This window comes from Mustelus asterias, chromosome 9 (assembly GCF_964213995.1).
Source record: "Mustelus asterias chromosome 9, sMusAst1.hap1.1, whole genome shotgun sequence".
Taxonomy (NCBI): Eukaryota; Metazoa; Chordata; class Chondrichthyes; order Carcharhiniformes; family Triakidae; genus Mustelus; species Mustelus asterias.
Genome location: NC_135809.1, coordinates 118,696,184 through 118,978,085, shown reverse-complemented (window position 1 = coordinate 118,978,085; position 281,902 = coordinate 118,696,184). Strand labels below are relative to the sequence as shown.

Sequence of the window (281,902 nt, the reverse complement as noted above, 5' to 3'; positions counted from 1 at the left end):
CACAGCCCGGCTGCGCCCATCGGGCCGCCGCTCCCATCCGGCCCGGGACTCGCCGGCCCGGCCGCACCAAACACAGGTTCCCCCCGCTTCTTCCCGGTGACTCCGCTCGGTTCCCACTCGCTGCCGGCGGTCCCACTCTGCCGCTTTGCCCGGTGTCCCCGCTCTGCCCGGTGTCCCCGCTCTGCCCGCTGCCCCCGGGACTCCGCTCCCTCCGCCGCGCGCCTCTCACTGACTGTGACTAACAGCCTGACCGGCCCGCGCCGGCGCCGCCCCTACCACACACCGCCCTGCGCAGGGCAGGGGGGGGGATAGCAGGACCGACTCCCACTAAAAACAGCAGCGAGACAAACAAAACGCATCCATCCCCACACACCCACTCAATAATTACTCACAAATACATCGATCCAGTGATTGCAAATCTTCAGTGTCTTATTGATGTCCATATATCACAACCTCATCCAATCGCACCCCCCCCATTTCAGGTGAGACGGTGGTAGGTGCCGGGGAACCGGAAGACGGCCCGTTGCAATTGGAACGCTGGGCCGGCCGGCTCGCGGGCTGTATGTCGCTCAGCTGCTGGTTCGCTGCAGTGCTCTCCCCCCATCATTAGTTATTAGCTCCTTCAATGTGCGAGCCTGCGGTGGCACAGTGGTTAGCACTGCCGCCTCACAGTACAGGGGATTGGGGTTCGATCCCCACTGTGCGGAGTCTGCACTTTCTCCCTGTGTCTGTGTGGGTTTCAAAAAAACTTTAACCTGGTGTTGTTCAAACTCTTACTGGGTTTCCTCCCACAGTCTGAAAGATGTGCTGGTTAGAACTTAGAAGTAGGCCCTCGATCCTCCTATGCCATTCAATAAGATTACAGCTGATCTTTTCGTGGACTCAGCTCCACTTACTGGCCCCGCTCACCATAATTCCTTTACTGTTCAAAAATGTATCTATCCTTGCCTTAAAAACATTCAGTGAGGTAGCCTCAACTGCTCCACTGGGCAGGGAATTCCACAGATTCCCTTTGTGTAAACCCTTTGTGTGAAGAAGTTCCTCCTCAACTCAGTCCTCAATCTGCTCCCCCTTATTTTGAGGCCATGCCCCCTAGTTCTAGTTTCACCCGCCAGTGGAAACAACTTTCCTGCTTCTATCTTATCTATTCCCTTCATGATCTTTATGACTGTGGATTGCGCGGTGGCACAGTCGTTAGCACTGCTGCCTCACAGCTCAGGGGACTCGGGTTCGATCCCCAGCTTGGGTCACTGTGCAGAGTCTGCACTTTCTGTGTGGGTTTCAAATAAACCTGTTGGACTTTAACCTGGTGTTGTTAAAACTCTTACTGGGTTTCTTCCCACAGTCTAAAAGACGTGTTGGTTAGAACTTAGAAGTAGGCCCTCAGGCCTCCTCTGCCATTCAATAAGATTTCAGCTGATCTTTTGTAGGGTTTCTATGATTCTATGATAGAGTACATAGGGGGAAAGGAAAGCAGAGAATGCAGAATGTAGTGTTACAGCCATTGCTAGAATGTAGAGAAAACATTAAAAAAAGGGGCGGCACAGTGGTTAGCACTGCTGCTTCACAGCTCCAGGGACCTGGGTTCGATTCCCGGCTTGGGTCACTGTCTGTGTGGAGTTTGCACATTCTCCTCGTGTCTGCGTGGGTTTCCTTCAGGTGCTCCGGTTTCCTCCCACAGTCCAAAGATGTGCGGGTTAGGTTGATTGGCCATGCTAAAAATTGCCCTTAGTGTCCTGAGATGCGTAGGTTAGAGGGATTAGTGGGTAAATATGTAGGGATACAGCGGTAGGGCCTGAGTGGGATTGTGGTCAGTGCAGATTTGATGGTCCGAATGGCCTCTTTCTGAACTGTAAGGTTTCTATGCTTCTATGATCTTATATGTTTCTATAAGATCTCCCCTCATTCTTCCGAATTCCAATGAGTATAGCCTCGGTCTACTCAGTCTCTCCTCATAAGCCAACCCTCTCAACTCCGGAATAAACCTCATGAATCTCCTCTGCACCCCCTCCAGTGCCAGTATATCCTTTCTCAAGTAAGGAGACCAAAACTGTACACAGTACTTTAGGTGTGGCCTCACCAGCACCTTATACAGCTGCAACATACTTCGCTGTTTTTAAACTCTATCCCTCTAGCAATGAAGGACAAAATTCCATTTGCCTTCTTAATTACCTGCTGCGCCTGCAAACCAATTCCTTGTGATTCTTGCACAAGGACACCCAGGTCCCTCTGCACAGCAGCATGCTGCAATGTTTTACCATTTAAATAATACTCCATTTTGCTGTTATTCCTACCAAAATGGATGACCTCACATTTACCAACATTCTACTCCATCTGCCAGACCCTCACCCACTCACTTAGACTATCTATGTCCCTTTGCAGACATTCAGTGTCCTCTGCACACTTTGCTCTGCCACTCATCTTTGTGTCCTCTGCGAATTTTGACACACTACACTTGGTCCCCAACTCCAAATCACCTATGTAAATCGTAAACAATTGCGGTCCCAACACTGATCCCTGAGGCACACCACTAGTCACTGATCGCCAACCAGAAAAACACCCACTTACCCCCACTCTTTGCTTTCTGTTAGTTAACCAATCCTCTATCCATGCTAATACATTACCCATAACACCGTGCACCTTTATCTAATGCAGCAGTCTTTGGTGCGGCACCTTGTCAAATGCCTTCTGGAAATCCAGATACACCACATCCACAGGTTCCCCATTGTCCACTGCGCATGTAATGTTCTCAAAGAATTCCACCAAATTAGTCAAACATGACCTGCCCTCATGAACCCATGCTGTGTCTTACCAATGGGACAATTTATATCCCGATGTCTCGCTATTTCTTCCTTGATGATAGATTCAAGCATTTTCCCTACTGCAGAAGTTAAGCTAACCAGCCCTTTGTCTACCTCCTTTTTTAAACAGTGGCGTCACATTTGCTGTTTTCCAATCTGCAGGAACCACCCCAAAGTCCAGCGAATTTTGGTAAATTACCATTTGCTATTTCCCCCGCCATCTCTTTTAGTACCCTGGGATGCATTCCATCAGGGCCAGGAGACTTGTCTACCTTTAGCCCCATTAGATTGCCCAACACTACCTCTTTCGTGATAATGATAGTTTCTAGGTCCTCACCTGCCATAGACTTCCTGTCATCAATTTTTGGCATGTTATTTGTGTCTTCCACTGTGAAGACCTACACAAAATACCAGCCATTTTCCCATTTCCAGTTATTACATCCCCCTTCTCATCCTCTAAAGGCCCAATGTTTACTTTCGCCGCTCTTTTTCTGTTTATATATTTGTAGAAGCTTTAGCTATCTGTTTTTATATTCTGAGCTAGTTTACTCTCATAATCCATCTTACTTTTCTTTATAGCTTTTTTCGTGGCATTCTGCTGACCTTTAAAGATTTCCCAATCCTCTAGGTTCTCACTAATCTTTGCCACTTTGTATGCATCTTCAATGTGATTCCCTCCTTAGATATCCATGGCTGATTATCTTTTTTTCTAAGTCCTTCCTTATCATGAATTTAGCAAAATTCTCCCTCAGTGTACCCGAATAAGTGCCTGAGTGTGGTGACTAGGGGAATTTCACAGTCACTTTATTGCAGTGTAAGCCTTACTGTGACTAATAAATTAACTTTAAGATCCGTCTTGAAAGTTGTGTCGATCTCGCCCTGCACCTCGTGGGAATTAAATAATTTTAAATTGTGAAATTGCAAACTACTTATTGTGTCATGGGACGTGGAGAAGTTGGGCCATCTCCACATCACACGACAAATTTTATTTTAACTTTCAATCGGTTTTAGAATGTGAATTGCCTTACAAATGGGACTCTAAAATTAAGCATCATACGAGTTAGGAGTAGGCCCCTTAAGCCTGCTCCACCATTCAATAAGATCATGATGGATCTGTTTGTAAGCTCAGCCCCACATTTCTGCCTACCACCCCCCCCCCCCCCCACCATAACTATTCGCCCTTTTACTTCTCAAGAGTCTATATAGCTCTGCCTTAAAAATATTCAAAGAGTCCACCTTTTGAGGAAGAGAGTTCTAAAAGAGACTCATGACCCTTTGACAGGAAAAAATTCTCATCTTTGTCTTCAATGAGCGACCCCTTATTTTTAAACAATGACCCCTAGCTCTAGATTCCCTGATGAGAGGAGACTTGCTTAACTGTCTTGAAACTTTCCAGTGGTACTGTTCCAGGGCTATGCTAAGCCATATCATTCTTGGAATTGTCATTGAGAGCAGTGTTACTTAGAATGCATTCTAAGGTCCCCCCCCATGCCAACACTATAGTTACGAAAGCCCACCAACGCCTCTAATTTCTCAGGAGGCTAAGGAAATGGCATGTCCGCTACGACTCTCACCAACAGACGCACCATAGAAAGCATTCTTTCTGGTTGTATCACAGCTTGGTATGTGTCCTGCTCTGCCCAAGACCGCAAGAAGCTACAAACTGCCATGAATGAAGCCAAGTCCATTACGCAAACTAGCCTCCCATCCATTGACTCTGTCTACACTTCCCGCTGCTTCGGAAAAGCAGCCAGCATAATTAAAGACCCCATGCACCCTGGACATACTCTCTTCCATCTTCTTCCATCAGGAAAAAGATACGAAAGTCTGAGGTCACGTACCAACCGACTCAAGAACAACTTCTTCCCTGCCGCCATCACTAAGTTGATCTTTCTCTACACCCTAGCTATGACTGTAACACTACGTTCTGCACTCTCACCTTTCCTTCTCTATAAACGGTATGCTTTGTATAGCGCGCAAGAAACAATACTTTTCACTGTATACTAATACATGTGACAATAATAAATCAACTCAAAAGTTAGAAAGTTTTAGTAATCAAGAATTGTATTGGTGAGTCAGATCAGAGTGGGACATTGTTGCTGGATTGAAAATGATTTTGGGAAGATCTGTGATTCTGAACGTAACAATCGAGACGTCCAATTAGATAGTGAGAAACCTAATAGAAAAATGACCATGATACTTTTGTAATTAAAATATATACACACACAAATACATATTTTTTATTCTTTCAAAGAATGTGGGCATCGCTGGTTAGATCCGCATTGTTATCGCCCATCTCTAATTCCCCTTGAGAAGGTGGTGGGAAGCTACCTTCTCAAACTGCTGCAGTCTGTGTGGTGTAGGTACACACAGTAAGGAGTTTAACAACACCAGGTTAAAGTCCAACAGGTTTATTTGGTAGCAAAAGCCACACAAGCTTTCGAGGCTCTGAGCCCCTTCTTCAGGTGAAGACTCACCTGAAGAAGGGGCTCAGAGCCTTGAAAGCTTGTGTGGCTTTTGCTACCAAATAAACCTGTTGGACTTTAACCTGGTGTTGTTAAACTTCTTACTGTGTTTACCCCAGTCCAACGCTGGCATCTCCACATCATGGTGTAGGTACACCCAGAGTGCTGTGTGGGAGGAAGTTGCAGGATTTTGATCCAGCAGCAGTGAAGGAACGGCAATATAGTTCTGAGTCTTAAGAGCGAAATTAATACCCTCATGGGGAGTTTAGCTAGTGCTGTAGTGTAGGGGTTAAACTAGCTTGCCGTGTTTTTGGGGATCTGAGGGGTCACTCAAATTGGAAGGGCGTAAAGCTGGTAACAGAAAGTAGAAAAGAAGGAAAGAAAATTAGAAGACAGGTGAAACGAAGATGAGCATCAACTAGGCTGAGAATGTGGAACAATGTTACAAAGACAACGTTAAGGGCACTGTACCTGACTGCATGCAGCATTTGCAACAAGGTAGATGGTAAAAGAACAAAGGTAAATGGGTCTGACCTAATTGCTATTATGGAAACATGAACAAAGGGTGACTAAGACTGGGAATTGAATATTTTAGTATATTTGTCATTTAGGAAGCACAGATAAAAAGGAAAAGGAGGTGCTGTCAAGCTGACAATGGTGAATGGGGTCAGTACATTATTACTAAGGGAGGATCTCAGATCGGAAGAAAAAATGTGGAATCTGGGTGGAGCTAAGAAACAGTAAGGAGCAGCAAATATTTGTTGGAGTTGTTTATAGGCCAGCAAACAGTAGTGGCTGTGTGGGGCATGGTAATAATCAGGTGTTTAGAGGAGCATGTAGCATGGGTAATACAATTATCATAAGTGACTTCAATCAGCACATAGGCTGGTAAATCTAATTAACACTAATGCTGTGGAGGATGAGGGCAGAATTTTACCGGCATGTCCACCCGAGGTTCGTACAATCCCGCCCAAGGCCAACAGAGAATGCCGTTCTCAGAACCTCGCCCGCCCCCGGAATCGGGGCAGGCGTGCCGGTAAAATTCTGGCTTGAGTTTCTATGAATGTAAACAAGCAAAAAATATAAAAACAGACTGTAAAAGCTTCCATAAGGAAGAAAGTAAAAAGTAGTAAAAAGTAAAAGAAGTAAAAAGGAAAGGTTTGGCTTGGGCAAATGTTGATCCATCATAGGTAGATTCAGGAGAACTCATAACAGGGAAAAGAGAAATGGGAGAGAAGCTAAGTGATTACTTCATGTCTGTATTCACGAAGGAAGATACAATAAATCTTCCAGAATTAGAGATCCAAGGGACTAGGCAGAATGAGGAATTGAAGTCAATTAGCAAGAAGGGTGTATTGGAGAAATTAATGTGACTACGGGTTAACAAGTTCCCGGGACCTGAGTGTCACAGAGTGTTGAAAGAGGTAGCTATGGAGATAGCGGATGCATTACCAATCATCTTCCAAAATCGTATGGATTCTGGAACGGTTCCTGCTGATTGGGAGGTAGCAAATGTCACCTGACCATTTCAGAAGGGAGACAGAGAGAAAAAAATGGGAAACTACAGACTCGGTAGCCTTACAACAGTAGCAGGGAAAATGCTGGAATCTGTTATAAAGAATGTGATAAATGCACTTTCAGATAATAATGATCTGATTTGGCATAGTCAACATAGATTTATGAATGGGAAATCATGCTTGAGAAACTTGTTGGAGTTTTTCAAGGATGTTACTAACAGAATTGATAAAGGGAGTCAGTGAACATAACATAGCATTCTGCACCCTCTCCTTTCCTTCTCTATGTACAGTATGCTTTGTCTACATAGTACACAAGAAATAATACTTTTCACTGTATAGAAACATAGAAGAAACATAGAAAAACTACAGCACAAAACAGGCCCTTCGGCCCCACAAATTGTGCCGAACATATCCCTACCTTCTGGGCCTACCTATAACCCTCCATCCTATTAAGTCCCATGTACTCATCCAGGAGTCTCTTAAAAGACCCTATTGAGTTTGCCTCCACCACCACTGACGGCAGCCGATTCCACCCGCCCACCGCCCTCTGTGTGAAAAACTTCCCCCTAAGATATCCCCTGTACCTACCCCCCAGGCACCTTAAACCTGTGTCCTCTTGTAGCAGCCATTTCCACCCTGGGAAAAGCCTCTGAGAGTCCACCCGATCTATGCCTCTCAACATCTTATAAACCTCTTTAGGTCTCCTCTCATCCTACATCTCTCCAAGGAGAAAAGACCAAGCTCCCTCAGCCTATCTTCACAAGGCATGTCAACCAATCGAGGCAACATCCTTGTAAATCTCCTCTGCACCCTTTCAATCTTTTCCACATCCTTCCTGTAATGAGGCGACCAGAACTGAGCACAGTACTCCAAGTGGGGTCTGACGAGGGACTTATATAGCTGCATCATTATCCCCGGACTCCGAAACTCAATCCCTTGATTGATAAAGGCCAGCACACCATACACCTTCTTAACCACCTCCTCCACCTGCGGGGCCGATTTTAGAGTCCTATGGACCCGGACCCCAAGGTCCTTCTGATCGTCTACAGTACTAAGAGTCTTTCCCTTTATATTGTACTCCTTCATCCCATTTGACCTGCCAAAATGGACCACTACACATTTATCTGGGTTGAAGTCCATCTGCCACTTGTCCGCCCAGTCTTGCATCCTATCTATGTCCCTCTGTAACTTCTGACACCCCTCCAGACTATCCACAACCCCACCAACCTTCGTGTCGTCGGCAAACTTAACAACCCATCCCTCTGCTTCCTCATCCAGGTCATTTATGAAAATGACAAACAGCAAGGGTCCCAGAACAGATCCCTGGGGCACACCACTGGTGACCGACCTCCATTTAGAAAAAGACCCATCTATACCCACTCTCTGCCTCCTTTGGGCAAGCCAGTTCTGGATCCACAGGGCAGCAGCCCCTTGGATCCCATGCCCACTCACTTTTTCTAGGAGCCTCGCATGGGGGACCTTATCGAACGCCTTGCTAAAATCCATATAAACCACATCTACCGCTTTCACTTCGTCAATGTGTTTAGTCACATTTTCGAAGAACTCCACCAGGCTCGTAAGGCACGATCTGCCTTTGACAAAGCCATGCTGAGTATTCTTGAGCATACTAAACCTCTCTAAATGCTCATAAATCTTGTCCCTCACGATCTTCTCCATCAGCTTACCAACCACTGAGGTTAGACTCACCGGTCGGTAATTTCCTGGGCTATCCCTATTTCCCTTCTTGAAAATAGGAACCACATCCGCAATCCTCCGGCACCTCTCCGGTCTCCATCGACGATGCAAAGATCATCGCCAGAGGCTCTGCAATCTCTTCCCTTGCCTCCCACAGTAACCTGGGGTACATCCCACCCGGACCCGGCGACTTATCTATCTTGATGCCATTCAAAGATTCCAGCACAACCTCTTAAAGTCCCCATACTCAATCTTTTCAGTCCACCGCAAGCTTGCAGTACATCCACCCAGGTCCTTCTCCTCTGTGAAAACTGAGGCAAAACACTCATTTAGCACCTCTGCCATTTCTACTGGTTCCGTACAGACTTTCCCGCCTTCACCTTTTATGGGCCCTATTCCTTCACGTCTCATCCTTTTACTCTTTATTTACTAATATATATGACAATAATAAATCAAATCAAATCATACTTGAATTTTAGAAGGCTTTCAGTAAACCCCCTACAGGAGGTTAGCAAAATTAAAACATATGAGATAGGAGGTAATATACTGGCATGGATTAAAGGTTGGTTAACAGACAAAAAAACAGGAATGAATGGGTCATTCTTGCGTTGCCAAGTTGTGGCTCGTGGTGTACCGTAAGGATCAGTACTTGGGCCCCAGCTGTTCATAATATATAATCAATGATTTGGAGGACCAAATTTGGAGGATGTGGGGACCAAAGTAATATTTCCAAGTTCACGGATGAGACAAAGGTAGGTGGAAATGTATGTTGTGAGGAAGCTGCAAAGTGGCTACAAGAGGATTTGGACAGAATGGGTAGGAATATGGCGGATGGAATATAATGCAGAAAAATGTGAGGTTATCCACTTTGGTAGGAGGAACAGATGTGGAGAGCATTTCTTAAATGGCAGGAAATTAGGAAGTGTAGATGTACCTAAGGACCTGGCGTCCTTGTTAATAGTTCACTGAGAGCTGTTAGGAAGTTGGAATTAAATGAAAAGTAAAGAATTGGCTGGAAAAGAAACTGATAAGCATTTAGCTGCACCCCTGAGGACTTTGAGATGCAGACTAGCCGAGTAGCAGAGTGAAACAGACACTTTGTTAAGCAAAGTGGAGACTAGCAATGTAGGAACCTAGATCATGGTCACACCCAGTTGCAAAGCAGATAGCTCTCTCAGAGAGAATCAATCTTTTGTGCAGAAAAGAGAGCAGCAGAAGTCTATCTGTGTCAGACCCTGTAAATTTCACTCCAAACTAGAAGAACGGTTCTCAAAAGAAAGCTACAGGTCCTGTGTTGTAATTATTTTTTGAATTTGGCTCATGGTGTTAAAACCTATGGGATGTTGTTTTGTGGAAGGTGTATTCTTGGAGTTTAAGAAAGTAGATTAATTTGGATTGGGGATAATGTAAGAATATGCCTGGGTAACCATTATTGCAGTTAATGCCTTTTCTTGTTGTGTCTTTTGAAGTTTAATAAACATTTTGTTATTTGAATAATTCACAACAAGACGGATCTTAACCTCACTGGGTTTCATCTCTTTTCTCACATTTTTCCAAATCGCAAAAGAAAGTTAAGAACTAGCATTCCAGGGTTCCAAGAACAAAGAACAAAGAACAATACAGCACAGGAACAGGCCCTTCGGCCCTCCAAGCCCGCGCCGCTCCCCGGTCCAGGATTGAATCCTGAATCCAGGATCCCCGCCCAATTTTCCAGCCTATCTACATACCAATATCCTATCCACCGAGCTGTCCCTCACAGCTATGATGCTTTGTTCATTACAACCTATTAACTTACCCCCACCCCCCCATTCCAGACCATGTGATCTCCAGGGAGAGGCGAAAACCCAGAGTGAAAAACCCCAGGGCCAATATGGGGAAAAAAAAAAAATCTGGGAAATTCCTCTCCGACCCCCTGAGGCGATCGAAACGAGTCCAGGAGATCACAATGGCCCCGATCGGAAAATGCTTCCCAACCCTAGTCATTTCCACTTCCACGAACACCATATGAATTCCCTGCCCCCGAGACAGGTTCCCAACTATCCGCAGTCTCACTCTGTACTGGCACCAGCAAGATGATCGTAGAATGAAGCCTTGAAACGAGAAACCAGGAACAATTAGCCCGCGCCGCTCCCTGGTCCAAACTAGACCACTCTTTTGTATCCCTCCATTCCCACTCCGTTCATATAGCTGTCTAGATAAGTCTTAAACGTTCCCAGTGTGTCCGCCTCCACCACCTTGCCCGGCAACACATTCCAGGCCCCCACGACCCTCTGTGTGAAATATGTCCTTCTGATATCTGTGTTAAACCTCCCCCCCTTCACCTTGAACCTATGACCCCTCGTGAACGTCACCACCGACCCGGGGAACAGCTTCCCACCGTTCACCCTATCTATGCCTTTCATAATTTTATACACCTCTATTAAGTCTCCCCTCATCCTCCGTCTTTCCAAGGAGAACAACCCCAGTTTCCCCAATCTCTCCTCATAACCAAGCCCCTCCATACCAGGCAACATCCTGGTAAACCTCCTCTGTACTCTCTCCAAAGCCTCCATGTCCTTCTGGTAGTGTGGCGACCAGAACTGGACGCAGTATTCCAAATGCGGCCGAACCAACGTTCTATACATCTGCAACATCAGACCCCAACTTTTATACTCTATGCCCCGTCCTATAAAGGCAAGCATGCCATATGCCTTCTTCACCACCTTCTCCACCTGTGACGTCACCTTCAAAGATCTGTGGACTTGCACACCCAGGTCCCTCTGCGTCTCTACACCCTTTATGGTTCTTCCATTTATCGTGTAGCTCCTCCCTACATTATTCCCACCAAAATGCATCACTTCGCATTTATCAGGATTGAACTCCATCTGCCATTTCCTTGCCCAAATTTCCAGCCTATCTATATCCTTCTGTAGCCTCTGACAATGTTCCTCACTATCTGCAAGTCCTGCCAGTTTTGTGTCGTCCGCAAACTTACTGATCACCCCAGTTACTCCTTCTTCCAGATCATTTATATAAATTCCAGATCATTCCCTCTGAGATTTGGGATGCCCTTGCATTGAACATCAGCAGGGTTCATCACAAAGCTAACATGCATTTACACCAAGCAATTTGGAAGATTAATGGTATGTTAGCCTTTGTCGTAAGAGGATTTGAGTACAGAAGCGGCAAGGTATTGCTTCAATTGTGTGGAACTTTATTAGACCGCACCTTGGATAGAGTGTGCAGTTTGGGAAGGATATTACTGCCGTAGAGGAAGAGTAACCAAAGTTCACCAGACTGGCTCCTGGGATGGCAGGCTGTCCTATGAAGAGAGATTGGGAAAACTGAGGGCCCGATTTTACCATCACGTTGTGCCCATTTTCGGGCACGAAAACCTGGTAAAGTCGGGTGTGAGGCGAGTAGCACGATCCGCGCCCGCCTCCACGCCAGTTCCCCCTTTACCAAGGTCCGAAAATGGCTGCAATCGGGACCGCGCCCGAATGGGTGCGACGGCCATTTAAATGCATTTGCATGCATTTGAATTGACTCAATGGGCTGCAAGCCCAATCTTACCGGCACTTCCCCCTTTACCACCGCGTTCGCATATCCAGAATCGGCATGAAAAAGACATGCTCTACAAAATTCCGATTCGGGCGCTCCAGTTAGTGAGGAGATAAGTTACGACCATCCGACGGCTCCCTGCTTGAGATCGGTGGGGGTGGGGGGGTAATTGGGGGGGGGGGGGGGGCGGTGGGAAGGGGGAGTCCACTGCCACTCTGCCTGAGATCAGTGAGGGGAAAGGGGGGGGCTGCTGCTACTCTGCCTAAGATCAGTGAGGGGGAAGAGGGGGTCCGCTGCCACTCTGCCTGAGATCAGTGAGGGGAAAGGGGGGGGGGGCTGCTGCCACTCTGCCTGAGATTGATGGGGGGAAGGGGGGAGGAGAGGCCCGTGATTAGTCTGGGTGGCAGAATAAGGGGGTCAGTAATGTTGTGGGGGTGGGGCAATGTCTCTGGGGGCCAGGGGGAGGCATTATCCAGCCGGGGGACGATGTGGGAGTCGCATTCTATCATTTTTTTTCTGCGCATGCGCAGTTGGAGGCTCCGATCGGAGCTGCAGGGGTTTCGGGTGCGTTAAGCCCCGCCTACAGGCTTCTACAGCATGATTTGGAATTGCTGATATTTTTTCAGGCAGAGTGTGAATGGAGGCGCCTGAGAACAGGTCTAAAAGACAGATTTGAAACACTCCCAGTTTCAAGTCCACTCAGCACTTAGAATCAAAATGGTAAAGTAGGGCCCTGGGGCTGTATTCTAGTTCCGGAGAATGAGAGGTGATCTCATTAACATGTACAAAATACCTAAAGGGATTGACAGGGTAGATGCAGGCAAGTTATCTTTCCTGGTTGTGGAGTGTAGAACCAGGGCACACAATTTCAAAATAAAGCAGAAGCCACTGAAGGCCGAGATGAGGAGAATTCATTTTTACACAAAGGGTTGTGAATCTTTGGAATTCTCTACCCCAGAGAGCTATGGAAGCTCAGTCATTGAGTACGTTTAAAGCTGAGATTGACAGATTTCTAAATGCCAACGATGAAGCGATATGGGGATAGTCTGAGAGAAAAGGCAATGAAGTGGATGATCAGACATGATTGTACTGAATGGCGGAGCAAGCTCGATGGGCTGGAAGGCCTACTCCTGCTCTTATTTTCCTATAAGTTGGGATTGTGTGGCTTGGAGAGGAATTTCAGGTGGCAGTGCTCTCATGCATCTGCTGCCCTTGTTCTTCTAGGTGGTAGAGGTTGTGTGTCTGGAAGCTGCTGTTAAAGGAGCCTTAGTGAGTTGCAGCAGTGCATCTTAGAATCCTACAGAATCCTGGAATCGTGCAGTGCAGAAGGAGGGCATTTGGCCCATCGAGTCTGCACCAATCACAATCCCACCCAGGCCCTGTGCCCATAACCCCATGTATTTACTCTAGCTAGGCCCCCTGACACGAAGGCACAATTTAGCATGGCCAATCAACCTAACCCGCAAATCTTTGGAGTGTGGGAGGAAACCAGAGCACTCGGAGGAAACCCATGCATACATGGGGTGAATGTGCAAACTCCGCACAGACAGTGACCCAAGCCAGGAATCGAACCTGGGTCCCTGGCGCTGTGAGGCAGCAGCGCTAACCACTGTGCTGCACGCACTGCTGCCACTCTCTGTCAGTACTGGAGGGAGTGGATATTGGAGGTGATGGATGGAGTGCCAAACATACACTGGTATCTAAAAGGCCTTAGAATTTTGCAGAGAAGCTTGCAACTTTGGTGAGCTTTGTAGAAATTGTAACCATGTAAGATTGAAATGGATGGAATTTATTCAGCCTACATAGTAACTGAGATTTAAAGTATTAAATGTAGAATAAATGTAAGGGGAGGAGAGAAACTGAGTTTGAGAGGTTAGTAAACAGATCTGAAGTAATTGCAATTCAAAGAGTAACCTCCATACTTATACGGTAAGAATTAAAAGGATGGGAACCATAAAATCGCAGATGGGCTGCTTTAGCTAGAGAACTGAAGATGGTAAGCCTGAGGAGAATTGCTCTGTCGTTTATAGATACGTGAATGATTCATGGAATTCCTGAGGCAGGGTGGCACAGGGGGGCGGCACAGTGGCACAATAGTTAGCACTGCTGCCTCACAGCGCAAGGGACCCGGGTTCCATTCCGTCACTGTCTGTACAGAGTTGCACGTTCTCCCCGTGTCTGCATGGGTTTCCTCCAGGTGCTTCGGTTTCCTCCCACAGCTGAAAGATGTGCTGGTTAGATGCATTGACCTGAACAGGTGTCGGAGTGTGGTAACAGTAACTTCATTGCAGTGTTAATGGAAGCCTACTTGCAACTAATAAATAAAAACTTTAAAGTTCAAAGAAAGGTGGAAAAGCAACTGGTAAACAATGGAAGTTTTTAAAGTACAGTGCGGCCCCGTTATAACGCGATGGTTGGGGTCCATAAAAGCGGGGTCGCACTAAATCGGGGTTGCGCTAAATTTGCCAATTATTAGCAGGAAAAGAAGGGTCCAATGACACCATTGCGTTATATCCGAATTCGCACTAAATCAGGGCGCGTTAAATCGGGGTTCCACTGTATCTATATTTGTTTCAGATCAAAGGACAGGTTTGGAAATTATAGATGATTCATTTGAATCTCAACCTGACACATGCCAGGAATGTTTGATTTGATTTATTATTGTCACATGTATTAACATAGTGAAAAGTATTGTTTCTTGTGTACTATACCGACAAAACATACCGTTCATAGAGAAGAAAACGAGAGAGTGCAGAATGTAGCGTTATAGTCATAGCTAGGGTGTAGAGAAAGATCAACTTAATGCAAGGTAAGTCCCCATTCAAAAGTCTGACAGCAACAGGTTTTTCCTGAAGGAAGAAAGTGGAAGAGAGAATGTCCAGGGTGCGTGGGGTCCTTAATTATGCTAGTTGCTTTGCCAAGGCAGCAGGAACTGTAGACAGAGTCAATGGATGGGAGGCTGGTTTGCGTGATGGATTGGGCTACATTCATGATCTTGGGCAGAGCAGGAGCCATACTAAGCTGTGATACAACCAGAAAGAATGCTTTCTATGGTGCATCTGTAAAAGTTGGTGAGAGACGTAGCTGACATGCCAAATTTCCTTAGTCTTCTGAGAAAGTAGAGGCGTTGGTGGGCTTTCTTAACTATAGTGTTGGCATGGGGAGACCAGGACAGGTTGTTGGTGATCTGGACACCTAAAAACTTGAAGCTCTCGACCCTTTCTACTTCGTCCCTGTTGATGTAGACAGGGGCATGTTCTCCTTTATGCTTCCTGAAGTCGATGACAATCTCCTTCATTTTGTTGACATTGAGGGAGAGATTATTGTTGCTGCACCAGTTTACCAGACTCTCCATCTCATTCCTGTACTCTGTCTCGTCATTGTTTGAGATCCGACCCACTACGGTGGTGGTCAGCAAACTTGAAAATTGAATTGGAGGGGAACGTCACATTGCCATGGGGATAGGATGTAGAGGTGTTGGGTTTATCTGTGCATTTTCCCACCCATACACAGAGCAAGAAAGCTGAGACAAGTGGCAAAGGGCTATCAGAAACAATATTGGAGTCATGAGCAAGAAAGTGAGGACACCTGTGCTTGAGCTGGGTGTCCACAATCATGAAATACGAAAAGAGAGTTGGAGGGTTGCCTATCAGAATACTAGTGGAAGGACACCAATAAATCTCATAAAATGGAGAATAGCAGGAAAACCGAGGAGATTCAAAATGAGTTCCAAAGTTCCATTGGATTTGGTACTGGGAAATGAACCGGGCCAAGTGTTAGATTTGGTTGTGGGAGAGCACTTTGGAGATAGTGATCACAATTCAGTGTCTTTTGTTATTGCAATGGAGAGGGATAGGGCCGTACGGCAGGGCAAGGTTTACAATTGGGGGAGAGGTAATTATGATGCGATTAGGCAAGAATTAGGGGGCATAAGTTGGGAACAGAAACTGTCAGGGAAAGGAACTAATGAAAAGTGGAACTTTTTCAAGGAACAAATACTGGGTGTCCTTGATAGGTATGTCCCTGTCAGGCAGGGAGGAAGTGGCCGAGTGAGGGAACCATGGTTCACAAAAGAGGTGGAATGTCTTGTGAAAAGGAAGAGGGAAGCTTTATGTAGGGATGAGGAAACAAGGTTCAGATGGCTCGATTGAGGGTTACAAGTTAGCAAGGAATGAGCTGAAAAAGGGGCTTAGGAGAGCTAGGAGGGGGCATGAGAAGTCCTTGGCGGGTCGGATCAAGGAAAACCCCAAGGCTTTTTACTCTTATGTGAGGAATAAAAGAATGACCAGGGTGAGGTTAGGGCCGGTCAAGGACAGTAGTGGGAACTTGTGTATGGAGTCAGTAGAGATAGGCGAGGTGATGAATGAATACTTTTCTTCAGTGTTCACCAAGGAGAGGGGCCATGTTTTTGAGGAAGAGAAGGTGTTACAGGCTAATAGGCTGGAGGAAATAGATGTTCAGAGGGAGGATGTCCTGGCAGTTTTGAATAAACTGAAGGTCGATAAGTCCCCTGGGCCTGATGAAATATATCCTAGGATTCTTTGGAAGGCAAGGGATGAGATTGCAGAGCCTTTGGCTTTGATCTTTGGGTCCTCGCTGTCCACGGGGATGGTGCCAGAGGACTGGAGAATGGCGAATGTTGTTCCTCTGTTTAAGAAAGGGAATAGAAATGACCCTGGTAATTATAGACCGGTTAGTCTTACTTCGGTGGTTGGTAAATTGATGAAAAAGGTCCTTAGGGATGGGATTTACGACCATTTAGAAAGATGCGGATTAATCCGGGATAGTCAGCACGGATTCGTGAAGGGCAAGTCGTGCCTCACAAATTTGATGGAATTTTTTGAGGAGGTAACTAAGTGTGTTGATGAAGGTAGGGCAGTTGATGTCATATACATGGATTTTAGTAAGGCGTTTGATAAGGTCCCCCATGGTCGGCTTATGATGAAAGTGAGGAGGTGTGGGATAGAGGGAAAGTTGGCTGATTGGATAGGTAACTGGCTATCTGATCGAAGACAGAGGGTGGTGGTGGATGGAAAATTTTCGGACTGGAGGCAGGTTGCTAGCGGAGTGCCACAGGGATCAGTGCTTGGTCCTCTGCTCTTTGTGATTTTTATTAATGACTTAGAGGAGGGGGTGGAAGGGTGGATCAGTAAATTTGCTGATGACACCAAGATTGGTGGAGTAGTGGATGAGGTGGAGGGCTGTTGTAGGCTGCAAAGAGACATAGATAGGATGCAAAGCTGGGCTGAAAAATGGCAAATGGAGTTTAACCCTGATAAATGTGAGGTGATTCATTTTGGTAGGACTAATTTAAATGTGGATTACAGGGTCAAAGGTAGGGTTCTGAAGAATGTGGAGGAACAGAGAGATCTTGGGGGCCATATCCACAGATCTCTAAAGGTTGCCACTCAAGTGGATAGAGCTGTGAAGAAGGCCTATAGTGTGTTAGCTTTTATTAACAGGGGGTTGGAATTTAAGAGCCGTGGGGTTATGCTGCAACTGTACAGGACCTTGGTGAGACCACATTTGGAATATTGTGTGCAGTTCTGGTCACCTCACTATAAGAAGGATGTGGAAGCGCTGGAAAGAGTGCAGAGGAGATTTACCAGGATGCTGCCTGGTTTGGAGGGTAGGTCTTATGAGGAAAGGTTGAGGGAGCTAGGGCTGTTCTCTCTGGAGCGGAGGAGGCTGAGGGGAGACTTAATAGAGGTTTATAAAATGATGAAGGGGATAGATAGAGTGAACGTTCAAAGACTATTTCCTCGGGTGGATGGAGCTATTACAAGGGGGCATAACTATAGGGTTCGTGGTGGGAGATATAGGAAGGATATCAGAGGTAGGTTCTTCACGCAGAGAGTGGTTGGGGTGTGGAATGGACTGCCTGCAGTGATAGTGGAGTCAGACACTTTAGGAACATTTAAGTGGTTATTGGATAGGCACATGGAGCACACCAGGATGATAGGGAGTGGGATAGCTTGATCTTGGTTTCAGATGAAGCTCGGCACAACATCGTGGGCTGAAGGGCCTGTTCTGTGCTGTACTGTTCTATGTTCTATGTTCTAAAGGGCTGTGGCATACTTCGGATTGGCCCTAAAAGTAAAAGAACAATCAAGATCCTGTTAAGTATAGAGAAATTCCTGTGTGTAAATAAAAAGAGAATAATGAGTGTCCTATTGAATATCCTAATAAAGATTAACAAAATATATTGTTAAGTATAGTGTTACCTACATGCTTTGCTGAATTCTGTTTTTGATTTAGAAGTTAATGGTCTCCCTCGAGATCCTAACAATGTTTAAGAGAAAAAGGAACTGTGACAATAATATAACCTGATAATGTCCAGGAAAATCTAGAGAAATATCATCCAGGGTAGGGATATCAGACAAGCAACCTGACAACATAGAAGAAGTGAGGGAGACAGTGGTGAATAAGCTGGATTTAAACGACAAACACGTGAAACCTGACATTTTCAGATGATGTTCAGAAGGATAGAATGTCGATGAGAAATAGAAGGAGCTCATGGAAAGATCATTGAGGGACTCGGGAGGTAATGTTGTAGGAGTGGGAAGAGAAACCAATGCAGGAGATTGTGTGGCTGAGACTTGATAAGAAAATGTGGAACAAGGAACATCATGTGGAACTATGATGATGGTCCTGTTTGGGCTGAAGCAGATTGAGGAGGTTCAAACATCGAGGTATGGTCAACTATGTCAAAGGCTGCAAAAAAAGTCAAAAACAAGGAGGAGGGATATTGCATGGGAACAGTCACAGCATTGTGATAGTCCTTATCAAGATTGAGTTTGATAGATTCTTGATCTTTCAGGAAAGGGAAATGAAGAGTGGGCAAGAAAATGAAGTTACGGCAGAAAATCAGCCATGACTCTACTGCAGAGTAGGTTCAAGAGGCCTCCCGCTCCTATTTCTTGTGTTCCTATTTGTGACTTTGATTAGGACCCTTTTGGTCCTGTTTGGGCTGAAGCAGATTGAGGAGGTTCAAACATCGAGGCTTCAGGAAAGATAAGAACAATTTGGAAAACAACAACACATTCAAGGGCTTGAGAGATAAGGAGACGGGGTTGTAGCTGACAAGGATAGAGATCAAGGGTGAGTTTTTGTTGATGAGATAAGAACCAATATGGTAGAGATAAACACTACTCAACTGAAGTGGGAAATGAAGCATGGAATCTCTGACTTGTCAAGGTGCTACTGAAAGACTTCCACTTATGCAGCATCTTTCAAGTACTTATGATGTCTCAAAGGAAAGTTGTTCCATGTCAGAGATCTATTCTTCAATAAGGTTTTAAACAAAGACCAGGTATTCTTTAACCAACACCACTAAATATTAATACAAAATGCTGGAAATCTGAAATAAAACAACCTGCTGGAAATACTCAGCAGGTAAAACAACATCAACAGAGAGAAATCTTTTCAGAACCAGAAGAAATGTTTTTCATTGTATTGTTAATCCTGATTTAAGATCACCAACCTGAAATGTTGGGGGCGATTCTCCCAAAAGTGCTGAATTGGCGAGAAAACTGGTCTAGCTCACGACTGTTTTTTCAGTGCAACTTCAGACCTGAATCTCCCCACTCTGTAATGCAGGGGTCCCAATCGTGAATATCATTAAAAACCCAGGGGGGGGCGGGCCTATTCACGCCGGAGTCTGACAGCTCCGGAACTCTGCGCATGCGCAGTGGCCCTGATCTGTCAGTCTCCCCATTTGGTGGCCAGCTCAATCGCTGGCCAGCTCGGGACCCCTACAGTGCTGCCCCTCCAGAGACCACCACGGCCCAATCACGGTCCCCACGACAATTCCTGGGTCAGCCCCGATGCCCCCACCATCCTGGAGCGCCCCGATTCCCGGCCCCCCACCCCCAGCAGTGGCGATCCCCCCTATTCCTTTCACCACAGCAGACCCACCCCCCTCCCTCCCCCACCCCCCCAATGACCAGCCCTCGGCAGACCAACCTGCCCCTGGAGGCAGAACCCCCCGACGGGAGGCAGACCCCCTCAGGCAGAGTATCCCCCCACCACCAGCCGGCCCCAACCGGTGGCCTCCCTCCAGCCCAGACCGATCCCCATGCAGAGTGGTAGTGGGACCGCCGCACCCCCACTGATCACCCCTAGACCCTGCCCACAATAAGTCCCGCTCCTTGGCACTGCCCGATGCCTGCTGGGCAGTGTCAAGGTGCCTCCTGGGCATTGGCACTTTGCCCCTTCGGCAGCGCCAGGGGACACAGGCTGGCAGTACCAGAGTGCCCATGCCCAGGGTGCACCACCCACCCCATCGCCTGAACCCCCATTAGGGGGCTCCAATTGTCCTCCTCTTCACATCGATGGGGTCTCCCACTAGTTCCCCGAATATGAGGAGCTATTTTAAACTCCACCGAGTGAAATAATCCTGGTGGGGTGGGAGATGAACATGCCAGGCCCAATAATGACATTTAAGATAATTAAAAATACACTTAAAACAGATTAAAATCACTTACCTCTCTTCCCGCCGGTTTCCAGCACAGTCCCGACTGCGACTGTTCTCCAGCTCTGGGAGACGCGCGTGCGTTTGGAATGCATGCGCGAATTCTGCGAAATGGCCGACTCGTGTATCTCCCGACCTGACCCGCCAGCAAATTTGTGAGTCGCGATGGGAGAATGAATCGCCCCCGTTAATTCTGTTTCACTCTTCACAGATGCTGCCCGACCTCCTGTGTATTTCCAGCGTTTTCTGTTCTTTATTCCACCAAGGGTTAACTGGTCAAACATCTAATTTGCTTTCCTACTTATCTACATAAACCACTGTCCGTCGAACTCCTTCATCATGTGTGAAGCAGTAAGAAAGATTTTTAGAGATTCACAAGATGAACAAGTTCGTTCTTTAAATGATGACATTACTCTTTTCGACAGTCTCTCAGGATTGAGGAAGACTAGCTTTCACTCCAGTTCGATTGGTTCTGTAATGACTGAGAAGTCCAGTGCAGGATCTGCACACTCTGCCAAATGTGGGGCAGATGCTTCTTGAAGAACTGTGCAGATGAGTAGTTTGGAGGTTTCTGCGCTCTCTGATGCCTCAATTGTATGTTCCCAATGAAGTCTCCTGATGTCTTTGGTGCCTTCTCGAATCTTGGTCGGTTACAAGTCAGGGAGTTCCATGAGTCGGAGGTGACATTAGACCTCTTCATAAATGCTTTAAGGACATCCCTAAAGGATTTCTGCTGTCCATTTGGGAGTCTCCTGCCATGACCAAATTTGATGTAACAGTGGGATAGGGAGGCGTGGAAGGTCAAATGGTAAAAGGCAAAACTGTGATTGACCAAGCTGTTCCTTTTTTAAAAAAGTGATCATAACATGGCTTGCTTCACATTCAGGTAATGAACTAAAAACTTTGGGAATCATTTAGAAGTCAAACAGACTATAGTGTTTTTCTTTCTCCCTGGCTCCTAAACTTTATGAGTTCAATAAATTCCACCCATTTTAATCCTACATGATTACAATTTCTACAGAGCTCACCAATTGTAAAGTAAAGTTTATTTAATAGTCACAAGTAAGGCTTACATTAACACTGCAATGAAGTTACTGTGAAATTCCCTTAGTTGCCACAGTCTGGCACCTGTTTGGGTCAATGCACCTAACCAGCACGTCTTTTAGAACGTGGGAGGAAACCAGAGCACCCGGAGGAAACCCACGCAGAGAATGTGCAAACTCCACACAGACAGCGACCTAAACCGAGGATTGAACCTGGGTCCTTGGCGCTGTGAAGCAGCAGTGCTAACCACTGTGCCACAGTGCTGCCCAATTGGCTGCACGCTTTTCACAAAAACTCTCAGTCCTTTTGGAAACCCACCAAAGGATTTTTTTTCTTAAAATAGCATTAAAGTAATTTTCTATATTTAAGTTTTACACTGTCCAATTTGACATACATCTGTCAATTATTTATATTAGCGTTAAATTATACATCACCTCATGAAGTATCAGTTACTCACACCACAATCAAAATGTGGTCCGGTTACCGTTAATGATGTTGCAGCGACATCAGTAACACAACCCCAATTGATTGTGCTTTCAGTAATTGACTTGAGGGGCAATGCAAACTATAACTGAAAATGATTTTAGTTTTTTTTTAACGTCTCAGGCCTAGATATTATTAATTTGGCTGCTGCAGTTCCTTATGACAGTGACTTAACTTCATAAAGTACTTCATTGACTATGAAGCCTTTTGGGATATAATGAAAGAGGCTGGAAAAATAAAGTAGAAACAGAAAAGTTTGAAGATGCACAGCCGGTCAGGCAGCAGAAACAAAATTAACATTTCAGGCGATGGAAAATCAGAATTTGTTTTTTCCCACGTTGGTTAACCTCGAAGTGTGGGGACTGATTGGCTAAATGGCCAAAGTGTGTGATTTAGAATAATGCTGATAGTATGGATTCAATTCCTATTCTGGCTGAAGTAGGCTTGGAACCTGCCCTTGAGAGTGAAAATGGGGTTTTCAGCTAGAAAGTTCAAAAACCACTTTTTGATATTAAACATGGTTTCACAACATCTCCACACTATGCAAAATGAAATGCCGCAGTGTTAACATTTCACTACAAGGTTGCTAAAAATAAAAAGATGCACATTTGTACTTAAGCACTCATCGACAGGTATATCAGACACGTTGGCTATATTCTGTGTGGCTTGGAGTTGGTTTCCCATTATCCACAGTATTCGGAGTAAAGCATCAGCTATCGCATAGATTTTTCCTGCAATTTGGGTAGTCTTTCAGTGACACGGTTACAAAAGCAGGCTCTATTGAAAGAGCCTCGTATTATAGGTTTTGAATTTCCACACAAAGGTACCTCTATATCAATTTTGTACTTAAATTTCATAATGCTTGGGAGCCAGTGACAGGCCCAGAGTTTCCTTCTCCACAGTGAAGTACAGAGAAATACCCAGCTGATCCCCCAATGCCTGATCCACCATCTCAATGCAGGTAGCACCTACCTCCATGTCCTGAACATTGACTTCCACTTTAAAGGATTGGTTGAAATTTGGGCTCACTGATTCGTTGGTTAAGAATATTTCTAACTTTTCAAAAGCTGTTTGGCACATCTCTGACCACACTACCTTTGCTTTTTGCTACAACAAATCTGTCAGTAGGGCAGCTATAGTGGTAAAGTTTGGAATGAGCATTCATGAGATGCAAATGAATGCAAATGGCATTCAAACCACCTGCCAGCACGATGACTGACCCACCATTAGCCCACTATTAGGAGACTTGCAACATAAATCTATACTGGTGGGTTTCTGACTTTTTGGCTCCTGCCAGATTCTCCGTGCCCACCCGCCACCAAACCTGCCGCATGCGGGGTGGGAGAATTCCACCCAGTGAGTTTAAAATGCGGTTATTTTTGGTAGTTTCAGGGAGAGTTATGAGAAGCATCAAATGGAATTAAAGAATTCACTGGAAGAAAACCTTTTGTATATTTGCCAGTCCGAAGAAAGGAGTGTTTGTGTCAACCTAGTCGTAACTCTTCACTGGTTTATGTGTCTGTAAAGATATTGCTGGAAAAAGGAAAATGAATCATCATCTTGTGTTTGTATTCGGATCTTTCCAACCTTTTATCTGATGTAATTTGGTTCACTTTTCTTGATTTCATAAATATTTTATGCTTTTTGTTCAAAGTTCACCAGCAGACTCCTGTGAATTTGTTCAGTAGCTTTCCTCCACGGTCCCTAAAAAAAAAGTTGGGATCTATCAAGCCAGATTTCACTCTGGGATCTGATTTGTCCAGTATTAACCTCAGCTGGGATAGTAACAAATTGGGGGTTATAGTGGGATCAAAAGTCATTGAATTTAAGAGGGATCTGTGACTCGCTAAATAAACTGGTACCTGAAGGCACTGGGCATCAGAATAGGATTTGCTGTGAAGCATATTACATTGTTTTTTTTATTAATGGGACATGGGCGTCGCTGGCTGGCCAGCATTTCTTGCCCATCCCTAGTTCCTTGGGCCATTTCAGAGGGCAGTTGAGAGTCAACCAGATTTCCTTCCCTAAAGGACATTAGTGAATCAGATGGGTTTTTCTGACAATCGACAATGGTTTCCTGGTCATCAGTGATTCTTAATTCCAGATATTTTTTGATGAATTTTAAATCCATCAGCTGCCATGGCGGGACTCGAACCTGGGTCCCCAGAACATTGAAACTCAAATATGGCTTTGATGTTCGCTAAGACTTTTCTGGGAGCAAGAAAATGTAACACTGGGTTATTTAAAATCTTTGACTAAGGATGAACTGAGAGAGTTAGCAAATAAATTGAAGGTAGAAATAAAAACAGGATCTTGTAAGGATGATATGATTAAATAACTTATCTGGCTTTTAGAATTAAAAGAGGAGCAACATGAAATTGCGATATCACAGCTTGAATTAGAACAAATTCAGTTGCAAGTGAAGCAGCCTGAGATAGAAAAAGAAAAAAAAATCAACAAAAAACTTGAATTGGTGGATAAAGAAAGAGAGAGAAATTTTAAAATGGACATTATGAAAAGAAAGAGGGAAGAAATGGAAATGCAAAAGAAGCTTTAACTTGAGTTTCAAGAAGAGAAAGGAATCAGACAGCATGACCTGGCTCGAGGAACGCTTTGAATAAATGAAGAAGAAAATGGTTCAGAGAATAATTATTCTGATTCCACTGAGAATTTAGATTTAACAAAAAAATCTTCATTGAGTGCCTAAGTTTACAGAGGATGAAGTTGAAAGATATTCCAGTATATTTAGATAAGACTATATTTAGATAAGCAAAAAAAGATGGCGCTGGAGTGAGGCGACTTCTTATAATCTGTCCTAGCACACACTCTAATTCCATCTTTTACTCTCATTCTGTGCACTGAAAACTTAACTTTAACTCCTTTAAACTTTCTAATAATCTCCTTTTTAAGCTGATCTTTCTCTTCACCCTATCGATAACTGCAACATTATATTTTGTACCCTCTCCTTTCCTTCTCCCCTATGTACTATATGAACGGTATGTTTTGTCTGTATAGCGTGCAAGAAACAATACCTTTCACTGTATCCCAATACATGTGACAATAATAACTCAAATCAAATCACCTCATTTGAAATGATAGCTGTGAAGTTGAATTGGCCAAAGGATGCTGGCATCTAAATGTTACAAAGTGTGCTGACAGGTACAGTTATGGATGTCCACATTGATCTGGCAGAAGAGCAATAAAGTGGTTCAAAGGGTAATGCTCAATGCTTATGAGCTTGTCCCTGAAACTTATCAATTAAAGTTTAGGACCATATGAAAAAACCCCAATCAGATGTTTGTAGAATTTGCTGGGGGAGAAAAAAAGTGCTGTGGGATCATGGAAATTAGGAAAACATTTTGCAAACATGAGGGAAGTTATGAGGGAAGAATTTTCAAAATGACATTCATGTAACCATCAAGAGCGTCAAGAAGTGGGAATCATATCTTTTAACAACTTTGGATGTTTTGATGTGATTTCCTGAAATGGTGACTTTGGGAAAAATTGCGGCAAATGTGAGAGTCGAAAAGTTAGTTCAATTTTCCACAAGATACTTAATAGATCAAGGCTCAAAATGTATGTCACAATTATTCAAAGGAATAATCGATAGCTTGAGAATAAAACATTTTAAGTCTTCAGCTTATCATCCACAGTCACAAAGGGCATTAGAAAGATGGCATCAAACTTTAAAGACCGTGGCTAAAGCCCATTGTCAGGAATGTTCTTATGATTGGGATAAAGGGATTCCATTTTTATTGTTTGCCCTGAATGAATCAACAGGATCCAATATTTTATGAACTGATAATTGGGAATGAGTTGAGATGACCTCAAATTAATTAAGGAAAAACTCATAAGCAAAAACTCAGAGACTAGATATTTGACCTCTGTGTCAAATACCTGGGAGAGATTAACCAAAGCATGTGAGTTGGCCAAAGAGCATTTGAAAATCACTCAACAGACAATGAAAATTAGAGCAGATAAAAGGGCCAAAGCTCAAAATTTTGTTACTAGAGATAAGGGCTGGTATTCTCCAGCTGATCATGCCAATGGGATCTTCTGGTCCTGCCAACATTGTGCCCAGCGGTGTGGGGTGCAGTCAAGAGGAAATCCCATTGACAGAGGCGGGAACCAGAAGATCCCACTGCTGGCAAATGGCATGCTGCCTCCTGCCACAAGAAAAACATCACAAAGAGGCCAGAAGATCCCGTCCCAGGTGTTAGTATTATTACTTACCTCTGAGAAACCATTAAAAGTGAGGTTTACTGGACCTTATCAAATCAAAAAGAAACTCCATAATGTAAATTACATTGTGAGCACTTCAGACAGGAGGAAAAGTGTGCGAGTGTCATGTTAATATGTTAAAACAATATCATAACAAGGAAGATAGTCAAGGTAGAGAATGTTTACAGTGATACAAGAAGTAGAGCGTGAAATAAAAATATCAGAACAATCCAAGAATGAATTAGAAATCAAAAATACTAAAAACGTAACCCTCCTGTCATTAAATTTGGATAATACGGAGGTGCTTAAAAATTGTGAATGTCATATTATGCTATCTGCCAGAAAACTGTCAAGGTGACTTATGAAAGCTGTTACAAACTCATGAATCGATTTGTGTGAATAGGCCAGGGAAAATATCCTTGGTCATCCATAATGTTAATGTCGGGGATGTGTCACCCACAAGGCCTTACAAACTAAATCCAGAGACGTTAGCCCAAGTGAGGGATAAGATCAAGTTCATAATGGAAAATGACATTATTGAACCATGTCACAGTAGCTGGAGCTCACCTATTTTACAACAGTAAATAGTAAAATGATACCTAAACTGGATGGGTTACAGCAATTATATATGGATTATCACAAAGTTAATGCAGTAACAAAGGCAAATTCAGAACCAATTCCATGGTTAAAAGACTGTATTGAGAAGATTGAGATGATTGTTACAAAAGTTGATTTATTGAAAAGATATTGGCAAGTTCCATTAACCAACAAAACCAAAGAAATCTCACTCTGTAATTGAATTCCCAAATGGAATTGATCAATGCAAAGTCATGCCTTTCGGATGAAAAACACATGAGCAACTTTTCAAAGATTAACCAACAAGGACATTGAAGGATTGTGTGGTATTGATGGATCGTGTCGTATATTTTGATGACTTGGTTGTGTTCAGTCAAATCTGGAAGGAATATTTATAACACTTGATTGGTTACAAAAAATCAAATTGGTCATAAACTTTGCAAAGAGTGAATTTGCCAGAGCAAAACTTTGGACCAAAGAGTGAATCAAAACCAATTAATGCCTAAAGAAGCACCTAAGAAAAAGGAGAGATTTTCAGGATGTAGACGTGAGTGGATTCTATTTGAAGTTCATTCCGAATTTCAGTACTGTAATGACTCCCCTGATAAATTTATAAAGAAAGGCATGAATTTGAGTAGACAAAGATTGTCAAAGTGTCTTCAACAGCTTGAAAACTGTACTGATGACTGCACCGGTTTTAGCAGTGCCAAGTTATGCTAAGCCATTTAAACTGGCTGTTAATGCCAGAGACATAGGAGTTGGTACAGTTTTATTACAGGAGGATAAAATGGGGAAGGAACGACTAATAGTTACATTTTGCGGAAGTTGAATTCTTGTCAGCAAAAGTATTCAACAGTGGAAAAGAAATGTTGAGGTTGGTATTGGCTTTACAATATTTTGAAATCTACATCTCTAATAACTCTGCAGAGATGATTATTTAAGTTTAAGTTTATTTGTGTCATAAGTAGGCTTACATTAACACTGCAATGAAGTTACCGTGAAAATTTACACAGACCACAATCCGCTAACCTTTCTCATGAAATTTCATGCTAAGAATCTGGGACTGCTTTGTTGGAGTTTAATTCTATAATTGTATAATTTGAAAACTATTAACTTTGCAAGATGAAACAATATCATAGCCAATACCTTTTCAAGAGTATAAATGTGAGGAAACATGAATGTTTCCGAAAGACGTGCTGGCTAGGTACATTGACCATGTTAAATTCTCCCTCGGTGTACCCGAACAGGCACTGGAGTGCGACGACTAGGGGATTTTCACAGTAACTTCATTGCAGTGTTAATGTAAGCCTACTTATGACACTAATAAATAAACTTTAATGTTGTGATCAGAATGGACTTGTGAAATATAATTATTATTGAATAGTCAGATACCCTTGTGTAATTGATTTGATTTATTATTGTCACATGCATTGGTATACAGTGAAAAGTATTGTTTCTTGCGCGTTATACAGACAAAGCATACCATTTATAGAGAAGAAAAGGAGAGAGTGCAGAATGTAGTGTTACAGTTATAGCTAGGGTGTAGAGAAAGATCAACTTAATGTGAGGTAGGTCCATTCAAAAGTCTGATGGCAGCAGGGAGGAAGCTGTTCTTGAGTCAGTTGGTACGTGACCTCAGACTTGTGTATCTTTTTCTTGATAGAAGATGGAAGAGAGTATGTCCGTGATACGTGAGGTCCTTATATTTGATGCAAGTACATTATTATTTGTAAGTAAGATAGAGATTAATAAGAGGGGATTGTTTAATAGAAAATGAAAACTCCTCTTAAACATGCCTTGTCATTTTTCTGCCTTTTTGAACAATACATAATTTTTAAGTTGAATTTATATATATACATATTTTTGTGTGAAGTACGATAATTCCAGTTTCATTCAGGTCTTTTTAGGGAACATTTTGCTAAAGTCTGAGCGTATCTGTGGCTGAAAAGTCAGTCTTCTGGGCTTGCTTATGTATAATATATATATAAACATTTTTAGTGAGATTTTGCAACCATTGACATTAAAAGATGGGTTAAAGAGATGTTTAATTATTTTGGGGGAAAAACACAAAGTAGAAAAAAGTGGCCTGTTATCTAACATCAGTGATCACGTGACACAGAGAAAGACAGGGAAGATTTTCAAGTCTCTGAGAAGAGGAAAGTGCAAGACTAGTGGGACAGAAGTTAACTGAATAGTTAGTTATGGGACTAAGTAACGGGATTAGTTTAGTGGTCTTGCTACAGAAAGAGTGAATTTACAATGTGGTTATTTTTGGGTGAGTTGGGAAGAGATATAAGTTGTATGATGTTAGAGGGGTTAGGATAACCTGGGACTAAAAATACTAATAAATCATTGAACCTAGCAATCATAAATCATAGAAACCCTACAGTGCAGGAGGCCATTCGCCCCATCAAGTCTGCACCGACCACAATCCCATCCCCGTAACCCCACATATTTACCCCGCTAAGCATCCCAGGACACACTAAGGGGCAAATTTAGCATGGCCAATGCACCTAACCTAATAGATTGAGATAGACTAATTTGGAATGAATGTAGTATAGAAAAAGTACAAAGTACCTGGAGTTACAAAGGTACAGTTTGCATAGAAACACATATAACCACTGTTAGAGAATTTAAACGTGTATTTTTTGAAAACAAATTATATTCTGTATTAAAGCATACACCTTGGCGAATGACACTCGAAGGCATAATGGGATACAGCTGAGCAAGAAGAACCACATTTCTACAATTACTGAGTGAAGCAAAAAGAGCTCTCTTATCAGTGTGGGCTTTAGAAAGTAGAAGCTTCCTAGACAGAACGAATAGAATAATTCAATTTTCCCAATAAGGAGTTGCTAAATTAGACAGTGGGAGAATAACTTTTGGACTCTATGGACCTATGCATTAGGGTTGCTAGGAGATAGTGGGAAATAACCTTCAAACTCTATGGACCTATGTATTGGGGTTGCTAGGATACATTGGACAAGGACTTACGGATTCTACGGACTTATGAATTCTCATGCTGCCAGACAGTAGAATGTTATTGGCCAAGGTAAATGATTCATAATCAAATGATTGGCTCACATCCAACTATAATGAGCAAAAGAAGCAGACAAATGATTTTTGAAAAATGTATAATTGTAATACTGCAATACCAATGCAATTTAGAATAACTTGGGCTGCCCCAAATCATTCTCCTACACGTGTGGACCAGGCCTAGGCAATAAAATACATCTTCAGCCAGAATTACTGTCTCCATGAGTTCTTTTTATTTGCTGAGCTGTAATTAAGAAAGAAAAATTTCTCACATGAAAGCCAGCATAATAGATAGAGCTCTCTGAATAGCTCCTACAAGTGAGAAGCATCAATGGAATGCTTAAGAATTCACTGGAAGAAAATTGTTTATACATCCCAGTCCCAAGCAAGGAGCCTGTGTCAAACTAATGGTAACACTTCACTGGTTTATGTAAAGATACTGTTGGCTAAAGGAATATTTGGAATTTGAATCACCTGCTTGTGTTTGTATTGAGATCTTTCCAACCTTTTTGTCTGGTGTAATATAGTTCATTCTTTTGGTTCAATATTTTATTCTTCATGTTAAGAGTTTATCAGTAGACTCTTGTGAATTTGTTCAGTAACTTTCCTGTAAAGTTTCCAAAAGAAGTTAGGATCTATTACCAAAAACAGAAAATGCTGGAAAAACTCAGCATTTGTGGAGACAGAATAGAGCCAACTTTTTGAAACTGAGTTAAAGTAAAGTTTATTTATTAGTCACAAATAAGGCTTACATTAACACTGCAATGAAGTTACTGTGAAATTCCCCTAGTTGCCACACTCTGGTGCCTGTTTGGGTCAATGCACCTAACCAGCACGTCTTTCAGACTGTGGGAGGAAACCGGAGCACCCAGAGGAAACCCACGCAGACACAGGGAGAACGTGCAGACTCAGCACAGTGACCCAAACTGGGAATCAAACTCGGGTCCCTGGCGCTGTGAGGCAGCAGTGCTAACCACTGTGCCAACGTGCAAGTTTCTCCAGCATTTTCTGTTTTTGCTTCAGATTCCAGCATCTGCAGTATTTTGCCTTAATGTTAGAATTTATTCAGTCAGATTTCATTCTGGGAATGGACTTGTCCAGTACTAACATCAGCTGGGAAAATAATATTATGGAGAGGGGAACCTTACTAAGGCTCTCATAGTTTGGATCTATCTTAAGTGCTCATACACATCGGTTGAAACCAAATTGCTTAAACCTTTCTAACTCAATATAAATTTGTTAAAGCCATTTTTAGAGAATTAGGGATTTTTGGCAGAATGTGTCTGGTACCAGCTTGAATGCACTCAGCACTGCATTTTTGGTCAACTCATAGTTTGTCGAACTCTCATCAGACAACAGGGAACGAACCGCATGGGATTTTCCTGTGGAGGTGCTTTGCAATAGAATGATCCAAACCTCTGCTGCTCTGCAAGCTTTCAAATAAGATGAAAAATGCTTCCACATTCCTCTCATGGAAGTTTGGTTTCAGTCGAGAGAGCTCAGGATTCGGTCATGAGCTAAGGGTAACTACCTCACTAATCGTCTGCTCCCTGGGTACAGTGAGCCCTTTCCTACTTGGTTCAAGGTACTTTAATTCCCTTTCTTGCATTTTTGTTTTACCTCTAGAATGCTTGCTCTTTCTCCATCCTAGAATTCTCTCCGTTCCTTCTGTTCCTGTCTTACTTCCCTTTTTCTTCAAATTCTTTCTTCTTTTTTCCTTCTCTTCTGTCCTTCTCTTTCCTTTTTTGCTTAGAATTCTAGATCTAATCACCACTGTTCCACTGCTGATGCTAACCTGTCCATTTCAGATTCAATGCCAGTTTCCTCCTCTTCAAGTCCAATGGCAAAATGGTTGGCCAAAAGTTTTAGGATTTCAGGTTTCCTAGGTTTTTGATAGATACTTACCCTTAATGCCTAGTTACACTCCTTCACTCTTCAATGGATAGGGTTTTTAAGGTAAGGTCACTTTAGTCTCAGATGACCATAGGATGCCCTCTCCTGCATCACAAGAAAATTCCGATGGAAGTTTTAAACTATTCTTCTTCGGATCAACACACACACACACAGACACACCCACCCACACATGGGGAGGACAGATTAAATAATTTAGAGAACAGTAAATTATAGAGATACATGATTCTTAAAGGTTGGTGACTTGGTCAGTTTCAGGCTGAACTCAGTGGTTCTGCAGCTTTTGGCATTGAGGTTGTTTAAAGCTGTAGATGGACAATTTATCTGCCTTTCTGGGTTGAGATTTGAAAATCTGTCTGGGGATCCTGATGTCAAAATCAGCAGATTGAGTTAAAAACTTGCCAGTTGAATGGAGAGAGGGAAGGAACCCAGTCAAGGCCTTGTTCCTCCAATGCGTTGGGGACCACATTAAAAACTTCAAGGTATATTATGAAGTTAACCTAGACTCCAACCTTTCTTTGATTTTGGCATGAGGGTGAGCATAAAAGTGATTCTATTGACCCACTAGGAAGCTTTTATTAAAACAAACTTTATTTAACAAGTTATAACAAAAAGAATTAGCATAACTTTTACCAATTAAAACACTTAAACATAACAAAGTATAATTCTTAACTGCTAGTTATCTCTGTAGTTCCAATTTAAGTAATATCCCCACGGACATACACCCTTCTTCAGAATCAGTTAGCAGAAAAAAACATATAGGCTTATGTGGTTGCTAGATTTCTAGTCTTTTAAATCCTCTGGACAGAGATACAGAAAGATACCTGTCTTCTGACTCTCATACAGCAGCCCCCAGAGAAAGATTTATCATCAAACGGCAGAATTTCAAAGAAAGAGACCTATTTTTCTGACAGATCCAAGTCTCCAATTCCAGAGAGAGAGAGACACAGAGAGCTAATTCTTCTCTCTAAAGATCCCAAGCAGCAACTGACTTGGTTTCTTTGAAAGCCTAGTTCCGGCTCATCACATGATTTTTTCTGTCAATCAACCTATCAAGCCCTACTCTGAAAAACCCCAGGGGAAAACACAAATGTGACAATACTGCATTAGCCCAGATTAAAACAAACATTCCAGCAATTGGGATCAATTACGCCTCTGCAACATCAAGAGTGGCTGCTGGTTAGTCAAAGCAACACTGGTAAATAGAACTGCTAAAAAAAATCCTGCACAAGAAACATGACACAAATGCATTTCTTAAGGGCACAGTATTGTCACAAATGTCTCAATTTCTCGTCCTGTTCTCCTGAGAAAACAGGTGCTTAAAACACAAAACGTGTCGGCTTGTCACATGAGCTCTCTTGCTAGCTTCCCATTGACCCAAGAATGGTCATGGTTATTGTATTCCAGTTGTAACTTGCTTCGATCTTGGCTGGGAATTCATCTCTCAGCCAGGGTTCCACTGTCCAAGTGATTATGTCGAAGAATTTGTCTCCACCTAGTTGAGTACCAAGGTGAGTGTCTAGTTGCTTTGCCAACAGGATAAGAGTTCATCTCTTTCAAGGCAACTGTTCTTGGTGAGGCTTTGTCGGCAAATTGATTTGTAGTGAAGCAAATAAGCAGGCATATTTGACTGTGATCCCAAATCACTGAAATGGGGCTTTAGTCTTTTTTGAGATTTCCAATCAGTAAATTCAAAAATCATTTTTTGATATAAAGCAGTTTCACAACAATTGGCTCAGTGTCAATTTTTTTGTCTGGTTACCTTCTGTTGAAGCACTTCAGGACATTTTACTATGTTAACAGACATAACATCATATAAGTTTATTCTTTGAAAATATATTCAAAATTTGGCGAGCGAAAGGGATTACATCTGATAGCACTTAAATCTTATTCAGACAAATGTTCTGTCACATAGGTTTTGTTCTGTCACTAGAGGTCACTGTAGGATGTTGGAAGCTCTAGAGCTAAAGGTTGTTGTGCCCTGGGAGGAAATAGAACCAATTGACTGACTTCGTTTTATCCAAAAATGAAATCAAGTTATGGCCAACTCAAGAATTGCAATGACGACTGTCACACTAGTTACTAGTCTCACTAGTCACACAAAGGGTTGTGAATCTGTGGAATTCCCTGCCCAGTGAAGCAGTTGAGGCTACCTCATTGAATGTTTTTAAGGCAAGGAGAGAGAAATTTTTGAACAGTAAAGGAATTTAGGGTTATGGTGAGCGTGCGGGTAAGTGGAGCTGAGGCCACGAAAAAATCAGCCATGATCATATTGAATGGCTCGAGGGGCCAAATGGCCTACTCCTGTTCCTAGTTCTTATTTACAATGGTCTCCATGCCCCATACAAAAAATTAACAGTTGTAATAAAATAACAATAAAAGGTATTAAAAACACATATAACTAAAAAACCTCAGACACACCTGTTACACTGATGGAGTTAATCTAACTCAGATTGAAATATGCTTCAAATGGTGCATCATGAATTCTGTGTTTTCAATGTATATTAACTGAGCAGCACTTTACTGCTGTTGGTATATACCAAAAATAAAATATTTTCTATATGTCACTTGTTTCCTTTGAGTAAATTATACCATCTTTGGGTTATGAAGATTGAATACCATGATTCAGATATTCTCCCTGCCCTCTAACCTCAGTTCATCTTAGCACCACAAATAAGGGGTGATTTTGAGCTTGCGTTAGCTGCCAGCGTAAATAGAGACGAGGGCCCAAAATCTCATGAGAGCCAGGAAACGAGACTTTTGCCTGTGAGATCTTGTTTCCTGATTATCCACGTCTCTCCTCTGTGACATAATGAAGCCCCGAAAGGGCAGGAACATTTTAATGAATCTGCATAACATGATCGCCACTTGCTGAATATTCAAACTATGCCGACATGTAATTTTAAAAAAAAGTTTATTTGTTAGTGTCACAAGTAGACTCACATTAACATTGCAATGAAGTTACTGTGACAATCCCCTAGTCGCCATACTTGGGCACTTGTTCAGGTATACTGAGGGAGAATTTAGCATGGCCAATGCACCTAACTAGCATGTCTTTCGGACTTTGGGAAAAACTGGAGCACTCGGAGGAAACCCACGCAGACATGGGGTTAGTATGCAGGCTCTGTACAGTGACCCAAGCCGGGAATGGAATCCGGGTCTCTGGCGTTGTGAGGCAGCAGTGCTGCCCTATAACAGCTTTATAGAAGGCAGAAAAAAGTTGAGGGGATCCCACTGGGGTGTCAAGGTAAGTATAGCCCCCAGTGGAGGAGGGACATTTCCGTGCAGTGTCCTGGGGCATGCCCTCTCAGTAGCCCAATTGGGGAGGTTTCCATAATATCTGGTTGTTGGGGTGGGAAGAGCACCAATGCCTTTGAAGGGGGGACTTGACAGCAATGGGGATCAAGCAGTGGGGGTGGGAGCATCCTGGCATTTGGGGGTTGGCCTGAGCAGTGAGAAGGTAGTGCTGGCTTGCCAGTTCTATCAGGCTTCTCCCGTTAGACTGAGGGCACAAACGATGCCCCCCGCCCCCCACCCACGATTTTCTTTTTAGAGTGGCTTAAGATCTGGTCTGAAAACTCAGCAGTGCATCTGGAGAGATACATTGTCAGAGCCTGACACACTAACAAATTATTGGAAAATTCTGCCCACAATCTTGAATGACTACGGACAAAGCCACAGATCAGCTAGTATTTACAAAGTATGGGAATAACATCTAATGGTAGCAAATTATTACGTAGGTTGTTAAAAATAGAAAAGTATCAAAACTAAAATTGCAAAAGGATGGCTTCCATGCAGATGACTGGGTAATTACTGGAGAAAATAATAACTTGTCTGAATACTTACCATAATTTTCCAATATAACGCCCAATCTTGCCTAAAAGTTTATCAAGGAGATAGGGTATGTTTTACAAAAGTAACAAATCAGAAATATTTCTTTTTTCACATTTATAAATTTAATTTTTGAAAATGATCAAGATGATACTGGTGAGTCTGGAGATTATTTTACATTTAGCTGTATAGTAACATTATATCCTTAAAAGAGAAATGCAAAGTGATTCATTTTGGTAGGAAGAACATGGATAGTATAAAATAGAAAAGTTGATCTTCCTTTACACCCTAGCTATACTACAATCTGCTTTCCTTCTCATATGAATGGTATGCTTTGTCTATATAGCGCGCAAGAAACAATATTTTTCACTATATGCTAATACATGTGACAATAATAAATCAAATCAAATCAAATCAGGATACATGGGCGGCACGGTAGCACAGTGGTTAGCACTGCTGCTTCACAGCTCCAGGGTTCGATTCCCGGCTCGGGTCACTGTCTGTGTGGAGTTTGCACATTCTCCTCATGTCTGCGTGGGTTTCCTCCGGGTGCTCCGGTTTCCTCCCACAGTCCAAAGATGTGCGGGTTAGGTTGATTGGCCAGGTTAAAAATTGCCCCTTAGAGTCCTGAGATGCGTAGGTTAGAGGGATTAGCGGGTAGAATATGTGGGGGTAGGGCCTGGGTGGGATTGTGGTCGGTGCAGACTCGATGGGCCGAATGGCCTCCTTCTGCACTGTAGGGATTCTAAAAAAAAACATCTCGAAAAGAAGTGCAAGAGCGGAGGGACCACAGTATAAATGTGCATACGTGATTAAAGATGGCAGGACAGGTTGAGAGAGCCGTTAAAAAGCATACAGTATCCTAGACTTTATTAATAGGGATACAGATTACAGGAGGTTATGTTGAACTTGTGCAAGACACTAGTTCAGCCTCAGCTGGTGTATTGCATCCAGTTCTGGGTCACGCATTTTAGAAAAGATGTGAAGGCATTGGAGAAAGATTCATGAGTATGGTTCCTAGGATGAGGAACTTCAGTTATGAAGACAAATTGGAGAAGTTTTCCTTGGAAGAAAGGCTGAGAGGGGATTTGATTGAGGTATACAAGATCATGAGGGGTCTGGACAGATAGGATGAAACTGCTCCTACATGTGACATGATCAAGACCAAGGGGGCACAAATTTAAGGTAATTTGTAAAAGAAGCAAAAGCAAAATGAGAAAAAACTTTTTTCACACAGCAAGTTCCTGAGAGCGAAAAGGTACAATGTCAGGGTTATTGGGAGAAGGCACTAATGCCACAAAGTAATTTGCTCTTTTGGTGAGCTGGTGCAGGTCAGAGGGGCTAAATAACCTCCTTCTTTGCTGCAAAAAATTCTGTATAATTATATAGTCCCTCTACTGTTTTGTTTCTCTCTCAACATTATCCCAATATCTTCTGAATAATCCTTGGCATTTGTGAGACAACATTTCTTAAAACTATGAAGGATCAGAGATGGATCATTCATATCCATGGCTTCCTTAATTAATTGAGCAATGGCCTAAAGGTCTGTTTTGTTCAGGTTGCATGTATCCCATAATAGAGCTACTCATTCCACTTTTGGTGTATCTGCTGTTTAAACAATCAGCTGCAGCTGACATCCATTACTTGCAACTGGCCTGTCATGCCCCTGGGAATGACAAGATCTGTATGATTACCATTACCTTGATGCATGATATTCAATGACACCTAATATCGAGAACCAGCATATGACATTTCCAAGAAAGACCTGAAGATTATGCGATCACAAAAAATAGGAATCAGCCCCATTCAGTCCCTCAAGCCTGCCCTGACATTCAATAAGATCATGGTTGATCTGATTGTGGCCTAAACTCCACTTTCTTGCTTGTTCCACATAACCTCAGTCTTCCATCAAGATAGAAATTTGTCTAACCCAGCTTTAAATATATTCAATAACCCATCCTCCATTGCTCTCTGGAGAAGAGAATTTCAAACACTAACAGTCCTTTAGAAGAAAAACTTGCCTAATCTCAGTCTTAAATGGTCGACCCCTTATTTTTAAATGGTGCCCCTTAGTTCTAGATTCCAGTGAGAGAAGAAACATCTCTTCAGCATCTTCCTTGTCAAGCCCCCTCAAAATCCTATGTTTCAATAGGTGACCTCTTATTCTTCAAAATTCCAATGAATATAGGTACAAATTGTTCAACCTTTCCTCATAAGACCCGATCATTGCAGGAATCATCCTAGTGAACTAGTGCTGAACTGTTTCTAAATAAATCCCTCCTTAAGGAGACCAAAATTGTACACATCATTCTAAGTGTGACATCACCAATGTTCTTCACAGTTGCGGCAAAACTTCCCTACTTTTATACTCCACCCACCTTACAACATTTCATTTGCCTTGCTAATGACTTTTACACATGTTCCACACCATCTTTGGTCATTTATATCCATCCAACCTTTTTCATGTTCACGGATCACACCTTATGGCCACATGATAATCTTTGGGAGATTTTTGTGCTTGAAGATATATGATGCCATCTTTGTTGCACCTCCATACGCCCCAAGCATGTTTTGTTTTCTCATTGATGGTTGTAAAGGTGACAGAATATCACGTGAATATCTGATCCGTGTTGGCATCATGGGAGGCACCATAGTGGCGTTCCTTTTCTTGTCTTTTTATATAATGCTGCTACTCATGTAGCTTGTCTTCAAAATCATCAGGCATTGTGCAATTGACATGCATTGATTATATGGTTGTATTTGCATGAAGAATGCTTTGAAGATTTGTCTTGGGGTCCAAATCTCTTGCAGTACAAGGGATTTTCAAACAAATCTCTATAGCGCTGGCTGCTTATCCTCTTTCTTCACATTGAATGTATTCCAGATGTTTTGTTCAAGCTGAGAGTGCTGAACCATCCTTCCATATCCAGGGGCCTTGGCTTGCTTGAAACTTTTATCTTGTCGTTTAATACCTAAAGTCTATCTGCTTCATTAACATAGAAGTTTGGTGCTGCTACTGTCACCATGGATTTCAGAAACTTCTATTATCTTCAGTGACATGGATTTTCAACAGGATGTTGCCATCATGTATGTGGGCCATATGTCCCAATTGGCTGATTGAACCATGTTCTTTTGGCTGTCCATATTAGACAGAGTGCAATCAACCCACATTTGTAAATCTCAAAATGCCTATCGTTAGAGGCAATATTGAAATTGGACAGCACTTGCTGAATAATGTGCTAATAGCTACACTCGCAATCAATTTGAGTCCCGTTCATACCATGGCTAATTTATGCTGGCTAGAAGCAACATACATTCACATGCAGGGACCCATTCTCTGCAAACAAAAGCCTTGTATGCTTGTTGAATTGCCTAAATGTATGGTGATCCCATTGTTTTCTCCATGGCAATATCCTGACTGGAGTTGAGGTAACCTTTTTCCTGTAGTATAAATTACTTTTGCCATTCACCCTGATTGATGCAAGATAAAAAACTTCAGGCACATGTCTCTCTTTTCACAAATATGCAAATTCTGTCCCATGAGTGACTGATAGCGTAGTTTATTTTGCCTTATTGCGATATTTGATGCAGGGTGAGCAAAAAAGAAACTTTAATACTGCTGCTAAAATACATTTTTGTTTAAACTTTTCATCTTGCACTCATCAGGGCTATAAGAATACTAATGTCTCTTTTCATACACTATATATTTGTTTTCCCTGACATTGATATTCCTACAAACTGTCCTAATGAATGCAAGATGAAAAGATTTAACAATAAGTCTTCTTAAGCAGTATGCAAGTTCCAAAATTTTAATGCATTTTTTCTGGTATAGGACGGTCAGGTCAGACATTTTGACAAGTGCATTCTGCCAGGAATTTTTTTTGAAAGAAAATAAAACAGGATCGAAAGAAACAGAGCAAGGACAACTGATTAAAACAAAAATGTAGCATTTTTGATGTCTTATCAATGCAAAATAATGTGTCAATTTGACATCAAATCTTTTAGCTTAGCTAGATTTGCTCACTAATTTTGTCAATAAAGGGTCACTGACTGTCGGATTGCAAAAGGTCTAGTTGTGGATTATACCTGTTAAGGCATATTTGAGATTTGTTCATTTGGGGGCATATATTCAGAAAATTACAGTATGTAAATCAAATCCACAGGCTTTCCATCACCTCCAGAATATTGAGTTTCCATCTCTGTGTCAGCCAAGAGAAAATCCTGGAACATCTCAGCAGGTCTGGCAGCACCTGTAAGGAGAGAAAAGAGCTGATGTTTCGAGTCCAGGTGACCCTTTGTCTGGTCATCTGGACTCAAAATGTAAGCTCTTTTCTCTCCTTACAGATGCTGCCAGACCTGCTGAGATGTTCCAGCATTTTCTCTTTTGTTTTCAGATTCCAGCATCCGCAGTAATTTGCTTTTATTCTGTCAGTCAATATGCTCTGAAACCTTCAGTCATGCTTTTGTAACGTTCAGACTCAACTATTCCAATGCTCTCCTGGTTGATCTCTCATCACCCAGAATCTTCTGCTACCCATATCCCAACTCATACTAAGTCCAGTTAACCTATTGCCTTGCTCATTAACTTGAAAACAAAGCCTCTCTTTTATGATTCATGGTCTCATTCCTCTCCATCTCTGTAACTTCCTCTTTCCAACAACTTTGGGGAATTTCACCTTCTTTCCATTCTGGCCTCTTACACCTCCCAATTTTCTTGTACCTTCAACTATTTTGACTCTAAACTCTAGCATTCCTTATCCAAAACTCTGCTTAATTTTTCTTTAAGACACTCCTTAAAAGCAACATCTTTTAGTTACATGTCCCAATACCTCACGTGATGTCACATTTTGCCTGAAAATGCTTCTATTAAGTGTGTTGGACTGTTATACGACAATAAAGGTGCATATAAATGTTGTTGCTGTTGAATCTGGGCGCTGTAAAAAGTTTGAATCCATGTCAAACACCACTCCACAATACTGAATCTCAGGACAGGAGCATTTGATGCTGAAACTGGGTCGCAAAGTAGAAAAGTGTTCTATTCCCAACATGGACTGACTACCTCAAAGTTATTATTTTTTAATATACAGGGAAATACTTAGCATTATTGCTTCCAAATTATCTGGAACATACAGCAGTAATGATTTAAGAAACACAATTAGAGCAATAAACAATGTGGGAAGAGGCATTTAAAAATGGTGCACAGTTTAAGGGTTAATTTGGTAGAGCAAAACATCATGATTCATAAAATGGAAAGCAACAATCAGAGCAAAAGATAAACCGCCAGGGTAACAATGTTGTAGAAAAAAATATCCATAGTAACAGTCAAAATCAAGTTGAATTTAACTACATTTACAAATCTGCTGTACATATTGCTGAATTGTTAAACAGTTCTCATGGTACAATATAAACTTTTTTGGCTTTAGGTTTAGTAGGAAATTTATTTTCACGTATCAGAAAATAATTGCAATGTGTAACACAGCTACACTTAAAAAGGCAAAACTAGTCCAATATGCATATCTGGTACACACTGAAGCAAACTTGTATTAACATGAACACAGAAATAGTAGTTTACCTCAGTATATAAAGTATACAATGTGATCAACATATAAATGAAAAGAATTTACTGGAAACAATGCAAAGTGTGTTACAAAGATAAATGAACATAATTCAAACCACAATATTTTCTCTGAAAAATACAATTATTGATGAAATAAAATGTACAATTTATTTTAAAGAAATATGGGTATAAAGGCAAAATAATTTTCTTCAAAACAGGGAAAACAGATGTGTTCATCACATTTTCATCACCAGAACTGACACAAATAGTCATAGAATTGCACCAACTCCATGTCCAGTTTCCTGAACTTGCTATTTTCAAATGTAAAAGGAGTCTGTAAAGCAACAAAAATTATATATTTTCTGATGGCATATTTACTGTAAAGAATGTCATGACACACCAACTTTCTTTACAATATGTATGGAAATTTGGTAGGCAGACATTAGAAAAATATGATTGCCCTGCCTTGTAGGTCAGTAAGAGGCAGGTAATCAAATTTAAAGAATTTCTTGTTGAACAAAACAGTTTCCTAAAGTGTTAAAACTACAATAATAAAGAAAATCATAATATACTTAGTGCATGCCTTGCCATTTTGATCGGTCACAAAAGTTTATATTTTTTAATGTTTTTTCTTTTTTTGGAAACAGACGTTACTCAATATCTCAAGTTCACAGAATACAAATAAATCAAAAAATTGGCCATCATAAAAATGTGGTTACAGACATAATAATTAATAAACTCCTAATATCAATATGTGTTTTCTTGGCCACCATGTCTGTGTAACTTTGGACCAAAATACAAGGTTCATCAAAGCTCATGAGTGCCACTATTAAAGGCCTAGCCTGGCATCACTGGGGTGCCAAAGTTCATTTCCATGTCTCATGATATTTTGTTAGTGCCATAGATAAGACTGTTAAAAAATCTCATATGTACATTATGAACACTTCTGCTGTGCTTGTGTCAGAAGGTCACCAAATCTTTCAAAGAGGTCCTCCACCCACTTCTCATTTTCCATACATTGCTGGATTGTTTCAACTTGGCCAAGGTCTTTATTCTGTTTTAGAATGGAAGCAGCCTGCCCAAAAGAATCGTTGAAAAGAATTAGAAATTTTAGCAAATGCATGTAGCAGATTTAGCTTTGCATTGATATATACCTTTTCATAGAAATGGATAAAACTTTTGAGAACTGAACTTTTTGTAGGTCAATTTGCTTCATTTACAGTCACAGCATCCCAATATTTGATAGACAAAATATGCATACACCCGGAACTATCAATTGTTAGAAAATCACTTAATCTTTCGCAGAACAAATAACTGACTTTTATATTTGCAGCGCCATAAAGTATGAAACATCAGTGGAACTTCCGTACTTCATTTGAATTTACAGTGCTAACTTGAAAACATATTAAGAACTGTACTCTCAGATGATGCACCAAAATCAAAAAACACATCTTTGATCAAGTGCTGAACTATAAACTGCATTTTTGTAAGAAATGCCAAACTTTCCATTTTTAAATCCAGGATTTATAGAATTATCCTTAGATCTTCTTTACTTTGTTGCAATTTAACAAGATTATATGAATTTCACCAACTTAAAAACAAATATTGCTGAATATTAAATACTCACCTCTTTCTTGCATATCAGGTAGGTGTGATATTTATAGTGATGAAGTGTGTGATATAAAGTACAGCACTGCAATTTCTCTTGATCTACAGTGAATTCCTAAGTTTAAAATACAGAACAAAATTTTAAAATTCAGTCGTAAGTGTGAATTGATCATTCAGCCACCGGATATGGTTAGAATGCAGTATAATGCAGCCATCTAATCAGATAGTAACAGCAATGGGGTGACATCCAATAGATGTACTTTTATACTTTATCATATTAACTGAGCAATTTATATGGGAAATCATTGCAATTATCTGAAATAGTTCAGGCTTCTTTGCCACATTTTCTACTCACCGCATCTTCAGCACTGCATGATCGAAATAAGTTAGAGTGCTACATACAATTCTGGTCAGCACATTACAGGAAGGATGTGATTGCACTACAGAGGGAAGATTTACGAGGATGTTGCCAGAAATGTTGAATTTTAGCTATGAGGAAACACTGGATAGGCTGTGACAGTTTTCTCTGGAAGCTGAGTGGAGATTTAATTGGAGTATAAAATTGTATGGAGTCCAGGTGTATTGGGTAGGAAGAACCCATTTCCTTTAGCAGAGAGGTCAAGATCTGGGAAATTGATTTAAGATACCGATAATTGGTAGAAAGATTAGAGGTGAGATAAACATTTTTTTCACTTGAAGAATGGTTGGATTCTAGAAGTCACTTCTTGAAAGGGTGGTAGCAGAAGAAACCTCCACTGTATTTAGAAAGTACTTTGATATGCACTTGAAGTGCGGGAACCTATAAAGTGTTATGGAAAGAGCTGGGTGAGAATTGAAACTCTTGAACCTTTCCCTCACTGTCCATTATCAGTGTGGTTGTGGAAAGGAAGATGTATGCATTTCTTAGCTCCCAGAGTGTGTGCGGTCAATTTAAATAACAGCATTAAGCTTTCATAGATTTAAATAAAGAGGATTTATTTATTTACACATTCACACAAAGACACAGAATAATGCATTTTTACAAGTTGTGAACAGAACAATCACTCATAGTTCACATGCTTGGAATGTTGTAGGAAGAACAGTTGTCGCAGACCTGGTAAAGATTGCATTTTCACTCCAAAAGGATGGTGATTTCAGCAACTGTAGTCGTACATCAAAATTGTTGGATTCCTTCAAAATAGATGTTCAGCAAATCGCGAAGGTAGTCACTTATAGTTTCTTATCAGAAGATCAAGTTTATTTATAGGTGGACCTGGAGTAGGAATCAGGCTGGGCCATCTTTTTGATGCCAGTCTCTAGGTTTAAAAAAGGCATTTTACTGCCTTTTTTCCTACATTTTCTGCAGCCCTGGTTGCTGTAGTGTGACTGAGTTTCTCTCTGGTCTTGGAATAATAAATGATTTAGCATCAGAAGCTAGTTTCAGTCATAGGATGGCAAGTTCCAATTTCCACATAATGGTTTGGAGCCAGAGTGATTGATACATAATGAGGAATGATTGACAATCCATCAACATACCAGTTACAAAAACAGAAAATGCTGTAAAAATCTCATCAGGTCTGATGGCATCTGTGGAGAGAGAATAGAACCAACGTTTCGAGTCTGGTTGACCCTTCGTCTGAGCGGATGAAGAAACTAATATACCAGTTACAATCAACTCACTGGAAGACATTATTTGCTATTCCATCCTCATGCCTCTGACACAATTGGTGGTCATTGTTTGTTGGATCTTTTCCACTGAGCAGGTAAAGATGGTCCCCTTGCATCTGAGATAGCCATTTGCGTTTGAGAACTTTCCAGAGGCATTTTCAAACATGAATTTATCCTTTGTGCAGAAACTGCAAGTCACATGACCCATGGCAGCCATCTTAACAGTCTCATTGACGTTCCATTTTCAAATAAAATACAGTTCTAGAAAATTATTTACTGAGTGAAGTCCATGTTTATATAAATTCATTTATGGGATGTGGGTGTCACCGACTAGGCCAGAATTTATTGCCCATCCAAAGTTTCCCTGGCAAAAGTGGTGGTGAACTGCCTTCTTGAACCACTGCAATCCATGTGGTATGCAACCACAGTACTTTTGGGGCGGGGGAGGGGGGCTCCAGGATTTTTACTTAGCAACAATGAAGTAACGGCAATTTTTTTCCAAGTCAGGATGGGGAGTGAATTGGAGGGAAACTTGCAACTGGTGGTGCTCCCAGATATCTGCTGCCCTTGTCCTTGTGGTTGTGGGTTTGGCAAGTGCTGCCTAAGGTGCCTTGGTGAGTTCCTGCAGTGGGGGCATCTTCTAAGTGGTACACACTGCTATCACTGTTTGTCAGTGGTGGAGGGACTGAATGTTTTTGAAAGGGGTAGCAATCAAACTGGCTGCTTTGTCCTGGATGGTGTCAAGTTTCTTGTGTTGTTGGAGCTGACCTATCAAGGCAAGTGGAGAATATACCATCACACTCCTGATTTGTGCCTTGTAGATGATGGACAGGCTTTGGGAGTCAGGAGGTGAGATATGCGCCGTAAAATTCCTGGCCTCTGACCTGCTATTGTAGCCACAGTATTTATATAGCTAGTCCAGTTCAGTTTATGGTCAATGGGAACATCCAGGATGGGGAATTTAGTAATGGCAATACCAACTGCCACTGAATGTCAGGGCGATGGTTAGATTCTCTCTTGTTGGAGATGGTCATTGCTCGGCACTTGTGTGGCGCAAATGTTACTTGCCACTTGTTAGCCCAAGTCTGGATATTGTCCAGGTCTTGCTGCATTTGGGCATGGACTGCTTCAGTACTCGAGTCGTCACGAAATGGTGCTGAACATTTTGCAGTCATCAGTGAAGATCCCCATTCTGATCTTATGATAGAAGGACGGTCATGGATGAAGCAGCTAAAGATGGTTGGGCCTAGAACACTACTCTGAGGAACTCCTGCAGTGATGTCCTGGAACTGAGGTGATTGACCTCCAGTCGCCACAACGATTTTCCTTTGTGTCAGGTATGAATTTCTCTGATTCCCATTGACTTCAATTTTGCTAGGGCTCCTTGATGCCATACTTGGTCAAATGTTGCCTTGATATCAAGGGTAGTTACTCTCATCTCACCTCTGGAATTCAGCTCATTTGTCCATGTTTGAACTAAGGCTGTAATGAGGTCAGGAATGAAGTGACCCTGGTGGAGCCCAAACTGAGCATCAGTGAGCAGGTTTTTGCTAAGCAAGTGCCACTTGATAACAGTTGATGATCCCTTCCATCACTTTATTGATGACCAAGAGAAAACTAATAGGACAGTAATTGGCCAGGTTGGATGTCCTGTTTCTCGTGTACAGGATATACCTGGGCAATTTTCCACGTTGCTGGTAGATACCAGTGTCTGTAGCTGTACTGGAACAGCTTTGCTGGGGCTTGGCAATTTCTAGAACACACGTCTTTAGTACTTTTGCTGGAATACGGTCAGGTCCCATAGCCTTTGCACTATCCAGTGCCTTCAGCCCTTTCTTCATATCACATGTAATGAATCAAATTGGTCTGTGATGCTGAGAACCTCTGGGGAAGACAGAGATGGATCATCCACTCGGCACTTCTGGCTGAAGATTGTTGTGAATGCTTTAGCCTCATCTTTTACACTGATGTGCTGGGCTCCTTCATCATTGAGGATGGGGATATTTGTGGAGCCTCATCCTCCAGTGAATTGCTTAATTGCCTACCACTATTCATGATTGGCTGTGGCAGGACTGCAGAGTTTAGATCGGATTTGTTAGTTGTGGAATTGCTTAGCTCTATTACTTGCTACTGATGCTGTTTGGTACGCAAGTAGTCTTGTGTTGCAGCTTCACCAGGTTTAAAGTTATGAATAGGACATGCCTTCACTGAGCATGACAAAACCTACAAAACCAAGAGCCGGACTGCTGGATTGTGGTACAGACACAATGGCCTCTTTCTATTACATGAATTTACAAGATTCTGTGATGCATGTAAGTATTTTCCTTGGTGACATATTTAGGAGCATTTCAAAGAGATTTTTTAAGCGTCAATGTGATTATTTTTAGGAGCTGTGATAGTAGAAGATGGTAAAAAAATGAGCTGAATAATTTTAACCGCATTATTGTAGCGATTTTGAAAGATTTGTTGAAACAGTTGCCTGATCCCCTGTGGTAGAATATACATCCATTTGTGGGAAAAAGTACATTAGACTTAGAAGATCTTACCTTTTGGCCCTTAGCATTCTGTTTTAATGATTGGAGCGTCTTCTTGTTGTAACTTTTACCACTCAATTTAATTTTGGACATATTGGGATTGTTGTTCTTTGCTCCTGAGGCACAAGTTGTCAGTTCAGGAAAATTCTCCAGTGCAGTCTGCAGAACAAAACAAAACCAAAATTCATAGAATACAATATGCAGAAGGCGGCTATTCAGCCTTCCATGTCATTGCCAGCTCTCTGTGAGAGCAACGCAGCTGATCCCACTCTATTTCCCAATAACCCTGCAAATCCTTTCTCTTCATTTGTCTAATTTCCTTTTGAAAGCCACAATTGAATCTGCCTCCAACACACTCTCAGGTGGTGCATTTTAGATCCTAATAAATCACTGCGTAAAGGGTTTTCCTCACATTACCAGTGTCCTCTGCTTCTTGCTTTCCAACAGTAGGAACAGTTTTTTAAGATATTCTTTCATGGGATATGGGCATCACTGGCTAGGCTAGCATTTATTGCCAATTTCTAATTCCCATGAGGTGGTGGTGGTGAGCTACGGTCTGAAATGGCTGCAGTCCATGTGGTTTGGATACACCCACAATGCTGTTAGGAAAATTGTTCCAGGAGTTTGACCCAGCAACAGTGAAGGAACATCGATATAGTTCCAAGACAGGATGGTGTGTGGTTTGGTAGGGGACACGCAGGTGGTCATGTTCCCCTTGCATCTGCTGCCCTTGATCTTCCAGGAGGTAATGGTTGCATAAAGGTGTTGACAAAGGAGCCTTGGTGAATTGCTGCAGTGTGTCTTGTAGGTGGTACACACAGAGGCCACTGTGTGGGTGGTGGAAGGAGCGAATGCTATAGGTGGTGGTTGAGTACCAATCAGGCAAATGAAGTGTGTTCCATCACACTCCTGACGCATCTTGTAGATGGTGGACAGGCTTCAGGAATTTAGGAGGCGAGTTACTTCCTACAGGATTCGCAGCCTCTGACCTGCTCTTGTAGCCACAATATTTATATGGCCAGTCCTGTTCGCTTTCTGGTCAATGGTTACCCCAGGATGTTGATAGTGGGAGTTTTCAGCAAAGGTAATGCCATTAAATGTTATGGGGAGATGGCTAGTATATGGAATTCTCTTCCCCAGAAAGCAATGGAGACTGGGTCATTGGATTTCTTCAAACCTGAGTTAGATATATTTTTGACAGACAAGGGTATCAAGGGTTTTGGGGGCAGTCAGATCAGCGATGGTCTTATCAAATGGTGCAGCAGACTCAAAGGGCTGAATGGCCTGTACCAGCTCCCAAGTCCTATGTTCTTATGTACCCTATTTACTGTCACTCAGCCCACTTTGTGTCCTTGTGGCCACTATTCCTTTTATTCCATTGGCTTTGACTTTCTTCACAAGCCTTTTATGTGGCACATTATCAATCAACTTTTTGAAATCATGTACACATATTAAATGTACTATGCTCATCAATGCTCTAATTTACCTAATCAAAAACTCAATCAAATTAGTTAAAGATAATATGCCTGCAACAAATCCAGGCTAGCTTTCCTTAATTAATCTTCATTTGTCCAATTGACTGTTAATTTTGTTCTGGATTATTGTTCCTGAACATTTTCCCAATATCAAGTTAAACTGACTGGCCTTTAGTTGCTGGGCTTATCCTACATTTTTGAAGAAGGGTACAACTTTTGCAATTCTGCTGCCTTCTGGCACCAGCCCTATACTAACAAAGAATTGAAGATGTGGCTTGTGTCTACACTTTCCATCCTTTCTTTCCCTCGGTATCCTTGTATACATTTTAGTTGGTCCTAATGACTTATCAACTTGAACTACAGCCAGCCTTCCTCATACCTTTTCATCAGTTTCTAGCCCATACCGTTTCTCAACTACCTCCTTATTCACCATGATTCTGGCATTACCTTTTTCTTCTGTAAAGGCAGATACAAAGTACTCATTTAGAACATCTGCAATGCCCTTTTGCCTCAGTGCATTAATCTCTTTTTTTGGTCCCTAATCAACCCTATTCCTTCTTTTACCATACTTGCACTACTAATATATTTATATTGACTATAGAAGACTTTAGCATTTCTGTTTATGTTGGCCAATGTCCTTCCATACTCTCTGCTGTTTTTATTCCCTTTTTTACTTCCCCTCTGAATTTTTTACATCTCGCATGCTTTTAACTTGCATCAATCTGACATTTGTCATATGCACCCTTTTCCTGAGTAATTTTAGTCATTCAGGGAGCTGCAGTTTTGTTTGTTTGTCCTACCTTACCTCCCTCATAAAAAATGTACATCGATTATACCCGAATTATCTCCACTTCAAAGGCAGCTCATTGTTCAATTAATTTTACCTAGTTCTAATTAACTTGGGACAGATCCATTCCTGTTCCATTGAAATTGGCCCTACCACGATTTTTACTCCAGATTGTTCCTTGTTGATTTTCATAGCTAACCTAAACCATTATGACCATTGTCTCCCCCCCCCCCCCCCCCATCCCAACTGATACTTATCCACTTGACCCATCTCATTCCCCAGAACCAGGTCCAGCAAAATCTCCTCCTGCTTTTGACTGATTGAGAAAATTCTCCAGAACAATTTGAGCAGCTCCGCTACATCTCCACCCTTTACAATATTACTAGCCCAGATTATATTAGGATAATTAAAACACCCATAATAACGACTCCATAGTTTTTGCATCCCTCTATAACTTCTTTCAGATTTGTTCCTGTACATCTTTTCCATTAGTGAGTGGTGGTCTATAAGAATACACAAAGTGATATAATGGCACTGCTGTGCTGTTTCTTAACTAAATAGATTCTGTTCTTGACCCTCCAGGACATCCTCTCTTTCCAGTACTGTAACATTATCCTTAACCAGTGCTGCCACTCCTCCTGCATTCCTTTCCTTCCCTGTCTTTCCTGAGCAACTTGTATCCAGGAATATTTAGTATTCAGTCCTGTCCTTTTTTGAGATAGATCCCCACAACCTCATATTCCCATGTAGCTACCTGCACCTGCAGTAATCTTATGCCAGAATTACTTCCAACTTCTAGATGATTAGGTATTTAATTCCAAACGATTTTTCAGGCACAAGGCACTAAGTCTTAACTATGATTCAATCCCAAATAAAGGCCATAATTAATAGAAAAGTAAAGCTCTCAATTTTATTCAAGTTCAAGTATATGCTGGGGCAACATAATGTGGAGCAGAACAACATGAACCACCTTGCAGACTTTTGGGGAAAGGTGAGGAAGGGAGTATCATAAGTGATGGTAGCTCTGCAGTTGATTGTAGAATTTGTGTGATTGATTTAACCTCCATCACTTATATTTTAAAAATACACTATTTCCTTGTATTTTCACACAGTTTCAATCTTCTTTTGCAGGTTAGTTTACGATATAATGTTGATGTTTGTATAACTGGTTTTAGTTTTTTTATTAATACTGTCAACATCATTGAAATAAACTCAAAAGGCACTGGAACAACCTTTTGACTAGCCCACACAAATTCCATATCAAACGCATTAAAATAAATAAGTTACAAATTGATCCGAGAACATGGGAACAGAACATGGGACACAGAAACTTGCTGCAATACATTCTGTGGAGAAAAAAAAGGGAAGCCATTTTAATGTGCCACCCAAGAGACCACATACTAACATGCACAATTAGAAGGCAACAAAAGCTGGCAATTAGCTGTTTTTATTTAATAGCATATTCAGAAATACAACTTTACATTTGAACAAGAGTATTTAAAAAAAGTACAAATCAATGATGATCACTGAGACCAGATCTTCAGACTATAGGAGAGTTTCAGGAGAATGTCTTCGAAAAAAAAACTTCAAATTTTGCTCCGGTAGATTTATATCACGTTCTTAATATTCTGCCACAACCTCCCCTATGGTTGCTTCTGAAGATTACTTATAATTGTGGGGATCATGCTGAAATATGTCATTCTGTTTGACCTATAACCTGAAAGCTTCATTATTTTAATATGGAATTCAGTTATGGACCATCAGAGAATATCAAATCAATGTTGCACGATCAACTAAATGTCATGTGCAGAAATATAGGTAGTGTCCAATTCAGCTGCCCAAAATCTGGAGTTGTCCAAAAGCCAGATGTATATAGATGCACCCTGCATCAATTTTAGTTGAGTAAAAAACTTACCTGAACAATTCAGCTTGACGTTCCATGGTGCCGGACTAGTTATCCACTTTGTTGCTTGTGCACAATCTTCTTGTGCTCCATGCGACCTTTGACCTCACCCAACCCAACCCAGCTTACCCTGAACCACCCAAAATCCAGAAGGTTCGAAATCCAGCACAGTCTCGTTCCTAAGGTCACTTTGACACTGTATCTGCAATTGGTTTTCATCAAAACAGATTTTCTCCCCCAGGTTCCAGTAGACAAACCTCAGAACTATCAGTAATTATATTATAATTCACTGTTCCCAAACACCATTAGGCACAGTAACTAAGTACTTTGTAAGTACTAGAACCATGCAGTTGTGGATGGAACAGCTATATTGCATAATTTTCAGAGAATGGCAAGTATGGTTTTGAAAAGGTTCTTACCTTGAGTGCTGGCTCCAGTGGGAATTTCAAAATCATTCTCTTCTTGTTTTCATTTAGCATACTATCAATTTTTCTCATATGTGGCAAATACATCTCATCTGCAAGAGATCAAAGTAAGCTTATGTTTAAGTGTTATTGAAATTCAAAGGCAATTTCACCAATGCTGTTCTGGAATGACACATTCTACATGTGTTGAAGATAAACAACCAATGTTCTCTGTAGTGAAAAAGTGAACTGATGACCATCCTTCAAAAGGCTGCTCAACTCATTTAGTCCAACTTCCAATCAATACCACAGTATGTTCCTGCATTCTGTGAAGTTTTAGTTTAAAAACTACTGTATAAAAAGCTAGAAGCATTTTAGATGGGATGAAATTCATGGACTGTGAAGGATTCATCTTAATTCATTCCAGGGATGTGAGCATACAAACTCCTCAATCTCTCCACGTAGGACAATCTCATCGCCCCAGGGATCAGTCAGGTGAATCTTCATTGCACTTGCTCTATGGCCGGTATAGCCTTCATAAAGCAAGGAAACCAAAATTGTACACAACACTCCAGGTGTGATCTCACTAAGGCTCTATGCAAATGCAGCAAGTCTGTGAAGGAGAGATCCAGACTTTTGACTCAGCAACAGTGAGGGAATGGCAATATAGTCCCAAGTCAAGATGGTGTGTGGCTTGGAGAGGAACTTGCAGGTGGTGATGTTTCCAGGCATCTGCCGTCCGATTCAGTTTTGAATGCTGCTGTTGAATTGACTTCCTCCACCTTTTCAAATTATCCATATCAGGTATTAACATCTCAATGCACTAAGGAATATCTCAACTGCCTATCATTTTAAATCAATGAGCTCTGGTTACTGATCTTCCTGCCAGAGGAAATAGTCTCTCCTTACTTAAAATACATCAACGTTTTGAACTCCACTCTCGCCTTAGCCTACTCTGGCCAAAGGAAAACAATTCCAGCTTCTCCAGTCTCTCAACTGAAGTCTCATCCCTAGCATCACTCCAGCAAATCTCTTCAACTTTTTCTCCCAGGCTTTTGACATCTTTCCCAAAGTTGGTGCCCCAAAATGGTTGTAGTACCGCAGCCAAGCCTTAACCAGCGGTCTATAAAAGTTTAGCACAACTTCCTTGTTTTTGTACTCTGAGCCCCTATAAAAACAACATATACACTATCCTTGCTTTATAAGTTAACCTGCTTCAATATTTCTGGCAATACTTATCTGAACCAGCTACTAGAAAATCTAAGACTGGCCATGGGTCATCTCTCCAATAATTACCATTGTTTCCTATGGAAGCAACCATGTCCCTCAAAAATTAGGAACTCATTCTTACAACCAAGGTCACACCACAACTAGAAACTGTAACAAATAAGCTCCAGAGAAGATATGTAGAAACCAAGAATGTTCTTATGCTTGTGTATCAAACAGACAGTTTTCATAATGGCATCACAAACTAGAAAACTGCTTTTGTGACAAGATCATACCACAACAGAGCATCAAAGCTTTCAAAGCCCAGCAGATTGAAATTTGATATGATACAAGCGGAGTTCTTCATTGGAACATAAATGTAATAGAATTATTACTCAGTGGCACAGTCCATTTGTTCACACATATATAGTATTATAGCATTAGGAGATTCTTATGGCAAATTTCCTGGGAGGGCGATTCTCCCATCCCGCTGCCGGGAGAATCACGCAGAGGGTGATTCACAGGGCTCCCGCGGGCGTTCATGTCTCGCTAGCGTCTCCCACTGCTGGATTTCTGGTGTAGTGTGTTATGCGCCGGAAATCAGTGGGGTTAGTATTTAAATGATATTTTAAATATCATTTAAATGTTGTTAGCGGGTCCAGGACTGAATTCTCCAGCCCGCTAGCCTCTCCCCCCCTGTCAGAGTGTTTCACTCCAGCGGGGTTCACAGTTGCTCCCCACTTTCAGGGAGCTAGCAGCCCAACCCCGCTGGAGTGGAGTGAAGCGGAGGGAAAAAAGTTGTGCGCCCCCTGGGCAGGGGCACCCTGGTGGTGCCAGTCTGTGCCCCCTGCCACTATCCAAGAGGCAAAGTGCCCATACCCACTGGGCTCATTGGGCATGGAGCAGTGCCAAGCAGGCTTGGTCTTTGGGGGCAATCAGTGTGGACGGGGATGGGGGGATCCCGCTGCCGTTCAGCATTGGGATCAATGGGGGCAGCGATCGGGGCGGGCTGGGGAGTCTGAACTGCTGGGAGGTGGGGGTTTGGCGCTGCGGGGGCGGGGACAGGGGTTGGGGTGGGCAGAATGGCCGGGGACGGGGTATCAGGCCGTGGTGGGGGCAGCACTACAGGGCTCCTGGGCTGGCCAGCAAATGGGATGCTGACATTGCACAACGTGTGGGAGATTCTAGTGTGAACTCGCACTGAAAAACCAGCATGAATTACTCCAGTTTTCCCGTGAATTCAACATTTCGAATTTTTTGGGGGAGAATTCCGTCTCCTATCTTTGCTGTGAAATTGGAGGGGACAATCAGAACAGTTCTGTTCTCCTGAGCCCTAAGCAAACCTAAATGAAAATCAACTCAGCCCATTCTCAGGTATCTCCTAATATCTGGCTGCAGAGCGGATTTTTGTACAACTTAGTTGGCCATCTAAAGTTGAAGAATAGTAAGAAATGCACCTGCAAAAGGATGGGTGGGCCGGCAAAAAAAAATGCAGACAGGAAGAAAGAGTAAATTTATAAAATGACAGATATTCGCTTTGACAAGACTAATTTCTCCTTATCCCTGCATTATACAATGTAGTAAGAAGTTTAACAACACCAGGTTAAAGTCCAACAGCTTTATTTGGTAGCAAAAGCCACACAAGCTTTTGCTACCAAATAAACCTGTTGGACTTTAACCTGGTGTTGTTAAACTTCTTACTGTGTTTACCCCAGTCCAACGCCGGCATCTCCACATCATTATACAATGTAGACAGCAGAGCCATCTATTAATGTTACGAGGTGAAAACTACAATCACCAATAAAAATCCATATTTACCATTACTTTGTTCTGATGCCTCAATCATGTCCGGATCCAAGGCTGTACTCACAAGTAGCTCCACGTAGTTCTTAAATGTCTCCTTCATTGTTCTGGTATTCAGGAAGCGAGTTACATATGGAGTTGTCACAGGGCATTCTAAAATACATAATTAATTATGATGCATTAAATTTGTAAATTCTTAGGCATATGTTTAAATAGCCATTGCTACATTGGTGTTTGTTCAAGTGTATTAGCAATGCATCCAGAGCAAGGTGTGCCAAACAAATACATACAATATAATTTATCAATATAGAATTGTGCTCATTCAATATACAAAATATATCTAGGAACCATATGCCAAAACGGAACCTGCTGCAATCATGAAAAATTTCTCCTCTATCCATTTTTCAGCAATCTACTGATTATTTTCCAATTTAAAAATGGCAACCTCCAATTAAAACATTAACTTAATATACTAATAATCTAAATTCACAATAGGATAGCTGTCCTACAAAATCTTGATTCATTACAATAATGACGATTGCAACTTCATGAAAATGTCCATGAAAATTATCTCTTTATAAGAGCTGATTCAGTAAAATACTTTCTTTAACAAAATATATCAATAGAAGCTCCACACATCAAACCAGTAAAGTTTTCTGGTTTTATCAATTTAAGTTTGCACTGAGCTTGAAATGAGGCTAAAGAATGGACATCCTCTTTGTAGTAACACCATCAGGTATTCTTTGGAAAGGTGTAACATTGCCGTTATAGGAAATGCTTCCTCTGCAAAATTGTGAGGAGAACACAAGGAGGCATCAAGGCGATTTAGACACGTTCGGTGAGTGGGCAGATACATGGCAGATGCAGTACAACACAGCCAAATGCAAAGTTATACACTTCGGTGTGGAAAACAGAAAGGCAGAGTATTATCTAAATTGCGAAGTGGGAATGCATAAAGGGATCTGGGTGTCCTTGAACAATAGTCAATGAAAGCGGAGTGGCGGGTGCAGTAACCAATTAAGAAGGGAAATGCTACGTTGGGCTTCATTGCAAGAGGAGTTGAGTTCAGAAGTAGAGATGTCTAACTGCAATTACACAGGGCCTTGGTGAGACCACACCGGAAGTACTGACATAGTCTTGGTCTCTCTACCTAGGAAAGGATATACTTGCCATAGAGGGAGTGCAGCGAAGGTTCACTAGGCTGATACTGGGATTGGCGGGACAGTCCTACGAGGAGAGGAGAGATTGGTTCAACTGAGCCTGTATTCACTAGAGTTTAGAAGGATGAGAGGAGATCTGATTGAAACGTATAAAATTCTAATAGGGCTGGACAGACTAGATGCAGGGAAGATATTTCCCCCTGATTCAGTAATGTAGAACCAGGGGACACAGTCTCAGGACACGGGATAGACTATTTAGGACTGAGATGATGAAAGATTTCTTCACTGAAAAGGGTATTGAAACTGAAATTCTCTACAGAAGGCTGTGGAAGACAAGTCACTTAAGGTATTCAAAATATTTTTAAAAAGATTTTAATGGCATCAAGGGGTAAGGGGAGAAAGTGGGAATATAGCATTGAGATCGAGAATCAGCCATGACACTGAATGCCGGAGCAGGCTCAAAGGGCTGAATGGCCTACTTCTGCTCCTAGTTTCTATATTTCTATTTACTGCAACATGCCTCAATTCTAATATCGATACTGCATCAAGATAAATTTTCATTTCCAACAGCAAATGTGCATACAGCCCAGATGTGACTGCCACTTTGCTCAGTTATGCAGTAAACTTTAGATCAACCAGCAACAAGCTTCAGGTTGGAACTATAAATCAGCTAGGACCCATTAATTGAATTCCAGGCATGAAAAGACAAGCTCCCAATGAAATATTAACATCCAGCAATAAAATTAGTATACGAGTAAAGGCAATAATATGAAAACAATTATAATTGAATCTAGTAAAATTTGGGTATTCTGAACTGTTTAAACTGAAATCCCAGAGGCTCAAATCACTTGATTAAGTCAATAGAGTGCAACACCTCCACTCTACTTGCAATGGGAAGCTCAACATTAATGGCGAGCAATACTCTCAAAGCAGAATGCACTAAAAGGAGAAAGTTAATAGATAATTAAGTACTTAATTCAGCTGATTTCAAGTAATTAAAAACAGGTGTGAGAAAATAAATATTTCCATTTATTGTCATCGTCTCTGGAAAATACATATTTCCCTTTATCGCTACCTTCCGTGGAACTCTGTATGCTGTCATTTTAGCTACTAACTAGTGAAGCAGATAAACATGGGCTGGGGAGATCCTCAGTAATCCATTTATTACTGCTGTGAGCACGATCATTTTAGAAGGTTGTTCACAACATTATAGATCCTGCTTAGGGAACTTGCATATGAACTGGGTTCTTCAGAATAAAAGGAAAAAAAGTGACCTAAAAATGACTAAATTTAGTGTTATATGACCATCAGAAGCAGTAAGGATCCAAACCGATTAGTAGTTAAACATGAACCAAACTTAAAAAATGAGGAATAAGCTAAAATAAGTTAATTACTAAGATATTTTGCTTGATTAAAAAGTCTTTAAATACACAACACAAACACATAATCAAAAGAAAATATATCCAGTAAAGCCCAAATAGCCTAAATACCACAGATTGAAACAAAAAAATCTATTCAAAGTCTACATGGAAAGAAACGGAAGAGCAACTTCGAGAGTGTTTTTCAAAAAAGTGCAGGAAACAGTAATAAAATTGTTTTTCAATATTACATGAAAATGTTTTAGGAAGGAAGCTCAAGTTATAAAGGAGAAAAGTGGAGAAGTTCATGAAAGAAAACAGTATAAAGAAATGGCAATCTACATTTCTCAAAAAACAAAATTTCCTGGCAGCACAAGGGACCCAAAGTTGGGTGTTTCTCAGGCAATGCCAATTATGGGAAGCTGCCAATATGATCTGGAGCAGCTCCACTACAAACCAACCCAGGAGATGCCCCCAAACCACGTAAAATGCTAGGAGATCTGTTGTTTTCTGGAGTCAGCTAGCCCTGCAGCAAGCCTCTTCCCTCTGTATCGGTGGTTACAACATAGATCCAAGACAATGCATGACAATGCTCCATCGACTTACCAGAGAACAAGGTTCTCATTGAGAGAAATGTTCCCATTTTGGAAATTAGTCGCATTTGTTTCCTTTAAAAAAGCAATAAAACTAAGAAATAAGGCACTAATACAAATGACTTAATTTATTATTTTAGACCGTTTCACGTAAACTTAATTTGAAATGTAGGTAAAATAGGACAACTATTTTTGCACAGCAAGTTCACATAAACAGCAAATTGACTAACTAGTTTATGTTTTTCTATGATACTAGCTCAGGGAAAAATACCAAGATTCATCTTTGAACTGTACCATGCATTCTATGTCGTCCTAAACCACCAGAAAGAGGCTTTGGTTAAATGGATTGTTTAAATTACTCCTTCAACAATGCAACACTCCCTTGGTACAGTGTTGGAATGTGATATGGGATTTCAACCTCGGCTACAAAGGCAAGCTATTTCTGGCTGAACCAAGATGACTGTCAAGATGACAAAAGTACTCCCCACAAACTTACCTTTCCTTTTAAAGTTGTGTTTCTTTAAAGTATTTAAAGAGAGATAGAGGGAGGGGACCCAAAGTTGGGTGTTTCTTAGGTGGTGCCAATTATGGGAAGTTACCAATGTGATCTGGAGCAGTTCCACTAGATCAAGACTTATAATTTAACCAATATGTTGGAGGTTATCGAAATCAGTGTGGCAAAGTACACTAAACGAACGAAAGGCTTGCATTTACGTTCCCTTCATGACCACAGGACATCCCAAAGCACTTTACAACCAATTATGTTTGTTGTTTAAAAAAAGTGTAATCATTATTGTTATATCGGACTTGTGTTGGGGGTTGGTTAGTTCAATTGGCTGGTTTGCGATGCGGAGTGGCGCCAACAGAGCAGGTTCCATTCCCATACAGGTTTAAAAGTTATTCATGAAGGCCCGCCTTTTGAACCTTGTCTCTTGCCTGAGGGGTGGTGATCCTCAAGTTATGTCACCACCAGTCAGCTTCCCCCTCATAGGGGACTGAATGGTCATCTGGGACTAGGCTGACATTTACCTTCATAGGACTGTTATAGACAAGGAGAGGAGACAAACTGAACTCTATTTTCCTTACTGTCTGTCCGTAAGGTGTTTTAACTTTTGAAATAGGCTATGATGTATTTTAAAGTGACTTGCAGCAAACTCTCTTTAGGGTTAAATCAGAAGTATTCAAACCCAGGGGATGGTCATTGCAACTACATACACACGCACAAGCACATAAGGAGGAGATAGGAAAGAAAAGAGTTTTACAACGAGGAATAACTTAAAACAAAAAAAATCCAATAATAGGGATATTATTTCACACAAATGATATCGAGTCCAAAACATCAGAGTGAGGGTTCCTTATAGGAGTTAAATTTCAGCAGTTTCATCTTGCTGAAAGCAGGAGTTGTGGAATTATTTTAAAGTTGGTGGTGATGCAGCAAGATGAGGTTGGTATACAGAGACCTGGTCCATTTTACAGACGACAGCAGGAATCTTCCAGAGAATCAGACTTCAAGGTTTAGACTTGAGATAGACTTTGTTGTCAGTCTTGAGTCCTGTTTTGGTGTTAATAGGCAGGATGTTAACAGCAGTTTGCCCTGGAGACCAAGGCCCAAGAAGCTTAGGTCATGTGGTGTTGTCCTTTGATGAGTCAGTTTCAGGGCAAATCAGTTTGTGTGGCTCTGGTCAAAATCCATTACCCACCTCAGGAGATAGATGCACCTCTGCAGGTATAATGAGTTTTGATGGCTCTCCAACTCTATTGTTACAATTCCAGGCTGGGGAGATAGATTGTCTGTCTTTCCATTGCTTCATTGATTGTAATGGGTCAAAACAATGATAGGTGTGAGATTTCACAAGGACAAGGGTTGGGTATCCTGTAATTACTGTTGGAAGTTTCTAGAATTGCAGGCAACTTGAAAATCATGTGATCTGTAGCATTCATGTCTATTTTTGATCCAGGAAAGTCAATTTTTAAACGAGCAGCGAGGTAGGTTTAATTTAAACAGCTTATGAACTTTTTCATGTCTTATGGCCTTGACAGGAAGCTGAAAAGTAACAAGTCCTTTGGGCCGGATCCTTTGCGGAGCTTGTTGCAAATTAGGATCTACCATAGATACCTACTTGTGTTCATTGATGTCAGTTACTTACATTAGTTGCACACACTGTTCTGTAGCTATTTGCTCAATGTTATAATCTAGGTACATATTCACAACACCTTGCAAACTGGGCGATATTAACATTGCTTGCTAAGACTTCTTTAATTCCTTTGTTGTGCAAATCTTGGTTAGATAAGGCTTGTTACAAAGTTTATTTTTACAGCAAATGTCATGGACAGAGTTTGTGTGTTTTATTGCTTCCTGTGCTCAGTGTTTTTATGAGAGGTTAGTGTGTTTTCTAATCCTTAGAGTGGGGCTTATTCCAATTAAATAATTTCTAGCATCAAGTTTCTGTGAATTTAAAAATAAAGATGATTATTTGTTATCACACTCTTACCCTGGAGGTTTAACAAAACATTTCACAAATACAATCACACACAAATAAGAAGATACAGATTAGGAAAAATAACAATACAATCACAAGCTGAAAGGAGTTCAGTCTCTTTTGTAGCAGGCCTGTAGATTCTTAGCTGATTTGATGCCATAGTGAACTGATGCCGAGACTCGAGTGGAAGTCAGGTAAAAGTAGAGGATTCTTCGTGAAATGCTAGGATTCTTGTAGTTGAATTGCTAGGTTGTCAGCTCTCAGGTGAACTTGTAAGTGGAACAGGTTGGGGAAATTCCTTCTCCCTTTTCCAAAGTATAGTTTTTGTATTGTGGTTACATAGTTGGCTTGCAGCTGGTTTGATGGCTTAGGTGGTATTTCTGATGGTATCTGTCATGGTGTTTCTGATCAGAATAGCTTCTGCTATTCTTTTTAAAGCAGGTAACAAATATACTGACTTACTCATGTAACCTGTGACAAGTCCTTCTTCCAAAACAGGTGGTGGGTTGGATTGATACACATCTTGTGTTGTAGTTTTTCACACCCTGAGAGTTTGAGATGGCCTTGATCTTTATGTTTGGGATTAGGTGCCACCACAATACAATGGAAGGTCAATGAGAGCCATTTCATATTCGGCTAACCAGCCACAGAGTTAGATGTCTCTATTGTCCATGGTGAAGGCAGGAAGACGAATCAGCTGGTATACCATTGTTCTGTTCAATTACTCCTGAACAAAAGGACTTACGTTTCACAAGTGGCCGAGTTTCTTCATATCTTAATTAGGTATTTGCTTGATTCTCAGGTCTGACTGGATGGATGTTGCCAAAGTCACATGGTAAGCTGCTGGCCATCATAAAAATGGTTGTGTTCATTTTAAAATACACTTTAAAATTTGTAATATCATGAAGTCTGTCTTGGACCTGATAACGATGGATCATGTACAATAGTAATGACCAAATTCAGTTAGGTCAAACAAAAGAAACAATAAAGAATGTACATTTTCCCACATCAATGGGTTGTCACATATGAATGAAACATGGTAGCTTTTAATGATCCTCCAACAATTCTAACCTCTTAATTGGAGGCTCTCACAGCTATTCCATCAACAAACTGGATTTCCCACAGCCTACAGGTTTCCAGAACCTGTCTGCTGGTGTCCCTCCCTGCATTACTCTTTATACCTCAAGACTATACGAGACAATAAATATTTTTCAACATAATGTCTGTAATGTGCTATGATGTGCTAATAAATTAGGAAACAACTTCCATCTGTCATAGTTATCATCTTACATTTTTTGGAACTCATTTTTTCCAGCCCCACCCCCCCACCGGCCCCCAGAGTTGAGCATGATAAATGTAGAAAATTAGCTGCAGTGGTCTCAGCCAACAGTAATATACAGGAAACCTTACAAGTTATGCCACAAAACTAAATGAGTCTACTCGTAAAAATAAGCAAATTTGTAACCAAACAAATGTTTGAACTTTTTAAAGAACTTGCATTTATATGGTCCCTGACACAAGCTCAAAACATCCTAAAGTGCTTTATAGCCAATTTCAAAATCCTTTAGATAAAATGTTGACAAGGACATTGCAGAAAATTCCCCTACTGCTCTTTGAATGATGCCAACTGATTCTTTTTTAATGTTCATCCGAGTGAGATCGCCATTTAACTTTAATCCAAAATATAGCACCCCAGAAGGTGCACTACTCCGTCAGAACAGTGCCGAAGTGTCAACTAAGTGTCTGAGGTTGAATTTCAATGGTTTTGAGGCAAGAATGTTATCACTGAGCTAAAGCTGATAAATATAAACTAATAAAAAGTAGGCATTGATAGGACTGCTGTAATGTTTTAAAAAATGATGCAATAAGATAACTGATAAAATTTTCAGATAATAACCAACAATGTCAAAGGAAAATGTTTTCAACTGGGAAAAGATCTTACCAGGCTGTCAAATATAAACATTGGAAACATATCATAAAAGATCATAAAGCACTGCCAACTCTTCAGAGCTTTAAAAATACTATAATGACTCCCACAATGTCTCAGATGTGCAAAAAAACTCAACTGAACTAAAAATCAAAAGGGCCTAAATTTGATTGCTGATCATTCTAAGTTAGAGGGGAGAATATTAGGTAACATTCCCACTTCTGACTGCTGCAAATTTTCTGATTGTTGTTGTGGGCTGCAGAGAAGCTTCTTCATCCAATTGCAGTTTTACTATGCATACATTTTATTGTTGGGGGTGGGGTGGGTGGGCGAAAATCACAAAACGATAGTCCATGGCAACAATACAGGAGGAAAAACATATTTAATTTGCAAACCTGCTTTTTGTTGAAGGTTTTTGATTGTTCTCCCCTGTGTATTCACTTTCAAAGGGAATCTATTGTCTGAAGAAGAAGGCATGTGTGAAGTTTTGTTAAATACCTGTTTATATTTTTATTGCTACAGCCTCCTCTTCCATTGTCAATTTTCTCTCCTTCCTTCCTGAAGATTTTGGTATCTTGCTGGGATATAGTTTTGTTAGCGATAGGCACCTTCTTTATCAACTGACTAACAAGAGGGCTCTGGCTGAGTAACTTATGTTAAGGTGACATTGCTCTGCTTTTTGGAGAAACATTGTTTTAAACTAAATTTTAATCTTTAATTTCCCATACTGAATTCCTAAACTCAATATAGAGGCGTACACCCAAACAAAGAGAATAAAGATCAAAAGAAAACGCAAGTATAATCTCTACCAGTCTTGCGCATAACAACGGGAACACTGCATTTTTGAATGGGTGGAGTTTGTGATTGAGGATGTAATTACTAGCATAGGAACAAGCACCTTTATAACTTGAAAAGCGCTTGGTTGTGTCAAAAGTTGACAAGCTGTTAGAATGGGTTTCATTGTGTTGGAAATCCTGTTTTATTACCTCTAGGGTCTGGGCTTAATTCCATCCAGACTGCTGAGATTCCAGATGTACAGATCTGTAATGAGTTTGGTTCATAAGCTACATCTTAGTGGGCATGTAGAACTAATTGGCAATGCTAGTGAAGGATCCTGGTGTGAGAAGTGGAAACATTTATACCGGTACAGTAGGGGTGCTTCTTTGGGATTGGCAATAAATTACATTTTTCCATTAGAGTTGAGTGGAGCTTTACTCTGCAGCTGTCAAACTGACACTGACTGAGAAAAGATTTTAACTCCCAATTCTGACATCCTTCACCTGGAGTGTAAAAGGTAAATTTTCCTTTTATAAAACAAGAACTTGTATACTAAATTACATTTATCTTATTTCTTATAATTAGTGACCAAAAAGACAACTTATATATTGGTATTGTGTTTCAGGAATTTAATAAGAACGGAAATCAGCAAGCGTAATGTATCTTTATTTATACATGTTGGATTGGTGTTGTTTTGAAATAGTTTGAACATGTGCAGACTATACACCAGTTCTGTGAAAGATAATCGGATGCAGACTCCTAACTGAATGGCCTCTTTTCATCCTGAACTCAGATATTACAATGTGACAAAAGACTGCACAGAATTTATATTAATCCTCGCAAAATATCATTTAAGCACGGTTTTGAAAATAAAATTGTTGTAGCAGTTATATTATAACACTTAACAAATCAAGTATTTTAAGAAATAATCTAAATGATTAATAACCGAAAATGCAAAACCAATCTTTGTGCCTTTTCGGGGATTACATTATTTAGAGATTATGCACATAATAAAACTTTTATTACTTCATATAATAAAACTTATGTGAAATAAAGAAATGTAAAAAGATCTTACCATCCTCATCATCACTCTGAGTTTCAGGAGAAGACTCTGAGTGGGATGAATACTCCTCCTTCAGCCATTTCTTTCGTTTTTTGGGTGGTGGTTCAGCCTTTGCCTTTACTTGTTTAACTTGTTTAACTGACCTAGCTTTGGATTTTGCTGTTGAACCTTTCAATGTTGCAGAGTTACTGGCAGAGACTTTATTACTAGATCCCATCCTTGACTGGTTATGCCTGAAGGCAAAGATATGAATGAAGAAAAAAACATTTAATATGCTGTTCTAAATTAATTTCAGATTGGATGAGTACGCATTAATTATTCAGAAATAATAATGATGGGATAGACTTTTAATTGAATCTTTCAAACATTTAAAATGATTCCTTCAGAAAGATATATGTAAATTTACATAAATAATTATCTTCAACAGTTACCATTACATTGATAGACATACAATTAACTTGGTACATCAATACATTTGCTAACAGACACTTTTAAAGAACGTATAAAATTGGTTGGATCTAGGTTGAAGTATTTCAACATGGTAGCACATCATAATCTAGACCCAAGTTTTCTTTCAAAATAATAAGTTATAGTGGACGTAGAATATGTGACTTAAATATATATTTATTTTTTTGATGGTGGAAAATTTATTAGACATTTATTTTTTACTGAAGATAAAAGACTGCCACCTGACATGGCACTTCAAAACTAAGAGTTTGTCAGGTCATTTTGGATAGTGAATAGCAGAATAATTTATTACTCTGTTTTTGTTACAAGATTTACATTCTACTTTGTATAAGGAATGTGACGCAGGAAAAGAGAGGTTGGTGAAAACCATAAATTCATGACAGATTTAGCTGATAATTAACATTCCATATAGTAAAGTTTTATTGGCATTCTTCGCCACTCCTACTACAGGGAAGAAATTCAGCAAGTGTTGCAATGTTGATACTAATATTCAATATGCAAAAAATCTCTCAAAGAATTTCATGTGCTAAAAATAGACAAATCAAAACATTTTCCATACCTTAAAGTTTGCAATGGTCTGTTTTGTGGCTTTTTGGAGCAAACTCTTACATAATCCTTCTTGTTTACATTTTCAATAAATTTCACATACACCCGTTTATATTTGGTTTTTGCATCTCCAAAGTATCCAAGATACTATAAATTAAAATTAAAATATTTTGCAAAGATAAGTATTTCAGATCAACTTCTTTATGTACATCCATCTACAAGTTAGTCAATATGCAAAAGTCAAAGTATTTTTTAAAGTTGTCATTTCGCTAAAGTATATAAAAAGTATGATCACAACATTCTTATTTCTATTCTCTTGTTTTTAATCATTTCTTCTGTTCAATGCTATAGAACAGTCTTCATACTTAAACAAATACAGAGTACTGTTCTATGCTTGATAATAGATAAATGCTCTCTAATTAGCAACCACCTCAGGTATCCTATTGTATTGGAAAATTTAAACCTAGTAACTTGATATCAATAATGAGCAATTTTGTGATCACCAGTGACTGAAGAGGAAAGAGTGAATAGTTGTAAAACTTTGATGTATGAAGCATATTAGTGTCAGGATCCCACCAACTTGTCTGCTGTCCCATTATTTGCAGTTTGGTCTTGGGGAGTTACTGGAATGCTTGGCATGGTAATGTGGGTAAATTTAAACTTTCACATGTATAACAAATTCTGCTTCTTTCAGGGTTGCAAGAGTAGAAATCTGAAAAAGCAATGCCCAAGGAATTTAACAATAGTAGTAGCACATAGAGAAAAAAAAATCATAGAAAAATCATAGAAACCCTCCAGTGCAGAAGGAGGCCATTCGGCCCATCGAGTCTGCACCGACCACAATCCCACCCAGGCCCTACCCCCACATATTTACCCGCTAATCCCTCTAACCTATGCATCTCAGGACTCTAAGGGGCAATTTTTATTTTTTAACCTGGCCAATCAACCTAACCCGCACATCTTTGGACTGTGGGAGGAAACCGGAGCACCCGGAGGAAACCCACGCAGACACGAGGAGAATGTGCAAACTCCACAAAGACAGTGACCCGAGCCGGGAATCGAACCCAGGACCCTGGAGCCATGAAGCAGCAGTGCTAACCACTGTGCTACCGTGCCGTACTGTGCCGAACAGTAGATTCTCCAAGTGACTTTTGTAATGTGGTACTTTTAAATGGATCATTTGTAGAAATAAAATCAACAGAAGCATGTCATTTGGGAAATCATGAAGACTGTGTTAGGTATAAGAAATTTCAATTTGTAAGTAAACAAGTTAAAAGGACAACAAAACATTTTCCTTCTTAAAAGTTTTATAAGTGTTATGCAGGCAATTGGGGCGGCACGGTAGCACAGTGGTTAGCACTGCTGCTTCACAGCTCCAGGGTCCCAGGTTCGATTCCCGGCTCGGGTCACTGTCTGTGTGGAGTTTGCACATTCTCCTCGTGTCTGCGTGGGTTTCCTCCGGGTGCTCCGGTTTCCTCCCACAGTCCAAAGATGTGCGGGTTAGGTTGATTGGCCAGGTTAAAAATTGCCCCTTAGAGTCCTGGGATGCGTAGGTTAGAGGGATTAGCGGGTAAATATGTGGGGGTAGGGCCTGGGTGGGATTGTGGTCGGTGCAGACTCGATGGGCCGAATGGCCTCCTTCTGCACTGGAGGGTTTCTATGATTTCTATGATCCCAGACCAGAATTTGATTAGGTACAAAGTTTGAGATACAAAGTACTTAAAGGAGAATAAAACCACAATTTCATAGAGGTTTACATCATGGAAACAGGCCCTTTGGCCCAATTTGTCCATGCCTCCCTTTTTTTTAAACCCCTAAACTAATCCCAATTGCCTGCATTTGGCCCATATCCCTCTATACTCATCTTACCCATGTAACTATCTAAATGCTTTTTAAAAGACAAAATTGTACCTGCCTCTACTACTACCTCTGGCAACTTGTTCCAGACACTCACCACCCTGTGTGTGAAAAAGTTGCCCCCCTGGACACTTCTGTATCTCTCCCCTCTCACCTTAAACCTATGCCCTCTAGTTTTAGACTCCCTACCTTTGGGAAAAGATATTGACTATCTAGCTGATCTGTGCCCCTCATTATTTTATAGACCTCTAGAAGATCACCCCTCAGCTTTCTACGCTCCAGAGAAAAAAGTCCCAGTCTATCCAGCCTCTCCTTATAACTCAAACCATCAAGTCCTGGTAGTATCCTAGTAAATCTTTTCTGCACTCTTTCTAGTTTAATAATATCCTTTCTATAATAGGGTGACCAGATTTCATGGGGTTTCAACAAGCAAAGACAAATCATTATACAAAAGATAAGATTAAAAAATTACAATATCTATCGCATACTCTAATACTCGGGTTAATTATGAGGTACAATTGAACCAACAGGCAAATTGTGGTCAAACAAACCACACTGCACAATAAATGGCAAATACGACCAAGCCAGATCCTATGGATTACTCAACAACCCACCCAGATGCCTGTAAACTCAGAGTCAACCAATCTAGTTGAAACTCTGGCCACAATTCTCCCAAAAGCACTGAACTGGCAGGAAGACGGCTCTGGATCCCGACTGTTTTGTCAGTTCAGCTTCTCACCCGAATCTCCGCACTCTGTGCACTGCAGAGGTCCCAGTCGTGAATCTCATTAAAAACCCAGAGGGCAGGGCCTATTTGTGCCAGAGTCTGACAGTTCTGGAACTCTCCGCATGCGCAGTGGTCCCAGTCTGTCAGACGCCCTGTTTACTGGCCAGCTCGATCGCTGGCCAGCCTGGGACCACTGCAGTGCTGCCCCTCCAGCCCATCCCCCACAACAATTCCCAGGCCTGCACCAAGCCCCCCCTGCCCCAGAGCACCCTCATGTCCAGAGCACCCTCATGTCCAGAGCACCCCCCCCACCCCAGCAGTGGCGACCCCCCCCCGCCACCCCCTTCGGGGTCAGACCACCCCTGGCAGACCACCCACCCACAACCGCTGTCCTCCCTCCATCCCAGACCAATCCTGTCTGCAGAGTGGCAGCGGGAACTCTCTCCCACCAATCATCCCTAGGCCCTGCCCACAATAGGCCCCCCCCTTGGCACTGCCCGATGCCCATGTCCAGGGAGCACTACCTTTAGGGGCCCCGATTGCCCCCCCCTTCATTCCGGCGGGGTCTCCCGCTAGTTCCCCGAACATGGGGAGCTAGTCTAAACCCCGCTGGAATGAAGTGCTCCTGGTGGGGTGGGAGATTCAATTGGGACCCGAAATTTCCCGATAATCACATTTAAAACATATTTAAAATACATTTTAAAAAGATTCAAATTACTTACCTGCCTTCCCGCTGGTTTCCAGCGTGGTCTGACTGGCGATTGTTCGCCGGCTCTGGGAGATACGCATGTGTTCCCGGCGCATGTGCAAATCCCGGAACAAGGCCGGCGATGCGCATCTCCCACCCCGAACTGCCAGAAAAGTTGCGAGTCGCGATGGGAGAATCGCGGCCTCTGTCTCTCTCACAACGGATTCTAGTCTTCACCTTACAATTCTCTCCAAATTATTGCTCCAACTTGGATTATATCAATAACAGCCACCCTCCAAAGCTTTAATCTCGTTTCCTGAGACTTTGGGCATGATTCTCCGGCTTCATTCGCCCGCCCCCGCTGCCAGGGAGAATGGAGAATTCGACACTCAGCCAAAACTCCATTCACTGCATCGGCAATGGAGAATCCCAGTCGCAGGCAAGGTCGGGGGCTTCCAGTGTTTGTTTCCCTGTATTCCTGAGTATACACACAAACACCAACCCACATGCACAACTTCAGCGACAGCCACACAGAGCACTGCTCCAAAGGGATACCTTTGCCCCAAAATCCCACAGCACAGTCACCAACTTTCTTCTGCTTCATTTGATTACCAGGGTTTCTCCCAAGCCCTCATCAGTTAAAATCTGCTAACTGCAGCCCCTTGGAGCCTTTCTCTGCTTCTTTCTGCTTAAGTGGTACCCTTACCTGTCGGCTCTCTCTTATTGGACCTCTCCCTGTCCCTGCCTATGGACTCTTCCCGACTATTGCACTCCATTCCTGGTCACATGATTGCAATTTTCACTCTTTCTTTCTCTCTTCTTGCAGGCACACAGAGCTCCAAAACTCTATGCTGCACATGCTCAACCTGTTCATAGTCCACACATGTGCAGAGACTCCCAACACATGCTCGGAGTAGAAGTTCCCTGCCTCCCGACAACGAGGCATGTCTGGATCCCATAACAATATGCTTAGCCAAAGAAATGGGACACTCTTCATGAAATACAGCCAGTGTCAACATGAATCATTGACAAAACAAACAACATGTGGATGTGGAAGAGAGTGCAGCTCTCTTTACTGCCCCGTAACATGTCTAAAATGGATTTTAGAATATCACATATTTAGAATATCCTATATTTTAAGTCGATTCTTTAAAAGCAACAGACCTGTTTAAACTTCATTGAGCCATGTTTCAAGATAATGGACAAATGAAAATTTACTCAATGCTACCTTTAAAATGTGTGTAACACAAAAATTCTAAATAAAAAAACGATTTCATTGATCATACTTCAAATTATATCGATAATTATTAAAAGATTCCACTCACGCTGTTGGTCGCAGAGAACTGTCTCCGTCCATCTTTTATTTCAGGCATAAATTTTTGTAACAAAGCTTTTTGTACCTTCCATATAGCAGGAGGTTCTCTACCTGTGTTTAAGGCCACCTGCAAATGAACAGATTAGCATTAGAAACAAAAAAAAAAGCCAATTCCTTTTCAATTACTCATCTGGACCAATGTCTAGATAAGCTCAGAATCAGTATGAAAATCCAAACTGTGCACATTTAAAACATTCAAATTGCAACTAAATCAACTGTCCTGTGCATTCAGATTCTTGAGCACAGGAACGATACTGACGCAGGGAAGGAGCATGTTCAGGGGAAAGGAGGAAAGGGAAAAACCAGGAACGCAAGTACAAAAGTCCAACCCAAATTTATATCAAGAATTACACACAACTTGCATTCAAACATCAATATATTTCAACTTTATTCAAGAGATATGCTGATTTTTTTATTAGTGCCATTGCCTTTTGTTAAAAGTTTCTTAGCTATGTCCAAGTGCTGCCTCCAGGTGAGATTTAGTCATGAATGTTATTTTAAATAAAGGAATCAAATTAATCTCATCAATACTTACCACCTCCAACAAATTGATCTAAACAACTTGCATTTATATTGTAATTTAACACAAGAATACATTGAAGCTGCTTCAGAGAAGTGTAATCAGACAACTACCAATACAGAGCTGAAGAAGGATCTATAAAAAGCAGTAAGAATTCAGTAGAAGTTGCTTGTTGTAATTAAAGTAGAAAAACTCAAATTTCTGATAAATTTAAGGTTGCCCAGCACAGCAGCAGTTGACTCTATCGTACATTTTCATAACAATTTAAGAGTTCTAATGTTGAAGTTTAGGTCAGACCTAAACTTTATCTTTCCAGCAATGGAAATTTTTGGCCAACACGTTTCATGACCAAACTGTTCCCGTACAGTTTACTTTAGATGGTGACCAAACATCCCAAATATCACACAAGAACCAAGGGACGGATACCTCAACTTACCCATCATGCTCAAACTCCTAAAATAACTTCTAAATCAAAGAACAGATAGGCTCAAACTTGGGAGTTTATTTGTATCACAATTGTTTAAAGTTTTTCATATTCTGACAAACCAATGACAGCTTCAGGAAAGTTAACTACGATACATTTCAAACGTTACAAATAAAGGCACTCCAATTTCCAATAGCCAATGTTTAAAGTAAACACTTGAGTGTAGGTGGACCTCAAGAATATATCCTGATACAATGTATTAATTTCTCTCAAGACAGTCAGTAGAAAGATCAAAACGAAACTGCACTGGAAATTGCTGCTTAATGCATTTCTTAATGCCATATACCCCTCATTAGATCAAAAACTGACTGAGTGGAGTTGACTTGAGATATATTTTTAAGTTTAACAACTGCACTAAACACCATACTAGCAGTATTTCTAAAGATCTTTGACCTAGCCTGTCACCATTTGTTGTAATACTATTGTAACATATTAAAATACTTCTTGCTGAAAGAAAATACAATAATTTTTAAATTTGATTTGATTCATTATTGTCACATGTATTAACATAGTGATAAGTATTGTTTCTTGCGCACTATACAGACAAAACATACCATTCACAGAGAAGGAAACGAGAGAGTGCAGAATGTAGTGTTACAGACTAACCGCACAGTTACGTATCCTACTGACAAAACAGAGAAGGAAACGAGAGAGTGCAGAATGTAGTGTTACAGACTAACCGCACAGTTACGTATCCTACTGACAAAACTCAAAATGTCTTCAGTCAAATGACTTGGAGATCTTTTGTATCTATGTACTCATCTATGGCTATTTGGTCTATAATCAGTTCAAGATGTTGTAAAATGAGCATATTTCTATGTATTATATATAATTAAGTTAATTACTATACAGATTATGTGCCTTAGCTATCAATTTCACCTTGGAGTTCCAGAACTAATTTATAACCATTTCAAAGGAAAATGGCAATTATCCTGACAAAGTTTGCAAGTAGACACATTTCATCTTTTCAGTCCATTCTTTTGAAATCTTCATTAGGAAAATCAAAATGGTTTTCTTCTCTAAAGAATGCAAGCAACAACAATTCAATCAAATGCCTCCACTGTTCTTAAAATCCTTTTAATACTTCCACCATACTAATTATATCAACAAAAACAAATAGCAGTTTTACCAATTGCTTTCAGTCCTCGTCACACAATTGAATGCTTTCATGTCTTTCCCCTCACTCTTCCAAATGTTTCTCGAGGCACAACCACTCCCTTAAAGTTTTTACGTATATGGCAATGGTGACTTAATCATTTTGTAGTATTTACCTCCTTAATAAGTTACAATGTTCAGAATCTTGAAGTTAAATAGCATTTGAAATATATATTTTGACTTGTTAAATCACAATTGTTTTTCTACATAACTATAGCTTTTTATTTTTTTTTTAGAAAAACAGCAGAACTTTGCATCACAAAACTCTGGCCATGAAACACTTACGAAGATTGAGAAAAAAATTTGTAAAACAGAAAGTCGAAAGTGGGAGTACTGAGAAAACGGCCAACTTAAGACTGCAAACTGAAGTCTGTATACAGTGTGATCAAGTGATTTGCATCAGCTTATTAATGGATATGCAACCTAAGGGATAGCAACTAGCATTTATAGCTGTGCCTTTATCAATGTGAATCCTCTCAAGGTGCTTTCCAAAAGAGTCAAAATTCGAAACCAAGCCACAGAGATATTCAGAGAGATAACCAAAAGCTTGGTCAAAATGTTATTTTAAGGTGCATTTTAAAGGAGAGCTGCAGAACGGTACAGGGAGGGGGATTCCAGAGCTTAGGATTTAGCTAAAAATATGGCAGCCAGTGGTAGTAAAGTTGGGAGTGCACAAGAAGCCAGAATTGGGAAGTGCAGATTTCTGAAAGGCTTGTATGGCTGGAGGAGGACAAGGAGATAGAGAGGGGAGAGGCCATAGTGGGACTTAAAATCAAGGATGAGAATTTTAAAATTGAGGTGTTGCTGGACTGGGAGCCAACATATGCTAGCAAGCATAGGTGACGGATGATCAAGAGTTGGAGTGAGTTAAGATATGGGTAACAAAGTTTTAGGAGTTTATAGTGTGAAAAATGGGAGGCTGGCCAGGAGACCTTTGGAATAGTCCAGTCTAGTGGTAACAATAGCATGGATCTTGGCATCAGCAGCAGGTGAGCTGAATGGAGGGATGGGGTTAGCCAAATTTTGGTGATGAAGCTAATATGTGATAGGAAGTTCACCTCTAGGTCAAACACATTCCCGAGGTTGCAAACTGTTTGCTTCAGGTTTAGAAAATTGCTAGGGAGAGGGACAAAATCAATGGCCAGGGAACAGAATTTTTGGAGGGTCCAGAGAGAATGGCTTCGGTTTTCCCAAAAATTGGTTGGAAGAAATCCTCTGCTCATAGGATAAGAAATAGAAGCAGAAGTTGATCATACCACGCCTCAATTCTGCTCCGCCATTCAAAACAATCATGGCTGATTATCGGCCTTACCTGGTCAGTTCCCCATAGCACTCGATTCCAAGACACTAAAAAGCTGTCTATCCTATTCTAAAACAAAATCTCCTTGCCTTAGTCCTAAATAATTGGCCCCATTTCCAGAGGTTGCACCCAAAGTTCTAGATTCCCCAGCCAAGGGAAATAACTTCTTAGTGTCCATCCTTTCAAGCCCCATCAGAATCTTATATATTTCAACAAGATCACCACTCGTTCTTCTAAACTCCAATTTACTCAGCCTCCCTTCAAAGAGCAACCCCCTCATCCTAGAAACCAAACTAATGAACATTCACTTGACCACCTTCAATGCAAGTATATCCTTCCTTAAACATGGAGACCAAAATTGCACTGTAGGTATGGCCTCACCATGGCCCTGTACAGTTGTAGCAAGTCTTCCCTATATGCATACTCCATCCCAACTTTCATTTAAGGTCAACAGGTTAATTGCTTTCCTAATTGTTTGCTGCATCTGCATGCTAACTTTGTGATCCTTGTACAAATGTACTTCAACTCAACATTCAGAAGTTTCACATCCTTTTTATTAAATATCCTGCTTTTTTACGATATATTTAGTGATATTCTATATCAGTAACGTGAATAACCTCATGCTTTCCCACATTATACTCTATCTGCCACCTTGTTGTCTACTCACTTAATCTTTGCAGCCTTGTTGTGTCTTCCTCAGTTTGCATTTCCACCTAATTTTGTATTGTTAGTAAATTTAAATACATTACTCAGTCTCAGTCATTATTATAGACTGTATATTGCTGAAGCCTCAGCATTGATTCTTGCAGCGCACCACTAGCCCCAGCCAGCCGAAAATGATTTGTTTATCCCTGCTTCCTAACTATTAAGCAATCCTCTATCCATGCAAATATATTACCCCAACAAATCCACGAGCCCTTGTCTTGTTTATTAACTTTTTGTGTGGCACCTTATTGAACATCTGTTGCAAATCCAAGTATATAATATCTACTAGTTCCCCTTTAACTTTCATTTTACTTACATTCTCAAAAAAAAGTCAAACACTATTTCCCTATTGACTTTGTCTAATCATACTAAGTTTTTCTAAGATTTTCTAAGCACATTGTTAAAACTTCCTTAATAAGTGATTGCAGCATTTACCCAATGACTGATATCAAGCTAACTGGCCTATGGTTTGTTTGCTTTCTCTCTCTTTTCTGAAATAGCAAAGTTAGATTTGATAACTTCCATTCTGCTGGAACCATTCCAGAATTTAGGAAAATCATATCCAGCACATCCACTGTCTCTGAAGTTCTCTTTTGGAACCTGATGGCAAGAATACCAAATGTCTGACCAAGCAGTGAGGCAAATCAAAGACAGCAGGGCAATAGAATTGTGTGTCATCAGCATCTGCGAGAAGTCTGCTGCATTCCTGGATGATATCACTAAGGGGCAATATGCAGATGAGAAGAGGGATCAGGATAGATCGAAAACTCCAGAGACAACAGTGTGAGTAGAAAGGGGCAGCACGGTGGCACAGTGGTTAGTCGTGCTGCCTCACAGTGCCAGGGACCTGGTTTTACTTCCAGCCTTGGGTGACTGTCAGTGTGGAGTCTGCACATTCTCCCTGTGTCTGCATGGGTTTCCTCCAGGTGCTCCGGTTTCCTCCCAAGGTCCAAAGGTGTGCAGGTTAGGTGAAAAAAATGGCCACAGTAAAAAAATTGCCCCTTAGTGCCGCAAGATCTGTAGGTGAGATGCATTAGCGGGGTAAATGTGTGTGGTTACGGGGATAGGGCAGGGGAGAGGACCTGGGTAAGATACTCTGTCAGAGTCAGTGCAGACTCGATGGGCCGAATGGCCTGTAGGGATTCTATGAAACCACTGCAGGTGATTCTCTGGCTATGATTTGACAGGTAAGAATGATGGAGGAGGAAGATGCGGTCGACTGTGCAAAGGCTGCTAAGGAGAAGTGCAAAAATTGATTGGAATGTGGCGGAATGAATCAGTATTTGCAAGGACAAAGGTGTCACTGGTGGTTCGTATTTTTTGAGTAGAGGGATGATGACACTAGATTTGAAGAGGAAGGAGCGAACACCTGATGAGAGGGAGCTATTAAGAACACCAGCTAACATGACACCAAGAAGGCAAGTTAGGTAACTTAAACATACTTGGAGGTAGTTGAGGAAAGGATGGACAGTGCAAGTGAATAAAACTACAGGCTTGAAAATAGCGTTAAAACTAGAGGGAGATAAATTAAATTTGGCTGCAAGCTTACTGAAGCTGGCAAAGTTCCTATCCACGGACAGGTCAGTAAAACATTTTGAGTCCCCTCTCCCTCCACGAGGCAAATGCTGAATCAAGCTTGAAAGAATAAGTGGCTATTACAAATAGGGTCCAATAGCGAAGAAGTGAAAAGTTTAAAATGCTGACAAAATTGTTTTCATATTTTTAAAGTCACAACAGGGTTTGACATGTATTTAGAAGGGAAAAAGGATTTGCAGGGCACAAATTAAGGCAGGAAGAGAGGATGAGCAGCAGGAATGCGTTTCCATAAAACAACAGTTTATACTTGGATTGTGATGACATATTAAAATCTTTTGAATATTGGCTGCCCAATAATAGTACAGTAGTTAGGTAGTGCTACCCACCAACCCATCTCCCTCTTTAAAGTATCGGTCTAGGAGTGCTATCTGCACAGACAAATGTTGACATCAGCTTGTTAGCCATAACAAAAAATGATTTTGGTAAAAAGATGGAGACATTGAAAAAGCAGCAAGAATCTGGGCAGAATTTGATTATTGTCACATGTATTGCTTGCTATACAGTGAAAACTTGTTTCTTGCGTGCTAAAAGAATTAAGCATAACGTTCATGAAGTACATAGGGGAGAAGGAAAGGAGAGGGTGCAAAATGTAATGTTAGTCATAGCTAGGGTGGAAAGATCAACTTAATATAAGGTAGGTCCAATCAAAAGTCTGATAGCAGCAGGGAAGAAGCTGCACTTGAGCCAGGTGGTATGTGACCTGAGACTTTTGTATCTTTTTCCTGATGGAAGAAGGTGGAAGGGATGTGTGGGGTCCTTGATTATGCTGGCTGCTTTTCCGAGGCAGTGGCAAGTGTAGTGGAGTCAATGGATAGGAGGCTGGTCTGCGTGATGGACTGGGCTATGTTCACAACCCTTTGTAGTTTCTTACGGTCTTGGTCAGAGCAGAAGCCATACTAAGCTGTGATACAGTTGAGGCAGTTGGGGAAAGTATGTCAAGAAGACAACGTTTATTTGAGGATAACTAGCATCCTTTCACAAAGCCAGTTTGATCATCAGATGTATCAAATATTATATGAAAAGCAGCCCAGATGACCTTGCGGAAATGGGGACATGGAGCACTAGAATGCCATGAAAATGAAATTCCTAAAAGTTCAATGCCGACATTCCCCATAAACAGATCACGAACCTAGATGCAAACCTGGAATATAGATCATTCCATGATCAGTCACGATCATAATGAATGGTGAAGCAGGCTTGAAGGGCCAAATGGCTTACTCCTTCTCCTATTTTCTGTGTTTCTATGTCTATACACTTGAAATTCAACGGATGAGAGCAAAATGCAAAGTTGAGAGAATAGCAGCTTACTGAGAAAGCTGGGGCTTAGTAGGAAACCTGGGGTGGCCAATGCGCATAGAATCTGTTGATCCGGGGAGGAACTGATGAAATGGCAAGCCACAAATCTTGCTCCACTGACAAGCGTTCTCCTGCTGTGTTTTACTTACGTCAGTGTTGAAAATGCTAGCTCAGAGGGCACAGACAAACTGGCTCTGTAAATTGCTCTGTTTAAAGCAATCACTAACCCAAGACAATTTTTTCCCCCTGATATTAAGTTTCTTAAAAATGTGTTCTAAAATTATCCCAGTTTCATGGGCTCCGAAAACATCATTTTAGGGGATGGATGAGTGTAACAAGACAGTTGATTTTCTTTGCAAATGTGCTGCTTACAATATATTTTGGTCCTCAAACTGAAATCAAACCTTACTCATTCTGTATTTATTCATAGTCTGCTAGTCAGGGAATTACCACAATCTGTTTAATGAAACAGTCATTTTATCCCTCACAACCTTCCGTCTATAGTGAGATAGTCATTATATCCCACACAACTTTAAGGTCCAACACTCTGTGCATGGTTGGCTGTGAGGTGTGAAGAGATATATACCTCTCACGGTTCATGACTCCCCTGAGAATGGCCCAGACCCCAGCTGAGCACTCACAACATGAGAGTCACTCAAACACCAGCAATATTATTGAAGAGATAATGTAATACCCTGTGCATGGGTGCACACTGCTTGAAAACCACTGCGTTATCACTCTGCATCTGCCAGAATTTTCCACACTGGATCAGCTCAGTTCACCCAGCAACTGATGATGCCCAAAGCGACTCAATTGTGATTGGTGAATACTGGCATTAGTGCTATCTCTCTTTTAAATGATTGTTGCGTGCAGTGTGACCTATGCTGTTCATTGGCTACAAACAGCTGCAGGGATCATGACAGTCTGCATTTCTGGGGTCTTCAAACTCCACAAAAGCAAAACCTCAAAAGGACCATTGTGGCTGAGAGCTCATTCTAGCTCTCTTTTTGCAGTTCTGGTTCCCAAATCACCAACATAGATCTTGCAATCTGAAACTCTGGAGCTTGAGGAATAATACATTGTTCAGCTCAGTTTTCTTTCCATCCGATAGCTATAGATGCTTTAGTGCCATTGGAGGGGGAGCCCAGCATTCAGGAATTGACAAAGAGATAAAAAAATAAAGCCAGGACCCTGATTGTACCAAACAGCCATGGCACACTTCTTGTAGCACACCAGTGTGCCGCGGTACACCAGTTGGGAATCATTGCTCTAGGCCATAGCCTATCAAGGAAAGTGTCCTATATGCCTTCTTGACCAGCTTACCTTCCTATTCTGCTACCTTCTGATACTTTTTTTCTACATCTCTCAGAAATGAATTGATTCCAAGTGTAGCTATATATGTGGGAAGATCTAACAATCGTTTTGCACATAAGATTGCATAGCTACAGTGAGATGAACATTTTCTTTGGTGGTAGTAGCTGAGGAAAGAATATCAACTAGGATACTTGGTGAACCTAATCCGCTTATTCAAATAGTAAAATGGAACCTTTCACACCCACATGAGTCAAAGATGGGGACTCAGTCTGATATCTCAGGACAGCAATCCTCAACACTGCAGCTAGTCACAGCATTATACTGAAGCCTAAGGTATGTACACAAGTACTGCAGAGGGCTTTGAGCCCCGAGTCTTCTTACTTAGGAGGAAAAGTTTTCCCAACAGAACCAAGCTGGCACCACAGTGTTACTGCTCATCTGTCAGGCAGTGATGCAAAAAATTCAAGAAAATAAAATGCTGGTTTTTAAATCTGGGCATGAGAAATAACAAGATCAAAAATACTCAAAATAAAAATACAACAAAAAAGTTCAAAATACATAAATCAGAAATAAAAGGAGAAGAAATAGACTTTCTTCAAAAATATTCACACATACTTCTGCACTTGCAAACATCACAAATCACAACTTATTTGTTAACTTTCAGGCTTTCAGCGCTTCAGCTAAATAAGGATTTTAAATCATGCAAACAGTTAATATTGACAGTAAAATTTGATCAATGCTTAGTGCTTGCTGTAAATTGATATAGACTAGTTCTATCTGGAACAATTACTTTTCCTCTCACACCGAGGTTTTATTCTTATAATAAAATGCTTAATTCCACTTCAATAGTTTTGCTTGGCCCATGCAATTTTATTCAACAAGCAAAATAACTGAGGCCATATCTTAACAATAATACACCATGAACTTCTGCATGACAACATTTCCAAAACAATTGTTCAAAATAAATATGTGCCAAAATTTCTTAGTAACTTAACTTTAGGATAAACTTACCCCATGCCAACTTTTTGCATTGGGTCTCAGATCTGCCTGTCAGTTTAACTGGTTTGTAGAGAGAAGGATGAAACTCAGAAACCTCAAGCAAAGTAGGTAGTGGTTTTTGATTTATCCTTAAGAGTTCAGCTCTTGATAACCAACAAGAGACTGACACTTACTTTGGAAAAGCCCTTGAACAAAGACTGTCCATTTGAGTGTTGGGGACAAAGAGAGAAATAAACAGTAAGATTCTAGTCAGTGACAGTCATAAGGAGATAGTAAGACTTCAAATAAAGGAGAATTTGCTTTGTTGGTCAAATACAAATAACGTTGGAAAATGAATGGTGTATTTATATATTTTAGCAATGATTAGTCAGAAACACTTTTACACTGAACTCAAAAGAAAAAGTATTGAGGAATTTTGCAAAGAGAATGAGTTACATATAGAACATCTGCCAGTCATTGAAAAGAAACTCAAAAGATAAACAGGAACCTGGCATGCAGCCACTTAACAGATGTGAAACCAAAAATCAAAGATTTTTATATTTTGTGCAGTTTTGTGGTTCTGTATATATGCTATATGGCCAAGATGGAAAAGTGTTTACCATCCTAATTCCACCAGAAAAAATGGGAGGAAACATATTTGGAGTAGTGCTAATAGCAAAGAAAGTAAAAGTTAATTTATTAGTCACAAGTAGGCTTACATTAACACTGCAATGAAGTTACTGTGAAAATCTCCTTGTCGCCACACTCTGGCGCTTGTTCGGGTACACAGAGGGAGAATTTAGCATGGCCAATGCATCTAACCAGCACGTCTTTTAGACTGTGGGCAAACTGGGACACCTGGAGGAAACCCATGCAGACATGGGGAGAACGTGCAGACTCTGCACAGACAGTGACCCAAAGCCAGGAACTGAACCCGGGTCCCTGGTGCTGTGAGGCAGCAGTGCTAACCACTGTGCCACCATGCTGCCCCGTCATATTCATATTCCGGAAAGTTGGAAGATGCCAACCTCTTCAATCACATAGGAGCAGGAATAGACCATTTGGCCCATCGAGTTAGCTCTGGCATTCAATGAGATCATGACTGATTTGATATGACAATCCTCAATGCCACTTTCCCATCTTATCCCCATAACCCTTGAATCCCTTACTGATTAAATATGTGTTTATCTCAGCCTTGAATACATTAACGATCCAGCCTCTACAGCCCTCTGCGGTAAGGAATTCCACAGATTCACTACCCTCAGAAGGAAAACCTCCTCACCTGTCTTAAATGGGTGGCATGGTGGCACAGTTGTTAGCACTAATGCCTCACATCACCAGGGACCCGGGTTCGGTTCCTGACCTTGGGTCACTGTCTGCGCGGAGTCTGCACGTTCTCCCAGTGTCTGCGTGTATTTCCTCTGGGTGCCCCGGTTTCCCCACAGTCTGAAAGATGTGCTGGCTGGTTAGATGCATTGGCCATGTTAAATTCCCCCTCCATGTACCCGAATAGACGCCGGAGTATGGCGACTAGGGGATTTTCACAGTAACTTCCTTGCAGTGTTAATGTAAGCCTACTTGTGACACTAATAAATAAACTTAAAAATGGGTGACCCCATACTCCGCAATTATGCCCTTTGGTCCTAGATTCTCCCACAAGGGGAAACAACCTCTCAGCAACTACTCTGTCAACCCACCTGAGAATCATATGTCTCAACAAGATCACCTCTCATTCTTCAAAACTCTAATGAGTACAGGCCCAACCTAGTCATCCCTTCTTCATAAGAAAATTCCTCATGTCTGGGATCAACCTAGTGAACCTTTTCTGGACTGCCTCCAATGCCAGTTTATCTTTCCTAAGATAAGGAGATCAAAACTGTTCACAGTATTACAGGTGTGATCTAAAATGTGCCTTGTATAGTTTTAGCAAGACTTCCCTGTTTTTATACTCCATTCCCTTTGAAATTAAACCAACATTCCATTTGCCTTCCCTGTGACCTGCTGAATATGCATGCTAGCTTTTGTGATTTATGAACGAGGACGCCAAATGCATCTGTGCTGCGGCTTTCTACAGTTTTTCTCTATTTAAATAACATTCAGCTCCTTTATTCTTCCTACCAAAGTGCATAACAACACTTTCCTACATCATATCGCATCTGCCAAGTTTTTTTGACTATTCCCGGGGCTTTGGGGGGGGGGGGCCTGGCGTTGCGGGGGTCGTGGGGCAGGCCAGCGATCGAGCTGACCAGCAATCGGGAGGCCAGTGTGGGGCCACTGCACATGTGCCAATCTCGGCACTGACAGATAGGTGCATGCGCAGTAGCCCACTCAACACACTGATTTCAGCCTCTCCAATAGGAATAGGCACCACCCCCCTGATTTTAATGACATTCATACTGGTGGTCTCTGCAGTGCACATCGTTTGAGAGATCCTTCTCTGAACTCCCACTGAAAAAAAACAGCATGAATTACTCCAGTTTTCATGCGAATTCAACACTTAGAATTTTTTGGGGGAGAATTCTGCCCAAAGTAGTTGTTTAACTCCTCTGCCATTTCCTGATTCCTCATTATTATTTCCCCAGTATCATTCCCCAAGGGGCCTATGTTCATTTTGGCCTCTCTCTTCCTTTTTATATATTTAAAAAAGCTTTTGCTGTTCATTTTTATATTACTTGCTGGAAAGAAATGAGAAAAGGTGACATCAACTGCTTCTCTCTCCAGCTGAATAATTTCAATATTATCTGCTTTTATTTCAGAGTTACAGCATTAGCAGCTTTTGTATTAGCAGTTTCCAAGTAAATTTGACTTTTGGAAAAAGTGCAATATAGAGAGAATTTGATTATCCTTAGCATTAAAATTTAGCCTCTTCCATCCAGACCAGATGGAAAATGTTAAATAAAACATGTCACATTACCTTGAGAGCTTTAATGTCCTCTATCTTTACAACAAATTCATCTCGTTCCCTGTACATGCCCTCTCCTCCACTTTCTATGTTATCTTCATCAGTTGAACCTTCTATAGCAAGTAATTCTTGCTTTTCAGCTCGCTCTGTAGGATTCAGGTCATCTTGTTCACTTTGCTCCGGAGATTCTAGAGTTTCTTTTGGCTCCTGTACTTCCTCTTTTAAAGTAGGAGACGGATTTGCAACACTTTCCTGCTGTATAACAGCAGGAACAGAAGAGTTGGAATCCTTTTCTCCATTAGTGATGAACTCTGGTAAAGAAAAATGTAATAAGTAGATAACAAAAGTCAAAATTGTAAATGCACTTATACTTCTTGAAGATATTCTATAAAATCCATTTACAGTAATTTTATCAAAGTACTGTATTGATAGATTGTTATTCTTCAACTTTGTCATGAAAACCTGAATAGGACAAATAACTATGGTGCTATAATTTAGCATTAATTTGCACACAATTTAAAATACAGTTTTCAGATTTACAGAAGTTATTTCAGCAAAGAATATAATTAGAGATATTCATTATATAACACAGCAATTAAAACAGGTTTAAATTGGAAATAAACTTTTGCTGCAAAAGCATCAGCATACGACTTTTTTTGAAACTACCCCCTCCCCTTTAAAAAATATACAAGTTCACTATAATGGAACTTTCAACCATGGCAAATGCATGTTGGTGTGAAACTGGCAGAAAAATGGCCTTCTTTGCTGTCTTTTAAAAGCAGTTCTATTCCTGTCTTTTAAAAACGAATCTTCCATAGGGTGACAATCTACGTTTGAATGCAACTTTACTCTCATTTTCTAACCTTCGACTGGAGGTCCACATTTCATGCTAGCCCTCTTATTCAGGCTTGATGAGATATATGGAATGTAACTGCTCCAGAGTCCTTTGGTATCGCGAAGGAGTGTCAGGGGAAGCAAAGCAATGCCCCCTTTTTACAGCACTTTTCTGACTTTTCCTAGGTAACTATTCTGCTAAGCAAGACAGAACCACGCAAAGTCTCCAACTTTGAATCAGAGTTTAGAGGGTTCCAGACACAATTGCCCAATGGAAGTGGACACTCCCTGGACAATTCTCATGCTGTCCTTGTGTGGGGATTTCCAAGGGGCCTCCTACTGTACCTTCTAGGGTACGACCCTCTGGAGAATAGAAGATCCACCTACATCAGTAGGTTTTAAGGTACTTTGCTTTATTAACATTAAAATTATATTGGAAAATTGGAGTGAACTTAGACTAAGACTAGAGAGCTTGTGCAGGACTTGATGGGCCAACTGCTATCCTTCTGTGGGTGTAAAATTCTACAATTGTATTCGATTAGAGAAGAACAAAATTAAAATCAACCACATATTAGATTGAAATTTGTAACACACCTACACATTACGCTGTTCGTTCCCTTATATGAGGTACATCATAGGCCTTGTGCATGTGTCATTTGGAAATGTGGAATTGGAGATTTTGGGTCAAAACAACGAAGAAAATATTTATAAAAAGAACCCATTCATATCAAGCCCTTCAAAATCTTTCTACAAATACCAAATAAAATGCAAAACAGTTTGCTAAATATTTAGTAAACGTGCAAACTTCTTTCATTTTCAAGGCAAAATAACTCAGAACTTTCTAAAGCTCCCTCCATTTCTAAAACTTTCTTTACTGAGATAAAACATATACTGAAAAATTAGAAAGATTGTACATACATGACTGTGAAGCAGCTACGAAAAGTACCAAACTTTACATTTGGCAATGAGCAGATTCATTCCTGCAGCAATATGTTAACAAAATAAGATAGGCCCCATATGTATTTAAGTGCATAACTGTCCTTACCCTTTGTGTTCCATTTTTCTTTTTTATTAGAAGGATCATCCAAAACAGAAAGTGCTGAAGAAATACTCTTCTGAAGATCCTGGTTCCTCCCAACAGAATCTTCCTCATCAGAGGAAAATGCAGGTAATGTTTCCAGGTTTTTCTTTAGGTCGTCATCTAACTTTTTGCAAGGACTGGTAGATTCACTTTCGGTAGATATTAAGGCAGTTGGCACTGACTGATGTGTCGAAACTGGTGGAAGCATGGGAGTATGAATGGTATTGGTGGATGGACGTCTATTGCGATGTGCCGTACGCACTGAAGGTGCTGGAAACTGCTGCTTAGGTCCCGATTTAAGAAAGTCTAAAAAGGATGCAATGAAACCACTTTTAACTTCTGGCTGCTTTTCCTCAACTTCTCTAATCTTTTGATTTATCCTTTCTTGCTGGTGGTAACTCTCATAGTAACTGTCAGTAGATGCATGAGGTGAATTTGCATCTTTGGAATTCAGGCGCTTGCCCTGCCCACTTCGTTTTATTGGTTTTTGGCTACAAAGCTCATCATCTAAAGTTTCTTTAGTTCGTACTTTTGCTTTTCGTTTTTTCTGAGTTCCATCTAGCACCAAGTCTAAATTTCCTTCCTCTTCAGGCAAACTGTGAGACCATCCATCTGGCGGTAGCCCCAGTTTTAATTTAGGCTTTACTGGTCTCTTTAATTTTCGTTTGTTACCAGATCCTGGTGCAATCTCATCACCCAGGCTGTAATCAACGTCAGACACAGCACTCTCATCTGTGTTACTTCTACCACTTGGAATGAAGTCTGGATCTTTTGCATTATTTATGGCACCATCATCAGGAATGTCATCGTTATCTTCTTCTTCAGATTCTGGATTAGCACTTAAGTGTTTCTTAATACCTTCAATACACTGATCACTGGAATCTTGAATGGAGTTCAAAATTGGTGCAGGTAACCCAGGCTGTATATGCTGGTCAGAAGTTCCAAGGGTTTGCTGATCAAGGTTTGAAGTTTTAGACTGAGTTGAACCATCTAATGGTATTGCCTCCAGATCCAAATTAATCTGACTGTTGCTTAATGTCAGATTATGCATATTTTGTTGATCTGGCAGCATGGCTTGTGAGGTGCGAAAACTTGGTGAAACATGTCTTATAGCAACTGTCTGAAATGTAGATTTTGAGCCATCAGCACATTCGACCGAACGAATGCTGGATTCGTTGCAAGTGGATTTGGCAAACTCTTGTGGAGTAACTCCACACTCTTCATTGGCAGAAAACACATCTTCAACACTAGAGAAGAGATTTCTCTCAACACCAAGCAACATGGATTCTGAAAAACAGACAGAACTAAGGCCAACAAACTGAGATTTTGAATCTTGCCTGTGTGATGGATCAAAATTATCTTTTGTTGTCAACTGTAGTGGTTTAGAAGATTCAGTACTGTCCAGCTTCATTGTCTCGGAGTTCTGTTGCAACAGCGGTTGTTGAGGTTGCGGTGTATTGGCTTGGGCAATGTGCCTTTCAAGTTGAAGAAACTGCGACTGATGTGATGCCTGAGACTGAGCTTGTATTTGCTGTGACTGTACTGATGCTTGGGATTGACCATGGCCTGATTGTAGTAACTGTGGCTGCTGTGCTACTGATTGTTGTATTAAAGACAGTGGCATTTCACGTGATGAATCTAGGAGAACCTGTGCACCAGACAGCTGTAATCGTGGAGTCTGGCATACAGAGTGTGTTTGCAAATGTTGTGAAGTATTAATTACTTGTGCCTGATGAGCTTGTGGCCTATTCTCCTGCACCTTATGTAAGAGAGATTGAGGCGGCTTCAATTCTTCAGCACCCATAATTATATGTGATGACTGCGATTGATTAGCTACTTTTTTCATATCATGTGTGTTCATATTGTTGTTATTGCCAACTGGTTGACCGTGATGAGTCACCATTGCTTCCATGGACCTTGTTACATTAAACTGCTTCACATGTTCATGTTTTCTTTCGCCAGTTTTCGATCCCTGAAGAGTGAGACCAACTACCTGGTCTTCTAGGCGAGAATTACTCCTGATGACACTTTGAGACAGGTATCGGTCATCTGCTTTCGAGACATCATAAACAGCATTTTCCTCCCCGATTCCACTTTCTGTTAAACCTGGAGTGGATGCATCAAGAGAAGACTGTTGCTGTAACAAATCTTGAATAGGAAAACCCTCATCATCTTCCTTAGATGGCACAAACAAATCTGAATCAGACTTCCTTTTAATATAAGACTGCTTTCTATCTGAGGACGACTGAGCGTTCTGCATGGTCTGTGAATGAGGCGATGAAGTGAAAGTTGGTGAATGTACTCCTGACAAGAACTTCTGAGACTGGGGTGAAGGAACACTTTGTGGCTGACTTGTTGGTGAAGAATGCATTGACATAAAGTTCTGAGTAGGGCTCGATGAAGATAAATTCTGTGCACGAGTAGATGAAGAAAATGGTAATGATTGGGTATGTGATGTCAAAGTCAAAGTCAGAGATTGTCCGGAAGCATAACTTGGTGAAAGACTAACAGTTGACAAGCCCTGTGATTGTGCTGAATAGCTGCTTTGCGGCTGACTCACAGCAGGCAAACCCTGAGAATGACCAGAAGGATAGCTTTGTGCCTGGCTAATAGAAGACAAATTCTGTGGTTGGCCAGAATAGTTATCAGTATGACTAACTGAAGGCTGGTCAGAAGAGTAACTGAGTGCTTGACTAACAGGCGTCAGATTTTGTGACTGGCCAGAATAAGAAGCTGGTGACTTGGGTAAAGTAGTGAGCTTCTCAGGCTGACTGGAAGAATATACTTCCGAGTGACTGACTGCTGTTATGTTTTGTGACTGTGTTGAAACATAGTTCTGGGACTGACTAATTGACATTATTAGATTTGATGCCTGGCCTGAAGAGTACACTTGTGACTGGCTTGATATAACTGAACTTTGCTTTTGTGTAGGTGTGGAGTAACTCTGTGTTTGCACAGTAGCTGTTGCACTTTGGGATTTGGCAGTTTTTGTAGAACGTTGAGCTGATCTTGAACAATTTTTAGCTTTTGAAGAATAATCAGGAGACGGAATGGTGGATGAATAACTCTGTGATTGCTCAACCGTTACTGAAGAGTTCTTCTGCTGTGTTCCACCATTGCTCACCTGAGACTGGTCTCCAAGTGGACTACATGTCAAACCTGCATGCCTTGAAGTTTCCTGAAAATCGACTCCACTCCCACTGGTAAGATAGCCTTGTAAGGAATGGTGAGAACTTGGTAATTGCCCCTGTACTGAGTGTGAGCTGGAAGGCCGCTGGTGATGCTTAATAACGCTACATTCTCTTTGAAGTGCCCTTTCAATGGAGGCAGTCGAACTAGAAAAAACTGATGTGCCATATCCTTGAGAGGCTTGTTGAGCTTGCCCAAGTGCCGAAGGCAACAAACTAAATTGCGGTTGTAAGTGATGAGGAGCAGATTCTTGAGCAGAGCGATATGTTGATGATGGAGGTATGCTTGTACTTAAAACAGTACTACCAATCCTGTCAAAAGTCAATGGGGAAGGAACAGCTGCTTGAGAAGACTTTATTTGAAGCAGAGGATCATGTGGAGAAATAAGTCCATTTGTAGTAGGGCTGAAAGGTGCATCTTGTAGTGTCAGGGACTGTGCACCAGCAAAGCTTCGACTAGTAAAAGTAGAAGGATGTTGGTACGCTGCAAGAGCTGATGGTGGGAATGTTCCAGAAGCTTGCAGAGCTCCAGTGACAAACAGCTCTGTTGGTGTTGAAGAGTGCATACCTGGACAATTAAAAGACAATGAAATGGTTTAAAGGTATGATCAAGTAGGTACCTTTCATAAACCACACAAATTCTCTTCATGTACCAAAACATTGGAAATGATAGAAGTTAATTTTTAGCTTGAATTTCAGTACATATGTATCACTCCAAAATCTGCAGGCTAACCCCAGTGTAACACAATTCATATCTTTTTTCCGATTGTAGATAAACCAGTCAGCATTGAGAGATGTTTTAAGTGCTCAGTTATTGTGAAACAAACAGCTAAAATCTATTCAGATGTCAGTAATAGAATTTAAAAATTGCAAAATAAACAACAGAAAAATTTGCACACATTATCTCATTCCTTCCCATAATCACTGCCCAATTTAACTTAACACTTTCCATATCTGATTTCTCTTTAAAAGAAAATGCACATTTTTGAACTTTCATTGCCATTTCCACAATTCAATGTTTTATTTTGACTCGAAGTGGCTTTTTTCTGTAAATTGGCTGAAAAATGCAACTCCAAAGGCTTTTATTTTATGGAAGTCAGAAGATGTAACCATATTGTTTCAAGTCAAAACATGATAGGCAGTTGAATGATTAAATATGTCCAAAGCATGTCAAGGATTCACTGGTAATACTCTGACAGACTATGCATTAAAACAATATTTTTAAAATATTGGCAATGCCTGTTAAATATACAGAAGGTACTTGAAGATTAAAAGACAGTGAACACTAATAATAGTTAATTTAATATTCTATAAAATTAGTTTGAGAATTCAGCATTAAACACTGGTTACTCCATCTTCTGTCTGAAGGTTTTCACAAGCCTCTGCTGTGGTATGAAAGCTGCTGCATTATGAAAAGTACTTCCCATATTGCGGCGCTACTTTTAAAATTGGTCTTGCAAACAAACTCAAAGCAACAGATACTGAAACTGTGTCTGTTCACAAAATGATAATTTCACAAGTTGTTTTCTATTAGCACTTGGAAATAGATTTATTATGGACTTGGAAATATATTGCTGTTCCTTCACTGTCACTCGATCAAAATCGTAGAACACTGGACCTAACAGCACTCTGAGAGCCCTTCACCACATAAGCTACAGCAGTTCATAAGCTTCTCAAGGGCCGTTGGGTATGATCAATAAATGCTGGCCTCGCCAGCAATGCCCAGACCCCTTGAATGAATTAAGAAAGTAGCTGATACGTAATTAATAATATATTTAATGTGCATCAGTTGGGTATTAATTGGGAATTCACTTTCACTCAGATATAGGAGTGGGCTGATAAAGTAAAGTTTTTTAAAGTTTATTTATTAGTCACAAGTAGGCTTACATTAACATTGCAATGAAGTTACTGTGAAAATCCCCTAGTCGTCACACTCCAGCGCCTTTTCGGGTACATAGAAGGAGAATTTAACACGGCCAATGCATCTAACCAGCACGTCTTTCGGACTGTGGGAGGAAACTGGAGCACCTGGAGGAAACCCACGCAGACACAGGGAGAATGTGCAGACTCTGCACAGACAATGACCCAAGCCGGGAATCGAACCTGGGTCCCTGGCGCTGTGAGGCAGTGCTAACCACTGTGCCACCGTGCTGCCCGAGATAAGAACGTAAGAACATAAGAAATAGGAGTAGGAGTAGGCCATCTAGCCCCTCGAGCCTGCCCCGCCATTCAATAAGATCATGGCTGATCTGAAGTGGATCAGTTCCTCTTACCCGCCTGATCCCCATAACCTCTAATTCCCTTACCGATCAGGAATCCATCTATCCGTGATTTAAACATATTCAACGAGGTAGCCTCCACCACTTCAGTGGGAATGCTTGATGCTTGAGATGCTTGAAATGCAACATGTATTTCTAAATGAAAGCTTATATGTGTATTAAGACAAGACTCCAGTGTTCTATCTTTCACCATTTGAAGGAACAGCAACAACCAAGTCCATAATAAACGTATTTCCAAGTGCTGAAGTTCTCTTACACACGACCACAGCTACAATCAAAATACTGAGGTTTGTATTTGCAGGCATTTTTGTACTATGTAAAGCAACAGCTAAACCTACAATAAGTGTTTTCATTTTCTCACACTAGTTATTCAAGTTGCAATGTATTTGGAGAGGTAGCAGCCACAACTAATGGGAAACCACATCCGGGAAATGGAAATCGGATTCCTCACATGGCACTCAGCTTTTATTTTATTGGTTCCAAACAGTTGTTTGGGCACAGCAGAATTAATATCCAATAAAACTAGTTTCTTTATAGGCTAATCTTAATTGTTGCAACTTCTGCCAGTGAAGAAATATAAGCTACCCAATTCTTAATACACAAATATGTCACTGATAGATCTGAGTAAGTTGCACCATCAAATGCACCAAACATTGTAGCAGTTAAGAAAAAAATGCTGTATTGCCAGCCATGGATTTCATGTCAAATACTGCTAGCTATCTTGGCTGGCTGCTGGACTCTGGATTTGGTACAAATTTCACTTATTATTGTTGATATGTACACAGGAAGTTAGCAACAACAGATTTAAAATAATAGGGCAGTACCAAACCACTAAACATGATGCTAACAGTCAAAATTTTCTTTATCCATTTATTTACCTCTCTTAAAACTAATGACAGTGTCGTATCCAGGAGACCGATTCAGAGAGGGAGAGCGATCTGCAGTTTTTCCAATACTTTCATTTTATGAAAGTATCTGTATAAGATATTGACACAGCTAGTCCGAAGCTTGGTCAAAGAGGTAGGTTTTAAGGAGTATCTTAAAAGAGGAAAAAGGTAGAAAGGTGGAGAGGTCAGGGAAAGAATTCCAGCATGGTGGAACAGTGAAAAAAGGGGATGCACAAGAGATCAGAATTAGAAAAGCACACAAATCCAAGGTAACAGAGATAGGGAAGGATGAATCAATGGAAAGATTTCAAAGCAGTGATCAGAATTTTAAAATCAAGGTGCTTCCAGACCGAGGGCTGATGTAGTCCAATGAGCACAGGATAAATTAGTGGCACAGGACAAATTACTGGATGGAACTTGGTGCAAGTTACAATATATGCATTAGCTCAAGTCTATGGATAGTGTACTGAATAGTAAAGTCCAAGGTAATACAGGCATGTAAGAGGGCTTCAAGATAAAACTTTGTTTTGAAACTTTTGATCTTAACACTATTTTCACAGTGGTCTTACTACATTTGGTGATGTTCATGGAATAGTTTGGTTTTTCTTTAAAACTAGTTTACTTAGTTTTACAGAAAATTAATAAGAGTCAAAGTATAAATATGATACTTTAAATAACAGGCAAAATAGCTTAATTTTATGGTGGTAATTGTTTCATTACATCAGGCTTGCTGAGTATTTCTCAGTTCTTGTTTGAAAAGATAATTCTTTAAGACCAGAAAGAGAGAACTAAGTATAGAACTCTAATTTTCTCACAATGTTATTTTAGTTATTAGTGACTCTCTACCAAACAGCAGCTCAACCCCCGACCACGCACTCAAAAAAAAAGTTAACTCTACTTTTAGCAATAATCTACTATCTCAATGCAAAGTTGCGAGTGGCTACTTGTGCCACAAATATTTGAAATCCTAAATTCTGTAGAAATATATATATTATGTATTTTCAGGAGATGTTTCAGGCTAATAACCTGATGACTGCTTGCACACCTTACTTAAAGTCATAGAGGTTTACAGCATGGAAACAGGCCCTTCGGCTCAATTTGTCCATGCCACCCTTTTTTAAACCACTAAGCTAATCCCAATTGCCCACATTTGGCCCATATCCCTCTATACCCATTGTACCCATGTAACTATCTAAATGCTTTTTAAAAGATAAAATTGTATTCGCCTCCACTAACAACCTCTGGCAGCTTGTTCCAGACACTCACCACCCTGTGTGTGAAAAAATTGCCCCTCTGGACACTTTTGTATCTCTCCCCTCTCACCTTAAACCTATGCCCTCTAGTTTTAGACTCCCATACCTTTGGGAAAAGATATTGACTATCTAACTTGTCTATGCCCCTCATTATTTTATAGACCTCTATAAGGTCGCCCCTCAGCCTCCTACGCTCCAGAGAAAAAAGTCCCAGTCTATTCAGCCTCTCCTTATAACTCAATCCATCAAGTCCCGGTAGCATCCTAGTACTTCATTATGAAGAAGGTCATACTGTGGCAACCATAAGTACCAAAATCCTAAGAGTTTTCTCTGCAAAGTCCAAATATCATCATCTTTGTCAACTGGAAGCTCAATTTCTTCTATAGTTCAAGATGTGCAGGTTGGGCATTGTAAACGTGCTGGGTTATGGAAATTGGGGGGAGTGGGGGTGGTGGGCCGTGGTAAGATGCGCTTTCAGGGAGTCGGTGCAGACCTAATGGCCTCTTTCTGCACTGTAGGGATTCTACGGTTATGATATTTTGTAACCATGCCTTTTATTTGAGATTTTCAGTACAATTGCTTTTCAAAAATAAAAATATTCGAAGAAACTTTAACTATACCACATGGTCAATTTTGGGGTGTGTGTGTGTGTGTGTGTGCACGCACGCGAGCATGTGCATTGGTGTATGAGAAGAATGGCTGAAAAAGTTCTTTTGCAATTTCCCCTCATCTATCTCCACACATTACAGGCTTCCACCTGTTCCATACTGTAAACACTTGTTAGGAAGTGTGAGGATTAATTCACGGTTATTAATCCTCAGATTTTCCTCATTTCTAATAGTCCCTGTTCTGTGATTTCCATTGTTGTCGCACAGGAGATTGGGAAACCCACCCCCCCCAAAATACTTGCACAATACCAACAGACAAAACAATACAAGCCTCCATGTCTCATAGTTTAATTTTACCTGTCTGCCACGAAGGAGCTCTGAACTGCGGTAGCAAGGAGGCTGCAGCAGGTCCAGCCTGGGGGGTGCGTGATTCAATAGCTGAAAGGAAGTTCATAACTGAGGTCTCAGATGCACTGCTGCCAGAATGTTGCATAGTTGCATCAAACAAACCGGATAGCCCTGCACAAGAGGAGAAAACAATTACTGTAGAAAGGCAAGTCCTATGCAATGCCAAAAAGGATATAATCAGTCATGGATAATCAGCCACTTTCATTAGAATTTCACACACTTAGTTGAAGGACAGCCATTAGTACCAATTGACATCTACTAGCTAAAATAGCAAATAATCTACCATCTCAATGCAAAGGTACGAGTGGATACTTGTGTCACAAATACTTGAAATCCTAAGTTCTGTAGAAATGCACATTTTTTTTGGAGATACTTCAGACGAATAACCTGATGTCTGCTTGCACACCTTACTTCATTGTGAGGAAAGTCTATTATGGCAAACATTGGTACCAACATCCAAAGAGTTTTCTCTGCAAAGTCTTCAAATATCATTATTTTGACAACTGGAAGTTCAATTAAAAAACTTATAAATTAACATTGGACACGATTAGGACAACCTTGAGCTGACAGTTAATAAATACAAGAAAATCCAGTGAGGGGAAATATAATTTACGTCAAAAAGCCATTTCAACCAAAGCACATATGATCCTTAGTTTACTAAACATTAATCTTCATCATATGCCTTCTCTGAGGAAAGAAAATCAAGCAGTGTACACCATCAGATCCCTCTCTCAACAGATATCAATTCAGTTACTTTTTAAAAAGGTGATTCACCTACCTCCTCTGGGAGTTTGTTCCACACATCTGCTAGTCTGCAATTAAATCAACTCACATTGAAACAGAGACAAAACTCAAATTGGTTGAAGTAAAATGAAAATAACTTGTATTTATATGGGGCCTTTTAGCGACTTCTTAATATAACAGAGGGTTTTTGCAATCAATTAAATGCCTCTGAAGTGCATCCACTATTGGCCACCACAAGGTAGCCAATTTGCACACAGGAAAGTCCCACAATTAATGGCCATGTAATTCGGTTTTAGTGATGTTGGTTGAAGGATAAATATCAGTCAGGACCCTGGAAGAACACTGCTCCTTTTGTTTGAATAGTGCCTTGGGATCCATTATATCCACCTGAGGGGGAAGATGAGACCACCATACAATGTCCCCCAGTGTCAACCACTCCCCCAGTGTTGCACTGAAGAGTAAGCCTAGATTATGTATTGAAGTCTAACTTCTGACTCATGACTGATATTTTTATCCAAAGAACTTATAGTAAGTAGTCATTTATTTTTGAATAGTCAAGCAGCCAAGAAACTAATGGTCATTCCAACCCAGCAATTAAAGTAATAGCTTGTAATTGCTGTTTTTCCTCAATTGTGCTTCACACCAAATTGTGACAAGAAATTACTGAGTTGGTCAAACTGCATATAAAAACATATTAAACGGCATATATTAACATTTCAAATAAGCTATTCCAGTTATTAGAGTAACTTAATTTTCCAAAAGTCAAGCTGTGCCATTGCTAGCACACAGATCATCTCCTGATTCCATTTCTGAAAAGTGAAGAGAAACTCAATAGGTATTTTCAAAATCCATATGAAATATTTATAAATTCTTCCGTTCAACACAAGGAGTTTCACCGTTAAGTTTTTAAAAAGCATTAGAGCTGGAGACAATACAATGAAACTTAATTGCCACAGAGTTGCTGAGAGAAGGAAAAGTGCCTCTGATGATCAATTTTAGATTTTTGAAAAAAAGTAACAGGATAGTTCACATGAATAGTGGTAAGAGTGTAAGATATAAAGAACAAGACTACCTAGTTACAAAATGCAAGATTGATTGCAAGCTAAAGCAAGGGGATGAATAGCTCATCCTATCCAAGAGATGGATAGCCTATTCTATCCAAAGAGATGATGGAAGAGCCTCTCTAATATGGGAACAATAATAAAAACTTTGACAATTTAGATTTTGTAGGAAGTTGAGGGGAAATCTTCTCACACAATAAGAAATTCAGCTTGCAGGAGGTAGCTTTAATGAGGATGTGAATAGTCAACACAATACAAAAATTCATTTCCCACACATTATCCATGACTCTTCCTCAAAATGTTTATTCTGCACGAGTGAATTTGAAGTTAGAATCAAAACATCTCACACCGAAGTTACAAGCAAACTTTTAACATAAGAAATTTTTTGAAATTTGTCTCATACGATAAACATAAATTTAAAAGTTCTGAATGAAACACAACTGATTGACCTTCATTACATAAAATTCCACTAAACTGGGCCAACTACAATAAAACAATCTGCTTCAGTTAAAAGAATCTAAAGGATAAACAATAAACAACCATAGAATGTCACTTCATAGGTGGGCCAGTCAGATTACTGGTCAGCAACATAATAGCAAGGAAATTATAATGAGATCCGCAAGAAGGGTGTACACTGTACACTTAGCTGCACATGATGCATTCTATTTGCACAGCCCATTAGGCAAGCACTAAAAGTTAGATATGAAATTCAAAAGTGAAAACACTTGTGCATAGATTGCACACTGGTTTTGGCAGCATGATTGTGAGTTTACCATCATCTGTTCTCCATCATTTTCATTAAATGCAGAAAATAGTTTGTGGGGTTTATATCGCCACATCTGGAACAAATTATATCAGAAAGCTACTTCACATGGATTATATTGTATTGCTTTAGAAGGGACGCATTACTTGACTGGGCTAAGAACCTATTTTGAACTATGTTTCAACAGTACAACAAAAAAATTGTATCTCCAGTAAGTACATTACTGTACAAAAGCCTGAAAGTCTTGAAAGGAAGGAAGAACCTTGTAATTTAGTATTACTGGGGACTAAACTCTGTTTCCTCACTTCCATTACGCTTAAATTATTTTCATTTGATCTGAATTTATTCTTACCTATTTAAACAATTCAGTTAAAAATAATCTTTTCCTGGTTTTATTTGTTCCTTTATTATCAAATCAAATTTTGATCCTTCTAATGTCGCCTCCTGCTTTTCTTTTCCACTTCTCCATTTAATCTTTATACTGTTTCCTGGTCTGCTCTTCCCTACATTTCCACTCCATCTGACGAAGGAGCAGCGCTCCGAAAGCTAATGGTATTTGCTACCAAATAAACCTGTTGGACTTTAACCTGGTGTTGTTAAAACTCTTACTGTGTTCACCCCAGTCCAATGCCGGCATCTCCACATCTTCCCTACATATAGCATCTTTGATTATTTAATGCACAGTTGGCACAGGCATATGCACTAGAAAATAGGGGGAGTATATAGAGACAATAGAAGCAGAGAGAAGAAAAGTTGCAAATAGAGAAAATGTCAGGTACAAAATTGACAATACCTTTGGACCTAGCACTAGTTCAGATTTAACAGCAAATAAAAAGGGGAAATTGAGATGGAACGTGCATAACGTACTGTTACGGTACAGAGATTGATCCCCTTTTTAGACGTAACGCCGAGCCCCCAAAGAGGAATACCTTGCCTTGTAATCTGTTAAAAGTGTGTGGGAAGGTGAATTGTCCTTCAGTAACATTCAGTGGTTAACTAACAGAAATACTTGACACCCACTTTAAAATGAACACTTAACAATTTATTCATTTAACTAGTAGGGAACTTTAACTAAACGAGTAACATACCGAATAACAAGATTCTACTGGAATGCTGTTCAAATAAATACAATATCCATTCATCAACCAAAAATGTAATACTAAAATTTAGTCACTTTTTAAAAATATACAACCAGGTTGTGTGTCTTTCGGAACCTTCTGGGGATTTTTCGGTTGATTTCCTGTCTGTAAGTTCCTTTTGATTTGGTGCCTTTCACTGGTTAGATAGTGCGTTCTCTTAAGAGATATATAAAGCTTGTAGGGCTGAGAGCTGAGAACTCTTAGCTTTTGGCAACTGGTATTTGTTCTCTCCCTCTCCAGACTTGAGAGGTGGCAGTTACTAACTAACTGTTCTCCCTAATAATAACTAACTGTTCTCCCTAATAATAATAACTAACTGCACTCTATTTCATACCTGTGATGACCTATCAATTTTCCTACAATTGGTTTGCTGTTGTCAACACCAAATTCAAATCTTATGGGTTCTTGGTAGCTGAGTGTCTGCTTTAAATTGTTTGATACAAATGTTTCAGCTTGGACTTTGGATGTACTTTGCATTTTGAATCTCCAAGCACTGAAACAAAACCAGCTTTTTAAGGGACCACACAATGTTTTTTTCCCCCCGAGCCCTTTTTACAATTTTTTTTTACATCTTTATCAACATCATATTCCAACTTCGCAAATTCATCTTTGCAACAATACTTTTATATAGAGAACATGGATCTACCAAGATCTCTGGGGTCAGATTTCTGTTCATTTCAACTCAATCATAGCCTATGAGCAGTTCTCAAGGGACTAGATGGGACAGATATTGAGTGGTTATTTCCCCTTGTGGGAGAGTCTAGGACCAGAAGGCAAAATCTGAGTAAGAGGTCACCCATTTAAGACAGGGATGAAGAGGAATTCCTTCTCTGAGGATAGTGAATCAGTGGAATTCTTTACCGCAGAGGGCTGTAGAGGCTGAGATAGACAGATTTTAATCAGCAAGGGAATCAAGGGCTATGGGGATTAGGCAGGAAAGTGGAGTTGAAGATTATATCAGGTCAGTCATGATCTCACTGAATGGTGGAGCAGACTCAATGGGCTGAATGGCCTACTTCTGCTCCTACGTCTTTCAGCAATGAGGTCAGGAGCTAAAAGACCCTGGCCCAATCCGAACAGGGTGTCAGTTAACAGGTTATTGCTAAGCAAGTGCCGCTTAACAAGACTGTCAATAACCCCTTCCATTACTTGGTTGGTTAAAGTCCAACAGGTTTATTTGGTAGCACAAGCTTTCGGAACACTGCCCCTTCATCCAGTGAGGGGCAGTGCTCCAAAAGCTCGTGCTGCCAAATAAACTTGTTGGGCTTTAACCTGGTGTTGTGGGGCTACTTACTGTGCCTACTCTAGTCCAACGCCGGCAACTCCACATCATGGTTACTTGGTTGATGATCAAGAGCACACTGATGGGCTGGTAGTTGACAAGAGTTGGTTTTGACCTGCTTTTTGTGGACAGGACATATCAGGGCAGGTTTCCACATTGCCAGGCAGATGCCAATGTTGTAGTTGCACTGGAACAGCTTTGCTAAGGGTGCAGCTAGTTAGAAACATAGAAACATAGAAAAACTACAGCACAATACAGGCCATTCAGCCCACAAAGTTGTGCCGAACATGTCCCTACTTTAGCGATTACTAGGCTTACCTAAAACCCTCTATCTTACTAAGTTCCATGTACTTATCTAAAAGTCTCTTAAAAGACCCTATCGAATCTGCCTCCACCACCGTTGCTGGGAGCCCATTCCACGCACCCACCACCCTCTGAGTGAAAAACTTACCCCTGACATCTCCTCTGTACCTACTCCCCAGCACCTTAAACCGGTGTCCTCTTGTGGCAACCATTTCAGCCCTGGGAAAAAGCCTCTGACTATCCACTTGATCAATACCTCTCAACATCTTATACACCTCTATCAGGTCACCCCTCATCCTTTGTCTCTCCAAGGAGAAAAGGCTGAGCTCACTCAACCTATCCTCATAAGGCATGCTTCCCAATCCAGGCAACATCCTTGTAAATCTCCTCTGCACCCTTTCTAGTTCTGGAGCACAAGCCTTTAGTATTGCTGCTGGAATGCTGACAGGGTCCATAGCCTTTGCAACATCCATTGCCTCAGCCATTTCTTGATTTCACTCCATGCAATTTGAATTAGATGAAGACTGGCATCGGTGATACTGGGAATCTCAGGAGAGGTCTGACTGAAAGAATGCAAACAGCAGTGCTACCTTGTTCCAGCATTCAAACCATCACTCTTCTCAAATCTAAATAAAATAATCTGAACACTGACCTACAATATGCAATAGCAAAATTTCCAGAAATTTAGGAGTCTGACTAAATTTAAAGAGGACTACAAGTGGTTACAGAAAGACACAGCCAAGTTAGTGTCCTGAGATAAATAAACATCACATTAATTGACGGTTGAAAATGTTCAATTTTGAGACAATAGAGACATTGCTGTTCTTTTCGATAGAATAGAAATCTAAGAGTAGACCTAATGAATTTTTCAAAATTATAAGACAAAATAAACAGGGAAAGCCATTTCCAATGGTTGAGAGAATATAAATTTATCACGGAATGAAGGGGAATTTAGCAAAATTCATTTTTTTAAAAATCCACTGTACGTTACTCTCGAGTAAGAGTTTTAACAACACCAGGTTAAAGTCCAACAGGTTTATTTGGTAGCAAATGCCATTAGCTTTCGGAGCGCTGCTCCTTCGTCAGATGGAGTGGATATCTGCTCTCAAACAGGGCACAGAGACACAAAATCAAGTTACAGAATACTGATTAGAATGCGAATCTCTACAGCCAACCAGGTCTTAAAGATACAGGCAATGTGAGTTTTGGTTTAATCACAAAAATGCAATCTTGCATGGCATATTGTTCAATGTAGTTACAGTCCTCAAATGCCAACTGTTCAATTGATTTCATTCTAACAAAGATTTGACAGTACAAAAATTGTGGCATATTTCAGGTTTCGGTTTCCACTTGGAAAGGATGAGACATAGTATCTCTGCAGCGTTTAGGACTCAACATTATGTTTGTAAATTGTTGAACACAATGTTGACTCCTGAAGGTTGTATGAGCGACAGTGGCACACTGCTGCCTCACAACACCAAGGACCTGGATTCGATCCCAGCCTTGCGTGACAATGTGGAGTTTGCACGTTCTCTCGTGTCTGCGTGGGTTTCCTCTGGGTGCTCCTAAAAATGTCTAAAGATGTGCAGGTTAGGTGGATTGGCCATGATAAATTGCCCCTTAGTGTCCCAAGATGTGTAGGTTAGGGGGATTAGCAGGATAAATGCGTGTGGTTACAGGGATAGAGTTTGGGAGAGGGGGGGGGGTGTGGTTAAGGTGCTCTATCAGAGAGTCGGTGCAGACTAGATGGACTAAATGACCTCCTCCTGCACTGCAGGGATTCGATGATTCTATGTACTGCTGCTCTGCTTCAGAGATGACACTGCAAGAGCAAGGTGGAGAATTAAGATGACAGATACCAGAAGCTCAGGGTCATGCCTGTGGACTGAACAGAGGTGTTCCAAAAAAGTGGTCATCCAATCTGTATTTGGTCTCCCAACTATGGAGGAGACCACGTTGTGAGAAGTGAATACAATATATGTAAATTGCTGCTTCACATGGAAGGAATGCTTGGGGACTTGGATGGCGAGGACAGAGGAAGTAAAGGGCAGGTGTTACATCTCCTGCATCTACTCGAGTTACATCCTCAATCTACTGCACGGTTCCAGGGAAATTCAATGCAAGCTTGAGGAATAGCACCTCAACTTCCAATTAGGCACTTTGCAGCCTTCAGGACTCAACAATGAGTTCAACAATTTTAGTGCATAATCTTAGTGCCATATTGTTTCCTTTTCTTGGCATATAACAGTATAGCACAGGAACAAGCTCTTCAGCCCACGATGTTGTGCCGAACATGATGCCAAATTAAACTAATCCCTTCTGCATTCCCTTGGTCCATATCCCTATATTCCTTGCATATTCATATCAAATCTGCTTGCACCACCATCCCTGGCAGCATGTTCCAGACACCTACCAATCTGTGTAAAAAACTTGTCCCTCACATCACCATGCCCCCTAGTATGACATTTCAACTCTGGGAAAAAGATTCTGACTGGCATGTTTTGGATTTTGCCCTTATTTTTATGCATGCAGTCAGTAGCATACCTGCTGTAGGCACATTTTTTGCTTGTTTTCTTTTTGCCATCACCATTTTCTTTGATCCTGGGAGACTAACTCTTCTGCCATTTAATCTCTCCTGTCTTTCACTCTATCACAGAGCTTACTCTGTTATTGTCCCACTCATCCTTTCCTCAAAACTTTTCCCAATTCTGAAGAAAGTTCACAGCTCTGAAACATTAACTGTTCCTCTCCAGAGATACTGCCATAAACAGACTATTTCCAGCATTTTCTGTTTACATTATGAATAATGTGCAGTCATACATATTTCGAAGAAGAAAATCTTAAATGAAATCTGCAGGTCGGTTGAGGGAAGATCTTTTTGTTCAGCATACCTCCCAAAAAGTGTTCATGAGAAGTATCAAATATCCTTATGAAAGAATTTCCTACCAAAAAGAGTCGCCTTATTGGCTCTTTTCTCCAGAGGAATGTGAAAATGCACTGAGGTAGAGATGCTTCCTGTATTCTGAAATGACTTAATTTATTTCCAAATGTGCCATTACTTTACTCTCAGGTGAACCAATCGACTGGAAAAACCATATTACCAACAAAATATACTTTATTTATTGGTTAAAAAAATTAGAAACCATCGATCCCAAAAATTGCCACATAAAATTCCTTTGAAAATTATTTTTAAAACAAGACTCAAGAGAAAGAACAGGTGACTTTATACATGTTACTGCAAATCAGATGTTTTGACAGATAGAACAGGTATCCACTTTCTAATTTTAAAAGAAATTACAATCAAAATTCTTTCATACCTGTGGGGTGATGTGTAGTGGTATAGCCAGGTAGCTGGTGAGATGGTGCATAAGCCGTTCTATGAAGGAGGTCAGTTTCTGGATGTGCTGTTCCATAGCTCAAACTGAAAAGACAAATGATTGAGTTATTCCGGAGCTAGAAACCGGATTCATTTTTAAAAAATGATAATGTGAAGGAGGAGACTTTTGAGATAGGAGGGGAGGTAGACTGGACCAAGGGTGATGGCTTGAAAAACATCACAAAATGATCTGATTAGGGTAGCTATTATCCTGCAGGATGCCTTTGATGTACCCTAATTCAGCATCAAGCATGTGTGGTGAGCAAATGGCTCAGGCCTATTTACAAGGTTGCCAATAAGATCAATCTTATAGCATGTGGAGCTGTAAGAATCTCAATGCATATATTGACCAGTGAATGATTGCTTGTGGTAGACCATTGTAAAGAACCACTTTGCACTATATATCACGCAAACTCATGAACAGGCTTAAGGCCAACATCTTTGGCCCTGAGAAATGTCCAGATTATCCGAGAAGGACAAGATATCTCAAACATTTGAACAATCGATGAAGCTATCTATTTCATGCTGCCACTGCAGCAGCAACAAGAGTGGTGTTTGCCTTGAACAGGATACTGCTGTCAAACCAAAAAGATGTTCTACCTATCACACAAATGAGTAACGTAGCATATGAATTTCAGTGCCAGTATGATGCTAGGTATGTAAGCCGTACATCCCAAGACTTATGGATTGTATCAAATAGCATGTTCCAGCCACTGTTCTCAAGAGGCAAGGTACAGACCATACCCAATTCTGCTTGCAAAATTCAAGACACAGTATCTAACATTAGATGTGATCCCATGATTGGACATTTGCTAAACAAACCTCAGTGTGCTAAAAATTATGCTGACAACCATTTTAAGATCGCGTCGAGCTGTGTATCTATCACATTTGTGTATTTATATGTAGTTTCCAGTACATGAAAGGCCCTGTTCTTTACAGAACATGCAGCAATGAAGCTATTTCAATTAAACAAAACAACAGCCATTTGCTGATTCATTCCCCAGGGCAATGCCTTGATTAATCAGGGTAAAACTGCTTGACTTAAATTTCAAACAATGTTTGGCAGTTATCTGCCAGTCACCATCAACAGGTGCATTCTCCATGGCAACACCTCTACCAGAGTCCACTTGCAAAACAATCAGCATATTCTCTTGTACAGTGTAAATCGTTGTGTCTTGATGCGTGCAAGACAGAAAGATTCTATGTGCCTCTTTTTCAGCAATATTCAAGTGATGTTGTCATTAATCTGACATTACTGCAAACTTCTTCACTCAAAACGGCATATCTGAATTATTTGAATACGCCACACAATCATGACATGCAGCAACAATTTTGATATGGCCTTCAGGAACAAATCTACTATTTGCACAAAGTATCTGCAGAACTATTTTCTCACTATCTCTAAAATGCAGCAAATGCATTCCACGGCAGATGATGGAATTTGAATGAAATATAAAAAAATTGGAATTAAGAATCTATTGATGACGGTGAAACCATGTTGATGGTTGCAATAATCCCATTTGGTTCACTAATGTCCTCGAGGGAAGGAAATCTGCCATCCTTACCTGGTCTGGCCTCATGTGACTCCAAAGTAATGTGGTGGACTCTCAACTGCCCTCGGACAACTGGGGATGGGCAATAAATGGTCAGCCAGCGATGCCCATGTCCCACAAATTAATTTTTTAAAAAGAGGAAGGAGGGATGAGGAGAAACAGTGTGAGGAAATACCTGACGCTTACGCAAAGGGGTATTTTGCAGGCTGGGTGCAGCAGAGTGATGTCATTGCATTTCTGCTCATATGCCGACCAGTACGCATTCAGACAGCTACGGTAGCAGTCTTGGGTTGGCAAGAGACACAGTGAAATAAAAAACACAAACATGGTCCACAGCAATGAAATATGCAGGTATTGTCTGGTTTGAAAAATATGCACTGATAGCCGACTATAAAATTAAAAAGGCCTGTATTAAATTCTGTACTTTAGTATAGTGCCCCTTGTAAAGTCAAATGACTTTAGTTACTAATTACAATCAAACGAAACAGTAAAATATGTCCACTCTCCCTTCAAACAAACAATTGTCATCATGCAAAAAAAGTTACAAGTCTTGCAACTAAAATCTATCAACTGCAAACAAATTCCCCTTGTTTTAATTTTTGTAACCTTTTCTTTGCTCTTTTGTTGTATCTGCACAATTGACCAACCTTTCTGGATTTGTGACAGAAGTTTGAGCATTTTATGATATTTTGCAAAATCACATAACTGGGCCATTTCTAACAGTTTCATTTGACAGAAAACAACAACAACAACAATTCCAGTGTCTGATGAAAACAAGCCTTTTTTCAATTTGGCAAATATATAATCAAGCTCCTTGAACTTTATTGGACATGAACTACATTATTTAAATACAGTGAGCAGTGCTATCACTGCTTGTAAATATATCTTAACAAAATGAGAAAAAGCAAAACATAAAGCAATCTGTAGTGTTGGTTATCTGAACAAATGATGAAAACAATTAAATATCTTCATTAGCACACGCAGCCATTGGCTATTGAGGTCTCAGTCTTATATCATGTTAAGTTTTTGATTTCACAGAACAGTTGAAGTCTTGGAAGCTCTATTTTATGCATGTTATGGAAAGTCACCCAGGTTATTTTCGCAGATCATAAAAGGTCCACTGGTGCCCTTTGAAAAGGAATCCCACTGCCTTTATCCAGTGTTGCCTTTATGTGATCCAAACCCTTGTATTGACTCTTTAACTGCTCTCTGAAATGGCCCAATCACTTGACTAATGCAGTTCAGCATCACCTTCTCAAAGACAATTACAGGTGGGCAATAAATCCCAGCTTTGCCAGCAACATCCACATCCTTTGCAATGGATATTGTTTTTTAAACTGAGCAACTCAAACATTGCCTTTAGATGGATCTGATCTAGTCACAGTGGCTAGTGCCTAGTGGGCTGACTATTGTTTGGTTTACGGATATATATTTATAATTTTTTTTTTAGAAATCCTATTGGGTTTAAAACTGAAACATTATTTATTTTGATAACGCCAGCTATGAATTTTATTTTAGCATTCAGTTCATGCTAACCACACTCAAGATTCTACTAGCAGCAATGTGAATATGATGGTCATGGTTGTCGTTTTTTGACCAATATTAATCATGGATATTGTGTGTGTTGGGGACTGTATACATAAGATTTTTCTCAAAAAAAGTCTTAGGTTAACATACTTCATCAAATTTTGGGTTTATAAAGGGATTAATTGCTTTTCAATAAAATAATGGTTCTTAAGGATTGAACAGAAAATCTCCCCCTCCGATCCAACCGTATTTCTCCCATGTTCAGTTTATTAACAGTCAACATTTTAACACTGGGTCTATGCCACAATAAATTACAATGCCAGAGTAGCCAAATTTTCCAAACTTTAGAGCCACGTATGATAATCTTCAAATATTTGAGAACCACGAGACAGATATATTTCACACAAATGTAAATGCAAATTGTACAGAAACATATATTTATACAAGAATGTTTTAGTGAGGTTATGTCATCGCTTAAACAACAAATTTGAATCAGAGTGCTTGCATCCCAATATAGCATTTATATTAATCTTACATTCAGCTGTTCTGAACTGAACTTTAGTCAGAAATCTTTCTTCCTAGACAAAGACGCAAGGTCAGCAGTGGTTTAGGGAGCCGCAGAAATTGTTCCAAAATGGTGCAAATCAGGTCATGCAGCCCTATGTCAGACCAGCAGGAAACTACAAAAGATATCTCGCTATTAGAATGATGACTCAAATCTGTCATGGACTCGATAAGTTGCGGGTCAAATTCAAGATGAGCAGAAATGGATCTTTGATCTGGTTTGTAACCCTTCTCCCGCTGCTCTCCAGTTTTCTCCCTGTGAAACTGTTCGTAGCAGAGGCTGCTGCTGGTTGCTTATCTACCTCCAATGTGTGATGTAACAGTTTCACAGCACAAGGAATGAGCCATACGTGTAAAAGAACAACACGTGGCTCACGATTCGCACTTTGACCACCCCTGGACAATGCAAAACTATGTTGTTGAGGCTGAGATACTGATCTGTCGTAAAGCCATCTTTAAGCTTGTGACCAGATGATAGCGTAGAGGAACAATGATTAAGAGATCAGAATAGAATACATGTAGACAGGTACTTTTCAATCATTATTTCCCTTTGCCACCACTTAACATACGAATTAGGAGCAGGAGGTGGCCACTCGGTCGCTTGTGTCTGTCCACCATTCAGTATTATGGTCGACCCGACTGACACCTCCCGCCTATCCCGGATTATCTTTCAGCCCCTTGTTTACAAGGACCTCCACCTCGACCATAACAATATTGAAAGATTCTGATTCCAATGCCTCTTGAGAAAGTAATACGGAGGTTAAATCTGTGGAATAGGTATCCAGGGCCAGAAAGGAAAACTTGCATTTATGTAGCACCTTTCACCTTCTAATGATGTCTCAAAGCATTTTACAGCTAAATATTTTTAAAGTGTAGTCACTGTCATAACGTAGGGAAACATCACAGTCAATTTACACAGAGCAATGAGATAATGAGCCTGTTTTACTGATTTTGGTTGACAAAACAGCATGAGGAAGCAAGCAAAACAGAAAATGCTGGAAAATCTCAGCAGGTCTGACAGCTTCCATGGAGAAAGAAAAAAGCTAAAGTCCCAAAAGCTGTGTTGCCTGCCAGGATTAAGGACATCTCCCCAGGGCTGAAGAGGAACATTGAATGAGAGGGGTACATCCAGTTGTCGTGGTCCATGTGAATATGAACGATATAAGCAGGATTACTGACAGAGTACGAACAACTGGAGGCAAGTTAGAAGACAGATTACTACTGAGTCATAAGAAAATTGCCATAGGGTAAATGAGGTGAGAGTGGCTCAACGACTGGTGTGGGAGAATTGGGTTTTGATTCACAGGGCACTGGGGTTTGGTTTAACTCACTTGGCTGGACAGCTGGTTAGTAATGCAGAGGGATGCTAACAGCACAGATTCAATTCCCGTATTCACTGAGGTTATTCATGAAGGCCCACCTTCTCAACCTTGCCCCACACCTGAAGTGTGGTGATCTTCAGGTAAAATCACCACCAGTCAGCCTATCATCATCTGCAACTATGGTAACTTCACTGGCACTAGTATTGGGGAAAAATGGAGCTGTACTGTTTGAACAGATTTCACTTGGATAGTACTGGAATCGGTATCCTGCTGAATTGTACAACTAGGGTTGTAGAGATGGCCTTAAACTAAATAGTGAGGGCAGAAGGGCTCGTGCGAAGCAAATGTAGACACTTAACAAGAAAGGACAAGTGCAAAGTAGCAATGTAGGGAAATAATATCCAGAATGTAACAGGAAGGGACAGAGCATACAAACATAAGAACAAAGAACAATACAGCAGAGGAACAGGCCCTTCGGCCCTCCAAGCCTGCGCCGCTCATGTGCCCACTAGACCATTCTTTTGTATCCCTCTATTCCCAGTCTGTTCATGTGGTTATCTAGATAAGTCTTAAACGATCCCAGCGTGTCCGCCTCAATCACCTTGCTTGGTAGTGCATTCCAGGCCCCCACCACCCTCTGTGTAAAATACGTCTCCCTGACATCTGTGTTGAACCTTGCCCCCCTCACCCCTTGTGTTCGTCACCTCCGACATGGGAAAAATCTTCCCACTGTTCACCCTATCTATGCCCTTCATAATTTTATACACCTCTATTAGGTCACCCCTCATCCTCCATCTTTCCAGGGAGTACAACCCCAGTTTACCCAATCTCTCCTCATAGCCAAGACCCTCCATACCAGGCAACATCCTGGTAAACCTTCTCTGTACTCTCCAAAGCTTCCACGTCCTCCTGGTCGTGTGGCGACCAGAACTGGACACAGTATTCCAAATGTGGCCTAACCATCGTTCTATACAGCTGCAACATCATATGCCAACTTTTATATTCTATGCCCCGGCCAATAAAGGCAAGCATGCCATATGCCTTCTTCACCACCCTCTCCACCTGTGCTGCCACCTTTAAGGATCTGTGGACTTGTACACCCAGGTCTCTCTGTGTGTCTATACTCCTGATGGTTCTGCCATTTATTGTATAGCTCCCCCTGACATTAGGTCTACCGAAATGCATCACTTCGCATTTATCTGGATTAAACTCCATCTGCTATTTCTCTACCCAATGTTCCAGCCTATCTATATCCTGCTGTATTCTCTGACAATGTTCATCACTATCCACAACTCCAGCAATCTTCGTGTCATCCGCAAACTTACTGATCACACCAGTTACATCTTCCTCCAAACAAACAGCAGAGGTCCCAGTACAGAGCCCTGCAGAACACCACTAGTCACAGACATCCAACCGGAAAAAGACCCCTCCACTGTTACCCTTTGTCTTCTATGGCTAAGCCAGTTCTCCACCCATCTAGCGAGCTCACCTTTTATCCCGTGAGATTTAACCTTTTGCACCAGCCTGCCATGAGGGACCTTGTCAAACGCTTTACTAAAATCCATATAGACGACCTCCATGGCCCTTCCGTCGTCAATCGTCTTTGTCACCTCCTCAAAAAACTCAACCAAATTTGTGAGGCATGGCCTCCCTTGTACAAAACCATGCTATCTATCGCTAATGAGATTATTCAGTTCTAAATGCGCATATATCCTATCTCTAAGAATCTTCTCCAACAACTTCCCTACCACGGACGTCAAGCTCACCGACCTATAATTACCCGGGTTATCCTTGCTACCCTTCTTAAATAACGGGACCACATTTGCTATCCTCCAATCCTCTGAAACCTCACCTGTGTCCAGTGAAGAGACAAAGATTTCTGTTCGAGGCCCAGCAATTGCATCTCTCGCCTCCCTGAGGAGTCTAGGATAGATGCCATCTGGCCCTGGGGATTTGTCTGTCTTAATGTTTCCTAAAAAACCTAACACTTCCTCCCTTGTAATTGAGACTTTTTCTAACGGGTCAACACATCTCTCTAAGACACTATCAGTCAACATGTCCCTCTCCTTTGTGAATACTGATGCAAAGTATTCATTTAGGATCTCACCTACTTCCTTTGGTTCTAAGCATAATTCCCCTCCTTTATCCCTGAGAGGTCCGATTCTTTCCCTAACAACCCTCTTGTTCCTAACGTATGTATAAAATGCCTTGGGATTCTCCTTAATCCTGTCTGCCAAGGACATTTCGTGACCCCTTTTTGCCCTTCTAACTCCCTGTTTGAGTTCTTTTCTACTTTCTCTGTATTCCTCCAGTGCTCCATCTGTTTTTAGCTGCCTGGACCTCATGTATGCCTCTTTTTTCTTTTTGATTAGACTCAATTTCACTGGTTATCCACGGCTCTCGAATCCTACCTTTCCTATCCTTCCTCTTTACAGGCACATGACTGTCCTGCAGTCCTATCAACTGCTCCTTAAAAGACTCCCACATGCCAGATGTGGATTTACCCTCGAACAGCCTCTCCCAATCAACAGCCACCAAATCCTGCCTAATCCGGCTGTAGTTAGCCTTCCCCCAATTTAGCACCTTACCCATAGGACAACACGCATCTTTTTCCATTACTATTCTAAAGTTTACAGAATTGTGGTCACTATTTGCCACATGTTCCCCTACTGCAACTTTGATGACCTGACCGGGCTCATTCCCCAGTACTAGGTCCAGCATAGCCCCCTCTCTAGTTGGACTGTTAACATATTGCTCCAAAGAACCTTTCTGTACGCATTTTATAAATTCTTCCCCGTCCAGGCCCCCAGCCCTAAGCGATTTCCAGTCTATACAAGGGAAATTAAAGTCTCCCCCTATTTTTACTGCACCTGTCCAGAATCTGCTTACATATCCGTTCCTCAACTTCCCGTGGGCTGTTGGGAGGCCTGTAGTATACCCCCAGCATAGTGACTGCGCCCTTCCTGTTACTGAGCTCCACCCACAGTGACTCGTTACCTGACCCTTCCATATTGTCCACCCTCTGTACCGCTATAATATGCTCCCTAACCAGCATTGCTACTTCCCCACCTCTCCTCGCCCCTCCTCTGTCTCGCCTAAAACACTTATACCCCGGAATATTCAGCTGCCAGTCCTGTCCTTTTAACCAAGTTTTTGTCACTGCAACCACATCCAAGTTCCGCACAAGCATTAAGGCTCTAAGCTCGTCTGTCTTGCCCGTGACGCTCCTTGCATTGAAGCAGATGCACTCCAGACCTCCAGGTTGCACCGTTTGCCCAAGCCATCAGGAGGTGCGTCAATGCCAGATTCATCAGCCGCACTCGCAAGACAGCCCCGAACGTCACCCAAGCATAACGCAACGCCATCCGCACTCTCAAGATCAATCGCAACTTTGTCATTAAACCAGCAGACAAAGGAGGGGCCACTGTCATACTGAACAGAATGGATTATGCAAAGAACTGTACTGACAACTGAACAATGAGGAACACTACAGACAATTACCCGCAGATTCAACCAAAGAACACACCCGTCAACTCAGACTGATCAAGACCTTTGATCCGGACCTTCAGAGCACCCTCCGTGCTCTCATCCCACGTACTCCCTGCGTTGGAGATCGCTACTGCCTCCCGAAGATACACAAGGCCAACCACCCGGCCGTCCCATCGCATCAGGCAATGGGACCCTGTGAGATCCTCTCCGGCTACGTTGAGGGCATCCTGAAACCCATTGTACAAAGAACCCCCAGCTTCTGTCGTGACATTACGGACTTCCTGCAGAAACTCAGCACACATGGAGCAGTTGAACCAGTAGCACACCTCGTCACAATGGATGTCTCAGCACTCTACACCAGCATTCCCCATGACGACGGCATTGCTGCAACTGCCTCAGTACTCAACGCCGACAACTGCCAATCTCCAGATGCAATTCTACAACTCATCCACTTCATCCTGGACCACAATGTCTTCACCTTCAACAACCAGTTCTTCATCCAGACACACGGAACAGCCATGGGGACCAAATTCGCACCTCAATATGCCAACATCTTCATGCACAGGTTCGCATAGGACCTCTTCACCACACAGGACCTTCAACCGACGCTATACACTAGATACATCGATGACATTTTCTTCCTTTGGACTCATGGCGAACAATCACTGAAACAACTATATGATGACATCAACACGTTCCATCCCACCATCAGACTCACCATGGACTACTCTCCAGAATCGGTTGCATTCTTGGACACACGGATCTCCATCAAGGATGGTCACCTCAGCACTTCACTGTACCGCAAGCCCACGGACAACCTCACGATGCTCCACTTCTCCAGCTTCCACCCTAAACATGTTAAAGAAGCCATCCCCTACAGACAAGCCTTCCGTATACACAGGATCTGCTCAGATGAGGAGGATCGCAACAGACACCTACAAACGTTGAAAGACTCCCTCATAAGAACAGGATATGGTGTTCGACTCATCGATCGACAGTTCCGATGTACCACAGCAAAAACCTGCACCGATCTCCTCAGAAGACAAATATGGGACACAGCGGACAGAGTACCCTTCGTCGTCCAGTACTTCCCCGGAGCAGAGAAGCTACAACATCTTCTCTGGAGCCTTCAACATGTCATCGATGAAGACAAACATCTCTCCAAGGCCATTTCTTGCCTTCAAACAACCTCACAACCTCAAATAGGCCACTGTCTGCAGCAAACTACCCAGCCTTCAGGAGAACAGTGACTATGACACCACACAACTCTGCCACAGCAACCTCTGCAAGACGTACCGGATCATCGATACGGATGCCATCATCTCATGTGAGAACACCATCCACCAGGTACACGTTATGTACTCTTGCGACTCAGCCAATGTTGTCTACCTGATACGCTGCAGGAAAGGATGTCTCAAGGCATGGTACATTGGGGAGACCATGCAGATGCTACGACAACGGGTGAATGAACACCGCTCGACAATCACCAGGCGGGAGTGTTCTCTTCCTGTTGGGGAACACTTCAGCAGTCACGGGCATTCAGCCTCTGATCTTCGGGTAAGCGTTCTCCAAGGCAGCCTCCACGACACACGACAACGCAGAATCGCTGAGCAGAAACTGATAGCCAAGTTCCGCACACATGAGGATGGCCTCAACCAGGATCTTGGGTTCATGTCACACTATCTGTAACCCCCACGACTTGCCTGGGCTTGCAAAATCTCACTAACTGTCCTGGCTTGAGACAATTTACACCTCTTTTAACCTGTGCTTAACCCTCTCTCCACTCGCATTATCTGTATCTAAAGACCTGATTACCTGTTAAGACTCGCATTCCAACCCTTATCTTATAAATTGAGTCTGTGCCTATATATGCCCTGTTTGTGAACCCAACTCTTCTCTCGCCTGATGAAGGAGCAGCGCTCCGAAAGCTTGTGCTACCAAATAAACCTGTTGGACTTTAACCTGGTGTTGTGAGACTTCTTACCAAAAAAAAGAGCCAGAGTAGGGGCAAATTGTAAAGACATAATTAAAGGTTCTTTTTCTAAATACACACAGCAATTGTAATGAAATAGATGAATTGATAGCACAAATAGAAATACATGGTTATGATATGATAGCCATTATAGAGATGTAGTTGCAAAGTGACCAAGGTGGGAAACCGAATATTCAAGAGTATTTGACATTTCAGAAGGATAGAAAGAAAAAGAAAGGAAAGTGGGGTAGTTTTGTCAATAAAGATGAAATCAGTTCAGTAGTGAAAGATGATCTTGGTTCGGAACATCAGGATGTATGTATGACCAGTTGGGCTGGAGATAAGAAATGGCAGGGGAAAGAAGTCACCGATGGGAGTAGTTTATCGGCGTCTGAACAGTATTTACACTGTAGGACATTGGATCCCTATTGTGCAGGAGGCCATTCAGCCCATCAAGTCTGTACCGACCACAATCCCACCCAGCTCCTATCCCCATTGCCCCACGTATTTACCCTGCTAGCCCCCGACACTAAGTAGCAATTTACATAGCCAATCAACTTGACCTGACATTATGTACATCAGGAAATAATGGGGTTTGTAAGAAAGGAGCTGGAATAATTACACATGATTTTCATCTTCATATAGTTTGGACAAATCAAATTGGCAAAGGTAATCTAGAGGACGAGCTCATAGAAAGTATTTGAGATAATTTCTTAGAACAATACACCTGGAACCAACCAGAGGACAGGCTATTCTCAGCCTGGAAATGTGTAATGATATGGAATTAATGATTGATCTTGTAGCAAAGGATTCTCTAGGCAGGAATGACTGTGAATTTCACCTTCACTTTGAGTGTGAGAAACTTGGGTCTGAAACATCTTCTACTTAAATAAAAGACAACTATAAAAGGATGAGAACAGAGTGGACTATGGTGAAAATAGGTTAAAAGATAAAGCAGTAGAGGAGCGGCCGGCCTTTAAGGAGATATTTTCTAACTCTCAAAGATATATTCCATTGAGAAAGAAACATTCTGAGAAGAATGAAGCACCCACACTTCAGTTAAGGGTGGCATCAAATTAAAAGAAAAAAAAAGAGTTCAAAGTGAGGATTAGCGGTAGGCCAGAAGATTGGGAAAGTTTCAGAAACCAGCAAAGGATGACTAAAAATACTAGAGAAATTAGAATGACAGCAAGAAATATGAAAAACAGACAGGAAAAGTTTCTACAAGTATATAAAACAGGAGTAGCTGAAGTAACATTAGCTCCTCAGAGGATAAATCTGGGGAATGGTTGTGTATGTGGTGTTAAAGGAAGGAATTGAGCGACCACAGGAAGAAGAGGGCACCGAAAGACAAGCAAAGATTGAAGTTGTACCAAGGGGATGATAATGGTGGAAGCGATGGTATGATTGTGACGAATAGAGGGACAAAGGCGAGGCAGCTGTGAATTTGAAAGCGCCATTATAGATGACAATGGCCAAATGTGGGAAGAAATGAAGTGGGGTTGGAATGGGTTGAGAAACCTAGCACTGGACTTGGGTTGGCAGCATAAAATGAGAATTCTAAAAGTAAAGGGAAGGTGCACAAGGAAGGGCAAGGTGTCAGAAGAGTAGAAGCAGCCGAAAGAGAGATTTGTAATAAAAGCCACACCACCACCACAGCAGTTTGAATAAGGCAGGTGGTAGTAAATAAAGCTAGGTGGGAGGCTTTAGTAAGGTTGATGGATGTCATCACCCATGAGCCATGTTTCAGTCACACCAACAATTTCATCCACAATAAGGTCATGGATAGGAAGAGCATTGTTTACAAGAAAGGAGATTCTGAAAAGAAATGCAAAGATGGGAAATGGCTGTTGATGTAGTGGAAGTGTCCATGGGGTCAGCAAGATAGTGAAAAATGGGAAAGGAATGGGGTTGACAAAGTTAGGCTTCAGCAGACATGCTGGGTGAGAAGATCAGAGGGAGCATGGAAGTAAAGCCTAGTATATAAAAAAGGGCAGCTCAATAAAATCCGAAAGTGCATCTGATAGCGCAAGATTACAAATTGAGATTATATGACTATAGCCACCAATAAACAAAAAAGCAAGCTTAAGTGAACTAATTTCTGAAAGATCAAGGGAGGCAAGATTTAAGCCAACTGGTCCAGATACAGCCAGTGCAGAAGGTGAATATGGGAATAGCACTCTACAAACGTTGGGTTATCACACTGGTGTCTCAGATAGTTAATACCATCCTCCCAGTGGTACACAGGCTGTGTAAGTACTTAAAACACTTTAACTGGAAGGATATAACATTAATCTATTCTATAGATCAAGTTGTTATCTGTTACTGTATCAGCCAGAGCCTAATCCTAAATTAACCTCACCAAACTCAGACATTGATTTTGAATGCAAATTTATAATCAGCAAGTGGTTACTGCTGAATTACTATAGGAACATTGGAATTAGGAGCAGAAGTAGGCAAATTCAGCCCTTCGAGTCTGTTCTGCCATTCAATCAGATCATGGCTAATCTCTCCCTGGTCTCAAATCCACCTCCCCACCAGTTCCCCATACCCCCTTATCCCTTTTTTAAATTAGAAATATATCTATCTCCTTCTTGAAACCAATGAGTTCAGGATGAAGCATCAACAGACAATGAGCCAAGGATGTCATTGGGCAGAGCATACACAACAACCTTCACTCAAATCACAATAAACCACAAGAAATACTTGTGAATGGATTAACCCAATAGATCAGTGGTTCCTTGCCTTTTCAGTAACATGGCACAATTCCACAGCGCACCCACTTAAGACTCCAGTGAAATCAGTCAATGTTGTTTTCACACAATAGGGAGTGGTAATCTGGAAATCTCCTCTCCCAAAAGGCTAGGGGTCTCTCAAGACTGCGAATAATAGATTTTAGTTAGATAAAAGTATCAAGATCAATAAGAGGACTATGACATGGCTCATCTGCTTTTGTAACTTCTGAAACGGTTTTGTCATTTAACTCTAATTATTTGTAGTACTTGTAGACAATGAACAACTGTTCGTTTATTTTGTAGTTTGACTTTTTAAATAATTGGCAAAAAAGGATTAATTAATTCACTTGTGCAGATCCTGAAAGGGGATTGGTAGCATAAATGCTATTACAATTCTAGCTGGTTGATGTAAACCAGTTCAATGAACCAAATTTAGACATAATTAACTCCAAGGCATAAACTGGTAGACCACAAGATGGTTCCCCTTGATGAAGAGTTAATGTTAAGGAATCACTTCATGCCCTGAATATTACTGATAGAGAATGAATTCTAGTGTTCATTTAGAAGAGAAGTGATTGTGCCAAAGATTACCTTTTATTCACGTAGCTGACTAATCCTTCTTACCACTGCACAATATAAACTGCATCAGAAGCTACTCAAGTAACTAGACAATAAAATGCAAATTTACATCTACCAAAGGTTAGTTACTGCCACTTTAAGCAAAGATAAGAATCCAATGGGTTTCAGAGCAGCAGTCAAACATTACTGTATTATATAATGAAACAAATGTATGTTTTTGGTCTTGATTTTAAAATAATTAGAATTAAAAAGGTCACGTTTTAACTAAATACGAAATGGAAAACAAAAAAGCTCAGTTTATGAGGAGAAAATCTGATTAAAGATGCATTTATCTGTTTGTTGGGCAAAGGTTTAAATGTTTTAAGGTACAGAGATATCTCAGTTCTACACTCCTCCAATGGTAATTAGCCAGCAGATGTAAATTACTCCATATTCCATCACTGCTAAGCAATCATAAATCAAATATCGTAAGTTTGTTTTCAAACTTGTATCATGGTCACAATGTAAAACACTAACTTGACACCAATATGAAATCATGCTTTACAGTTCCTGATGCAAAGATGATAACTGATATAATCTTCAAGAAATATACTTGATTCTCAAAATAAAAACATCCTTATAATTAAAAGTAAAGTGCTGTGAATGCTGGAAATCGCAAATAAAAATAGGAAATTCAGCAGGTCTGGCAGCATCTGTAGAAAGAGAAATAGAGGAAATGTTTCAAATCCACATGACTCTTTTTCAGAGCTGAAGAAATGTAGATATGTGATGGGCTTTATACTGTTGAAGAGAGGGATTGGAACATTTGGAGCAAAATAGAAGGTCAGTGATAGGTTGGAACTCAGGATCAGGAGATATTAAATGAGAAAGATGTCATGGATACAAAATAAAAGGAGTGGTAATGGTAGTGTTAAAGACCAAGGCTGGTGTTAATAGTGGCATAAAAGTCGGATAGCAGAATAATCCAGGATCTTCCTTGTGGACTTCAGTTTTCATTTCATTTTGCCGCTGAAAAGGGCATAGATTGAGCTCCAGAAAAAATGTTACATGTATACCAACTTTCTCGGAATTTGCTGAGATAAACTGAATGAATCTCTAAATTTGTTTTCTAAACAGACTGCCAAATTTGTACATTGTGCAAATATCTAGTCAATCTTTCCAGTTCGACAGACCAATTATTTGTAAATATACAATAGTAATATTAAACTGCATGCACGCATCTAGCACTGTAGTGCTTTCCATCTTCTAAGATAACAGGAGAATAATGTGGGCATCACGCATTCTCCAATGATGATTTACTTCTAAGCGAGAATAACTGTTGGACCTGGGCTATGCTAATTCACACATGGCATTGTACAAAGGTTTCATTAGAGATTTACTCTGCTTATGGAAACTGTTGAGTCATAAGCATTAAATAGGTGATGGGGAAAGGCCCAATTAAACAGAAGCTACCTTTTTTGTAATTCACCAATATAATTTCAGAATTAGATATTCAAATAGTTTACATATTGCAAAAGTATAACAAACTCCCATGAGATTCTCAGCCTAATACTAATGAAAACACAATAATAACCCATCAAGATCTAGTTGAGCAAATACTCTGGAGCAATCAATCTTGTGGTTTTAAAAGTTGCTTGAACCTCAATTAGGTTACAATCATATAACTCAGCGAGAACTATTCAACAAGTATGCAGTGAACTGAAACCACTGCATAATCATTAAGCAGGAACTAAACCACTGTGGTACAGTCATCTTTTTCATGATAGTGCATTTTCTGTTCCATTTTTAATGGGAGTTTTTTTATTAAGTAGAGACTATAAAATCAAGATCCCTTTGCGCTTAGTGGGGACGGGGAGAAATAGTTAAGACACTGTCTTTACCACAAAATTTAATTGTACAGTTCCCTATGCAAAGCAGCATGAAACATAAAACTTTCATACCACTCTAGCATGGAACCTCGGTCCCATAATGTCCAACACCCACCAGTAAAACAAAAATAGAGCTGGTCACCCTTGACAGTTCTCTGCACCAGCATAAGAACAGAAGATAGACACACACGAAAATGACAGAAAGAGGGATGAGGAAGAAAATATATCAATTTGAAGGCAAGATGGTGCTTCCTCTTATGATGATTGACTGCTGTATACTAGATTTAAAGATCGCTTTTGCTTCATCTATCGTATTCCAAATAACTATCACATTACAAACTCAAGGAATTGCCTATTGCAAAGGTGTTGACTACACTTATCAAATTTGATCCTTAAGTTAGGATTTTTCCTATTTTTCCTGGTGCATAAATTTATTAATTTCAAAAAATGAATTGATTTTACTTTTGTTACATATAAACTTGTCACCAAAGTAAGGACAAATAAATCACTTAAAACATTGCAGAATGCATCATTCTCATCCATGCTTCCTGATTAAAGGCAGATAATAGTTAAAAATATATTCATTATAATAAAACATAACCTTGAAGTGTACATTTTGAGTAGATAAATTAATTTACACGATAATCTCAGAATTTCTTAAAAAGTCCGGGCTTGGTTGGATTTCATATTTATCTCCTCCCAGACTCTAAACTATGGCTTAGTCAGCCAAAGGGAGATATTACAGTTTCAGCAAGTACAACAAACTTGATTTATTATTGTTACATGTATTAACATAGTGAAAAGTGATGTTTCTTGCGCACTAATGAGACAAAACATACCATTCAAAGGAAACGAGAGTGCGCAGAATGTGTTACAGTCATAGCTAGGGTGTAGAAAAAGATCAACTTAATGCAAGGTAAGTCCATTCAAAAGTCCGACAGCAGCAGGGAAAAAGCTGTTCTTGAGTCGGTTGCTATGTGACCTCAGAGTTTTGTTCTTCCGATGGAAGAAGGTGGAAGAGAGAATACATGGGTCCTTAATTATGCTGGCTGCTTTGTCGAGGCAGTGGGAAGTGTAGAAAGAGTCAATGGACAGGAGGCTGGTTTGCGTGATGGATTGGGCTACAGTCACAACCTTTTGTAGTTCCTTGCGGTCTTGGGCAGAGCAGGAGCCATACCAAGCTGTGATTCAACCAGAAAGAATGCTTTCTATGGTGCATTTGTAAAAGTTGGAGTGAGTCGTAGCTGACATGCCAAATTTCCTTAGTCTTCTGAGAAAGTAGAGGCATTGTGGGCTTTCTTAACTATAGTGTCGGCATGGGGGGACCAGGACAGGTTGTTGGTGATCTGGACACCTAAAAGCTTGAAGCTCTCGACCCTTTCTACTTCCTCCCCATTGATGCAGACAGGGGCATGTTCTCCTTTACGCTTCCTGAAGTCAATGACAATCTCCGTCATTTTGTTGACATTGAGGAAGAGATTATTGTTGCCGCATCAGTTCACCAGATTCTCTATCTCATTCTTGTACTCTGTCTCATCATTGTTTGAGACCCACTACGGTGATGTTGTCAGCAAACTTGAAAATCGAATTGGAGGGGAATTTGGCCACACAGTCATAGGTGTATAAGGAGTATAGTAGGGGGCTGAGAACACAGCCTTGTGGGGTACTGTTGTGGAGGATGAAAGTGGAGGTGTTGTTGCCTATCTTTATTGGTTGTGGTCTGTGAGTTAGGAAGTTCAGGATCCAGTTGCAGAGGGAGGTGCCGAGGCCCAGGCCATGGAGTTTGGAGATGAGTTTCGTGGGAATAATAGTATTGAAGGCTGAGCTGTAATCAATAAATAGGAGTCTGACATAGGTGTCCTTGTTATCTAGGTGTTCCAGGGTTGAGCGCAGGGCCAGGGAGATGTTGTCTGCTGTGGACCTGTTGCGGTGATAGGCAAACTGTAGTGGATCCAGGTAGTCCGGGAGGCTCGAATTGATCCGTGCCATGACTAGCCTTTCATAGAACCATAGAAGCACTTCATAATGATGGATGTCAGAGCCGCCAACTGATAGTCATTAAGGCACGTTGCTTGGTTTTCCTAAGGTACTGGGATGATGGTCATCGTCTTGAAGCAGTTAGGGACCTCAGATTGTTCTAAACTTAGAGAGCTCAAATGGAAAGATGCTTCTCTTCAGCCACAAGCAATATGTATTCATTTTGTTTTATTTGAAGAACTAGAGGGTGGATTTCAAATGCTTTGTTCAGGTAAAGCTGGAGGTCTGGAGTGCTTATACTTCAATGCAAGGAGCGTAGCAGGTAAGACAGACGAACTTAGGGCCTTAATGCTCACGAGGAATTTGGATGTGGTTGCGGTGACAGAGACTTGGTTGAAAGAGGGACAGGACTGGCAGGTGAATATTCCGGGGTACAAGTGTTTAAGGCGAGACAGAGGAGGGGCCAAAAGAGGTGGGGGAGTAGCAGTATTAGTTGGAGAGCATATTACAGCGGTGCAGAGGGAGGACAATTCAGAGGGGTCGTGTAACGAGTCACTCTGGGTGGAGCTTAGAAACAGGAAGGGCGCAGTCACTATGTTGGGGGTATACTACAGGCCCCCCAACAGCCCAAGGGAAGTGGAAGAACGGATACGTCAGGAGATACTGGATAGGTGCAGGAAAAATAGGGTTGTTGTAGTGGGAGACTTCAATTTCCCTGGTATAGACTGGAAATCGCTGAGAGCTGGGACTCTGAATGGGGAGGAATTTGTAAAATGCGTACAGGAGGGTTCTTTGGAACAATATGTAGATCGCCCGACTAGAGAGGGGGCTATACTGGACCTAGTACTGGGGAATGAGCCCGGTCAGGTCTTCAAAGTTTCGGTAGGGGAACATGTGGCAAATAGTGACCACAATTCTGTTAGCTTTAGGATAGTGATGGAAAAGGATGAGTGGTGTCCCAAGGGTAAGGCGTTGGATTGGGGGGAAGGCTAACTTTAGTGGGATTAGGCAGAAATTGGCAGCTCTTGATTGGGAGAGGCTGTTTGAGGGTAAATCCACATCTGGCATGTGGGAGTCTTTTAAGGAACAGTTGTTAGGGCTACAGGACAGGCATGTGCCTGTAAAAAAGGATAGGAAGGGTAGGATTCGAGAACCGTGGATAACCAGGGAAATTGAGGGACTGGTCAAAAAGAAAAGAGGCGTATGTTAGGTCCAGGCAGCTAAAAACAGAGGGAGCTCTGGAGGAGTACAAAGAAAGTAGGAAAGAACTCAAACGGGGAATTAGAAGGGCAAAAAGGGGTCACGAAATGTCCTTGGCAGACAGGATTAAGGAGAATCCCAAGGCATTTTATTCATACGTTAGGAACAAAAGGGTTGTCAGGGAAAAAAATCGGACCTCTCAGGGACAAAGTGGGGAATTACGCTTGGAGCCCAAAGAAGTAGGGGAGATCCTAAATGAATACTTTGCGTCGGTATTCACAAAGGAGAGGGATGTGTTGACTGGGTGTGTCTCGGAGGGGAGTGTTGAACCGTTGGAGAAAATCTCCATTACAAGGGAGGAAGTGTTAGGTTTGTTAGAGAATATAAAGACTGACAAATTCCCAGGGCCTGATGGAATCTATCCAAGGCTGCTCAGGGAGACGAGAGATGAAATCACTGGGCCTCTGACGCAAATCTTTGTCTCGTCACTGGACGCAGGTGAGGTCCCAGAGGATTGGAGGATAGCTAATGTGGTCCCGTTATTTAAGAAGGGTAGGAAGGATAACCCGGGTAATTACAGGCCGGTGAGCTTGACGTCCGTGGTGGGGGAGTTGTTGGAGAAGATTCTTAGAGATAGGATGTATGCGCATTTAGAAAGGAATAAACTCATTAACGATAGTCAGCATGGTTTTGTGAGAGGGAGGTCATGCCTCACTAACCTGGTGGGAGTTTTTTGAAGAAGTGACCAGAATGGTTGACGAGGGAAGGGCCGTGGATATCGGCTATATGGACTTTAGTAAAGCGTTTGACAAAGTCCCTCATGGTAGGCTGGTGAAAAAGGTTGGATCTCATGGGATAAAGGGGGAGGTGGCTAGATGGGTGGAGAACTGGCTTGGTCACAGAAGACAGAGGGTGGTAGTGGAAGGGTCTTTTTCCGGATGGAGGCCTGTGACTAGTGGTGTTCCGCAGGGCTCTGTATTGGGACCTCTGCTGTTTGTGATTTATATAAACGATCTGGAAGAAGGTGTAACTGGGGTGATCAGTAAGTTTGCGGACGACACATAATTGGCAGGACTTGCAGATAGTGAGGAGCATTGTCAGAAGCTACAGAAGGATATAGATAGGCTGGAAATTTGGGCAAAGAAATGGCAGATGGAGTTCAATCCTGATAAATGCAAAGTGATGCATTTTGGTAGAAATAATGTAGGGAGGAGCTATACGATAAATGGCAGAACCATAAAGGGTGTAGATACGCAGAGGGACCTGGGTGTGCAAGTCCACAGATCCTTGAAGGTGACGTCACAGGTGGAGAAGGTGGTGAAAAAGGCATATGGCATGCTTGCCTTTATAAGACGGGGCATAGAGTACAAAAGTTGGGGTCTGATGTTGCAGATGTATAGAACGTTGGTTCGGCCGCATTTGGAATACTGCGTCCAGTTCTGGTCGCCACACTACCAGAAGGACGTGGAGGCTTTGGAGAGAGTACAGAGGAGGTTTACCAGGATGTTGCCTGGTATGGAGGGGCTTAGTTATGAGGAGAGATTGGGTAAACTGGGGTTGTTCTCTCTGGAAAGACGGAGGATGAGGGGAGACTTAATAGAGGTGTATAAAATTATGAAAGGCACAGATAGGGTGAACGGTGGGAAGCTTTTCCCCAGGTCGGTGGTGACGTTCATGAGGGGTCATAGGTTCAAGGTGAAGGGGGGGAGGTTTAACACAGATATCAGAAGGACATATTTTACACAGAGGGTGGTGGGGGCCTGGAATGCGCTGCCAGGCAAGGTGGTGGAGGCGGACACACTGGGAACGTTTAAGACTTATCTAGACAGCCATATGAACGGAGTGGGAATGGAGGGATACAAAAGAATGGTCTAGTTTGGACCAGGGAGCAGCACGGGCTTGGAGGGCCGAAGGGCCTGTTCCTGTGCTGTATTGTTCTTTGTTTGTTCTTTGTAAAGCTAATATTTTACTTTCTAAAAAATTTCACGTTCTGAAAAATGTCATACTCACAGAGAATAGAAACAAGTTGCAAATAAAGGATGGGCGATTTCAAACATGCCGACTGCATAGCTGAGCTTTTATTTATACAGAAGATGGCCAACAACCCTGTACCAAAGAAAAACCAGGCAGCATGCCTTAATGACTATCACCCGGTGACTTTGACATCCATCATTATGAAGTGCTTTGAAAGGTTAGTCATGGCACAAATCAATTCCAGCCTCCAAGATTACCTGGATCAACTACAATTCACCTATTGTTGCAACAGGTCCCTGGCCCTACACTCAATCCTGGAACACCTGGATAACAAAGACGCTTATGTCAGACTCCTATTTATTGACTACAGTTCAGCCTTCAACACCATTATCCCTATAAAACTCATTTCCAAATTCCATGGTCTAGGGCTTGGCTCCTCTCTCTGCGACTGGATCCTAGACTTCCTAACTCATAGACCGCAATCAGTAAGGATAGGCAGCAACATCTCCTCCACAAATATTCCCAACACTGGTGCCCCACAAAGCTGTGCCCTCAGCCCCATACTATACTCCTTATACACCTATGATTGTGTAGCCAAATTCCCCCACCAACTCTATTTTCACATTTGCCGACGACACCACCATAGTGGGTCAAATCTAAAACAATGATGAGACAGAGTACAGGAAAGAGATAGAGAATCTGGAACTGCTGCAGTGACAATAATCTCTCCCGCAATGTCAGTAAAACGAAGGAGATAGTCATCAAATTCAGGAAGCGTAGTGAAGGACATGCTGGTCTACATCAACAGAGCTGAAGTGGAAATGATTGAGAGCTTCAAGTTTCTAGGTGTCCAGGTCACCAATAACCTGTCCAGGTCCATCCATGCCGACACTATAGTTAAGAAAGCCTACCAACACCTCTCTACTTTCTCAGGATACTAAGTAAACTTGGTATGGCTACTACGACACTCACCAACTTTTACAGATGCACCATAGAAAGCATCCTTTCTGATTGTGTCACAGCTTGGTATGGTTCCTGCTCGTGTAAGACTGCAAGAAACTACAAAGGGTTGTGAATGAAGCCCAGTGTAGCACGCAAACCAGCCTCCCATCCATTGACCCTGTCTACACTTCCCACTGCCTTGGAAAAGCAGCCAGCATAATCAAGGACCTCAAGCACCCTGGACACACTCTGTTCCACCTTCTTCCGTTGGGAAAAGATATAAGTTTGAGGTCACGTACCAACCGACATAAGAACAGCTTCTTCCCTACTGCCATCAGACTTTTGAATGGACCTACCTTATATTAAGTTGATCTTTCTCTACACCCTTGCTATGACTGTAACATTACATTCTGCACTCTCTCCTTTCCTTCTCTATGAACAGTATGCTTTGTCTGCAAGAAACAACACTTTTCACTGTATACTAATACATGTGACAATAATAAATCAAATCAGATACCAAAACTATCTCATTTATTCTTAGTAGACAAGGCAAATTTTCATGTTGAACAACAATATTTCAGCTTGTTTTTCAAAAATTGTAAACTGGGATTTGAATTTAATAAATTTAGACCTAAAATTTTACATAAAAGCTGTTAGCATTTCTTTCCTTTGAAAGCAAGTCAAGATGGGTATGTAAAAAAAAACACTTGAGAACCTATTTCCCATGTATTGATTCTGCTTGCTGCTACCAGGATTTCATTGATGGTTGAAAGTTAAAAAAAGTTCAAGAATTTATTTGTTTACTATTCGATAAAGGAAAAACGAGAGGGAGGGGAGAGTGACACACAGTGAATCTTAACATGTATTATGCAACTGTGGTATTTATTTATCCATCCAAATAAATCTGTATATATTTTTTCCCAGATATTAAACAAAAAGCAACAAATTGAGCAGTCCCTGGACAAATCTTACAAATTAGTGTTGCCCGACCTCCACATCCTCCAATACCAGTTTGGACATGCCCCAAGAATCCCTCAGAAAGCCAAAGTTTCATTTCACTCTCCAGGGCTGCCAAACCACATGACCTCTCAGATTGCTAAATATCAGGACACATACTTCTGTTTTGGAATATTCAAGGTTCCCAACAGTACACAACCCTTCATTTTCCCAGCATGCTGGTGATTAGGTGCCTACCTCCAATCTAGTACATCTTACTTAATATCTCACTATGTATTTGGGCATTAAGAAATGCTTGAGTTTAAAAAATGTACAGCAAAGGAACATATAATAAAGGTTTCTTATTTGCAGGTTCCACAGTAAAATAAAACAATACTTAATAAATCATACATTATGCATTACATTGTACAATACCATAATTGCAATGCAAACATTCAGATCCATATGGAGTTTCAGAAAACAATAATGAGATTTCATGGATAGGTTCAAAGTGAAGATGCAAGGTAAATAGAATTGGGAATGTGCAGCGACATTACTACAGTGAGACAATTGGTAGACAGAAAAAAGAACAGTCTTGGAAATAATTCTATCAAATTTGAAAAACGTGGTGAATATAGTTCCACATGGATTGTGTACTGGAGTTAGTATTATTTATTAGATTATATAATTAATATAACTTTAAGAATTGCAGAATATTGAAATTTTCTAATCACATCAAATTAGGGGGCAAGACAAATTGTGGCAACGGCATTAAGGTAAAGGACATAGGTAGCCAAGCAGACAAGGTACACAGTGACAAATCCAGTTCCATGTGGAAAAATGTAAAGGAACACTTCTGTTAGTAATTTTTAACACTGCGATGAAGTTACTTTGAAAATCCTCCAGTTGCCACAAACCGGTGCCTGTTTGGGTACACTGAGGGAGAATTTAGCATGGCCATTGCACCTAACCAGCATATCTTTGGACTGTGGATACCAGAGCACCTGGAGACAACCCGCACAGACACAGGGAGAACGGGCAGAGAGTGACCCAAGCCGGGAATCAAACCCAGGTCCCTAGCACAGTGAGGCAGCAGTGCTAACCACTGTGCCACCCCTATTGAAAGGGAACTCACTAGAAAAGTGTACGAGTTTAAATAGCATGGAAGAGCAGAGAACCCTTGGTAAGCAGAAGCACAAGTGACTGGATAAGTAGGTTAGGCTATGAAGGAAGCAAACAGGTTCTTAGTTTTGCATCTAAAGATGTAAAATACAAATGCAATGAATTAATACTGTTATATTCCAGGTCAGAAAATCCAAAAAAGTGTTTTATGAAGTCCACCTGGATCATTAGTTTTGCACTTTGAATTTGGCTAGGGTAAGCATGAGATGCTTTGCTTCAAGTATGATTGAAATGACCCATTAGAGAGCTTTTATCAAACAAAGCTTATTTACGAATTCAGTTAACATATAGAAAGAAAATCCGCAATAACTTTTACCAAGTACAAACAAAAAAACCCCATGATGTTGTATAAACCTCAACAACTAAGTTAAAGGTTCCAACCAAACAAACCTACTTCCCTGCCACATGTTTAACACAGAAAACAAACTCGCTCACATGATGTTGCTGGATTCTGAAGCTTTCTTGCCACACACAGACAAGCTTGAAGTCAGAACAGCTTCCCAAAACACAGGGAGAGAGAGACAGAACACTGCATCCAATCTGCAGTAAAACACCTCCTAACAAAAACAGCAGCCAGCAGCCAAACTGAAAGTAAAACTTAAAAGCTGCCCCAAAGGCACCTGACCATCATTCTTTCTCCAACAATTCAGGACCATAAAAACCCTGGACGCTGCATTAAGCCCAGAGTAAAAATAAACAATACTCCATTTAAGCAGCAATAAAAGGACATCTAATCAGGCAGCTGGTGTCACAATGAAAATAAAAGTCTGGCTTACAAACTGCAGAGAACATGATTAAAAATACCTTTCTTAAAGGTATTGTAGCATCACAATACTGAACTTGTAAAAGACCAGATAGGATGTAACTAAAGTAGTGAAGTTTTGGGTACTCCATTATAAGGAGGATTTAAAAGCTGGTAAATTCACTGCAGTGTTACCAAGAATTAAAGGGTTACAATTAAAATGACAGACCCGAGAAGTTGGAGCTGTAACATTAACACTAAATGTGGTAAAGGAATAAACTGAAAAGACATTCAAGATTATAAAAGGTTATGAACAGATAAACAATGATGAATTGAATTAAAAACAGAAAATTCTGCAAAACACTCAGCAGGTCAGGCAGCAACAATGGAGAGAGAAACAGAGTTAATGTTTCAGGTCAAGGGCCTTTCAGCAGATCTGAGAAAAGTTAGAGATGTAATTGGTTTTGAGCAAGGGGTGGGTGGGATAAGGACTAAAGGAGGGTTTATGGTAGGCTTGAAGGAAAGGTTGAATGATAGAAGAGTCTTACAGGGCAAAAGGGAATGGTGATGGGGCAAGAAAAGAAACAAACAAAAGATGTGCGTACAGCAGGTGTGCTGCTGCCTAAAAGCAAAAATTAGGGAAAAAACAGACCATGCAAAGTAAACAAAATAGGCATCGAAATTATGGTCTGAAATTGTTGAACTCAACATTGAGCCCTGAAGGCTGTAAAGTGCTTAACTGGAAGATGAGGTGCTGTTCCTCAAGCTTGCATTGAGCTTCACCGGAACACTGTAGCGGGCCAAGGGCAGAGATGTCAGCCTGACAGCAAGATGAAGAGCTAAAACAACAGGCCACTGGAAGTTCAGGATCACCCTATCATCAGCATCATCCCTTTTGTTCTTGCCCCTACTATTTTTAAGAGGGAATTTAATAAATATTTGAAGGAGAAAAAATATTGCATGCATATTAAGAAATAATAGTGGTGTGGTACAAATTGTGGCAGAGGTGCTCGATGAGTATTTTGCCTCGGTTTTCACAGAGGAGAAGGATCTGGGTGGATGCACTGCGGGCGTGCGGTGGACTGAAAGGATTGAGTATGTGGACTTTAAGAAAGATGTTGTGCTGGAATCTTTGAATGGCATCAAGATAGATAAGTTGCCGGGTCCGGATGGGATGTACCCCAGGTTACAGTGGGAGGCGAGGGAGGAGATTGCAGAGCCTCTGGTGATGATCTTTGCGTCGTCGATGGAGACGGGAGAGGTGCCGGAGGATTGCGGATGTGGTTCCTATTTTCATGAAAGGGAATAGGGATAGCCCAGGTAATTACCGACCGGTGAGTCTAACCTCAGTGGTTGGTAAACTGATGGAGAAGATCCTGAGGGACAGGATATATGAGCATTTAGAGAGGTTTAGTATGCTCAAGAATACTCAGCATGGCTTTGTCAAGGGCAGATCATGCCTTATGAGCCTGGTGGAGTTCTTCGAAAATGTGACTAAACACATTGACGAAGGGAAGGTGGTAGATGTGGTTTATATGGATTTTAGCAAGGCATTCGATAAGGTCCCCCATGCAAGGCTTCTAGAAAAAGTGAGAGGGCATGGGATCCAAGGGGCTGCTGCCCAGTGGATCCAGAACTGGCTCGCCCAAAGGAGGCAGAGAGTGGGTATAGATGGGTCTTTTTCTAAATGGTCACCAGTGGTGTGCCCCAGGGATCTGTTCTGGGACCCTTGCTGTTTGTCATTTTCATTAATGACCTGGATGAGGAAGCGGAGGGATGAGTTGGTAAGTTTGCCAACGACACGAAAGTTGGTGGGGTTGTGGATAGTCTGGAGGGATGTCAGAAGTTACAGAGGGACATAGATAGGATGCAAGACTGGGCGGACAAGTGGCAGATGGACTTCAACCCAGATAAATGCGTCATGGTCCATTTTGGTAGGTCAAATGGGATGAAGGAGTACAATATAAAGGGAAAGACTCTTAGTACTGTAGAGGATCAGAAGGACCTTGGGGTCCAGGTCCATAGGACTCTGAAATCGGCCCCGCAGGTGGAGGAGGTGGTTAAGAAGGCGTATGGTGTGCTGGCCTTTATCAATCGAGGGATTGAGTTTAGGAGTCTGGGGATAATGATGCAGCTATATAAGACCCTCGTCAGACCCCACTTGGAGTACTGTGCTCAGTTCTGGTCGCCTCACTATAGGAAGGATGTGGAAAAGATTGAAAGAGTGCAGAGGAGATTTACAAGGATGTTGCCTGGATTGAGTGGCATGCCTTATGAGGATAGGCTGAGGGAGCTCGGTCTTTTCTGCTTGGAGAGGCGAAGGATGAGAGGAGACCTAATAGAGGCGTATAAGATGTTGAGAGGCATAGATCGGGTGGACTCTGAGGCTTTTTCCCAGGGTGGAAATGTCTGCTACGAGAGGACACAGGTTTAGGGTGCTGGGGGGTAGGTACAGGGGAGATGTTAGGGGTAAGTTTTTCACACAGAGGGTGGTGGGCGAGTGGAATCGGCTGCCGTCAGTGGTGGTGGAGGCAAACTCAATAGGGTCTTTTAAGAGACTCCTGGATGAGTACATGGAGCTTAATAGAATGGAGGGTTATAGGTAGGTCTAGAAGGTAGGGATGTGTTCGGCACAACTTGTGGGCCGAAGGGCCTGTTTGTGCTGTAGTTTTTCAATGTTTCTATGTCTATGTTTCTAAATTGGACTGTTCTTCAAAGGAACAGGCACAGACTCAATGGGCCAACTTATTACCTTCTGTGCTGTATTAATCCTGATTCTATAAATAGCTTGCAGACTTTAATGGGTTGCATGGCATCCGTCTGTGCTGTAACCTTCAATATCAAGTGGGAACAAGAACAAACTTCCTACACATGCTCATCAACTGTCCTAGGCCTACAAAAGAATGGCATTTCAGTATAATACAGAAGGGTAGAAGTGTGTACTGGAAAAAGTCAACACATGTATATGGGAGTAATGAAGAAATATTTGGCAAAATAAAGTTAAAATGGACTAACTACAAATTATAAAACAAGGAAAAGAAGTTCGTTCAGGTTATTTTTCCAAAGTCTTCCCAGCAAAATGCATGTCACCGGCTCCCAAACTATAGGTCGCGATCCCAACTGAAGTTGCAGAAAGAGCAGATGTGAGCGATCCCTCCTTCGAGGCAGCAAGAAGAATCAGAAATATAAACTGTGGAGAGGAAATTGCCCAGTTGGAGGTGACTGCAGTACAGTACTGGATCAATGCCACCGAACAGCAAGCGGTGGACGGAGAGCCTGAACTGCTCTTTTACCTTGGAAAACACTTTTAGCAGTGAGTGCCATGCAAGCCTGAGATGTTTGTATGCTGACTTAATGCAGGTTAAGGCAGGCAAGTGTAACTCAGTAATTGCCTGACTGGTCTATCGTTACACAGGCACCAAAGTGGAAGAATCTTTTCAGGCATGCAGTAAAAACTGGGAACTCATGCAATGGTAGCTTCAAAATTGCTGCATTTCTGCCACTGTCTGACTATTGTGCAGGCTCCTTCCCCAGGACTGGCAACTCTGTGTCCACATGCGAGGGGAGAGGGGGTGATTCGTGCATGTGCGCGGGAGAGAGAGGGGGTGGGGGGGACGGGGGAAGGCGTTGAGGGGAAGAAGAGTTTCATTCTGTCACAAGGGAATATGGAGAGCTTGGCTGAAACCAGTGGCTAATAACTGTTGCATTCTAACATTCTGTTATGTTCTAAGCTTATTTAGAAGCACTCCACTTTCCTCATTAAGTCCGACCCCAGTTTGGGAGGAACACCACCAGCTCATCATTCAGGTAAATTACTTTTGAATCAAATCCATTTTATTTTAAAAAGGTGCACTGTGTTGTACCAGGATCCACAGTCAAACTGCAGCCTCTAGGACAATGAATATTATTTTATGAGATTTGTGCTTTTCTTGATATATAATAACCTAGATTTTGGTGTACAGGGCACAATTTCAAAATGTAGATGATACAAAATTTGAAAGCATTGCAAACTGTGAGGCGGATAATGTAGAACTTCAAAAGCACAACCAGAAGTTGGTGGAACAAGCGGATTGTTGGTAGATGAAGTTCAATGTGGAGAAATGAGAAGGGATTAATTTTGGTAGGAAGAACATGGAGAGACAATACAAAATAAAGGGTACAACTCTAAAGGGGGTGGAGGAGCAGAGGGACCAGGATGCATACATTCATAAGTATATAGAAGGACAGGTTGTGAAAGCGGTTAATAATACAGTACCCAGGCTTTATTAATAGGAACATAGGGAACAAGAGCAAAACAGTCCAATTCACTTTTAAATGTGCAACATTATGGTGAGAAGACAGGAGAATTGCTCACTTAGGGTGCTAGTGCAGACATGACAAATAGCCTCCTTCAGTGCTGTAACAATTCTGTAGAAAATTCAAAGTTTACTTAACTCATCTCACATTAAAATCAATAATGTCAAGATGGCCTTTAGGGTTCCTTGGTGTGATGTTGCTATACATCAGTAATACTGAATGCAAATGAGAACATTGAGCATTCGCTACTTTCTGACCAAGGACTGTGAGCAGTTCAGATGAAGTAATGAATTGGCAGATGCACGAATATCATTTTTACAGTGTTTTGGAAACATAGATATTCATATTTATATGATGCATTTGTTGACCTATATTACCCAAGCTTTAATAATTACATACCAAGTGTTCCTATGCTTCTTGATTGTTGTTTTGCTCTTATTGATGTCTGGGTGTGTTAAAATGGGGTCATATTGGGAAATAGTTTGGGAAACACTAATCTACTTATTTCCATCAGACTGGTATCTACTTTTTGGGCAGTGTCAATGATAGACATGATAAAATATCAATCTGCTTTCCTCCTAGACATATAGAAAACAGATTTAGCATCTCACTCTCATTTTCATCTTTAAGTCAGATTCTATAAAGTGCAGAAACGTATTTATTGGCTTTACCTAAGGAATTTCACAGAACTTCATTGCAGTGTTTATATAAGCCTTACTTGTGACTAATAAATAAACTTTACTTCTACTTTAAATGCAAGGTACTGGTTCTATGTTTTCACTTTGCAAAGTCTCCCTTAATCAATGGGACAACAGTTGACCCACATTGTTCTACACTGCTATGAACATGGGTGTCTTTACACTATTGACTTCAGCTGGGAGATGATGCAAGTATTTCATGTCAGCTACATTCCTATCACATAAAACACCTTAAAGCTATTTGTCTGCCAGAACTTGCACAGGAATAACCTATAGTAACTGGGTCTCCCAACAAACCACCTGGCTTCCAACTTAGCACATAACAAAAGCAAAGAATGCAATTACGGAACTGTCAACACAATTCCATCTCAACATCATGAAGCTCAGCCAATCTATTAGCTGCAGTCTGAATCTGGGTACAACAAAGTAGCTAAACTCAGAATTTAATAAAGCTGCTGGTTGATTTTGACAAACACCAAGTTGGAAATTAATGCAAATAATTTTTAAACTATTAAAAATACAAAAGTCCTCCTTCAATGGCAGAATTAGTTAAGGATCAGTAGCTGAATCTCATCACTGCCTTGTTCACTGATCCTAGTTGAACCTATGGTGGGGGCATTCCATGTGACTTTAGTGTTCCAAATTAGCAAAATGGAGTAAGAAGTAATAGAAATAGAAAGAATCAGGATTCTTGCCCCTGGAAATCTGTGGAGGTGCACATATGGGTGTCATGGAGGAGCACAGTTTTGGGCTTAGCTGTGATTTTCCTCCTGTATTGAAATAGATTATCTATACTTTGTCTAGGATTGAACAAACAAGATCATTTGGATGAGGTACAGAAAAAAAGCAACCAATGCATATGGAACTGTACCTTAGCTGATGTTAGGGATGGGTTAACTACAACCTTCCAATTTAAACCTAATTTGTTATGTTAACTGTTCAATAGAACTCACCGGGATATATAAAAGGGTTACAGGTGGCACTGGGTGTTGGAGTTGTATATGTGGAGTTGAATCAGAAAATAAAGGGTGTGTGTGAAGAAGCTGGACTACAACTGAGAGGCTCAAACATTGAAAGCAGAGCCTCCAAGAAAAGGGCTGAAAGTTACAACTTTTTAAAAAAAAGACTTCACTCAGCATTTCCAATCAATGAAGGAGTCAATGGGAGACAACAAAATGACTGAACTTGGAGTAAAAGTGTCAGGATATGACTATCCACTATTATTCTCAGACGTTGAACCTTATGACCAACAGAGAAGTGAAGTCATCATGTGGACTAACGTAACCAGTTTGGGAAAAAGAAAACAAGGAATGGCCTTGGCTCTTTCTTTCTAATACAGAAGTAAAATTAGACGCAAAGCATTTTCCGAATTGGAGTTGGAACATTTGGACTCGGAAGAAGGTCTGGATAATTTATTAATCTTTATGGATAAGATTTATCAAAAGGGTGACTCATTAGGTGCGCATGAAGCCTGCTTAGATTTCGGAAATCAGAGGATATTTCTATTGAAGAGTATGTGATGGAACTTAATAGACTATATATAAGGCTGCAAAAACACTGCCTGGAAATTCCACAGTCTGTGTTACTGGACAGTGCTAAAGTTACAAATATGGATAGGCTCCTGGTTTTGACAGGAGTTAAATCTGCAGACAAAGATACCTTATATGATCAAATGTAAGAGGCCTTAAAAATATTTTCAGGGAAACATACTATTCCCACGGCTTTTATGACACAAATGGGTCAGTGATAAAACATACTGTGGCAGATACACTGTTAACAGGATGACAAGATCGTACAGGCACAAGCCGGCTACAGGCATAAGGCAGAAGATGGGGACCAGAAATTATGAGGACAGAAATCCCTTTAATGTCTATAACAGGAAGAAGGATATGGAGAGTGGTAACAGAAAAATGAACCCCAGAAATGTCCAGGGTATGATTTTTCAGTGTGACTCTAAATTTCATTATGCTTTCAACTGTCCGAAACGATCCAATAGTGTTGACACAGAAAATCAGAAGAGGAAAGAGATGGTGATCAGAAAGAAGGCAGTGTCTTAATAACAAGAAGTTTTACTCCTGTAATGAAAGTTTTGGTTGCAGAGACCTTTAATTGTGCTGTATTGGATAGTGGCTGCATGTCTACAGTGTGTGGAATTGACTGGTTAAAATGTTACTTGGATTCTTTAAATGTTGAAAATCGGAACAAGGTTAAGGAATTTGAAAGTTCAACAAGTTTCAGGTTTGGGGATGATAATACCCTGAAGTCATTGAAAAGAGTGGTGATTTCTTGCAATATTGCCGGAGTGAATCATTTCATTAGTACAGATGTTGTGTCAAGTGAGAAACCTTTGCTTCTGAGTAGACCATTGAAGAAGAAAGCACATGAAACTGGATATGGAAAATGATACAGCAACAATTTTTGGAAAAATGGTGGACTTACAATTTACACAGTTGGGACACTATTGTATTCCGTTATTGCCAAATAATTTTTCGGGTAAGGAAGCGTTATCATCCAGAAATAGGACTTTAGCAGATAAAAAGCTCATTGTGTTGAAGCTGCATCGGCACTTTGTAGATTTAGCAACCAGATTTAGTCGATCAGCAGTTGTCCGTAGTAAAGAGTAATCCTGGATCAGATCGTGGAAAAATGGATAGGGACAGGAATGGGCTACTGGCAAAGTTCCTTCAGACAATGGGAGGAATTTGCTAACAATGAGTTTAGGGATATGTGTGAAAACATGACCATGATATTCATGAATACAGCTGCAGAAAACCCATTTAGTAATGGGGTGTGTGAGAGGAACCATGCGATAATAGATGACATGCTGTGAAAAATTTTGGCAGATGGACCAGATTGCAAGTTAAATTCAGCTTTAGCATAAGTGGTACATGCAAAGAATTTGATGATCAGGGGCTATAGACCGCATCATTTAGTATTTGGTAGAAATCCAAAAATTCTGTCCATTTGGAATGACCAGCCTCCAGCTTGGGATGGGACTACAATTAGCTCTGTCTTTTCTGAGCACTTAAATGCACTGCATATAAGTAGAAGAGCATTTTTGGAAGCAGAAGTTTTTGAAAGAATTCGCAGAGCTTTAAGGCACAAGGTATGGCCATCAAACACCGTTTTCCAGTAAGGAGATAGGGTATGTACTATAAGAGAGATAATTTCAATGAATGTAAAGGCCCAGGGAAGGTTATAGGCATAGATGGCAAAACAATTGTTTTGCAACATGGTAATTAGACTGTTAGGGTACATTCATCAAGGATAATGGGTACAGATTACCAATTTGCGAATTTAGAGTAGATGAACATGAAGAGGAATCAGGGTCATCTGATATTCACATGTTACAGAATTATGAAAACCAGTTAGCTGAAATAGATAGGGTATCTGTAGAGGAACACAATACTTCTGATGAACTAGAACAGGCCATTTTTCCTAAAGGACAACTGCTAAAAGTGACATACTTGCCTGAAGGGTCCAGTCAATGAAATTATGCAACTGTCATTAGTAGACCAGGGAAGGCCACTGGAAAGTATAAACACTGATTGAATGTACAGAATACAGGGGAAGACCACGGGTTGGGAACACGAAGTTCAAAAATGGAGGGCACAGAAACTTAGGGCCCTATTTTACCATTTTAATTCGAAGTGCTGGGCGGACTTGAAACTGGGAGTGTTTCAGATCCGACTTTTAAACCCATTCTCAGGCACCCCCATACGCACTCTGTCTGAAAAAATATCAGCAATTCCGAATTGCACTGCAGAATCCTGTGGGCGGTGCTTAACACACCCGAAATCCTGCAGCTCCAATCGGCACCTCCACAGAAAAGAAGATATAATGCGGCTCCCCTTCCACATTTCTCTCGGGCCGGATTATGCCTCCTCCTGGACCCCACAGACATTGCTCTGACCTCCTTTTCCCACCCAGACCGATCGTGCCCCACCCCCCCCTCCCCGATCTCAGGATGAGTGGCAGCGGACCACACCTTCCCCCCATACTGATCTCAGGCAGAGTGGCATTGCACACCATCCCCCTCCCCCACCACCCCCCAAACCAACTGGAGCGCTCAAATCGGACTTTTATGGAGCATGTCTGTTTCGTGCCGATTCTGGATGGGCGAACGCGGTGATAAAGGGGGAAGTGCCGGTAAAGTTGGGTGTGCAGCCCATTAATTCAATTTAAAGGCATTTAAATGGCTGTTGCGCCCGTTTCGGGCGTGGTTCCGATTGTGGCCATTTTCAGGCCTTGGTAAAGGGGGAACTGGCGCAGAGGCAGGCGCAGATCGCACTGCTCTCCTCACGCCCAACTTTACCAAGATTTTGCATCTGGAAATGGGCGCGATGGTAAAATCAGGCCCTAAGTGTCAGCTCAGACACGAAGTCTAATCTTGAACGTGATTACAGGAAGAGATCGAGAACGATTGAAAGAACCTCCCACAACAGGAGGGAAAGATCAAGCAGTGGTCATTCAGAACAAGATGTCAAAGAACAAAGAATGGTACAGCACAGGAAACAGGCCCTTCGTCCCTCCAAGCCTGTGCCACTCATTGGTCCAACTAGACCATTCGTTTGTATCCCTCCATTCCCAGACTGCTCATGTGACTATCCAGGTAAGTCTTAAACGATGCCAGCGTGTCTGCCTCCACCACCCTACTTGGCAGCGCATTTCAGGCCCCCACCACTCTCTGTGTAAAAAACGTCCCTCTGATATCCGAGTTATACCTTGCCCCTCTCACCTTGAGCCCGTGACCCCTCGTGATCGTCACCTCCGACATGGGAAAAAGCTTCCCACTGTTCACCCTATCTATACCCTTCATAATTTTGTACACCTCTATTAGGTCTCCCCTCATTCTCCGTCTTTCCAGGGAGAACAACCCCAGTTTACCCAATCTCTCCTCATAGCTAAGACCCTCCATACCAGGCAACATCCTGGTAAACCTTCTCTGCACACTCTCTAAAGCCTCCACGTCGTTCTGGTCGTGCGGCGACCAGAACTGGACGCAGTACTCCAAATGTGGCCTAACCAGCGTTTTATACAGCTGCAACATCAGACTTCAGCTTTTATACTCTATGCCCCGTCCTATAAAGGCAAGCATACCATATGCCTTCTTCACCACCACCTCCACCTGTGCTGCCACCTTCAAGGATTTGTGGACTTGCACACTGTGGTGATATAAACAGGGCCTAGTTTTAAGGCTGATAAAATTGGATATCCTAAATTAAAGAATTGGGCACATTGAAATCAAACAGTCAAACCTCAGGCAGGCCAATTGTACAATAAACAAATGTGTCTGGGCCTGACCCATCAATCACCCATCAAAGGTCGTTACACTCTACTTGAGACTTAGCAGGAGATCATGGCACCTCATTGAAATGCATCGGTCTACTGTTAGAAGCCCAGATCGGGCCAGACTTTCTGTCACCAAGAGATCCCCTGATAACCTGATAACAAGTTCAACAACATGGAGATGGACACCTGGGGGGGCGGACCCTGGTGTCCTGTCAGGCAGACATCAAGAAACCTGGCGGACCCTGGTGTCCTATCAGGCAGACATCAAGAAACTCACTGGGTATTGGAACCCCCTCCTGGGACCTCATTGGCCGGAAGCCAGAGAAGTTTCTGGAAAGGCAAGCAGGCTGGGGATAAAGGGACACACTTCGAGTCACACAGGAGCGAAGACTCGACAGGGGAGGTGGCCGTGACCATTCGGAAGACTGACCAGAGAAGGAAGGAAGGAAGAAGCGGCCATCGAGACTCACCTTCGTGACGACAGACCAGAGGGACTCAGAGAATCGGGCCTGCAGTTTAACCAAGCCATCTTTACGGGTAGTATACTTGAATCTGGGGTATCCTCTTGTTTTATGTGGGTAATTTAAGGGTTAATAGTGTTATTTAATAAACTTGTTGAACTTTTACTTGTGTTTGTCCTTTGTCCACCTTGCAAATAAGGGCACTGGGGTAAAACCTTGGAGTAAGTAAACTGGTTGAAAGTATCTGAGCATTAACAGGTACAACAACACCTAGGTCCCACTGTGTTTCTATACTCTTGATGGCTCTGCCATTTATTGTATAACTCCCCCCTACATTAGTTCTTCCAAAATGCATCACTTACATCAGGCGGGATAGGGGGTGTAGCTTAGCAAGGTCTCAGAATATGGGTAAGACTACGAATGCTACTAGGAGTAGAAGCTCACATGCTCATGAGGTTTTGGTGGCTTCCAATAAATTAGATGGAAAAGTTATAAAATATGCTGAACTGCACAGTTGGAGTGAATTTGGGGTTTACAAGGAAGTACCAGATAGGGGACAAAGAGCTCTATCTCAGATGGATTTGCACGGAACAGATACTTCCTGATGGAACTTAAGGCCGGGTTTGTGGCAAGGGGATTTGAAGAAGATTTAGGATTCACCCACAGCAGGAAAGATTATTTTAAAGATCTTCTTGGCTCTGTTACCTAAGGCCTGGGAATACAAATAACAGATATTAAAGTTGCCTTTTTGCAGGGGCATCAACTTCAGAGACATTTTTCTCCATCCCCCTAAAAAGGCAGTGAACACAGAAGGGGTACTCTGGAAGTTAAATGTTTTACTGGCACTATGGAGGAAAGCTTTCTGATATTTTTATGATGCATGTCGATTTTTTTTTTGTGTGGGGTGGTAGGAGTGATTTCGAAGCTATTGTGACTTCTGGGTTGAGGAAGGAATTCAAGGTTGGAAGTCAGGCTTCATGAGCTTTCAAATATATTGGGCTGGAAATTGGTCAGACTGAGTCAGGTATCACTTTACGTCAGCAATCTTATTTGGAGAGTATCAGCCCAATAACAATTAGTTGCGATAGGTCTTCACAAAAGGACGCGTTGGTTTCTAAGATGGAAAAGGAGGAATCCCAAGTTTGATTGGGCAATTGGCTAGGAAGACAGACCAGACTGGATGCTAGTTTTGATGTCCTAGAGTTGAGTATAAAAATGAATGATCCTACAGTGGAAGACCTAATGAGAGCAAACAAAACGTTGGCCAAACTAAAAATGCAGCAGTATATTTTGTGGTTCCCGTTTTTGGGTGATTTTAGGCATCTGAAACTCAGTTTATAGTGATGCATCCTATGTCAATTTGTGTGATGGGTTTCCAAGCGCGGGAGGTTTTATAATCTTTCTTTTGGGGGAAAAATGGTAAATGTTGCCCTCTTGTATGGGAAACAAAGAAAATAAGGAGTGGTTAAAAAGCACATTGGTGGCTAAGACACCAAGCCTTGTAGAGGCAGTGGATATGGCTCTTTCCATATCCCAGATACTGACAGAAATTTTGGGGTTAGGGGATTTGGATAAAATACGCATTGAGTGTCGCATTGACAACAAGTGACTTTGGGGAAAGTGTGCACTCCACAAAGTGTAAACGAGAAACGGTTGCGTATAGACATAGCCAGCTTAAAGCAAATATTAGACAATGGTGAAATATCGAAAATAAAATGGGTTGATAGTAGTTATCAATTGCCCAATTGCTTTACAAAGAGGGGCTAATTCAAAGAAACTTCTGGATATTATCAAAGAAGGTTGGTATCTTTCTATAAACATTTCATTTTCTTCTTCAGAGTTGGAACAAAATGGCGAAAGGGTAATACAGTGTGTTTTCTGTAGGGACAAATTTATCAAAACTTTTTCTTTAAGGAAAGGGAGTCTGTTAGGAATGGGTTAACTACAACCTTCCAATTTATACCTAATTTATTATGTTAATTGTTTAATGGAACTCACTGGGAAGGGTTATAGGTGGCACTAGGTGTTGGAGATGTACATGTGGAGTTGAATCAGAAAATAAAGGGAGCGTATGAAGAAGCAGGAGTTGCGTTTCCTTTACTGGACTGCAACTGAGGCTCGAACAGCTGATGGGTATGGGGTAAAGGAACAGTAAAGGAGAAAGACAAAAATATAAACTTCAGACTTGCACAATAAGTTTAAAATAGACAAATTAGATGGCCAAAGTTATTTTAATCCTATACTCCTTAGGAAATAAATGCCACTAATTTCCTTTCATTAAGATGAATCTCAACATTTTAAAAAACAAAAACATTTATGGTGTTGATCTACAAAGACAATACTTTCTATAAGCCAATAGCCTCAGAACAGCAATATTTAATAGCTTGCTTCAATAGGACCATTACTAGTACTACACATAGCAGAACAGTTCTCACATTGAAACGAATTTAACTATACCGACATATGAACAGACCATAAGAACAGAAATAGGAGTGGTAGACCATTCTGCCCCTTGAGCCTGCTCTGCCACAAAAATGAGTAAAGAATAGGCCATTTGGCCCTTCTAGCCAGCTCTGCAATTCAATAAGATCATGGCTGATCCAATTGCGACCTCAATTTTTTCATCTCCCAGAACCCACGACTCCCTTGAAGATCAAAAATCTAACTTGAATGACCCTGCCTCCAGTTCTCTGGGGAAAAGAATTCCACAACCCTCGGGAAAAGAATCACCTCACCTCATCCCAGTCTTAAATGGGAGTACTCTAATTTTTAAACTATGCTCCCTAGTTCTCCCCATAAGGAGAAGCAAGTTCCCAGCATCCAACCCTGTCACATCCCCTCTGGATTTTATATGTTTCAATAAGATCACCTCTCATTCTTCCAAACTCCAGTGGGTATAAGCTTAACTTGTTCAACTATTCCTCAGAAGATAAGCACTTTATCCCAGGAATTAGCTGAACTGCTTAAAATCTAATTACATCCTTTCTTAAGGAGATGAAAATTGTACACAGTACTCCTGATGCGATCGAAGGTTCTGTGAAGAGTTCTGCTGTCTTACCTCAATTCAAATAATATTCTGATTTTCTGGCCAAAGTTGATAATGTTTTGCCCACTCACTTAATCTAAATGTTCCTTTGACAACATCCTTTCCAACCTTTGTCATCAGCAAATTTTGTCCTTTACACCAAGATATTGATATAGATCCTAAATAGTTGAGGTCCCAGCATTGATCCCTGTGCTACTCCACTAATTACAGCAGCTTGTCAACATTAAAGTGACCAATTAATCCCTAATCTCTGCTTCCTGTTAGCTAACTAATCCTCTATCCATACTAACATGTCCCCCACTCCCAGGGTCCTGGAGACTTGTCACTCTTCAGTTCTAACAGATCTTATGTTTGATCTGATTGTGACTGTAACTCTACTTTCCTGCATATCTCCCTTAACCATCAGCATCCTTATCAATCAAAGATTTGTCTAACTCAGCCTTGAAAGTATTCAATGATTCATTTCCACTGCACGTTGAGGAAAAGAATTCCAAACACTAATAACCCTGAGAGAAGAAACACCCCCTCACAATGGGAAATCCCATTATTTTGAAACTGTGCCACCTAGAATGATTGAAAAGGATGTTGTCTACATAGACTTTAGCAAAGCATTTGGCAAAGTCCCTCACGGCAGGCTGGCACAAAAGGTAAAGTCTCATGGGATCCGTGGTGTGCTGGCTAGATGGATGCAGAATTGGCTTGGTCATAGAAGACAGGGTAGTGGTGGAACAGTGCTTTTCAGAATGGAGATCAGTAACTGGTGGTGTTCTACAGGGATCAGTGCTGGGACCTTTGTTTGTTTTTTATATATATATATTGTCTGATCCGCAAGTTTGCACATGAAACAAAACTTGGTAGAGTTGCAGATAATGATAAGGATTGTCAAATGATACAGCAGGATATAGATAGAGTGCAGACTTGGGCAGAGAAATGGCAGATGGCATTTAATCCAGACAAATGCAAGGTGATGCATTTTGGAAGTCAAATTCAGGTGCAAGTTATACAGTAAATGGCAGAAACCTTAGGGCGGCACGGTAGCGCAGTGGTTAGCACTGCTGCTTCACAGCTCCAGGGTCCCGGGTTCGATTCCCGGCTCGGCTCACTGTCTGTGTGGAGTTTGCACGTTCTCCTCGTGTCTGCGTGGGTTTCCTCCGGGTGCTCCGGTTTCCTCCCACAGTCCAAAGATGTGCGGGTTAGGTTGATTGGCCAGGTTAAAAATTGCCCCTTAGAATCCTAAAATGCGTAGGTTAGAGGGATTAGCGGGTAAATATGTGGGGGTAAGGCCTGGGTGGGATTGTGGTCGGTGCAGACTCGATGGGCCGAATGGCCTCCTGCACTGGAGAGATTCTATGAGTACTGACATAGAGGGATCTGGACTTACAGCTCCACAGATCCCTCAAAGTGGCAACCCAAGTGTTTCTGTTTGTAATATATTATATATATATAAATGATTTGGCGGAAAATGTAACTCGATTGATTAGTAAGTTTGCGGACGATACAAAGGTTGGTGGATTTGCCGATAGCAATGAGGACCATCAGAGGATACAGCAGGATATAGATCGGTTGGAGACTTGGGCGGAGAGATGGCAGATGGATTTTAATCTGGACATATGTGAGGTAAGGCATTTTGGAAGGTCTAATAAGGATAGGAAATATACAGTAAATGGCAGAATCCTTAAGAGTATTGGTAGCAAAGGGATCTGGGTGTACAGGTACACAGGTCAATGAAAGTGGCAATGCAGGTGGAAAAGTTAGTCAAGAAGGCATACGGCATGCTTGCCTTCATCGGCCGGGGCATTGAGTTTAAAAATTGGCAAGTGATGTTGCAGCTTTATAGAACGTTAGTTAGGCCGCACTTGGAATATAGTGTTCAATTCTGGTCGCCACACTACCAGAAGGATGTGGAGGCTTTGGAGAGGGTACAGAAAAGATTTACCAGGATGTTGCCTGGTATGGAGGGCATCAGTTATGAGGAGAGGTTGGAGAAACTTGGTTTGTTCTCACTGGAATGACGGAGGTTGAGGGGCGACCTGATAGAAGTCTACAAGATTGAGAGACATGGACAGAGTGGATAGTCAGAGGCTTTTTTCCAGGGTGGAGGGGTCAATTACTAGGGGGCACAGGTTTAAGGTGCAAGGGGCAAGGTTTAAAGGAGATGTACGAGGCAGATCTTTTACAGAGGGTGGTGGGTGCCGAGAACGCGTTGCCGGGGAAGTAGTGGAAGTGGATACGGTAGTGACTTTTAAGGGACGTCTTGACAAATACATAAATAGGATGGGAATAGAGGGATATGGTCCCCGGAAGGGTAGGGGATTTTAGTTAAGTCAGACAGCATGGCTGGTGCAGGCTTGGTGGGCTGAAGGGTCTGTTCCTGTGCTGTAATTTTCTTTGTTTTATTCAGGTTCATAAGGTGGTCAGGAAGGCATACAGCATGCTTGCCTTCATCGAAGACATGCTTGCCGGGGGATCAAGTATAAAAGTTGGCAAGTTATGTTACAGTTATATAAACTTTGGTTTGGCTTCATTTGAAACATTGGCCGCGATTCTCCCATCGTGACCCACAACTTTTCTGTCGAGTCGCAGTGGGAGATCTGCATCGCCGGTCCTGAACAGAGATTTGCGCATGTGCCAGGAACGCATGCGCATCTCCCAGAGCTGGTGAACAGTCGCCGGTCAGACCACGCTGGAAACCGGCGGGAAGGCAGGCAAGTAATTTAAATCTTTTTTTGTTTTAAATTTGTTTATTAGTTCATTATCAGGACCTGAAATCACCCACCCCGCCGGGAGTACCTCATTCCGGCGGGGTTCAGACCAGCTCCCCATGTTCGGAGCACGAGCGGGAGACCCCACCTAAATGAAGGGGAGGCAATTGGAGGCCCCCCAGGGGGTCAGGTGGTGGTGCCCCCTGGGCATGGGCACTGTGCCAGCCTGTGCCCCGGCACTGCCCAAGGGGCAAAGTGCCCATGCCTAGGGGGGCACCTTGGCAGTGAAGGGGTGGAGCCTATGGTGGGCAGGGGGGTCCCGCTGCCACTCTGCAGACAGGATCGGTCTGGGATGGAGGGAAGGCAATGATTGGAGCGGAGGGAGGGGCTCTGCCAGGCTGAGGGGGGATCGCCACTGCTGGAGGGGGAGGGGGGTGTCCGGGATCGAGTTGGCCAGCAAACAGTGTGTCTGACAGATCAGGACCACTGCGCATGCGCAGAGTTCCAGAACTGTCAAACTCTGGTGCGAATAGGTCCCGCCCCCTGGGTTTTTAATGAGATTCACGGCTGGGTCCTCTGCATTGTAAGAAGTCTCACAACACCAGGTTAAAGTCCAACAGGTTTATTTGGTAGCAAATACCATAAGCTTTCGGAGCGCTGCTCCTTAGGAGCTTATGGTATTTGCTACCAAATAAACCTGTTGGACTTTAACCTGGTGTTGTGAGACTTCTTACCATGTTCACCCCAGTCCAACCCCGGCATCTCCACATCCTCTGCATTGCACAGAGTGCAGAGATTCAGGTGAGAAGCTGAACTGACAAAAGAGTCAAGATTTAGAACAGTTTTCCCACCAATTCAGCACTTTTGGGAGGCTCTCCCCCATTATATGCAGTTCTGGTCACTGCACTACCAGAAAGATGCGGATGCTTTGGAGAGGGTGCAAAGAAGGTTTACCAGGATGATGCCTGGTCTGGAGGGTTTTCGGTATGAGGAGAGGTTGGATAAACTTTGATTGTATTCACTGGAAAGATGGAGGCTGAGGGGTACCTGAAAGAAGTCTACAAAATTATGAGAGTCATAGATAGGGTGGATAGTCAGGGGCTTTTTCCCAGGGTGGAAACGTCAACTACAAGAGGTCACAGGTTTAAGGTGAGAGGTGGTAAGTTTAGGGGACATGTGCAGGGAAAGTTTTTCAAAGGGTGGTAGGTGCCTGGAACGCACTGCCAGTGGAGGTAGTGGAAGTAGGTACATTAGCAACATTCGAGGTGTGTCTTGATGAACACATCAACGGGAGGCAAACAGAGGGACAGAAACCATGTATCGGCACAGACTTGGTGAGCTGAAGGGCCTGTTCTGTGCTTTATTGTTCTTTATGCTAGTTCTAGATTCCTTTATGAGGGGAAAACACCCTCTCCGCATCTCTCCACCCTATCAAGCCTCTCAATGTTTCAATAAGATCACCTTTCATTCTTCTAAATTCCACTAAGTATAGACCCAATCCCCTCTCCCTTTCTTCATGAGTAACTCAATCCCAGGAATCAGCCTTGTGAACCTTCTTTGAACTACTCCCAATGCAAGGATGTCCCTCAGGTTAGGTGACTCACTTGATTAATCCACATCCTTTTGCAGACTGTATCCTCCACACAATTTACTTTCCTACATATCTTCATATCAGCAAATTTGGCTGCAGTGCAGTTGGTCCCTTCAAACAAGTTAAATGTCGGTCATAAATAGTTGAGACTCCAGAGCTGAACCCTGTGGCACTCCACTAATTACAGAGTGCCATCCTGAAAATGACCCATTTATTTTCCTGGTCCTCTATCCATGCTAATATATCACCTCCAACACCATAAAATCCTATTTTGTGTAGTAAGCTTTCATGTGGTGCATTTTGAATGACTTTTGGAAACACAAATACACTATATCTACTGGTTCCCCTTTATCCATCCTGCTTGTTACATCCTCAAAGAAGTCTAGTTAGTTTTATTTCTTAGTGTCACGAGTAGGCTTACGTTAACACTGCAATGAAGTTACTGTGAAAATCCCCTTGTTGCCACACTCCAGTGCCAGTTCAGGCACACTGAATTAGGAATTTAGAATGGCCAATGCACCTAACTAGCCCGTCTTTCAGACTGGGAGGAAACTGGAGCACCTGGAGGAAACCCATGCAGACACGGGGAGAACATGCAGACTCCGCACAGATAGTGACCCAAGCCGGGAATCAAACCCGGGTCCCTGGTGCTGTGAGGCAGCAGTGCTAACTACTGTGCCACCGTGTCAAATATGATTTTCTCTTCACAGAGCCAAACTGACTCTTCCTGATAGCATTATGATTTTCTAAATGCCTTGCCACTTCCTTTTTAATAATGGATTCTAACATTTTTCACAATGACAGACATTGGGCTAATTGGCCCATAGATTTCTGCTGTTTCCCTCCTTTCTTGAACATTTGTGATGAGCCAATCCAGAAACTCGTGGACTTTGCAAGATTAGAATAAATGTATCCATTATCGCTGACCTGAGGACATTTCAAATTGGTGAAAACGTTCAAGTAGCAAAGAGATATTATGCTTGGCAATTAATATTTTTATTAGCAATGGGGTTGGGTGGGCGTCAAAATGCAAAACAAACTTTTCTGTAATTGCTGAATGTATAATTTAGATGTATGAAGTTGATCCTAGCTTGATACATTTCTGTGACAAGTTTTCCATTTAAATTTTTTTTGGACAAGACTTTCCACAGTTGTATGTGATATGTAAAATAATGAACTCAGTAATATGGCTAACCACCTTGGTTTATTTCCATTAAGTACTTACTTTAACACATGAACAAATGGCTAAAGCTGAAGAATCCAATTTCCTATTGGAGTAATTCATCTAATTTTAAGACATTAAAATGCTAACAATCCTTGATTTGATTTGTCACATGTATTGGGATGGGCACATGCGCGAGAGCAGGAGGGTTGGCGCATGCACAAGAGGAGACTGTGTGTGTGTGCACAAGAGGAGAACGGAGTGCGTGCTTGTGCAAGCTGAGTGTGTGTGACAGAGATGAGAGCATGTGTGTAGGAGAGAGGGGTGTCTGTGCTCGATATGCTCATCAGCTTTCCAGCATCATAGTTTCAATTACTACCAGATTACCCACTCAAGTGGGTACTACTTCCAGGAGTTAATATTAAGGGGCCATGGGAGGGTATCCTAGCCTGGGGTTGTGAGGGGTCCATGTAGCTGGCGAATGTATTTATGACTGTGTGCCTCTTCCTAATAGAGTCAGAGGTTTACAGCATGGAAACAGGCCCTTCGGCCCAACTTGTCCATGCCGCCTTTTTTTTTAAAGCCCTAAGCTTGTATGAATAGATATAGCTAGAAAATACTTATTTGCATTTGATTTGAGTTTGCACCTTTTTCGTGCTAACAGAAAAAGGGGTGTTGACATTGAGAATGTTTGGGGCTCCCCGATGCTCTTAGGAAATCATTAGGGGTTCCACAGCTCAAAGTTTGGGAACCCCTGCTTTAGGACATCCCAAACTGCTTTACAACAATTTTCACTTATATAACACCTTGAAGATAATAAAGTCCCGAGGTTTATTATAAAACAAAATGGTACCTAGACACATAGGGCAGAAGACCGAAAGCCTGTTCAAAGAGGTATGTTTTTAGGACCATTTTAAAGAAGTGAAGTGAGGGAATTTAAGAGTTTAGGGTCCAGAGAGCTAAATGCACAAATCACCAATGGAAGGTCAATTAAAATCCAGAATGGACAAGACACCAGAATTAGAGGAGCACAGATAGCTGGAGAAGAGACCTGAGAAGGGACAAGCCCATGGAAGGGTTTAACAATTTAAAACTGGGGTGTTGCTTGACTAGGAGCTATTGTTGGTTAGCGAGCACAGGGGTGATGGGTGAACAGTGTCTGAGAGATAGATAATGCATGGACAGCAAATGTAGGTGCCCTGAAGTATATTTACTGCTATAATATCGGGAGTGTGGCAGCCAAATAGTGCACAAGGTCCCACAAACAATAATGTTACAATGACCAGATTTTCTGCATAATTGTGGCAGGCTGGGAGCAAACTAGTAATGATATAGTTTAAAAGGTCCTGAAAGCAGCTTTTGTATTCAGTATCTAAGAATAAAAAATGAGCAGATCCCTGGTGATATTCCACAGTGTGAATTAGATGATATAATAGTTGCATAACCGTAAAACAGTACACCGCATAAGAATGCACAATTTGACCTGATGCATTGTTCAGCAAAAAAAGGGCAGGAGGGCAGAAAGGGAGACGGGGAATTTTCTCTTGAAAAATGTTGGAGCAGAAGAAAACTGGGTCGTATAACTGTTAAATTTCTTATAGTCAGTTGAAGGAGACCACCAGGAATCAATCTTTACTGAGTTTTAGGTTTATTCACGAATTGAAACATTACAGATGTACAGCTCTCAACACTACAACCCACAACATGTCATTAAGTGTCTCTTTATACGTGCACAAGATTTTACAAGTGCCCTCTAGCCACAACTCTCCACCAACCCACCAGTACACAATTAGCACCATGAAACATCAGGGCTCCTTTGTCCTCTTCAGGTGGGCCATTTTAAACTGACACCAGCACTTTCTCCTCCAAATAGGCAGGGTGACTCTTTAATAAATGCGCAAATTAGGGTCCCACGCCAGTTGCTAGAACTCAATGCAAAGGCCATAATACTGTAAATGGGCAGAGCACATACTGGACTCAAGATGTACTAAACATCAAGTAGCATAACCAATTGTCCTTGACAGTGATTGCAGGAGACTGTTTATGAAAGATTTTTTTGGTGGAGAGGAGTTGTTAAATTATTTGTGGGGCCAGGAAGAGCACTCCCCTCAAATATGCTGCTCTCATGTCCCCATCTTCCCAGATCCTCTTTTCTACTCATCACGTCCAATCTGATGCCTGTCTTAGCGCAGACGTCAATTTTAGGCCTTCCAAGGCGAGGGACAGGCTTGGTTGTCACCTGCAACTGCAAGAACATATTCAAATTGGGGCCAAATCTGAAGAACATTAGAAGTAGGAGTGGGTTGTATTCATAGAATTTCACTGGTCCTTTGAAAGTGGTAGTCTGCTAACAGTGCAATAGCTCCCTTCTCCAAGACAGAAGACGGCTGAAGAAAATATAATATACAAAAAGCAACTGCTCAGGCAAGTTTATACTTCCAAATCCAGGTCATAGAGTCATAGAGGTTTACAGCATGGAAAAAGGCCCTTCGGCCCAACTTGTCCATGCCGCCCTTTTTTTTTTTTTTAAAACCCCAAAGCTAATCCCAATTGCCCGCATTTGGCCCATAAAGCCATCGTACTCATGTAACTATCTAAATGCTTTTTAAAAGGTAAAATTGTACCCGCCTCTACTACTACCTCTGGCAGCTTGTTCCAGACACTCACCATCCTGTGTGTGAAAAATTTGCCCCTCTGGACACTTTTGTATCTCTCCCCTCTCTCATCTTAAACCTATGCCCTCTAGTTTTAGACTCCCCTACCTTTGGGAAAAGCTATTGACTATCTACCTTGTCTATGCCCATCATTATTTTATAGACCTCTATAAGGTCACCCCTCAGCCTCCTACACGTCAGAGAAAAAAGTCCCAGTCTATTCAGCCTCTCCTTATAACTCAATCCCATCAAGTCCCGGTAGAATCCTAGTAAATTTTTTCTGCACTCTTTCTAGTTTAATAATATCCTTTCTATAATAGGGTGACCAGAATTGCACACAGTATTCCAAGTGTGGCCTTACCAATGTCTTGTACAACTTCAACAAGACATCCCAACTCCTGTATTCAATGTTCTGACCGATGAAACCAAGCATGCCGAATGCCTTCTTCACCACTTTGTCCACCTGTGACTCCACTTTCAAGGAGCTATAAACATGTACCTCTAGATCTCTTTGTTCAGTAACTCTCCCCAATGCCCTACCATTAACTGAGTAAGTCCTACCTTGGTTCAATCTACCAAAATGCATTACCTCGCATTTGTCTAAATTAAACTCCATCTGCCATTCGTCAGCCTACTGGCCCAATTGATCAAGACCCCGCTGCAATTGGAGATAACCTTCCTCACTGTCCACCATGCCACCAATCTTGGTGTCATCTGCAAACTTACTAACCGTGCCCCCTATATTCTCATCCAAATCACTAATATAAATGACAAATAACAGTGGGTTACAAATCTCATTTCCAATATTAAGTTCTCTACTTAATGAGAGTGCAAATGTATTTTGTGACTTAACTGTCTTTGGTTATCATTATTTCATTGATCGATTAAGTATTGATTTTGCTGGTTAATTGCCACTAGCAAAGCAAGATAGTATCAGTTCCCTATCTTACTGTTTGTTTTAGAAATATGAAACAACTGGGTAATATTTTGAAGTACATTTCAAAATACAATAGACCTATGCTCAACAATCTTTGAACTCCCACTTACCTGATGAAGGAGCAGCGCTCCAAAAGCTAGTGGCTTTTGCTACCAAATAAACCTGTTGGACTTTAACCTGATGTTGTGAGACTTCTTACTGTGTTTACCCCAGTCCAATGCCGGCATCTCCAAATCATCGACACCACAAACTGCCAGCTCCAAGTGGAGAGGATCTCCAAGAAGATCACGCATATCGACACAACATCAAGTTTCTACAAAGATACAAGAAAGCAGACAAGATACCAAAAGGACTACAGATCACGAACCCACTCAGGTCAACCTATAACACAGACTACGCTGAGAGACTTTGCCGTCGCACCTCTCTCACACTCCTTAACCACCTCATACACCAGCTCTACAGCAAACGCCACATCTTGGAAACCAAAATAGAGTCCATATTCTCAACTTACGCTCAGGACGCAGACCAGCTGCGAAACTCTGCCAAGCAAACGAGACAAAGGAACCACGCCATCTACATGCACACCAAGAACAGGAAACTTGAGAAACTTGACATCACCACCAGCAGCAACCAAGCCTCCCCCGGTACCACAGTAGAAAACAGTACCACTGCAGGGAAGTCCACTGTCAACTTGTCGGACTACTCACTTCAACCAGATGAAATCGAAGTTCTCAGCCGAGGGCTCAATTTCTGCCCCACCACCAAAATAGACCCCCATCAGTCTCGCAGCAGACATAGAGGAATTCATCAGGCGAATGAGGCTGCGGGAGTTCTTCCACAAACCCCGACAGGCCAACAGCGAACACAAAGAGACAGCCAATGAACCGGAACAGCCAACAGAGAGATCCGCAGTGCAGCAACCAAAGAGGAAAGAGTTGAATTGGACTCCTCCGGAAGGCCACTGCCCTCGACTTGACATGTATGCCCAAGCCGTCAGGAAGTGCGTCAACACCAGATTCATCAGCCACACTCACATGACAGCCCCGAACATCACCCAAGCACAACACAACGCCATCCGCGCTCTCAAGACCAACCGCAACATTGTCATCAAACCAGCAGACAAAGGAGAAGCCATCGTCACACTGAACAGGACGGATTACTGCAGAGAAGTGTACCGACAACTGAACAACGAGGAACACTACAAACAGTTACCCGCAGATCTGACCAAAGAACACACCAGTCAACTCAACAGACTGATCAAGACCGTTGATCTGGACCTTCAGAGCACCCTCCGTGCTCTCATCCCACGTACTCCCTGCGTTGGAGATCTCTACTGCCTCCCAAAGATACACAGGGCAAAAACACCCGGCCATCCCATTGTATCGGGCAGTGGGACGCGAGGGCATCCTGAAACCCATTGTACTAAGAATCCCCAGCTTCTGTCGCGACATTATGGACTTCCTACAGAAACTCAGCACACATTGAGCAGTTGAACCAGGAGCACTCCTCGTCACAATCTGCAGATATCCACTCCATCTGACGAAGGAGCAGCGCTCCGAACGCTAATGGCATTTGCTACCAAATAAACCTGTTGGACTTTAACCTATTGTTATTAAAACTCTTAGTGTTTACCACAGTCCAACGCCGGCATCTCCACATCTTGAGTATTCACAGCAGTTTCTATCTTATTTCATTGTTCTCTAGGTGAGCAACTCTATTTTCATCCAAAGATGTGCGGGTTAGGTTGATTGGCCAGGTTAAAAATTGCCCCTTAGAGTCCTGTGATGCGTAGGTTAGTGGGATTAGTGGGTAAATATGTGGGGGTAGGGCCTGGGTGGGATTGTGGTCGGTGCAGACTCGATGGGCCGAATGGCCTCCTTCTGCACTGTAGGGTTTCTATGATTTCTGTGCCCCTCATTATTTTATAGACTCTCTCTAAGATCACCCCATAGCCTCCCAAGCTCCAAAGAAAAAAGTCCCAGTCATCCAGCCTCTCCTTATAACTCAAACCATTAAGTCCCGGTAGTATCCTCATAAATATTTTTTTTTAATAGAAACCCTACAGTGCAGAAGGAGGCCATTCGGCCCATCGAGTCTGCACCGACCACAATCCCACCCAGGCCCTACCCCCACATATTTACCCGCTAATCCCTCTAACCTATGCATCAGGACTCTAAGGGGCAATTTTTAACCTGGCCAATCAACCTAACCCGTACATCTTTGGACTGTGGGAGGAAACTGGAACACCCGGAGGAAACCCACGCAGACACGAGGAGAACGTGCAAACTCCACACAGACAGTGACCCGAGCCGGGAATCGAACCCAGGACCCTGGAGCTGTGAAGCAGCAGTGCTAACCACTGTGCTACCGTGCCGCCATTTTCTGCACTCTTTCTAGTTTAATAATTTCCTATCTATAATAGGTTTATTTAAAGTTTAAAGGGTGACCAGGACAGTACACAGTATTCCAAGTGTGGCCTTACCAATGTCTTGTACAACTTCAAGACGTCCCAACTCCTGTATTCAATGTTCTGACCAATGAAACCAAGCATGCCGAATGCCTTCTTCACCACTCTGTCCACCTGTGACTCCACTTTCAAAGAGCTTTGAACCTGTACCCCTAGATCTCTGTTCTATAACACTCCCCTATGCCCTACCATTAACTGACTAAGTCTTGCCCTAGTTCAATCTACCAAAATGCATTACCTTGCATTTATCTAAATTAAACTCCATCTGCCATTCGTCAGCCCACTCACCCAATTGGTCAAGATCCCGCTGCAATCCTCGATAACCTTCTTCACTGTCCACTGTGCCACCAATCTTGGTGTCATCTGCAAACTTACTAACCATGCCTCCTAACTACTCATCCAAATCATTAATATAAATGACAAATAACATCCTTTTGATCAACTTTCTTATTGACTGTAGAATAATTAATGGCGCATATTGTGTGTCTGGAATATTATTGATCCTATAACATCTTAGTAATTTGGTGTCTCAACCACAGAAGAGGGAGGGATGTTATATATTTGGTTGTTGCATGATTGCTTTAAGAGCTGTTCACGATTTAATGGTGATGTCATTAGGGTGTTTCACAGGCTGCTGTTTAGTTTGTTTCTACTCTGTACAGGCAACAGCTCTTATGTACAAACCACATCTTTTTCTTTGTGTAAAACCCACAACCCCTGACACAGTTAGGATATTACAACATGCTAGTGCCATTATACATAGGAGTGACACTCTATGTTTATGCAGAAAAAATGACAGATAAATGGGATTCACAGGCAGAAACTGATTCAAGATAGTCATTGCTTTCACTAAAATGGAGTAGATTAATCATCAGAAGTGGAGGGAAAGAATGGGGTGGCAGGGATAGCGGGAGCTACTTGTAGCCAAAGAGCATGTGGAGGTGGTGTTGGAGCTGGAAATGATGTCCATCTCTTGCTTTGCACATGAACATTCCTTGTCTTGGGAGGCTGGCTAGTAAGGTTACCAACTTTGTATTGGAAGATCTTCTGGATATTTAACCACATGACATCCAATCCATCAAGTTTCCATCTCTTCCCTTATCAGCCCCCTATAAGGAGACAAAAGAGCTGACGTTTTGAGTCCAGATGACCCTTTGTCAAAACTAAAAGACATAGAAAGTGGGAGACATTTATACTGCAGGGTGAGGAAATGAAGGATGAGTCATAGCCATAGAAACCAGGGGAAAAGACTGCTAGGTAATTTTGGAACAACTCCACCTACACAAGGCCCCTTCATCAAAGCACAACTTAAATTTTTGCTATGCAATCGTAAGACACACCAGTTCCCTCAATACCCTAAGACCATAAGACCATAAGACATAGGAGCGGAAGTAAGGCCATTCGGCCCATCGAGTCCACTCCACCATTCAATCATGGTTGATTTCAACTCCATTTACCCGCTCTCTCCCCATAGCCCTTAATTCCTCGAGAAATCAAGAATTTATCAATTTCTGTCTTGAAGACGCTCAACGTCTCGGCCTCCACAGCCCTCTGTGGCAATGAATTCCACAGACCCACCACTCTCTGGCTGAAGAAATTTCTCCTCATCTCTGTTCTAAAGTGACTCCCTTTTATTCTAAGGCTGTGCCCCCGCGTCCTAGTCTCCCCTGTTAATGGAAACAACTTCCCTACGTCCATCCTATCTAAGCCGTTCATTATCTTGTAAGTTTCTATCAGATCTCCCCTCAACCTCCTAAACTCCAATGAATATAATCCCACGATCCTCAGACGTTCATCGTATGTCAGGCCTACCATTCCTGGGATCATCCGTGTGAATCTCCGCTGGACCCGCTCCAGTGCCAGTATGTCCTTCCTGAGGTGTGGGGCCCAAAATTGCTCACAGTACTCCAAATGGGGCCTAACCAGTGCTTTATAAAGCCTCAGAAGTACATCCCTGCTTTTGTATTCCAAGCCTATATTAATTGTGATGTTAGTGTACCTTTAAGAAAGGTTTTTTTAAAAACATGATTTGTGCAGCTCCAGCTCACAGCTTCAGTGATGACATTATTGCCGGCTTGACTGGATAGACTGGGACTTTTTTCTCTGAAGCATAGAAGGCTGAGGGGTGATCTTATAGAGATCTAAAAAATAATGAGGGGCACAGATCAGCTAGACAGTCAATATCTTTTCCCAAAGGTAGGGGAGTCTAAAACTAGAGGGCATAGGTTTAAGGTGAAAGGGGAGATATATAAAAGGGTCCAGAGGGACAATTTTTTCACACAAAGGGTGGTGTCTGGAACAAGCTACCAGATGTAGTAATAGAGGCGGGTACAATTTTGTCTTTTAAAAAGCATTTAGACAGTTACATGGATAAGGGTATAGAGGGATATGGGCCAAATGCAGGTAATTGGGACTAGCTTAGGGGTTTAAAAGGGGGGGGGGGAAGGAGTATGGACAAGTTGGGTCGAAGGGCCCGTTTCCATACTGTAAACCTCTGACTGGAAATGTCCTTTTATGGCTATTTAAATGGCTTAAATGGAGTTGTTTGTTTACTCTGGGATTAGTTTTACGATCCTGCATTGTTAGGACGACGGTCGTGTGTTTTTGGACAGTTTTTTTTCATTTTCAGTTTGGAGCTGCAGGTTTGAGTTTTAGTTTTAGAAGTGATAGCAAGCTAAAAAGAAGTGTCTTCCCACTCCCATTTTTTTCTCCTTTTGGAAATTCTCATTTTCCTGAAGGGTGAAAATCTGCTGTTGTTAGGGGCTGGACCAGAGATACTCTGGTGTTTTGGGAAACTGTCGTCTTCAAACTGTTCTGATCTCAAGAGCATTTAACTGCAGAATTCAACTTAACGGCCTCAATCCCAGTATCACCTGAGCCTTAGTCTATGCTGTGTTGAACCTGTTAAACAGGTTGTTTATGGAAGTTGGCTTGATTGGAACAGCTTAAATATATATATATTCATTCATCAAGGGTTATACATTATTGTGGTTGTTTTCTTTTTGCTTGTAATTGGTAAAAGTTCTTGTTAATTTTCTTACTAGGCATGTTAACAATATTTTTAAATGAACTTTGTTTGATAAAAGCTCCCTAGTGGATCATTTGAATCATACCTGAAGTGAAACATAGCAGAACTTATGATTTAGGCGGACTTCATAAAACACTTTGAAGTTTCTGATCTAAACCATAACATAATACATTCTGATTCAGTGAACAGTCTGAAAGGTCAAAATACTTTGCTAACGATAAGTTTGGAGCTGAATCAGCATCTCTCAGGATAACAATTTTACTGGCTCTTTCTTGGACAAAAATGGAGCTACTTGCCCATCCAATAGAAACACCTTTTTTCAGTTCTATCTACTCCTGCTATAAAAACATTACAGGTTTCATTTTCCAGTGCAACTTTCTCTGTGAAAGTCTCACTTCCACTAGCACTACTGTTCTTTTTACTAGTACTGTCTTTTCTAAAGACTCCTTAAATGTCCTATTACTGCCACCGATTTACCATCCAGCTTCCAACAAATGGCTTTAAGATGCAGAGTCTTATGACAATAAAAGCATACCAGTTTATTTGCATCCACTTCCTACTCAACACCATCATTTCTTTTGACTGGAACAGCTTTTGCCTTCTCCCTAAAGCATCTTTCTGGTTGATCCAGCTTACAAGTGGAGATTTACTGCCCCCTAGCTGCCTATATGATAGATATGATATTCCCACCTGCCAGAACCATTGCTTCCCATACCTTGGAAACCTTATGGTCAGTGTGGCACTTATGGCAGACCTTGACTTTTCAGAATCATCTTGTTCAGCTAATCTAATCTAGCCTCAAAAGTGGAGGTCGCATTCCGATCATCTCCCACAGATGGAAGAATGCAAAGTATGGCCTAATGTTTATCCCTCAGATCAATATTAGAGATTATCTTTGCATTTGGTGTGTGCAAATTGGCTGCTGTGTTTTCAATATTGCTACAGTACTTTATTGGTTTAAAGAGCTTTGAGATATCCATCTGGTGGCTGTGAAAAGCATTATATAAATTCAAGTCTTTTTTATATCTTCAAATTACATGCTGGGCTTATCTGATCCAACACCTCAGCTAAACTCTTCATTCTTTGCATTCAGACATCACATATTTCCTTATTATTATGAATCCTTTCACCATTTTTGTGTACCTTTTTAATATATATAGATCACAACTAGAGTGAAATCTGAAATAAATATTACATTCGTTTCAGTGCAACTCAAATATTTCACTGTACTATAATGTCAAAATTTGCAAAATAACTCGGCAGTTACTGAACTAGAATCCAGTGAAGCATTAAGAATCCTTGGATTCAGCAGTTTCACACTACTTTGGTTTAAAACTTCATGCATCAGTAGTAACTGGTTTGCAAAGTGCTTATCAGCAGGCTGAACCCCCTTGAGCACTTTTAAACCTTCCCGATTTAATTTGTTTTTATTGCTTTATGGGGTGTGGGTATTGCTGACTTAGCCAGCGTTTATTACCCATCCCCTATTGACCTCAAATATTGTTGCAAGCTGCCTTCTTGAACCACTGTAGTCTCTGTGGTGTAGGGACACCCACAGTGCTGTTTGGGAGCAGGTTTTAGGATTGTGACCCAGCAATGAGGACGGTGACATATTTCTAAGTCAGGATGGTGAGTAATTTAGAGGGGAACTTCCATGTGGTGATGTTCCGACGTGTCCGCTGCCCTTGTCCTTCTGTGGTCGTGGATTTTGAAAGTGCTGCCCAAGAAGTCTTGATGGGTTCCTGCAGTGCATTTGTGGTTGGTGCATGCTGCTGTCACTGTTTGTCAGTGGAGAGTGTGGATGTTTACGGAAGGGGTGCCAATCAAGCAGCCTTTGTCTTGGATGATGTTGAGTTTTTCAGTGTTGTTGGAGCTGCATTAATCACACTCCTGACTTGTGCCTGGTAGACAGATGGTGGATGGGCTTTGGGGAGTCAGGAGGCAAGTTACTCGCTGCAGGAGTCCTAGCCTCTGACCCGCTCTTGTAACCACAGTATTTATGTTGCTGATCCAATTCAGTTTCTGGTCACTTTTGAGCACGTCCATCAAATCTCATCTCAACCTTCTCGAAGGGCCCAGCTTTCTCCAACTATCCACGTAACTCGTGAATCTTTCCTGGATCCTCTTTAATGCCTTCATATGTCTTCTAAAAGCGCAGTGCTCAAAATTTGGCAAAATATTCCTACAAGGCTGAACTAGTTTTTTTATATTGGTTAACCATTACTTCCTTGCTTTTGTACTTGTTCCTATATTTATAAAGTCCAGGATCCTCTCTGCCACTTGAACTACTATTCTCAACCTGCCCTGTCACTTTCAATGATTTGTGCAGGTCCCTCTGCCCTTGCACTTCCTTTAGAATTAAATCCTTTTTAAAAAATAAATTGGAGTGACAGCTACCAACACTGAAGATGGATGCTGAGATCACACTGCACATGCACAAATCATTCAATTACATCACTGCCATTGAACTGGCCAGCCCATAGTTACTGGGTTTATCATTACACTTTGTTTTAAAGAACAAGATCCAACCTCAGCTTTTGCCAGTTTGTGGACTCCCATCTATGTTCACCTAGTTCTGATCAACTTCCTTCATATGGCTCACTCAGTAACAACTCTAGCATGTTGCTGCTGACCTCCCCATCCACAACACCATGCAGCTGCAATTTGATCGCCATTCTATGGTACAGATGTACTTCAGTGATCAGAATTACAATGCTGACCACTACATAGCACACTGACTTGCATTACCTATTTGTCAGGATTACAAAAACAACTGTAAAATCAGATTGAATTGTTCATAGAATGATTGAACATATCATAATAATCATAATATCATAGATTGTTAGATTTTGAAACTTCCAACAATCAATTCCATTGTCAACTTGATGGGACTTCAGGCTATTGGACTTCCTTAGTCAGATGTGCAATGTTACCACAACCATAAAATTTACACAGCCGAACTATGCTGAAAATAAACTATTTAAATGCATTGAAAGCTATAATTGAAGAGCTAGTGAGCTGATTGGAAACAAACAATCCACATGCTGACAGCATGAACTGCCATTAAAGTAACGTGCAAAATAATAAAAACAGAATATACTGGAAAAACTGAGCTGGGCTGGCAGTATCTGTGGAGAAAGAGAAACAAGAGTTAGCATTTCAAGTCTAAATGTCTCTTCTTCAGATAAAATGTTTAAAGTTTAAGTTTACTTATTAGTGTCACAAGTAGGCTTACATTTACACTGCAATGAAGGTACTGTGAAAATCCCTCAGTCTCCACACTCCAGCACCTGTTTGGGTACACAGAGAATTTAGCATGGCCAATGCACCTAACCAGCACGTCTTTCAGACTGTGGGAGGAAACTGGAGCACCCAGAAGAAACCCGCACAGGCACAAAGAAACAGACTGCATAGACAGTGACCCAAGCTGGGCATCGAACTCAGGTCCCTGGCGCTGAGAGGCAGCAGTGCTAACCACTGTGCCACCATGTCAAATATGATTTCCTTTTCACAAAACCAAACTGACTCTTCCTGAAAGCATTATGATTTTCTAAATGCCCTGTATGGATTGTAGGCATTCTGAAAAAAATACTGCTCAAAATGAAAATGCTAATGAAAATAGAGAAGGAAAGTTGCACTTGAAGTAATTGTTGTGGGATGCCATACTACAAATCTTTTTGCCCTATTCATCATTCCCTTGACCTAATAAGGGATCAAAAGATTAAGATGCCAAGGCTCATTCTGAACACAGAGTTATTTGTATTGTTGAGAACTAAATTACTGCAATGACGTTAGTTGATTCAATTTCATAACCATCATTCACCTTAGCAAAATGCAGCTCAAAGTGTTCTCTCAACAGAGAGACATACCTATCTGTGTGTTAAAATCTTATACCTCTTGTTCAGAAAATTTTAGCTCTTCCTGGCAGCTTTTCCAATTAAAAAAATAAATTATAATGGAATAATGTAAACTTGCCACATAGTATTTAAAATCTCTTGCCAATGATGGTATTGTAACATTAGTTTTGCATCTTACAGTTCCTCAGTTGTACTGCAAAGAGCCGTTTATGCTCCAAGCATTTCAAGTTCTCACTGCAGTTTTGCTATTTAACTAAAAACATAAATTCAAGTATTCGACAAATAAGGTCAGAAATGTTAGGACTTTAAAATTGAGACACATTTGCATCCATGTGCCCAATTACCCCTACCTTCTAACATTGCGTCAATTGAATATTACACTTGGTCTGGACTCCCTTATGCAATTCCATGGATAGTAAATAAATATAACAAAAATCTCACAGCCATCTTGCTTTATTGAAATGCTAGTGGTATCAAGTCAGCTTATTACTTATGGTTATTTTTCGTGGTAGCAACTAGCCACTCTTCTTCCCTCTATTATAGAATTTCAGTAACTTTGCATAAATCAATTTAAAGACAAGAACAGATCAACACATCAAATAATTGAAAGCAGCTGAAAGAAAAACAAGCAGAAACAGGTTGTTAAAAGTTTTGCTCTGTGCTCTGGTGGTCATTCGTTTCTCAACAAATGACTCAGCAAAATGTAATCTCAGTTGTTCTATTAAGTTTTTTGAAAGACATATATTGTCCGAAACTAAAATATTGTGCAACCACAGTATTTTAGAGGAACAATTACTTATTAACACTTCCAGGCTCAAGAGTGTCACCAATAATAAAATAAACAAGGCAATATCACTGCTTCCAGAGAACTAATTCTCACCGTACAAAAATATTCCAATAAGAACTCCAGAGCCAGAGGCAATGGCAATCCAACAGCAAATAAACATTGTTGGCACTGGAAGAGGTTTGCTATCTTTTCTGGCTATAATCAAGCAGTAGCACGCCCAGACAGTGAAATGGTTTAATAATTACTGGACTGCATACACATTCTACAGACATTATTTTTGCTTGGTGGTGTATAAAAATGTATGAACTTGCATGTCATTCAGTTTACTGTACACATTTAAAGAATAAATTAACATGATAGTTTCCATTTTTAGGAAGTCCATTTATGGTTTTATACCAGAGCTGCCTTCTTTTAGTAGTATGAATAAATTTATGCATGCTGAGTTAACAGTTACCCTTGGTCACTTCCCAACACTCCACGAAGCAGAACCTGAGATTACAGGTCTCAACTTGGTGAAAAATCACTGACCAGCTGCAGGCACAGCTACAAATTTTAGTGGAAAAAGGCATCACACGCAATATCAGGTAGATATATTTCACAGGCATATTTACTTAAATATCTACTCTCAGGTAGATGATAAATGATAAATTTCAGACATAGCACACCTTCTTTTGCTTTTGCCCAGCAGTTGCTAGTTATGCTTTGACATCAGAGTAATCACTGAGAATGTTGACTCAATGACATATCACCCCCCCCGCCCCATCCAGAATGCCATGGTGTGCCTCGTAAGAGCTGCTTATGATTAGTTGCACTTGTTTTCTTCTGCTGGCCTGCAGTGATTTTCAATTAGAGTTAACTTCGATGACAGCTTTCCTCTCCATAAAATGGCTCGCTTTACACATATTAGCAAGTAATCAAAAAGCAGTAACTAAAGTAGTAAAGCCCCCAAACTGATCAAAAAACACCTGTGCAGTTTACTTAGTCTTCATTTCACCAAGCATATCAAAAGGATAAAGTTCACATACCATGTGAGATAACATTCACAACAAGTGTCAATTATTCATTTTTTAATCAACTGATCATATCTGGATTTCCAATTAGTCACATTTAGCTAGTAGCTATTGTAATGGACAACACTACTCTGCACACTAGATCAATTTTCTCCCATCACTGTCCCTTTGGAGACCAAAATACAACTGCTTAGGAATGAACAGTTTCTAAGATTGATACAAAGGGATACTTCTCAAAGCATCAAGAAAACAAAGAAATAGTCAATGAGTTGGCTCTGTACACACCAAAAAAGCTTGGTCCACACTGACTGTCAGGCTTCATTTCTCCAGTGCCATAATTGTTGGCAGAGCATGTCCAAGAGAAACAGAATGAGATAGACAGAGTGCAAGACATAAACAGTCCAAGCGAGAGTGCAAAAAAATTGGCATCCTTCCATCTGTGCGTTGATGGGAATGCAGCCTCAGAATTCGGTGAGGTCAGATGAGAAAGTCTTCTGAAATTTCCTTGATGGTTGAAGAAGTCAGTTCTGGAAAGGCAAAGTCTGCCACAAGTGCCACAATGATGTTGTCCTTTGCCAGTGCTGCGGGAATGATCTCTGCTGATGCCTTACTTTTGGGCTGCTGTCTGCTTTACAGTTTCTGAAACCATATGCCATCATGGTGGTGAACTCCTGCCACAGTTAGTATTGTTATCTGCATTGGTCATCAGCTCAAACTTCCCGCTTGTCATGATTGATAGAGGACTTCACATCTCCTCAGACAGTTTCCCTGAATTGGAACTTTAGGTGCCAGTCTCTTGGTACGGCCTACCTCTCCACAGGGCATATCCATCTTCCATCCTGCACATATGCCAAAGCCAGCGAAGCCTTCTTTGTTTGATTAGCACTGGCATGCTTACTCTAGAAAGGACTGCTTCATTGATGACTTTGATACCGAAGATACATTGTAGACACCAGATATAGAAATTGAGTCTTTTTTCTTGGCAGGAGTATGTTGTTGCTTTGCCGCCATGCAGCAAGGTGCTAAGGATACAGGCATTATAGATAATCATCTTGGTCCTGTGGGTCAGTTTGTTGCTTTACTATGTCCATATAGGACACAGAGACATAGTTATTTGAAGCCTAGGAGAAGCAGGGCACTAGTATCATTTCAGGAAGTGACAACATACAAGAATTTCAGTTCGATCCGTGGGAAATATTACAGTAACAGGTCCTCTGCTTATAAAGTCAGAAATCCAGTTGAGGAATCTCATGAAAACTTAGAAAACAACAGATACTTTGATGTAGTTGCAGCTTATCTTATGCCAAGTAACGTGTGTGTAAAAGTAACACTTGTGTCCACACGCTTAAAGATCACCGATGCGACTGAAGGTGTAGTCGATGCACCATCTTATAATATAGTAAAGTCCTGCCTTTCATGGGAGAATTACATTTCCCGAAAACTTGCAAATGGCAAAATCACGAATGACAAACATGCTTTACAATGGAAGCCAATTAGACAGGTTCCAGCAAGGGGAGGGCAGCACTGGTTTGTGTAGTTACTGTACAGCAGATTGTGTGCGCAACAGAAGGGGGCCTTTGAGCTCAATGTTGTAACAAAAGAATCCAACTGCAGACTCATCTGCTCTTTTAATATCCAAGGCATGTATTGAAAATTTTAAAAAGAGACCATCCTCATTTAAAAGACATGAATAAACTCAAAACTGGCAGGTAAGCATAAAGCCTAACAAATAATTGCAAACATTTTCATTTTAAAAAATGACCAAGTAATATTCTCTGACTCTGGCTACTGTGTATCGTTCCTCCACTCACTCCCAAGTTTTACTGAATCAGATGGGTGATCTGATGTACAAAGGCTTTCACACAGCTAAGTGAATATGCAAACAAAGTCATGAAAGAGGACGTTACTGTAATTGAAAAATTAAAGTTTAGTGTGAGCTCATAATTGGAATGTTATTGCATTGGAAATAGTTGATTGACAACTAATGTAGCTGTCTTCAGATATATAAACTGATTTCCTGTGCCATTGCTCAAATAATGAGGTCAGAGGCATGGTTGTTATTTTTAAGCTTGCAAGACAGAATTGTGCAGTTTTAACTGCTTTATGAGAAAATGCTGGAAAATCTCAACAGGTCTGGCTGCATCTGTAAGGAGAGAAAAGAGCTGACGTTTCGAGTCCAGACGACCCTTTGTCAAAGCTTTCTCTTTTGGTTTCAGATTCCAGCATCCGCAGTAATTTGCTTTTATTTATCTGCTTTATATTGTTTTGCACTCCATGTGAGAAAACTACTTAAGAAATATACTGGGATGAATAGAGGCTAATACTAAGGGGGATTTTTTTTTAATACTAGCAGCTCCTTGAAGGTATCTAACTCCTGCCTTTAAGGACAGGACAGGTCATGAGGTGAGAAAAACCAAATACTGCAGTAAATTACACTGACTTTCATTCTTTGTCTATTTCTCAAGTGGCAGTTAATTGTCAATAATACCTGTAAGAATAGCATACAAGATATCACAGACACATGTTCGTAACCATTCTTTAATTTACTGTTCCACATGATGGGGATCAACAGATTAACTGAAAGAATTAATGTCAATTACCAAAGAAAAGTAGGAAAGTGGGTGTCCAGCTCCTTGAAGGTCAGTAATTCTCTGAATGACCCAAAAAATAACAAAGCAATGTTACAAGAAGTTTTGCTGTCTTGCTCCCACCACTCTCTTCCCAGAAAGATTTATTGACAAAACATTTGTCCCATGAGCAGGCACAAGGTGAAAACTGCAGACTCTGGCAACACATACTCTTTAGATATGGGCTTGGTGCCAGAAAACTAGAGGGTTGCAATGTCAAATCCCCTTTCAAAAAGAGGAAGAAGCATTAATTTGGCAACTCCAGGAAAATTATCCTAATATCAGTAGTGTGGAAACTTATAAAGACTATAATCTGGGACAAATTGTATTTTTTATTTGTTAATGGGATGCAAATGTCACTGGCAATATCAACATTTGTTGCCCATCCCTAACTGCCATAGCAGAAGTGAAGGCGAACCACTTCTTGAACCACTGCAGGCCAAGTGTCGTAGGTGCAGCTGCTGTTATGAACCATAGAATCTTTACAGTGCAGGAGGAGGCCATTGGGCCCATTGATCTGCACCGACTTTCCGAAAGAGCATCTTACCCAGGTCTTACCCATTGGTCTTCAACATTCAATGCAGTTAGTGCATTTAATACAGGAAGAAGTCCAGACTAACCATACAACATGACCTTGCTGGATTATGTACCTGTAAAGTGAAGCAAAGGACCCTGGAGCAAGGAAGATGGAGGTCATTAAAAAAAAATTTAAGTGTAGAATTCCATAATCGAAAAGTCAGAATTCTGCCAAAAGATGTACATTTCTCATACCTTGGAAGATGGCTGGATCTAGGAAACTAAAACAACTCTTGCAGTAATGTTCTGTGGCTGAGAGGTTTGGCCTTCAACAACCATTACCATCTTTCTTTGAGCTAGGTTCGACTCCAATCTCAATTCTCATTGATTCAAATTTTGCTTGATCACCTTGATGCCAGGCTCAGTCAAATACTTGAAGCCAAAGGCAGTCACTCTCACCGCACTTTGGAATTCAGCTCTTTTCTTCACTTTTGAACCAAGTATGTAGTGAGCCTTGTGGCCATTGCAGAACCCAAACTGAGCAGCGAGCAGGTTAATGCTGTGTAAATGTTGCTTGATAGCACTGTCGATGATACCTTCCTTTGCTTTGCTGATAGAGAGTAGACTGATGGGATGGCAATTGGCTGGATTAGATTAGTCTTGCTTTTTGTGACCAGGGCATACCTGGGCAATTTTCCACATTGTCAGTTACAGGAAATTGACTAGGGGTGCAATAACTCTGGAGCACAAATCTTCCGTAACAATCAGGATATGTGTGACAAGATTCACTGACTCTGAAGGTGACGTGAAGCAAGTCAAATTAGCGAAAGATTGGCAGCTGTGACACTGGGGACCTCAGGAAGCAGCTGAGATAGGTCAACCACATTGTATTTCTGACTTATGTTTGCAAATTCTTGTCATTCGCACTGATATGCTGGACTCCGCATCATTGTGAATGGTGATGATTATGGATCCTCATCCTCTGGTCATTTGTTTAATTGTCCAACACCATTCACGACTGGATGTGGCAGCACTGCAAAGTTTTGATCTGATCCGTTGGTTGTGGGATCACTTTGATCTGTCTTTAGGATGCTGCTTCTGCTGTTTTGCATGTTTGTAGTCCTGTGGTTGTAGATTCGCCAGATTAATATCTCAGATTTAGATATGCCTGGTGCGCTACTGGCATGCTTCCCTGCGCTCATCACTGAACCAGGATTGATCCCTTGGCTTAATGGTAGTGTGAGCATATGCTAGGGTATGAGATTACAAATTGTAGTTAGATACAATTCCGCTGATGACCTCATGGGTGCCCAGTTTTGAGCTGCTAGATTTATTCTGGATCTATTCAATTTAGCATGGCATCAGTGTCACAACACAATTTTTCTATACAACGTAATGGCCTGGTAAGTCAGTTCACAGGGCATTTAAGAGTCAGTCACAGCGCTGTGAATAGACCAAAATGGGTAAGGACATCAGATTTTCTTCCCCAAAATGCATCAGTGAACAGATGGGCATAGATAGATGCTCTACTCATATCACAAGAACAATTTTTTTTTAAAAAAGTGATTGCAGCAACAGAATTTTGTTCTGAAATGCAGATGCTCTAGAATCTGTGTTTTTGTACATGCTTTTATTAAAAGCAGTAATTGCTCATGTTTACGACCAAAAACAAAAAAATTCAGCAGCTTTAAGATTAAACTAAAGACTTTTAATCACGTCAACTATTCATTCTTCTCAATAAATTCTTGAATTATAATTTTAACAAGAATTAAGTGTTATGTTAAGTATTTCATTTTTAAAATTGGTCACTATTTACACGGCCATGAAACAGCTGATAAGATTAACTGGATGACAACACAGATTCACAGAAGGTGGAAGATGCCAACTCCCCACAAGCAAATAGTTCCGAATGCATTTTATCTTCCTTTGTCCAAGACACTAAAATCACTTTCTATGCAGATCCCACTATGGAATAATGCTGCTGTTGTTGATGGTGTTTTTCCAGTGTCCTAAATTCTCTAGTCTGGCCAGAGTGCAAGTTCTTACTACATATTATATTTCAAGAATTACTTTGTATCCTTCAGTATCACCAATTAAAGCATGCCACGGTGACTGTTTCAAGAGATAGACAGTCTTTCACATTACATTTTGCTTTAAAATCAATGCAAATAACATTGACAGTAGGGTCCTGCCCCCACTTATTCTTACTCCTCTGTCCAACAGGTTATGATAATATAAGATTACAACTTAGAAACAGGGTCTTCAAATCATGTTGGTATTTAGAGTCACAGTCAGAGGTTTACAGCATGGAAACAGTCCCTTCAGCTAAACTTTTTTTTAAAAAACCACTAAGCTAGTCCCAATTGCCCGTGTTTGGCCCATATTCCTCTAAACTCATCTAACACAAGTAACTCTGTAAATGCTTTTTAAAAGACAAAATTGTACCCATCTCTCCTACTACCTCTGGCAGATTGTTCCAGACACTCACCATCCTCCGTGTAAAAAACAAATTGCCCCCCTAGACCCTTCTGTATCACTCCCCTCTCACTTTAAACCTATGCCCTCTAATTTTAGACTACCCTACCTTTGGGAAAAGATGTTGCCTATCTACCTACCTAAGCCCCTCATTATTTTATAGACCTCAATAAGATCACACCTAAGCCTCCTACATTCCAGGGGAAAAAGTCCCAATCTATCCAGCCTCTCCTTATAACTCAAACCATCAAGTCCCAGTAGTATCCTAGTAAATCTTTTCTGCACTCTTTCTAGTTTAATAATATCCTTTCTAAAATAGGGTGACCAGAAGTGTGCATTGTATTCCAAGTGTTGCCCTAATGTCTTGCACAACTTCAACAAGACATCCCAATTCCTGTATTCAATGTTCTGACTAATGAAACCAAGCATGTCAAATGCCTTCTTCACCACTCTGTCCACCTGTGACTCCACTTTCAAGGAGCTATGAACCTGTACCCCGAGACCTCTTTGTTCTATAACTCTCCCCAAAGCCCTACCATTAACTGATTAAGTCCTGCCCTGGTTCGATCTACCAAAATGTATCACCTCGCATTTATCTAAATTAAACACTGCCTGTCATTCTTCAGTGTTGGTGTCAAATGCAAACTTACTAACCATGCCTCCTAAATTCTCATCCAAATCATTAATATAAATGACAAATAACAGTGGACCCAGCACCGATCCGAGGCACACCGCTGGTCACAGGCCTCCAGGTTGAAAAACAACCCTCTACAACCACCTTCTGTCATCAAGTCAATTTTGTATCCAATTGGCTACCTCACCCTGGATTCCGTGAGATTTATGCAACAACCTACCATGCTGTACCTTGTCAAAAACCTTGCTAAAGTCCATGTAGACAACATCAACTGCACTGCCCTCATCTAACTTGGTTACCCCTTCAAAAAACTCAATCAAATTCGTGAGACATGATTTCCCATTCACAAAGCCATGCTGACTGTCCCTAATCAGTTCTTGCCTCTCTAAATGCCTGTAGATCCTGTCTCTCAGAATACCTTCTAACAACTTACCCACTATAGACGTTAGGCTCACTGGTCTGTAGTTCCCAAGCTTTTCCCTGCAGCCCTTCTTAAACAAAGGCACAACACTTGCCATCCTCCAATCTTCAGGCACCTTATCTGTGGCTGTCAATGATTCAAATATCTCTGCTTGGGGACCCGCAATTTCCTCTCTAGCCTCCCACAACATCCTGGGATACACTTCATCAGGTCCCAGGGATTTATCTACCTTGATGTGCTTTAAGACTTCCAGCACCGCCTTTTGAAAGTTACTGACTGATACCATCAACATTGGCCGTGCCCCAATTTAGAATTTTAACTTTTGGGCCAGACCTATCGTTCTCCACAGCTATCTTAAAACTAATGGAACTCTAACTAGCGAGTCCTCTATTACTACTGCTCGCTTGCTCTTTGCCTGACCCTGCTGTACAGCAGAACCAGGTGTGGTGCCACAGGCCTGGATGCTGCTGGTATCTTCCCCCGAGAGGCTATCCCCCTTAGCAGTATCCAAAACGGTATACCTGTTTGAAAGGGAAATAGCCACAGGAGACTCCTGGACTACCTGCCTGCCTTTCCTGGTAGTCACCCATCTACCTGATTGAACCTGTGGTGTGACAACCTCTCTGCAACTGGTGTCTATCACACTCTCTGCCCCCGCAGTGCGTCTATCTGCTGCTCCAACCGAACAATGCGGTCTGTGAGGAGCTGCAGCTGGACACACTTCGTGCAGACAAAGTTGTCAGGGAGACTAGATTGCTCCCTAATTTCCCACATCTGGCAAGAGGAGCATACCACTGTCCTAACTGCCATACTGCCTTTATACAGGTAAAAGGATCAAAGAATCTCAACTCACCTTTCCCTTGCTTGCGCCTTAAGACTTTTAGCACCTCCTTTTCTCTAATACGAACACTCCTCAAAGCATCACTATTTATATGCCCAAGTTCCCTAACACCCATGCCTTTCTCAACAGTAAATACTGATGAGAAATATTCATTTAATATCTCACCCATCTCTTGTGGATCTGCACATAGATGACCTTGTCGATCCTTAAGAAGCCCTACTCTCTCCCTAGTTACTCTGTTGCCCTTTATGTATTTGTAGAACCTCTTGGGATTCTCTTTTGCCTTATCTGCCAAAGCAATCTCGTGTCCCCTTTTTACCCTCCCGATTTCTCTCTTAACCCTCTATACTCTTCAAGGGATCCACTTGATCCCAGCTGCCTATGCATGACATATACCTTCTTCTTCTTGACCAGGGCCTTAAAATCTCAAGTCATCCAGGGTTCCCTACTTCTATCAGCCTTGCCCTTCACTCTAAAAGGAATGTGCTTATCCTGAACCCAGGTTAACACACTTTTGAAAGCCTTCCACTCACCAGTCATCCCTTTGCCTGCCAACAAGACTCCCCCAACCAACTTTCAAAAGTTCCTGTCTAATACCATCAAAATTGGCCTTGCCCCAATTGAGAATTTTAACTTTTGGGCCAGGCCTAACATTTTCCACAGCTATTTTAAAACTAATGGAATTATGGTCACTGGTCCCAAAGTGATCCCTCACTAACATTTCTGTCACCTGTCCTTCCTTATTTCCCAAGGGGAGGTCAAGTTTTGCCCCCTTTCTAATCAGGCCATCCACATACTGAATGAGAAATTTCTCCCGAGTGTACTCAACAAATTTCTCTCCATCCAAGTGCCTAATACTATAGCTCTCCCAGTCAATGTTGGGAAAGTTAAAGTCCCCTACTATTACCACCCTATTTTCCTTGGAGCTATCTGTAATCTCCTTACATATTTGCTCCTCAATTTCTCGCTGTTTGGGGGCCTATAGTACAATCCTATCAAAGTGATCTCCCCCTTCTTATATATCAGTTTTACCCATATAGACTCAATGGCAAACCCACAGAAATATCCCCTCTCAATAGTGCAGTGATGTTTTCCCCTAATCAAAAACGCAACTCCCCCTCCTGTTGCATCTTTCCTATAGCATCTGTACCCTGGAACATAAAGCTGCCAGTCCTGTCCCTTCCTTAGCCATGTTTCAGTAATAACTATAATATTCCAGTACCATGTACCCAGCCATGCCCTGAGTTATCCTAAGAAGAGTCCTAATTCCACTTACCTCCATTCCCCTTGCTTTCAACCACAAATCATTTTTTTGAATGCTGACATAGTAACTGCTTCAATCAGTTCTAATGCATGCTAGCACCTCACAATGAGATAACAAGTTTCTCCTGATTCTATTCTGAACCCATTGCATATAAACTTGCATCTATCTCTCCATTGTAGACTCCACAATTACTTGAAACAACCTGCAGTATTTCTATCTAATTTATCCTCTTCTCATAATTTTGAACATCTCATGTCACCCCAGTTCAAATAGTCCCCCTTTTTCAAGTAACCATTATAGAAAGCAAAAGGGAATAACTTAGGAAAAAAAACTTTTAGATATTCAAATTTGCAGAAGGCATCATTTTGGCATCAAAATCTTTCACTTTAAGATGAGTCTTAGCTTGTGATCAACTGAACAAATAATTTAAAACAACCTGCTTTCCATATCGTAACTTCCTCCAAGACCCAATTACCCATCAACTCTGTGCTTGCTGAAATACATTTTAAAATTCTGCACAACCTCACCCCTCCAAATCTCTGTACCCTCCACCAGCCCTACCATGTCTCCAAGATCTCTGTGCTCCTCCAGTTCAAATTGCTTGAGCGTTCCCAATTTTAATCACTCAATCATGGTGTCTATGCCTTCAGCTGCTTAGGCCTACACTCTGGAATTCTCCCCTTCAACTTTTCCATCTCTGTACCTCTCCTCCTTTAAAGATGCTCTTTAGAACCAACTCTTTGACAAAGCTGTTGTTCACTTGTCCTAATATCTCCTGTGGCTCTGTGAAAATATGTTTGATAACGCTTCTGTGAAGTGCCTTGGAACTTTTTCTAGTTAAGGATGCTACGTAAATGCAAGTTCTTGTTGGGCATGCATTCTATCACAGAAGCTGGTAAGAAACTGAAAGCATCCACTATATTATTAGAAAGCCTCTCTGCAGCTCTGTTAAGATTCAGCATGACCTAAATTACAAAACTATATTGTTCTATTTATCATCCTGACTGATGGCATGTATATAAAAATGGACTAATCTTGATTAAAGCATTAACATTTTATTTATAAAGATAAACCCCAGTGATACAATACCCATGATTTGAAGATTAAAAAATACCAGTCAAGCTTTATTAGTGAAAGCTGGTAACATTTAAACTAAATTTAAAGTCAACATTTTTGAGCCCGAATCAGTACATTGGGAATTGTCTTAAAAACCATTAATTTAGCCATCAAGTATAATGTACCCAAAGACATTAAAAATTGCTGTTTAAGTACATACATATCAAACACATACGTGAAAAATTATATTAGTTTTGCAAAATTAGTGTTTTGGATGAATAATGCAATTCAACATATTGCAGTAAAAATAGTTAAGGATTTCTGCACAACATTTATTAGCTTATTTTAATTAAAGCTTGTTCAATGATTGGAAGGTGGCAGACATACTTAGGGTGCTGAAACCAACCACTTCTGTAGTATGGTACTTTACCTGGGAACTTACAGTCTGCAAAACTACAGGGCAAGATTTTCTGGTCTCCCAGCCACGTGTTTCCTAGCAATGGAAAGGCAGCATGCTGTTCTCTAGTGGCGGGATTCTCTGGTTCCGCCCCAGTCCGTCATGAAACCCACGGGTGGGAGTGCACTGCTGGTGGGACTGGAGAGCCCCACTGGTGAGAACAGCTAGAGAATTTGGCCATAATATTTTGTATCTAGCTGGATGGGACTGCCTTGGCTTTTCTTACCTATCCAATAACAATCAGGGAAAGAAAGACAGACCTGCAATGGCTTCTCCTACCACTCCTGCACCATTGCCTCTGGAATCCACCAAGGAAATATTCTTGGCTCCTTGGTTTCTTCATTTGCACCATCATCCAAAAACATTGGTTTCCACATCTATATTGACAAAACTTTAGTTCTACATCACCACCACCTCTCTTTAAGCCTTTGCTTCCTCCAATGTCATTCTGATTGACATCCAGTTCCAATAAGCAGAAATCTCCAACTAAATATTAAGACAGATGGCATTGTTTTCAGTCCCATTCGCAACATCTATTCCTTTGCCGCTGACTTGATAACTCTCCCTGGTCACTGGAGCTGAATTAAGACAATTTTTGCATCATAGTTCATCCCAAGTTGAGCTTCCAAATACAGAGTCATAGAAGTCTACAGCACAGAAAAAGGCCCTTTGGCCCATTGAGTCTGTGCCAATCAAAGAATTCAGATCTAATGCAAATCTTTTCACCTGAGACAATGGAGATCCTCAACTAACGTATTAGAGATAATAAAGAGGGGAATCGGTGCTTTGTGATGACTGTGCCCTTATGTCATACTGTGAGCTTGACTTTCAAGTATCATGAACTGTTTATTAAAGGTAGCTAACGACTATGGACTATCCATTAGTTTAAGGAACACAGAGATAGTCCACAAACTCTGACTATATCCCACCCAATATGATTATGATCTAACCCTAAAGACTGTGGATAATTTCATCCATCTCAAACACAATCTCCCTACACATCTGCAGTGACAGTGAGGTGATAAATAGAACTGCTAGAGCAAGTTTGGCGTACATCTATTTAAGCAAGAGGCTGTGGAGGAAGCAAGATATCAAACATACAACGGGACTTTCTGCGTACAAAGCTGTGCCAATGCCTGCCCTCCCACATGTTGGTGAGACAGCGACTGCCTACTCCAGGTACATTAAACAGTTTGACAGCCTTGACATGAGATGCATTTGCAACATGATAGTAATCAAATATACCGTGTGACTGCAACACTATATTTTGCACCCTCTCCTTTTCTTCTCCCCTATGTACTCTTTGAATGGTATGTTTTGTCTGTATAGCGTGCAAGAAACAATACTTTTCACTATATCCCAGTACACATGACAATAATAAATCAAATAGGGGAACTAAGTGTCCAACATTGAGGTTGTTCAAAAGGCAGAAATATCTGGAATTGAAGTACTTTCTATGCTTTCTATACCCTTTAGCTTTAACAAAGGGTCATCTGGACTCAAAACATCAGCTCTTTTCTCTCCTTACAGATGCTGCCAGACCTGCTGAGATTTTCCAGCATTTTCTCTTTCCAGATTCCAGCATCCGCAGTAATTTGCTTTTATTTTACTCATCATCACAGCCCAGCTTAGAAAGACATGTACCTTTAGTCATCGACCCAATTTCCTACCCTTGAACAGATCATACACATTTCCAGAACGCAGGAATGTCTCGATCGAAACTTAGAATTATTTCCTAATACAATTGTTAACACATTCCAATGACAAATTCCAAAAACAGCCACAGAAAAATGACTATTTTAAACATTGAAAACAGAACTATTTTAACTCATGATTCAATCACATTGGACAGAAATTCTGACCCTGTGGGATGACAGTTTCAGAGTAACATTACAACATTAAGGTACCTTGCCGACTGCGTTTGACAACATTTCCAGCTGTGAAACATCTGCACATTTTGAACTTCCACTATTTCTGTCCTTTCGTCATTTATAAATTATACTGCTAGCATATGTAGCATTCTATCACATTGTCTTAAATGGTTAATAAATCACTTCCTCTACCTTTTGGCTAAGATCAAGTATTAGATCAAGCTCAAGATAGTGTGCAATGCCTTATCTTGTCAGTTTGGATCTTGTTTGTTTCTCTTGTGGGAACCATGAATTAGATTCAATTGCAATTTGAAGTTGGTTTTTGAAGCAAACAAGGAATGGATTTGGGTCTGCCTGGTCCATTTTTGGCTTTGTAACTTGAAGGATGGGGTATTTTTTTTAAAATGTGAAGTTATGAGTGATGATTTAAATCCTTAAGGTGGTTATGTATACACAATTTAAACTTGGACACTGCCTGCAAAGTAGACCCAGATTAGGGTTCAAGGACTCCATGAAAGGAAACCTAAGAAACGTAGCAAATTCACCACAGACTGAGAAAAGTGCACTGGGATAAGTTAGTTGGCAAGGAATCTGAAGTGGCACCACAGTTTCCATCAAACAACAAAACATACAGACAACATAGGAAGAATGATAATGGTAAAGAAATATCTTTTTTTTTCAATATTATTTTGGAATACTGTGAAGCAGGCTTGTGGGGGCTGTGTGTATGTTTGTGTGTGCGCACCTGTGACTAATCTAATTAAGTTAGGGGAGGCAGTGGCATAGTGGTATTGTCGCTCGACTTGTAGAGACTCAGGGTAATGCTCTGGGGTCCTGGATTTGAATCCCAGCATGGCAGATGGTAAAACTTGAATTCAATAAAAATCTGCAATTAAAAGTCTAATGATAACCATGAAACCATTGTTGATTGTTGTAAAAATCCATCTGGTTCACTAATGTCTTTTAGAAAAGGAAATCTGTCATCCTTATTTGGTCTGGTCTACATGTGACTCTAGATCCAGAGGAATCTGGTTGACTCTCAAATGCCCTTGGGGATCTGCAACAAATGCTGGTCCAGCCAGCAATGCCTACATCCCATAAATGATAAATTTAAAAAAAGGTGAAGACAGTTAGGCTATATCCGCACCATCGCCAAAACCACCCAATTCCACCTCTGCAGTATCACACATCTCCATGCCTGTACCAGCTCATCTGCTGCAGAATTTTTCATTCATCCCAGAGCTTGATCATTCTAATTCTTTCCTGACTGGCCTTCCATTTTACATAAACTTGAGCTCATCCAAAACTCAGCTACCTGTATCCTTAAAATCTACATCAAGTTCCATTCACCGATCATCTCCCTCATTAACTAATAATACTGGCTCCAACAACACCTGAATTTTACATTTTTCATCCTTGTTTTCAAATCCCTCTACAGCTTTGCCCCTCCCCAACCCTATAACTCTCTGCACAGTGCAATTTTGACTTTGTTGTGCACCCCCGATTTATTCACTCCACCATTGGCGCCAAGCCTCCAACTGCCTGAGTTCTTCCCTCTCCACACCTATTCAATTCTCTAACTTTCTTTCTCACCCAAAATAGTCCTTAAAATCTACCACTGTAGCCAAACCTTTGGTCATGTGTCCTAATATTTTCTTATTAAAAGACAGACTTCCATTTATGTAGCACCTTTTATCACGCGGGATGTCCAAAAGCACTTTATAGCCAATTACGTATTTTGAAGTATAATCATTACTGTTATGTAGGAACCACAGCAGACAATTTGTGAAGAGCCAACTTCCACAAACAGCAATGTGATAATGGCCAGATAATCAGCATCTTAAAAAATGGATCGAGGGTTCTCCACCGCTCTTTTTCTAAATAGCACAATGGGATCTTTTACATCCACTTGAGGGAAGACAGGGCCTCAGTTTAAAGTTCCATCCAAAAGATTATACCTCCAACAGTACAATCCTCCTTAAGTTTTTACTAGCACTTTGGAATTTTTTACTATGTTAACAACTTACATTGATATAATGCCCAGAACATTTCAAAACATCCCAAAGTACTTCACAGGCGCAACACCAGTTAGAAATTTCACATCAAGCATCACAAATATTATGGCAAACTGAGTACTAAGCTGCTAAAGTACGAAAGTGGTACAACTGACAACAGTCACCCGGATTAAAGGTAAATGTTTTTTTTAAAAACTGTTTCACTAAAAAGAATGAACAGCACAGAAAATCTGAATCCAATGCCTTAAACATCCTTACTTACAAAAAGAGATTTGTTCCAACTGGCACTTAACAAGCACAGATGTTAAACACATTTTGTATATTTCCATATTTAACAGTTAAATACCAATACATTATTGCATCATGGTGCTGCTGATCACAAAACACCACATGGAATTCCTAATTTAAAATTTATAGCCAGAACATTCAGTCCAGCTAAACAAAGCATTTTAAATGTTCAATTTCTAATAAATTCACTAAAATTATGACTTTTGCAAACAAAATTGAGGTCGAAAAACATTAAATGTAATTTTAAAATGGCTTTCTAAAAGTTAGCAGCTAAATTTTAACTGTGGTGACATATTCCACTCAAAGTATGACAGCAATAATTCCTGTCATATTTAACTTGCTTCATCAACATAAAGCTCTCTTTTCCCAAATTTAATACACAATAACTCAGGTCAGGTATAAAGAATAGACAGCCCATGTAATGGTTTCATAATTTTAACAAATATTCTCTTTTAATACCTGCAGTTTTCCAACAAAGTTAATCAGTTTCCATGTGACAGTATTTCAAATAGCGTTCAATAGTGTTCCTTTAAAATTCTGATTTAGTGTTGGGATTTTCCATCATTATTTAGAACTATTTTTCAAAATATTACCTGGTTAGCATTTTCTTGGTATGGTTTTGGCCAGGATGTCGGTCGATAATATTCTTAAATAATACTTGTTAAATCAAATCCATAAGCTGATTATCTCATTTCTGACATAAAATAACTGGATAAAAGCAAATTACTGTGGATGCTGGAATCTGAAACCAAAAGAGAAAATGCTGGAAAATCTCAGCAGGTCTGGCAGTATATGCAAGGAGAGAAAAGAGCTGACATTTCGAGTCCAGATGACCCTTTGTCCAAAGTAATTATTTTGCAATTACTTTAAATCTATAGCCCTTGATTATTGACCTCTTTCCTAACCACTACCTCAGTCCCTCAATTTTTATATACCTCAATTAAATGTATGCTCAATCTACTTGATTCCAAAGAAAACAAATCTTTCCTCAACTAAACTTCTCCATTCTCTTTTGGTTTCTCATTTCTGACAGTTTTGACCTGTCTTAGAAACACAAAGGTTTAATGCACTAAAGGATGCCATTCAACTTCCAGATCTTCACTTGCAGCTGATGTGCTATTCATTCTCAAGTGCATACCCAAGAATTTTTTTTTTTTAAATGCCATAAGGGTTTCTGCCTCTCATATCCTTTCAGGCAGTGAGTTCCACACCCCCAAAAACCTCTAGGTGAAACAATTTCTTCTCAACATTCTTCCAATTATTTTGCAATTACTTTATATCTATAGCCTTGATTACTGACCTCTTTCCTAACCACTACCTAGGTCCCTCAAATTTTATATTCCTCAATTAAATCTGCCCTCAATCTCCTCGATTCCAAAGAAAACAAATCTTTCCTCAACTAAAATTCTCCATTCCTTGCAACACACTCGTGGATCCTTCCTGTATCCTTTCTAGTGTGATCACATTGTTCCTTTCACATGCTGAGCAGAAGTGTAATATTTTAGCAAGTCTAACCACTGTTCTAATATAACCTTCCCTAGGCCTCAGCCACTAAAAGTATCCCGCATGTTTTCTTGATCAATTGTGAACATACACTTCCAGGTCCCTCTGTTACTCTACACTTCTGAAAATCAAATCATTAATTGTGTATTGCATTACCTTGTTTATCCTTCCCAAATGCATTACCTCAGACTTGTCCGGGTTGAGTTTCTATTGCCACTTTTCTGCCCACCCGACCGGTCCATTCATATATTCCTGCATTCTACAGCTTTCTTCCTCACAATCAATCAACACAATGAATTTTCATTTTATCTGCAAGCTTTTTAATCATGCCCCCTACATTAAGTCTAACTCACTGATATATGGGCAGCACAGTGGTTAGCGCTGCTGCCTCACAGCACCAGGGACCCGGGTTCGATTCCCTGTTTGGGTCACTGCGTGTGGAGTTTGCACGTTCTCCCTATGTCTGCGTGGGTTTCCTCCAAGTGCTCCGGTTTCCTCCCACAGTCTGAAAGACATGCTAGTTAGGTGCATTGACCCGAACAGGCGCCAGAGTGTGGCGACTAGGAAAATTTCACAGTAATTTCATTGCAGTGTTAATGCAAGTCTTACTTGTGACTAATAAATAAATATACTATGAATTCCAAGGGGCCCAGATTGAACCCTATAGAATCCCATTGGGAAGAGCCTTCAAGTTAAATAAACTCCCAATGATGACCTTTGCTTCATGTCGCTGAGCCAATTTCAGATCCAACATGCCAATTTCCCTTGGATCCCATGAGCCTCAATTTACTGATCAGTCTGCCATGTGGGACCTTGTCAAAAGCCATGCTAAAATCCATGTAGACTACATCAAATGCTCGACCCTCATTGACACTCCTTGTTACTTCCTCAAAAAAAGTCAGATATAACCTTCCTGTAACAAATCCATGCTTGCTGTCCTTGATTAATCTGCTCCTCTGTAAATGATCATTTACACCATCCCAGAATTTTTTCCACCCCCCCAAATATCAACCTGGATATTTACAAAACTGTCCTGCAAGGAAGAAATGGGAACAGCAGTATGGCAAGAGTTTGAGAAATGGAAGTGTACAATTGGTGCAAGACATCTTTTTCACATAATGGAACAGAAACTCTAAAGGAACAGAAAAAACTCAACTTCAGCATTAAGCACTAGACATTTCAGGCAGTTTTGTTAGTGACGCTAATCTATAAAACTGATCAGTATTTATAGAACGCCCTTTGCAAACTTAGTTCATACAAGCGATTTTACAAGAAGATCCGAACTAAAAACATTAGTGAATTTGAGCAACAATACGTGTGGAGATATGAAGACAAAGTAGTGCATAGTAATGGCATTCACAGTCAAAAAGAAAATCCTAACTGATCATGTGTCTAAGTAACCTCAGTTTGAAACATACTCAGAAGCTAGTTTAACGGCTGCAAACAGAATCAAAGCAGACTAAAGAAATCACTTTTCCAAATTATAAACATTAGAATATTGTATCTTTAGACAATAGAAATCCTGAAATATAGTCCTGTTATTGTCTTGCATTCGCCAAAACAATGCCAAAGAATGAAATAACTTAAAATTATTACAAAAGCATTTACGCAAAACTTCCAGTATCAATCATGCAGAGAGCTGTTTGGCTCGGTTGGCTAGCATAGAACAAAAAAAAGTACAGCACAGGAACAGGCCCTCCAAGCCTGTGCCGATCAAGAAGCCCCAACTAAAAAAACATTCTGCCCTTACTCGGTCCGTATCCCTCTATTTCCCCCCTATTCATGTACCCATTCAGATGCCTCTTAAATGCTGTTAATATGCCTGCTTCCACCACATCCTCTGGCAGCGTGTTCCAGGCACCCATCATTCTGTATGTGAAAAGCTTCCCCCGCACATCTCCCTTATACTTTCCCCCTCTCACCTTAAACCTGTGCCCCCTTGTAACTGACACATCCACTCTTGGAAAAAACCTCTGACTATCCACCCTGTCTAAGCCTCTCATAATTTTGTAGATCTCTATCAGGTCTTCCCCCCAGCCTCCATCTTTCCAGTGAAAACAATCCTAGTTTATTTAACCTCACGTCATAGCCTTGAGACCAGGCAACATCCTGCTGAACCTTCTTTACACTCTCTCCAAAGCTTCCACAACCTTCTGACAACGTGATGACCAGAACTGCACACAATACTCCAAATGCGGCCTAATCAAGGTTTTATATAGCTGCAACATGATTTCCCAACTCCTGTACTCAATGTCCCAGCTGATGAAGGCAAGCATGCTTTTTGCCTTCTTAATCACCTTGGCCACCTGTGTTGCCACTTTTAGGGAACTGTGGACCTGCACGCCCAGATCCCTCTATGTTAATGTTCCTAAGAGTTCTGCCATTTACAGTATAATTCATACCTAAATTTGATCCTCCAAAATGCATCACCTTGCATTTGTCTGGATTAAACTCCATCTGCCATTTCTGTGCCCAAGTCTCCAATCTATCTATATCCTGTTGTATCCTCTGACAATCCTTGGCACTATCAGCAACTCCGCCAATCTTCGTGTCATCCGCAAACTTACTAATCAGACCACTCACATTTTCCTCCAGAACATTTATATATACTACAAACAGAGGTCCCAGCACTGATCCCTACAGAACACCACCAGCTACAGACCTCCATTCTGACAAACACCCTTCCACCACTACTCTGTCTTCTATAACCAAGCTAGTTTTGCATCCATCTAGTCAGCCCACCCCGAATTCCATGTTTTTATACCAGTCTGCAATGTGGAACCTTGTCAAAGGCCTTACTAAATATGAGGTTTAAAATGATTTAAATGAAGAACATGTCTGAATCTGGCAGCTACGCAGCACACCAATTGAAAACCACAGCAATGAATTTCACCAAGCAGAGCATAAACTATCGTAAAATTTGGTCAAATATCCTATTGGTTCCTTTAAATTGTTACAATGCATTTTAATTCTGAATTGTGATTAAGTTGGCATTTGGAGACTGAAGTGACATTTGTCAGCATGCCTTTCTAAAAAGGTAACCCAGGTTGTTAACAGACTAACACCTGTGAAGTTTGGTGAAAAGCCAATTAAGATTTCAATTTACTGTTTACAGATGCATAATTTGAAGTACAAAGGGTTTGTCAAGGGGCCTTTTTCAGTTTTAAAACAAGTTATTTCTGAAAAGTCACATTTTACAACTTTGTCGGGATATTCAGGAGAGTTTTTGGATAAATCATTGATCTCCCAATGATTTTAGTTTGAAACAAAAGTTATGAGATACACATCAAGCTTAATATATTAAAAAACATGAGGATGTTTTCTCCCTTATAGATCCTTCATGTTGAAGGTAAACTCCAAAGTTCACCTACAAACAATTACAAAGAATCGACTGCAACAGGTTGAGTTAAATTGGTATACGGTTTAAACCTAACATTTAACCTCCTCTCAATACTGACCTTGTATTTCTCTATTACATTCTCCCTCATGTAAATATCACACCTCCCTTAAATACATCAAATGCTCTGGGCACCAAACATGCCATGTGGCAGCAATTCCACATTCTTACCATTGAAAATTTACTGCACGTGTTGAGTGTTTCCATGGTACTCCACTCTCAAAAACTGCACTTCAAACAAAGAAATATACAGCACAGGAACAGGCCCTTAGCCCTCCAAGCCCATGCCGATCATGATGCCCTAACCAAACTACAAAAAAACCTTCTGCCCTTACTAAGTCCATATCCCTCTATTCCCTTCCCATATGCTATTTGAGATTAGTCCAACCAAATTGAAATTGTTTCATAATTCTCAAATCTAATCAATGAATAACCAATACAGATATACAGGAAGAATACATAGGGCATATAAGAAAGACCAGATTGGCAAAGATAGTCTGGAAGAGGAGTTCAGAGAAATTGCCACAAATATATTTCTAAGAGCAACAACAACTGGGAGCAGGCTATTAGACCTGGTTATGTGCAAAGAGGCAAGATGAATTAATAACCTCATAGTAAAGGAGCCTCTAAACAACAGCAATCATAACATGATAGGATTTCACATTCAATTTGATGGTGAGAAGTAGGGATCTAAGACTAGTATTTTAACCTAAATAAAGGGTACAAAGGCAAAATTGGCTGAAGTGAACTGGGAAACTGGGTTAAAAGGCGAGACAATAGGCATGCAGTGACAGACTTTTAACGAGATAGTAAATAACTCTCAAATAAGATTTATCCCAGTGAGAAAAAAAGGCTCTTTGAGGAGGATTCATCACCTGTGGTTAAATAAGAAAAGCATAGTTTCAAACTGAAATAAACACTGTACAACTCTGCAAAAATAGTGGCAGGTCAGAAATAGGAGCGATTTCAAGAACCAGCAAAGAATGACTAAAAAAGTACAAGAGAAAAATTAGACTACAAGAGAAAACTAGCTAGAAATATAAAAATAAGAGTTTTGGGTCTCCTTATTTGAAAAAGGATATAACTGCCTTAGAAGCAGTTGTGGAAATTTTACTCGACTCATTCCTGGGATGAAGGGCTTACCTTTTGAAGAAAGGTTAGAATCATGGAACTTTTACAGCATAGAAAGAGGCCCAGCGCTGACTGAAAAACAAGCCACCCAACACAATCCCACTTTCCAGCATTTGGTCCATAACCCTGCAGGTTACAGCACTTAAGGTACATATCCAGACATCTCTGAAATGAGTTGATGGCTTCTGCCTCTACAATCCTTCCAGGCTGAGTGCCACACCCCCATAATCATCCGAGTGAAAAACCCTTTTCCTCACCTTCTCTCTACTGTTTCTACTAATCACTAGTTTTGTACATCTCAAATCAATTCTCTCCTAAGCCTCCTCTATTGCAAGGTGAACAACCCCAGCCTATCCAATCATTCCTCATAGCTGCAATTTTCTAGTCCTCGCAACATCTTCATAAATCTCCTCTATATCCTCTCTGATGTAATTACATCCTTTCTACAATGAGGTCACTAGAACTGCACACAGTACTTAAGCTGTGACGTAACAAATATATTATATAGTTCCAGCATAACCTCCCCGCCTTTATATTGTATGTTTGGCTAATTAGTGAAAGAATTCCATATGCTTCCTTAACACAAGGTTGAACAGAGTTAAGAAGAATGAGGGGTGATCTTATGGAAATATAAAAGATCCTGAGGGGACTTGACAAGGTGGATACCAGGAAGATGCTTTCCTTTGTGGGAGAGACGTGAACTAGGGGACCTTGTTTAAAACTTAGGTCTCCCTTTTAAGATGAGAGGAGGAGAAAATTTCCCTCAGAGGGTTGTAAGCCTGTGGAATTCTCTTTCCCTGGAAACAGTGGAGGTTGGATCATTAAATTTCTTCAAAATGGAGTTGGATAGATTTTTGAAATGAAGTCAAGAGTTACGGAGGACAGACAGGAAAGTGGAGTCAAGGCCACAATCAGATCAGTCATAATCTTGAATGGGGGAGCAAGCTCAAAGGGCTGAATGGCTTACTTCTGCTTCCAAGTCCTATGTTCCTGTATAAAAACTACAAAACAAGGCTTCAGTGTCAGAAAACAATGTTAAGCCCATCATTAGATAGTCTAATCCTCAACACTACATTATATCATACTCCTCTTTGGCAGTCCCCAAAGATCGAAGATGACTTATTCACCCTGTCCTTAATAAATTAAATATCTGTTTAACCACTACATGACTATTCTTCCATTGCCAATTTCAAAAGAAACTCACCACCTGAGTAAAATAATTACTTACCAAGACTGGACGAAAGTAGAAGAAAGCATATTAAAGTTACTTAATCGATAAATGAACTTAAGAACACGAGTTGAAATCCTACTGTGTGTTGGCTGTTTAAGAATTTGAATTCAATTTTAAAATTCTGGAAATAAAAAGCTGGTTATTAGTAAAAGTGAATCAGGCAAATTGCATAAAAATCGAACTTGTTCACTATTATAATTAGGAAACTTTCCTTAGAAAATATATAGGAGCATTCCATTCAGCCGTTTGAGCTTAATCTGTAATGCATATTGATTTTCCAATTTAACACTACAAATTGGGAGCTCAGTTTTATACTCAATCTGGCCTACATGTGACTCCAGTCTCAAACCACTGTGACCAATTTAACTGCCCTCTGAAATGAGCTAGGAAACCACTCAGTTGTCAAGCTACTACACGCACTTCAAGAAATCTTCTCAGGACAAATGGCCTTCCCAGTGACAACCACATCCTAAGAACAAATGTGAAAAACTGAAACTGGATTTTGCAAACAAATGGACAGTATTAGAATAAATATTCTTTTGACAAAATAGGAAAATGAACATGACTTCCCAACACTGACGTCCTTCCCTTTATCAATTTTGTGTTACCATGAGAATCAAAACCCAATTTGAGCAACAGTTTCCCACCATCCCCAAAAGTCTTTTTGCATATTGATTTTCCAATTTAACATTAGAAATTGGGAGCTCAATTTTATAGTCAAGAATATTAACTGGACAATTCTAGTATAGGAACTTTTTCAGAAAGCAGTGAAACAAAATATACCATAATTGTCCAATATTCCCACCCCCAGATTAAACTACTGCATAACACAATTACATTTACCCAATCACAAAGAATGCAACTAAAATGCTGTCAGATGTGCAAGGTAATACTAACGGACAAAATTGATGCTTTACATTACGATCAGGCTAATATTACATTTATGCTAGTTACCTGCATTAAGCACGTCAGCATTCAATTTAGATAATCCAACATGTGTTTGCCATGCAGGTCCCCAATGGGCTTGTGCAATTTTGCAAACATTTTCCAGCTAATAATTTAGATGACTTAATTATTTTTGCTCAAGGTCTGACTAATTGGCAGGTAGCGAAATGAAAGGATCCTGACTCCTTAATAAGCTTACCTCCATGCCAATTTCATTTGGCAACACAGCAAATGTTTGTCTCGCAGCACATCACCCAACAAGACTTGAAGTTCACATTCCAGTCAAACATCTAAGTCTGATACAGTAATACCATCACTTTCAATTAATAATAGTATATGTCATAAGGAAAGGCAGCTAATGCCCGTTCCAGACTGCAGCTTTAAATAACGCACTGATCACTTGTACTCAAGAATGGTCGTTTAAAATATCAGTATTTGGTGAAAGTCACTGATGCTTGGGGAAAAATAAAACATGGGCCTGTAACTTCCTCAAAGTGGTAATCTCCAGCGGATCACCACTCTGAATGGACTTACTCGCATTGAAATTCCAAAACTCCCGCCTCGCCCAACCTTACTGACTTATGCTAGTGAGACAGGAGCAGTTAAGTGCACCTTGGGCTGCATCGGGGAGGATTAAATGGAGCAGAGAGAGAAAGGAACACCCCCGAGCACTAGCTGTCATAAAAGGTGATGTGTAAAAAAAGTTAAATTTCAAAGGCAAGTGGTTTGCACAACTGTCCTGGGGAAGTTACCACTTCTGGACAATTAGCAGGTAAACCCTTAGATGGCAACTTCATAGAGGGATTCCCCAGTGCATCACTGGGGTACCCCTAAATGCGAAACTGGGGAACCAGGAAGTTACGGGCTGTGCTTTCAGCCTTAGTGCAACTAATAAACACAAACAAGGGCTTTAAAAAATGTGTGCTGCAGGCAGTATGGTAGACAATATTTGCAATCAGAATTTCATTATATATTGGGGAGGGGAGAAATAAAACATGTTTTCAAATTTAGTGCAACAAATAAACAGAGATATTTGCATGGGGGATTTTAAAAAAGGTTTCTTGCATGATGGAAGCAGTGGGATAGACAATATTTAATATGAGGAATTAAATGGGGTGGGTGCATGTGCAAAGAAGGAAATGAATGAAATCTTGACACAGCCATTGATGAAAGCTCAATATAATTTCAGTAAAACAGAAGTGTGAAAGCATAAAATGTTCAAACTATGCAAAAGACCCAGCAATGCAAATTATAGATGCTGTCTATCCAAGCTTGAGTAATGCCTGTAGAAGGCCCTTTATAAATTGAAAAACTAAGGTGAATAGCCAAAGTTCATGGTGCATGACATGAGGTTCAAGTGGAAGAGAGGAGGTAGAGGACAGGTAAAAGGTGACAAAAGGCTTGCATTTCAAATGTATTGGCATAGTGAAAACTATTGTTTCTTGCGTGTCAATGTAGGAAAAAGAGAGAAGGGTAACTGGGACAGCATGTGTGGAGCCTTGAAAGAATTAGAGGAAAGCTTAGAAAATTCTGACATAGTAGTAAAAAGATTGTAATGGCGGTTTCAGAGATAAATCTTTTAAACAACTTGATTTGATTTATTATTGTCACATGTATTGGCATAGTGAAAACTATTGTTTCTTGCGCGCTATATAGACAAAAGCATACCGTACATAGAGAAGGAAAGGAGAGAGTGCGGAATGAAGTGTTACAGTCATAGCTAGGGTGTTGAGAAAGATCAACCTAAGGTGAGGTAGGTCCATTCAAAAGTCTGATGGCAGAAGGGAATACACTGTTCGAGTCATTGGTATGTGTCCTCACTTTTTTATCTTTTTCCAACGGAAGGTGGCGGAAGAGAGTATGCCCGGAGTGCATGGGGTCCTTAATTATGCTGGCTGCTTTTCTGAGGCAGCGGGAAGTGTAGACAGAGTCAATGGATGGGAGGTTGGTTTGAGTGATGGACTGGGCTTCGTTCACGACCCTTTGTAGTTTCTTGCAGTCTTGGGCAGAGCAGGAACCATACCAAGATGTGATACAGCCAGAAAGAATGCTTTCTATGGTGCATCTGTAAAAGCTGGTGAGAGTCATAGCGGACACGCCAAATTTCCTTAGCCCCCTGAGAAAGTAGAGGTGTTGGTGGGCTATCTTAACTATAGCATCGGCATGGAGGGACCAGGACAGGCTGTTGGTGATCTGGACACCTAAAAACCTGAAGCTCTTGACCATTTCTACTTCATCCCCATTGATGTAGACAGAGGCATGTCCTTCGCTACGCTTCGTTTTGTTGACATTGAGGGAGAGATTATTGTCATCACACCAGTTTACCAGATTCTTTATCTCTTTCCTGTACTCCATCTCATAATTGTTTGAGATCCGACCCACTACGGTGCTGTCATCAGCAAACTGGTCGAGAGCAAAGGGTCAAGAGCTTCAAGTTTTTAGGGGTGCAGATCATCAACAGCCTGTCTTGGTTCTCCCCCCCCCCCCCCGCCCCACCGCGCTGACACTGTAGTTAAGAAAACCCACCAACGCCTCTGCTTTCTCAGAAGACTAAGGAAATTTGGCATGTCAGCTACGACTCTCACCAACGTTTACAGATGCGTCAGAGAAAGCATTCTTTCTGGTTGTATCACAGCTGTGTATGGCTCCTGCTCTGCTCATGACCGCAAGAAACGACAAACGGTCATGAATGTAGCCCAATCCATCACGCAAACCAGCCTCCCATCCATTGACTCTGTCTACACTTCTCGCTGCCTCGGCAAAGCAGCCAGCATAATTAAGGATCCCATGCACCCCGGACATTCTCTCTTTGATCTTCTTCCATCTGGAAAAAGATACAAAATTCTGAGTACCAACCGACTCAAGAACTGCTTCTTCCTTGCTGCCATCAGACTTTTGAATGGACCTACTTTGCATTAAGTTGATATTTCTCTACACCCTAGGTATGGCTGTAACATTACATTCTGCACACTCTCCTTTCCTTCTCTATGAACGGTATGCTTTGTCTGTATAGCACTCAAAAAACAATATTTTTCACTGTATGCTAATACACGTGACAATAATAATTCAAATCAAACTTGAAAACAGAGTTGGGAGGGGAATTTGGCCACACAGTCATAGGTGTATAAGGAGTACAGTAAGGGGCTGAGGACACAGCCTTGTGGGGCACTGGTCTAGAGGGTGATTGTGGAGGAGGTGTTGTTGCCTCTCCTTATTAATTGCTGTCTGTGGGTTAGGAAGTCTAGGACCCACTCAAACAAGAACAAAGAACAAAGAACAATACAGCACAGGAACAGGCCCTTCGGCTCTCCAAGCCCGCGCCGCTCCCCGGTCCAGGAATGAATCCTGAATCCAGGATCCCCGCCCAATTTTCCAGCCTATCTACATCCTAATATCCTATCCACCAAGCTGTCCCTCACAGCTACGATGCTTTGTTCATCACAACTATTAACTCACCCCCACCCCCCCATTCCAGACCATGTGATCTCCAGGGAGAGGCGAAAACCCAGAGTGAAAACCCCAGGGCCAATATGGGGAAAAAAAATCTGGGAAATTCCTCTCCGACCCCCTGTGGCGATCGAAACGAGTCCAGGAGATCACACTGGCCCTGATCAGAAAATGCTTCCCAACCCTATTCATTTCCACTTCTGCTTTACGAACACCATCTGAATTCCCTGCCCCCGAGACAGGTTCCCAACTATCCGCAGTCTCGCTCTGTACTGGCCCCAGCAAGATGATCATAGAATGAAGCCTTGAAATGAGAAACAAAGAACAATTCGCCCGCGCCGCTCCCTGGTCCAAACTAGACCACTCTTTTGTATCCCTCCATTCCCACTCCATTCATATAGCTGTCTAGATAAGTCTTAAACGTTCCCAGTGTGTCCGCCTCCATCACCTTGCCTGGCAACACAATCCAGGCCCCCACGACCCTCTGTGTAAAATATGTCCTTCTGATATCTGTGTTAAACCTCCCCCACTTCACCTTGAACCTATGACCCCTCGTGAACGTCACCACCGACCCGGGGAAAAGCTTCCCACCGTTCACCCTATCTATGCCTTTCATAATTTTATACACCTCTATTAAGTCTCCCCTCATCCTCCGTCTTTCCAAGGAGAACAACCCCAGTTTCCCCAATCTCTCCTCATAACCAAGCCCCTCCATACCAGGCAACATCCTGGTAAACCTCCTCTGTACTCTCTCCAAAGCCTCCACGTCCTTCTGGTAGTGTGGCGACCAGAACTGGACGCAGTATTCCAAATGCGGCCGAACCAACGTTCTATACATCTGCAACATCAGACCCCAACTTTTATACTCTATGCCCCGTCCTATAAAGGCAAGCATGCCATATGCCTTCTTCACCACCTTCTCCACCTGTGACGTCACCTTCAAAGATCTGTGGACTTGAACACCCAGGTCCCTCTGCGTCTCTACACCCTTTATGGTTCTTCCATTTATCGTGTAGCTCCTCCCTACATTATTCCCACCAAAATGACCCACCACTCGCAGAGGGAGGAGCCGAGCCCCAGGCCACAGAGTTTGGAGATGAGTTTCATAGGAATAAAGGTGTTGAAAACTGAGCTGTGGTCAATAAATAGGAGTCTGACATAGGTGTCTTTCTATCTAGGTGTTCCAGGGTTGAATGTAGGAATTCCTTGCTCAGGAATGCAAAAGTTTTTAGAAGCGTCTTTCAAGATGTGGCAGGATTATTCAAGTTTTGTCACTCTTTCATGGGGGAGGAGTTCCACGGGAAAGATCAGCTTCTGTTGCTCATCCCTAATTGATCTCGAGGTGTTGGTGAGCTGTCTTCTTGCACTACAGTGCTGTTAGGTAGGGAGTTCCAGGATTTTGATCCAGCAACAGTGAAGAAATGACTTATTGTTTTGAGAAAAGATTATGTGCTACTTAGAGAGAATTTACAGGTGTTGGTGTTCCAATATGTTGGCTGCCCTTTTGCTAGATGGAAGAGGTTGTGGATTTGATGATGTAAGGTGATGGAGGAGGAGGCCTGGTCAGTAGCTAAACTGCATCTTATATATTGTATATACTGCTGCCACTGTGCATCTATGGTGGAGGGTAATGTATGTTTTAAGGTGATAAATGAGATGCCAATCAAGTGGGCTACCTTGTCCCGGATGGTGTTGAGTTCCTCGATTGTTGTTAGAGCTGCACTCATCTAGGTAAGTGAACAGTATTCCATCATATTCCTGACTTGTGCATGGAAAACTGCAGATAGGCTTTTGGCGAGTTACTCACTACAGAGTTCCCAGTTACTGATCTTTTCTTCCAACCACAGTATTTATAAAGCTGGTCCCATTATCTGACCTTCAAGTTAAAGAGTTTTCTCGAAAAAGAGTTTTCTCGAAAACAACTTTGGCAAAGGAGATGCACAGTACCAGGGTAAACTATTGTTAGTAATAATTTCAAGTACAAAGATCATGTGAGCAGCAAACTGATATCAATATTTAAATAACCCATGACATGTCATTCATGCTACAATGCATGCAGAGGTTTTTCAGAATAGTTCAAACTAACACTACTAAGTTCCCTTTATACTGGCCCAATTTTAATTCACATTTCAAGAATCTGGCATTTATGTACCAACTGCCAAGATTTACATGACTAATTCCAGATTCTTTATCCTAGCGACAGACTCAAACATTTAAAAAAAACTTATCTACAAGGCAGGAATCAGGATAACAGAAATGGAACAGCAATGTTAAACCTTGAAGACTAATCTTCCCAAATAAAAGCTAAAACTAATATCAATATAAAAAAAGCTTTTAACCATAACCTAGTGGACCAGCTTCATTATTGATCATCTTAATATTTTATTCCCTTCTTGCTATATTCTTTTCAGTCTGAGTACATGTAGGTGTCGATTATACACTACTCCACAAATACTATCAATACATCACTTGATATGTGCTTCAAAGGGCATGGCTGATTTCACTGACAATTTTTTTTCCATGGGACAGAGAACTGTGGTGTATAATAGCAAGTGCTTGTCTGTCTTGTGATCTGGATCAGAGGCAGCTAAACCTGTGAGAGTGCTTAGCTGAATCTGAAATGGCCTAGAATTAAAACCATGGTCTCTAGAATTGAAATATAGTATTCTGCAGTTAGAATTAATGTGCTGACTACAAGCATTCTACTTTGAAACTTACAGGGAAAGAACATCAATATATTTTGACAAGTTCCTAATTTTCCAACTTGAGGAATTTAGTGAAAGTCTAATGGATAAATCTACTTTCACTAGTCATTTAAATCTCACCCAAGTCACAGAGTTCTGGGTTCACGTCCCACTCCACCGACTTGCGACTTTTGGATAAGACATTAAACCTGTGGTGGGCAATCTGCATCACGGAGGGTGCCATATGCGGCCCATCAGGGATCTGAATGGGGCCCACGAGATATTTTACTGACGACTACCCACACAGAGTTGCCACATTCTGCTGGTTTCCATCCGTGTCATCTTCTTCCTAACAACATGACTGAAGTAATACGCATGTAAAGCAAGGTGCAAGCTGATTCACACCACATTGACTATGAGAGATATGCGCTCCCTCTGCGTACAAAGTGTAAATATTTATTTTGTTTCTACTATTTTAAGTTGGTCATTGAATCCCTACAGTGTAGAAGGAGACCATTCAGCACATCAAGCCAACAACGATCCCACATAGGCCCTATCCTTGTAACCCCATATATTTACCCTGCTAACTCCCATGACACGAATGGATAATTTATCATGGCCAATCCACCTAACTCGCACATCTTTGGGAGGAAACCGGAGCACCCGAAGGAAACCCACGCAGACAAGGGGGAGAACGTGCAAACTCCACACAGACAGTGACCCAAGCCGGGAATCGAACCCAGGTTCCTGGTGCTGTGAGGCAGCAGTGCTAACCACTGTGCCACCATGCTGTCCAGGTCATTCCATTAATATTTGAATGATTATGCATTTTTTATAACTTGTGAAATATTCAATGTGTATTCAACCTTTTTCAAGGGTCATAGCTAGAGAACATGCACAATTCCAGTCTTGTGGCCCTTAGAGATGAAGGAGGGCCACTCATCGAGCCCACTCCCTAGCTTAGCTTGCCAATCGTTTCATTATCCGAGGACCTGTCTGCCCACTCCAGTAGATTTTGCAGAAGAGCTGGGGAATTCTGACCTGTGTACCAGCCAATATTTAGTCCTCAACCAACATTACCAAAACAGTGATTATTTGGTCATGGTCACATTCCTGTTTGTGGAACCTTGCTGTGCATAAACTGTCACGTTTCCCTCATTATAACAATGACTACACTTCAAAAATACTTCACTGACTGGTAGATTAATGAACCTTAGGGCTTCCTTCGAATGTGAAAAGGTACAAAATACAAGTTTATTTCTTCTTTATTATCAGTCCCGTATTTACATTGAAAACTTGGCATCCATTTATTTTTCTGACCCAAAAGTTCGGTTGCATTGCCGTGTGTTTTCAGAGAAAAAATGTTTATGGTTGAAGCAGTCTCCGCCTTAAAAGAGACTTAGTAGCAGAGTCTAATTAATTAAAGCCACATTTTGGGAAGTAATTAATTAGCAATGTGGCATAAATTTTACCTGATCTGTCAACTGAATATAATTTTTGCCTCAACAGCAAAGTTAAACATGCAAGTCACACTATATTCGAACGGTGCTTTTATTTTGTTGCTGCCTTTCAATAAAGTTTGAAGCACTTGATGGGAGTCCCGGCAAAAGAACTCATGCAAGTTCTAGCAGACCACGCCTACTCCTGCAAACTAAGGCTTTAACAACAAAAAAAAGTCACATACCGAACGAACCCTGAATCACACTAAATCAGTAACGCGTTTTTAGAAACACCCAGTCTGCCTTTGCTTTGATTTGTGTTTTTATTCTTTAAAGTGAAAGAAGGGGGGGGGGGGCAACAGAACTAAACTATTTTACACAAGGTTCGGTCGACAGGGATCTGAGGCCAGCTTTGCAACCCACCCCCACCTTCCTGCACATGTTATAGATAGTCTTTAGCAAACTCCAAAGAGCGGGGGGGGGGGGGGGGGGAACAATAAGTTTTATCGGCGAGGGAAAGGAGAGCTGAAGCAGCCGCAGAAAAGAAGGGCTTAAAAAAAATTAACCCAGGGCCAGCCGAATGCAGCGGCCGACGGCCTCGTACTTTCCTTGTGCAACAAGGCGCTTTCCCCCCTCCATCCGCTGGGCAGTTTGCATACCCCCTCCCCGCCACCCAATCCCGGGCTAACAGTACCAGCCAGGCCTCGAAGCCCACCCCCCGGGGCAATTGATTTTTCTCTCAGTCACAAAAACACACACACACAAGAGGGGCGGCTCAGGGTCTCTGGGCGCCTTCTTACCTCGACTTGACGCCGCTGCCCGCGCGCTCATACGGCCACGTTTGTCCGCCGGGCGCCAGCGGGTCGCTGAAGTTGGAGGCCGGGTAATTCCTGTCCATGGTCTTTTCCCCGAGTGTGCCGCGCTCGCGGGGTGGAGGAGAGGGAAGGCCGGGCCAGGCCAGCCGTCACATGCTTCACGCTGGCGGTCCGGCCGTTGGGAGCTGCGGGTCCTCGCGCTGGCAGGTTGGCCGTTGGGAGCTGCGGTCCTCGCGCTGGCAGCCCCTGCCTGCCTGCCTGCCCTGCCCGCCCCTTGCCAGCTGCGGTCCTCTCGCGCGCCACTCCACTGCGTGCGCGCAAGCGTTAGGCCGGCGAATGTACTGGAAATCCAGACGAAGAAAAGTGGCGGATGTGCTGGAAATCCAGGCAACCTGACTTTCCGATTTCTCTCTCTCTCTCTCTCTTTCTGCACAACGTTCGGGCTTCTCCCAGGATGCACCTCCTTCTGTGCCAGAGCTGGCGGAAAGGAAGCCGCTAAAACGTAAGGAATTGGGGAGGGGACATGACTTAATGGTCGGCTATTGTTGGATTTTCCAGGCTCATTTTGCCCCGATTGCCACCACACACAATGGCAGGGATTTTGCTAAGGCTTGAGGACGAAGGGCCATCCAGACTCGACACGTTGGCTCCATTCTCCCTCCACAGATGCTGTCTAGACCTGCTGAGATTTTCCAGCATTTTCTGTTTTTGTCCCGGATTACTTGGGTCTGCTGATGCTGGATTACCTAATGCTCGATTGTACAAAAAAAAATGTTCGGGTGGTTGACACTAGCTCTTGCAGTACTGAGGGAGTGCTTGCACTGTTTTTGGGAGCTTGCAGTGAAGGCAGATTGGTTGCCTGGTTTCTGTATGGATCACAGAATTGTCACCGCTTAGAAGAGGCCATTCAGCCCGTTGTGTCTGCACTGGCTCTCCAAATGAGCATGAGGACTTTGTGCTATTACCCTGCTTTTCTCCATACCCCTACGCATTGATTGTATTCAAATAATTGCCTAACGGCCTCTTGAATGCCTTGATTGAACCTGCCTCCACCATGCTTCCAGACACAGCATTTCAGACCCAAACCACTCGCTGTGTGAATGTTTTTTTCTCATCACATTGCTTTTTTTGCAAATCTCTTCAAATCTGCGCTGTGTCATTCTTGATACTTTTACGAGAAAGAACAGTTTCTCCTGTCTACTCTGTACAGTCCCCTCATGATTTTGAACACCTCCTCCAAATCTCCTCTTAGCCCTCTCTCCAAGGAGAACAGTCCCAACATCTCCAATCTATCCTCATAATTTAAGTTTCTCATCTCTGGAATCAATTTTGTAAACCTCTTCTGCACTCTCTCCAACGCATTCACATCCTTTCTATCGTGTGGTGCCCAGAATTATACACAATATTCCAGTGGAGGTCTAACTACTGTCTTGAGTAAGTTCTGATGTGGAGATGCCGGCGTTGGACTGGGGTAAACACAGTAAGAAGTTTAACAACACCAGGTTAAAGTCCAACAGGTTTATTTGGTAGCAAACGCCACACACCTACGGAAACCTTGTTACGACTTTTACTTCCTCTCGATAGTAGGGCCTTTGTACACACCGCCTGTCGCTACTACCGATTGGATGGTTTAGTGAGGTCCTCGGATCGGCCCCGCCGGAGTCAGCGACGGAGCTGGCTGAGCGCCGAGAAGACGATCAAACTTGACTATCTAGAGGAAGTAAAACTCGTAACAATGTTTCCGTAGGTGTGTGGCGTTTGCTACCAAATAAACCTGTTGGACTTTAACCTGGTGTTGTTAAACATCTTATTGAGTAAGTTCAGCATAGCCGCCTTGCTCTTGTTCTCTATGGCCCTATTAGTAAAATCCAGGATACTGTATGCTTTATTAACTGCTCTCACTACCTTCAATGGTCAATGCACATATACACCCAGATCCCTCTGCTCCTTAAGAATTTTACCTCTTATTTTATATTGTTTGTCCAAGTTCTTCCAACCAAAATTCATTATCTCACACTTGTTTGCATTGAACTTCATCTGCTATCTATCTACCCACTCTATCAACTTGTCTATGTCCTATTGAAGTTCTATAATCTCCTCCTTCTCGGTTTACAATGCTCCCAAGTTTTGTATCGTCGCAAACATTGAAATCACCCCCTGCACATCAAGATTTAGATCATGTATATCAGGAAAAGTAAGGGTCCCAATACCGACCCATGGGGAACTCCACTACAAACCATTTTGCAGCCTGACAAATATCCATTGACCACTGCTGTCTGTTTCCAATTACTTAGCAAATTTTGTGTCTGTGTTGCTACTGTCCATTTCATTTCATGTGACTAAATTTCAGAAGTGTTTCTTTGGATGTAAAACACTTTGGGCGTGAAAGGTGATGTATAATTGCGAGTCTTTATTTCTATAAAATGAAACTGTAAGTATTTTATAAACAAACAAATGGTGAAAGTGTGGTCAAAAGAAGGAAGGAATTGGAAGCGGGGGGCTGGGGAGGGTGCAAGAGGGTCCAAAAAGAGATATCTTCTTGTGGATGCTGAGGTACTAAATGAGTAATTTGCATCCGTCTTAACTTTAGAAGAAGATGCTGCCAATCTGTTGCCATAAAGGAGGCAATAGAGAAATATAATTAAAAATAGGTAAACAGGAAATACTTAAATGGTTGGCTGCATTCAAACTAGAAGAGTCAAAATTCTGGAAATCCCTAACAGCACTATGGGTGTACCTACACCACATGGACTGCAGTGGTTCAAGAAGCCGGCTCACCACCACCTTCTCAGGGGCAATTAAGGAAGGGCACCAAACGTTGGCCTAACCAACAACGTTCACGTACAAGTTTCCGCTCCTCCTTTGAATTGGTGGTGCTGCCAGAAGACTGGAAATTTGCAAATATTATACCCCTTTTCAAAAAACTGTAGGCTAGTTATCCTATTCTCTGTTGGGGAAACCTTTCGTGACAACATTCCGGGACAAAATTAATTGGCACATACTTGTAAAAGTATGGGTTAGTAAAGTAAAGCCAGTATGGCTTTGCTAAAGTCAAATTATGTTTGATTAGCTTGAGTGAGTTCTTTGCTGAAGTAATTGATTTGTTGAGGGTATTATGGTTGATGTTATGTAGTCTTTCAAAAGATGTTTGATAAAGTAACATATCATAAATTTAACAAAGTTGAAGTCAGTGGGATTATAGGGGCCATGGCAGTATGAATACAGAGTGCCAAGGGACAGAAAGCAGAGAGTAGTGGTGAATTGTTATCTTTCAGACATGAGGGACATGTATGGTGATGTTTTGCAGGGCCAATGTTATTTTAATTCTATGTTAATAACTTGGAATTGGGTATATAAGACATTGTTCCAAAGTTTGCAGATTACACAAAACCTAAAAAAGTAAACAATGAGGAAGCTAGTAACAGACTTCAGGGACCATAAGCAGAAGCTAGTAACAGACTTCAGGAACCATAAGCAGAAGCTAGTAACAGATTTCAGGGACCATAAGCAGAAGTTAGTAACAGACTTCAGGAGCCATAAACAGATTGGTGAAATGGGCAAGATAAATGGCAGAAGAATGTATGTTTAATGCAGGGAATGTAAAGTAATTCATTTTGAATTGGGAAGAATGGGGACAGGAAATATAAACTAAAAGGTGCAATTTTAAAGTGGGCGCAGGAGCGGAGAGACCTGGAGCGTATGTACACATGTCTTTGAAGGTGGCAGGACAAGAGAAAGCTGTTAATAAGGTCTCTGGAATTCTTTAGGAATAGAGGCACAGGATTGCAAAAGCAAGGATAAACCTGTATAAAACACTGGCCCCAGTTGGTGTATCGTGGCCAATTCTGGGCACCCCTTCCTACGAAGGTTACCACAAATTGGAGAAGATGCCAAGGAAATTTAATAGGAATGAAAGACTTCAGTTACATGGTTTGACTAGAAAACCTGATGTTCTCCTTAGAGCAGGGAAGGTAAAGGTGAGATTTGATAATCATGAAGGGTTTGCATTGAGTAACTAAGGAGAAGGGTCAGTAACCAGAGGGCACAGATTTAAGATAAGTCATAAAAGAACCTGAGGGGAAATGATGAGAAAAGAAAATCACACAGCATGTTGTTGAGATCTGGAATGCACTGCCTAAAAGAGTGGTTGAACTCGATTCAAGAATGATTACAGCATGCCATTTGACTTATCAAATTAAAACAAGCAATTCCACCAGTCCAGCTCACCCTTTTCTTCTAGGTCTGCAAATTTCTTATCATCAGGTGTTTATCCATTTCCCTTTAGAAAGTCACATTTGAATCTGCTTCCGCCACCCTCAGACAGTGCATTCCAGTTCCTAACCACCCTGCATTTTAAAAAAAGGTTCCTTATATCTGTATCGCCTTTGATTCTTTTTCCAGTCATCTTAAATCTGTGTTGTCTGGTTCTCAAACCTTTCACCAAAGGGCTCTTCCCGATCTACTCTGTCAGGACACCTCATGGTATTGAACACTTCTATCAAACGTCCTATCAATCTTCTGTAAGGAGAAAGACCTAGTTTATCTAATCTATCCTCGTAACTGAACTCCCTGGAGTCATTCTTGTAAATCTTTTCTGCTCTCCAAAACCTTCATATCCTTTCTATAGGGTGGGGTTCAGAATTAGATGCAATTCTGCAGCTGAAATCATACTAGTGTTTTACAAAGGTTCATCACAATTTACTTATTTTTGTACGTTATGCGGCTATTTATAAAGCCCATGTGTCCTTATGCCTTTTTAGTTATTTTTGCAACCTGTCCTGCCACCTTCAATGATTTGTGTACATATATGTGAAATGTCTCTGATCCTGCTCCCTCTTAGCATTGCATCCTGTAGTTTATATTGCCTATATATTGCCTTTCTTCATTCTTTCTACCAAAGTGTATCACTTCACTACATTAAATTTCATTCACCACCTGTCTGCCCATTCTATCAGCCTGTATATGATCATTTAAAGTATTTCGCTAACCTATTCTCAGTTCCCAATACTTCCTATGTCATCTGCAAATTTTGAAATTGCACCCTTGCACCTTAGGTCATTAATATATTACAAGAAATTCAATAATCACTTGAAGCAGAATACTTTGCAGTGCTTTGGAAAAAGGAGAGGAGTATTATTAATTAGATATCAACAGCCAGCAAAGAAACAATGAATTAAACGGCCTCCTCAACTGTATTAATCTGTGCCTTTCTATCCTTAAGTTTTGAAACCACAAACTCGGACTTGCTAATACTTTATTTCTTAGTCTCACAATACTAGATCTTCCTAATTCTTGATTGCCTGTCCCATAATAACAGAGTTTGCTTCTTCAGAGCTCTGATGAAGTGTTATCCAGACATGAAGCATTAACTCTGTTCTCTCTCCATAGATGCTGTCAGACCTGCTGAGATTTTCCAGCAATTTCTGTTTTTATTTCAGAATCCAGTATCCGCATTAATTTGCTTTTAACAATAGGAGTTACTTTAGGTTGTCTACCGATATTTGATAGTCTTCAGTTTAATGCCATTCCACTCCCTGACACAATCATGGAGATGCCCAGAGGTGGAACTTGCTTTTCAGATGCATACACGGATCTTTGTCAATAGTGGCATCCCTCGAGAGCACATTACCAAGATATGAAAATTGTTCTATAGCCTTGAGACTGGTACCAGAGGAGAGGCAATATAAACAGTTATGCTTGGTATTCCATAGGATCTGCCTGCTAAAATCTGTACTAGGCAATCGTCCTTACCATCCTGCTGTATGGCACAGAGTCCTGATTCTGCTATAGGTGCCACTTCGTATATCTGGATCACTTCTACCAACATCTGAGATCAATCATGAGAATTCAATGGCAGGACAAAATCGCAAATAATAGCGTTCTCTACTGTGCTGGGCTCAAAAGCTTGGAGATTACCGTCCAGAAAATTCAGCTGAAGTGGGTAGGCCATGTCTCCTGAATGGATGATTACCAAATCCCCAAGCAGATCTTCTATGGTTTCAGGACAAACAGCAACAAGATGGTCAGTACAAGTGATACATGGACACCGGAAAAAAAGAGCCTTATGAACTTCTGCATTGCAGACACCTCTTTTGAGAAAACCTGACAGTCAACTGGCTCATGTGGAACAAGAACTGAAATTTCGAGGACCATCTACACTACATTCAACATCCAACATGCCTAGAGGAAACCAGAAGTGTCACAGCTGCAGAACGTTCTCCAAGAAACAAGATGCCAGTTCTGTGGATGCCCATGCTGATCCTGAATCAGACTGCTCACTTACAGCTTGGACATACTTGAACAATGAGGAGTCTACCATGAAGCTATAGTTGATAGCAAAATCCCACAATAACAATGCTAGTTTTAGTTACTTCATAATTCTTCTTTGCCTTAAACAAATAAAACCAGGATATTTTGCTAATGCTTTTTGTCTCGTGCCACAGCATTACTGTTTGCTTTGGTTGATTGTCTAGTTGCACAATAAGATATAACATTGACCATGTGTCTTCAAGCAATATCTCCAAAGGACAGCCTGTAAATGAGGAAGAGATTTTCCCCACTTCTCAGATCATAAGATTTATTCAATGAGTTTGCAACTCAATAACAACTTTATATCACAATCCAAACAATATCATAATCAGGAAGATGATTAAAAGAACAGTCTAAAAGATAGCTTTAAATGGCTTTTAAATGCAAAGTGATTAGAGATGAACCTCTCGAAGGGTAGAATCAAGGTAGACAAAGCTCTGCCATCATGTGAGGAACATCACGAACAGGGATGCACTGGAAGCCAGCACTGGAGGAAGAGAGACTGAAATATAGGGTTGGAGGTTGTTCAGAGATTGGGTCTGGTGAGACCATGGAGGGAATTGTAAATGAGGGCAAAGATTTTGAATTTGGAGTGACAGGGGCCAGTGGAAATTGGTGAGCAGAGTGACAGATGAGGTGGGTGTCATTTTCATATACTTGAAGACAAACCAAAAGTTTTAAATAATAGCCTGAATTTTCAGGATGGCAAGTGCTTGGCATCCGCCATTCAGAGTCAACAGGGAATGCATCCACGATTCTGACAGGCTGCTGCCATTTTACACTCAATTGCAATAATTCGTGACTACATTAAAAAGACTTGCAGAATATTGTGAGTTTGGTGATGTGCTGAATGACATAATTTGGGACAGATGTGTCTGTGGTCTGCGAAGTGAAGCAGTACAGAAATGTTCGCTAACCGGGAGTAGCCTTACTCTGAAAAAGGCCCTGGAAATTGCTGTTTCAATGGAGCTGGCTGCAAAAGAAGCTCAGCAATTGAGCTTGTGTAATTGAATGCACAAAATGTTTGAGCTTCTTTTGTCAGAGCTGAGGAGTGTCAGGATGATTCTGAAGAGGGGCTAGGTAGGCTTACAAAGCCTATGGCAGCATTGTAAGGCAGCTATTTAGGTGATGATATCCAGAATGTGATAGGAAGGGACAAAATGTACAAACAAAAAAAGCAGCAAATAATGTCAGAGGGAAATAATGGTAAAAAGGCAAAATTAATGGCTGTTAGTATTATTAGAATACATTAGTATTATTAGAATACATTAGTATTCAGCACAAAATAAATCAATTAATGGCACAACTTGATCTTACAACCATTACCGAGATGTGCTTACAAGGAGATCAAAACTGAGAACTAAATATACAGGGGTATGTGACTTTTCATAAGGGCAGGAAAGAAGGAAAGTGTAGTGGGTAGCTTTGTTAGTACGAGATGGAATAAGTGCGACAGCAAGAAATGAGCTTGGATTGGAAGATGTAGAATCCATATGGGCGAAGGTAAGAAATAACAAGGGGAAGAAGACATTGATGGAAGTAGTTTATAGGCCCCCTAACAGTAGCTATACTGTAGGACAGAGAATAAATCAGGAGATAATGAGGGCATGTAAAAAAGGCAGTACATTAATCTTCATTGGGATTGGGAATATCAAATTGGCAGAGGTAGCCATGTGAAGAATTCATAGTGTATTTGTGACAGTTTCCTCGAACCATATGTTGTGGATCCAACCAGGAATCAGGTTATTCTGTATCTGTGTATTGAAGCAGGTTAATAAATAATCGCAGCCAAAAAGATCCTCGAGGAAACAGTGGCCATAATATGGTAGAATTTAGCATTCAGTTTGAGAGTGAGAAACTTGGATCAGAAACAACTGTGCTGGACAAACAACTGTGCTGAACTTAAATAAGGACAATTACAAAGGAATGAGCGTACATTTGGCTGGAGTGACCGGAAAAGGAATTTAGCAGAAAAGACAGTTGATCAGCAGTAGCAGATGTTTATGAAAATAGTTCAGTACTCACAACAAAGATATATCCTAGTGAAGATGAAGGATTCTAGGAAGGGGATAAATCAACCATAGTTAACCAAAAAAAATTAAGGATACTTTTAAATTGAAAGAAAGAAAATACACTGTGGCAAAGATTAGTGGTAAGCCAGAGGATTGGAAATGTTTTAAAAACCAACAAAAAATGACAAAAAAAGATAGAAGATAAACTATGAGGGTAAACTATGAGGGTAAGCTATGAGGCTAAACTAGCAAATAATATAAAAACAGACAGCAAGAGGTTCTTTAAGTATATGAAAAGGAAGAGAGACGCCAAAATGAACATAGGGCCCATAGAGAATGAGACTCGGAAAATAATAATGGAGAACCAATAAATGACAGAGGAGTTACATATATACTTTGCATCAGTCTTCACGGTGGAAGACACTATTACCATTCCAAAAATACCAGATAATCAAGGGCAAAAGTGGGTGGGGGGGGTGGGGGGTGGTGAATAACTACAATAACTATCACTAGAGAACAGGTACTCGGGAAACTGATGGGACTAAAGGCCGATAGGTCCCCTAGACCTGATGGGTAGCATCCTAGGATATTAAAGGAAATAGCCACAGGAATAGTGGATTCACTGGTAATAATCTGCTAAGAATCATTAGATCCTGGAAAAGTTCCAGAGGAGTGGAAAACTGCCAATGTAACAACCTTACTCAAATGTAAACTGCCAATGTAACACCCTTCTGCACTTTGGTAGGAAGAATAAAAGAGCTAAATATTATTTAAATGAAGAAGAACTGCAGAAAGCTGCAGCACAGATGGATTTGTTGGTCCTTGTATATGTTACAAAAAGCTAGCATGCAAGTTCAGCAGGTAATAGGGAAGGCAAAAGGAATGATGGCCTGTATTTCAAAAGGGATGGAGTATAAGAAGAGAAAAATCTTACTAGTTAGACCACACCTAGAATACTGTGGACAGTTTTGGCCCCCATATCAAAGGAACGATATTCTGACATTGGAGGCAGTCCAGAGGAGTTTCACTAGATTGATCCCGAATATGGAGAAATTTGCTTATGAGGAGAGGTTGAGTAGGTTGCGGTTTTACTCATTGGAGTTTAGAAGAATGAGAAACATCCTTATGGAGATATATATGATTCTCAGGGGGCTTAACAGGGTAGATGCTGAGAGGTTGTTTTCCCCTGTGGGTGATGAGAAGGGATTTCTTCTCTCAGAGGGTAGTGAATCTTTGGAATTCTTTACCATAGAGGTTTGTAGAGGCTGGGTCATTAAGTATATTAAAACCTGAGATTGACAGATTTTTAATCAGTAAGGGAATCAGGATTTTGGGATAAGGTGGGAAAGTGGAGTTGAGGATTATCAGTCATGATCTCTCTTATGATGGCCGATAGATCTTCCCATGGGCTTTGTAGAGTATGTGCTCGCCCATTAGGCGAATGGAGGCTCACCCAGTAAAAGGGAGCAGCGGGGGTTCTAAAACCAGTTGGCTCCACTAAGGACGGCAATCGAAAGATTCAGGACTGATCTGCACTCTCGTCTCTGAACGGCATTTCGACCACACGATGTTAAAGGGTCCAAAAGATGTGCTGGTTAGGTGCATTGGCCATGCTAAATTCTCCCTCAGTGTACCCGAACAGGCGCCGGAGTGTGGCGACTAGGGAATTTTCACAGTAACTTCATTGCAATGTTAATGTGAGCCTACTTGTGACAATTTAAAAAAGGGTGATTGGTAATGGAAGACTGGCCTCAATAAGATTATTACATTGGCGACAAGGAATAAAGCGAGTTTTTTTTTGCTCTAGACCACCTTTACTGTCGAGACAAGTAATCCTCTGGTAAGAAAAGGGTGGCACAATGGCATTATTATTCGCACTGCTGCCTCACAGTGCCGGGGACCCAGGTTCAATTATGGCCTTGGGTCACTGTCTGTGGAGTTTGCATGTTCTTCCCGTGTCAGTGTGGGTTTCCTCCGGGCTCCGGTTTCCTCCCACACTTCAAAGATGCGTTGATTCGGTTGATTGGCTGTGCTAAATTGCCCCTTAGTGTCAGAGGGACTAGCAGGGTAAATAAGTTTAAAGTTTGTTTATTATTGTCACACTGCAATGAAGTTATTGTGAAAATCCCATAGTCGCCACACTCTGGCACCTGTTCGAGTACACTGAGGGAGAATATAGCATAGCCAATGCACCTAACCAGCATGTCTTTCGGACTATGTGGGGTTCTGGGGATAGGGCCTCGGTGGGAATGTTGTTGGTGCAAGCTTGATGGGCTGAATGGCCTCCGTCTGCACTGAAGGGATTCTATGATTCTAAAAATGCCTCTTTTTGGTAAACGTGAAGCCCACAATGCAAGCGTAGAAGACTGGGCCCAATATGTAGAGTGCGTGTTACTTTTTTCAGGCCAACAATATTGAGAGGGACAAGAATCAGAAAGTGATCCTGTTGATGGCATGAAGAGTCCCAACCTTTAGTGTAATAAAAAGCCTGACCTACCCAGATGCCCCTGACTCCCAAACCTTTAATAAATTGGTGAACTTGGTTAAAGGCATTTATAACTCAAAGCCTTCCATAATACTCCACCGATACAGCTTTAACATGGCAAGGCCAACCCCTGGGGAATCTGTCACTGAATTTCTGACCAGATTGTGAAAATTGGCAGTGTACTGTGAATTCACCCCTGAACAACATGTTGTGAGGTAGACTGGTCTGTGGAATTACATGACAGTCCAAAACAAATTATTGGCAGAACCCAGTTTGGATCTAAAGGCAGTCTATCATTGGAGAATGCAGAGAATGGAGCTCAGGAACTACAGGGGACATCAGATAGCAGTGTCCTCTGATTTGGGGGCGGGGCCTCATTTAACGTCAATTCCTCAACTGATAGCATTACCAGGCAGTTAAGGAACGTCAGGGACAGCCTTCAGACTCCTAGGAAGCATATTCCAGAAGGTTGTGGATGGCAGAATATTGCAAGTGCTGTGGAAGACTGCAACCGAGGCTGAGATATAGGGATAGTCAAAATGCATGCTATTTCAAAAAAAGGCCAAGGCCAATACTGTACTGTACCTTGCAGGTGGGAACAGGGACAATGCAATTAAATCTCATCTCCATGACAAAGGTTGCCTTCAAATAGTGGAGTTGTTAGTAAATGACCACCCATTAAAAATAGAAGTGGATACGGGAGCTGCGGTCTCAGGGAGTAGAGCAATAATCGCCTTTGGGCTGGTATTCAGCTCCTGAACTTAGAAAACGCAAAGGCCAGACTGGCCACCTACAGGGGGGAACCATTGGAGATAAAAGGGCACCACAGCAACCCTAATGACTTACAGGCAGCAGTCAGCTCGACTTCCACTCATCAATGTTCAGAGACAAGGAGTTAGCATTATGGGGAGAGATTGGCTCCAACACATCAGGCTGAACTGGCTGGAGATCTTCAAGCTGGGTGCAGGAGTACTGTACAAAGTCATCAAGAAGTAACCCAAAGTCTTTCAAGAAGGGCTTGGAAAATTAAAAGGAGTCAAAGCTAAGATCTATATCAACCCTGATGCTACGCCTATGTATTTTAGAGTGAGACGAGTTCCATACCTCCTACTGGAAAACGTAGCATCGGAACTGCAACTCCTGGAAAAGCTAAGTATAATAAGACCCATACAGTTCACAGAGTGAGTCGCACCTATTGTTCCTGTCCTTAAGCCAGATAAGTCGATTCAACTTTGTGGAAACTATAAGCTGACTGTCAGTAGGGTTTATAAACTTGACAGATATCCCATGCTCTGGATTGAAGACCTGTATACCAGGTTAAACAGGGGCAAAACATTTTCAAAGTTGTACATGACCGTGCTCTCATCCAAACTTGAATTGGATGAGCCTTCCCAAAAGTACATGATAATTAATATGCACAAAGGCCTATACGAGTACATTTGCCTGCCCTTTGTCAAAAGATTGTGTGATCCCTTTAAAAGCTGGTTTTGGTTTCAATGCTTGGAGGTTTAAAAAGCAAAGTACATACAGAGTCCCAGACTGAAATATTTGTATCCAAATCCAAGGCCAAACAACAGGGTTGCCTTGGTAACAGGCTTCAGGCATTTGAATGTTTGAATCAAGCATTCGGCTACCAAGAACCTATAAGATTTGAATTTAATGATGTTGATAAAATCTGACCAATCCTGTTGTAGGACAATTGATAGGTCATCACAGGTATAAAAGAGAATGCAAGAGGAAAACGAGGGTTAGCAACTGGCACCTCTCAAGTTGAGAGGGAGAGAGCAACTCTCCACCCTACCAGCTGTATATATCTCTTAAGAGAACACACCATTTAACCAGCGAAAGGTTCCAAATCAAAAAGAACTCAGACAGAGGGAATCCACAGAAGAACTCCAACAGTTTCCGAAAGCCACAAAATCTGGTTGTATTTTTTGAGAGTGACGCAATTCTATAATTATATTTTTTGGTTAATGAATGAGTGTTGTATTTATTTGAACAGCATTCCAGTAGAATCTTATTTTATTGTATGTTACTTGTTTAGTTAAAGGTCCCTGTTAGTTAAATAAATAAATTGTCAAATGTTCATTTTAAAGTGAGTGTCACGTATTTCTATTAGTTAACCACTTAACGTTACTGAAGGATAGTTCACATTCCCAAACACTTTTAACAGATTACGAGGTGAGGTATTCCTCTTTGGGAAATTCGGCATTACATCTTAAAGGGGAACAACCTCTGAGTCATAACAATAGTAACTGATTATAAACCATTGTTTGGACTTTTTAAAGAAGACAAGACAATTCCCCCCATTTCCTCCACCTAAATACAGCATTGAGCCATGTGACTGGTGACTTATGAATACCTCCTAGAGCACCGCCCCGGGACCCAGATAGCTAACACCGATGCAGAGTCATCTATAAACTATTGAACAGTCTATAGACTATAGAGCAGCGAGCCTAACGTCAGTACTGGTCTTTTTCTGATTGACAGTCAGTGACTAGTGGGGTTCCGCAGGACCCCCAACTGTTTACATTGTGTATTAATGATTTGGAAGAGGGAACTAAACGGATTATCTCCAAATTTGCAAATGATACAAAGTTGGGTGGGAGGGTGAGCTGTGGGGAGGATGCAGTGATGCTTCAGCGTGATTTGGACAGGCTGAGTGAGTGGGCATATGCATGGCAGATGCAGTATAATGTGGATAAATGTGAGGTTATCCACTTTGGTAGCAATAATAGGAAGACAGATTATTATTTGAGTGTGTGTAAATTGAGAGAGGTGGATACTCAGTGAGATCCTGGTGTCCTCGTGCATCAGTCGCTGAAAGTAAGTGTGCAGGTACAGCAGGCTGTAAAGAAGGCAAATGATATATTGGCCTTCAAAGCGAGAAGGTTTGAGTATAGGAATAGCGATGTTTTACTGCAATTGTATAGGGCATTGGTGAGGCCACACCTCGAGTATTATATGCAGTTTTGGTGTCCTTATGTGAGGAAGGATGTTTTTGCTATAGAGGGAGTACAGTGAAGGTTTACCAAGCTGATTCCTGGGATGACAGGTCTGTCATATGAGGAGAGACTAAGTTGGTTAGGATTTTTTTTAACTGGAGTTTTGAAGAATCAAAGGAGATCTCATAGAAACTTATAAAATTTTAACAGGATTGGACAGGGTAGATTCTGAAAGAATGTTCCCCATGGTGGGGAGTCCAGAACTAGGGATCATAGTTTGAGGATAAAGGGTAAATCTTTTAGAACTGAGGAGAAGAGAAATTTCTTCACCCAGAGAGAGGTGAATGTGTGGAATTCACTGTCACAAAAAGCAGTTGAGGCCAAAACGTTGTCTGATTTCAAGAAGAATTTAGATATAGCTCTTGAGGCTAAAGGGATCAAGGGATATGGGGGGAAGGGGGGATCAGGATACTGAATTTGATGATCATAATGAATGGTGGAGCAGGCTTGAAGGGCCGAATGTTTCTAAGCCTGCTCCATCATTCAATAAATTCATGGCTGAACTGGTTGTGATCTCAACTCTAATTTCCTGTCTCTCCCCCATTGCCCTCAACTCCCCTATTTACCAAAAATGTGTCTAATGCTGCCTTGAATAAATTCAATGACCCAGCCTGCACTGGGGAGCAGCACGGTTGCACAGGGGTTAGCACTGCTGCCTCACTGTGCCAGGGACCCGGGTTCAATTCCAGCTTTGAGTGATTGTCTGTATGGAGTTTGCACATTTTCCCCATGTCAGCTTGGGTTTCCTCGAGGTGCCCTTGTTTCCTCTCACAGTCCAAAGATGTGTAGATTAAGTGGATTAGCTATGGTAAATGCGTGGGGTTATTGGGATAGGGTGGGAGGATATGGCAAGATGCTCTTTCAGACACTCAGTGCCAACTCAATAGGCCAAATGGCCTCCTTCTGCACTGTAGGGATTCTGTGCATTCTAAGAGAATACAACATACTGATGATACTCCGAGACAAAGAAATCTCATCTTTTCATAAAAAGACCTTAGATCTAGTGTCCCCGGCAAATGGAAACATCCAATCAGAATCTACCTAATCAAGTTTCCTCAGGACCTTATATGTTTCAATACAATCACCTCACATTCTTCTAAACTCCAATGGCTGGGCCCAACCTGTTCAACATTTCTGCATAAGATAAGCCCTTCATCCCAGGAATGAGATGAAAGAACCTTCTTTGAACTGCTTCTAACCAAGTTAGATTTTTTTTCAAATATGGGGACCAAAACTGTATGTAGTATTCCAGATGTGATCTCACCAAGACCTGGTACAGCTGCGGTTAAACATCCTTACTTTTACACTTTATTCCTCTATGTAGCCAGCAGGCTCTTGACCAATACAAAATGGTCAACAAAGAAAATCACACGACATAGCCTGATGTGAAATATGGTTAAAATCATAAAAAGAGATTTTAAACTTCAGGCTGAATACATGGACTGCTCTTTACTGACAACAAAAGGCTTGGTTTTACGATGGATAATAAAGTCAGTAGGATACTGGATGATGGTTGTTTTCAAGGGAGAAGCTGTAACAACACATCCATGATAATGAAGTCATTCTAATCGAATAATGGACAGAAACCAAATACAAATGGAGCCAGAAGTCTGATTTTTAAGTGTTAAACAGGCTTGGGACACTGCCCTCAGGTCAAGCAGCTGCAATAAACTATTCTGGATGATGTACCTATGGTCAGTGGATATGTGCGGAACTGTATGTGTTCGGGCCAGTCTTATGGAATGAATATTGAAGTTTTGAAAAACAGAATCGGAAGAGAAGAACAGAAGAAAAGAACCTCAAGTTGTAAACTTGATTAAGTCTGATCCCTCTCCATTCCTTGTCAGCATGAGTGGATAAAGACAACCCTACAGGCCCATTAGCTAAGTATAAATAGTTAAAATCTATGTTTGTATGCTTGTCATAGTAGATTTATAGGAGAATAGAAGAATTTAATTGTGATACAGTATAAGAAAGTCAGTCTTGTAGCAGTCATAAGTATTTAAAGTTTAGTTACATTTTCCTAATAAAAATGCGATGTGATTTAAAAATAAAGTTTTTATGTCTATCAATTAACTGGAACAAGGTGCTTGGTTAACTCCTTACAATAAATGCCAACATTCCATTTGCCCTCCTAACCACTTGCTGTACTTGCAGACTGACTTTTTATGTCATGCACCAGGACATCCAGATCTCTCTGTACCACCGAGTTCTGCAATCTTTTTCTATTTAAATAGGAAATTGTTTATCTCTCTACTCCTCTAACAATTCACTTTCCTACCTATCTTTGTATCACAGCACATTTTGCTGTCATACATTGGTCCCTTTAACCATGTCATTGACTTAGGTTGTAAATAGTTGAGGTCCCAGCACTCCCAGTACCCTGTGGCACTCCTCGCTATTGCTTGCCAACCCAAAAAAGACCCATTGTTACTACTCTGTGCTTCCTGTTAGCTAACCAATCCTTTATCCACACTAATATGTTAACCCCTACACCATATGATCTTATCTTAGAACATAGACCATAGAACATAGAAAAAGTACAGCACAAACAGGCTCTTCGGCCCACAAGTTGCGCCGGTCATGTCCCTACCTACCTAGGCTTATATATAGACTTACCTATAACCCTCAATCCTATTAAGTCCCATGTACCCATCCACAAGTCTCTTAAAAGACCCTATTGAGTTTGCCTCCACCACCACTGACAGCAGCCGATTCCACTCACCCACCACCCTCTGAGTGAAAAACTTACCCCTGACATCTCCTCTGTATCTACTCCCCAGCACCTTAAACCTGTGTCCTCTTGTAGCAGCCATTTCAGCCCTGGGAAAAAGCCTCCGAGAATCCACCCGATCAATACCTCTCAACATCTTGTACACCTCTATCAGGTCACCTCTCATCCTTCGTCTCTCCAAGGAGAAAAGATCGAGCTCCCTCAACCTATCCTCATAAGGCGTGCCAACCAATCCAGGCAACATCCTTGTAAATCTTCTCTGCACCCTTTCAATCATTTCCACATCCCTCCTGTAATGAGGCAACCAGAACTGAGCACAGTACTCCAAGTGGGGTCTGACGAGGGTCCTATAAAGCTGCATCATTATCTCCCGACTCCTAAACTCAATCCCTCGATTGATGAAGGCCAGCACACCATACGCCTTCTTAACCACCTCCTCTACCTGCGAGGCCGATTTAAGAGTCCTATGGACCCGGACCCCAAGGTCCTTCTGATCCTCTACACTGCTAAGAGTCTTACACTTGATATTATAGTCCTTCATCCCATTTGACCTGCCAAAATGGACCACTACACATTTATCCGGGTTGAAGCTCATCTGCCACTTCTCCGCCCAGTCTTGCATCCTATCTATGTCACGCTGCAGCTTCTAACATCCCTCCAACCTATCCACAACACCACCAACCTTCGTGTCATCGGCAAACTTACCAACCCATCCCTCCACTTCCTCATCCAGGCCATTTATGAAAATGACAAACAGCAAGGGTCCCAGAACAGATCCCTGGGGCACTCCACTGGTGACCGACTTCCATTCAGAAAAAGACCCATCTACAACCACTCTCTGCCTTCTGCAGGCAAGCCAGTTCTGAATCCACAAGGCAACAGCCCCTTGGATCCCATGCCCTCTCACTTTCTCGAGAAGTCTTGTATGGGAGACCTTATCGAACGCCTTGCTGAAGTCCATGTAAACTACATTTACCGCTTTTCCTTCGTCAATGTGTTTAGTCACATTTTCAAAGAACTCCATCAGGCTCATAAGGCACAATTTGCCTTTGACAAAGTCGTGCTGACTACTTTTGAGCATACTAAACTTCTCTAAATGTTCATAAATCCTGTCCCTCAGGATCTTCTCCATCAACTTACCAACCACTGAGGTTAGACTCACCGGTCGGTAATTTCCTGGGCTATCCCTATTCCCTTTCTTGAATATAGGAACCACATCCGCAATCCTCCAATCCTCCGGAACCTCTCCCATCTCCATCGACGATGCAAAGATTATCACCAGAGGCTCTGCAATCTCTTCCCTCGCCTCCCACAGTAACCTGGGGTACATCTCATCTGGACTCGGCAACTTATCTATCTTGATGCTATTCAGAATTTCCAACACATCCTCTTTCTTAATGTCCACATACTCAATCTTTTCAGTCCGCCTCAATCCTGTAGTACAACCACCCAGGTCTTTTTCCACCATGAATACCAAGATAAAATATTCATTGAGCACCTCTGCTATTTCTTCCGGTTCTGTACAGACTTTCTCACCTTCACCGTTTATAGGTCCTATTCCTTCACTTCTCATCCTTTTACTCTTCACATATTTATAGAACGCCTTAGGGTTCTCTTTAATCTTACCTGCCAAGGCCTTCTCGTGACCCCTTCTGGCTCTCCTAATTTCTTTCTTAAGTCCCTTCCTACAAGCCGTATACTCATCTAGATCCCTATTATCGCCTAGCTCTCTGAACCTTTCGTACGCTTTCCTTTTCTTTTTGACTAGGTTCAGCTCAGCTTTCGTGCACCATGGTTCCCGTAATCTACCAACACCTCCCTGTCTCATCGGAACGTTGTTATGCAGAACTCCAGACAAACATTCCTTGAAAATCTGCCACCTTACTTCGGTACTTTTCCTCGAGAATGCCTCCTTCCAATTTATCTTGTGTAGTAATTTTTGATGTGGCACCTTATCAAATGCCAATTGGAATTATGCCACATTTACAGGTTCCCCTTTATCCACCTTGCTTGTTAATTCCTAAAAAAACGCTAATAAATTAGTCACGCATGATTTCCCTTTCACAAAGCCATGTTGACTCTTCCTGTTCAAATTATGATTTTCTAAGGATCCTGCTATAACCTCCTTAATAATGGAAATTTAGCAATTTCCCTATGACAGATGTTAGGCTAACTAGCCTGTGGTTTCCTGCTTTCTGTCCCCCCTCTTTTCTTGAATAACGGTGGCTACATTAGTTCATTTCCAATCCATTGGGACCAGCTCAGAAACAAAGGAATTTTGGAAGATTCTAACCAACACATCAACTATCTCTGTAGCCACTTCGTTTAAGACTCAATTTTGCAGACAATTTGGACCTGAAGACTTGTCAGTCTTTAAGTTTAATAGGTTTCCCAGCATCTTTTCTTGAGTGATGGTCATTGTTTAAAGTTCCTCATTTCTGTTCACCTCTTGATTTTCAAATATCTTTGGCAAGTTTCCTAAGTCTTCTACAGTGAATACAAATTCAAAATACCTGTTCAACACCTCTGCAATTTCCTCTTTCCTCAATTAGTGAGAGTCTGGGAAATAAATCAAGGACCAACACTAGCTTGAGTTATTATTTTCCTATTTAAATATTTGTAGAAATAAAAGGCAAAGTCGCCATCGTCCCAGATAACCATAGGCTGCTCTCCCTTTTGAGGGTGAGAACTGACTGGTGGTGATATACCCTGAGGTTTACCACACCTCAGGTGAGGGGCAAGGTTGTGAAGGCAGGCTTTCATGAATAACCTCAGCCAGTACCAGAATTGAACCTGCACTGTTGGCACTGCTCTGCTGCACAAACCTGCTGTCCAGCCAACTTAGCTATACAGAGACTGAAATAGACAGGTAGATTTTTAATCAGTAAGGGAATCAAGGGTTGTGGGAATAAGGCGGGGAAATGGAGTTGAGAATTATATCAGAAAATTTGTTCGGAGTATCATACCTTTAAGGAAGTGTGTCTACTTCAATGCAAGGAGCATCCGGAACAAGGTGGATGAACTTGGGGCGTGGATTGCTACTTGGGACTACGATGTTGTGGCCATTACGGAGACGTGGGTAGAACAAGGACAGGAATGGTTGTTGGACGTTCCGGGGTATAGATGTTTCAGTAAGTGTAGGGAAGCTGGTAAAAGAGGTGGAGGAGTAGCATTGTTAATCAAGGATAGTTTAACGGCTGCGGAAAAGCACTTTGAGGGGGATATGCACACTGAGGTAATATGGGCTGCAGTTAGAAACAGGAAAGGAGCGGTCACGTTGCTAGGAGTTTACTACAGGCCCCCAAATAGTAATAGAGATGTGGAGGAAGAAATTGCAAAGCAGATTATGGATACGTGTGGGGGTCACAGGGTAGTTGTCATGGGGGACTTTAACTTTCCAAATATTGATTGGAACCTTTGTAGGTCAAATAGTTTGGATGGGGCACTTTTTGTGCAGTGTGTGCAGGAGGGTTTCCTGACACAATATGTGGATAGGCCGACAAGGGGTGAGGCCACATTGGATTTGGTACTGGGAAATGAACCGGGCCAAGTGTTAGATTTGGTTGTGGGAGAGAACTTTGGAGATAGTGACCACAATTCGGTGTCTTTTGTTATTGCAATGGAGAGGGATAGGGCCGGACGGCACGGCAAGGCTTACAATTGGGGGAGAGGTAATTATGATGCGATTAGGCAAGAATTAGGGGGCATAAGATGGGAACAGAAACTGTCAGGGAAAGGCACTGATGAAAAGTGGAACTTTTTCAAGGAACAAATACTGGGTGTCCTTGATAGGTATGTCCCTGTCAGGCAGGGAGGAAATGGCCGAGTGAGGGAACCGTGGTTCACAAAAGAGGTGGAATGTCTTGTGAAAAGGAAGAGGGAAGCTTATGTCGGGATGAGGAAACAAGGTTCAGATGGCTCGATTGAGGGTTACAAGTTAGCAAGGAATGAGCTGAAAAAGGGGCTGAGGAGAGCTAGGAGGGGACATGAGAAGTCCTTGGCGGGTCGGATCAAGGAAAACCCCAAGGCTTTTTACTCTTATGTGAGGAATAAAAGAATGACCAGGGTGAGGTTAGGGCCGGTCAAGGACAGTGGTAGGAACTTGTGTATGGAATCAGTAGAGATAGGCGAGGTGATGAATGAATACTTTTCTTCAGTGTTCACCAAGGAGAGGGGCCATGTTTTTGAGGAAGAGAAGGTGTTACAGGCTAATAGGCTGGAGGAAATAGATGTTCGGAGGGAGGATGTCTTGGCAGTTTTGAATAAACTGAAGGTCGATAAGTCCCCTGGGCCTGATGAAATGTATCCTAGGATTCTTTGGGAGGCGAGGGATGAGATTGCAGAGCCTTTGGCTTTGATCTTTGGGTCCTCGCTGTCCACGGGGATGGTGCCGGAGGACTGGAGAGTGGCAAATGTTGTTCCTCTGTTTAAGAAAGGGAATAGAAATGACCCTGGTAATTATAGACCGGTTAGTCTGACTTCGGTGGTTGGTAAATTGATGGAAAAGGTCCTTAGGGATGGGATTTACGACCATTTAGAAAGATGCGGATTAATCCGGGATAGTCAGCACGGATTTGTGAAGGGCAAATCGTGCCTCACAAATTTGATAGAATTTTTTGAGGAGGTAACTAGGTGTGTTGATGAAGATAGGGCGGTTGATGTCATATACATGGATTTTAGTAAGGCGTTTGATAAGGTCCCCCATGGTCGGCTTATGATGAAAGTAAGGAGGTGTGGGATAGAGGGAAAGTTGGCCGATTGGATAGGTAACTGGCTATCTGATCGAAGACAGAGGGTGGTGGTGGATGGAAAATTTTCGGACTGGAGGCAGGTTGCTAGCGGAGTGCCGCAGGGATCGGTGCTTGGTCCTCTGCTCTTTGTGATTTTTATTAATGATTTAGAGGAGGGGGCTGAAGGGTGGATCAGTAAATTTGCTGATGACACCAAGATTGGTGGAGTAGTGGATGAGGTGGAGGGCTGTTGTAGGCTGCAAAGAGACATAGATAGGATGCAAAGCTGGGCTGAAAAATGGCAAATGGAGTTTAACCCTGATAAATGTGAGGTGATTCATTTTGGTAGGACTAATTTAAATGTGGATTACAGGGTCAAAGGTAGGGTTCTGAAGACTGTGGAGGAACAGAGAGATCTTGGGGTCCATATCCACAGATCTCTAAAGGTTGCCACTCAAGTGGATAGAGCTGTGAAGAAGGCATATAGTGTGTTAGCTTTTATTAACAGGGGGTTGGAGTTTAAGAGCCGTGGGGTTATGCTGCAACTGTACAGGACCTTGGTGAGACCGCATTTGGAATATTGCGTGCAGTTCTGGTCACCTCACTATAAGAAGGATGTGGAAGCGCTGGAAAGAGTGCAGAGGAGATTTACCAGGATGCTGCCTGGTTTGGAGTGTCGGTCTTATGAGGAAAGGTTGAGGGAGCTGGGGCTGTTCTCTCTGGAGCGGAGGAGATTGAGGGGAGACTTAATAGAGGTTTATAAAATGATGAAGGGGATAGATCGAGTGAACGTTCAAAGACTATTTCCTCGGGTGGATGGAGCTATTACAAGGGGGCATAACTATAGGGTTCATGGTGGGAGATATAGGAAGGATATCAGAGGTAGGTTCTTCACGCAGAGAGTGGTTGGGGTGTGGAATGGACTGCCTGCAGTGATAGTGGAGTCAGACACTTTAGGAACATTTAAGCGGTTATTGGATAGGCACATGGAGCACACCAGGATGGTAGGGAGTGGGATAGCTTGATCTTGGTTTCAGATGAAGCTCGGCACAACATCGTGGGCCGAAGGGCCTGTTCTGTGCTGTAATGTTCTATGTTCTATGTTCTATGTTCATGCAGCCTACAGCTTCAGCAATGTCATTGGGGAGTGGAGCTAAACTGTGGCAGTCAGGTGATATGGCTTTCAATTTCATTTGTGGTCGTCAGGTGATAGGGTTTTTTTCCTTTGGGCTTTCAGTTTCATTTTGGGGAGTGTGTTGGAAGTAGTTTAGCAGCAAACTAAGAAGCAGTCTCTCTCTCTTTCTGTTCTTCTCTTTGTTTGGTTCTGAAACTATTATACGTTAGCTGATGGAGAAGCTTATTGCCACTCTGTCTTAAAGAAGCTGTGTTTTGGGAAACAGATTCAACTACAACCTCCTCTGAGTTTCTTTACAAGGGATTTCCAGCATTCAATCCAGGAGGCTGGATTCCTGTAACAAGTGGGCATTGACCTATGCTGTATTGTGCTTATTGGAGAGTTTTGAGTATTGGATGTTGGCTTTGGTTGGAACATATCAGAGATATTCTTTAAGAGTTATACATTATCGTGGTTGTTGTGTTTCTTGATTGTAATTGTTTAAAGTTTTTGCTAATTATCTTACAATACATGTCAACAATATTTTTAATTAAATTTTGTTTTTGATAAAAGCTCCTCGTGGGTCAGTTGAATCATACCTGAAGTGAAACCTCTCATGCTCATCCCAGCCAAATTCAACGTAAAACGTAACAGGTCGGGCGAGCTTCATAGAAAACCTTGAATATCCAACCTGACTTGTAACAACAGGAAGCAAAGAGTTGGAATAAATGGATCTTTTTCCGATTGTCAGGCAGTGACTAGTGGGATACCACAAGGATCTGTGCTAGGACCCCAACTGGTCACATTATATATTAATGATAGGCGAGGGAACTAAATGTATTATCTCCAAATTTGCAGATGATACAAAGTTGGATGGGAGGGTGAGCTGTGAGGAGGATGCAGAGATCCTTCAGCATGATTTAGACAGGCTAAGTGAGTGGGCAAATGCATGGCAGATGCAGTATAATGCGGATAAACGTGGAATTATCAATTTCGGTGCAAAAATAGGAAGGCAGATTATTATTTAAATGAATGTAAATGGAGAGAGCTGGATACTCAGTGAGACCTTGGTATCCTCATGCATCAGTCACTGAAAGTAAGCATGCAGGTACAGCAGGCAGTAAAGAAGGCAAATGGTATGTTGGTCTTCATAGCAAGAAGATTTAAGTATAGGAATTGGAATTTTTACTGCAATTGTATAGGGTGTTGGTAAGGCCATACCTGGAGTATTGGGTGCAGTTTTGGTGTCCTTATCAGAAGAAATTCTTGCTATAGAGGGAGTGCAGCAGAGGGCTACCAGGCTGACTCCAGGGATGGCCGATCTGCCATATGAGAATAGACTAAGTCAGTTAGGATTATTTTCATTGGAGTTTAGTAGAGTGAAAGGGGATCTCATAGAAACTTATAAAATTCTAATAGGATTAGAAAGGGTAGATTCAGAAAAAGAATGTTTCCAATGGTGAGGGAGTCCAGAACTAGGAGTCATAGTTTGAGGATAAAGGGTAAACCTTTTAGGACTGCGGTGAGGAGAAATTTCTTCACCCAGAGAGTGATGAATCTGTGGAATTCACTACCACAGAAAGCAGTTGAGGCCAAATCATTGTGCGATTTCAAGAAGGAATTGGATATAGGTCTTGGAGCTAAAGGGATCAAGGGTTATTGGGGAAGGCTGGATCAGGGTATTGAATTTGATAATCAGCCATGATCATATTGAATGATGGAGCAGGCTCGAAGGGCCGAATGACCTACTCTTGCTTATATTTCCTATGTATATATGTTTCTATGTACTCTTGTTTTTGTGGTCAAAATTACCCCAGAATTTCAAATGTGTTATTTCAAGTAATTGGACTATAATAATTTAGCATAGAAATAGAAATCCTACAGTACAGAAAGAGGCCATTCGGCCCATCGAGTCTGCACTGACCACAATCCCACCCAGGCCCTACCCCCATATCCCTACATATTTACCCACTAATCCCTCTAACCTACACATCTCAGGACAGTAAGGGCAACTTTTAGCATGGCCAACCAACCTAACCCGCACATCTTTGGACTGTGGGAGGAAACCGGAGCACCCGGAGGAAACCCACGCAGACACGAGGAGAATGTACAAACTCCACACAGACAGTGACCCAAGCCGGGAATCGAACCCAGGTCCCTGGAGCTGTGGAGCAGCAGTGCTAACCACTGTGCTACCGTGCCGCATAATCTACTTTACTTTAAATATTGTACAATCTGTACTTCTAGAAAAGAGGTTAAGGATGGGCGGCATGGTGACACAGTGGGTAGCACTGCTGCCTCACAGCACCAGGTGGGTTCAATTCCCGGCTTGGGTCACAGTCTGTGTGGAGTTTGCACATTCTCCCTGCATCTGCATGGGTTGCCTCCAGGCACTCCAGTTTCCTCTCACAGTCCAAAGATGTGCAGATTAGGTGAATTGGCTATGCTAAATTGACCTTTAGTGTCAGGAGGACTAGCTAGGGTAAATGCGTAGGGTTATGGGAATAGGGCCTGGGTTGAATTGTGGTCGGTGCAGATTCGATGGGCCGAATGGCCTCCTTCTGCACTGTAGGGATTCTATGATTCTATTCTATGATTATAGAAGTTATAGATGTCTTTAAAGTTACAAGGGAGTTTGATAGGATAAATGTAGAGAACATGATAGGATATATGTAGAGAAAAGATGGACACCATGGAGGGATTGTCTATGGAGTCTCTGTGGGTGGAGGTTAGGAACAGGAAGGGGTCAATAACTTTACTCGGTGTTTTCTATAGGCCGCCCGGTAGTAACAGGGATGCTGGGGATCAGATAGGGAAACAGATCCTGGAAAGGTGTAATAATAAGAGTTGTCATGATGGGAGATTTTAATTTCCCAAATATTGATTGGAATCTCCCTAGAGTAAGGGGTATAGATGGGGAAGAGTTTGTTAGGTGTGTTCAGGAGGGTTTCTTGACACAGTATGTAGATATGCCTACAAGAGGAGAGGCTGTACTTGATTTGGTATTGGGAAATGAACCTGGTCAGGTGTCAGATCTCTCAGTGGGAGGGCATTTTGGAGATAGTGATCATAATTCTATCTCCTTTACAATAGCATTGGAGAGAGATAGGATCAGAAAAGTTAGAAAAGTGTTTAATTGGAGTAAGGGGAACTATGAGGCTATTAGGCAGGAAATTGGAGGCTTAAATTGGAAAGAGGTTTTCTCAGGGAAATGTACGGAAGAAATGTGGCAAATTTTCAGGGAATATTTGTCTGGAGTTCTGCATAGCAACGTTCCAATGAGACAGGGAAGTTATGGTAGGTTACAGGAACCGTGGTATACAAAGGCTGTAACGAATCTAGTCAAGAAGAAAAGAAAAGCCTACAAAAGGTTCAGGGAGCTAGGTAATGTTAGAGATCTAGAAGAGTATACGGCTAATAGGAAGGATCTTAAGAAGGAAATTAGGAGAGCCAGAAGGGGTCATGAGAAGGCCTTGGCAGGCAGGATTAAGGTAAACCCCAAGGCATTCTACAAGTATGTGAAGAGCAAGAGGATAAGACGTGAAAGAATAGGACATATCAAGTGTGACGGTGGGAAAGTTTGTATGGAACCGGAAGAAATAGCAGAGGTACTTAATGAATACTTTACTTCAGTATTCACTATGGAAAAGGATCTTGGTGGTTGTAGTGCAGACTTGCAGCAGACTGAAAAGCTTGAGCATGTAGATATTAAGAGGATGTGTTGGAGCTTTTGAAAAGCATCAAGTTAGATAAGTCGCTGGGACCGGATGAGATGTACCCCAGGCTACTGTGGGAGGCGAGGAAGGAGATTGCTGAGCCTCTGGCCATGATCTTTGCATCATCATTGGAGACGGGAGTGGTTCCGGAGGATTGCGGATGTTGTTCCTTTATTCAAGAAAGGGAGTAGAGATAGCTCTGGAAATTATAGACCAGTGAGTCTAACCTCAGTGGTTGTTAAGTTGATGGAGAAGATCCTGAGAGGCAGGGTTTATGAACATTTGGAGAGGTATAATATGATTAAGAATAGTCAGCATGGCTTTGTCAAAGGCAGATAATGCCTTACGAGCCTGATTGAATTTTTTGAGGATGTGACTAAACACATTGATGAAGGAAGAGCAGTAGATGTAGTATATATGGGCTTCAGCAAGGCATTTGATCAGGTGCCCCATGCAAGGCTTATTGAGAAAGTGAGGGGGCATGGGATCCAATGGGACATTGCTTTATGGATCCAGAACTGGCTTGCCCACAGAAGGCAAAGAACATAGAACATAGAAAGCCACAGCACAAACAGGCCCTTCGGCCCACAAGTTGCGCTGATCATATCCCTACCTCTAGGCCTATCTATAGCCCTCAATCCCATTAAATCCCATGTACTCATCCAGAAGTCTCTTAAAAGACCCTTAAAAGAGTGGTTATACATGGGTCATATTCTGCATGGAGGTCGGTCACCAGTGGAGTGCCCCAGGGATCTGTTCTGGGACCCTTACTCTTTGTGATTTTTATAAATGACCTGGGTGAGGAAGTGGAGGGATGGGTTGGTAAGTTTGCTGATGACACAAAGGTTGGAGGTGTTGTGGATAGTGTGGAGGGATGTCAGAAGTTGCAGCGAGACATTGATAGGATGCAAGACTGGGCGGAGAAGTGGCAGATGGAGTTCAATCCAGATAAGTGTGAGGTGGTTCATTTTGGCAGGTCAAATAGGATGGCGGAATATAATATTAATGGTAGGACCCTTGGCAGTGTGGAAGATCAGAAGGATCTTGGGGTCCGAGTTCATAGGACGCTCAAAGCAGCTGTGCAGGTTGAGGCTATGGTTAAGAAGGCGTATGGTGTACTGGCCTTCATCAATCGAGGAATTGAGTTTAGGAGTCGTGAGATAATGTTGCAGCTATATAGGACCCTGGTCAGACCCCACTTGGAGTACTGTGCTCAGTTCTGGTCACCTCATTACAGGAAGGATGTGGAAGCCATGGAAAGGGTGCAGAGGAGATTTACAAGAATGTTGCCTGGGTTGGGGAGCATGCCTTATGAGGATAGGTTGAGTGAGCTCGGCCTTTTCTCCTTGGAGAAACGAAGGATGAGGGGTGACCTGATAGAGGTGTATAAGATGTTGAGAGGTATTGATCGAGTGGACAGTCAGAGGCTTTTTCCTAGGGCTGAAATGGTTGCCACAAGAGGACACAGGTTTAAGGTGCTGGGGAGTAGGTACAGAGGAGATGTCAGGGGTAAGTTTTTCACTCAGAGAGTGGTGGGTGCGTGGAATGGGCTGCCAGCAACGGTGGTGGAGGCGGATTCCATAGGGTCTTTTAAGAGACTTTTAGATAAGTACATGGAACTTAGTAAGATAGAGGGTTATAGGTAAGCCTAGTAATCGCTAAGGTAGGGACATGTTCGACACAACTTTGTGGGCTGAAGGGCCTGTATTGTGCTGTAGTTTTTCTATGTTTCTATGCTTCTACTTGTGAGGAAATCCAAAGCTTAAAGCCAATAATAAACCCAATAAGGAATTTTGGAGAAACTTCTTCACGGTAAAAGCAAAAGATTCAGGAAGAAATAATTTACAATTGGCATTAGAACAAATTCCAATATTCCTTTTTAAAAATGAATCCCAGATGTTGTCAAACTTAGGTTGGACTAATTGTGTAGAACAATCCATTCAGACAAAGCTATGACTCTGTTTCCTGGTTCATTGCTGTTTATTTGCCTTTCCAATGACTTCCATTTCATAATCCGTGCCTATGATCACATAAATAGCCAGATTGACTTATTTGAAACACTCAATTTCCTTTAGCAGAAGTCTGTCTGATAAAGGAGATGTCAGGTTCACAGGCAGATTTTTAATTTTATCTGTTTCAATTGCAATAATTTTCAACCTGGGCACTCCCCAAGGCTGTAGGCCTTCATTTCCTTTAATACATTGGGGTACATAAAGAGAGATTTCCACAAAGCAGAAATTTTATGCATCTGATATACAGGTTGGATTTTTCACTGTCTTTCTGCTGGGTTTGTGCCCATTTTTAGGCTTTTCTCCCTGGACTGATTATTAAGCAATAAGAAATCCAGAATAAAGTGCTTTTGGACACAGCAACCACTATAATCTGCAGTGGCCAATGGAAATAAAAACTATAAATGCCGCAAAGTCAGTTCTTTAGAGGAAGCAGCTGGATTGAAACTTTGGCAATTCTGAAGCATATAGGGCAGGATTCTCCTGTCTCGTCCGTGGTGGGACCTGTTGCAAGGAAGGACGGAAAATTTGGCATTGCAGCCAAAACTCCATTCACTTTCAGAGGCCACTGCTTGACAGTCTGTGAGACAGCTCTTCCAGCTTTGGCACAAGCCTCCAAATGTTTATAAGGAGGACCTTGGTTGACAGGGCAGGATTTTCATTGTCGATTCTGGTACCTTTGTCAATGTCATGTGATCTGTCTGTTTTCATTCCTTTTTGTTTTCTTTGTGACAGTTGGATACAACTGAGCATCTTGTTAGGCCATTTCAGAGGGCATTTAAGAGTCAACCACACTGCTGTGGGTCCGGATTCATTTGTAGGCCAGACCTGGTATGGACAGCAGTTTTCCTCCCTGAAGGACATTAGATAAAATATTTCCAGTTTATTTTCAATGTGTATGTTTGTATTGACTTTCATAGTTCTGCTCACTTATGGGTGGCATGGTGACAAAGTGGTTAGCATTGCTGCTTCACAGTGCCAAGGGTCTGGGTTCGATTCCAGCCTTGGGTGACTTTGTGCAGTTTATACATTCTCCCCGTATCTGCATACGTTTCCTCCGGGTGCTCTGGTTTCCTCCCACAATCCAAAGATGTGCAGGTTAGGTGGATTGGCTATGCAAAATTGCCCCTTCGTGTCCCAACATATGTAGGTTAGGGGGATTAGTGGGGTAACCTATGCAGGGTTACAGGGATAGGGTTTGGGAGGCTGGGTAAGATGCTCTGTCAGAGTCAGTGCAGATTTGATGGCCCGAATATCTTCTTTCTGCACTGTAGGGATTCTATGATTCTATTCTACTTGCAAGTACTACCTCAGTCCTTTTGTAATGGCTTGGTTGCTTCATCAGACTCTGCAAGTTGCCATAGTTTGGTGTTACTGCATATGCAAGACTGATCAACTCTCTGGATCCAAGTAATTTATTTAAGAGTCAGAAAAAGCAGAAGACTGGATTCCAGAGCCGCTTCTATCAGCATCTCCCCAGCTTGACATCATTCTTCCAATTGGTAGCCACTGTTTTCTTCATACAGTTTTATTATCTATTGGGTTATGCCTTTAATCTTCTGTTTCATCCTTTCATTTTGAACTTTGACACAGGTTTTCTGGAAATCCATGCATACTGTACCATAAATTTACTTAGTGTTAAAGACCGGAGAGGTTTTAATTTAAGACAGCCCTGACTTCACCTCTCCCCACTGTCTGTAAAATTAAAGGGTTAGTTTATTTTACATTCTCAATGCGGGAGTGGCTGTCTCTATGTATCTTCCTATACATTTTCACAATTAAAGAAGGATAAGGGTAAGAAAGAGGCACAGGGCAAAGTCCACAGACAAAATAAGGGTTATTATTTCAAATGTGTCCAGAAGCAAAACACCAATATGTATACCTTTCAGAGTTTAGCAGGCTGAAGCTGATACTGGGTGATTCACTTTTCCAGCAATGACTTCCACAATGGGAGAACATATGAACATATGAAACAAGAGCAGAAGTAGGCCATTTGGCCCCTTGAACCTGCTCTGCAATTTGATAACATCACAGCTGACACATTATTGGGTTACCCCCAATAACCATTGATTCCCTTGCTTAACAAGAATCTATCTACCTTTGCCTTAAAAATATTCAATGACCCTGCCTCCACCGCCTTCTGAGGCAGAGAGTCCCAGAGTCACACAATCATCTGAGAGAAAATATTCCTGCTCATCTCTGTCCTAAAAGAGCACCCCTGATTTTATTCTTTTGTGGGACATGGGTGTCGCTGGCTGGCCAGCATTTATTGCTCATTCCTAGTAGCCCTTGAAGCTGAGTGGCTTGCTAGGCCATTTCAGAGGCAACCACATTGCTGTGGCTCTGGAGTCACATGTAGGCCAGACCAGGTAAGGACAGCGGATTTCCTTTGCTAAAGGACATTAATGAAGCAGATGGGTTTTTCCAACAATCAACACTGGTTTCATGGTCATCAGCATATTCTTAATTCCAGATTTTTTTATTGAATTCAAATTCCACCATCTGCCATGGTGGGATTCAAACCCACGTACCTAGAACATGAGCCGAGCTTCTGGATTAATTAAAGGCAAAATGCTGCGAATGCTGGAATCTGAAGCAAAAACATATAACATAACTCCCACCACTTCCCCTTTGTTTCGATCAAGGATGTATATTCCTTGTCTGGATTCTTGAGATGGTTAATGTTTCATCCATTAATAGGTTTAGCAGAGGTTTCAGTGTATTTTGTCCTTGTAGACTCTATCGGCCAAAGCTTGGTCTCTGCAAGCACATGGTTGTCAGCGTATGCTGGAGGTTAACAATATTGTAGCTGCTCCAAATACTAGTAAGATCCTAGAGTGTGAATTATATTCAGCAATGGTTTCAGTCATTGGAAAACCTTTGTCCAGTTTTAAAGATTTTAGAAATTAAATATGCTGATATTTAGAATTTTCCCATGCCCACAGCAGGTTTGGTGGCAGGCAGGAATAGAGAATCTAGTGAGAAGCAAAAAGTGAGAAACCTACTGGCATAAAATCATGTTGTGATCTTCACAGTGGTGAATCAGTCTTCCTGCTGGATGGTGGGTTGATTGCCATTTGCATTTATGAATGTTCATTAAAACAGTCTGAAAAATGAAGAATTCCACCCATAGAGTGAGGTCTTAGCCCCAGGACATTAGTCTGTTATTTCCTCAAAGAAGTCAAAGCATTTGGTCACAGGATCTACTCCTTCTGAAAGCAGTGTATGCTGTGACTTAATAGATTTTATTTTGGAAAATTCCCAATCACACTTTATTCCTGATGATTGAATCCATTATTTTGCAGTCACTAATATGAGGCTAATGATACCCAGGTTTGATTTTATTGCCTTAAGTGAAAATAGGTACTGCATTGGCTTGTTTCCAATCCAATGGGGTCTCTTCTGTATTTATTGATTCCAGCACTTAATGGATTTCATCTCCAGTCTCGGAGGTATACAGCATCCATCCCCAGAGATATATTGGTTTTGACTTTCCTCCAAAGTGCCATTTGTGACACACACAAATGTAGACACGACATGATGTCAGCAGGAACCAGCTGCAGCTGTTGCCACCTTTGTTTATTTTTTGTTATATGACTGCACATGTTAAGTTTCTTCATTATCTGAAGAAGTGTATAGGATAACACAATCCCTTGGGAAGCAGTGATCCAGTCACAACAAGCTGCTTTTAATCACTTCCCGCCAGCTGCAACAAGAGCAGAATTGAATGAGGGCCTGCCCCCTCAGCCAGTGATAGGATATGCCATCTAGGGGGAAATCAAAAAAGAATTTACAAAAGTAATTCAAATACTGCTTGTGTATATGTATAAATTTGTGTGAATTATTCTAGCAAGATTAACCAGGCAGACTGTATAGCTAGCTACATTATCTATTTTATTAATTAAAATTAGTAACAAAAATATGGCACACTTAAAGATGCCTCAAAGCATTTCACAGAGACATAGTCAAAGGAATGAAAGCTGAGCCAAGAAATTATTAGGTGTGACCAAAATCTTGATCAAAAAGGGCTGGTTTTAAAGAAAGTATTAAATGTCGAGGAAGAGGTATTTATGCAAGGAGCCTAGGTGACTAAAGACAGAGTCCATGGGATATGGATGAACAAGAGAAGCCCGAGTAAAATTAGCAAGCTCTGGAGTAGTTGCAAAGTCGGGGGTGGTGAGGCATGGTGGGTCGGGGTTAAGGTTGTGGGGCTGGAGTAAGTTTCAGAAATAGAGAAGGTGAAGCCATGAACAAATTTTAAATATAGGAATGATCAACATGTGATGGATTCCAGATGGTGTAGAATCCTGGAATACGTTAAGAAACAATTAATTGCTGAAATGGAGAATTTGGGGTCATTCGCAATGAATAAGCTACAATGAGTCAAATGGTCTTTCTCAATTGTAAACCCTCTCCTCTGCCCCATTCAACAACTGAAGCCTCTTACTCTCCATCACCCCATTCAAGACTCTACATTCCCCAAATTTTTATGCTAGGGTGACATGAAGTCAATCTTTTCGGCATGCCTATCTATGCCTTTGCCAGAGGCTGTCCAGTTTGGTTAACAATGTATTTTCTGAAGAAGAGGGAAGTTCTCCCTGGTACCCTGGATAATGTTTATCTTTCAAACAACATCGCTAAACCAGATTATTTGTGCTTCTACTTATTGGTGTTTATGGGACTTTGCTGTATGCAATTTCAGTAAGTCTTTATTTTCTGTGCCAACCATCTAGTGAATTTCTTGTGTTTGTCAAATTAATGCCTGTTAATTAATGTTCAGCCAAATTCTGCGCAGTATTGCTATGCTTACTACAAGCTACACTCAAACCACAGAAACACATGACTATTTGCAGCAGCAGCGGATATGGTGTACTAGCCCTGCTTCTACCAATTTTCTTCATAACTTTCATTCCTTTGTTTTTCCTCAACCCGTTATCAAAGAACAATGGACAATCTTTTTAAAAATTGATATATTTAACTGGCTCAGCTTGAAATAATATGCAATCAGGAAGAGGAATTTGTAAAAATGGGAATTAATTAACAATGTTTTTTAAGTCTCTCGTCCATAGAATCAAGACGGCCAATCTGGATTCAGAGTACATTGAGTTTTAAAAAATTCATTCATGGGATGTGAGCATCACTGACAAGACCAACATTTATTGTCCAACCCTAAATACCCTCAAAGGGGTGCTGCTTCTTGAACCACTGCAGTCCATTTTGTGTAGGTAGACTCACAAATGCTGGTAAAAAGGGATATAATCCTGGGATTTAACCAATGACAGTGAAGAAACAACATTATAGTTAAGTCAGAATGGTGCGTGACTTAGAGAAGAACTTCAGATGAAGATGTTCCTATATGTCTGCCACCCTTGTTTTTCTATATGATGGAGGTCATGCATTTGAAAGGTGCTATCAAAGGAGCCTTGGTGAGTTGCTGCCACTGCACTGGTGGTGCAGAGAATGCAGATCAAGTAGACTGGTTTTGTGCTGGGTGGTGTCAAATGTCCTGAGTGTTTTTGGAGCTGCACTCATCCAGTCAAATGGAGAATATTTTTTAACCCAATTGACATGTGCCTTGTAGATGGTGGGCAGCTTTGATGAGTCAGGTGATGAGACCTGTTCTTGTAGATGTGGCTGGTAAACCTACTCCTCTGGTCAATCATAACCCCTAGGATATTGATAGTGGGGGATTCTGCAATGGTAATGCTATCCAATGTGAAGAGGAAATGGATAGATGCTCTCTTATTGGAGATGGTTATTGCCTGGCCCTTGTGTGCTCATTGTCTAGCAATTATGTGACACAAATGTTCCTTGCCATTTATCAGCTCAAGCCTGGATGTTGTCCAGGTTTTGCTGCATGTGGGCATGGATTGCTTCAGTAAATAAGTTGGGAATGGTGCAGAATACTCTGCAATCGTCAATGAAAATCCTCACTTCTGATATTACGATGGCAGGAAGATCATTAATGAAACAGTTGAAGATGGTTGGAGCTAGGACGCTACCTTGAAGAACTCCTGCAGTGATATTCATGGGCTTAGATGATTAGCCTCCAACAATCTTCCTTTGTCCTAGATACAGCATAAAGTTTTTTCTCCTGATTCCCATTGACGTCAAATTTATAAGTAATCCTTGATGTCTCAGTCAAATGCTGTCTTGATGTCAAGGGCGTTAATCTAACCTCACTTCTTCAGCGCATGTTGGTATCAAGGCTGTAATGGGTCAGGAGCTAAGTGGACTACTCCTGTTCCTATTAATGTTTGAGATGCAGCTGACATTCAAGTAAATGGAAAGTAAGTTACAAATGTCAGGTTCTATAAATATGCCATAGACTTAATTAGACGACTTTTTGCTGGGGGCAGATTGGTGTAGTTGGTTAGTTATAGAATTGGAACCTCTGGACCTGGGATTGAATCCAACCCAGAATGATGGAATGAAAATCTTGTTTCTATCTGCTAGCTATGCATCCATTAAACAGACATCAAATAAAGACTTGCAAAAATGTATAGATACAATTGTAAAGGAAAGTGATAAATATATACTTATGTAAAGACAAACTAAAAGGACATAATAGTAAGTTAGAACATGTTAATCAATTCAACTATCTAGGAAATACAATAACATTTGGTGTTAAAAGCAGTACTGTAATCCGAAAGAGGACTGGACAAGCCTAAAGTGTTTTTACAAAATTAAACAACATTCTAAGAAACATCAGCTTGAGTTTTGAAATGAAAACCCGTATACAAAAATGTTATGTTTGGTTAGTAATGAATTATGGATTCGAAGCTTGGAGCATTGGGAAAGAGGAAGAAAAGCAACAGCTTTGAAATGTTTAAGAAGGATCCTAAGGGTAAGCTGGGTGAAGAAAGGAACTAATGAAGTAGTATTGAATGAGCCTTGAAGAACAAGAAAATTCAAATAAGGACAAATTGAGGACAAATTGGGCACAATCTTTCCGGCTTGCTGCGTCGGTCGATCAGTGTGGTGAGCCAGGAAGATAGCATGGGACCCCAAACTTCTCAGTCACGCCAGGCGCAAATCGGTTTGGTATCTTCCTGGCCCTGTTTTGTCAGTGCGAATGACTTCATGCCCCTATTGGCATAGGATTGACTTTATTTACATCCAATTTGTGAGTCCGGGACAACTGCTTCCGCCCTCCTAGATCCTTCTCTCTCACCAGCAAGACGTCATGTCAATGTTCTAGGATCACCACTGCTTTGAGCCAGGGGCCAGTAGGATTAAAGGCCATTAAAGCCCCGGGTGGTCGGGGCATGGCTGGGCAGTGCCCACCAGGCAGCCTGGCAGCACTTGGGGCCTGAGTGGGGGTGAAGCCTAAGTGGTCGCAGGCCTATGATGAGGAGGTAAGCACAATGATGGGGCACGTATGCAGGGGTGGGGGGGCTCTGCAAGGGGGATGGTCAGCAGTGGGGGTGGTTGACAAGGGGGAAAGCTCTGCAAGGGGGAGGAGTTGTGGAGGGGCTATGCAAGAGTGGTGATCGCAGGGGTGGGCTGCGGAGGGGATTGTGATGTGGTGGGGGGGGGGGGGGAATTCATCTGGAGGGCCCTCGTGCCCCGATGCCTGCGACCTGTGTTGGTGTGCAGCAGGTGGAGGGGTAGTCTGATGTCTGCGTTGGGGGTGGGCGGTGGTGGGAGGAAGTCTCCCAGTTCACTGTCAGATCAGGGCGCTCTGCGCAATGGAGCTCAAGTGCTCTTGCGCGAGCTTCCCTGGTGTACTTGGACACTGCTGCCCCCCCCCCGCAACCCCAACCTCCTGCCGGCACAAAGCTCCCAGAAAAACTGATCAGAGTGCCGGAAGATTGCAGTGCCAAGCTTGCCCAAAAGACCGGCACGGAGAACTCCCATTTTCACGCTGTTATGACATGGAAAATTCAGCTGTGCTCTTCAGATATGTTATCCGTGCAGAAGAGTAAAAGGTGCCAAATCATCAGCAGAAGAGGAGAAAGAGGGTGATAGTAAATGAAGCAGCTAGATTACATTAACAACTGGCTTAACCAGAACTATAAGAACAGGTCATTTACCTTTGCTGCAATCAGAGGTTTGGAAGACCGTGATCCTTTACACCACTTGGCATGGCACTCAGATGATGATCTGCTGGCTGTAAAGAGCATCTTAAATTGCTGCAAGTTTCAGTCCAGTTTCCCTCATTGATTTGAACTATAGCATAAAACTGCTTCCAACTTGGCACTCACACTAAGGGTAGTCACAAGTATGAAATTGATATTCTTAATCATGTGATAGCAGGTGCTCAGGTTTGGGGCTCAGGCAGATTATAGTGGTGGGAGCTTTATTTTGCATCTGACGTACGAATTGATTAACTGAGAGGTACTTGAGGCTGACACTGTACATTGTTTTAACCCAGTAAGAAGTTTAACAACACCAGGTTAAAGTCCAACAGGTTTATTTGGTAGCAAAAGCCACACAGGCTTTCGGAGCCCCAAGCCCCTTCTTCAGGTGAGTGGGAATTCTGTTCACAAACAGGGCATATAAAGAGACAAACTCAATTTACATGAATAGTGGTTGGAATGCGAATACTTACAGCTAATCAAGTCTTTAAGATACAAACAATATGAGTGGAGAGAGCATCAAGACAGGCTAAAGAGATGTGTATCGTCTCCAGACAGGACAGCCAGTGAAACTCTGCAGGTCCAGGCAGGCTGTGGGGATTACAAATAGTGTGACAGGAACCCAATATCCCGGTTGAGGCTGTCCTCATGTGTGCGGAACTTGGCTATCAATTTCTGCTCAGCGACTCTGCGCCGTCGTGTGTCGTGAAGGCCGCCTTTGAGAACGCTTACCCGAATATCAGAGGCCGAATGCCCGTGACCGCTGAAGTGCTCCCCAACAGGAAGAGAACAGTTTTGCCTGGTGATTGTCGAGCGGTGTTCATTCATCCGTTGTCGCAGCGTCTGCATGGTTTCCCCAATGTACCATGCCTCGGGACATCCTTTCCTGCAGCGTATCAGGTAGACAACGTTGGCCAAGTTGCAAGAGTATGTATCGTGTACCAGGTGGATGGTGTTCTCACGTGAGATGATGGCATCTGTGTCGATGGTCCGGCACGTCTTGCAGAGGTTGCTGTGGCAGGGTTGTGTGGTGTCGTGGTCACTGTTCTCCTGAAGGCTAGGTAGTTTGCTGCGGACAATGGTCTGTTTGAGATTGTGCGGTTGTTTGAAGGCAAGAAGTGGGGGTGTGGAGATGGCCTTGGCGAGATGATCGTCTTCATCAATGACATGTTGAAGGCTCCGGAGGAGATGCCGTGGCTTCTCCGCTCCGGGGAAGTACTGGACGACAAAGGGTACTCTGTCCACCGTGTCCTGTGTTTGTCTTCTGAGGTCGGTGCGGTTTTTCACTGTGGCGCGTCGCCATCCACCAGGTACACGGTACATATTCTTGCAACTCGGCCAACGTTGTCTACCTGATACGCTGCAGGAAAGGATGTCCCGAGGCATGGTACATTGGGGAAACCATGCAGATGCTGCGACAACGGATGAATGAACACCGCTCGACAATCACCAGGCAAGACTGTTCTCTTCCTGTTGGGGAGCACTTCAGCGGTCACGGGCATTCGGCCTCTGATATTCAGGTAAGCGTTCTCCAAGGCGGCCTTCACGACACACGACGGCGCAGAGTCGCTGAGCAGAAATTGATAGCCAAGTTCCGCACACATGAGGACGGCCTCAACCGGGATATTGGGTTCCTGTCACACTATTTGTAATCCCCACAGCCTGCCTGGACCTGCAGAGTTTCATTGGCTGTCCTGTCTGGAGACAATACACATCTCTTTAGTCTGCCTTGATGCTCTCTCCACTCACATTGTTTGTATCTTAAAGACTTGATTAGCTGTAAGTATTCGCATTCCAACCATTATTCATGTAAATTGAGTTTGTCTCTTTATATGCCCTGTTTGTGAACAGAATTCCCACTCACCTGAAGAAGGGGCTTGGGGCTCCGAAAGCTTGTGTGGCTTTTGCTACCAAATAAACCTGTTAGACTTTAACCTGGTGTTGTTAAACTTCTTACTGTGTTTACCCCAGTCCAATGCCGGCATCTCCACATCATTGTTTTAATGTCAGAAATAAGGTGTACAGTTAGTAAATGTATAGAGTAAATGTTGTCAAAGAAAATTTATTCTAATAGTTCAGATAAACAAGTTAGAAACTGTAAAAGTATTATTTGTATTATTTTACATCCATCTAAACACAGGAAAATCCCAAGGACAAGCTATCTTCAAAGTGCATATCTGAATGCGTGGTTAATGGTTAGCAGAATAGGTAGATTTCCCAAAAACAACGAAGTTGTCATCATTGTGGGTCAAAACAAGCAGTCATACAAAAAAAAGTTTCTGGGAATTTCTTTCTGCAGTTGTTCAGTTCCTGTTCTTTGCAATATCTAGAATAGAACCATTATTATTTCATATAATTGTACAAAGAAAAACATCACCCATCAATCCCGAGTTATTGTAATTACCAAAGCTGATTTGCTTTAAGTCTAGGTTTTTAAGACTAACAGTTTCAAAGTTGGAGGGCCATCTGACGGGTCCATTCCTGGACCTGGCCAGAGATTTCCATCAATCAGGATGTACACAGTCAGTGTTTATCCTGCCTGTATTTGGCTCTCTTCTGCAGCCTTGTCTGTGCCTGGATGACCCTGGAGAAGAAGCAAAGGGTGTCTCGCTGTATGCTTGAGACCTTCCATGACTGGTGGGCACAGCTGAACATGAAAGTGGAAGCAATGTTACTTAATTTGAATTTTCCTTGTTTGTTAGTTTTGCCCCTCTAAAAAGGTACACTTCTGTTCGATGTTATTTGTTCGACAATACTGTGGCACTCCACTGTCTCTTGAGGGGTTCAATTTCTTTGAGTCTCAAAGAAAAAAAATCTGATCATTCAAAGCAGGAAGATGCCAAATTCAGTCCCTAGTCTGCACTGTGGTAGGTCATCTCAAAACCAGAGAACAATTGCCTCAATTATCCCAATTGGGGAATAAAGTGCCAGCCAGTTTTGCCCGTCCTGGTTGCTAGGCTAGTAACTCCTTACCATAAAGTGCATATATAGATGCAAATGAGGATAGAACCAGGTTTCAACCCATACAGGGATCTCTTCCAAATGACCATTATTTATTAATAAGTGTAAGTGACAAATTCCAACACAATATGCACCATTAGCTAAGAATAATTCCTATCCTCAGCTGACATTTATGCATGTACTTCCAGTGAAGGGTCCAGCTAACGTCGAGTCTGGATGATCCTTCATCAGAGCTTCGTTTCAAATTCCAGCATCCCCAGTAATTTGCTTTTAAACTCTTAGGGCACCTGTTGTGATTGATCATTGTCACAGCCGAGATCAGATAACTGCACACACCAAAGCTAGGACTTTCGTGCCATTTCTTTTACTTTCAAAACTGTCTTGCTTTTGTGCTAAATAAGCATATGCTGACCTCTGTAAATCCAGATTATAGATTTCTAACTGTTCTACCTTTTGTCCCCCAATGCCATATCATTATATAAGCATCTGGGGAAGACAGATCGTTCCTTGCACTTTGTCAGGACACAAAAACAGACATAAGTTTTTTTTTCCCTTTACCAATATATACTTTCATCTTTGAATTAAGTTGTAAACCATCAACATATTACAATAGCATTCCCAACTGCAATTTAGTGGGAAAAACAAAATTATTAATGAGCAAGACCTAATGAAGTTTCTAGTATGCCAGATATTTGAAAATCATAGTTCCCCTGAAATAATTTGCACCATATTGAATAGAACATAGAAAAAAAAATACAGCACAAACAGGCCCTTCAGCCCACAAGTTGCGTCGGTCATGTCCCTACCTACCTATAACCCTCAATCCTATTAAGTTCCATGTACTCATCCAGAAGTCTCTTAAAAGACCCTATCGAGTTTGCCTCCACCACCACTGATGGCAGCCGATTCCACTCACCCACCACCCTGAGTGAAAAACCTACCCCTGACATCTCCTCTGTACCTACTCCCCAGCACCTTAAACCTGTGTCCTCTCGTAGCAGCCATTTCAGCCCTGGGAAAAAGCCTCCGAGAATCCACCCGATCTATACCTCTCAACATCTTGTACACCTCTATCAGGTCACCTCTCATCCTTCGTCTCTCCAAGGAGAAGACTGAGCTCCCTCAACCTATCCTCATAAGGCATGCCAACCAATCCAGGCAACATCCTTGTAAATCTTCTCTGCACCCTTTCAATAATTTCCACATCCCTCCTGTAATGAGGCGACCAGAACTGAGCACAGTACTCCCAAGTGGGGTCTGACGAGGGTCTAATAAAGCTGCATCATTATCTCCCGACTCCTAAACTCAATCCCTCGATTGATGAAGGCCAGCACACCATACACCTTCTTAACCACCTCCTCTACCTGCGAGGCCGATTTAAGAGTCCTATGGACCCGAACCCCAAGATCCTTCTGATCCTCTACACTGCTAAGAGTCTTACCCTTGATATTATACTCCTTCATCCCATTTGACCTGCCAAATAATTTCCAATTGGTGTACATGCCTATTGCTTTTTTTATTGGTACTTTTTTGAATTTTACTTCCAATCAGAAAAGCCCATTCGAATTACATCCAATCATGGTCCCTACATGTGGGACAAACCAGATCCAAGCTGAATATCAAGATATTGAATTCCATCTTGGGCTCGATCAAACAAAACCCAAGCTGACAAGATGAGGCATTGCGCTCCCTCTTGGGCTTGATCTAATGCTTTATCTTAGCCAGAAGGAAAAATTGCTTCAGGTAAAGCTTCAGTTTTACCTGAAGCCTGATATTTCATTGCAATACTGAGGGAATACTGTATTGTTGGAGGTGCTTGGTTATCATATTGCTGTTAGTGGGAGGTTCCTGTATGCAAACCAACTACTGCATTTCCTATATTACAACGGTGCCTATACTTCAGAGTACTTTAAGATCTCATGTTGTGAAAGCCATTTATATCAGTGCAAGTCTTTTTAAAAGGAAAATTCCATTAGACGGAGCAAATCAAAGTATGAACTCTGTGGGTTTAATGATGGTTATTTACCATCATTAAATCCACTGAGCTTAAGCTGTAATGGGGAGTTTTTACAGTCTGTCACATGGAGCTACCATCAATGGACAGTATTTAGTTATATTTTCTGTAGAACACGTCAGTTTCTATGATTAAAGAGACATTCTTTTTGAAGTAGGTTTTATTTAGATACAAAACATTTTAGAGTTATTAATCCATTAACGTACACAATACATGAATGAAAAATAAAATAAATCTACAGAGAGAAATTAGTTAACAAGAATATAGAATCCAGAATGCTGATCTATAACGCACAAAACTTTAATGAGTGACTGGCTGAAAAAAGTGCTGAAGGAAAGGACAAAGAACAATAAACTAAATCTTGGAAAAAACGTCTCTTCTCAAGGAAATGTTTATTCTGGGTGTCTGTGGGGTAACTGGGAGCTGGGGAAGGTAAGAGTTGGGGATAAAGTACAAATATCAGTTTTCATAGGGGCACCAGATTGCATCAAAAGTTACTCAGAAGCTTTATCTGCACCCAAACCATGAGTGCTTCTGATGGCAAAATACAAAATAAGCTTATCAAATTCAGCTAAAAAGAGTTGCTTCACTCAGTTATCTAGATATTTGGCAATTTAAGCCTCTCAGATTTCACAATAATTAGGGACTTAAAAACACAAAGGGAATGGTTTACTTAGAGACTACCACCTGGACTTCATTCCCAGAGTTTTACTTTGTCATAAGGTAAGATTAGCCATAGTCCACAAAAGGACTATAGGTATTTTTCTCCATTAGTGAGGGAGAGCGACAATTGGTTTTTTATAGCCTGAGGCACACCACTCTGCAAGCATGGGGCAAACTTCCATAAACTACCATGCTATTGGTGTCATTCTGTCTGCATCACACTCTAGCCATCTAGCCTACTAAACTAGCCAACCCCCACATTTTGTCACAACTCCCAGGGTGTGGGAATCTTGTCAGAATGCAATCCCCCATTGAGGTGTGCCAGTAATTCTACCTTAAACAACTGTATGCAAGTCTATTTAGGCCTGTTTAGGTTTTCAACTGAAATAGCTTTTCTGATTTCTCTTAGGCTTACAGACTTGAAACCTTTGCAAAAATAACCAGGCTCCATTATCGAGGGAATGCCACTAGCCTTTTCATTTCCCATCAGTGTTTTTTTGAGATAACATGCCAACTTCAGCAGGGATTAATAAGCCAGGAGAGGCATAGTTCTGATCAATACCCAAAATATGCAAGTGACAAAGCTAATTTGAAAGTTTTATACTTCAATTTTCTCATCTCCTGAAGGCATCATCGCTCTCTCAGGGCAACAGCTTCATGAACTCAGTCTGTTATATTATCCTCATCCAACCTGCCATTATTCATGCATGAAACTTGTAGAATAGAGTTGACAGGCTGTCCAATTGCTGATGCATCACTTTAGCTTACACAGAACTTCCTGGAGCAACCTCTGATCAATGATTAGGACCAGGAATTCTAACTGGTTTTGTTTCTCTGTATCAGAGACAATGGCTTTACACCAGCCTGGCAGATCAGGTAATTCAGCACAGACTTGGATTAAATCTGGAATATTTCCAGTTCATATCGTTTAGCTACTGAATGGTTAAATTTGCTGAACGACTGGGCATCTTATTTCTCATATAGGTGAAGAGAAACATTCTAAAGTACAATTGAGTTGCTTTCGAAACAAAATAGCACTGGATCTCTACAGGGAGAAAACAGAAATTCAATATACACACCCCTATCCTAACATTTACTGTGTCACCAATTACTCTTTGCTTATTAGTTAATATGAAGTTAATCTAAGTGTAGGGCACAAGTTGCCAGTTGAAGTAAACTGATGGATACCAAACAACAGAAATCATTCCAACTTCAACCACCATCTCCCATACCTAGATTCCTCTCCATCCCAATAACCAATTGTCGAACCCTTAATTCATCTTCTGATATCCATTAAGTCTTCAGATTGATGCAAAATGCATATAAACATTATTCCATCATCTATGCATTAAAGGGAAAGCTCTTGCTTTCCATATTGGTACTTCCTACATTCAAAGCTACAAACTGAAATTTCGTCAGGTTTACCCCCATCTCACCAAAGAAAACCTTCCATCACTGGAACACAGTTAAATAAATAACATAAACATAGCACAATTTGAATGTTCGCCTGCATTAAAAGTAATATATTTAGGACAGTTGCTAATCAGATATTCCAGCTTCTCAATATGGTCATGAATTCTATTGATGTTGAGCTAGTGATTGAACTCTTAACATGGACATAGGCAGAATTATTCAAGTTATGCTTTTTTGATGGAAGTACCAAGTTGAGTGCAGAGAAAGACAAAAAGTATGAATTTATGGCTCAAGGTTGTTGTAGCTAAAGAGCTTCTCGATTACAACAGCAACTGGAAATTCAACTGATTAGCATGAGGACACAGATCGACAATTATCTGGGTTGAGAGTTTGAGTCATTTATACTTCATTTCAACTGAATGGAGGATCGGCACTCGATGAAAGGATATTTGATACAGATGAACTGGACGACCAGCCAACTCACTAATTAGAGTTTTGAGATCCCTGGTGGCAGTAATTCTTTATAAACAAGATTTTAAAAGGGATGCTTTTGTGTCTGGTGTCTGATATCGATTGGAATTATTGAACTGCTCGACTTTGAATTTCAGGTGACTTTGTGTAAACCTGAAAATTATATAATTCCACTTTCCAACTGTTATTTAATAAATATCATGCCCGATTACTCAACGATACTAAAACCAAGCCCAATTTCACAATATTTAACAATCTTTCAATCATTCTTCGAGATGGAGAATCCTTCAACTTGGAGCCAATCTCAGATTTGTAGTTCCACCAAAAAAGCATAAGGATCAATAGTTTGCGAGATTTAAATTTGCATTGTTTAAAATGCTACTCAAGTGTACTATGGATTACGAAAGTGTTAGAAAAAGATTAAGCTATGAAAAACCCATTTTTGTTTCATTTCCAGATAAATTTTACACCTCCATTAGTTATGTACAAATATCACATATTCAAATACAAAGAATACTTAATTAAATATCATTTGTATAGTGCAGATTTCATTATTAAAAATACATTAAATTTAAATGTTTACTGTTAGTGCGAATATTTTATCAATCTAATTTGTTCGTTCATTATCGAGAGCGATGGGATTTCGAGGAACCAGAAGACGATCTGTGCAAACAATATAATTGTGAAAAATATTTTATAAAGTCTTCGACAAAATGTAAAATTTTCAATGTTTGAACAGCTTAATATGGTAATAATATTGAAATTAAGAAAAATCTCTAATTCTAATCAAACTATTGCTTTTTTAATATTCTGTACATTGTAAATTCAGGTGATAATATGGACCATGTGCCGTGGCTCAGTTGCAAGCATTCTCAGTTCAAAATCAGAGGATTGTAAATTCAAGTCCAACTCCCAGTTACCCGAGCCTGAAAATCTAGTATAGTTATTGATGGGTTGTTGCACTGCCAAAAATGTCACATTTCAGGTGAGACATCAAACCAAGTCTCCATCTATCCTCTTATGTGGATGTAAAGGTTCTCAAAGCACTAGTTCTCCCTGGCCAAAATATAGCCCTCAATCAACATTACTAAAACAGGTCTCTTGGTCAGGATCACATTGCTGTTTGTAAGGTACTGTGTTCAAATTATTGAACCCTAATTTCAGGTGATGTGGCAATTGAATTGGACTATCACTTTGTTTATAATTATTTACCTGGAAACACAACTGCTCCCATCTCACCCAACCTTCTGACCTGGCACCAGTTGCCGTAAAGCAGGCAAGTTTAAAAATCCAGCTACTGATGAGGTAAGTGTATAAGATAAGTGGGCAGGATTTGGGTGGGAGACAGGGCAGCAGGGGTGGGGTGGTAAGGTCCCCTACTTCCCCAGCACAACTTTGGGGTACCTTGCAGATGTACTGCCCTGGAGCACAGCACAGACATTACAGTCCAGTGTAACTACCAAAGCCAGCATTTTCAAAACACATCAAGTATTAGAAAGTTTTAAATTCTAAGTCAACAACTTGCCTTTAAATGTTAAAATGATTTAAATGAAAAAATGATAATGAAGAATTAATCACACCAATCGCTAGCAGGTTTCTTTTAACATGCCAGTTATTTACAATTTCTTGGCATCTTGGTAACAAACAACAGATTCCTCGGCAATTACACAGAGAAGTCACACATTTGAGTCCCACCCAAGGTAGATGATTGCTTGGGGAATTTTCCAGCCCAGCCCCTGGCCAACTAGACTGAAAGATCTTTGGAAAGCAGAAGATTTCATTCTCAATTCCTCTTTTATAATTTTACACTGAGAATTATCTTGAAATTTATTTGGTGCCTTTCACAAACATTATCCGCTAATGAATCATACTTTAGAGAAACCTTATGGGCTAATGGGTGGGATTTTTGACATTTTTCTACAACATTTGCACATTGGCGAAGGCGGTCCACCATTGAGGAACATGTGGCAGGGGTTCACTGTCGGTAGGACTGAAAGATTCCATTATCATGAATGGCTGTAATATTCCAGCTATTGTATGTAGGATTACCAGAAAACATCTACTTCAATAACAAATACAATAACTACTGCATTAATCTTGTAGTCTTCCAAGAGACAAAAGGTATTACCTACCCTGGATAAGGGGGTGGAGGGGCATCATATTGTCCAGTTGCCACGAGTGCCTGTTCATAGGAAGGTAGTGCTGACTCTGGATCTGTAGTAAAGGACACAGGATTCATGGAGGTTTCCTCAGTCCTCCTGATAAGACAAGGGAGTTAGTAAGCATCCTGTTTTCTCCATGAATGGAATAGTCACCAGCTATACAGGAATGTGCAGTTTCAGACAAAAATTCAGGCTGGAAAATGCTGTAAAGACAGGAGGTATCAAGACCAAAATATGGCTAATACAAGTGAAAAATAGTGATACATTCTGTATCTAACTTGACCGACCACGCACAAGCAAAGCAGAAAACGCTCATGGAAATATATGCCTATATTATTTCTAACTTCAAGTTACCACAGCAAATTAGGATTTATTTTTATACAAAGAAAACTGAATCGACGATTATAAAAAGGTGCAATATCAGAATATTTCACAACATTCAAGGAAACAATCATACATACCTTTGGGCTGCATGGGCACAATAAAATAATTCCAAACAAACAGCTTAGCTTGTCTAAATGGTGGCCTGGATTTTTACCATCAGCAGTGAAGCAGTGACGCTCACCTCTGACTGGAAATAAAAACTGACTCATAGGCTCCTGAAAAATAAAACCTCCCCCTCTTGCTTGTTGCAACAGAGAATTTATTTTTGCAACAGAGAATTGCTTCAGGACAAATAGCAAGGTGTGGCATATTGCAGATAAAGCCATGGCCCCTAGTGACATCACAATTGGAAGACATACCTTGAGGTCAGTGTTATGCTCAATTACATGTTTTTTAAAAAAATAATGATTTTAAATATTTAAAAACAATGATGGCAATTGTCATAAACTTGTATATACTTTTAACACTTTTATAACAGTTTTAAAAGTCTCTTGGGGTCTGTCCCTCAGATATCATTGCCACTGATGTCTACCCCCCCCCCCCCCCCCCCCCCCCCGATTTCTTCTTATCTCTACACAGTTCTTTCCTCTCCAAGTCTCTTCAGGGAAATTGTATTCAGCATTGGTTGGCAATCATTATTTGTAAATATTTTGAACTTGCTCGACAAAGAGATTCCATTTGTCCCGCATCACAAGTAAATTCAAACATCTGTAGGCCAATAACTGGCCTATAAAATAGTAATCCTGGCAACAAAATAATTGCATCTTCGATGTTCTCTCTGTCCGCTGTGGTTTCCTGGTCATGTACTTCAAAAATGGCAATCACACTCGTGCTGTTTACAGGTAACTACTTGAGGTTAAAGTTAACATGCTTTCTATTGGTAACAAAAGCTGACTTCCTCAGGTTACAACTTTCATTTCCAGTTGACCTTTCTACCTAGGCTTACCTTCATAGTCCCAATTTCTATTGTGCTACTGAGTAGCTTATCTGCAGGCCTAAATGAGTAAAGAATGAATCCCACCAGAAAAATGGGAAGATAGACTTGCAATTATATAGCATTTTTCCATAACAATTAATGTTATACAGTACTTTACAACCAATGAATTACTTTGAACTGTAGTCACTATAATGATGTAGGAAGCCAGAGGGGGGAACCATGACTTTGTACAAGATACCAGAATGACCACAGCTGAATAGTAGTGATCATTGTACAGTGCAACAGCCTGAATAACCACAAATGGGCAACCAAGCTGATATCAGTACAAGACATCAAAAGGGTTTGAAAAGTTAGAGTTTGGGATAAGTTACTCAATACCACAATAGAAATTGGGACTATGAAGGTAAGCCTCGGTAGAACGGTCAACTGGAAGTGCAAGTTGTAACTTGAGGAAGTCAGCTTTTGTTACCAATTTAAAGCATGTTAACTTTAACCTCAAGTGGTTACTTCCAGCTTCATAAACAGCACGAGTCTGATTGCCATTTTTGAAGTACATTCATTCCCTTGATTTTAGAAGATTCAGGGGCAGGGGGTTTGATAGATTAAAAATCAAAAAAAATTGATGGGTAGATGCAAAGAATCCATTTCCTCTTTTGGGGGAATCCAGAATAAGGTGGCAGGGAGAACAACCTTAGAATTATAACTAGGCAATTCATTAGAATGTACTTTTCACACACACACAATAATGAAAATCGAGGATACCCTTCTCCAATAATTTATATGTAACTGTTTAAGTTACAAGTAACTTAAATAGGTCAAAGCTAATTGAAAAAAAATGGTGGAAACTTAGTACAAACCATTCTTTTCATTTACAATTTAAGACCATTAATTAAGTGATCAAAGAAATCAAATTTTGGGCAGAATTATAAGCAATGTGGATGCAAGTGTAAAATTACAAAAAGATACTGGCAGATTAAATGAATGGGAAAACCTGTGGGAAATGGATCTCAAGACTGGCAAGGTCATCCACTTTAGATTTAAAAGTATAGAACATGGTGTTTTTTAAATGCTGAGAGCAGTGGAGGTCTGAAGCGATTTAGTCCAGGTACTTAAGATCATTGAATGTCATAAACAAGGACACAAAGTAATCAAAAAGGTTAATGAAATGCTGGCCTTCCTTTCTAAAGGACTATAATACAGGGGAGTAGAAATCCTGCTTCAGCGAAACAAAACCCTGATTAGATCACATCTGGAATACAGCAAGCATTTCTGGGCACCACATGTGGAGTTGCTGGCATTGGACTGGGGTAGGCACAGTAAGAAGTCTCACAACACCAGGTTAAAGTCCAACAGGTTTATTTGGTAGCACGAGTGATGTGACCTGCTCTTCAGCAATTTCTTGGGGCTGTTCCCCCAAGAAGTTGCCAAGGTGATTTTAACTAAGACAACAATTTGTTTCAACAAACCTGTCGAGAGGGTGTAGTGCATTAAAAAAAAATCAATCCACCATGGCTCTCAAATGAGTATGTAACAAATCCCAAAAGTCGAGGACCGGGTTGCCCTTGGTAAGTGACCAGAAGGTAATGGTTCCCATAAATCTGACGACACACAGTGAGACTCAGGGCAGTTGACAGGGAAAGAAACAACTGGGATTCATATCCTCAGTATGATCATAATCATGGGTTCCTCTCAATTGCTGTCTCCGAACTACAAACAGAGGCCTGGTTCGACCATTAGCAGAAGCCATTAAACTTTGACATTAAGCAGTGCAAGATGACCAATTATAGACAACCTGTGGCATTTTCATACCAAGTTTGCATTCCATCACACTGTGCTTACAATGCAAATGCTAACAGACTTCAATGGTTCCTATAAAATAGAAAACGTGGGCAAAGCAGTGAGTCTCAGTCAGCTCTGCAGGGAATAAGCTGCACTGCAGAAAATCATTTTACAGATTATCACCTGATTTAAGAAACATACTACAAGAACCAAGCTAAGGTTTATCATTTAACCTGTAAACGATCCATTACTGGTTCAACAGAATTTTCCCTATTAAATCAGATGTGTTCAAGTCTTGCTAATAACTTAGTTTCAACACCTGCCTCTTTGTGAGAAACAGATGTTAGCTGCAGACTGCACACCCTTCCATCAAACTTTGTTTTAGAAAGAGCATGGGCAGGTTTGCTTAGTTAATACCTTAGATGGATCTAACGGAGTACAAATAGCTGGGATAGAGAGCTAAAAAAGAGATGACAGCAAGATGCATATACAGGAAGACAGAGGCCAGGAAGAGAGAGAAGGCGAGAGCTTGTACTAAAAACTATGGAAACTCAACTTTAAGCCAGGTCACAGTCAGGGACATACACACAATAAATAGAAACAGGAGCAGGCTGTTCAAGCCTGCCCTGCCATTCAATACAATTATGGCTGATTTATGCCGGCCTCAACTCCTTTTCTGTGCCATCTTCACATAGCCCTCTAGTTTTCGGTCTATCAAATTTTATCCACCTCAACTTTGAATACTTCTAATGATCAAGCCTCCACCCTTTGGGACAGAATTCCACAGATTCACCATCCTCAGACACAACATTTCTATGCACCTCAGTTTTAAATGACCCGTTATCCTGTAGCTATGTCCCCTTGTTCGAGACTCTCCAACTAGTGAAAACATCTCACCATCTCCCCTGTCAAGCCCCCTCAGGATCTTATATGTTTGAGTAAGGTCACCCCTCACTCTTCTAAATTCTAAGGACCACAAACCCAAACTATTGTGTCTCTTGATAGGACAACCCTCTTATCCCAGGAATTAGCCTGGTGAATCTCCTTTCGACTGCCTCCAGTGTTACTATATCCTTTGTAAGGTAAAAGGGGACCAAAATGGTAAGCAGTATTCCAGCTGAGGCCTTACCAACCCTGTACAATTACAAGTCCTCCCTATTTTTAAACTCCAATCTGTTTGCAATAAAAGGCCAAATGCAGTTTGCCGTAACTACTTGTTGAACCTGCCTGCTAGCTTTTTTGTGATTCATGCACTAGAACACCTAGATCCCTCCGTACCTCACTCACCTGCAGTCTCTCTCCATTTAGATAATAATCTGCCTTTTGATTCCTCCTACCGAATTGCATGACCTCACACTTCCCCACATTAAACTCCATTTTCCAGATTTTCACCCAGTCACCCAATCTATCTATAATCGCATTGCAGAATCACAATATCCTTATCACAGCCTGCCCTTCCCACCTATATTTGTATTGTCGGCAAGTTTGGAAACCTTACATTCTGTTCCTTTCTCCAGATCATTAATGTAAACAGTGAACAATTGTTGGCCAAGAATGGATTCCTGCAGTACTCCACATCTTTCCACTCTGAAAAGGATCCATTTATTCCAACTCTCCATCTTCTATCTGACAGCTAGTTTTCATTCCTCCGATTCCATGGTCTTTTACTTTATGCACCAGCCTCTTATGTGGCACCTTGTCAAATGTCTTTTGGAAATCTAAATGCACTACATCTGCAGGTTCCTCTCTATCTACTCTCCCTGTTACAGCCTCAAAGAATTCGAGCATATTTGTCAAACATGATTTACCTTTCATAAAACTGTGTTGACTTGGTTTGACTATATTCAACTTTCCTAAATGATTAGCTATTTCCTCTTTGATTATCGACTCCAGCATCTTGCCAATGATTGCTATTAAACCAACTAACCTATTATAGTTCCCTGCCTTTCTCCCTTTTTGTACAAGGGAGTCAGACTGGCGATTTTCCAATCTACTGGTACCGTCCTAGAATTTAGCGAGTTATGAAAAATTTCAACCTATGGGTCCACTATCTCTGCAGCCACTTCCATTAAAACCTCAGCATGGAGTTCATTGGGTCCTGGTGACTCGTGCACCTTTAGCCCCTTGAGTTTCTCTAATACTCTATCCTTTGTGATTGGGACTTTTGTACGTTCTACCATGTTATTTGAAATCAGCCCATCTGATAATTTAAGGATATTTGTAATATCTTCCATGAGGAAGACTGATGCAAAAAAAAAACTGATGCATACCCGCCATTTCTTTGTTTGCTGTTATCAATTCACTCAACTCATTCAATGGAGGTCCCACATTTACTTTAACCACTCACTTTCCGTTATCCATAGAAACTCTTATTGTTTGTTTTAATGCTGCACGCAAGTTTTCTCTCAAAATTCATTTTCTCCCTTACGAGCTTTTCAGTCTTTTGCTGTTGGATCCTAAAAACGCTCCAGTCCTCTGGCCTACCACTATCCCTTGCCACTTTGCATATGCTGCTTTTCAAGTTAACATTATCCTTGACCTTGTGTGTTAACCATGGATCTTACCTCTTTCTCATGGAATCCCTCTCTTTGATTGAGATAACCTCCTGCTGAGCATTTTGGACCAGCTGTTTGAATTATCTGCCACTGCTCATGACCTGTATCTTAGTTTGTACTTAGCTTCTGTTTTTACATGCTCATGTTCTAGATGAATACCTTCAAAGAATGCTCTTCAACCTTAAACTGGTAAAATATGGCTTACAGAATTTAAAATGTAAAAATAAAAAGCTCCCCGATAAATTATTCAACAAACCCATCAATTAGAAGACAAAATGTCAGGATTTAGTAGATTTCGTATAGCTGAAGGACTAAAGTGGGCTCAACAACACACCCATTTTAGCACAATTCAGACCATAGGGATGGCAAATTGGTGGTTCTCGATCTGCACTCAGCTGGCAAGCGACATTCCTAGTCGCGTTTCCTTCTATTCCTTTCTCCCTCGTGTACTAATCCTGCTTTCCCTTGAATATGTCCATATTATTCACCTCAGCTAGTTCATGTGACAGTGAGTTTGACATTCTAACCACTTTCTGGGTAAAGAGGTTTCTTCCAAATACTTTATTGGATCTACCGGTGACTACTTTATATTGATTCCCTCTACATTTGGTCTACTCCACAAGTGGAAACACCTCTACCCTATCAAGTAATGAACAGAAGCATTATTTCTCTGCTCAACTTCAAACCTTGGCTGAGGTACCTCAAATGGAAAAAAAAGACGGTGAGAGAAATGCTAATGTGACTCGATTACCAGGTGTCAGAGGGGTGATCTTATAAGAGAAGTACGTATGGTGATAAACCACCCAAAAAAAGATAGATCCAGAGATTACTTCACACTAAACCACGAGTAGGACAAAAGATACAAGAAATAAAATAAATCCAACCCGGCCAATCAGTCTACTCTCAATCATCAGTAAGGTACTGGAAGGGGTCATCAACAGTGCTATCAAGTGGCACTTGCTTAGCAAGAACCAGTTCATGGATGCTCAGTTTGTGTTCTGCCAGGGTCTTTCAGCTCCTGACCTCATTACAGCCTTGGTTCAAATATGGACAAAAGAGCTGAATGCCAGAGGTGAGGAGAGATTGACTGCCCTTGACATCAAGGCAGCATTTGACCGAGTGTGGTATCAAGGAGCCCTAGCAAAACTGGAGTGGAGGAAAACCCTTCAATGGTTGAAGTCATCCCTGGCAAAGGTAAATGGTTGTGGTGATTGGAGGTCAATCATCTCACCTCCAGGACATCACTGCAGGAGGTCGTCAGGGTAATGTCCTAGACCCAACCATCTTCAGCTGCTTCAATGACCTTCCTTCCATCATAAGGTCAGAAGTGGGGATGCTCCCTGATGAATGCACAATGTCATTCTCGACTCTGGAGATACTGAAGCAGTCCAAGTCCAAATGCAGCATGACATGGACAATATCTAGGCTTAGGCAGACAAGTAGCAAACAACATACATATAGGCAATGAGCATATCCAACAAGACAGGATCTAACCATCACCCCTTGACATTCAATAGCATTACCATCACTGAATTCCCCCACTATCAACATCCTGGGGGTTACTAGACCAGGTCAAAGACCAGGAATCCTGTGGCAAGTAACTCGCCTCCTGACTCCCCAAAACCTGTTCACCATCTACAAGGCACAAGTCAGGAGTGCAATGATCTGTAGTGCACATTGATGTTTCTTCCCACATGCGTTTCAGTGTGATCCATGTTGATGTTTATGTTTCAAAACTGGAGCATCCATCGCACTAGTTTTACAATTTTACCCAAATAATTGATTATGGTTGAGGGCGGCACGGTGGCACAGTGGTTAGCATTGCTGCCTCTCAGTGCCAGGGACTCGGGTTCAATTCTGGCCAAGTGCACGTGGAGTCTGCACATTTTCCTCATATCTGTGTGTGTTTCCTCAGGGTGCTCCAGTTTTCTCCCACAAGATCATCATTTTAGTATTTCAAGTCCCCTTTTCAAGTCTTCTACTTCGTGAGCGACATTCCAGTGTTCTCAATTCTTGTTTTTTCCTTATTAAACTTAGCATTTGAAAGTCGGTTCTCTACACTGATCAGTGTTTTCTTAACAGAGCATAATTCCTCTGCGCTATTCTTCAAGCTGCCAATTGTTTCCAAGACTCTTCACAGTCTTGAGAACTTTTACTTCCTTTCGTCATGCTAGGTTCTTGATATTCATTTCTGCCATTTCATTTTCTCATGGACTCAATGGTTCTCAGTAAGTTTGAGCTATCTGGTGTTTATCCTTTTTGTTCTTTGCGCTTTAGCTCCAAATCTACATTTTCTGCGCTTGCTCCTGTTGCCTTCTTCATCTGCCTGCAGTTTAGAACACTATTCCTCTGCATTCTATCATAGTCCAGATTGCTCAGCACTGCCACCTGCTGTTACAGTTTGGGCAATGTCAGTATTTTCAGAATGCTCCCAGTTCTCTAGCACCATCGTGTGGTCTGCTTGAGAACTGTTTTACTTTCAAGGTTTTACAGGGGGTGCACCATTCCTCTTTTTAAGCAGAATGCACTAGTCAACCTAAAGGTTAAAACATTTGTAAAAGGCTTTTAAATATTCCATCAAAGCTGGTTAAAGCTTCATCAACGCACTGCATCAGGATCAGCAAATTCACCAAACAAGCAGTGGCATAGCTCTCCCCTCCTCTTCTGACCAGTGACTGACGATTTGCGAGCCCAGAGCCTGAAGAATGTACCAGGAACGTACTGGGAACTTGCTGCTGTTGCCGCATTAAAGAACCATGGCAATTCCCAGGATTCGGCAATTAGATTGGGACTAAGGCTAGACCCGGGGACCAGGAACTATATTTCCCAACAGGCTGCTGCCACTCTCAGGTCTTTAATGAGTGTGCTGGCTGGAAATTGGCCAGCACATGTGCAGCTTGTCTCATCTCATTCCTGGACTGGGAAATGGCACTACAAAAGGGCCTAAAGAGCTCAACCAGTGTGAAACTACAGGTTGGGTGACATGAGCAGGAGAGCCATTATATAGGTATCCCAGGGAGCAGGACATCATAAGGGGGAGGGAACAGGAGAAAGGTCCCAGAACTTACAGAAGTTAAAGGAAGCTCCAAGTTAAAGAGCTGTGGGGAGCAGACCTGAAGTAAAGTGGCCTTGAAAGAAGCTGTGAAGATCCAAGGAGGCAGCCAAAAGTCGGTGACTCCTTACTCCAGCCTGTGGGAACAGTGGTGTTCTGATTGATATCGTCAAAGATCTGAAAAAGTGTGCTTGGAAGGTGAAGCCCGAGTGTATGTGGAGATCCAGCATAATCGCAGGAGAGATTGAGACCCTGTAGGTGAACAACGTGCCAAAATACTTTGTTTCCAGTGGGCTAGTCATCACCTGTTTAGTGTCTATATTATTATGTCTGTTCCCTGATGCCTACCTATCAGCACCTCAAAATGGCATTTTTACAGGTTATAAATTAAAACAGCCCAAATCCCCACTGGCCTACTCAGTACTACTGACAGCCTGGGGGTAGACAGGCCTCAGTCAGAATTACTAACAGCTGCCCATAAGAAACAGCGCGATTTCTAAAATCTCCAAACCCAAGAACCTGCTATCCAAGTAACTGAGGAAAAAAAACCCAAAAACATTCAAAACTGCCTGTTAACAACACAATGACTGCGAAACAAAAAGAGAATAAATCTCCTTTCACAGAGAAAGTCACATTCAAGTGCTGACACAGTAAGTGATGCAGGAGGAGCAGGTCCCAGAGCTGCCTCAAAGAATCACATTCAAAACGGACCACAGTGTAAATCTGAACGGAGCTTGATACAGTGACAGGCCTGTATCCCTGTGTGGATGTGTGGACAGAGGAAATGTGGAAGAAACAAAAGCAGATGCCTCCTTGGTTAGACTATAAAAAAGGACAGAAAACTTGGTGTGGGCAAATTTAGCAGCTTTACACATTTCACGTCCAAGAGATTGAGATTTCCGAATGAATGGAGTTTGTATCATACGATGGATCCAGCCGGAGAGCATGTTTAAAATCTCGCAGAAAAAAAACTGCAGAACGCCAATTGTTGCAAGCTCTCATCACTGCACAACAAGTTGCTGAAAAAGCAGAGGGAGACACTCTTGGAAATATTTGTGACAACCTGAACACCTCATCTAAAAGGCAGTTTTCCGTTCTGCATACTACTTGGCTCACTCTGACCACTTTGGCCTCGTTGCAAATGGTGTTGACATGGGAAATGGGTTACATTCTCACTGCAACCTGCACATCTTTGGACTGTGGGAGGAAACCGGACCACCCAGAGGAAACGCACGCAGACACGGGGAGAACATGCAAATTCCACACAGAGTGACCTGAGGCCAGAATTGAACATGGGTCCCTGGCGCTGTGAGGCAGCAGTGCTAACCACAGTGCCGCCCTAAAGCACATCTCTCTGCCAAACCCATGGGTTTATCTCCACCCCCAACCTCATCGTCCACCATAACGTCATTAATTCAGCTGATGGGCCAATGCAATTTTCAGCCCATGAAATGCAAATCATAAAAATAATGATGTCAACGATGACGAGGTGACTCTGATAGAGAAAATACCTCGTAGACAATATTAAGATGTGTGTTGGTTGATAGACGCATTCAAGCAATGTGCATCTTTCAGTGAGCAAGAAATAATATCAAAATCGGCAAAACTAAACATTCATCACCATTAATTTGGACGTTTGGCCACCAAATGGTTCGGCACCAACTTGGGCTGTTCACAATGTGGTTTAAAATGGCAATTCTGATTGCTGTGGATTTAAAAGCTTTTTTTAAAAAACATGTTCCGACCAAAAGCAAAGTTTTTTTTTCAAAAAACCCCATTCTTGCTAGGTTTTCTCGCTCTGCACTTGGGGTGTTGAAGCTGATCTTCCATGGGATTCAATGGAATCTTCTGCTGCAGCGTGGAGTTTTATTTCTGCCTTCTGCTTCTAATCCAGATCTGGAGATTTTCTCTGGCAATCTCCTCCTTCCTGCTCCTTATGCTTTTTGTCAAGTCAGAATGTTGCTTTTTCGGTCTTCCAGAAGAGTTAAATTAATTAGAAGGCAGCCGGTACTATGGCAGTCTTCAGCATAGATTTTCCAATTCAATGCACGGAATATTTCGGTCATTGGGTGTCCCTAGATTCAAGGATGACGTCTACTCAGGATTGCAAGCTTCTGCCATGGATTTTCATGTGACTGAACAGGCCGATTGTCAACCCGCAGATCTTAATGCATTTCGGGCAGGATGACCCATGAGATAGTAGAATCTGAAGTGCTGGAATTGCTTCCTTTTCTTTTCTTCACTGTTCTGCCTCATGTTTTGAGGTGCATGATGCAGCTTGATGGACAAGCTGTTGTCATTCTGAACGATTAGCAGCAATATCCTCCTGGTCATTAATGCGATCATACTTCAAATGGGAGCTTCAGAGTTCAACTTCAAGCGTTTTCTTCATCCTTTCCTGGAGCTTTGGCCATTGAGAGTTGGGAAAACAGGACCAGGTGGTGGAGATGGTTTTTAGCCATCAGGATCCAGAATCCAGCCCACTGAAGCTAATTTTTCAAGAGTTTTGCCTGAATGCTTGTGGAGGTGACTTCAGGAAAGGCACTAGCATTTGTTCAATGGTCCTACCATTGAAAGACAGTAAGAAGTTTAACAACACCAGGTTAAAGTCCAACAGGTTTATTTGGTAGCAAAAGCCACTAGCTTTCGGAGCCTTAAGCTCCTTCTTCAGGTGAGTGGGAATTCTGTTCACAATGCCTACCACTGAATCCAGAGGATGCAATGGAGCATTGCCTGTGAAGTTTTGTGATGCTCTGTGTCGTTGATACAAGTCTTACTGCAGTACAGGAGCATGGTGACAACAACTGCTCTGTACACTAGGACTTCTGTTGACTTGGGAGTTCTTTGTTGTCAAACACTAGCTGCCATGTTTTTGTAGATGGTTGAGCTGGTGCAGCTGATCCGGTGTTGGATCTCCTCACGATGGTGACTTTTGGGAAGAGGTTGCTGCCAAGATATGGGAAGTGCTCAACATATTCCAGAATCTCTCCCTTTAACATTTATTGTAGGTGGAATGTTTGGCTGACCAGATGTGGGTTGATCCAAAGGGCAGTGGGAGTCTGGAATTCACTGCCTGAAAGGATGGTGGGGGCAGAGGCCCTCATAACATTTGAGAAATATTTAGATGTGCACTCGCCAGGGCATACAAGGCTATGGGCCAAGTGCTGGAAAATGGCATTAAAATAGTATTTGATCAGCGCAGATGCGATGGGCTGAAGGGCCTTTTTGGTGCTGTAGGCCTCTGAGTCTATAACATTCAAGGACAGGCCAAGTTTCTTGTATACAGAATTGGAGAGATCAAGAATCGCTTAAAATCTGGACACTGGGCAATGACACTGCAGTTATCCACAAACTACAGATCACATATCTATGGTGTTTAGTTTTGGCATTGAGGAAACGGAGGTCAAAACATTTTCCACTAAGACAGTACTCAGTACTGAAACTGGAGGGCAATTGATCATTGATAAAGTGAACAGCCACGATCAAGTAGATTGGAGACAGGATGAGAATCACATAATCTTGCTTGACCATGGCAGAGATTTTGAAGGCATGGTTCTTCTCAGTGGATTGCCACCTTGAGTGATGGAGAGGTCTATCGATTTGTACAATCCCTTGAGTGGGGCTGGCGGGAGCTCCTTATCCTTGGTAGGGCCAAACATGGAGGCATGGTCAGAGAGTGAAAGTGAGATGCCAAAGTGTTGTCCAAAAGTTCTCAATAGCATAACAGTTGAAGGAAAACTCTGTTCTCATTGGTTGCAAAGGCAGAATGTTGCAGCAATGTTAGGCTACTGAACCAAAATGTATTTATTCTTTCAAGGGATGTGGGTGTCACTGGCCAGATCAGCATTGGTTGCCTGCCCCTAATTGCCCTTGAACTGAGTAGCTTGCTAGGCCATTTCAGAGTCAACCACATTGCTGTGGATCTAGGCTCACATGTAGGCGAGACGTGGTAAGAATGGCAGAATTCCTTCCCTATAGGACATCAGAAAAGCAACAATCGATGATAGTTTCATGGTCACAATTACTGAGACCAGCTTTATGTTCTATATTTTTGGTGGAATTTGAACCCGTGTCTCCCAGTGCAGTAGCCTGGGCCTCTGGATTTGTATTTCAGTGATATTACCAATATCTTGGATCTCAGTTTTTACAGCACAGAAAATAGGTCATTCAGCCCATCGTGCCTGCACTGGCTGCCTGAATGATCATTTCACCTCGTGCCAGTCTCCTGCCTTCTTCCTGTACCCCTGCATATTGTTTCTATTCAAAATCCTTGATTGTCCTTCTTTCCCTACCTTTTGTTTAAAATTCCACTTTATCATCTAAGTTCCTCTTGAAAGCTTCAATTGAACCTATCTCCACTCAGGTAGTGAATTCTGAGCCTAACCAATCACTATGAGAGAATGTGTTTTTCTCATATAGCTTTTTCTTCTTTTACCAATCACCTTAAATCTGTACCCTCTGGTTCTTGATCCTGCCAGCAACAGAAACAGTTTCTCCCCATCTTCCCTGTCCAGGCCCCTCCTGATTTTAAATACTTCTTTCAAATCTCCTCTCCGCCTCATTTTCCCAAAGGAAAAGAGTCCCAAGTTCTCCAATCTATCTTCATAACTGAAGTTTCTCATCCCTGGAATCATTCTTGTAAACCACATGTGCACTTTCACCAATGCCTTCACATCCTTCCTAAAATAAGGTGCCCAGAACTGACGCAGTACTCCAGCTGAGGTCTAGCTAGTGTCTTAGACAAACTCATCATAACCTGCTTACTCTTACACTCTAATGTCCCTATTAATAAAGCCCAGAATATTGTATGCTTTATTAAATGCTCTCTCAACCTGTCCTGCTACCTTCATTACTTAGGCCCACATACAGTCAGGTCCCTCTGTCCCTTCACCACTTTAGAATGGTATCCTTCATTTTATACTGTCTCTCCTAATCTCTTTGTACCAAAATATATCATGTTCCTCTGCGCTGGACCTCATCTGCCTCCTATCCGCCCCTTCCACCAACTTGTCTATGTCCTTTTGAAATTATATACTGTCCTCCTCACAGTTTACAATGTTTCTCAGTTTTGTATCATCTGCAAATTTTGGAATAGTTCCCAGTGCACCAAGGTCAAGATCATTAATGCACATCAGGAAAAGCATTGGATCCCAATGTCGATCCCTGGGAAACTCCACTACAAACCTTCCTCCAGCCCCAAAAATATCCATTTATTGTTTCCTGTCGCTCAGTCAATTCTGTATCCACGTTGCTACTGTCCTTTTTATTCCATGAGTTATAACTTTTCTCACAAGTCTATTGTGCATAACTGTAAGTGTCTTTTGGAAGTCCATGTACACATCACCATCATGGCTCTCCTCAATCCCGTTACCTCTTCAAAAAACACCAGCAAGTGAATAGAAGGTTATTTTCCCTTAAGTATTTTTAAAATTCAGTTTTTGGGATGTGGGCATGACTGGCTAGGCCAGCATTTATCACCCATCCCTTGTTGCCCTGGAGAAGGTGGTGCTGACAATTGAGTGGCTTGCTAGGCCATTTCAGAGGGCAGTTGAGAGTCAACCACACTGCTGTGACTGTGGAGTAAATTCAGACAATATATCACATATAACCTGTGTTCAAATAATTTTACAATCATGATTGAAGATGTTGCAATCTGTCCCATCCTCTTGTTATCCACAAACTCCAATTCACAGTAAGAAGTCTCACCAGGTTAAAGTCCAATAGGTTTATTTGGCAGCACAAGCTTTCGGAGCACTGCTCCTTCATCAGGTGAGAGAAGAGTTGGGTTCACAAACAGGGCATATATAGGCACAGACTCAATTTATAAGATAAGGGTTGGAATGCGAGTCTTAACAGGTAATCAGGTCTTTAGATACAGATAATGCGAGTGGAGAGAGGTTAAGCACAGGTTAAAAGAGGTGTAAATTGTCTCAAGCCAGGACAGTTAGTGAGATTTTGCAAGCCCAGGCAAGTTGTGGGGGTTACAGATAGTGTGACATGAACCCAAGATCCCAGTTGAGGCCGTCCTCATGTGCGCGGAACATGGCTATCAGTTTTTGCTCGGCGATTCTGCGTTGTCGTATGTCGTGAAGGCCGCCTTGGAGAACGCTTACCCGAAGATCAGAGGTTGAATGCCCTTGACTGCTGAAGTGTTCCCTGACAGGAAAGGAACACTCCTGCCTGGTGATTGTCGAGCGGTGTCCATTCATCCATTGTCGTAGCATCTGCATGGTCTCCCCAATGTACCATGCCTCAGGACAGCCTTTCCTGCAGCATATCAGGTAGACAACGTTGGCAGAGTCACGTGAGTATGTACCATGTACCTGGTGGATGGTGTTCTCATGTGAGGTGATGGCATCTGTGATGATGATCTGGCACGTCTTGCAGAGATTGCTGTGGCAGGATTGTGTGGTGTCGTGGTCACTGTTCTCCTGAAGGCTGGGTAGTTTGCTGCGGACAATGGTCTGTTTGAGGTTGCGCGGTTTTTCTTCCTTTGGACTCAAGAAAGAAAATGTCATCGATTCCTTTGGACTCACGACAAACAATCACGGAAACAACTATATGACGACATCAACAAGTTCCACCCCACCTTCAGACTCACCATGGACTACTCTCCGGAATCAGTTGCATTCTTGGACATACGCATCTCCATTAAGGATGGTCACCTCAGCACTTCACTGTACTGCAAGCCCACAGATAACCTCACGATGGTCCACTTCTCCAGCTTCCACCCTAAATACATCAAAAGAAGCCATCCCCTTTGGCAAGCCCTCCGTATACACAGGATCTGCTCAGATGAGGAGGATCGCAACAGACACCTACAGACGCTGAAAGACGCCCTCATAAGAACAGGATATAGCGCTCGACTCATCGATTGACAGTTCTGACGCACCACAGCGAAAAACTGCACCAATCTCCTCAGAAGACAAACACAGGACACGATGGACAGAGTACCTTTTGTCATCCAGTACTTCCCCGGAGCAGAGAAGCTATAACATCTTCTCCGGAGCCTTCAACATTTCATTGAAGAAGATAAACATCTCACCAAGGCCATCCCCACTACTTGCCTTCAAACAACCATGCAACCTCAAACAAACCATTGTCCGCAGCAAACTACCCAGCCTTCAGAAGAACAGTGACTACGACACCACACAACCCTGCCACAGCAATCTCTGCAAAACGTGCCGAATCATTGACATGGATGCCATCATCTCACCAGGTACACGGTACATACTCTTGCGACTCGGCCAACGTTGTCTACCCGATACGCTGCAGGAAAGGCTGTCCCGAGGCATGGTACATTGGCGAGACCATGCAGATGCTATGACAACGGATGAATGGACGCCGCTTGACAATCACCAGGCAGGAGTGTTCCCTTCCTGTCGGGGAACACTTCAGCAGTCAAGGGCATTCAACCTCCGATCTTTGGGTAAGCGTTCTCCAAGGAGGCCTTCACGACACATGACAACGCAGAATCGCAGAGCAAAAACTGATTGCCAAGTTCCACACAGGAGGATGGCCTCAACCGGGATCTTGGGTTCATGTCACACTATCTGTAACCCCCACGACTTGCCGAGGCTTGCAAAAATCGCACTAACCGTCTTGGTTTGAGATAATTCACACCTCTTTAACCTGTGCTTAACTCTCTCCACTCGCATTGTCTGCATCTGTAAAGACCTGATTACCTGTTAAGACTCACATTCCAACCATTATCTTGTAAATTGAGTCTGTGCCTATATATGCACTGTTGGCGAGCCCAACTCTTCACTCGCCTGATGAAGGAGCAGTGCTCCGAAAGCTCGTGCTACCAAATAAACCTGTTGGACTTTAACCTGGTGTTGAGAGACTTCTCACTGTGTTCACCCCAGTCCAACGCCGGCATCTCCACATCCAATTCATGGAAAGAGCTGACCAAGGTGAATGGCATGATGTGGAGATGCCGGTGTTGGACTGGGGTAAACACAGTAAGTAGTCTGGGGCAGCGCTCCGAAAGCTAGTGGCTTTTGCTACCAAATAAACCTGTTGGACTTTAACCTGGTGTTGTGAGACTTCTTAAGGTGGATGGGACAGAGGCACCACCTAGTGGTCAAAGAGGGATGCAATCACGAGCCTCAGTGGGTTAATGGCCTTCTTGTTGCTTTGCTTTCCCTACCTTTTGTTTAAACTCCCCTTTATCATTTAAGGTGAGGCTCAACAGAACCAAAGAAAGAATTAACCTATCGTTTCCTCTTCACTTTTGCAGCCCACCCTGCTGTGTATTTCCAGCATTTTCTGTCTACAACCACATAAGAGCATTAGTAAGAGCAGGAGTGGGCCATTTGGTCCCTCAAGTTACTGCCATTCAGTAAGATCATGGCCACTATGATTTTGCCAAAACTGTTACTTTCTTACCTGTTCGCCAATAACCCTCCGCTCCCCAGTATTTCACGAATGGGTTCATCTCAGCCTTGAATATACTCAATGACTCCAGATTTTATAACTCTCTGGGTACAGAATTTCAAAGATCCACGACCCTCAGAAGAAATTTCTCATTTGTCTTGAATTGGTGACCCCTTATTCTGTAGCAATGCCTCCAATTCTAGATTTCCGCCATGAGGGGAAATAATTCTTGATTTAGATTTTGAAATCATATCTAAAAATTTGAACTCCTTCTCCATAACCTAGTTTTTAAAATTATTTTAAGAGTTGTGGGGTTTGCCGGCTAGGCCAGCATTTATTGCCCATTCCTACTGGGTCTCAAGGTGATGGTAGTGAGCTGCCTTTTTGAACCTTTGTGGTCTGAGGTGTAGGTACACCCACAGTGCTGTTAGGGAAGGAATTCCAGGATATTGATCCAGTGACAGTGAAGGAACAGCGATATATTTCCAAGTCAGGATGTTGAGTGACTTGGGAGGGAACCTCCAGCTGGTGGTGTTCTCAGGTATCTGCTGTGCTTGACCTTCTAGATGGTTGTGGTCGTGGGTTGGAAGGTGCTACCTGAAGAACCTTGGTGAGTTCCTGCAGTGCATCTTGTAGATGGTACACACGGCTGCCACTGTTCATCAGTGGTGGAGGGATTGAACATTTGTGGAAGGGGTAGCAATCAAGCGAGCTGCTTTGTCTTGGATGGTGCCGAGTTTCTTGAGTGTTGTTGGAACTGTATTCATCACACTCCTGACTTGCACCTTGTCGATGATGGACAGGCTTTGGCGAGTCAGGTGGTGAATAACTTGCCACAGGATTCCTAGTTTTTGACTTCTTGTAGCCACAGTACTTATATGGCTAGTCCAGTTCAATTTCTGGTCAATGGTAACTCCCAGGATGTGGATGGTGGGGGATTCAGCCATGGTAATGCCATTGATTGTCAAGGGTTGATGGTTAGATCCTTTGTTGGGGATGATCATTGCCTGGCACTGTGGCACGAACGTTACTTGCCACTTGTCAGTTCAAGCATTGCTACTGGCCAGGTCTTGCTGTATTTGGACATAGACTGCTTCAATATCTTGGAAGTCACAAATGGTGCTGAATAATCAGCGAACATCCCACTCCTGAGCTTATGATGGAAGGTCATTGATGAAGCAGCTGAAGATGGTTGGGCCGAGGAGACTAACCTGAGGAACACCTGCACTGATGTCCTGGAGCTGAGATAATTAACCTCCAACAATCACAACTATCTTCCTTTGTGCCAGGTATGACTCCAACCAGCAAAGTATTTGTGGAGATGGTGCTTATAGTTACACCATCCAGGCTTGGACTGGTAAATTAGAAGTGACATTCATGCCACACATATGGCAAATGACAACCATTGCCAAAAAGTCTAACCACTTATCTTGGAAACTCAAAGGCATGACCATCTTCAAATCCTGATGCGAGTGGGCAGAGTCACCATTGATCAGAAACTCAACCATACAGCCATATAAATATCACATCTGATGGAACACATCAGAGGTTCATTATTCTCATCATAGAATGATAACCACAGAAAATGGTCACTTCATCATGATGCCTCAGCGTAGATTATTGTGAACCTCCAGATTTTGCTTCAACGTACTAATATTTTCCTTTGAGAAGGAAGTATGGAGAAGCTGGATAGTTGAGGATTAGGGGCACAGTCTTGGCCATCATTTCTTTATCTCAACACTAACATTGCACATTTCATACAAACTTGTACCTGGGTTCACCCATTGGAACAGTTCAACTTTCTGATGCTCGTTTGTACAATCCTGAAACATGTTTAGGTATCACCACTGCACTAAGAAGGTCATAAAATCATTTCCCTTTTTTGGTTTTCAAATAAACATTGTATGTGTACACAAAAGTTAAAGAATAATGTAATCTGTGGAAACTTACCTGCTACTACTTCGATCTTTGTATCTCCGCTGCTTGCAGTAATACCAGATAAAGAACACCAATAGAATTAAAAATAACACAGTGCCAAAGAACGCTGTCAGAATTGTAGTAATATCGGTTGTAATGCCTGAAAAGAAAGGAGGGATAGATGGGCAATATAAGCAATAGCAAGTTTTATTTCATCTTTTCTCTCTATTTTTCAAAGCTACTATTGGAGATCACCTCTCTCCGTATACTCCAGTGGGTAATATTTATTCTTTTAGGGAGCCAAAAGACATGAATATCTTGGCCCACTAGACCAATGCAGTACTGAAAGCTTTCACGAATAGCTAATTTTAGGCACTTAAAACACCAACAAACTCCAAACAATCCATCTACCCAACACTTCAAGCACCACCTGCCCTACATGTGGCAGAGTTCGAAGCTCACGCATTGAATTCATCAGCCATCTCAGAACTGATTGAACCAGAGTGGAAGCAAGTCATCCTCATTCCCAAGAGACTGCTCAAGAAGATACACTTACTGCAAACATCAACAGCTGAAGTTTTGAAGTTTTTCCACTTTCTTTATCCATTATTCATCTACCATGGTAACACCACTTCTGTAAGCTCTCCCCCAACTCATTGTGTATCCTTTCTGCCAAAACCTTTGGCAAGTGCACATACAACACAGTCTTTTGAGCACTTGGTGAGTCACTAAGTGGAGGAGATTGCAGTATATCAGGATAGAGGATGGTCAAGTTGACCTCGTGATGCATCAAGGATGATTATGGTCCCCTGGAGCTTGCTTCTTCACAAAGAAGAGGGGGAATTTCCCCAGAGATTTTCCTGAAACTGCTACATTTTCCAACTCTCACCAACTTTTACAGATGCACCATAGAAAGCATTCTTTCTGGTTGTATCACAGAGCTTGGTATGGCTCCTGTTCTGTCCAAGACCACAAAAAACTACAAAGGGTCTTAAACAAAGCCCAGTCCATCGCACAAACCAGCCTCCCATCCATTGATTCGCCCACACTTCCCGCTGCTTTGTAAAAGCAGTCAGCATAAGCAAGGACCCCATGCACCCCAGACATTCTCTCTTCTTCAATCAGGAAAAAGATACAAAAGTCTAAGGACATGTACCAACCGACTCGAGACAGCTTCTTCCCTGCTGCCATCAGACTTTTGAATGGACCTACCTTGCATTAAGTTGATCTTTCTCTACACCCTAGCTACGACTGTAACATTACATTCTGCACTCTCTCCTTTCCTTCTCTATGGAAGGTATGCTTTGTCTTAATAGCATGCACGAAATAATACTTTTCACTGTATACTAATACATGTGACAATAATAAATCAAATCAAATCGGGTATTTCAAGGAATCTGCATCTCTGCAAAAAACTTTTCTACCTCCTCAGAACATCCAAAAATGCTTCACAACTGACTGTATTTTGGACATGCAGTCACTGTCACAATATAGGGAAATGTGGCAGCTAATTTACTTTCAGCAATGATCGAACAAAAATGTAACGACCACAGATTTATTTTATTTTAAAGTGATGTTCATTGAGGGTCATGCTGGCCAGAGCACAGTGGGACTGGGGTGCTGTAGGCAGATGGCCTATGTCCCCTAAACTTGGAAGATTGGCTATATCCATCTGATCTCTCACCAGAAAGATGTTACCAGCAAAAGTCCCTTGTTGTTTCATTGAAGACATGAACAATACTAGATGTGGGAGAGGGCTGTATACCAAGTTTCACTGCAAAACGAATGGAGTAAGCACTGTTAGGCCTAAAAGACGCCCTTTCTTTGTCCTTCATTTCATATATCAAGATATGCTTTAATTTTGTGAATAATATTTTTTCATCATGTCATCATTTACAAAACGTTCTGTAATTTGGGAAGGCAACATCAGTATTTGAAATAACATTTCATTAATCCCATTCTCCTGCTGTTTTTTTATAGCCCTGCAGCTTCCTTTCATTATCCAATTCTCTTCTGAAAATTACAATTGGGTCTGCTTCCATCACCCTTTCAGACAACGCGATCCAGATCACAGAAAATGTGAAAATGTTTTCTCGTTCCTCCCATGGTTCTTCTTGCTATTGGAAATAGTTTCACTTCATTTACTCAAAACAGAGGTCTCATTTCAACCTCCTCTACTCAAAAACCTCATCCCTGGTAGCATTCTAGTAAATATCCTCCCCACCCTCTCCAAAGCTTTGGCATCCTTCCTAAACATGGTGCCAAGAATTAGATAGGATGTGGGCGATCTTACCGGCTTGCCCCATGGGTCGATCGACGTGGCAAACGGCAAGATCACGAGGGGTGAAAAACTGGCTCTGCACCCGGTTTCTCGTGATATTGCCGACACTGTGAAGCAGGCGTGATTTCGCTTTGTCAACAAAATGTTTCTAAGATGAGAAAAACCTCTTAAATTGTTTCCACTCCCTTATATTGCTGGTTGGAAACCAAGTATGCTGTTTGATAGGCAAATTTGCATTCCCAAAGTTATCCAAGTTCATTGAGGACATGATTTGAATTTGATGGTGGGGGCTGAATTTAAGGAATGGTGACTGCATGTAACAGGAGTTCGCTTTGTCCAATTGTATAGCATCTTCACAATAATAATCTCTTTTTATCTCTCTTTATCTTTTCCTCCTTCTCTCCCACACCCTGACTTTCACAATTTTGAAGTGTGGATTAAACGGTTTTTCAGTAAATGAGATTATTCTTGAATATAACATTTAGTTGCTGAAATCTCAGTGCAAGCATAAGCTTCTCAAAACTAAGATAAGTGGATCTATCACGAGTCCTTAGTAACTGCTCATCTCAACTGTACTTTTTTAAAACAAAACTTACCCTTTTGCAGTGCCCTACAGCATTTGAATTTCACCACAAAAATGATAAAAAGTGCTTATAGTCTTCCAGCCCCACACCCTGTAGTGACTTCACTACAAATGATTCCTTACCACAAGAAAATTTCAGACCATTTTTGTTATTTTCAACCACTCTCAATCCTGATAAGTAAACAAAGTCATGTGGCATTGTTGGTGGAGGGTTCGTCCTGGGTGCCTAATAGTCATGCACCAGCCCACAATGGGTCAAATGGCCTTCTTCTGTGCTGTATGATTACATTACAAGCCCCTTCACATAGTTACAGGATGAAAGTGGGGTAGAGGGGGGGAATATTTTTGGGAGCTTGCAGTGTGCAATTGGGTTACAGTGTTTCCCAAATTACAAGTGACTACACTTCAAATTGCATTGTACGTTGTAACTTCACGCTCAAGTGAAAACTCAAACAATCTAAGAATACTTCAGATGCAAAGTGCAAAAATAAGAGGACTGGGTGACCTCCCCACCCCACCCCCAAAAGGGAAGACACTGAAAAAGTTAAAATATTTTGGAATTCACTGAGATAATATAGTAGAAATCCAGCAGTTCCTTCTCTCCCTGTTCTGTATAGAAAAGTCGAATCACAACTTTAAATGCATGAATGGGAAAACTTTGATTCTCTGTTAATAAACATAAGCGTTTAAAATTCAAGTGATTAGCACCTTTTCTAGCACTTCACATACATCCCTCAAACAATCCTTCAAATTTTTATCCAAATGTAATAGAGCAGATGCACTAAATTTAGGGCCATCAATACAAAATAGTCACTAATAAATCCAATAGGGAATTCAGAAGCTTCTTTCCTCAGCAAATGCTTAGAAAGTGGAACGCACCACTACAAGGAATAGTTGAGGCAAATGGCATTGATGCATTAGGGAGAAACTAAATAGGTACATGGGGGAGAAGAGAAACATAAAAGTATGCCATCCTATAGATAAATTGAAACAGAATGGATTTGGGGCACTTCACTCTGATCCAATTAAGGACTCAAGTTCAACACCAAAATAGCTTCACATCAGCTCATCAAAATGGTGTTTACTGTCATGACAAACTTGGGACTTCCCTGTGAGAAACTGTATAGCTCCTCCTTTTTAACTACTTGTAATAATACTTTAATAATCATTTTTGTAATAAAAAAATCAAGTCTTACCTGGCTTGGCATAAGGGCCCTTTGTTGTGTAACTTTTCCAAAAGATATTCTGAAAGAAAATATAAAGAAAATAAAACGTTAGTTTCCTTTTTGTAACAAGAGATGTAATTATGATTACAATTAACAACTTTCCAGCTGGCTCAGTAAAATGTACCATCTTACTCAACCCTACAGATCAAGTTGGTGTTGAGTTTGGAGGACAGCCAACAACTTAGTGCTGTACCCTGGCACAAGCTCCATTCAGTTGGTAGGCAGGGAAATATTTTTTTTTTAATTAATGAAGTGTTGAATCAATAATTATTTTACAAAGTTTTGAAAAGATCAATTAAATGCTATTCCTTTTGAATGATGTACAAGAGCGAAATACTCAACTGTCTTCCGATCATCTTCAAAAACTTCTCGTGCCTCTTCAAAGCTACATATTTCTTCAAAACATTCTCGTTCAAGATTTCCTTGAGTAAATATTTCAAAATCCCATCGATTGTACAAAAGACGCCGTCCCAGGAAACTTCGAGCTTCGTTTCCCTGAATAAACGCTATCAAAGTCAAAAAATGAAGCCATCAGCATTAACAGAGCCACACTAGAGAAAACACAGCAACTATAGACACTTACAGCACAGAAGGCAATCATTTGGCCCAACATATCACGCCAGCTCTTCGTTAAGAGAGTAATCCAAAACAAGTCCAAATGCCCTGTCTTCTCCCTAACAGCATTGCATCTTCCTCTGTTGAACTATTTATCTTAAATTTTCCTTTAATAAAATGTGGTGTACTCTTCCTCAAATGCTAGTTTGATACTTCCTCAAAGTAATCCATGTTTCAATAATCCTCAATTTGAATATTGCTGAAAAAAGACAGCTTGTTGGAGCTTTTCATCTTGGACAATCACATGAATACTCGTGCCCTGATTGTTTGGGTGGGTGCAAGACAAAAAGGTTCAACAAAATGCCTTTTTTTTTAAAAATAAAAAAAGCAATTCTCCAGTTCTGTAATACAAATGACTATTTGTAACCCCCACTTCCTCGTGCCCTCTCAGTCATGGTCTTAAATGGACGATTTCTCATTCCTAACTTCTCAAAACAGATCATTTCTCATCCTCTCGGTTCATCCCAACATTTTGTGTTAATTGTCCTGGGGAAGGGACATTGAAATGACCCAATTAAAGTTTTCAGAATTATAGAAAAAAAACTGAGAAAGTCAACCCAAGCAAATTGTTCACTCAGCAGACAGCACATTTAAAACGAGGAAGTTGGGAATCAGAAGGGAACAAACAAAGAACAAAGAACAATACAGCACAGGAACAGGCCCTTCGGCCCTCCAAGCCCGCGCCGCTCCCCGGTCCAGGATTGAATCCTGAATCCAGGATCCCCACCCAATTTTCCAGCCTATCTACATACCAATATCCTATCCACCGAGCTGTCCCTCACAGCTACGATGCTTTGTTCATTACAACCTATTAACTTACCCCCACCCCCCCATTCCAGACCATGTGATCTCCAGGGAGAGGCGAAAACCCAGAGTGAAAAACCCCAGGGCCAATATGGGGAAAAAAAATCTGGGAAATTCCTCTCCGACCCCCTGAGGCGATCGAAACGAGTCCAGGAGATCACAATGGCCCCGATCGGAAAATGCTTCCCAACCCTAGTCATTTCCACTTCCACGAACACCATATGAATCCCCTGCCCCCGAGACAGGTTCCCAACTATCCGCAGTCTCACTCTGTACTGGCACCAGCAAGATGATCGTAGAATGAAGCCTTGAAACGAGAAACCAGGAACAATTAGCCCGCGCCGCTCCCTGGTCCAAACTAGATCACTCTTTTGTATCCCTCCATTCCCACTCCGTTCATATAGCTGTCTAGATAAGTCTTAAACGTTCCCAGTGTGTCCGCCTCCACCACCTTGCCCGGCAACACATTCCAGGCCACCACGACCCTCTGTGTGAAATATGTCCTTCTGATATCTGTGTTAAACCTCCCCCCCTTCACCTTGAACCTATGACCCCTCGTGAACGTCACCACCGACCCGGGGAAAAGCTTCCCACCGTTCACCCTATCTATGCCTTTCATAATTTTATACACCTCTATTAAGTCTCCCCTCATCCTCCGTCTTTCCAAGGAGAACAACCCCAGTTTCCCCAATCTCTCCTCATAACCAAGTCCCTCCATACCAGGCAACATCCTGGTAAACCTCCTCTGTACTCTCTCCAAAGCCTCCACGTCCTTCTGGTAGTGTGGCGACCAGAACTGGACGCAGTATTCCAAATGCGGCCGAACCAACGTTCTATACATCTGCAACATCAGACCCCAACTTTTATACTCTATGCCCCGTCCTATAAAGGCAAGCATGCCATATGCCTTCTTCACCACCTTCTCCACCTGTGACGTCACCTTCAAAGATCTGTGGACTTGCACACCCAGGTCCCTCTGCGTCTCTACACCCTTTACGGTTCTTCCATTTATCGTGTAGCTCCTCCCTACATTATTCCCACCAAAATGCATCACTTCGCATTTATCAGGATTGAACTCCATCTGCCATTTCCTTGCCCAAATTTCCAGCCTATCTATATCTTTCTGTAGCCTCTGACAATGTTCCTCACTATCTGCAAGTCCTGCCAGTTTTGTGTCGTCCGCAAACTTACTGATCACCCCAGTTACTCCTTCTTCCAGATCATTTATATAAATCACAAACAGCAGAGGTCCCAATACAGAGCCCTGCGGTACACCACTAGTCACAGGCCTCCAGCCGGAAAAAGACCCTTCCACTACCACCCTCTGTCTTCTATGACCAAGCCAGTTCTCCACCCATCTAGCCACCTCCCCCTTTATCCCATGGGATCCAACCTTTTTCACTAGCCTACCATGAGGGACTTTGTCAAACGCTTTACTAAAGTCCATATAGACAACATCCACGGCCCTTCCTTCGTCAACCATTTTGGTCACTTCTTCAAAAAACACCACCAGGTTCGTGAGGCATGACCTCCCTCTCACAAAACCATGTTGACTATCGTTAATGAGTTTATTCCTTTCTAAATGCGCATACATCCTATCTTTAAGAATCTTCTCCAACAACTTCCCCACCACGGACGTCAAGCTCACCGGCCTATAATTACCCGGGTTATCCTTCCTACCCTTCTTAAATAACGGGACCACATTGGCTATCCTCCAATCCTCTGGGACCTCACCTGTGTCCAGTGACGAGACAAAGATTTGCGTCAGAGGCCCAACTATTTCAGGGAGACGAGAGGTGAAATAGTTGGGCCTCTGACGCAAATCTTTGTCTCGTCACTGGACACAGGTGAGGTCCCAGAGGAAGGTGCACAAAAGAAAACTTATTCACCCTGTAGCTGAGAATTCTGATTAATTCTAAATACCCAAAATGAGGATAATTAGCAGCTAATGTTTTAATATGTGGTTTGAAAATCATACAAGTAACATATTAATAATGTTTCTAAGAAATGAATTTGTAACATGCCAATAAAATGAAAGATGTATTCATGAAAGATACCAGCACAAGTCAGGCACAAATTATGCAACAAAGTAAATTACCAATGCATATCCAGGCTGGGGGGGAGGGGGGGGAAGAGATAATGCCAAAAGATAAAGGTACCTTCATTTGGTATTAGAGCCGGTTTAAACTGGTTAGAGAAATGCTGAATCACAAGAACCTATTTTTGGGAGAGAACTTCCGTAAGACAGACGAATGGCAGATCAATATTTGAAGGTTCAAAATATAATTGATTGAAGGACATGCCATTGTTAGATTGACAGAACAGTGAATGAATGAAATTGTTTTTAATTAAGTGCTGGGCTGTATAATCTGATCAGAAAAAAAGTATAACCATTCTGCTTTTTGGCATGAAATCCGAGACCTTTTGAAAATGCCTCTTAGCTCATTTGCTGTGTAGGTGAAATCAGAGATCCTCCTTTCGGCCGACAGAAATTTGTCTAGTCTTAATTGTATGTTTGTCTGAATATTTTTAATTTGTAATATTTCTGATTCTAACATGTCAATGTTTTAATAAAACTAGTTTAATTGGAGAATTTCATTGAACTGATTTTTTTTTTGCCTTTGTGAAATGAAATGTTTAATGAAAAGTTTTGTCTTTAAATTAATCAGGCCACCTAGAAGAATTTCCCATAACACACCCAAAAAGATAATAGGCCATTGCAGCATTAATGAGGCAATTCTAAAAATGGAAATTGAAACATAAAGGGTCAGCCAGGTAGCTGAGATAATGTACAAATGGCCTGTTTGTTCCAAAAAAATACTGTCCTAACAATACAGCTGGATACATCTGTCCAGGGTCCCAAGTCTCCACTCTATTTTTTAATTACAAAAAGGGAGCCAGAACAGTTAGTGAGATTTTGCAAGCCCAGGCAAGTCGTGGGGCTGGAGACAATACACATCTCTTTAACCTGTGCTTAACCCTCTCTCCACTCACATTGTCTGTACCTTTAAGACTTGATTACCTGTAAAGACTCGCATTCCAACCATTATCTTGTAAATCGAGTTTGTATCTATATGTGCCCTGTTTGTGAACACAACTCCCACTCACCTGATGAAGGAGCAGCACTCCGAAAGCTCGTGGCACAAAATAAACCTGTTGGACTTTAACCTGGTGTTGAGAGACTTCTTACTGTGCACATCCAATTTGACAGCAATTAGGTTCCAAATTGTCAAAACGAAGTGGTATGAGACCATCCTTACAAGGGAGCTTCTCACCAACTTCTTACAGATTTCAACTACAACTTAAATGCCCATTTCACAGAAACACTGAAGTTCAGTAAAGTGCCTTAAGCTGTACCATCACAGTCTTTGATGACAGGCATGGCTCAGTTGGTAGCATGCTCATCTCTGAAGAATTTGGGATTGCACCCCAGAGCCGAATAAAATTAATCTCTCGAGCAAAAAAAAACAGATAAAAGACTCACTAGAAAAAAAATCTGGTTGTTATCGCAATAGTGTTTGAGGGATCTTGCTGTGCATAAATTAATTGCCACAGTTCCCTGCATTACAATAGTAACTTAAAAAGCATTTTATTAGCTGTGAAGAACTTTGGGATGTCCTGAAGCTGTGAAAGATGCAGCATATAAATGTCCTTTTTGAGTCTTCCCAAATGATTGCTCCAAACCTCAACCAGAAAATTATGGGCCAGAAATCTTAATTAATCTTTGGAATTACAAACATTATTTGCACAGGAAATGAAGGTAATCATGCAAGGGTCTGGCACACCAGTTACCGATGCTATTCAGTGTGCTTTGATAACCAACTTGTGATGCAAAAGTCATAAAAACCTATGCTGGAGTTGGAAAGTTTCTTTAGAATTGTAATTATTAGTGCCCTGCTGCATTGAAATAAAAATCGACAAAAACAGCTGCTGTTTTAACACAGCTCTTTACAAGCAAACCACAACACTTTACGAAGTTGACATCTTAAATGGATCGTGTTACATTTGTATTGTAAGCACATTTGTTCCTTGGCTCAAATCAATGAGCACACTGTGCATTCCTTCCAGGGTGCCTACCCCAAGTTTTGAAACTGCATCTGCTGCACAATGAGAGGAGGATGCAGAGTTCACACTAAAGCAGTGCCTACACACTATCCATGGAATTTGATTCCTTTTACATTTGCTTCCTGCCTATGGCTCCATTCACAATTTTCCACACAAAAGCCACTCACATTACTTAGAAAAGCACTGCATCCATCTTACTTTACTTGAAAACATACACACACGTACATTTACACAATGCATAAGATATACAAGTGAGAGAGAGAGACCTAAATAGGGTCTGGAAAACAGTATTATTTTATATTTAAACCCAGATCTCGTAACATTTGGAAAGAAACTGATTATTTGTTGTGCTTTGCAAAGCCACTTCCTCCCACTAGTCTCCATGGGATTCTGGCGTACCAATGGCAAATACATCAAGGCCAGACACTTCACTATTAATATTTGTTTGCCATTCTATAAAACAGCACTACTTCACCTGAAAGAACCACTACTGTGACTTGGGGCAAAAGGTTCTGCCTTTGATAAAGAACAACATTTAGCCTATGATAAGCCACAAAGATTGAAACAAAAACCACAAATCTTCTTTAAAGAACTTACATACATATAGAGCCTTTCACAGCCAATGAAATATAGTCACTGCTGTAATGTAGGAACTGTGGCAGAGGTTTGTGCGTAGCAAGCTTTTACAAACAGTCGTACTGGCTAAGGATTAAATATTGGTAAGGACATCGGGGAGAACGTCCCCAAGCTCTTCTTCAAAATAGTAGCATAGTAGCTCTCTTATGTCCACCTGAGAGAGCAGACAGTGCCTCAGTTTAATGACTCTTCCTCAGAATTGCACCGGGAGAACTAGCCTGGATTTTATGTTAAAGTACAAATGCAAAATACTGCAGTGCTGGAAATAAGTTAGAGGAAATGATCAGAAAGCAGCTGTGGAAATGGAGAGAGAGAGACAGATCATTGAGCCATCATTAGAATTTGAAAAAAATAACTGGTTTTTAAGCAATTAAAGTTTCAAAGTTTATTTATTAGTGTCACAAGTAAGCTTATATTAACACTGCAATGAAGTAATTGTGACAATCCCTTAGTCACCACACTCTGGCACCTGTTCGGGTGCAGGGGGAGAATTTAGCATGGCCAATGCACCTAACCAGCACGTCTCTCAGACTGTGGGAGGAATCCGGAGCACCCGGAAGAAACCACGCAGACACAGATTTGATTTAATTTATTATTGTCACATGTATTAGCATATAGCAAAAAGTATTGTTTTTTTGCATACTATACAGACAAAGCATACCATTCATAGAGAAGGAAACCAGAGAGTGCAGAATGTAGGGTTACAGTCATAGCTAGGGTGTAGCAAAAGATCAACTTAGTGCAAGGTAGGTCCATTCAAAAATCTGATGGCAGCAGGGAAGAAGCTGTTCTCGAGTTGGTTGGTACGTCGTGACCTCAGACTTTTGTATCTTTTTCCTGATGGAAGGTGGTGGAAAAGAGAATGTCTGGGGTGTGTAGGTCCTTAATTATGCTGGCTGCTTTGCCGAGGCAGCGGGAAGTGTAGACAGTGTCAATGGATGGGAGGCTGGTTTGTGTGATGGATTGGGCAACATTCACGACCTTTTGTAGTTTCTTGCGGTCCTGGACAGAGCAGGAACCACACCAAGCTGTGATACAACAAGAATCCTTTCTATGCTGCTTCTGTAAAAGTTGGAGTTGTAGCTGACATGCTAAATTTCCTTAGTCTGAGAAAGTAGAGGCATTGGTGCACTTTCCTAACTATAGTGTCGGCATAGGTTGTTGATCTGGACACCTAAAAACATGAAGCTCTCGAACCTTTCTACTTCGTCACTGTTGATACAGATAGGGGCATATTTTCTTCCACGCTTCCTGAAGTCGATGACAATCTCCTTTGTTTTGTTGACATTGACGCCCTCATAAGAACAGGATACAGCGCTCGACTCATTGATCGACAGTTCCGACGCGCCACAGCGAGAAACCGCACCGACCTCAGAAGACAAACACAGGACATGGCGGACAGAGTACTCTTCGTCGTCCAATACTTCCCTGGAGCGCAGAAGCTACGGCATTTTCTTTGGAGCCTTCAACATGTCATCGATGAAGACGAACATCTCGCCAAGGCCATCTCCACACCCCCACTACTTGCCTTCAAACAACTGCACAACCTCAAACAGAACATTGTTTGCTGCAAACTACCCAGCCTTCAGGAGGACAGCAACCACAACACCACACAACCCTGCCACAGCAACCTTTGCAAGACGTGCCGGATCATCGACACAGATGCCGTCATTTCACATGAGAACACCATCCACCAGGTACACAGCACATACTCTTGTGACTCAGCCAATGTTGTCTACGCTGCAGGAAAGGATGTCCCGAGGCATGATACATTGGTGAGACCATACAGACGCTACGACAACGGATGAACGGACACCGCTCGACAATCACCAGGCAGGAGTGTTCCCTTCCTGTCAGGGAACACTTCAGCAGTCAGCCTCTGATCTTCAGGTAAGTGTTCTCCAAAGCGGCCTTCAAGACACAACGCAGAATCGCCGAGCAGAAACTGATAGCCAAGTTCCGCACACGAGGATGGCCTCAACCAGGATCTTGGGTTCATGTCACACTACCTGTAACCCCCACGACTTGCCTGGGCTTGAAAAAAATCTTACTAACTGTCCTGGCTTGAGACAATTCACACCTCTTTAACCGGTGCTTAATCCTCTCTCCACTCACATTGTCTGCACCTGTAAAGACTTGATTACCTGTTAAGACTTGCTTTTCAACCATTATCTTGTAATTGAGTTTGTGTCTATATATACACTGTTCGTGAACCCAATTCTCCACTCACCTGATGAAGGGGCAGTGCTCTGAAAGCTCGTACTACCAAGTAAACCTGTTGGACTTTAACCTGATGTTGTGAGACTTCCTACTGTGACATTGAGGGAGAGATTATCGTGGCTGCACCAGTTCACCAGATTCTCTATCTCATTCCTGTACTCGGTCTCATCACGGTGGTGTCGTCAGCAAACTTGAAAAATGGGTTGGAGGGGAATTTGGCCACACAGTCATGCGCGGGAACGTGCAAACTCCACACAGTTCCCCGAGGTCGGGAATTGAACCCGGGTCGCTGGCATTGTGAGATAGCAGTGCTAACCACTATGCCACCCCACTACTGAGGCAGGGTATCATGGGGAAGGAAAAAGAGGGATGATCTGATGGGTTGGAAGATAGGAGAATTTAACTAATATGAGGGAATGATGGGAGCAAGTCAAAATGAAATGGTAAGGGAACAAGAAACAAAATATGGTTCCAGAGGAAGTGAAATAAAAGGCCAAATAATTAACATTGGCTGCCATCCAGAAATATGGGGACAGAGTTTACAATCTCAAATCTCCTTCCCCTCTCCTTTCAACATTCCTAAGGGACTGTTCTCTCCACAACACACTTATCCATTCCTCAGTCACCCACAACACACCTTTTTCTTCCCACATTAAGTCAGGACATGCAAAACCTGCCCATTTACCTCTCCCTTTCCTACCTCCCACGGTCCCAAACACTTCTGCCAGGGAAAACAGCAACTTACTTACCTCCATTTACTATACTGCACTTGCAGCAGATTAAATGTTCTCTCAACTTTGGGGAGACCAAACACAGATCGAGTAATCACTTTTTCAAAACACCTCCATTCGGTTCACAAGCATGACCCCAAGCTTGGCGTCACCTCCAATTTTAATTCTCTGCCCACTCTCTCTATGACCTCAGCCTATTACATTTTTCCAATAAAGCTTAACCTAAGCTCAAAGAGCAGCATCTTATCTTTTGATTAGTCACTTTACAGCCTTCCAGATTCTCTCAGATCAAACGACAGTCACCAGTTTTCAGATTGAGGTTGATAGTTTTTACCCATTTTCAAAGCCTATGGACCCACCTTTCATAATTTTTTTGTTAGCTCTTGATATTTAGGCATGACTGAAAAAGGCCAGCATTTATTGTCCTGCTCTGGTGCAGATGTTGGCGAAAAGTTCTTGAACCACTGCAGTCCACAGTGCTAGAAAGAAGGATTTTTCCCAGCCACAGAGAAATAATGGTAATATAGTGCCAAGCTAGGATGGTGTGAGAGACTTGGAGGTGGTGGCATTCACATACATCTGATGCCCTTGCTCTTCTAGGTGGTAGAGGTTTCCAGGGTTAGGAAGGTGTTGTCAAACGTACTGCAGTAACTTGCTAAGGCTCATCTCGTAGAAGGTACACACTGCAGCCACTGTGGAGGAAGTGAATGCATAAGATGGTGGATGGAGTGTAAATCAAGCAGGCAGCTGTGTCTGGGATGGTGTTGGCCTGATTGTTAGTGAAACTACATTCATCCAGGCAAGTGAGGATAATTCCATTACACTCCTGACTTGTGCCTTGTACATGGTGTTGGACAGAGAGAGGACATGTCCCCTTTTCTTTGTGCTCTGCCTCTTTTTGTTCGGCTCATGTCCAATGCTCGTTGCCCTTTGTGATGCCTTGCCCTTATATTGTGGCTCGCTGTCTTCTCAGCGCCTTTTCTTTTATTATTCATGTTACTTTTTTCTTATGCGGGGCGGTGGATGAGAGGGTATATTTGCGTGATGGGGAAAAAAAAGCAGGGGGAGGGGGCGGTGGGGAGTTGGTATTGGTCGGGACCCCTGGAGGAAGAGGATAGTGGATGCATGGGTTCTGCTGTATTTCAGGTGGTTGGGGAGAGGTGGTTGTTGAGGTGTTTAGATTAAAGATTGAGTATTGGGGAAAGGAAAAAAGGATGGTTAGAGGTGTACATTTTTAGGCAGGATCTCATTTGCTAGTTATGATGAGTTTCCCTTTTTCAGGGTCCCTTATATTATTTTAAAGTGGTCCGGGGGGGTCAGTGGTTGCCCTTCTTAGGAGAGTTTCCTTTGCTAGTCATGGTGAGTTCCCCTATAGCCAGGGTTTCTTCTGTTGTTCAAGGTGATTCAAGGAGTCTAGAAATTTGCATTGTGTCTTGTAGATGGTGGACAGTCTTTGGGGAGTTAGGAGTAGAGTTACTCGCCACAGAATTCCCAGCCTCTAACCAGCTCCTGCAGCCACAGTATTTATATGGCTGGTCTAATTAAGTTTATGGTCAACGATGTCTTTTGTTATTGCAATGGAGAGGGATAGGGCCGTACGGCAGGGTAAGGTTTACAATTGGGGGAGGGGGGTAATTATGATGCGATTAGGCAAGAATAAAGGGGCATAAGTTGGGAACAGAAACTGTCAGAGAAAGGAACTCATGAAAAGTGGAACTTTTTCAAGGAACAAATACTGGGTGTCCTTGATAGGTATGTCCCTGTCAGGCAGGGAGGAAATGGCCGAGTGAGGGAACCATGGTTCACGAAAGAGGTGGAATGTCTTGTGAAAAGTAAGAGGGAAGCTTATGTAGGGATGAGGAAACAAGGTTCAGATGGCTCGATTGAGGGTTACAAGTTAGCAAGGAATGAGCTGAAAAAGGGGCTTAGGAGAGCTAGGAGGGGACATGAGAAGTCCTTGGCGGGTCGGATCAAGGAAAACCCCAAGGCTTTTTATTCTTATGTGAGGAATAAAAGAATGACCAGGGTGAGGTTAGGGACGGTCAAGGACAGCAGTGGGAACTTGTGTATGGAGTCAGTAGGGATAGGCGAGGTGATGAATGAATACTTTTCTTCAGTGTTCACCAAGGAGAGGGGCCATGTTTTTGAGGAAGAGAAGGTGTTACAGTCTAATAGGCTGGAGGAAATAGATGTTCGGAGGGAGGATGTCCTGGCAGTTTTGAATAAACTGAAGGTCGATAAGTCCCCTGGGCCTGATGAAATATATCCTAGGATTCTTTGGGAGGCAAGGGATGAGATTGCAGAGCCTTTGGCTTTGATCTTTGGGTCCTCACTGTCCACGGGGATAGTGCCAGAGGACTGGAGAATGGCGAATGTTGTTCCTCTGTTTAAGAAAGGGAATAGAAATGACCCTGGTAATTATAGACCGGTTAGTCTTACTTCGGTGGTTGGTAAATTGATGGAAAAGGTCCTTCGGGATGGGATTTACGACCATTTAGAAAGATGCGGATTAATCCGGGATAGTCAGCACGGATTCATGAAGGGCGAGTCGTGCCTCACAAATTTGATAGAATTTTTTGAGGAGGTAACTAAGTGTGTTGATGAAGGTAGGGCAGTTGATGTCATATACATGGATTTTAGTAAGGCGTTTGATAAGGTCCCCCATGGTCGGCTTATGAAGAAAGTGAGGAGGTGTTGGATAGAGGGAAAGTTGGCCGATGGGATAGGTAACTGGCTGTCTGATCGAAGACAGAGGGTGGTGGTGGATGGAAAATTTTTGGATTGGAGGCAGGTTGCTAGCGGAGTGCCACAGGGATCAGTGCTTGGTCCTCTGCTCTTTGTGATTTTTATTAAAGACTTAGAGGAAGGGGCTGAAGGGTGGATCAGTAAATTTGCTGATGACACCAAGATTGGTGGAGTAGTGGATGAGGTGGAGGGCTGTTGTAGGCTGCAAAGAGACATAGATAGGATGCAAAGCTGGGCTGAAAAATGGCAAATGGAGTTTAACCCTGATAAATGTGAGGTGATTTATTTTGGTAGGACTAATTTAAATGTGGATTACAGGGTCAAAGGTAGGGTTCTGAAGACTGTGGAGGAACAGAGAGATCTTGGGGTCCATATCCACAGATCTCTAAAGGTTGCCACTCAAGTGGATAGAGCTGTGAAGAAGGCCTATAGTGTGTTAGCTTTTATTAACAGGGGGTTGGAGTTTAAGAGCCATGGGGTTATGCTGCAACTGTACAGGACCTTGGTGAGACCACATTTGGAATATTGTGTGCAGTTCTGGTCACCTCACTATAAGAAGGATGTGGAAGCGCTGGAAAGAGTGCAGAGGAGATTTACCAGGATGCTGCCTGGTTTGGAGGGTAGGTCTTATGAGGAAAGGTTGAGGGAGCTAGGGCTGTTCTCTCTGGAGCGGAGGAGGCTGAGGGGAGACTTAGAGGTTTATAAAATGATGAAGGGGATAGATAGAGTGAATGTTCAAAGACTATTTCCTCGGGTGGATGGAGCTATTACAAGGGGGCATAACTATAGGGTTCGTGGTGGGAGATACAGGAAGGATATCAGAGGTAGGTTCTTTACGCAGAGAGTGGTTGGGGTGTGGAATGGACTGCCTGCAGTGATAGTGGAGTCAGACACTTTAGGAACATTTAAGCGGTTATTGGATAGGCACATGGAGCACACCAGGATGATAGGGAGTGGGATAGCTCGATCATGGTTTCAGATAAAGCTTGGCACAACATCGTGGGCCGAAGGCCTGTTCTGTGCTGTACTGTTCTATGATAGCTCCCAGAATGTGGTCCCATTAACATTTCCTTTTCCCTTGCACCATCATCCCTTTTGTCAATTAATCTCTCCTGCCTTCCACCCACAGACCTCCTTTGTTCTCACACCAACCACCCTTAACCTTTCTGTGCTTCTGAACTTGTTTAAAATCTGTAATACTCCTAATTTTTGCCTATTTGAAACAAAACTTTTGAAAAGTTTCCTCTGCTTCTCTCTCCACAGACACTGCCTGAACTGCTGAGCATTTGTTTTTGTATTCCAGTCCCTGGCATGCAACTTAAAATTACAAAATGCAAGAATACACAGCAGGTCCATAAGAATGTAAAATGGAGAGTTAACCTTTCATGCTTTGTAAAAGTTGACCCAAATACCAGAGCAAGAACATCAAGTTAATTTTGATCAGCTGGTCATAAAACAGTTAAGAAAGAAAAAAGGGAGTAAAGAACTTGTATTTATATAGTGCTTTTTACGAGCTCAAGACATCTTAAAGCACTTTACATTAAGTTGATCTTTCTCTCTACCCTAGCTATGAATGTAGCACTACATTCTGCACCCTCTCCTTTCCTGCTCCCCTATGTACTCTATGAACGGTATGCGTTGTCTGTATAGCGCACAAGAAACAATACTTTTCACTGTATACTAACACATGTGGCAATAATAAAACAAATCAAATACAGCCAATTATGTACTTTTGATGTGCAGTCTCTATTCTAATGTGGCACATGGCAAAATCCAACAAATAACGTGACAATGACCAGAAAATGAGTTTACTGTGATGTTACAGGATATTGTCCAGAATACTGGGAGTAACTTCCCTCCTTTTTTTTGAAATAGTACTGTGGGACCTTTTATGTTCACCCGAGGGAGAAGTCAGAGATTCCATTTACCATTTAATCTAAAAGGGGCATCTCTAGCAGAACAGCTCCAACTGAGTACTTCACTGGAGTGTCAGCCTTGATCCTCGTGCTGAAGTTATGGAGTGGGACTTGAACATATAAACTTCTGACTTAAGAGGCAAGAGTGTTACCAACTGAGAGCCACTGCTGAAACAGTAATCGGCGGAGCAAATGCAGGCAAATGAAGTTTAGATGCAGGGCATTGTCATGGGAATTCACTAATTACTAGTGTGTGGCAATACATTTGATTAGTAATCCAGAGGCCGGGTTTAATCCTCTGGGGACAAGAGTTCAAATCTCAGCACGGCAATTGTTGGAATTGAAATTCAAACATAAACTAGTCTCAGTAATCATGACCAGGAAATATCATCGATTATCATAAAGACCCATCTACCATCCTTACCTGGTCTGGCCCACATGTGACTTCAGACCCACAGTTTTGCTCAAGTACTTCACTGGAGCTTCAGCCTTGATTTTTCGTGAAGTTCTGGAGTGGGACTTGTACACACAAACTGCCCTCTGTGATGGCCAGTGAGCCACTCCGTTCAAGGGGCAATTAGGGATGGACAACAAATGCTGGCCTTCCCATCAACACCCACATCCCATGAAAGAATAAAAAGCAGAGCCATAGATGGATTACAGGTGAGTCTACATCAATTGAAGGATGACGCTGGATGAGAGAGAATGGTCATTACAATCATTAGTAATAAAAATTTACCTTTTCTTTGTGGTTTTGGAGTATGACTGGTTTGTGTTTCTGATATGTCAGCACACCGTGATAGTCCACCAGTAAGAATAGGTAGCTGAGTGATGAGCACAAGTAGATGGAACATGACTGTACTTCTGCTAACAGAAGGAACTGTGTTAACACCAAAACCTGATTTTAAATAAACACAATTTCCATCGCTACATTTCAGCGTCACTGCCCCATTGTACTCGGGGTATTATTCGCCAGATAAAATATTTTTAAAAACTCCACAGGAATAAGAATAGGTCATGTATACCCTGAGTCTACACCACCAGCCAATTAGATTCTGATCATGGTTAAAAGGATTTGATAAGTAGATACAGGGAAGCATGAATGATAGAAGGAAATTATGAATGAGACAATTTAATCTTTAAAAAAACACTCGAGTAAAATCAGACATGAGCACACGTACAGCCAGTGGAAATCTGGTGTTCACTCCACCAAGAGGTATTGAAAGGTAGATTAACTGATACTTTCAAGACTGAGATTCAAAGATTTTTTTGTAGGCGAAGATAGCAAAGAATAGTGAGCGAAGGCAAATTAACAGAGTTCAGATACTGATTGACCATGAGTAATGCCATGGGAACTCATCAATTAAACAGTAATGAATATATAGTCATGAATGTATTAGTGGAGAGTGGGAAAATCTATAAAATATTTTGCTAATTTTTAATATAAAATATTGGGAAGCAGAACTAGATGCATAGATTATTTTTAAATAAATCACAGATAAAATTTTAGAGCTCAAATTATTTTAAGATCCTTCTGTGCCTGTTAGACATTTCAACATATTTAACACAACTTGCTTATCAATGTAAAAACAAATCAATTAGGAACCAGTTCCCTGCAACCTTCCACCTCACCAATTCCCTCACTTTCAAAGTCCCCTGAAGATACACCTGATTAACCATGTCATTTAAGAGAGATATTACATTTAATATTTTTGGGGTTTGTGTTATTCTGAGAAGCAGGCTTGTGTGTGAGAGAATATCATTTAATAACAATTTAGTTAAGCTCGGGGCTGATTGTCCTAAATCTTATAGCCATCAAAGGAATGTAGGTGTTAAAGGCATACATTTGAAGTAAAGATGGCAAGTTAATTTTCTATGAGTAAATAAGCAGTCAGCAGATAAGTGAGAGTTTGGATTTTTAGCTGTTAAGTTTCAGAGGGGCATAAAGAGTTTACAACTTGAAAAAAATGATAAATAAATAAAGCAAGGTTATTGAATTTTATTTGACTGAAAAATAAGGGCAGTAGGGAAACATGAAAGATTTGTATATTCTGGGAAAGTTAAGTTTCAAATAGGGGCGAAGGGCAACGGAAAAAGAGGAAAAAGAAAAGAGGTGCTTAAGGAGAGATGTTGAGAGCTGCTTTTGGGGAGTGGCCATGTGAGACCTCCTGGAGTTGGCCGTGTGAGAAAGACCTGCTAGCAACAACTCCAGGCACAAAGAGATGCAGTTTTAAATCAGCCACTCAGTTAAGCCAGAAAAGTCTGGAGGCTGCAAAAAGCAATCTTGTATCTGAAGTTTTGAAGTTTCACAGCAAAGTGGGAGAAAGGAGCGAGAGCTCATGTGGTACGCCTCACTAAAGTTACAGTAGCTGTGTCTTGGGGATATTACCAGATTTTTAAAATCACACATCTATAACAGATTGTTGCCGAAAAGGATATTTACTTGTGAGCCTGACCAAGTAAGGAGACTTTTTAGTGGGGTGTGGGGGGACGGGGGAGGGGAGGTGCTGTTTTGTAAGACTGATTTTAACTGTCCAAGTGTAATTGTGTGTGTGTGTGCGCATTTATTTTTCTTTTGTTAATGAATGTTTCAATGTTTTGATTTGTGTGGCATTTTCCATCAGCCGGATAACATAGCAGACATCTCTCTACTGCTCAGCAATCATTTGGTAAGGCATTTAAGTAAATTAAAGGCATTATCTATAGCATAGATGGAGGCCATTCAGCCCATTGTACTTGTGTCAACTCTTTTCAAAGAGTTAACCTTTAACAGTGCTTAAAATAAACTTTAAGCCAATTAGTCCCACTTCCCTGTCTCTGCATAGCTCTATATTTGTTCCCTTTCATGTATATTTCCAATTCCCTGCCTCAAAATTAAAGCTTTTTAAACCCATTTGTAGTTTTTAAAAAGTGAAAAAAATTGTTCAATCTTGTGATAAAGTTGTGCAGTTGGAGCTTACAGCGATACCCAACTACACTAGCTCACAGCAGAGCTTTTATAAAAAGCTGCTCCTGACACTGATTCTGAAAGCTCCCTGATACAGTGATTACATTGTTCCAGAAACAAAAGCAATTTATTATCCATTTTGAGTATTTACTCTTGTTTTTGCAAGTCTCTTGCAGTTCCAGTACTTCAACACATCCAGATGTTAGTCACTCAACTCAGTACAATATTCATGCACAAGGGTGTTCCCCTTGGTAGCCTGGCCAACATTTATCCCTTAAACAGCAGCTAAGGACTTCTTGAAAGAAAATATTCAACGAAGTATTGAACATTTGTCTAATTGCTGTGAGCTAAATGAGTGTTGAGTATTCCTGCATTATAACTATGACTACATTTCAAAAAGTACTTCAACCTTACCATGTAATGACCACCAGAGAAAGTGTTATTGTACCCATGACCATTACCACCTCGAAGGACAAGGGCAGGAGATACATCGGAATACCACCACCTGGAAGTTGCCCTCCGAGCCACTCACATAGAAACATAAAAAATAGCAGGCCAGTTAGCCCATCAAGCCTGCTCTGCTATTCAATGTGATCATGGCTGATTCTCCATCTCAATGCCACATTCCCGCTCTCTCCCCATACCCTTGACACCTTTATTTCTTTCTTAAATACATTCATGGACTTGGCCTCCACTGCCTTCCGTGGTAGAGAATTTCACAGGTTCACTACCCTGAGTGAAGAAATTTCTCCTAATCTCCGTCATAAACGTCCTAACCTGTGTCCCAAGACCCCCCCCCACCAACCAAAGCCAGGGGAAACATCATCCTTGCATCCAGTCTGTCCAGACCTGTCAGAATTTTATATGTTTCAATGAGCTCCCCTCTCATTCTTCTGAACTCCAGTGAATACATGCCTAGTTGACCCAATTTCTCCTCTTAAGACAATCTTGCCATCCTAAGAACCAGTCTACTGAACCTTCATTGCACTCCCTCGTGACTAGTTTATCCTTTCTTAGGCAGGGAGACCAAAACTGCACACAATACTCCAGGTGTCATCTCACCAAGATTCTGTACAGATGCAGTAAGACATCCTTGCTCCTATACTTAAGACCTCTTGCAATGTCCTAGCTGCTTGCTGCACCTGCATGCTTGTTTTCAGTGACTGATGTACAAGGACACCCACATCTCTTTGTACATTAACATTTCCCATTCTATCACCATTTAAATAATACTCTACCATTTTGTTTTTCCTACCGAAGTGGATAACTCCATAGTTATTCACATTATACTGCTTCTGCCATGTATTTGGCCAACACTCAACTTGCCTAAATCACCTTGAAGCCTCTACTTCCTCCTCACCACAATTCCACTTTTGTGCCATCAGCAAACATGGAAATATAACATTTACTTCCCTCATCCAAATCGTTGATATATATTGTGCAAACTGGTGCCCCAAATACTGATCCCTGCAGGTCACCACTAGTCACTGCCTTCAACTCCAAAAATAGACCTTTTTATTCTGTTTCCTGTCTGCTAACCAATTCTCAATCAACCAATATATTACCCCAATTCCATGCACTTTAATTTTGCACACTAACCACGTGACACATCAAAAATTTTCTAAAAATCCAAATACACAACATCCACTGGCCCTCCCTTCTTTATCCAACTAGTTATGTCCTCAAAAAACTCTTAGGTTTGTCAAACATGATTTCCCTTTCAAAAAAATGCATGTTGACTTTGATTTTCTAAGTGTTCTGTTATCCTATGCTTTACTACATAATGTAATAATTTTTCCTACTACTGATGTTGTGCTAACTGGTTTGTAATTCCCCATTTACGCCCTCCCTCCTTTTTTTAAGTGAAACCTTTTCACACCGTTGTAAGCATTGGTTGCATTTCTAAGAATAGCTCTGTTTCTGTTTGATCCTTATGCACAACGTTATTGCCGTTGGTTTTTTTGGTATCATTTGCCACTCTCCAATTTGCTGGGACTGCTCCAGAATCTTCAAAGATGACAATCAAACCATCCACTGTTTCCATGGCTGCCTCCTATAGTACCTTGGGATTTAGATTGTCAGACCCCCCCACCCCAGGGGAGTTATCAGCTTTCATCTGGACCTGGAAGTATATCACCGTTCCTTCACTATTGCTGTATCAAAATCCTGGAACTCCCTCCCTAACAGCACTGAGAGTGTATCTACACCACAGGGAGTGCAAGGGTCCAAAGAAGGCAGCTCACCACCACTTTCTCAAGGGCAATTAGGGACACAATAAATGCTGGCCTAGCCAGTAGCACCCACATTTTATGGATGAATTTTAAAAATACATTCAGTTAAAAAAAGGACCACATTATCTGCAGATTGGATCAAAATTAAGGGGGGGGGGGGGGGGGAAGAGAGAAAGAGATACAGGGTTGAGAAGGTACCCGCTGCCATGTAGCATTAAAAAAAATCCCCAGGAAAAACCAACGGCAATAACGTTGTGCATAAGGATCAAACCGAAACAGAGCTATTCTTAGAAATGCAACCAATGCTTACAACCGTGTGAAAAGGTTTCACTTATGTGAATACTGCTGCTACAAGTGAAAATGTAGTCTGAACCTGGAGTCAGTCAGCAAAACAAGCAGGTTTGTAACTCCCAGTGGAGGAAAAATCTCACCCCCCCCCACTTCACTTCGGGCCTTAGAAACGTATCGAGGCTTCCAGGATTTTAACATTCAAGTGAAACCGAAATCACTTCACATCAGATGCCAAGTTCTGAACCGCAAATCCATTCCCAAATTCCCCAGGCGGGACTTTTACCAAATAATCCCTACCTCGTACTTCACTTGGGTCCTCAGCACTTTCTAAAAATACCACCTCTCACTTTAATCCACATTTACACGGCGTTGTTAAGGAAACCAGTCAAATTACAGCTCGGATGTACGCCATTGCCACTCTACAGTACGTGGCTGAGGTGAAGGGGTTCAAGAAGATACCACTGATTTTTCAAATGAAGTATTAAACCATAAAATAAACCAACTGTAATTTTTTTTTAAAGAATGGGTCGCAGGGCGGGGAGTCTAGACGCTTCCCGAATTTCCTCTACTCTTTGTTTCCTCTAATAAGCAGTTAGCAAATGCGACACACATTCCCACTCTCATCCCGGTGGGTACCGCTGCTCCCACCGGTACAAATCTCCACACTCACCTGGTCAATTATCCTCCCCCCTCGAGGGATGACAGACAGACAGAGAGAGAATCCGCTCGAGCGCTGACAGCAGCTGCTTAATTAGAGTGTCCTCCCTGGGCTTTTTTTTACACACAGCCGGGGTGGCTCCTGTTTGATTGGTTGACGGAGCCAAACGGGCTCGTTACACCAGCCTTCAAAAGAAGCGCGATGCAAAAATAAACGCTGCCGCCGAGCGGAAAGGGCGGCGGGTGTCCGGGCCGCAGCGCTCCGGCCGCTGGTCAGTGAGTGGACACTGAGCCCGGAGCGGCTGCAAGCTGCTGCTCAGTGTCACGCGCTCGCTCCCCTTTGTTACAATGGCCCCTGCTTCGGATACAATGTATCCAGCGGCGATTGGTGTCCCCTCCTTTGGATACACTAACGACCCACTGCGCATGTGCGCAGAACCCCTGCTGGAAAGAAGCAAATGTCCCGTCAGTCCCCAACCTTTGCAATGGGAATTGTTTGAGGAGGAATGGGGGGTAGCTCCAAGTTCAAAACTGCCATCGCCCACCCTTCTCCTCTTCCTATTTAAAATCCCCCATCGTTCACCCCTCTGCTCCTGCATGCTCCTCTCCCATCTTCAACCTCCCTCTTTCCTCTCCAAGGTCCTGAAACATATCCTTTGCACCCCAAATCCGTGCCCATCTGTGGCAAAGGTGTTATACAAATTATTGTTGAATGGAAGCTTCAGGAAATACGAGCAAATTAGTTGTGAGTTCCCTCACGTTCCTTGATCCTGCATCAAACAATGACGAGACAGAGTAGAGGAATGGGATAGAGAAGCCGGGTGAAGCGGTGCGGTGACAATAATCTCTCCCTCGATGTCAACAAGACGAAGGAGATTGTCATCAACTTCAGGAAGTGTCATGGAGAACATGCCCCTGTCTACATCAACGGGGACAAAGTAGAAATGGTCAAAAGCTTCAAGTTTTTAGGTGTCCAGATCACCAACAACCTGTCCTAGTCTCCCCATGCTGACACTACAGTTAAGAAAGCCCACCAATGCCTCTACTTTCTCAGAAGACTAAGGAAATTTGACGTGTCAACTATGACTCTCCAACTTTTACAGATGCACCATAGGAAGCATTCTTTCTGGTTGTACCACAGCTTGGTATGGCTCCTGCTCTGTCCAAGACCACAAGAAACTACAAAAGGTCATGAATATAACCCAATTCATCACGCAAACCAGCCTCCCATCCATTGACTCTGTCCACACTTCCCGCTGCCTCGGCAAAGCAGCCAGCATAATTAAGGACCCCACACACACCGGACACACTCTCTTCCACCTTCTTCCATCGGGAAAAAGATACAAAAGTTTGAGGTCACATACCAACCAACTCAAGAACAGCTTCTTCCCTGCTGCCATCAGACTTTTGAATGGACCTACCTTGCATTTAATTGATCTTTCTCTGCACCCTAGCTATGATTGTAATACTACATTCTGCACTCTCTCAATTCCTTCTTTGGTGTAGGTTTTGTCCGGATGCTCGGGTTTCCTCCCACAGTCCTAAAGACATGCTGGTTAGGTGCACTGGCCATGCTAAATTCTTCCTTAATGTACCCGAACAGGTACTGGAGTGTGGCGACTAGGGAATTTTCACAGTAACTTCATTGCAGTGTTAATGTAGGCCTACTTCTGACACGAATAAATAAACTTTTAAGTAAGGTCTATAACATATGATAAACTAACGGTTAGTTAGTTCTGATGCAGGGTTATCCAGAATCGAAACATTGGCTCTATTCTCTCTCCACAGATGCTGTCAGGCCTGCTGGGGTTTTCCATCCTTTGCTGTTTTTGTTAAAATAACGTTTGTAGTCAAGAATATTAACAGACTCTGGGTGTTCCATTTATATTTTTGGGCATTGTATTGAAATCACAATACTATTGTTGGAGGTCTAAGTTATGAGGAAAGACTAGAGACACATTAACCTCTCAGTTTTGAAACCAGATGTCTGCAAAGTGAGCATATAAAGTTATATTTATCTGACGCGCAATCCTTCTTTGGGATCGTCATTCTGTCATATCTGTAGGTGGTCTCAGGATAGAATTTTCATTATTAAACTGCCTGCACGTGATCACGCTTGCAGCTGCACTCTGAGTGATATGGTAGCACTCTCATCTCTGAGTTATAATACTGTGGTTTCAAATCCCCTCCAGAGACTTAAGCAGGGCAGACATAATAGATCTTATGTAACTGTTGAAAGAAGGGCAGTCAGTGTTCCAGGATGCATGCTGAGATGAACTTCAACTACTGATCAACTTGGTGAAAGATGCTCTTTGGTTTGCCCGGAACTTGCTAGTCTTCTGGTCAACAGAGATGTTGACAATAAACCATGGCAAATAAGCACATTCCAATGTCCAGGATCATGTACTGAGAGATGCACTAAAGCTTGGGGCAGCTGCTACAAAGGTTCAATGGAGAAAGACAACTGTCTAAG

At 41.7% G+C, this 281,902-nt stretch overlaps 2 protein-coding genes across 6 annotated transcripts; both read right to left on the bottom strand.

Moving 5' to 3' along the window:
• Positions 1 to 39,215: 39,215 nt before the first annotated feature.
• On the bottom strand, positions 39,216 to 191,064 carry qser1 (glutamine and serine rich 1). Of its 5 annotated transcripts, XM_078220944.1 has the most exons (14): positions 190,585 to 191,064; positions 100,934 to 101,037; positions 92,274 to 92,435; positions 83,666 to 87,457; positions 81,799 to 82,097; positions 69,487 to 69,603; positions 64,903 to 65,036; positions 63,888 to 64,108; positions 62,431 to 62,496; positions 54,533 to 54,670; positions 51,524 to 51,621; positions 46,952 to 47,098; positions 42,778 to 42,873; positions 39,216 to 42,225 (listed from the first exon to the last, which is right to left on the bottom strand). In XM_078220944.1, exons 1-14 carry the CDS (start codon positions 190,680 to 190,682, stop codon positions 42,085 to 42,087), a joined length of 5,613 nt encoding a protein of 1,870 aa, XP_078077070.1. In that variant the 5' UTR covers positions 190,683 to 191,064; the 3' UTR covers positions 39,216 to 42,084. The 5 variants fall into 5 exon arrangements, with proteins under 5 accessions (XP_078077070.1, XP_078077072.1, XP_078077071.1 ...); XM_078220946.1 differs by lacking the exon at positions 42,778 to 42,873; XM_078220945.1 differs by lacking the exon at positions 62,431 to 62,496.
• A 43,340-nt stretch (positions 191,065 to 234,404) lies between these two features.
• prrg4 (proline rich Gla (G-carboxyglutamic acid) 4 (transmembrane)) lies at positions 234,405 to 279,885 on the bottom strand. The gene is made up of 7 exons (XM_078220943.1): positions 279,443 to 279,885; positions 274,043 to 274,167; positions 259,914 to 260,077; positions 259,542 to 259,590; positions 255,515 to 255,641; positions 236,449 to 236,574; positions 234,405 to 234,979 (listed from the first exon to the last, which is right to left on the bottom strand). Exons 2-7 carry the CDS (start codon positions 274,155 to 274,157, stop codon positions 234,940 to 234,942), a joined length of 621 nt encoding a protein of 206 aa, XP_078077069.1. The 5' UTR covers positions 274,158 to 274,167; positions 279,443 to 279,885; the 3' UTR covers positions 234,405 to 234,939.
• Between the last annotated feature and the right edge of the window lie 2,017 nt (positions 279,886 to 281,902).

Coding starts and splice junctions, on each gene's coding strand:
- qser1 (XM_078220944.1), bottom strand. CDS start 190,682: ATGGACAGGAATTACCCGGCCTCCAACTTCAGCGACCCGCTGGCGCCC. Junction 64,109..64,902: donor AGACCATTGCAAACTTTAAG/GTATGGAAAATG, acceptor CTTTGCCTTCAG/GCATAACCAGTCAAGGATGG. Junction 54,671..62,430: donor AAACCTTCAACAAAAAGCAG/GTTTGCAAATTA, acceptor TATGTATTTTAG/AATGCCCTGTGACAACTCCA.
- prrg4 (XM_078220943.1), bottom strand. CDS start 274,157: ATGTTCCATCTACTTGTGCTCATCACTCAGCTACCTATTCTTACTGGT. Junction 260,078..274,042: donor TCCAAAACCACAAAGAAAAG/GTAAATTTTTAT, acceptor TGACTTTGATAG/CGTTTATTCAGGGAAACGAA. Junction 234,980..236,448: donor CCTCCACCCCCTTATCCAGG/GTAGGTAATACC, acceptor TTGTTTGCACAG/ATCGTCTTCTGGTTCCTCGA.